Source organism: Notothenia rossii (assembly GCF_949606895.1).
Source record: "Notothenia rossii genome assembly, chromosome: 7".
Classification (NCBI taxonomy): Eukaryota; Metazoa; Chordata; class Actinopteri; order Perciformes; family Nototheniidae; genus Notothenia; species Notothenia rossii.
The window spans coordinates 68,344,976-68,598,944 of NC_136905.1; the positions used below are offsets into that span (position 1 = coordinate 68,344,976).

The 253,969-nt window shown below is 42.1% G+C and overlaps 14 protein-coding genes and 1 long non-coding RNA gene across 22 annotated transcripts; 8 read left to right on the top strand and 7 right to left on the bottom strand.

The window, feature by feature from the left end:
* Positions 1-1,849: 1,849 nt before the first annotated feature.
* On the bottom strand, positions 1,850-9,015 carry vsx2 (visual system homeobox 2). Of its 2 annotated transcripts, none has more exons than XM_079641284.1 (5): positions 8,193-9,015; positions 7,799-7,883; positions 7,167-7,290; positions 3,173-3,353; positions 1,850-2,750 (listed from the first exon to the last, which is right to left on the bottom strand). In XM_079641284.1, the coding sequence occupies exons 1-5, from the start codon at positions 8,629-8,631 to the stop codon at positions 2,428-2,430; spliced, it is 1,152 nt and encodes a 383-aa protein (XP_079497410.1). In that variant the 5' UTR covers positions 8,632-9,015; the 3' UTR covers positions 1,850-2,427. The 2 variants fall into 2 exon arrangements, with proteins under 2 accessions (XP_079497410.1, XP_079497409.1); XM_079641283.1 differs by having other exon boundaries at positions 1,850-2,813.
* A 4,550-nt stretch (positions 9,016-13,565) lies between these two features.
* Positions 13,566-26,023, bottom strand: lin52 (lin-52 DREAM MuvB core complex component). Its single transcript, XM_079693578.1, has 6 exons — positions 25,894-26,023; positions 24,805-24,879; positions 24,666-24,703; positions 24,464-24,530; positions 24,223-24,306; positions 13,566-13,975 (listed from the first exon to the last, which is right to left on the bottom strand). Exons 1-6 carry the CDS (start codon positions 25,910-25,912, stop codon positions 13,920-13,922), a joined length of 339 nt encoding a protein of 112 aa, XP_079549704.1. The 5' UTR covers positions 25,913-26,023; the 3' UTR covers positions 13,566-13,919.
* Positions 26,024-26,724: 701 nt separating this feature from the next.
* pomt2 (protein-O-mannosyltransferase 2) lies at positions 26,725-35,770 on the bottom strand. Its single transcript, XM_079640633.1, has 21 exons — positions 34,936-35,770; positions 34,762-34,846; positions 34,572-34,676; positions 34,009-34,117; positions 33,697-33,805; positions 32,624-32,783; positions 32,423-32,529; positions 32,225-32,307; positions 31,818-31,927; positions 31,651-31,717; positions 31,496-31,556; positions 31,311-31,389; positions 30,693-30,844; positions 30,511-30,602; positions 30,338-30,414; positions 30,183-30,254; positions 30,026-30,085; positions 29,822-29,927; positions 29,582-29,722; positions 27,800-27,911; positions 26,725-27,464 (listed from the first exon to the last, which is right to left on the bottom strand). The coding sequence occupies exons 1-21, from the start codon at positions 35,238-35,240 to the stop codon at positions 27,359-27,361; spliced, it is 2,298 nt and encodes a 765-aa protein (XP_079496759.1). The 5' UTR covers positions 35,241-35,770; the 3' UTR covers positions 26,725-27,358.
* Positions 35,771-36,884: 1,114 nt separating this feature from the next.
* On the bottom strand, positions 36,885-122,229 carry LOC307013684 (latent-transforming growth factor beta-binding protein 2-like). 2 transcript variants are annotated; one of them, XM_079641173.1, is made up of 41 exons: positions 121,330-122,229; positions 118,685-118,758; positions 107,786-108,032; positions 91,096-91,358; positions 89,963-90,163; positions 86,933-87,133; positions 84,463-84,746; positions 83,100-83,202; positions 72,890-72,964; positions 69,244-69,366; positions 68,992-69,156; positions 66,436-66,699; positions 65,697-65,716; positions 65,416-65,452; positions 64,917-64,991; positions 63,826-63,951; positions 63,200-63,328; positions 62,862-62,981; positions 62,469-62,588; positions 59,776-59,895; positions 59,503-59,625; positions 59,264-59,389; positions 59,028-59,153; positions 58,725-58,850; positions 58,402-58,527; positions 57,427-57,552; positions 56,429-56,554; positions 56,038-56,157; positions 55,708-55,833; positions 53,896-54,018; positions 53,130-53,258; positions 47,670-47,798; positions 46,780-46,914; positions 45,645-45,845; positions 45,448-45,540; positions 44,952-45,080; positions 42,512-42,652; positions 41,924-42,097; positions 41,539-41,817; positions 40,701-40,850; positions 36,885-38,962 (listed from the first exon to the last, which is right to left on the bottom strand). In XM_079641173.1, exons 1-41 carry the CDS (start codon positions 121,788-121,790, stop codon positions 38,787-38,789), a joined length of 6,192 nt encoding a protein of 2,063 aa, XP_079497299.1. In that variant the 5' UTR covers positions 121,791-122,229; the 3' UTR covers positions 36,885-38,786. The 2 variants fall into 2 exon arrangements, with proteins under 2 accessions (XP_079497299.1, XP_079497300.1); XM_079641174.1 differs by lacking the exons at positions 107,786-108,032; positions 118,685-118,758; positions 121,330-122,229 and adding an exon at positions 95,659-95,781.
* Positions 122,230-139,558: 17,329 nt separating this feature from the next.
* On the bottom strand, positions 139,559-154,996 carry arel1 (apoptosis resistant E3 ubiquitin protein ligase 1). Of its 3 annotated transcripts, none has more exons than XM_079691947.1 (22): positions 154,861-154,996; positions 153,756-153,983; positions 153,130-153,298; positions 151,495-151,715; positions 151,016-151,087; positions 150,489-150,715; positions 149,424-149,661; positions 149,167-149,336; positions 148,816-148,996; positions 148,463-148,704; positions 148,264-148,341; positions 148,035-148,176; positions 147,815-147,936; positions 147,652-147,727; positions 147,406-147,515; positions 144,507-144,686; positions 144,056-144,181; positions 143,519-143,648; positions 143,347-143,405; positions 143,164-143,253; positions 142,917-143,092; positions 139,559-141,787 (listed from the first exon to the last, which is right to left on the bottom strand). In XM_079691947.1, the coding sequence occupies exons 2-22, from the start codon at positions 153,901-153,903 to the stop codon at positions 141,685-141,687; spliced, it is 3,060 nt and encodes a 1,019-aa protein (XP_079548073.1). In that variant the 5' UTR covers positions 153,904-153,983; positions 154,861-154,996; the 3' UTR covers positions 139,559-141,684. The 3 variants fall into 3 exon arrangements, with proteins under 3 accessions (XP_079548073.1, XP_079548074.1, XP_079548075.1); XM_079691948.1 differs by having other exon boundaries at positions 153,756-154,000; positions 154,861-154,983; XM_079691949.1 differs by lacking the exons at positions 153,130-153,298; positions 153,756-153,983 and having other exon boundaries at positions 154,861-154,930.
* On the top strand, positions 154,922-157,038 carry fcf1 (FCF1 rRNA-processing protein; the record flags this gene model as incomplete). Its single annotated transcript, XM_079691950.1, has 8 exons — positions 154,922-155,008; positions 155,621-155,685; positions 155,808-155,879; positions 155,969-156,117; positions 156,238-156,310; positions 156,391-156,478; positions 156,600-156,694; positions 156,802-157,038. 8 exons carry the CDS (start codon positions 154,922-154,924, stop codon positions 156,848-156,850), a joined length of 678 nt encoding a protein of 225 aa, XP_079548076.1. The 3' UTR covers positions 156,851-157,038.
* Positions 157,039-157,632: 594 nt separating this feature from the next.
* vash1 (vasohibin 1) lies at positions 157,633-163,023 on the top strand. The gene is made up of 7 exons (XM_079640792.1): positions 157,633-158,567; positions 158,909-158,997; positions 159,291-159,347; positions 159,719-159,793; positions 159,953-160,334; positions 161,425-161,534; positions 161,697-163,023. The coding sequence occupies exons 1-7, from the start codon at positions 158,277-158,279 to the stop codon at positions 161,767-161,769; spliced, it is 1,077 nt and encodes a 358-aa protein (XP_079496918.1). The 5' UTR covers positions 157,633-158,276; the 3' UTR covers positions 161,770-163,023.
* A 1,673-nt stretch (positions 163,024-164,696) lies between these two features.
* Positions 164,697-178,852, bottom strand: angel1 (angel homolog 1). Its single transcript, XM_079693240.1, has 10 exons — positions 178,708-178,852; positions 168,319-169,158; positions 167,728-167,951; positions 167,550-167,619; positions 167,019-167,461; positions 166,235-166,373; positions 165,978-166,088; positions 165,856-165,886; positions 165,399-165,562; positions 164,697-165,304 (listed from the first exon to the last, which is right to left on the bottom strand). Exons 1-10 carry the CDS (start codon positions 178,835-178,837, stop codon positions 165,147-165,149), a joined length of 2,310 nt encoding a protein of 769 aa, XP_079549366.1. The 5' UTR covers positions 178,838-178,852; the 3' UTR covers positions 164,697-165,146.
* Positions 178,853-178,863: 11 nt separating this feature from the next.
* On the top strand, positions 178,864-183,259 carry lrrc74a (leucine rich repeat containing 74A). Of its 2 annotated transcripts, XM_079693242.1 has the most exons (13): positions 178,864-179,599; positions 179,815-179,990; positions 180,064-180,171; positions 180,272-180,365; positions 180,530-180,579; positions 180,702-180,783; positions 180,900-180,985; positions 181,058-181,252; positions 181,346-181,441; positions 181,614-181,757; positions 181,896-182,000; positions 182,220-182,305; positions 182,564-183,259. In XM_079693242.1, exons 1-13 carry the CDS (start codon positions 179,491-179,493, stop codon positions 183,168-183,170), a joined length of 1,938 nt encoding a protein of 645 aa, XP_079549368.1. In that variant the 5' UTR covers positions 178,864-179,490; the 3' UTR covers positions 183,171-183,259. The 2 variants fall into 2 exon arrangements, with proteins under 2 accessions (XP_079549368.1, XP_079549367.1); XM_079693241.1 differs by lacking the exons at positions 178,864-179,599; positions 181,346-181,441 and having other exon boundaries at positions 179,716-179,990.
* Positions 183,260-183,855: 596 nt separating this feature from the next.
* olfm4.1 (olfactomedin 4, tandem duplicate 1) lies at positions 183,856-185,615 on the top strand (the record flags this gene model as incomplete). The annotated part of the gene is made up of 5 exons (XM_079641373.1): positions 183,856-183,909; positions 184,006-184,179; positions 184,267-184,479; positions 184,558-184,705; positions 184,786-185,615. The coding sequence occupies 5 exons, from the start codon at positions 183,856-183,858 to the stop codon at positions 185,613-185,615; spliced, it is 1,419 nt and encodes a 472-aa protein (XP_079497499.1).
* Positions 185,616-188,665: 3,050 nt separating this feature from the next.
* On the top strand, positions 188,666-190,631 carry olfm4.2 (olfactomedin 4, tandem duplicate 2; the record flags this gene model as incomplete). The annotated part of the gene is made up of 5 exons (XM_079641648.1): positions 188,666-188,732; positions 188,823-188,990; positions 189,081-189,293; positions 189,389-189,530; positions 189,841-190,631. The coding sequence occupies exons 1-5, from the start codon at positions 188,682-188,684 to the stop codon at positions 190,629-190,631; spliced, it is 1,365 nt and encodes a 454-aa protein (XP_079497774.1). The 5' UTR covers positions 188,666-188,681.
* A 1,449-nt stretch (positions 190,632-192,080) lies between these two features.
* Positions 192,081-198,562, top strand: rps6kl1 (ribosomal protein S6 kinase-like 1). Of its 2 annotated transcripts, XM_079693581.1 has the most exons (12): positions 192,081-192,199; positions 192,898-193,014; positions 193,155-193,328; positions 193,607-193,731; positions 193,979-194,071; positions 194,159-194,206; positions 194,744-194,876; positions 195,337-196,707; positions 196,789-196,878; positions 197,680-197,762; positions 197,856-197,951; positions 198,047-198,562. In XM_079693581.1, the coding sequence occupies exons 3-12, from the start codon at positions 193,193-193,195 to the stop codon at positions 198,155-198,157; spliced, it is 2,286 nt and encodes a 761-aa protein (XP_079549707.1). In that variant the 5' UTR covers positions 192,081-192,199; positions 192,898-193,014; positions 193,155-193,192; the 3' UTR covers positions 198,158-198,562. The 2 variants fall into 2 exon arrangements, with proteins under 2 accessions (XP_079549707.1, XP_079549708.1); XM_079693582.1 differs by lacking the exons at positions 192,081-192,199; positions 192,898-193,014; positions 193,155-193,328 and having other exon boundaries at positions 193,615-193,731; positions 193,987-194,071.
* Positions 198,563-199,024: 462 nt separating this feature from the next.
* Positions 199,025-206,405, bottom strand: dlst (dihydrolipoamide S-succinyltransferase). The gene is made up of 15 exons (XM_079693585.1): positions 206,273-206,405; positions 205,350-205,383; positions 205,202-205,241; positions 204,997-205,058; positions 204,816-204,890; positions 204,605-204,660; positions 204,169-204,277; positions 203,894-204,061; positions 203,641-203,723; positions 203,418-203,515; positions 201,980-202,110; positions 201,179-201,252; positions 200,998-201,081; positions 200,711-200,878; positions 199,025-199,633 (listed from the first exon to the last, which is right to left on the bottom strand). Exons 1-15 carry the CDS (start codon positions 206,333-206,335, stop codon positions 199,499-199,501), a joined length of 1,380 nt encoding a protein of 459 aa, XP_079549711.1. The 5' UTR covers positions 206,336-206,405; the 3' UTR covers positions 199,025-199,498.
* prox2 (prospero homeobox 2) lies at positions 206,280-216,452 on the top strand. 2 transcript variants are annotated; one of them, XM_079693583.1, is made up of 6 exons: positions 206,280-206,418; positions 207,161-207,243; positions 208,658-210,254; positions 212,174-212,284; positions 213,728-213,922; positions 215,644-216,452. In XM_079693583.1, exons 3-6 carry the CDS (start codon positions 208,725-208,727, stop codon positions 215,809-215,811), a joined length of 2,004 nt encoding a protein of 667 aa, XP_079549709.1. In that variant the 5' UTR covers positions 206,280-206,418; positions 207,161-207,243; positions 208,658-208,724; the 3' UTR covers positions 215,812-216,452. The 2 variants fall into 2 exon arrangements, with proteins under 2 accessions (XP_079549709.1, XP_079549710.1); XM_079693584.1 differs by lacking the exons at positions 206,280-206,418; positions 207,161-207,243 and adding an exon at positions 207,346-207,437.
* Positions 216,453-226,591: 10,139 nt separating this feature from the next.
* Positions 226,592-228,681, top strand: LOC307046271. The gene is made up of 3 exons (XR_013810124.1): positions 226,592-227,084; positions 227,206-227,460; positions 228,206-228,681. It is a non-coding gene; the product is annotated as an uncharacterized lncRNA (long non-coding RNA).
* The last annotated feature ends 25,288 nt before the right edge of the window (positions 228,682-253,969 follow it).

A 253,969-nucleotide genomic window follows, 5' to 3' on the forward strand; every position in this document is an offset into this window, starting at 1 on the left:
TATATGTCTTGGCCTCAATAACTGAATTGGGTTTGAGGGTCTGTGGAGGTGAGAGCTCCTCCTATTGCATAAATAAATGTTTGCATCTCAAGGTGTGAGTCCAATTCTCCTGAAATGTGAGACTAAACCAAATGTTCTGACTGGTGCAAGTTTGAAGATACTTTTCAAAACTGCCAGAAAATCCAAAATGTAAAAAGGTTTTTGCATATAGTTTAAGGCCAAAGAAGTCCGGTTGGGGTATGTCCATATAGTCATGCTTGATGCTCTATAAGGTCATCCTTTTTTTGTTATATTGTGAACATGCATATGTTTAGCAGGTGTTTGGCTGCTAGACATTTAGAGTATTTAACATAACTATCATCAATTCCTTTATTTTCGATATTCCCCACGTTAGCCTGTTAGCATGCTCAAATTGGTTAATTAGCACTTAACAAAAAATACAACTGAGGCTGATGTCATTACATTACATTTAGTTGTCATTTGTTTGGCAGGTATTTTTTCAATTAAAATTTAAATAGTAATGATGGCACGATACGAAAAGCTTGTCCAGAGAGACTCATGAATGTCAGAACAAAATTAAATGGCAGGCCTTCCAACAGCTTTTCAGATATTTCCGTCCAGACAAACTGACAGACTGATTTGACAGAAAACTGAGAATAATCTTAGGTTATCTCTATCATTGTGTGTTTTAGAAAAATGGAAATTCCATGTGTAGTTTGGTTGCAAATGTAAAAGGAGAAAACGTTGTCATTAGCCTTTATGTCAGGTTCAAAACAATGTGTTATAAGGACATTTTGGTCAGCTCAGGGAGACGTTCTATAGCTGACCTCCAAATAAAAGAGGGTGTTTTATTAATGGATGAGGATAAATGGGGCCTTAAGTCCATCTGTTTATCTTTCTTTTCCGGTTTAAATGTAAAGCACAACTTACATAATGTTACGAAATTATGGAAATTGTCTCTATTTACGAGTTCAATCATCTTCCTTAATCTACATTTTAAAATGCACCAATCAATACAATGTCCAAGTGCATTATATCAATGTTTCTTATTACTCTGACACACTCCAGTCCATTTCCTGGCCATCATTAATTATTGTGTATATACTTATCTCTGTCAACAGCGTAATTATCAACCTTTTCTCCATCAGGTGCCATTATGGTTCCAATCTGGGGGCCATTCAGTGCTGATACTGATAATAGTCGTCCCTTGCCCCTTGAAATTGTTCTCTGTTTAATTGGAGTAGAACTCAATTGTTCAACTCATTAGGAGGCCCCATTAGCTAACTGAGGATGAGGTGTTAAATGTGATATGGATTACGGGTAATGCGGACACATATAGACGTGTTGTGTAAAGCTGAGTTGAAGTGGCCCGATACAAAATGTTATGGTGGGAATAAAGATGTTCCAACATAAAAGCTGTTAGACTTTGGCTAAGTATTTAGATAAGAGGATGAAACAGTTTTAGAGTCGGCTGGTAATAGTCTTTTTGAAATAGATTTCAAATCAGGCTTGGGTCATCCTGCTTTGGAAGGTGATTTCACTCTCTCCCCTGTCCCAAAAGTACTGGTCCCCTTGTTCATTCTGAAATTGAAGGCTTTCAACTGTGACAGATTATAGGGGCTAAACCAGGCATGCAGCCATGGACCGTGTCCCAATGAGCCCAGCCAGCGGAGCATCAAGTGACAACAAGTAGCTACTCCTACATCAGGACAACTGTGTGCCATTTAAAAGTGTATTTAATGTCTGGACAGCTGACCACGTGTTTCAAAGGAAAATAGAATAAATAGACAGCAAAAAGACATTTAATAAAAGGTTATTTTCTATTTTATGCTTAGTGTTTTGAGTTATACATATTTTTGAAATGAAAACACAAACATTTTAAAAGACTACAAGAAAAACACATGTCAAATTGTGCCTTAGTAAGAGAGATTAATATATCAAGTATATACAGCGCGATATAGGACCACAATTACTTTTCTGTCGGTGGGGTGGATCTTCTTTCAAATATCACCATTTAGTAACTGTACAAGCAACAATAAACTGAATGCCGAGAATGAAATGCACTTTACTGCTCATGAGTCCTCGGTAGTCCTTGTATAATATAACAGTTGTACTGGATAACATTTGGCTCTATATATAACTGTGGGATCTATATACACCAGTATTAACACTTTACTCCCACTCAGTCAGATCTCATCTACTCTGCATAAGCAAAAACAACAGTAGGTTTGGAAGTAAATCAGAAAAAGTGCTTTTTGCATCTTGTGTGCAGAAGTGATGGCCAGACGAGATACCTTCTTGAAGAAGTCCAGATGCAGGCGGGTTTAAAAGAAGTCAATGAGGGATGGAAACCTGCAGGACAGTGCTGGGTAAGTGCAGCCAGCTCACTGCATTCACTCAGGAGAAAACCAGTCCACAGGAAAATCTCTACGGACTTTTCTCCTCCTCTGCTGGGCTCGGAGGATCAACAGCTTTCTCCTCGGCCGCCTGTCTCTCCTGTTTGCCCTCCAGCAGTCTGTCATGAGAAACCGTCTCCAGCACTTTGGCACTGTGCTCCTGTGCCTTGGCCCTGAGTGCAGCTATGCTGTTCTCTCTCAGTTCCTCTTTAGAAATGGTGGCCTTGCCCTCTGACTTCTTGTCCTCCTCCTCAGCTTCTTCCGGCCTCTGAGAGCTCGTCTGCTGCTGCTGGGGCGCATCGCACGGTCCTGTTGCCGGGGGGGGCGCTCCGTCCGCTGACTTTTTGTGCATCCCTGCAAAGAGTTGCGGGTATTCAGATTTAGAATAGCGTCTGCTGAATGGTAAGCCATCTTGGACTGGAAATAGCAAGCACAAATAGTTGCGGTTTAGAATATAATGTGTGAACGCACGGTGCCAGTTCATGACCGGCGTTGTGGATCATCATGTTTTATGTAATGCAAAATCTGTTCCATGTTCTCTATGTGTAGGGAGTTTATTTGCTTAAATGTGTCAGGCTTAGTTTAATAGAGCATCTATCAGTGCCTGCACACAGCCTGTCAATCCGTGGTTAATTCCAAACAATCCACATAGAAAATTCTGTTACTTTTGCATAATGTGGAAATATATACTCTTTATAACATAAAATAACCATGAACTGGAAACAATGAGATATTGATTATGACTATATGAAGAGACAGTGAGACATCAGCCTCACCCAGCAGCCAGGGGGCACAGGAGTCCATGATGCCGTCCTTGGCAGACTTCAGGATGGACTCTGGCAGGGGGATGGAGTGCCTCACCATGGCTCCATACAGCCCGTACTCTGCCATCACAGTGCTGCGGCCCCAGCATTTCTCCCTCTTCCTCCACTTGGCTCTGCGGTTCTGAAACCATACCTGTGACAAAACAATCATTTATTAGTCACCAGCAGCTCAGAATGAGACAAATAAATTCACATTTTGCCTGCCAGGAACATGCAGCATGTATTAGATTACTCGGTTTGTTTTGCTACAAAACATTTATGCTCTTGAGAGAGACAACATTATTTTATGTTTTATTTGATTGATGATGATACAAATAAATAGTTTGAAAATAGCTGAGATTAATGGTTTCTAAAGGGTTGAAAACAATCCAACTGCAGCATGCAATTTACAATTTCCTATGTGCAAAATGTTACTTTTGGTACCATGTTCTAATAAGGCATCAATAAGTGGTTTTGGCTTTATTAATGATTAATGATAAATAAATAATTACTTCACTACTGCATATATAGTGATAATCTTCTAATAAGACAACATTTTATGTTGTTCATTTGTAAAAAAATCTATGTGGCTACTGTTTAGACCGTACTCAATGCGTCAGGTTGGGTAGTACTGTCTCTGTGCCAGTCACCTTGGAGAAGGGAGTTCCACAGGGCTCTATTTTGGGGCCTTTTTATATTTATTATATGTAAACAATATTTGTAATCAGATGCAATTTTCTACCTATCATATGTATGCTGATGACACACTATTGTATACTCATGTGCTCCTTCTCTGGATATGGTCGTTTCCAATTTAAAATCTGATTTTATCACGCTGCAGCATGCACTTCTTGATTCTAAACTGCTATTGAACAGTAAGAAAACCAAAGCAATGCTTTTTGCTCCCAAGTCAGCGTCCTCTTGCCTCTCCATTGACACCCTTGATGGCGTCTCTGTTGAGTTTGTCGATACCTACAAATATCTTGGCTTTTGGTTGGACAGTAATCTGAACTTCAAACACCATATTGAAGTTCTATCAAAGAAATTGAAATTCACTCTTGGCTTCCTTTACAGACTTAAATGTTGTTTTTCAACTTCATCCCGTAAAAGGTTGGTCTCTGGCTTATTCCTGTCCCAGCTGGATTACGGTGATACCATTTATAGATTTGCCTGTTCCACGGTTTTGGCCAAACTTGACCCACTCTACCATGCTGCACTGCGTTATATATCAAACGCACCCTATAGGGCTCATCATTGCAAACTGCATAGCCTAACTGAATGGTCGTCACTTAGTATGCGTAGGATGCAGCATTGGTTTTTATTAATGTATAAATCCATTTTAGGTAAGCTTCCACTGTACATATGTGACAGATTTGCTCCAGTTTATGAATCTTACAACCTCAGATCCAGTGCCTGGATACAGTTCCAGGTTCCTGCTGAGGCTGGGAAAAGGAGTCTTTTTTATTATGGTCCTTGGTCTTGGAATGAGCTTCAATCACGCCTCAAACTGAGGGCACTTGTCTCAATAGCATGTTTTAAATTGAAGTTGTCTGAGGTCCTTACCAGCAGCTGCTCTTGCAGTAATAAGTAGTGTACCTTTCTTATTGTCCTAATGTGCACAATGTAGTGACTGCTTTTTCATCTTTTGTTTTCTTAGTTATGTTCTCTGTATTTTATATGTTTGTGTTATGTGTTATGTGTAACGTTGCTGCCTTCTTGGCCAGGTCAGCATTGCAAATGAGATTTTATCTCAAGGCTTTTTATCTGGTTAAATAAAGGTTAAATAAATAAAAAATAAATTAGCCTCTCCTAGATTGTTGTCCATATACTCAGCAGCAATTTACTTTTTTGATGACATCACTTAATACCTTTAAGTGTTTACAAAATAAATAACAAATATTTATAAATGCATATTTAGAAAGGATAACACCAACACATTGGATGTTTTCCAACCTGGCAACCCAAAGGTATAACTGACCTTAGCTTAGGTAAATTATTTATTTAGCAATTACATGGTATACTAGTATTTATTGTGTGTGCACCAAAACTCAATTTCAGCATTTCAGTAGTTATTTTAAAGATGGCCTATTTTGAAATGTGCTTCAGAGTAATTTAAGGTAACAAGTGCACCGTTTGTATTGAGTGCATTGATTTGCCATAAGCTGCCGCCACAGGTGAGGGATCTGTGCCTGCATGCTGTCAGGGCTGATCTCCAGCTACCTGTGGCCGCATTACAGATGCTTTGACAGATCATGACACTCCACTTGGCCAAAGCCAACAACTGCTTAAGGCTCTGCAGTCTGCAGGCTTTTTGTCAGCTCAGAGGGGGGGGGGGGGGGGGGGGCAAATTGATAGCATAGCACAACACAGGACTGTTAAACACTGCTTTATAGGCAACTCTGAGGAGAAGAGATTCAGGCGAGGGGACAGATATTAAATTGAAAACGATCAAACCGTTTGCATGCTTTTTTCCTGGTAATTCTGATGATAACCCTTATATTATACAAGATATTTTATATGAGAAATTGCTTCTCTGTCCCTCAAAAGACGCCAGTGTGGAAGCTGCGAAGAGGAGTGACCCAGGGGCAAGCGGAGGCTGATTGAAAAATAAGTTGATTTCAGGCCCAATCGATGGCGGGCCGGCGGGCAAATATCACGGGAAATTAAACTACCGGGACTCCGGGGAGCAGCGCCATTGACCCGTGCTAATAAATTCAATGTAGTTATTTCATTTGAACTCTCCAGCAGCAGCCTCCCCAGCTCATCTGATTTAACTAATTACACTCGATGAGAAAATTGGGTGTTAATTTTATTTAGGGTAGGAGCTGGCCCGGGCTTATTTATTTATTTATTTCCTCTTTGTATTATTTATTCTCGGCTGTGCTGTTGCAGCCGTAATGAGAATGAGATTAAAAGGCTTCCTGGCAGATGGATGGTCCAGGTCACACTGCAATCTTCTTCCGCCTTGATAGCTTGATTAGGTCGTTAGCGGCTGCTTCTCCGAGGACACATTATTTCACATTCAACTGGAGAGAGTATCTGAGCTGAGGAGGGGAGCTGGAGGACAGGATCATCGATTTACGGGGGCTTATACCTAGCCCCTCGTCCCCTAAACATTAGAAGATCTGCCGGCCTCAAATGTTACAGGAGGCTATTAGCACTGAGGTGAATATTCACAATAATATGTGCCTTATAATATTCACACAAATCAATTAGTAAATAATAGTAAGCCATGTTTTATAAATAGGCTACTATTTTTTACAACAGTAATGGCCTATGATGTATCATTTGCATCGAATATGTAGGCTATATACACATATTGAAATAAATACGAATATGTAGGCTAAATAAATTTGCTTTAATGCATTTAAGTGCATTTCTTATCTTTGATCAGCAAATACATGTTGTGTAGGCTATCTTTATAGAAAACATCCCAAACTGAATAAAGATACTTATTTTGTATTATCCTTATTTATTTATTTTTTTACCATTGCAACTTATTTTCTTAGATTGTTTATGTTCACACCTGATACGAAAGTGAATTCCTTGTAGGCCTATTGTGTGAACTATACAGGCTACCTGGCAAGAAACTTGAATCTGATTCTGATAAAACTATGTTTTTCCTTTAAAAAAAAAACCTGGACTTATTAGTCATTTTTATATAAGCCAAACATTTATTATATCTAATTCCTTCAAAATATGCAATTTTCATGGGAAGAAATTGGCTAAAGCAGCACCCTATAACATCCTTTATAAATTGAGAAATTAAAAAATATAATTGTGCATTTTAACTTAACGGCTAATTAATATAAAAGAATGAAAATCAACCCCATAGAAACTGGCAATGCAAAAGAGGAAAAATAAACAGCCTAACATGATGGTCATTGCTCAAACATTTACTGTAAAAACATTCAAGTGAATAATCCTTCATTGTTACATTTTTTATTAAAACACGTGTGAGAATTACCTGTATCCTGTCTTCAGGTAGCTCTGTTTTCATGGCCAACATCTCTCGGGCATACACGTCCGGGTAGTGCGCCTCGTTGAAGGCCTTCTCCAGCTCCTCCAGCTGATAGGAGGTGAAGATGGTCCTGTGGAGACGGGTTGCCATTTCAAACATGTGGACATTTTCCAATATATATGTCTTCCTGATATACATTTAAAGTAAGCTAGTCTGAGTTTGAGTTTTAAAAGGAAAATACAAAATAAATAAATAAATGAAAAACAACATTGAACACATTTCTATAAATATAAGAGCCAATTTCAATAAACGAAGCCTTTGTGAATGGGTGAAAGAAAAACATAGCAAAACAAATAGGTAATGCTAAATTTTGGGGTGTCAATAATGACAGAAAATACAACCAATATGGCCAATTTATAGTATATTCTTATCAGTATTTCTTATTGTTAAAAATCAGTTTCAATGGCTAATAACAAAAGAAAATCACAATTCGCATTGCACATCATTTTTGTAAATAGGTAGCCCTACTTACTTAATTTTACTGGAAAAAAAAACAGTCGTGTGAATTACTGCAAAATGTATTATTTTCAAAAGAATCTACAAAATTAGCCATTAATTAATCAGAAATCAACACTAACCGGTGGCGTCTTTTCTTGCGTTTCTTGCTCTGATTTACTGATGACTTTGAGAGTTTTCGTTCATTTGAAGACAAATCATCTGAGTCTGTATTTGAACAAAAAAACATTAAAGTTAACAACAGGAACATATTTGAATTATTAATAAACAAACAACCGTTTGCATTGACACAACCCTGATATATTTTATCAGGACATTCAATTATAACTATTTCATTTAAAGGCACAAGACAAATAGCTAATAACGATAACAAACCACGACGTTAACAAATAATAATAAAATAATACAATGTAAAAATAGAAAGGCAATGCAGTGTGGCACAAATGTGCATGTTGAAAATAAACACAAATATTTGTATTCAGTATGAATAATACATATAAAATGTTAACAGGTGACCTGAGCTGGCAGACTGGCTGGTGTCCGGGCCCGCGGACCTCCTGTGGGGCTGCAGGTGAACGTCGCGTGCGTCCGACAGCACCGTCTCCAAAAACGCTGGTTGTCTGTAGAACGACGGAATGCCACCATGGCCGATTAATCCCATGCCCATGCCCATGCCCATGCCCATCCCCATCCCCATCCCCATGCCGGCGGGGCCCAGCAGGGACCTGGCGGCCAGTAGGTGCGCCCCGGCCGGCAGCGAGCTCAGCGGGCTCCTCGGGAACGCGGACGGCTCTTTATTGAGCCCCAGTATCTCCTGGATGCCGAAGCCCGTGCACCTGGGCGGCGGATGGGTTGCGCTGCTCTTCGGCTGGTGGCTGCCTCCATTTGCACCCAGAGAGGTTTTCTCCGATAGATGTAAACTTTCCGACAACACTGCGCCTTGTTTCCCCGTCATGCTGTATTCAGATGCTACTTGAAAGGGCCTATTTTGTGTACAATAGCGTCTCACAGGACGGTCCCCAGTGCATGATCCTCTGTAACACACCAAGAGCCCTTTAGAAAATGGTCTTTTTATCCAACAGGTCCATCCCAACAAGAGGCAGGAGCCAGCAGCCAATCAGCTGCAAGGATTCAGGATTCCTGTGGATCATGGATGCATTAAACGCCCTCTCGGATACATATCTGCGTTTTCCTCAGGACTATATAAACGAGGAAGATATTTAGGCTAAAGAAAGAAAGGAACAAAATAACTGTCTTCATATAGGGCGAATTGCAGAGAATAAAAACTGCATGGAAACCTGCAGTATCATTGCAATCAGATATTAAATAGCCTATGACAAAGATACGGAACCTTAAAACTACAATTTTACATCAAAAATAGAACTAGACACACAACTATGTTTAAACTCTACATTTGCTGCCTGCAGATATTTCCTTTTGTCGTTAGAAAATCAGGCCTATTTCAATCTTATTTAGCACCTCCTCTCCTTTGAAATGCTGCAAAATTACCTCAATCTCCTGGAATAAATCAGTAGGTATTGCCTTTCACTGAATGGTTTACACACACACACACACACACGCACGCAGGCGCACACTCACGCACGCACGCACGCAAACACAGGACGCGCGCACACACACACACACACACACACACACACACACACACACACACACACACACACACACACACACACACACACACACACACACACACACACACACACACACAGCTATGATCTCTCTGCTCAACCACTGGCTCACACGGATGGATAATTGATCTCCAGATGCTATGGGAAACTCATCACACGCAAATCAAAGGCCCTCCCAAAAAGCGACAGCTGGACGCAACGGAGCACAGAGCTGCGGGCCGGCGCGCGCTAATCCCACAGCAGCAACACAGACAACAGATTAAAGCAGTGACATCTCCCCGGAGTAGGGAGCATTAGACTCAATATGGGAAAAAAAGAAAGACTAATAATTAATTACCTGACCTTGTACTAATTTTTTTGTAATTCACTAAGCAAATATTAATAACTGGTTTAAAGGGCTAAATAAATAATAAACCGTCATTTTAAATATTACACTGTATAAATGATATGTCTGGTATAAGGGAAAGTTAAATAGGCTTAAATATTTTCTTTAGACAAATGATGGCAGATGTTTGGTGTCAGGGAGTTGTTGAACACTTCAGAATTATTGAAGAAATATGTTTTATTTTTATTTTTATTTAACACTCGTTTTGAATGTGATTTATTTAAATGTGTGTCATTTGACTTAATTGGAGAAGACAGAAAGCATATGCTTATTATGGGTTATTGGATTTTTTTGTATTTACCCTAAAATATTCAAATTATACAAAAGTTAATTTTTTTTGTGGTTTTTTAGGGTTAATAAGATAATAAGTGTGTTGAGTTAAAAGAGAAAATAGTGTCATTGAGATAAAGCTAATTTTACATATTTGTGCAAACATATAAACTCATGGATGAATATGTTTTTTTCCACTTTTCCCTATGGTATTATTGTAGTGCTGATAACGGTGACAATGTTTTTTTTGCGAAAAATTTAGAACAAGATATTGGCCAATGATGTGCATATTGGTGAATGGCTTCCAACAGATATACAATGCTTGCATGGGCATCAACAAAGGTATAAACCAATAATAACAATGCAATAATAACTCAAGTAATGTAGTAAATATATTTGTTTTCCTAAAGTAGCAAAAAAAGAAAATGCTGCAGTAACTGGGACAAGATGGACATACAACATGCACAACACAAAAACTTAATCTAAAACTGCATGAATTACGATTCGCAGGCACACCCAGCGAGTCATTTTTCATATCAAACAGTTTGGAATGAGCTGCTGATGAAGAAGGAGAAAATTATTGCTGCTGCAATTAGTGGCTGGCCAGTTGAAAATAATTAGGGCCTAGTTAGTGGAAATTCTATTAATGAAGAAATCAATGTTATTACGGTATGCTAATGACGAATCAGCCTGTTGGGATTAAGTCATTTATTAACATGGAAGGGTGTGAGTCAGGATGACCCGTCAATTACAGGCGAGTTACTGCCCCTCTCACTCCATCATCACGCTGCTGCAATCCATACAGGCCTTTTCCGTTTGTTTATATAGGGCGACACTTCTCCTCTTTGTATGGTTTTTAATAATCTCTTATGAAAATACCCGCATGCTGTTTTACATGCAGAAAAGAGGCTCCCTAATAAGGCTCTAGATTCAGGGATGATTTAGTTCAGTCATTCGTGTTGCCCATCAAAGATTAAAAAGAAAACAGCTGTTAGTCATTTTTTGCCTCCCCACCCCCTTAACCCAACATCCTTTTTCCACTCCCCTCACTCCTCCTGTTTCTGCACTTCTGGCATTTTAAGGCTTATAATGCAGAATTAGGAACAAAGTGTTCTCAAACTACCACAAATGATGTTAACAGCCCAGATGTGAAAGAGCAGTGCCGAACGCACCCAGCCTGTAACCTTCAAACAGGTGTACCTCTGCTGCATGTCAAAAACGGATAAGCAGCTGCAAGCAAAAACCGCCCACTATAATGAATATCATATCCTGCTGATGTGACTGCTAAAGCTTGAAATGCATCTGTGATAATGAATAAATAAGAAGGCAACTTTTTCTTTTGCAGGAAGGTCACAGCACCACTGGAAATAAAGCTGAATGCATGATCAACAGCAGATGAAGGATCATCTCAGTCACTTGTTTCAGTTTTTTGATCAGAGTGGTAAAATGATCTGCAAAACAGATTGTAAGCAAATGCTTCCCCTTAGAAATTAGGAACTGTTATGCATGAAGCTGCTGTTCTTCAGTCTTTTTTGCTAAATCAAGCTGATCCCCGGTGTTGAAACAAGGTGCAGGACAGCCTGATGACAGCAACCATGTAGATCAGAGTCAGGGGGAAAACTAAAGCACAGCCAGAGCCTCATGCTTTCCCAAAGCACTTGCAGGGCGTGATGTGACACGATGCCCCCACCTGCCTCTCCCTCTCCCCTCCCCAGTGCAAAAAGAGTTTGTAAGCCCCGCAGCTTTCTCATGGCTCCTCCACAATGGCATGTTTGCTAGCTGCCCGTCGGCATTGCTTAATTAGGCGAGGAGTTGATTAATTTGCACTAATTGACAGCTAATTTAAGGACTCAGGGCACATCGGATTGACGTTTGTCGGGGCACAGAGGTTTCGTGAGGTCAAAGCAACGCACTGCTGCATGGATGGATGGATGGAGGGGCTCTGAGGGGTTTTTCTCTCTCTCCACGAATGACCAGCTCAGCAGGGACTGACCTGTTTCTTGAAAAGGCTGTCTGGCTGCAGGAAGGCTGCGGGTGACGGGCAGCCACCAGTGCGTGCACCATATTGGGGATGGCAGGTCGCTTACCATGTCAGCGCTCAGCAGACTGAATGTTCATCAAGTCAGCATCAACAAGTGTCCATGCAACCAGTGACAGCATGGTCGCATAAATACTTGAATGGAAACATTACATTATCAATTTTCCTGTAGAAAGTGTACTTTTACTATTCATTTAGCTTACTTAACATTTTCAACAATGGACTTTTACTTTCAAATCCAGTGTTTTCAGTGTGCTATCACTACTCTTACTCATGCTAAATCTGAATTCTTGATAATGTTTAGCCTTTACCTGGTAATGACACTTAAAGATTTGCAGTGCATTTGCAAAAATTGAGGGGTTTTCACTCTGAGAAGCCATCAAGTCTGCAATTAAATGTAATAAGTAGTTCATAAAGTTTTGTGGTAAAATCTAGTTGAAAAATCCCTTTGCTTCATGCTCTATCTTTTCAGTAGGTTGGGTGGCTGGAGGAGGATAACTTATTATTGATATACAAAGCCTATGGAGGGCTTTATCAACCCTTAATGAAGCCACTATTCCACTAATAAACACTGAAATGTTCTTATCATATAATAATTGTAATAGGCCCCGTTAAATAAGAAAAATGTATGTATAAATGTAACCTCGACAAGCCTTTAATGGCAACAGAAAGAGTTATATTTCGTTTTTTGGATGGCTGGTTTTGTAACCTATTTAACAGGACAATTTGGCAGTTATAGGTTATTGATAGGATTAGGCATCTGTATTTGGATGTTCTATTGTGCTCCTATATCAAATAAATAATACTATGAGTATTAGGACACAGCCTAAATAAAAATGTACTTTCTGGCCACGGTGCATCCTCTCTGCCTCTCCCATCACACTCCAGCAGCAACACTGAGCTGCTCTCTGAAATGTGAAGCTGTACCAGTGATTTAAAAAGAAAAAGGGGTGAGCCAGGGTCCGCGTGAGAGGCAGGGGGTGAGGCTGCTGAGGAATTGGCGGCCTCTGTCCGTGTGAATCGGAAAGGAGATTAGGGGCTTATTAGCGGCCCGGGGAGAAGTGTAACTTGTTGGGAGTGAGCGGGCAGAAACCCTGCGACATCTCCAGCCGAGAACAGTCCGAGGCATTGTCTCACCTAATTATGGCCGATGGACTTCTTTTTGTTTGCCTCTCGGCATGCCTGTCCGATTCCCTCTTTGCCCGGCCACTAGCTCCGACAACACTGAAGTGTGCTAATTAGAAAAGAAATGGTCCAAGTAATTATGTCAGCTCTCATTAAAGGCGATGACAATGAGCAATATTACTTTTACGCAATGTTTTGTGTATGGGACCCTGCTTCCAACGCTCATTCAATGGAAAACATGCCCGGTAGCCTGGAAAAAAACTCTCACGTCGGAGCTGCTTACATGTCGCAGCCGAGAGTTGATGCACTCTGTACGTTGAGGAACTGCCCTAATTAAAAGTTGGACCAAAAAGCACAAAAGTTATCCGCTTTGTCTGCACTCATTATCAGTCAAGAGGACGTCAAATAAAAAAGCAATCGTCTTTTCATTTTAAAACTTTATTATACAACTTCAGAAATTGAAAAAAATGTAAATCATGTTTAAAATAGAAGGAAGAATAAATAGGGAACATTTGATCAAGGCTTGCCTACAAGGGACAGAAAGTCAGAAAGAGGTGGTACATCACTTTGAGTTTCTGTGGATGTAAAGGCGTCTGTCTAGGAGGACAGCAGGTAGAGACCTCAGCCTCCAGGGAGCATTTCTGCTTCAATTAAAGGTTTTTGAAATGTGTAGTGAAGGTCTGAACATGTTCACAGCATACTGTTTGATGTATAGAACTAATTCACCTTTCAGTGCCCACATTTGTTGTTGCTTGTAGAAAATAAAAATAAAAACGTCACTTCTTGGGCCTCTCCAATATGTTCAGGAACTTCCCCCTGGTCATTTCTCGGGCTGAAAACAAGAAGACACATCACATATTAAAATGATGTTCAGGTTAATAGATATATTTTTTATTATGCTGGTAAGATACTCCAGTATGCTTCACACCCTCCCAACAACCCTTCATAAGTTGGGTAAATCAGTCAGTCTTCCACAACATTTGCCTGCAGCTCTCACCACTTCAGAACTGTTGTTTAAAAATGCAAAGCATGTATTTAATATCTACAGTGTCACACCGCGGGGTAATTTATACAAACATCTGTTCATTCAGGACATGGAAAACAAGATAAGATGGAAGCGTAGCCACCAAAGAGTCTTGTGATTTGCTTTATCGCCGTCTCAATGTAGTGAGGCACAAGTACTCAGACCTACGCGTGCATGAGAGTGTGTGTTCGTGTGACTGCAGGAGGAGTGCGTAGAGATTATTATTATCAAAATTAACCTCAACTAGTGAACATGTAATATAACCATGTTTAAAAAAAGCGAATAATAAATAGCAAAATAATTAAAAGATAGATGTAAAGCAATAATCGTTTAAGCAAAAATAAGACTAAAAGTAGTAAATATGCCTATTAAGCCAAAGGAATACATTTGAGGGGCCATGTTAGGAAATACACAATACCATTGTTAATATGTTGTGAAAACATTTCTCTGATTGTTGCTATTTTATTTATTTATGTATTTAATGTTAGATATGCTTATTGTATTCCTTCAAATAAAAAAAACAAGTTAAAATTAAACAATCTAAGAAGAAAAAACAATCCGGTGAATAAATACAGTATTGTATTCAAATGTATTTGAAGCTACAGATATGATTTCTTTTGTTTTAAAGGAAACTTAAAGGAACCAAGTACTCTGTCTTTAGCTCCGTTTCCTTACTCCGTTTATTAGTGTTTGATGGTTGAGTTTGCAGATATATTTGACACTGTTCTAACATGACATAATGCTAGATATGTCCCTGGATTTTGCATTATATTTGTCGTAAAATGCTTATATCGCACATTGGCTTTTGAGTTTTTCTCCCAAAGGCCATTTTTAGTAATCTCTGTAAATGAATGTACCAATGATTATAACACAATCAATTGGTATTATAGTATATATGGTATTGTATTTTCCAGCTTCACTCTTTTTCTCCATCTTGTAAAGTCTGTGATGCAAATATAACACATTACTAAAGGCTCTACACAGCAGCATGTTTGGTTGGGATTCAGTAAACAACAACACAACTACGTGACACAGACACCGCCCTGCTGAAGGCTCTTTGTGAGGGTGGTCTTCACTGGGAGAGCAATAACTGGCTCTCAGACCTCCCTGCAGCGTCATTAGAAACCCTGAGATGCACCATCCAGGTAACAGTAATCACTCTTTGTTCAGATAAGAATAGGACACGGCTGCTCTACAATTTGTATGAGCTGCCGAGATCATCAGCGACTCTGATCAGTTTCTAACTGACCTTGCTCATCAGCCAAATACAAGACAACAGAGCAGCAGAGAGAGGGAGGATATCAACCGGGCATCTAGCAGAAAGTCATCCACCGTCCTGACGCCTACAAGAAGAATATGATCACAATGTCAGCTGGCTGCTGCTGCTGTCTGCCTGTGTGAAGCCCCCTCCCCTCTCCGCCTCCTCCGCCCACAGCGGCTAATGAAAAAGCCGGGCCAGTTAGTAATTTAGATGAGTTGCCCGGTGTGGAATGATAATGGTGCATCTGGGCGTGGGGGCCACGTCACCTTGAGGTGTCCCTCATTAGGTTAAAGATGATGCTAATTGGAATGGGATGGATTCACTCTGCACTTTGCTGTCTCTTCAAATCACCCTAAACAAAGTCATCAGGGGACCCCGGGACGTGCATAGGGTGCCTTAGATTGAAATACAGCCATCAAAATAAAGCGAGGGAAAGCAATTACTTCGGGATGACCCTCATGCCGCAAGTGCTCTGATGTCACTTCCTTATTAGGAGCAGTTACACTAGGAAAGGTAAAGGATACTTTTCATTTAAAAAAGGTACCATGCTTCACTCTCTCTCTCTTGTTATCACTTTCCCCGTCTCTTGATGAGCCCAAACTGTAAAACGGATCAGGATGGCTGGGCCCCTCCTCCCGAGACCCCTCGCCCCGCTGAGCGTCTAATTACGGTTCAGCTCAGACTCCCACCGCTCAGACAGAAATATTACTGATACCATCACGTTAAAGACCCCATTAAACATAAATCAGTGCTCAAGTTACGATGTGTGCCCCTCTTTTTCTGAAAGGGAAATATGGGGGAAGGTGTTCAGCAGGTTATTACAGAATATGAAATAATGCATGCTGGATGAACTCCAGCTAAAAGCATACATAGTAAGACCACCGAAAGAGCTACAATAGGAGTTATTCACAAAAAAAGGGTGTTACTAATAACACTAACAATGTACTTTTTCTAATATATGCATTACAATACCTCGTAATATGGGACTCAAAAAAAGTTCCTATGTTTGACTGAGGTGGAAAGTTTGTGTGGTGACAAAAGCTTAACGGGGCAAAGTGCAAAGCAAAAGGATTTTGCACCAAGCATGCAACTTAAATCTCCTCTGAAGACACGAAAGATTGTGACGGAAAAAGAAGGTAAATATGTCTGGAGCCTTGACAAAATGTAATCTTCTCAAAGAAACGTATGAAAGAAACATTAATGCCTGATTTTCATCACGCTTTCCTAGTATTTGTATAATTGACGTTTGACTGACACTCATTGCAGCCTTTTCTGTTGAATGGCACCGGACATGACAATTATCTTCATAATGATAGTGGATGATACAATGCATTCACTCACTTTCTTTTGCTGATCTGGATTTGTGTTATCCATTATTATTATTATTATTATTATATTTATTCATGCTACATTAGAATAGGGAACTTAGCTTTTATGACATATGAGAACATGCTACACCAGTACAATGAAACTGGAGCAGCTAAATGGCATTCAGCCATCAATGGTTTAATCATTAACAACTGTAACGTGTCAAATTATCTTCCGTGAAAAAGACCTCTACAATAACAGGTAGCATAAATGTCAAAATAGACTTCTCTTGGTTAAAAACCTGTGAGAAATTATTGATTTCAATTCAAATGTTGAACTTTACTGCACTAGCTTGTTCTACATGTTATTTTATTGAATATATGATCTATAAACAATTTATTCTATAAGTGATTTGTAAAATGTACATAAATAGATGAAGGTAAACACTGAAAAACACACACACACACACACACACACACACACACACACACACACACACACACACACACACACACACACACACACACACACACACACACACACACACACACACACACACACACACACACACACACACACACACACACACACACACACACACACACACACACACACACACACACACACACACACACACACACACACACACACACACACACACACACACACACGGGGAGATCAATACTGATTAGTGGGACTTTTAGAGATTTGTTTAGTTGATTAGAAAGGTCAATTACTAATTTTGCACTAAGTTAATCAGCATCTTGTTTCCACTGCCATCCGTACTAAATGACACCTTATGGATTGTGAGGGCCATCTCCTGGCCCTGTTGATTTGTTGCTAATCTAATTATCATTCTGCACGATCTGGTCTGAGATTCCATCGCCGTATGCCGTGATACTTTAGCAACACAGCCACATTATACAGAATATAACAATTCAACATATATCTACATTGCCGTCCATTGTTATCTTTAAAGGTCCCATGTCATGGCCATTTCCACTGATCATAATTCCATTGTTGAGGTCTACTAGAATAGATTTATATTGTGCAATTTTCCAAACTCACTTTGGTTTCTCATACAGCATCTCTGTAAACTACGTGTATTCACTGAATTTCACTCTGCCTTTAACGGCTCGCTGTAGCTCCAATAGCTCCAGCCCCCACCCTCCCTGTGAGCACAGTGTGCTCTGATTGGTCGGGACGTTGTGAATTGCGCTAAGCTCCGTGGAGGTGTGGTTTCCTTGTTAAGCGATACACAGCGAAACACAGCCAAACTCATCCTGAGCACACACAAAGTCACAGCCGAAGTAAAAACAATAAGTGTGGCTTGATATTGAGTAAGAAAAAGGTTGCTAAACGCTGTGAGAATGGGTCTGCAGAGAGAATTTCGCTGCGATCCCAACTGTCTGTTATCAGCCTGCAGCCAGGGAGGAGAGATCAGCAGAGCTGCATGCACTGAGTGTGTGTGTGAGGAAGTCCGTGGATTGGTCAATTTGGACCAATCAGCAGGGGCTTAACGTAACGGCTCCGCGGACGTAAAGTAACGGCTCCACGGATTGGTCCATTTGGTTCCGGGAAACGCACGACATCATGAGTTACCCGGAAGAATCAAATGGACAGTGACGTATCTCCAACGAGGCGTTTTGGGGAGGTATTTTCTGTGTTAGAGTTTTACTCGCTACAGGGTGTACTTTGAGGGTTTTTGACTCTGCAGACCGTTTACATGCATAAAAACCTTCATAACACACAAGAGGACGGGTAATAACCGGAAAAGCATGACATGGGAGTTTTAAAAGATCCCATGTCATGGCCATTTCTACTGATCATAATTCCATTGTTGAGGTCTACTAGAATAGATTTATACTGTGCAATTTTCCAAACTCACATTGGTTTCTCATACAGCATCTCTGTATAGTATGTGTATTCACTCTCTGTCCTAAACGGCTTGTTGGAGCTCCTGCCCCCGCCCTCCCTGTGAGCCCACTGTGCTCTGATTGGTCAGCTCGCCCACTCTGTTCTGATGAGTCCACCACCTTTACAGCGGAACATCAGTGGTTATGTGTTACAATGGCGTTAGCAACCAGAAAATGACACCAGCAATGACAAACAGATGAGAATGCTGCGTGGGGTCTGGGTGCCCTGTTGGCGGGACGTTGCGGGCCTCGCTGCTGGAGCGGACAGTGTGAGCTGGTTTGCTGTTGTTGTTTCATCATTTATATCCGTAAATAGACACATTATGTAAAACAGAGCTTAGGTTATCATAAGAATGAGGACGTCTGAGAGCAGATAAAGGAAGAGCATGCTGAAGGCTCCTATATCTGCAAATCCAACATCAGACCAGTAATCCTCTGGCTGCAGATTTCACCCTGGGTAATGCTGCTGAGGCACAACACAACAATGGAGATTAACCTATATCTGCAAACAGCTAAATATGCCCCGAGGCTATTTAAAATGATGCCCTTTTAGCAAATATTTTAACAGCAAGTTATGCTAAAAGGCAAATTCATTCCATATTTTGATAACTTTTGATACTGAGATATTTCTAGTATTTGGATTGAGTCAAACAATGAATACATGAAAAACTAAGTCACGCTTTTTTCGGAGAATTCAATCTGGGAAAATAAGAAAAATAGTCTGAATGACGAAATAGAAGTGATGTACAGAAAAATATGTATGGTAGAGATGTTTATCTTGTTTTACATATTATGATGTTACCTCGCCATACAGCAAGGATTAAAACTACTAACATTTTGTGGTGTAACCAAAATATGTCTATAATTTTCTGCCCTGGCACCTCCTGCTCATTGAGCGAATCCCCGGTGGCTCAGATGTAAATACTTGGCGGTGTAACATCTTACTTTTCCTGGTTTACGGTGAGTGATCTGGATGTCATTGTCACGGCCCACTCCCAGCCCCCCCCCCACCACTCCCCTGTGTATTAAATGAGAGCAATCATCGCTTCGCCCCCCGCACAACACCCCCCCGCCCCCCGATGGCACGCTCCCGGTGAGCCTCTAGACCCCTGTTAGCTCCAAAGACAGATGACCACCTGGGTTAACTGGAGTCCTGGACCCCCGCCCTGACTGCCCCAATTCACTTTCATTAAGAGTTAAGAGGACTTATCTGACCCCCTCTGCCCATCTCCGGGAGCTGCTCAGCTATTACGGGCTGTAAGCTTTATTTAATAGATTTAACATCCTCTTTCACCGCCGTCCTCCCCGGGGGGGGACGAGGGGATGACACACACCAACACACAAGCGAAGAAACACTCGGAAGCACACGCATACCGCCGCCGACCCCCCCCCCCCCACAGCACACCCCCCCCGCCATGCAACACATACACCTGACGCTCATGTTTGTGTTCAAAATTCAATTACCCACTTATTGATACTTCACAGGGATATTTAAGATGCAGACACGAGCTGTGATTTCCCAGGGGAGCCACTGGTTCCTCTTTATGTCCCAACCGAGAGGCTCCCCCCACCCCCCACCCCTCATCCTCTCCTCCGATGCATTTTTGCCTGGCTGACACACACCCACACACACTCACACACCAAAACAAACACATCTGCACCTCCCAACCCCTGCCCCAGCCGACGCCTGTTCAAGAGGTGTCCTTATTAATAGGCAATCAGTCAAAAATCATTCATTAAAAAGCCTAAAAGGTTTTACACCCGCGCCATGATTAGCTGGGAAAGAAAATCCAATGAATTCCTAATGCCTTTATGGAAATGAGGTGTCATTTCCGATCTGCTCATGGAGGCGGCAGGCAGGCAGAACTGAAGAGCGGTGTGTGTGTGTGTGTGTGTGTGTGTGTGTGTGTGTGTGTGTGTGTGTGTGTGTGTGTGTGTGTGTGTGTGTGTCTGCCTCTGCTTTCACACAGCTCTAACACTGATCCTGCCTGAGATATGGACAGGCTTTATCAGATACAGCTGCAACCTGCTACTTGTGTCAGCCAGTTGTAAAATGTGTGTGGAGCCGCTGTAGATTTTCCAACCATGGTACATCACTATAGTAGCGGCTCTTTTCTCAGTCAGCACGCCCAATTATTTGAAAAGATATAACTATGGGAGCCAATTTGAGAAAACTCGCCCCACCAGGCTCAAGGTTACTACACATTACGATGATAAAAACCCGAGCTTCAAAAACGGAACCATCCTTGAGGCTTATTTCCCTTTCCTCACACAGATTGTGTCCCCTTCAAATAGATACGCCACAATGCTGCCATTCATTGCAACCATGAGCCCCAAAGAGACACAGGAGAGTTAAAGAGGAGTAGTAGAGGTGAAGAGGAGGAAGGCAAGAGGCGGTGAGGAGGCATCCCCTGTTCCTCATTCAGCTGCTCTCAGCTCAGGCACTTCATAACGGCCCGCCCCGCGGTCAGCCGCCTGATGGATTGATGGAGGCACATTAGCACCGGTGGGGCCCGGTGAATGCAATCATATTCAGCAGCGGCTTGATTCTAATAGGCCGGAGATTGATCCTGAGGGTGAGGAGGCGGGGGTGAACGCGGGCCCATTAGGAGCTGTCAGGGCAGGGCGACCTTCAGTCTCACCTTCACACAGGGAGACGCAATAGGGGTCAGGGTGGGTCCACGCCATGTGTCATAATCAGAGGAGAGGTGCTCTGTAGAGCTACAACAGGTGGTCTACAGAGCACAATGTGAGACGCTGTTTTAACCGAGATATCACAGTTTTAAACACTGTTATATTGTTATTTCTTTTCCTGGCCTTAAAGATATTAGTGGGAACTATGGACATTTAAAAAAACAAAAAACATTCAGGATAGTCCTGTGGCCTAAGGCGGGCCAAGAATATCAGTCAAATTAACTCTTTCCGAGATCAGAGAACAAGAGTGGATTGTACAACTCAAATGTGTGATGTCATAAAGTTTCAAGCCTGGTACCGCTCCCTCGACAATGAATTGGCCAAAATGAGGTGGTGTTCACAGATAGGCAGCAAGGGAAGTGTTCCGAGTATATGGATACATTTCCTGGGTCAGAAAAGAAAACAATACAACAGAAGAAAGCTAATTTGGGTATATACAAAATTTGGTTCCGCAAAATCAGGTGTTCTTCTCACGTTCTTTGTTTGGGACTTTATACTTGATGACATCACAAGTTTAAAACGTACTTGTATACTTTATGTTTTTTTCTAATGCGTTTGATTTTTAATATTCCATAGTTAATATCCAATATTTCATAAATTAGATTTTTTTTTTTTTTTTTAAGTGTTTCATTTTTTTTTAAAAAGGCTACATTATCCGCTTTATCCAACCCCTAACATTTTAATGCACATTTATTTCTACAATTTCTGCCAAGGGAAAACTTGGGAGCTGGCCCATATACTAGCCTATGTGGAGGCATCTCCTAAAAAGCCCCACACTTGAAATATAATCCATGATCAGAAATGAGGTAATCACTCAAAAACGTGACTCGGTCCTACAAGTGCTGTAGTCCACTCGTCGGCAGTCACATCTTTCTAATATTCTGTTATTGGTTTAAATGTGTTAACGAGCGAAGGCTACCCTGGAAACATTTCCTAATCAACAGCCCACCCTACACAGAGAAGAGTTAAATGGTAGTCGGTAGCCCTGAGCCCACAAGTGTGATAGAGCCCCATCTCCGGCAGTGTGGTGCGCGTCAGCACGGCCCTCCAGCGCGTCCCAAAGGAACACTCAGCTTTCAATTACCTCCAATAACAGCACTTATCAGAGTCCTCAGCTCTCCCCGGAGACTCAGGGCTTGATGCCCGCGCTCAGCAGCCCACGACAGGAGCATTCATCACGGGGTGGAGTAGCAGCTGTGGCCTGAGGAAGAGGCACGCGTCAAACCCCTCTGGGACTAGAGCGGGCAAGCGTCACTCAGACATCATTGGGGGTGCTGGTGGAGGAGGGGGGGGGGATTAAGGGAGTGTTACAACCCCCCGTCACTTCCATGTTAATACTGATGTACAAATATGTGTGTACAACAGTATGTAGAGTGCAAAATGTGCAAAAAGGGCAGAAACCAACACTGTCTTGGTATGTTTGAAGCACAGGGGGGAAATGGCGTCCTTGTAATAATGTTTGGTCCCGGTCCTCTTTCTAACTGCAGTAGGGGAGTTTCACTGCTTGATTGTTCTGTGCCCATTAACCAGCTTCCCTTTTTAATGGTCCACATGTTGAAGGGGGAGGGGTAGTAAATCCTATCCCCCTGCCCTCAATCTGAGTCTGAGGAGTCTCGTTTACGGGTACTGAAGAGTGCACAAACATGATGAAAAAGTAGCTGAGATTTACAAGGCCTTCCCTGACAGCCAGGAAAAGGAGAAAATTAAACCAGAGAGCATTAAACAGGCACCCATTACAGGGCTGCTCCGACACCCATAATAACCATCATTGTGTCCCGTCATCGCAGGGAACATGACATGATTGCAAAGCCTGCCGGCCTGCACATGTGACAGCTAATGTCTTCATACCAGCCAGATTACATGCTTCTGTGGGTTGGTGGGGGAGATTAGACACTTTTACAACTAAATGAATTTGTGACTTATGGTCTATGCAAATACAACACATGCTACACAATCTACAGCCTGATGTCATGTGTTTACTCTTATCTAGGCCTCCTGTGGTATGTTCATTTGGATATGTGTGCATTATACCATTGCAGACCACAGTTCAATCACTCAGGAGTCAACTCCCTTGCCTACACATTTGATGATGTTCTTTTTCCCTTCATGCATCTCTCAAATTTCAAAGCCAAATGATGTTCTACATAACTTTATTCATAAGTACAAGCTGTCTTAATGGAGTTTTACAAAGCAGTCAAATGTGCAAGATTTGAAAACCTTACTATCAACATCACATCATTGTGCCTTGAATATGACCCAGGGGGAAAAAAACATTAACATGTATTTATATCTTCCCATTAAGAGGGAAGGCTATATCACAATTCTTCATTGCTTTTTCACTGGAAATTCCCATTTGTCTCTTAGAGCACTTAGCTCTCTAATCCACATGGATTATGACAATGGAGCCAGTGGAGAATGGATTAAACACTAGATTGTACATCAATCAAATGCTTTAGCACTTGTTGTGGGCATGCCCCTGTTTTCCTACCTTTTCCCCTCTGACAAGATTGACCTAAATACACCTTTACAAAAGGTCTCAATTCAAACTATTTATGCTATTTCATAGAACTGGAGAGCTGATTTAAAATGGCTGGTTCCAATTTTGATCCATTATGTTATTGGATTCAAAGTAAACATATGAGCCTATGTGCAGTCAGCTTGTTTGGGTCTTGAAAGTGAAAGCTAATATGGAAGCTGTGAAATCAACTAGCTACAAGAAAGACTATGAGCACCATCTAGTGGTGACGTGGACCAACTTGCATCTGTTTATGGAACATTTGCATACTTTTCACTTAAATTGTATTCAAGTGAAAATGGAACCAAACATTTATATATGAACCTTTTTAACGTCAGGTGTGTGATGTTCAGGTACTTACACTCCTCCAGGCCCAGCTGGTAAGCGAGGTTCTGAAGTCCTTTGACCTTCTCCATCAGGTTGGCTGTGGTCAGACTACCCAGCTCTACAGAAGGATAACAGGAGCTATAATGAAAACTCAACGTGTAACTAGTTTCAGCAAATGTGATCCCATTTGATAGGATTATACTATTTTCGTCTACTTTCTCCCTGTTCAAAAAACAATTGAAATTGTTACAAAAAAAAAAATTGTTGTACATTACCTTTCAACATTTCAATGTCCTCACTCTCTAGTTCAGCCATCCATTTAGGGGGCGAATTATTGATAGGCTGTGATGTAAGACACAAGAAATGTTTCAGTGAACAAGATTTATAGATGGGGCCTATACAGTATATCATAGTATGTCAAGCCTATTTAATTATCTAGTTTGTAAATCAAAAGTAGCCACAGTGAATTTAACTCACGTTTTTACAAGATGCAGCAAATTCTGCAACTCCAGGCACTGTGTGAGAGATTACAGGATAATTAAGATCATACTGTAGCAACGTAGGACACAATCTCATGGACAGTAATCACAGGAACAGAGAGGGGATGTAGACTTACAGCGCTCCGGCCACAGGTCAGGTGACGCTCTGTCCAACTTCTCAAAACTCAGCAAAGAGCCCTCAAAATCGTCACCTATCAGAACACAAAATATACTTCTTTTTTTGGTTTCACACTCTTTATGTGGAAAATACATTCATTGTACAGCAATAATGTAATGTAAGAGTTTTAGAAAGAATAAAAGTAAAGACAATAATAAAGTTACTGTGTATGTTTAATTCTCAATTACTGTGTTGAACCAATATAGCTGGCATTATATAACATTGTGGACAGTATTGTGCCTAACATCTGACTAAAACTACATTTTCAAACGAAAAAGTTGTGCCTTTAATGAGGAAAACGTCAGGAGTTGTAAATAATAAAAGTATAACAACATAACACACAATGTTAGTGTGTTTTATCAGATGTGAAAATATATTGCCTATATATTGATTAAAATACTACATAAATTAAAATGCTTACATACTTAATACATAGTTCGATTATATGTAAGTTATGTCGAAATGTAATACATTGCCATACTTTAGGGTAGCACACAAACATGTCTACGAAAGTCATCAACATGGAAGACAACTACATGGAAATAAATACAGTCATACCTTAATGTTTTTAATAAATTATAAATTCTACATCAGTCCTAAACATTAGTGTTGTTAACAAGACAAAAGCATGAACATCGACTGACTATTGGAGTGAAACCCATGACTGATCACGTTATTGTGAATGAAAACATTTGGGCGTTACACAAATGATAAACAAAGCAGATTTAGCCTGTTAATAGCAGGGCAGCAAGCTTCTGAGATTAGCTATGTGTGTAGCTGGAAGCAGTTTTGTTGGTCAGTGTGAACGATGGTTCACGCTTATCGTCTCTTCCCTTTACATTGGTCAGCAACAACACTGGGGCTAGTGAAGGCTTTGGCAACGTAATAAACATCTCCAAACATTACAAATACAGCGTTAATATATGTTTTCTGTCGCCTTGGTATGTCCTTGTGTGTAGGCATAGGAGTTGCTAAAGATATAATGTCCTCAAACATGTCTAATTTAAATGTTATACACAACATAGCAGGGTAAGGAATTAGAATTTACCTCCATTTGGAGACGCCATCTTCAAAACACACACGTGACTAACGACAGCCAATCACAGCAGCCGTCCCCAGAGTTGACGTCTAGCGGTGTTCTTAACCAACTTCCCACCAGGAAGAGCGCCGTTACTCCATAAAGACTGAATACATAGGTACATACCTATGGTACATACATAGGCATCAAAGTGAATTCAAGATGCATTAAATACATTACATGTTTTTGAATGGGTGGGGTCAGTTGATACATTAACTTTCAAGGAATAAACGCCCCCTTTGACTACATGAATAAGTAAAGCTCCAAGCAATCTATAATATATAATCAAATGGTCCCTATTTTCATGTTGAAAACTACTGAATTACATACCTTTTACTTTCGTTTGGGAAACACCCTATATTTATAAATGTAAAATAGTTTTTGAGAATTAGACTGTAAGCAGGAATGTATACATCTTGGAAGTTATTACATTTCAAGGACTAATTAGTAATGGTATTCATGATCGCATATACATGATCACAGACAAACTGATAAAAGAGTTCAGATCAGAGTTGGTCTTATTTTTGTTTTAAGTCTGTCTTGGGTTATTTTAAAGAGCCATTGCAATTGTACATTGCTATAAGCAATGATTTCATGTATTTATTTGTGACATATCTTGTGATAATGATACTCATTATTCCTGAATATCTTAGCCATTTTTTGGGAGAGATTAAATAAAATATAACAATCAAAAAGTATAATAGTAACAAAAAGTCATCATAATCTAGTCTGGAGAAAAAACAAACACATTTGGAGCAGTTTCTTTTTTGTCGATAGTGTATGAACCAAAGTAACCACAGATTACAAGAATATCACAGTTTATTCATCATACTGAAATGTGACACGAGTCACTAGTAGTTTTACAAAGTAAAAACAGAAACAAGTACTTGATAGCACTGATCGCTAAATACAATTCAAAAATACTGGGCACTACGATCAAGATAAACACAAACAAAATACAGTCTCCGATAGCCTATAACTACGTACCAAACAGTGTTTCGTTAAAAGTCACCAACACTGAGATGCAGCATTTGAAACGTTTTTAGAGTTATTTTACTAGCTCCTTACAGGCACTTGAGCTTATTGTGACATACAGTACGCACATTGTATTTCTTTAAGTCCAAGATATGAGATGTGGAGTTAGTTAAGGCAGCTTGGTGAACATTATTGTCTAGATCTGTATTCCTAAATACTTCACAACACTCTGGCATTTATATTGCACTGATTCAGATCATTCTCATAAAGCACTCTTTACACATGACATGCTTTAATACTCAACAATAAGAAATGTTCTGACACTCAATAATACATGAATTGGTAGAGATTCTATGGTAGTGTGTGCAGTCAGTACATTATGTAAAATAAGACCAGAAGTCCCTCATAGTCAGACCAGTTCTACATTAAAATAAAATCTGTCTTCTTCGTGCAAAGCTGACTAGAACTCCCAGGAGTCCATCCACTTCAGGCCGGCCATGGCGCTGCCTGGCTCGTGTGCCAGAGGACCCTTCATGCCGTAGGAGAGCGGATGAAACAGGTAGAAACTGAAGCAAAGAGATTGATTAAAAGGATTTATACAAAGTCAAACAAGCGATCGTAACAAATTAAAAAAAGGTTATGAGGTAATCTAAACCTAGCTTGCTGTTTTCCTAGCTTCTAATCTTTGTGCTAAGCTAAACACTTGCTGGCTGTAGCTTTAGCCTTAAAAGAAAAATATGAGACTGGTATAGATCTTCCCATCGATCTCTTGATTTTAAAAAACAAAATATGTTTTGTTTATATTTTTGTTCAGTATTTAATCACAAGAAACCTGGTTAAATGCATTGACATCACAGACTGAATCTCATCTGATTATGAAGTTTCTCTATATTCATCTCACCTGTAAAGAATACTGAAGAGAAGAACCATCTGCCCGAGTCTCTGCAGCCAATCACAATAAGGCCGGCGAATTAGAAGGTCAGTGCTTTTCAACAGAATGTCAAATGTAATTCCTGTGAAAAACAAACACAATGCTTTTAACCCTCGGACCAACATGACGGTGACATCATGACAACATTAATCAAGGGTCTTTGAAAGTCTGAAAGTGTGGGCCCACATCGGATAAAACTCGGTCATAAACCTTATGATTCTAAGTTCTGGAGTGAAATGTAGTTTTTTTTTGCAATAATATCTGAGCCAATTTATGGACGTTAAATCACAATTGATCAATCATACTGTATGTGTAAAAAAAGAAACTCACAATCTTTTTCCGTCCAAAATTATTGTCATTAATTTATTGCTATAATAAGAGTATTTATTCAAGAGGTATGGCCAGAAATGTGTTTTACGTGGTCAGTCTTTAAACTCCCAAAGTGTCCCAAAGTCCAAGTGGATCTATCTTTGCCTTACATCTCTCCCTCCTCGCTCCCTAAAAACACCTCTTGCAGGACCGCCCTTCCCTACAGGCCAATCATGCAGGCTGCATGGGGCCCCGCCTTGCGCAGGGGGCCCCGCCCAGAGGGCCTCAGCTGCTGTGCGCAGTTCTCGGCTCAGTTCTCCGCTCAGTTCTCCGCGCACCCCCCGCGAGAGTGAGAGGTGACAAGGGGAGCACGTCTATAACCCGACACCGTTGCAATGAATCGACATCTGACCAATCACGGCTTTGATACGGCCACTAGTGCAGGTGAAGAGATGTCGGTGAAAATAAAGTTTCAGTCCGGCGCAAGCAAGAGGGAAAAAAAACCAAACATGAAGAAACTAGAGCATCACTCGAAGGTGGGTTATTGTATGAGTCAAATGTGCAACTTGCGAATGTTGTATACTGTAAGTCAAATTGCCATATTAAAACATCAGCTGCAATTCACGACATGAAGAAGGCAGTCTCTGCATAGCATATAGGCCCTAGGAGATGCAGTTATTTCCAGCATTCTTTATTTAACGTTCATTCAAGTATGTTATGCCTTTTATCTGCTAATGTACAGGAGGAAGAGTGATAAACTGTCTGTCTACTTGGCTTACATAACAGTTAAGGTTAACGGCCTAAAAAACATGGAGCATTTTTTCCCCTTTTATTCATTTTTATCTCAATTTGCACATTTCATGGTGATGCTCAGCCTCCCCCCTTAACTCCTAACAGTCATCATCATGTCAACCACAACACAGAGAATTACTGATGGAAATGTGTCTGTAGTTGTTGATACATTGCTGACAGAGGGAACTACATTTGAATACAGATTTAAGAAATATCAGTTCTTGAGCATGTCATAAGCATGTTTTGTCCTGACTATATTACAACTATATTATAATAAAATAATATGGTATTTATTATTGAATTGATTATGATTATTATTATTAGTAGAAGTAGTTTATTTGCATTAATTATATTTTAATCTTTTTGAGGCTAGTATTTGGCAGGAAACGCAGACGTATTCACCTGTAAACGCATACTGAACAACATACATGCACATTTACCTCACTGTATAAAAAAGTAACTGTGTTGATAATAATAATAAACAGGAATTATATTTGCAAAGTGGCCTACTTTGTTTCCAAAAAAATGTTTTCACTCCTGTCGGTTGGGGCCTCATCCCACAATATCGCTTGGGGCCCCAAGTTAGCCAGGGGCGGCCCTAACCTCTTGTTCTATATAATGGAGGAAGCTAAAATAAAGTATGAATGGTACCTGTGAGCATGCTACTGAAGAGCATTGCAGGGAAGTAATGGTGGTAGTAGAGGATACGGCCCATCGTATAGAAAGGTGCATAGTGCAGCAGCCAGGCGAGGAACAGCAGTCCTCCTTCTCTCATGAGAACATGAGAATGCTCTGAAACACAATGTGGAGAACACACCAATTATTTGTCACATATATTTGCTTTTAAATGCTTCAGTTACCACGTATCTGTATTTCTGGCCATTATCATACCTATTCTTTTTTGGCTCAATGAGAAACCTCTTTTGAGGGCTATAGCTGCCACTGCCGACATGATAGGATACAATCCCAAACTAGCCAAATGTATCCACCAAACCACCTAAAAGAAAAAAGTATAAAATCATGAGTGTATTAACATGTTTTTCTAAGGGAAGAGTGACAACAGAAAAAGATGGGGCATGTTTAAGATGGACTTACGGGGTTCCCCAGCAGGTAAACACGATACTCTGTGTCATTCACTCCAGAAAACCTCAGACCCTTTACAGAAATGAACCGAGAACATTTGTATTTTAATTTTATTAAGCTTTAACGTTTTCCAAAAATGTACATTTGACCCCTAGATTACTCAACGCACCTGATAGTTGACTGGCCAATGCCAGGGTTTTGAGTTCATCTCATTGTCTTTGGGTTTCAGGCCACTGTTACCCTAGAAAAAAAGACACATTTTATGTCAATAAAGTGTCTCTGATTAAAATCATACCGCACTGACGGATTGTCACCGTTTCTTACTCTTATCATCACAATGTGGGACTCCAGTAAGATCTCCAGGAAATGGGGCTTCAGCACAGACAAACTAATGTTGGGCACTGAAAGAGGGGGAAAAGGATTACGTTGATTAGTGTTTAACATCATGAAGAGTAGAAAAGATCATAGGAGTACAAAGAATTGTATGTTTTTCTTACAGCTGGGGTTGATATGATCTTCAATGTTCCACTGAGAGCTGGGAGTCTCCTTTAAGTAGGGACTACAGGTCACCTCCACCTGTTCCCAGCCCCTGAACAGAAGGAAAATGGTGTCCTTGACTGTCTATACACATGACGCATCTTGAATAGAAAAGGAGGAGCAGTCTAAACTTTTTTTTTACCACTTTGGGAGAGTCTTTCCAGAGGAGTAAAGCACACAGCCGGTAGCTCGGTGCAGGAAGCGCACTTTGCTACGCAGCACCTTCACCAGGTCCCCCTTACGGCCTCCACACACCTCCACCTGCCACAGGTCGTTTTTGTCACCCGTGCCATTCTAAAAAGAGGCCAAAGGTGATGATGTGTTTTTAGACTTGAGGACATACAAATACGGCATATAATGGCATGCAATTAGAATGTAATACGCTTTAATGCACTATAATAATGATGATGATAAGATGGTGCCGGTGATGATGGCTGCCGTGTCTTTGGCTCCTCTCCAACTCTGCCTATTTTTCGGTTTATTTCAGTGTTTGCTTACTTCGTTGTGTGCTTTTCATAATTGTATTTGTTTTATGTCTTATATATATTCATGTTGCATTATTGGAGGAACCTGTGACTTTTTTCATTGCCATGTCTACACTGTGGCTCCTGTGCACATTCAAAGCCTTGAATCTTGAATCTAAGGCCATTAACTGTTTGGCATCAAAAAAGAAAACTTCACCCTGAGGTCTTCTTACATGTCACCCTTCAAATGTAAAGAGCCGTAAGGTGAAAAGAAGTAATGTTATGGGTGTACTCACAATGCCATATCCTGTAACCTGGAAGTGTTTCTTGGTCAGAGGGGCCTCATGGAGGTGACTGTGAAGGTTACGGGTTGTTCTGTAAAAACACGCACATTATTTGGATAAGAATGACATTGGATTCAAATCGATGGACAATTAACAATAGGTTTCATTGTACTGCTTTGTGGAGTCATTGTACGTACTCTACGTGCTCGAGTCTAATGATGTCTCCATGACGAACCAGGTCAGGTGTCCCAGATTGAGCTTAATAGAGACAAACAATAAGACGCTGATACATTGCTTCCTTATGGCTTAAATACATGCTATTGGTATCAGTAAATCAACCCCATGTGCTCACATTCATTTTCATCCGGTCTGTGAACGAGCCACAAGTTGTTGTAGTCTTTATGGAGGTAGGCTGTCACCTGTAAGGACATGGGAGGGAAAACTTTTTATTTACAATAACTATAAAAGGAAATAGCTAGTTATAATTATATTTGATAATGTTTCACACTGTAGCCTGACCTGCTGCTGCTTTGATCCCACTCCCTCTGGGTATAAGTGCCAATGAGAGTGCAGATATCCTCCAGCAATCCGGAGGTTTTTAATTGTGATGGTGGAGCCAAATGCCAGGTCTATACAAGGAGAACAACATCCACATTGTTACAAAACAAAAGAAACTAACACATTTTAATTAATCATAATTTTAGGCTTCAAAGAGCCATCAACACAAGGAACGGAGCATAAAGAATAGTCACTTTGTGAAGACAGCAAAATGTAAGCACACACATCAGTCTGCTTGTTAACATTACTAAGGGAAAGCCTACATTTCTTTAACCCCCTTTTCATTGTTTGATTTGTGTCTTAGTAAACACAGCAAACATAACAAACAACATAATGTGCTTTTATTCAAAGGTGTGTTTAGGACTCACACTCAGGCATGGATGCGTTGTGTAGATTGTTCCCGATCAGTCGGGACTGAAAGGCTGAACTGAAGAAACCATCTCCTGGTCCACTGGTGACAGAAAACAAAATCATGATGACCTCAACAACGTAGATACTGAGCACTATTGAGTGTGAGGTGAGGGGTAATATCAATCTGTATCTATAGTTTAACAGATCAGACGCACCTTTTGTTCAACACAACAAAGTGGATTGCAAATATTGTAACGTAGAGGAAAAGTGGAAACAGGATGAGACCAACAACCCGAGCCAGGAAGTGCTTTGCAATTTCAACCTGGAGCCAGGAAATAAACAAAAACAGTCAAACCTCAGGTGCTGCTCATCTACAATATCTGTAACAGTACCATTCAGAATATTCTGCTGTTTACCAGTGAGAGGCTCAGGTCTCCCAGAATTCTCCAGAGGTCCCAGATTGTGTTCAGTCCCACCAACAGAATGACAAACAGACCCACAAACTTCACCCCTAATGCCCCAGCAAGGTTTACACCCGTCAGTACCAACCACAGCCACCAGGAGGCAGCAAAGGGCCTAAGAACAACAGCAAGCAAGCAGGAACAAAATCAATGTACTGCTTACAACTGGAAAAACATGAGGACACATTACTATATTGTTTTAAGATGCATCTCATATACGTATACAGACTTCATACTGTGAACCTTTGCATATTCCTTGGACAATTTTGCACATTCCTGCACAAGTGACAACTTCTTAAAATCTGCATCAGTTATTTCGACTATATGTCAAGTATTTGTATTATAGTTTTCTCCTAATCTGAGATTTCCTTATTCACTATTTTACTGTTTTCTCACTATTTTAATGTTTTACATTAAAATACGAAAGCAAATTCCTTGGCCATGAAAACCTAAACTAAAACTCAAACTAGATTTGATTCTGTGTTGCTTTAGTAAGGCAAGGCAAGGCAAGTTTATTTATACAGCACTTTTCAACACAAGACAAATTCAAAGAGCTTTACAAAAAATGAAAGATATTAAGAAAATGGCATTTAAAATCAGTCATTAAAAAGAAAAGTTAATAAAATAAACATTAAAAGAAAAAATACATGGATGAAAGTTACAGTGCAGTCTAAGATATAAATAGTTCAATAAAAAGCAGCGACAAAAAGATAGTTATTGTAACCAGTTGGTAAAGACATTCTCCTCAATAAAGACAATTGTCCATATTTTATAACAAAACACAAGTCCACAACAGGTCGTTTCTATTTGTATGCCAAAAAAGTAAGCAGTTTTGAATTTAAATGATTTGATATAGGTTAAAAAAGTTATCACAAGCATTGCATTTGTACCTGAAAGACAGTGGAATCATTGTTGATTTTACTGTGTGCCAACTAATTGATTAATGGACTACTGACATAGTTTCACCACTGCATTGCATAAGACTAGATTGAAAATAAGCTAAATACAAAGTCTGAGTGGTGTCCTACCTGTATCTCTGCTGGTTGAACTTGACCATGCTCAGCACTGCTGCCATGATGAAGAACAAGAGTATAGGGTCTAACAGGATGTACTGGGAAATGGTGATAGAGCCAGTGTCTGTAGAAAGCAGTAAATTAATCACAAATTCATTCTCCTTATTCGAACAGCGTAATTTGAATTTAAAATAAATGCCCGTAAGGTACACACCATACTCTTCATGTGTCCAAAGAAACTGTTTATAAACAGCTTGACGGTCAGTCAATTGCAACTTTAACATGTTTTGAATTTGTGCAAACCTTTTAAACAAGGAGATTACTCACCAAATATGAGCAAGGTGGCAGTGATGAGGGCAGCAGTTTGAGACTGAGACAACTCCAGCACTATGAGGTAGGCAAAGATTGGGAGACAGGAGCCAAGCACGGCACAGAACTGTAAAGCAGGGGGGAGAACACACAAATAAGCAGCCTTAAAGGTGGGGTAAGTCATTCACTTCAGAAACACTTTTGTTATATTCCATGGAATGCTCTTAACATCCCGATAGCAATGAATACATGAAATGCTTTGACAATAAATACATTAAAAAAATGAATATGTGGAAGCCGTGGCGCTGTAAAAAGCACGACCAATCATCACAGCACAAACTTATCTTGTGCCCTCATTGGTCATGTGCACGTTCGTGTGTGTTGGAGGATGGGCTCTGTAAGGAAGTTTCGGCTGTGTAGTTTCAAATTATAGCGCACTCGAGCTGGTTTCTCCATTCTTACCTACCCATACCTTTAATGGCTTGTCCTTTTAAAATTGGGACAAAACAATATGAATACATTCAATATCCTTCTTAATCGATGAGACAAAAGCAGCTTTGCTTGTGTTGAAAGAAACATACCCCTCTCATCCCCCAGTAGTTGTGATGATCATATTTATCTCCAGGCTTTATGAAAGGAAAGGAGCCATCATAACCGGTCATGTACCCAGCAAGACCAATCAGCATCTGCAACACATTAATGGAGATCAATAATCATAATAAAGACGTTTTCCAGAAGACGCTATACAAAAGGGATAAGATCTCATCCCACCTTTCCAAGAGGAGGATGGACGTCAAAAAAGAAGGTCCTGTTGATGTAGTAGCTCCCCATCTTTCCAAAGTGTGTCTCATCCCAGCTGAAACACCAAAATGAGTCAGTGTTTTAAACATTGCAAATTATGATCCTACTTAATCTTTGTAGGCTACATGCATGACTTTAACTCACCATACATGAGGGGGCTCTGTTATCTTGTAGAGGCGTGTGGAGAAAGACAGCCCCACCAGCAACATCAGCAGCACCCTGCTTGGAGGATCCTTACTGAGATTTCCTCTGGTGGAAAACTGAGCACCATTTGAAGACTGGGTGTCATTTTCTGACAAATGTCCAGCAGTGTGACTGTGTTTGTCTTTTGACAAAGAGGTGGATGGGGCTTGGAGAGTCTTTTCTGAGGTGAGACATATTTTCCTGTTTCGTAGTGTTGAAGTGTCCCCTGTTTTGTTCCATTGTGTTATGCATTCTTCTTTTGCCATGAGGAAAGGCAACCTGTAATAAATGGACCAGATCCCCTTCCAGACCGGGAGAGTCCACTTCCCACCAGTATATTTAAATAGCTAAAGTTGATATCTGGATGAACTGTATTGTCTGGGACTAATATCTAAATTGAGCATAGCTAGTTTTTAGCAAGATGTAATACTTGAGTAACAGGTGTGAGTCGTCAACATTGCAACGTAATAAAAAAGGCGATATTGACAGAGAATGTCTCACCTTTCCTAGTCAACAAATGATCACACATACTATTTTTGTTACAGTGTAGCCAGGCTATTGATACAATTTTAACGATAAAATCATACTTATCCTAGCTTGCTAACCAAGTGTCCAATGGCTAAATGTCGGCATTCCTCACAAAAAAATATGATCATTGTTAAAGGTCTCTATCGGCTCAAACAGTTAAAAGATTTACATTAGCAACACAGCGATAGCACGGGAGGTTGCAGTTCGACTCAAACACGTATTAAGCGAGGTGGTTTCTGGGAAATGTATTCCACTGCGTAATTTAGGTTGACTTGGTGGGTGAGGTGTAAACACATTTACCCAGAATCCATCTGGAATATCTTCTCGTCCCCGTTTAACCAATGGGGGAATTATTATGGTAGAGATGGAAAAGTAGTGGTGTGCAGTGCTATTTGGCCACAAGAGGGCGATATAGTATAATACATAATTTGTAATACTAACAAAGATGCTTTATGAAACTAACTTGTTTCTCTCTCTTCTGTTGTGTAGAATGTAATCCACCTGGCATTCCCTCTCCCAAGTTCTAACTTTATCTAGACTGGGTTCATACTGTATCTGTAGTCAAATACCTTAAAAATACTGGTAAATAGTTTAAAATGAGTGCTTTTGCTCAAGTTTTCTGTATATACAATTTAAATGTTGTGCTTCTTAATGCTACAATTTAACTGCATTTCAGAGGAATTATAAGATAATATTGCTCTCGGCTCTTCATTTATTTGGCAGCTTATAGCAGCATTTTAGATTATCTTTTTACACTCAAAACAAATACGGATATAACATGAAGGGTCACATTATGATAAATTAAACTGCCAAAAAGTGTATGAATTAGGTAAAGTTAGTTATGCCTTAACTACCTGTACCATTACAATGTTGCTTATGCCAATTAATTCAAAAACAATGATTTGATAATCCAATAATAATAGTATTTACTGATGTAAAAATCTTGTATCGTTTTTTCTGCATATTAAATACTTTCGATAACTTAAAGTACGGTACGAAGTAACAATTCATTAATTTTTACTTGTAAATTGTTTTTTTACTTTGTTGTATTACTACTTTTACTCCAGTAAAGGATCTGAATACATCTATTTTCGCTGCCAAACACACACATCTGACTTGTTACCTCCCACGTTAAAAGTTACTACAACTGACAAACTTACTGTTATTGTTTTGGTAGAAATAAACTTCACTGGCAGCAAAAATGTTCAATGTTAATATACATTTCAAACACATGGCAAAAGCATGGTGTGTTTTTTCCCATTTGTCAAAGTAAATTTTCAAAGAGATTTATATATTTTTAAAGTTTTTATTTTGATGACTGATAGTGATTACAGTCAAGAGGTAAACAAAATGAATGAGCATACATTTCCAATGACCACAGCTTTAAAACAAGACATTTATTGCAAGTTATTTGCAGTTTTGAAAGGCTTTAAATATTCCAACTTTGACCTAAATGTTAGACTTCCGATCCGGGTTAGCTGATGAATACAGCACAGAAAAGTGGACATCAAGTGGAGACATTTGTACAACTCTAGGTTTATAGGTTACAAATGCATGTTAAGAGTATAATCAACTTTAGTCCTTCTCCATGTTGGAGTCCGACTTTTATGTTTCTGCACTGCTGGAAGAAGTTTAGTCCATTAGACAAATATTCTAAACCTGAATATAAAACACAAAAAGGTATAAGTGGGAGTTCAGAAACCACATGGTACTGCCTATGATACATTCATGACATAAGGGTCAAACGGAGACTAAAAGAAATAATGTTCACAATTACTAATATTTAGCCATAAATGTGAGTTGTGACGCACAGGAGTTGGTGCTTGCATTTCAAAAGCATTGTCTTTGTAATGAACTTGAAGAGACAAAATGTCTTTTAGAACAGTGCTGCCACTTCCAAAAAAATATATTTCATTGTCTGCTCCACAGGGCAGGGTATACACACAGTTCCTCTGGTACAGTGTCAGCCACTCTCCTCATACATAAAAAAAAACAAAAAAACATTTTTACAGACATGTATAAATCTACAAAGCTATAATGCCAGATTTTTCTTATATTTTTACGTTTTATGTCAAACAAAATATTGGTTGTGCTATAATGCATTAAGAGAATATGTAACAAAAATAATACATAGTACTAGATCTGTACAAAATATACCAAACCTCTCCAACAAAGCCTGTGTCTTTACATGCATTCGAGATGCACACGTGGGAATGGTCTGATGTGTGACCCTGGTTCATAAAACTTTCACTTCAAGCTGTGATATTTGTGGATAATTTTAACTAACTTACCTTCCTGTGGTTTAAGGCTAGAATGTAGCCTATAGGTCATGGTACATATGGTTTTCACAGACATACTGTATAAAACAAGTTAATACTGTTAAAAATAAAATGGGATCAGCAAACGAGTCCATGTTTTCCTACTTCATTGCTGGTATTAAGATCATAAAAAGGGTGTTAAACAGAGGAAGGCAGGTTATACCTATTGCACCTTTTTTTTTAAACATTACATAGATCATCATATACATCTACAGTCTTTCCAGGTCCACTTAAAGGCTGACGTTTTGAATGTGTAGTTTGGCTGTGTTCACTCCTCACTTCTGGGTCCAGAGATTCTTCAGCTCGTGGTTAATCTTGAAGAAGAGAAAGGTGGTTCTTTCCTTTAATTTCAGATGTCTATCAACCCTGGCGTCCATTTAGTCCAAGGTCGATGCTAATTACAATGAGTGAGAAAACTGGTGTGAGGTTTGATGGTGAGGCTCAAGCTGATTTATGAGTGGCTGATTCTCTCTAACATTCCTTCTTTTATAAACACATTTATTATCTCCCCACTCTGTCTCTGAGGTGAGACAAATACAAAAAGAGAAATCCATGTATGCCCACTGAAAAAGGTCACTTTCTTAGTTTGCAGAGGCCCGTCATGTAAATGAAATAAATAACACAACAAAAGAAAGTGACAGAGAAAATAATGTGGAAAATATATCTGCATATCAAACTGCCTGGGGTTACTGAATAAAAATAGATCAGTCCACAAAATCCCTTTAAGGCAAATGGATATCTGGTGAATACTAAATCCCATGTTATACATTCACTGCACAATTCCTGCTCCTGTTGGATGTGTGTGAGGGGGATATGAATGTGTTCTGTGCTGAATGCGAGTGTGTGTGTTTGTGTGTGTAGGGAAATGAGTTTGGACGTCTAAGCGTTACTGTTGGAGGTTTAGTGCCAGGGCCCTGGGGAAAAGGGCAGAGGGGTGTAAGGTGATCTTTGAGTGAGCAGTCTGTCTCAGTTTCCTGTCTCCAGAAGCCCAGACGCTGGGATCTCTGGGATGCATCTGTGCGGCTCTGCGGAGGCCAAGAAGCCGCTCAGACAGGTGCACTTGTACGAGCCCTCTGTGTTGCTGCACAGCCCGTTCTGACACAAGGGCACCTTGTCACTGATGTCCTCACACTCGTTTATGTCTGCAGGAAGAGGAGACATGAGGTCAGCACAGAGATTTCACAGCTGAAACAGCTGCCTGCGCCACATCTGCTGCTGAGTGGCCTTATGGGTATATGAGGAATGGGAGGCTGGAACGTCAAAGTAATTCATACTTTTGAATTCAGTTCTGTCAGCCGTTCTGTCTGTCTTGTTCTTATAAAAAATGTGTCTTTTTGTTCTTCCTTCTTTCTATCCTTCATTCCTTACTTCATTCTCTCCTTTCTTCCTTCCTTTCTTTCTATCCTATTTCCTTCCTTCCTTTTCCTACTTTCTTCCTTCCTTCTCTCCTTTCTTCCTTTCTTCCTTCTCTCCTCCTTCCTTCCTTCCTTTCAACCTTTCATTTTCTAACTTAAGAAAAAACAGTTTTAGTGGCAGTGATAATTACTTTCCAATGTAGGTTATGGTTTTTGCAGACGGTTAATTACGGGCCCATCAGCAGAAATGGCGCCTGTGTCTGTAATCTGTGAGCTGCATAGGTTGGTTGAATCTTTTACTTTTTTGATGATCCATTAATCACCAAAAATTAATGTCTAAATCAAATGTCAAACATCTGGTTTCAGCTTCTCAAATTCAGGGATTTGCTGCTGATCTTCATTTTACATTAGTTCATTTGATATTGTGCAGTTTTAAACTGTGGTTCAGATTAAACAAGGCGATATCATAACCAAATTATCAGTTGAACAAATGATTGTCAGTTCATTGCTAATAAAAAATGATCGTTGGTTGGGCCCTCTGTACAGTTCCTCAGCTCCTGGCCTGGGGGTCAGATGGATGAAATGGTATGCAATCTTGTTAACATTAAACAAGGTTGTTTAAATTACAATCATAAAAAAATCACATTTGAAGTATGATATGTTGCATAATATCTCATCTTGTATATCTTTAATCAAACATGCCGTCATGTTGCGTGTCGGCTGGATTGGAGCACTTGAGCGCAGAGCAGTTAAGAATGACGGTAAAATTAACAATGCACTGGATTATGTTTCTTTTTGGCTTTCGGCAGATTTTTCTTTCCCTTTTTCAACACGGGAGGTCTGATTTGTCATTTCACAGCAGTCCATCTCAAATGACCCTCCTTCTGTTTATGTCATGTTCTGCTAGGGGGAAATGCTCATGGTGATATTTATAAAAGGAAGCATGGCACGAGTTGCACAGATCCCACATGTTTCCACTGGTTGGGAATCAATCACTTTCCTCAGGAAAACGTCTGGCCTTGGAGCTGATAAACTTGTACGCAGACAGAATATTGTAATCACTTCATTACAACAAGACGGTCTCACTTTCTCACAAAACAAACACAGTACACTTAAAAGATATAGTATCTCGTGTAATACACCAAGTGGCTGAGATTCAAGGACTCCTTATTCTTGGCAGAGTGTGACTAGGGAATTTCTGGCCAAAGGGTACATACGATGGTTTTGAGAAGTACACTGCTTTCATTAGTTCCCTATAAAACAGAACCTAATGCAAGGTTGTTAAATTCAAAGGTCTCCTTGAATTTGATGAACTACAGCAAGAAGGGTTACCTCACTGAAATTAATCCGAGACCCGGCTCCAGAAGGCTTTAACCTGAACCTCTCTGCGGTTTGATTTGGAGATTCAACACCAAATTGTGATTCACTATTGATTCTACAAAGTCCCTGAACAATTGCCCTTTGAAATCTACATGTGGGTGGTCCGTTGAGTAAAGATATCAAAGATGCCGTGAAAATAACTCACCTAAACAGGCCATCTTGTTGAGGTCAAGTTCGTAACCGTCAAAGCAGTCGCAGGTGTAACCTTCTCGCACACGAACGCAGCGGCCATTTTCACAGCCGTTCAGGATTCCACACTCCTCCGCTCGGAGACCCTCAAAGGCATCGTAGCGCCCTGATTGGACGCAGAAATATGGAAGGAAACACATATAAAAAATATTGTTATTAAGATAGAACCTCTTGTTTACACATCGAGCAGTTAGCAACCATATCATTTATTTAGAGTTGTTTTCTGGCCACCTGACAAATAATGGTTTAATATTCTCTTTCTATTAGCTCCCGTTTAGTTCTCTACCAAGTATTGAAGGTAATATCTGGTTCTGCAGTTAAATGTTCCGCTATGTTCCTAAACTGGTCTCTAATCTTGTCTTTCTAATGCGATGCGTTCTGTAGAAGGTAATGCACAGTGGGGTGTCAGAGCTTTTTCACTAAATATAGCTATACATGCAGAGATGAGTGGACGAAAACACTAAAGTGGTGTGGCAGACGGCTACACAATGAGTTGAAAATCACCATAAAGCTTTGTATAGCAGAATATGCCTATTGTTAAAACAATAGTATAGAGAAAATAACATTTGAATGCAAAATTATACTAAAATCATGTAATTTTTCTATTGCATCTTGATGAGTTTAATGACATCATTGGACAGCGGTTACCCATCTTAAGGGGAGAAATGTGTGTTAAGGTTGTCAAACAGAAGTTCATAATTTATTTATAGCACTAGAAAAGTCAGCATATTACTGTGTATGTTATACTAAATGCTACACATAGGGGATGAAAACCTCAGGGTGTGTAAACCCACCAGCGTAGGGGTCCAAAGGCCGTGGCTGCTGCTCCCGTGGTCTTGCAATGGGCACACGGGAGGGTGGCTGTTGCACGCCGTAGTCGTTGTCATTGAAGAGAGGAACTCCCTCTGGAATGTCATAGGGTCCTGAGGGGCCGCCATAACTGTCCCAGTACGGAGGAACAAAAGGCTCCGCAGGATCCTCCGGCCCCTCCATACCATACTCATACCCTGGCCGCTCTCGCAGACTGTCCCTTCCTCCTTCCCGAGGCAGGTTGCACATCACTGCGTAGTCGTCTGAACAGAGCAGCACCAGGGAGGGTTATATTTTGGATGATAACAATGATGTGTTGATATCAAAACGGAAACTATTAAACTTTCTTATGTGCAAATTGCTTCTCACCAGAGTCTTTTTGGGGACAGAAGGCACACTGTTCACTCCAAGCGATGCCAAACAGGCAGCAGCATTCAGTGTATGTAGTTCTGCGGTCCTGCAGGGGCTTTGCGCATACGTTGTCCCCCTCCAGACGCTGCCAGCAAATATCCATGTGCACATCGTGGTCAGAGTCAATGGTTTCTGGGAGATAGAATAGGGAGGGAGATAAAATACATATGGCTCTTTTACCACCAACATTTTATTCGGTGGTAGTGAAAAAAAAAACATAAGGCATCCAATCATTCCACCACGTTGTAGATCTTCTCTTTGTTAAGGTTTTTAAATCTACACTAAAGACTCACTTCTTCTCTCTGGCCTTCTAGTCAGAGCGGAGTATGACACCTGACTATTCCCTGTGTTTTTGTTTTTTATATTTCTGTTGTCAATTATTGTCTTTTATTGTGATTGTAGTAATGTGTTTTTATTACATGTACAGCACTTTGCCTCGACCAAAAATCGCTTTTAAATGTGCTATATAAATAAAACTTTATTTGATTTGATTTAAGTACTACCGGATCAATAAAAGCAAGTAAGCATTTTGAACTGTTTTCACACCTTCTGTGGTGTTGAGGCCGATGCAGCGCCGCCTCGTGCTGTCCAGGACTAACGGAGGGCTGCAGAAACAGTTGAAAGAGCCAGCCGTGTTCACACACGCTCCGTTCTCACAGGCGGTCCCAAATCCACACTCATCGTAATCTAAAATTAACAAAGTAAGGCACAAAGGAATTACAATATGAATACATTATCATGCAAAAGTGGTTATAAATGATTGAGACGCAACATGCAACATTTTAAATAAATCGCTTGATGGAACAAATTAAGAACATTTAATTTTTCATTCTGCCATAGTTTGTTTTGATTTTGACAGTTTTATTTTCCTATTTTAGCCAGGCAATCTTTCCTTGTCCTCATGACAGGCTAATTGAACAAGTGGTAGGAGAAATATTGAGTAAATGTACTAACAGCGCACAATACTCCACTTCTATGTCCTTCATTCAAAACCTTACTTAAAGTGGACCCATTATGCTATATTGGAAACATATATTGTAGGGCCATACCTATACAAAACATGTCGGTGAAGTTTTTTGCTTAAAATACCAAACAGATCACCCATTGTAGCCATGCCTCATACTGCTCATACCCATCTTTTGTAGCCCTGTTTCAAAAAGGCTGATTCTGCTGCTAGCCACGCCCCTTTGTAGCGTCAATCAGCTTTCCCCTGCTACCGGGAGACTTTTGGTTATATTCCATGGAATGCTCTTAACATCCCGATAGCAATGAATACATTAAATGTTTTGACAATAAATACACAAAAAAAAAATTCATCTGCGGAAGCCGTGGCGCTGTAAAAAGCACGACCAATTATTTTAGCCGGCCTGGCTAAAATAACTGGATGGCCTACCTGCCTGTCAGCCTTCCATCTCGTGCACAAACTTATCTCGTGCCCTCATTAGTCATGTGAGCGTGTGTTGGAGGAGGAGCTCTGTAAGGAAGTCTGGTCTGAAGGAAGAGGCAGATTTTCTTCGGCTGCGTACTTTCAAATTCTAGCGCACTCGAGCTGGTTTCTCCATTCTTACCTACCCTACCTTTAAATGCCATGTTATGCTCCTAACCACTAACCAAGCATTATTTCTGAAACAGTATGGAGCTCATACCTTTCTCTCTCCAGGGTTTACCACAAGGAAATTACGTTACACACATTCTCTCCAGCAGCCTACAGCGTTAGCTCCATGGCTAGCTTTGAGTGTTAGCATGCTTGCTAATGTAAACACACAGCATATTACTCCAAAAACACGCCGCGCATTGTTTCTGATACAGCACATACTGTAGTTCTTAAGTGTTTACCGCTAGAACAGTGCCATTATATGTATTATATATATATATATAACAACTTTACTCTAAGCCTCGAGCAAACATCCTGCTGAATACAGACACACAGCTGTGACTGTATACGGAGACGATAGTTGGGACGTGTGCCGGAGTGCCACAGTGACGCGTCCTAAAACCCGGAAGTAAGCTGCGCATGGGTTCCTTCCGGTTCCTTCGACAAAAATTCAATTTTCGAATCATAAATCTATCGATTAGATTGATTATTAGAAAATTATAAAAGCAGGGTAGACATGTGGATATTATCCGACTGAACAAAACGTGATCCGTCTCTTAAATGTGTGTCAACCACAGAACTTATTTCGAGCTATTTTCCAAAATCCTATGGAGAAATTGCATTGCTTTTTTGTCGAAGGAACCCATGCGCAGCTTACTTCCGGGTTTTAGGAAGCGTCACTTTGGCACTCTATATAGGCCTCGTTGGAGATTTATCTTTTTCCATTGTTTTCTTCCTGGGTGCAGTGACGTGCCCATACCCAAATGGACCAATCCGTTATGTTACGTCCGCGGAGCCGTTAGGTTAAGTCTTCCTCACACACACGCGGCAAGGCTGTGAGTCGGTGTGTGAGCAGTGAGCACACACACAAACTCCCAGCCAGGCTGCATGTGTGTGTGTGTTAGGGCTGGTTTTGGCTGGGTTTCACTGTCTCGCAGACAGCCACTGGGCTCATAGGGAGGGGGGGGGCAGGAGCTCCAACAAGCCATTTAGGACAGAGAGTGAATAAACATACTATACAGAGATGCTGTATGAGAAACCAATGTGATTTTGGAAAATTGCACAGTATAAATCTATTCTAGTATACCTCAACAATGGAACTATGATCAGTAGAAATGGCCATGACATGGGACCTTTAATTGAAATGCCACTACATCAGATGTTTCTAAAATAATGGATTACTGTAATGCATAGGCCTACTGGTTGAGGATACAGCATGTGGGTTAAACGCACTAACGTTTATTTAAAACACTGGCATTAGACATGGGTGACCAACAATCTTGAAAACAGTTTAATTTGATTAATACCTGTACAATGACATTCCAGTTTATTTGTTGCAGCTTCATGTATATGGATTTGGTTTTCAAATGTCAAAAAAGATGATCTCCTTACCCACGCACTCAAGCCGGATGTTGTCATAGTAGAATCCGGAGCGACAGTAGCAGGTATAGGTGGAAAATAGATTTAAACATTGTCCGTTCTTACAAATGTCCGATCCAAACATCTCGCACTCATTTGCATCTGAGGGACGAGACAGAATCACACCTTGGTATTACATAAACGAGATGAAAAGTAACAACAGGCAACACATTGGCACTGCTGTAAACGTCATTCCCTCCTCTTGTAATAAGGTGTGAAGACACACTGTGGTTGCAGCAGTTAGTCAGGTATTAAGGCACGATCACATTAAACCTGGGCTTACTGTGGAGACAGCCTCGTAAATGTGGTGAGGCATTATGTCTGTCTAACTGGATTTAAAACGTAATGCAGGTGTAGGTTAAAACGGTCTGCTGACATTGCACCTTTGCGTGCCAATTTAAAGTGTTGTGAGAAGGGAAGCTATAAAAACTTGGGTATGTCATTAAAACGAGTAAGTATTTACGCGTACCTATGTAAGGGCGGTGTTCTCCCAGGTTTTGTGAAGAGGACAAGGGCTGGGGTAATAATCCAGTGCCGTGAGGGCACAACTGGTTAAAATCATCTGGAAAATAGGAGTTGGATTCATTAGTGAGGTAGCAGATAATAAAAACACACATTACAACATCCACTGACTACGTTCACTTTTTTCTGGGCCTCTTGTTGTACCTCTTCCTTGGAGAGGACAGGCGTGGATCTCGCAGTTGTCCCCCCAGCCGGCCCCCACTGTGCAGCAGCACTCCTGCTTGGTGCTGTTGCGAGACAAGACGTTGTCGCAGAAGTTGGCGTCGTTCAAGTTGTAGTAACACTCCTTCCTCTCGTCGGCTGAGGAAGCTGATGGAGGGACGCCAGGAGCAGGCGTCGAGTTAGCTGTAGAGGAACAAAGGAAGCATTTCTTCACGACATGGTGGGGATTTGGCACATCAGGAGGGCAAACTAATCTCAAATCTCTCCACTGAGATTGGATCTCCAAGGACATACATTAACAAGAAATCCTCAGTATCAGCATTGAGTGGCCACATGCCTCCAGGAGTAGTGCATTACCCTGGCCTGCCACTGCTGAGCCGGCTCATTTGTCTAGAGGCATGGGTTCAGGCATTTCACCCTTAAGCTGCAGGCTTAGCCAAATGGAAACACTGGCATGTGAGTCAACACACCATTCACTCTCACATGATTGATTAACACACGTCAAAAGCAAACAGCGGAATGTGGCAAAAAGGTACACAAAGGCATAGCTGGGGTTTAGTGCCCAGGCAGAAGAAATAACATCCCCGCTGAGGGCGCGCCGCTTAATAATGTAAATACGCCCAATTCGTGTACACATACGCCTATCACGATGGAGAGGTGATGGTGTTTCCATGGCTGGAAAGCACTTTACTGTCATTCGGAAATTGCAATATGTTGCGTATCTGTAACCTCTGCACTCGAGATGATTTGGTGCAATGTGTCTTCAGCTCTAATTGCACATAGCTGCACCTTATCCCTGTTTGTCTTGGTGAGGATATAGGTTATCATTTACAAAGCCCTCAGGGTATCTACTTGGCTCCACAGGAGGAGTGACCTCATTTCATTCGAGGGATTAAGCTAATAGAATTTTTTCATAGTCCACCCAACTATAACCCCAGCCTATAAAACACATGGAAACAGCCAGGTCAAGAGACGAGGAGTGGGCCGTGTCCACCTCGTCACCCTTGTTTGGATAATGAGAGACGGCTCATTAAATCAGGGAAAACTTCGTCTCCCAATGATGGGATGGAGAATTAAGTCCCGTGGGTCACTGTGAGTGCTAGTCCTGCTCCATTACCCATGGAGCGGCACTGGCTGGTGAGGGGATCAAATTCCTCATTGTCGTTGGGGCAGATGCACAGGAAGCTGCCATCGAAGTTCTCACACAGGGCCTCCCCGCACAGCGCCAAGCTCATCTCACACTCGTTCACGTCTGAGAAAGACAGGAGAGAGGGCGTGAGGTCAGTAAAGGGTTTCAGGCACGTACGCACAGGCATGCGTTCAACAAGGTCATGGGGCGGTCAGACAAACCATTTTTCATTATCTCGTTACTGGAAGATAAATTCAAACCCAATTGATAGAAATAAATTGTGCATTATAGATCATACCTTTATTTGCAGTGATTAATTCTATATTGATTCTAAATGTATTTGTATAATGTTGAGATTAGAGTTTATGTTGTAATTAGATTTTGGAAGAAATCAGTTAATCTCTCTTTAAACTAAAATAATGAGGTTTTGCTCTATAAAAGTGACCAAGAACACACACAATAATACAAATATAAGTCTAATGATAGTAACTAGTAGCACTCAAGTAGTTGAGTGCTTAGTAACGAAGCACTCAACCTCAAGCCTATTGGTTCCTAAAGAAGATTATATCTTTAAAAATGGGTCATAAATATATACTCTGATCTCCAAAAAGGCTAAATAGTTTCTTAAATTCGTTATGCAAGGAAGTTTTTAGAAAACATTTCTCAAAAATAGCAATTATTGGGTTTTATTTTCACACGCATATTTATACACACTCTAGTGAGAACAAAAGTGTAGCTCCCAGAGGAAAATGATACATCAGGGTTTAACGTCACAAACTTATAAATATGATGAATTCACTGTTGGTTTTGGTGTTTTTATAGGAATATCTTTTAAGCAATAATGAACAAGAAATATTAATTGTCGAGTGGTTACGGACCGACACATTTGCTCATGTCTCCGGGGGGGCTGTTGTAGCCTTGGTCACACTGGCAGCGGAAGGAGCCATCAGTGTTCTCGCAGAAGCCGTGGTTCCCACACATGGTTTCATTGACACACTCATCAATATCTGGAGGCGAGAGCACACAGAGAGGCGAGCACAGCATTAATATTTACAACGTCACTCTGCACAATAGACGTTCAGACCGCCTTGTTAAATATGCCGCCGTCGTTCCAACCTAAACATCACTACCATTGTTACCTTACAATATCACTCCCATCATAACAGAACCAGAAACAGAGACAATCCATTAAAAGGGTTTTCAAACTCGTAACATGTACTGCAAGAGCCGAAGGAGTTTTCAATTTGTGGCCTCAGAGATGGCAGAGTTCAGGTTTAAAGAGGCTTTTTGACCCCATTCTGAAGGAGTTGACTCCCTTTCTCAGTGAACCTGTTTGAATGCATTTTAATGTGTTTGACATCAGCTGTGGATCTAGGTAATATGAAAGTATAAGTATCAGTAAAGTCAGTGGAGAGACTGTATGCTGTATATCAGTGTGAGAGAGACCTGGAAGTTGAGTCTGTTATACTTGACCTTGTTTTTCTCTTCGGTATGTAATAGCCTCTTTTGACCTTTAAAGAGAAATGTTAAAAGCGGCATATGTTTCTTTTCAATTAAGAAATAAAAAGTAAATACTTTTCAGTAAAATTAAATGTAGTCTGTCCTTTTATTGTTCTGCATGTCATTACTTGTAACATTATGACAGACACATTTTTGACCTAACATTACTAGAGCACTACATACCACTGTGTATTTTTAATCAGAAGCAGGATTTCAACTTTTGTTGACTTTAAGTTTCATAACCACCCTTAATGACCGTTTTATTAAAAGTTTCTATGACTAACAGTAACTCCACAGGAGTGATCACACATGCAAGAAAAAATGCTGAAAATACCAACACATTGAATACTCAAATCACCATTAAATGTAAAAGTCTCATACTTGTAAAGCTTACTTTGGATAAGACTGTCAGTAAGGACAAACAGTTGAATCCAGTGGCAGGTTTATGGAGTGCAAAGCACAGTCATTCACATATTGTCTAACCAGTTTCATTTATCCTCTGAGCACGTATAAAAGCTGTATCAGCTAAAGACAGCGAGAAAGTAGGCCAGAAAAACCACAAGCCATTTCATTTGAGCAGTGTGCCTGGCCAGGGCCCTCTCTCCCCCTCCAACACAGACAACTACTTTGTCAGGCTTGCTGGGGGACAAGTCCTCCGCCAGTGTTTCTGTCCTGACTTGGCCGCTTCTCTAACATGCCTCTGGGGTCAGAGACAGGGGCTCCCACGGGCTAATAAAACTGCACAGACAAAATTGCCTTTGTCATTTGTTAAACCTCTAACAAGAAATGCTGAAAAGGATTGCTAGAATAGACTTGTGGGCTCAAATGGCAGCAAGATGATCGAGTGAGAATGGATGGACACATACTGAAAATCGCCCACCCATTGGATTAGCATTCTGCAGCTGAGGATAGAGATGCCAGACTGCTGTGGAAGTGGCAACGTTTTTTGGCTCCTACAAGATAATAAGTGATTGAGAAATACATTTTCAAGAAGGATTTTCCCAGAGCTCAATTAAGGTTATCCGCTGATATTAAGTATTGTATATCAGAGTTTGAGGAGCATTGTGAAGAGCTTAAGTCCAGTGGAGAATGATGGAATGACAGCGGCTGCCAGCAGGGAGGTCTGGGAGGAAGGCGATGAAAACTCGCCGGTAATATATAAAATAATCAGTGTCTGCAGACGGATTTTCATTCATCTGTAACATGGAACAAAATCTGGTGCAAACCACATGTTGTGATGATGAGATGCAATGAGAGCATCCACAGCAAAACTATTTTAATGGCTCTTGTTTTTCTGTGTTTCTGACTCAGTTGAGTTTGAGTGGCAGCTTAACTGGACCGGCTATTCAGATCTTCCAAGCAGAGGGTCAAATTAATTATCACAGCAATAATGTTTTTTTGGAAAAAAGGAAGAATACCAAATCAGATCAGCCAAGAGTCGGTCACACCAGCAGGACGTGGGGTCGCCTTTCTTAGTCTTTCCATGTACTAATCAGTTACGTCAGGACACTTGCAGAGCTGTAAATTGCCCAGAGGGGAGAACTGAGGAGGGTGAGGAGTTCAGTTGAGGTGGGAGGGAGACCCCGGCCCAATAGGCACCTTTCCTTATGGTCTGACCCAGGAGGACCTGCTTCCTGGATCCGGTGATGCTGCGGTTTAAGGGGGGGGGGGGGTAGGAAGGTTTAATGCTGTGGGAATCTGTGCCATGTGTTAATCTGGAGCACATGGTGGCAGGAAACAATAATATAAGAATCAGTGACTGTTGGCTCACCCTCCGCAGCACACACTTATTCTCTGGGCAACCCCTTGTCTGATTGGACCCATATGCAGAGGTTATTTCACACGCGACTGGGCGAGGATGAGGTGAGGTATTTGCTTTCAGGGGAGCATTTTTGTACGCTTTATCTGACATTACATCTACAACCTGTCACGGGTTAACTACAGCGGAGGTCAAACTGTCGTACAATGTGTGGACTTCTATGTGTGCTTGATCCCACACACACACACATGGTAAAGTCTTTAGGTTTTCTATACGTTTAAAGGGGTGGGAGGTTGGCAAGAGCGTGACCACAGACAATTTCCGCCCTCAGGCAAGCCTTATTAAAGAAAAGGCTTAGCTTGAGGGGATTTATGAGCATGATGGTGACTTAAAGATGAAAAACAATGACTTGCAACTACACACATACTGCCTTTTTTCTCATGGCGCTGAGTACAGCATCATCGCAGAACTGCAGCCCCCACAGCACAGTTGTGGAAAATAAAGTGTTTTCCCCTTTTGTATTATGGCCTCTAAATCGAAATGAGTACAGTGAGCAGAGCCAAAGACAACCGCTGCCCCTTCGAAGCACGGTGAGTAAAAATAAAACAACGCCCCTCATAGAAACGGCAAATTACAGTGTCTGGCCTCTTCTTAAATATTTGATGATTTTTACAAGCAGACAAAAATGCCCTGGAGTAATTGAGCTCCCTCCCTGGAATTTTATTGGGGTGACGGCAAGCATCTCCCACAAGTTGCAATCGTGAGGTGAAACAAGCCACTATTGTGTGCAGCGCTGGGCTTCTGAGGGTGAGAGGGCTTGGTGCTTAAACTGTGGCTGTGAGTCAACGCTGAGCTGTACGGGTGTTTGTTGTGGGGTCTAGTGAAAACACGGACCACTTGAGTCACAACATAGCAACGAGGGAAAGATGGTCCCGTCATAACTTGGCAAAATACAGAATTAGGTAAACTGTGAGATGTGTGGAAACATAGGGGAAGCTTTTTCTTTGTATTTCATTGAATGTTTTTATAAACATCGTCATATTTTGGCTAACAAATCAAACAACTTGTATATTTTAATAAAGTTAGAAAAAGTAAAAGCTGCTTTTTTCTACATTAATATACACCATTATTTAATTTTCAAGCAACACAGTCATTATATGTATATTTGTCTTACTCTCTAATGCTGGTATCTATCTATTTCTATTTTGAGATGCTTCTATTTTAGAATTGTTTATTTCTACTCTTTGAATTTTTTTATTATGTGCAATGCCTTGTTTTGTTTATGCTGCTGCAACAAAAACCTTTACCAAATTGGGATTCAAAAAGTACATCTTATCTTATCAGACATGATACCGTGTGATGTTTATCGAAGTATTATGTATTTTTACTTTAACATAGTTGGATATTAACAGTGTATTTCAGGTAGTCTCCTCACTAAGCCACATATTTATCAATCTTCCTCAGTCCTTACAGTTTAAATATGAGTTTTTCTTCGTTTGATGCCACTTTTGCCAACCGTATAAACCATTCCTGAAATGAGGGCTCGCTTGGGTTCCTCCAGTTTCTCATTATAATTTGCTTTCCCCACCATTAAACTGGTCTGAATGGAGTCTGTGGCTCCAATGTGATAACATATCCCACCTAAAGATAACATCATGCTCTACAGGACATGTCAGGTAAGAAATGTGTGACCTGTAGCGCATAACGTGGCACTGATTTATGCCTATATGAGCGGCCTGGCAGTGTTTTGAATATTACACTGAAGGAGTGGAGGTCAGCAGCTGCTTTCAATCTGCCCTTATCACACTCCAGACCCCGACACTGTTCAGCTGATGCCAGACAGGCAACACCATAAAGTGCAGCGAGGAGGCAGCCACACATAGCCGGGGACCAGGGTGACGGAGCGGTCTGATCCGTCACCGATCATCATATTCTCCCTAGATTTCCATCTGTTGATAGTCCAATAAAAACGAAAGGCTCATGGGAGTCTGTGAAGCCGCACCGCACTCCGAGTGCATCTATACGACGGTTAGACTCTGGTTCTCCCTCTCTAACACAAGCAGAGTTGCAACAAAAAAAACCCACAGCTAACCACATGCGCACACACATACACACACAATCACCCGCAAACACCCACAGCCTCCATCGGCAGTCCAACACATCATTCCATTCAGATGCTCTCAGTCTGCTTTCCCCCCTCCGCGCCTGTCAATCTCCGGTGACTGTTTGGATTGTGACTTGTTATAAGGAAAATATTCATCCTTTTGTTTTTGTCTGGAATATTTTTTCTAAAAAACAAGACTTGTTGTTTTATGGTGCTGTGAGAGCAACACCGATGAGTAATGCTGCGCTACAAAATAAACATAAATCGTTGTGCAACATACCACATTTATATCTCTAGGTGTCTAATCCTGCCAGTAAACACAGACAGCTTCATGTATTCTGGTGGTTGTGGAGATGTGTCTGTTGTTGTTGGCCAGCTGTGGGCCCAGATGAAGCATAAGTATAAGCCTAGCCGGTCAAACCAGGTGACCGGGATCCTCTTAAGGCGAGGAAAATAGGTAACGGCGGATAAATGCATCCCCTCTCAAAAGGAGAACAGAGGTGATCAGGTTCCACCGTGTGCCTCTGCCAGAGACACTCCATTAGCTCTGTTGTCCAGAGGATTGAGACCATTATCAGTTACTGGCCTCTCACACCCCCTTTAATGACAGTGCACTCCTCTTTCTAGAGTGTCCCAATTTCAAGGGGCTACTTCTCCTCATCTCCTTTATGGCCTCTTGTGCAGGAAGACCTCGAGTACCTGATAGCTCTTTGATTCCCATCAGCCTCTCTGTGTCTGCATGCCAAACAGATATCATTATCTCTGCACAGAGGGACAGTCCTGAAGAGTATGCAGAGTTGAGTTGAGGCTAAGCTTGCCTTTATTTCAACTACAGCCCAAGATTTAAATGGCACAAAAATAGTTAATAGCTACATAATGCTAACTATTCAATGCTTTAAGACAGTTAACCTTAAAATCTATCTTTTGTCCCTGACATAATTGCGTGTGTTGGTCTTTACCAGTGTCACCACTCACCACAGTCTGACGTGTCGTCTCCCTGGAGGCCAGGCTGGCAGCCCATGAAGCAGCGGTAGGAGCCGATGGTGTTTTCGCAGCGCCAGGTACCACACACTGAGCTCCCAAACTCCTTGCACTCATTCTGGTCTACAGCGAAAAAGGGAGCAAGACAGATGTTGGTTAGTAACTGACAAACAGAGGCACAAATGCAACCACATGTGCAATCAGAAACTGACACACACACACACACACACACACACACACAGATATTCCCTCTACTGCTCCGTTGCTTCCAGTGTAATGGCTGTACGGCAGGAGGTAGTCAGGAGGCCTGTGGTGTAGCTGTCCTCAGTAAACGCAGCAGGCAACAGGAATGGCCAAGAACAATATTATCACAGCAACCGAAGAACTTGTGAAGGAGCTAAAGGGAGACGTTCCAGAGGGAGAAACACCTCCCGTTCACAATCGGGTCATTCATACTTCCCTCATGGGATTGGGATTTCAGGCTTCCAGCCATGTTATCCAGGCACCCCTCGCTCCTGGGACCCTGGAGGAAAGCCTCTAAGCCAGGCTTGGACACTTTCCCTGGAGCCCAGTCCCAACTGCCTATAGATAATCAATCATGGCCAAGTGTGCTATGCTTGAGCTTAAATGTAGCGTGACGATCAGACAGCTAATGGTGACATATTGGTTTGCGCAGAGAAACCTCAGGACAGAGTTAGGGGTTCAACAATCACTATGACACAAACAACAGAGCATCACAAGGGGTTCTATTCGGTCTTACCTTCGCAGTCAGCCGTGTCGGTGTCAAACTTAAAGCCAGCCTCACACAAGCACAAGAACGAGCCGTCAGTGTTGATACATTCGCCCCGGATGCACGCATCGTCTTTTTCACATTCATTCACATCTGAGGCAGAGAGAGGGAGAGAAATGAAGAGAGAATCAGAATCAGAATACCTTCATGCGTCCCACAGAGGGATAAGGTAATTGGAGGAAGGGTGTGTCAAGATTTGCTCCATGTTAATTATCACTTAATATCCCCATATATCTTCTGTCTTCATTACATCCACAGGGAACACCACTCCTTTTCATAAGAATCACAAACAGAATGTGTAATCAAGCGCTTGTCTGAGCACAAGATGCATTGGCCATTTGGAGAGCTTAACAGTGTACCGGCAAACAGGAAACAAAGGAGGGAAAAAAAACATGTATCCGATTCGTAAAAAAAGAAAAACATAATAAATGCGACTTGCTTGATTAGCTGTAGATTGGTGGATAATTGCGGCATTACAACATAACTTGTAAGGCACGTAGGCCTGCGGGAAAAGGAGGTGGAAAGTCAAGAAATCGGGGGAAATCCACCGCTGGGTTAAAGCCCATCATCCTTTTCCAACCTTTGATAATCAGAGACGACAAGGCAAACACCCATTTGCAAAGATAGGGTGAAAAAAACCAATAGCCCAGACTATAAGTAAACACATAAAATACTGAGACTGAAGAGCTTTGGAGTCGATTTAAAGCCTGTACTAACAGCTCAGCAAGGCCATGGCACAACCTGTTGATTCAGATTACATTTAGATGTGTTTCAGTCTGCTGTCAGTCCTTTCTTACATTTCTTCTGTTTCTGCTGAAAAGCTGGCCTGGTCAAGGGCAAGCATCATTTTGCCGAGCATCACCTGACTCAACCCATCTTTCATTCCCATAAACTCATACCCTCCTCCTCCCCCTGCAGGCTCATGTCAGAGGGGTCTGGCTTTCTTTGTGTCAGCACTGTACACACAATGGCAGGCTGCAAGGAAATATATGACAACTGCTGATTTATAGGATAATTAGAGTGGAGTATTTGTTGTGGCGGGCAGCCAAAGTACCTGATGCAGGCTAGTTTGCTCCGAGTCTGTGTACCATATCTAAGACGCTCCAAGGCCAAAGCCTCAGTGGAAGAATGTCCCTGTTCAAGGACTGACCCTCCTCTATTGTAAGTCAAACTTAAACCATCAAGAATTGAGCCAGTTTCTTAAAGGGGCCTGGATCCAGAGATTCAATCCTACCTGCTTCACATCACAAAAGGGTATTTCACCGCCAGACGGTTTACATAACTTCACCTCTTACTGTACTTGCAAGACCCACCAGAAAAAAACACTGATACAATTCTGAAATCCTAGCCAAAGTTATTTGCTGAAAAGAAAAGCCTTCCATAGCTGATGAGCAGGCTTAATTCTTCTTCTCCCATCGCTGTGACCAGTGGGTCACTGGGTGCGGCTGGAATAACATCAAACTGATGTCCGAAAGGGAGAGTGAGCTGAGACAGTGGACGAGGCCACGGCCAATTAAACAGACAGGCCGGCCTGAGCACCCATGCCAAGGGTCCCAGGCCTGGCCTCAGCAAACAGAGAGTGATACTGTCTGTCACCCTGCCTGCACTCAATGAATGCTATTGTGCATGCCAACAAGGTTACTTTAAAATGACATAAGCAATACGGGGTATAATCATTATTACATTACAAACAGCTTTATCAAGTTATTACTCTGCCTCACCCAATTACACAAAAGCCCCTAAAATCATTTGAGAATAATTTCCCACTGTTTCCTACAATACCTTGGCAGCCGATCCTCCCATCGACAGTGGTGAATCCATCAGGGCACATGCATGTGTAGGAGCCCTTAGTGTTCACACAGTCTCCTTCACCACAGATCCCCATGACGGTTAAACATTCATTGATATCTGTCAGAAATATACACACACAGCTGTGTTAGGGTGCCAACATGAGGTAAGCTTTGAGAACCAGTAATGGTATGTTTTGTGTGTCAGAAGACTTGTGTGTGTGTGTGTGTGTGTGTGTGTGTGTGTGTGTGTGTGTGTGTGTGTGTGTGTGTGTGTGTGTGTGTGTGTGTGTGTGTGTGTGTGTGTGTGTGTGTGTGTGTGTACCTCTGCAGGACGTCCCATCCACCATCTCCAGACCATCGGGGCAGAAACAGCTATAGGAACCGATGGTGTTGGTACACTGGCCTTCTACACATAGACTTTGGTCCTCACATTCATTCACATCTGTACAGCCACACAAAGACACAGACGTCATCTGTATGACACATTCACACCCGCTGTAAATCCCTCTGTCTCAATTCAAATTCAACCCAAGTTCTGTCATTTGGATGAGGAGCTTCCAGACCACAGTGGAAGAAAACGTATACATCATCAGCAAGTAATGACTTCTTCTTAACTCCTAAAAGTCATGCTGGGCTGGAATAGATGACTAAGGAAATGATTGTGCAGAAATCATAAATGTAGTGACCAGAGCGAACCACCCAATATGCCGTACCTTCACATGAGAGCCCGTTAGGAGCCACAGTGAAGCCCGGGTCACAGGCCATGCAGGAGAAGGAGCCCTCTGTGTTGGTGCAAACACCCGCGGGGCACACACCTGGGGTCTCACACTCATCAATGTCTGAGAGACAGGAGCAGAAGAAAAGGTTAGATCTAGTTTATAGCGAGCCCACTTTTTGTCTTATCTTTTAAAAATGATGTGTGTGTGACTCTTTATTAGATCACACTGACAGTGTTTTATTAAAAAGGGTGGAGAGATAAGTATGCAGGACGGTCATTGAATCCAAAACAGCAAGCTATTACAGGTGGCACATAATTACTGTATCTACAAACAGTCACTGGCTCGCTGTTATATGAAAATTCCTTGAGGTACAGATTATATTTCTTACGGAGAAAAGAGTGTGGGCCATTGTTAAGTGATTGAGACGGCTCCGTTTTGCCTTTGGCTGAACATGGAGAGTTCAACAGGGCGAGCTAGCTGCACTTTGTGGAAGGCAGGGGAGTGGTTGACTTCATTTCAAATTAAAACTTTAATATTTTCCATGGCATCAGAGACAACCATTAAAATCCTATCAGAGGACGACTTGGACACAGGCTTGTTTTATAAAACCTTTTCCCAGCGCAGAGACACATATCAGTAGGGGATCTTCCTCTTGGGCTACATCCACACTTCCATTCAAAAACACACCGCAGTATATATGACTAAGTAAGGCCATGTTTGACTACATTTAAACAGTAATTCCTGTTCTGCTTCCCATGAAGTAATGACAGATTTGACCTGCCTGGACTCGTCAAAGCAGCCATTTCACTGCATTGGTCTCATAAATCATGTCAGGACAAATTACAGAGCACTGCAAAGATTTTCTGTAATCATATTCTGAGTCTAATGCATTCCTGTATGACGCTGCTCTACCGTAACTTTGGTACCATGTTCGCCATTGTGGCAGCTTAAAGTGTTTAACAGGCAGGTAAACATAGAGTTGTTTTGTTTACCTTCACAGCCGTAACCATCCTCAGACAGTTGCAGGCCGGCTCCGCAGCTCCTGCAGGAGTAGGAACCTGGGGTGTTCAAGCACAGCTGGCCATGGCACACGTCAGACACCAAGCACTCATCCACATCTGGACACAAACATAGACACATCATAGCAAAGATTATAATCTCTGGCTTCAAATGAATAAAGCCCGGCAGTTGTAATCAGTTAGATCGGTAAGAACTGGAACTAGAAACTAGAAGTGTCGACACCTCTATCTCTTAAGATGAGCTATCTGCAGAACATTTGCCTGACATCATATTGTTCTATTTGAAGCCGGTGTCTCACTATGTTGAGCGAGGATCAGATGAGCGGTACCAGAGGCGGACGGCTCCAGGATCCAGCTATGATGTGATGTCTACAAGGAGTATTTTAGGGCTGTTATGATGGAGCTCTGGGATCCAAGCTGTCACACCTGATGCTGTTCATGTACAACATGAAGCAACATGTTCCACAGAGCTTGCACGTTAAACTTTAAACGCAGCCTTGTTGTGTACTAAAAGACTACTTCACCCACCACAATGATCGTTTGTTTATCAGTTACTCACCCAAATCAAAATAAAAGTTTGTTTTTCTTGCATGGTTCCAAGGTGAACAGCAAAGCGAATGACAATGAATGGAAGTAAGGTTACTGTTTAACAACAGCATGACAACATCCTTTTTCCAACTGACGCAACACATGCAGTATAATCCAAGTACCACATTTAGATTTATTCACCCATTACTTTTTTGTAATGTAAGAATGTAAGAAAAACAACAACAACAAACCAGGAAATTCAATGTATCACGGTATGAGTAATTGATAAACAAATCATTATTTTGTGGGTTAGGTATTCCTTTAAGGCACAGTTTGGCACGTTTGAACAGAAGAGGAAGCTAGACACACCTGTGCTGAATAAACACATTACATTCCTGCACAAACACAGCCAATCCTCACCATCACACTGGAGTCCATCCTCAGAGACTCTGAATCCAGGTTGGCAGACGACACACGCGAAGGAACCATCTGTGTTCGTACATGTTCCCTGGGGGCATGTGGTTGGCAGCGCGCACTCGTTAATATCTGGCGTGAAAACAACACAAACTGTTAGACATATGTTGCGGGGACCGGGGCGTCTCACAGCCCCCAAAAAAGACTACATTCCTGATGAAAGGAAAGAACCATTAAACCCCATCAGTGTTCCTTTTTTTCAGGCTTAATAATATACATATGGCAGCATGCTGGATTCAATTTTTAAAAGTGGTGTTGAAAAATCCTACCTTGACAGATCTCTCCGTCATGTGATACCCTGTACCCGGTGGGGCAGTTCTCACAGGTGTAAGAGCCTTCCGAGTTCAGACAGATCCCATTGGCACAGGCAGACAGGGACTGGCACTCGTCAACATCTGGTTAAAATACGCACAGACATGCATGGACACTGATCACTATAAAGACTGAATACTATCTGGAGGGGTTTCAGTTGGAGTTTTTATTTTTGAGGGGACAAAACGCCCAGATGTGTTGAGTGAGTCTTCAACAGTCGTTGTGTTTTTGACTGAATAAGGAGCACAGCTGGAGTTTACCTTCACACCTCTGCCGGTCTTGAGACACTCTGTAGCCAGCCTTACATCTGGTACAGGTGTAGGATCCCTCCGTGTTGGCACACACCCCACCAAGACACAAGTCACCCTGGGCACACTCATTCATGTCTAAGAACACAGAAAATCCAATTACCACTTAAACTTGGCGCACACTTCGTCACAGATGTGTGTCAAAAACCACTGTTTAGGAGAAATCATTAAAACAGCCCATTTCATACCTTCACATCTCAGTCCATCAGCAGATGGTCCAAACCCAGGCCTGCAGTCCTGGCAAGTGTAAGAACCTGCAGTGTTGATGCAAATTCCCGCAGGGCACACATTTCCAGTTGTGCACTCGTTGACATCTAACAAAAAGAAACAATTTGCAGACATTACACCGATGCAGAGAGAGCTACACACGCTGAGAAGTATGCAGTGATGAGTTACGCCCAACAGCTCTAGATAATCCTTTGCAGACCTTCGCAGGCTGCGCTGTCTGAGGTGACTTGGTAACCATGGTTACAGGTACATTTGTAGGTGCCGTCCAGATTGACACAGCGGCCGTGGAGGCAAACTCCAGGAAGCGCACACTCATCCACATCTAGAAGGAAGATACAAAATAAAGAAAAACTTTTATTTTTTTGTAGCCTTTTTTTTTTATTGTCATTAGTGCCTGGAGGCTTCTGTAGTAGCACTGTAGAGATATAGTCACAGAGCTGTAAAATGATTTCTGACTTCTGAATGTTGTTACCTTGGCATATATTGTCCGGTGTGAGTTCGTATCCCTGGAAACAGTTGCAACTATAGGAGCCCTCGATGTTGACACACCTTCCATGACTGCATGCTGTTTGGTTCAAGCACTCGTTTACATCTGAGGACAGAACAAAATCAGGAACGTACTGTATGTGAGATGGGGATTTTAGGTTTTATTCAGCCATAATGTGACTGAAGGGTCAGTTCATCCTCAGTTCATCTACCTCTAGTGCTATCTAGACTTTTGAGATATCTACCTGTTTTTTGCCGACCACCCAATACAAAGAAATTAAATGGTCAGTTGTGGTGCTAACAGAAAAATAACATTTGTAGCATTTAACAGGAGCTTAACTTTCCCAGTATGTCGCAGTAACTCCAATTGCTATTTATTTGGAGACTATTTCAGTTGTTGAAGGTAATAAAGTGTAATTTCCCAATGCAGGAAAAGTCAAACAAAAGTTATTTCTCTAGGCAGACAGAGATGCAGAAAACCAAAAGAAAGATGTCTCAAAAGCCATAGGCACATAAAACCAAACATGTGCGATGCTACAAAACACTCGATCAGAGTGAGAACAATGATTGCTTTTGTAATTCGGGGTGTTTAACACAAGATAAACTATGAAATGCCGATGAAATGTAGGCAGTCACAGCAGGAAACAATACATAAAAACAAAGACGTGTGTACAAAACCAACGTTGCATTAGGAAAAAGGGAAACAATTACAGCACAATTAGCTGATAATGACTGAATAATAGCAGTCATTACGTCAGTGCCCAAACCTCATTCAAAGAGCTTTTACTATTTGCAGCAGTAGCTGTCTTTTCCACATCGTGAGTCAGAACCAGGGATTATTTGTGGAAAACCTCAGGCAGAAATAATGTTTTATAGTGGATTTTACCAAGTGTTAACAATGGCACATTTTCAGCTTTGGCCAAGGTGTGGGGAGAGATTCTGATTATGTGAGTGTAAGTGAGGAAGAGACATTAAAAGAAGAAAAAGAAAGGAGGGGAGAGGAAGGTAAATCATTTGTCTGCAAAAAGAAGTGTAGAGAGGACGTAACAGAGATGCTGAAACGGAGTGCTCTCACACTGAAAACACTGCGAGGGACTTACAGGCTGGGTTTTGTTTGCCTAGCGGTGGGCACTGCCAAACGTCTGTCAGTATGGCTCAATGCTTTGTTTCTGCAATCATCCGGCATCTCTCAGGCCGAACTGTTTTCTCTATCACACCAGCAATTAAGCTTATCCATGATTTGGCCAATTGGGCCCAAACTACTGTGCTACTGTCAATTGACTGGAGCAAACCCTGGAAGCCTGGCGCTCATGTTGCCTGTTTTATGTGAGCAGACGTATACTGCAGGCCCGTTAGCGCTGCCTTGGTGGATATTCGGAATAAAAATATTTACCTACAGCGTTATCCCCCATTTACTGGCTTCCTCTCAGTTGCTATTTATACACACCAGGTTTACACAAAATGAATAATATTAGTAGACTCACAAACACAAAGTGGCTGAAGTGGTGTTTCCTTTGGAGGCAAGTTAATCCGGAGATTTTTAAACAAGGGCTACAGTCGTCGGACTCCCTGAGAAATCCATTTAAAAGAACTCCAAATTACAACTTAAGTGCATTTCCATATTTTCCACCCTCATTCTGTCTACCGGCTTTTCACATTTCTGGAATACTCACTCCGAAAGCTTGGGTTTCCAAACAAATTAGAGGGGTGGAAGGTCATAGAGAGGGGATGTGGTAAGTCACACCAGTCAGGCTCTTATGTAACAGGGCTAATTTCAGGTTGGGAGCGTGATAGTTTAAACACAACCCACACCGAATGCAGTCGGCGGCCATTTGTGTTTTCAAATAAAATAATACACAGTTAAAAGTTTTTACAGCCAACCGTGGTCAACACTATGGGTGAGTGAGGGAATGTGTTTACGTGTCGTGACCTCTGTGCAGTGGGGAATTAAACCTTTGACCTTCTCATGCATCTCCAGTGATGGCTCGGTCCTCTCAGTTAGCCCAGCAGTGGTAATAAAGCCTCCGCTGGGCCCGACAGTACAGTGGCCAGAGCGCTCCAACAATATTACGCGCTGTTTGTTCAAGGCTGTGGCCAAGAAAAAATATTTGGACTCTCCCAAATTGAAGTATTATAAACAATCTTTTTACGGGGGCCAGTGATATCAAAATATCAGCAATAGCACAGTGAATGTGTTTAAATAATATTGGGGATATGCGGAGGCTGCCGGGCCGAGTAGTTGATATATCATACGTGGAAACACTGAATGGAGAGGGAGAGAGGGTGGAGGGTCCGAAGTGGCCCTAAAGTGGTCAACGCTTCACATATAAAAATCCAGTATTAAGTCTTTTGAAGCGTGACATACCATTTATTTCATGTATTTTTTTCCCTTTGAGCAAAAAGCCTCAATTCAGAGAAACTACTTCATCTGTTGCTATTTGGTGAACCGTACTGCACCATGAGCTGTCAGCAAGTAATTAAGGGTACGGCCTGTTGCCATGGCGCCTTGGTTATTTTGGTGATGCCAACTGGGAGCAGTAGCTCTTGTCTACGTAAATGTTACCTAATACAGGAAGCTGTTACGGAGTCAGAGGGAAACCCGGCTGTTTTCCATGCAGCGGTCGGATACACCCTGAGGAGTTTGGGTAGTGGTGATGGTGCTGCTGCTATGATTCTTACCCACACATCTCTCATTGACGGGCCTGAACCCGGGGCCGCAGTCCTGGCATTCGAAGGAGCCAAGAGTGTTGACGCAGACCCCGTTGGCACAGGAGCTGGGGTCCCTGCACTCATCCACATCTGCTCAGAGAGAAAGAAAGATTTAAATGTGTTGTTTATAAAAAATATGCACACCTATGCAAGAAAGAGGCAGTGAGGTTACAAATGCTAATATATACAAACACCAAATCTCTCTCTGTCACAGACTGTGCGTAGTTGTCTTCCTGGCTTGGATAAACTGAGTATGTGTTTTGTTACCAGGATACACGTTAACAAATAGGCCTGGCTTATGTTTTGATTTTTTGTGAAATATATGTGTGCATACATAGGCGCCAGTGTGTGCATGCAAGTCACCTTCGCATTGGCCTCTCCCAGACTTGGCGTAGCCACTGTTGCATTCACAGGTGTAAGATCCTTCTGTGTTGACGCAGTCACCATTCTGGCACTTGTTGGGCATGCTGCACTCGTTAATGTCTGCCAGTTTGAATGAAAACCAAGGAGAATGGAAAAGAAAGTGACTATTGTGTTCCACAGCATTTCGGTAATCAGGTCAGGATACATTTTAAATGAACAGTGCTGACAGACAAAACGTGTGGCGCTCTAATAGAGAGACAGAAAGCTAACAGCCGATGTAATGGCTTTCATCCATTGGAAACATTATGTCTTCTGCTGGCATTTGGGCTGTGTCTCACCTTGACAGAACTTCCTGTTCTGAGTGATCACCTGGCTGTAGCCACTGTGGCAGTAACAGGCATAGGATCCATAGCTGTTAACACAGTGGCCCTTCCCTTCACATGGCTCCTCGTCACACTCATTCACATCTGCAACGGGAGACAGAGAAAGTAAGTAAAGACAAAACACCGGGAAGGTGAGTACAAGACATCATGCAACATTACATTGCTGTTCCTTTTCTTTGGCAGAGACTGTACACTTTTCATGCCCTGACTTTGTAGCTCCTCTCCTGTGCAGGCATTCCTCTGCGATTGGCCTGAGCCCAGCCGAGTGGAGCAGAGTCTGCGGCCAAGTGGCCTTCACCATGAGGTAAGGGATCACAGCAGCGTGGCAGCTCTTTGGAAGGCCTGCTCTATGTTGTCAGGCATCAAGGAACAGGTCAACATAAACAAACGGATCCTTTTCATTTTTGGCTCGCTTAATTTCTCTAGGCTTCTGTGCCACGTAACGTGTTGAGGACTCGCTCGAATAGAGACGACGACAGACAGAGTCAGCATGTGTGTGTTTGTGTGAGCCCTACTTCACTTCAAGTGTCCCACCATTACCCCATGCTATCTCCCCCTCTCTGTCTTTCATCGTTGCTTACCAATGCAGTTGGTCTGCAGTGCGCTGAGATTGAATCCCGCCTCGCAGCGGCAGGTGTAGCCAGTCTGCACAGGGATACATTTCCCGCGGCCACATATGGCGGGGGTGGTGGCACACTTGTCAATGCCTGCAAGAAGCCACAGAGATGTTCACAGTCATTACTCAAGGGGCAGACGGGAATATCTTTGACCTAAGGTTAGGTAATATTACGGACACTGTAAAAAGTTTAAAAAACTGCATTCCATTAGCACATGTTGTTTTTACCATGGAAACCTGTCTGTTTCATAGGTGAGGTCTTGGATGAGAACAGATTTTACAGCACTGTAGTGTTCTAACAGGTGGTACGGAGCTCTTACAAAGAGGTCAGCGAGAAACAGGTCACGCACAGTAGAGCCTGACATTGGTGTTGTTCTTGTCTTTGTCTGTCCAAATGGCTTGCGGTTAAACACTGGGCCCCTATGTCCGGTTAAAGGAGGGGAAAACTACAGTATGTCTTTCTTTATAGGATTACTGTAAATTCTCCTTGCTATCACTCTTCCTCTCACTGACACCCAAACACTGTCGTCCTTCACTTTTCATAAATCTGGCCTCTCTCGGCTCAGCTTTGCTTCTCCTTCCAAGAGACACACTCAGTCTTGGTTTCTCGCCCTCTCACCCTCTGCGCTGCACGGCATCTCCAAGCCAAATTGGCTCTGAGAGAAAGAGGTCAAATAAAAACATAATACAAGTTCTTCTCGGTTGAAGTCTGGGTAAGCCTGAAAAAATGTCTGTCTGCCAGTAGTTGATAGTTGAGTTATTGTGCATCATGGTCCTACAACTCCATACCCACCTGGCAATTAAGGACTTTTGATTTAATATACAGTGTTTCTTTACCAAGTTCTATATTTGCTTTTTACATTACAAATGTTAGCAAACATATAAATGTGAATGTAATGTGAGAAAATATCCAAATTACTAGATGCATTCTAGATAGTATGTAATTTACCTTCCATAAACCCAGCCTCCAGCTCAGCAGCTATCCCTTTCATGTTTTTTTGACAGTTCAATGAGACCCCGTGTATTTAATATGTGAATTCTAATTAATTGTTTTACCTGTGGCTGAAACTGTGTGGGTCGTGTCCTCTGAATCCGGCCTCTGGTTGATGATGGAGGAGTCTGGAGAAGTCTCTGTGAAGACAGACGGAGACTGGGTGAGTGCGAACACAGTGAACCACTAACACTGCGACACATAGTAAATTCTCATTCTCTACGAGCTGCTTGTTTTCCCAGCCACTGCTGCCCGGCTGTCACTCACTGGGCAGCTATAATAAAATGATCTACTCTTTCCTCATGGGCTAAAAACAGTCAAATGACCTAAATAAATCAAGTCGACTCATTGAATTCAGTCAACCTTTAGACTTTAAAGTCAATGTTTTCACTGGCGTGAGGGCGGAGCAGCATTGAGACCTCCATCGGAGTGAGAAATTCATAGAAAACAAACCCTTCAGTGCCCAACTGAAACTACTATTGAGTCTGAGCTTTGAGATGAGGCATTAAACAGCAGCATCGAGGAGGTAGTGTTTTATGATCTGTAAATCTAAGAGACAAATACCTGGATCTTTCAGCGGTGAGTCAGTCACAACGGCTGGCTAGAAAAGAAGCAAACATGTAAAAGATTATGGTTACATTTCATCACCATATTCATCTTCATGCAGTATGTCTGCTTTTGTCGACATATTCCGCGCTAATTAGTTATGTATCTCTACCAAAATGTGGTCTGAATAAGTTACATAATCATAACAAACCCTCCAGCTGAGAAAGCAAAAGCATATCGTTCAAGGATAAACATTTTAAAAGTACGTGCCAAGAGGCTGACAGGGAGGGAGAACTTACCGGGCTCAGAATTTCCGTATCTGCAAAAAAACAGAAAGGAGACAACAAGTTTATCAGTAGCAAAAAGTTGCCATTCTTTTTGCATACAAGTACCATGACTCACTGCACTCAACATACACAACCACCCATGATCTCTTTAGGCACTTAAACCGCAGCGCCGGATGTCTTTATTTCTAATAAAACAAAGCTTACGGCGTATTTATCCTGTGAAAGCCAGACAGAAAAAGGTCAAAGTTTCAACAAAAAGTAGTGTAGACTACTGGCCAAGAAAAAAAATGCAAAGAGAGACATGGAAATAGAAATCTCTGATAATGAAGACAGAAATCCCTAAATATTTACAAAATTGTCTCCTGATATAAATCAAAACCCTGTAGCTTCGCCAATAAAGAATCTCACGAGCATTAAACCAGGAAGATGTATTTCAAGAAAATCCAGAGGATTTAGATGTATGGCCCATGTGGATTAGTTGTGTGCATTGCTTCGATGCTCAAAGGGGGTTCACTTGAAAACATCCTGTTGATGTTTGAGTTCTCTTAAAAAAAAGCTAATCCGTTTGCATCCTGTGGAGAAAAGTCACTCAGCTGCCCCGCATTGTTTATGTCATGGTCAACGCTATGTTAGGAGGCCTTAGGGCATAAGATGTATATTCAGCAGCAACTTTAATCGCTCTACCATTCACAGTAATCCGAATCAGAGTCAGCTTGGCAGAGAATGAATGTACCAAACATGGTATCCTTACCTTCCCGCTCTTTAGGTGTCTCCCTGTCTGGGTGAGAGGGATGGAGAGGATGCTGAGGAGTCTGAGGGTCCCGGGGTGCTTGTGGCGTTTCAGGGTTCTCCGGGTATAAGGGTACTTGAGGCAGAGAGAAAGTGGGGCTCTCCTCCTCCCATGACACTCCCGTGCTCTGCAGATCATCTTCCCCGAGCCGCGTGACAGATATCTGCACATCAGAGAGCGAGTACGTGTATCCGTGACCCGCTGGGCAGATCTCCTTGAAATGGTCTGCAGAGTAGCAAACACATAGCAGAAAAAAAACAATGAGCCGGAGAGTAACTTTAGCTCACATTTCTGTCTAGATCAGGGGTGTCAAACTCAAATACACAGTGGGCCAACATTTTAAAATGGGTACTAGTCGAGGGCCGGACTGGTTCAATGTTTATTGCAGAACTTATTGAAATGAACTTTTTGCACATATTAAACCTGGAACTAACAAAGCTTAAATTATTGCCTATAAAAAAAATATTAAACATTAAATAATCAGTTGCATTCATTTCTTATGGCTCTATCTGCAGCTTTTCCGGAGTCATTTCTTATGATTAAATTTTTCCACAGGCCAACAACAGCTTCAAAAAAACTATTCCCCTCAAAGAAAAAACCAAACATGCCCTGTTGTCGTGAGAGAAAAAGTGCAGAAGGAATCATCCATTAAACTCAGTGTGCTGCTCTGTGATGCTAGTTCAAGCCAGATACTTGGCATCTCATCTCGGGTGCAAGTTCATCAATGTTTGGGCTCAGGCTCTGAGCTGAGGAGACCCTCAGGATGGAGTGAAGGTGTGCGTGCAATATACCGGCGGGCCAGATCTAATAGTAATCCACCAAGGGCCTGATTTGGCCCCCGGGCCTTGAGTTTGACACATGTGGTCTAGACTCTAGATAGTCAAAGCAATGCCATAACCCGTCCGTGTAATATTGTTATGTTGAGCATGCTGTGCTTTACAACGTGCTGTAAACGAGGGATTCTGGTTTCGGGCTATTATAGCAGAATAGCTCGCTGTCACAGAGGGCAACCAGCGAGGGGATTTGGAAAGATTTGGGGATATCTGCGAACAGACACAGCCATGCCAGTAACAGGAAGTAGAGGATCATGTAATACTGACTGACCTTTGAACTCTTTGGTTGTAGAGGCGTGTGAGTGAGAGGCTAATGGAGGATTGGCTGGCTAGATAAAAGGAGGGAGACTACAACTCTTTGTGTTGGAGCCCAACAAACCACAGCGATGGTGAATCCATTACAAGTGAGAAGCACTGTGTCCCCTACCTGACCTGAAAGCAACGACTCTATGCCAAAAAAAGTCTGGAATAGAGATATGAGTAATGAGTAATGACAGATACGTGGTCGCTGTAAATGCAGGAAATGTGGATATGATAGGCTACTGAATGATGAACTTAAAGTGGAGGGAAATGGGGCTTTATATATGATGAGGAGCCACATCAGAGGAACGGCAGTAAATATGGAATGATAGTCAACGGGCTCCCGTTACCAAGGCAAAATTAATGGGCCTGGCTGTTGGGTTCAGAACATGTCTCTAACAGCTTGTCAGGCCATACAAAAGCCAGCAAAATAATCAGGGGCTGTGAGTCTGTGTACTGTGTCAGTCCTGGCTGAGCAGCACCATGGAGGTCTGTGTGTGTGATATCTGATCTGTGACTATCCCAATGAATCACTGGCCAGTAGAGACACTCCATAAAACCAGCCTATTTCTCTCAGAAGCTTTGAAGATTAAATCGGCATGGAAAAAAAGATGACAACTACTTCCCATGTTTCGCTTGGCCAAGCTGTTTATTTCTGCTGTGAAGCTTTTGTCGGATTATTAGTGGGGTTTCTCTCTGAGGGTTGGAGCGATAACACAAGACTGACTCCCACTGTTGTGCAGCTTCCAAAATATGAAAACCTTTATGTTGTTGGTCCTTTTCCACCCCAAACACATTTGGTTATTTTTCTGCTTTAAAAGCCTGGCAAAGAGCAGAATGGTGACTGAGTGGTGAATATCCCTTTGCCTTGGCTTTTACTACCATTGCTAGCACTTGCATAATATTACATGTGACATTTTTACATCTGCAAAAGCATTTAACCCAGAAATTATTTTTCCTCTGTAGTTTTCTCAGTTTTCATGAACAGTAATCCAGGAATGGAAGGAACCATTTGTCGTGATTGTTTTAAAGTTGGCCACTCCTCCCAAATTCAACATGGGTAACTGTGATGGCCAGCAGATGAAAGCCAACCCACGATGCACTCTTGCTTTGTATCTGCATTTTTAAAAATCTTTATAGTTATTGGATCCGCCATTGTTGCATAGCTGTGCAGGAAGAATACGTGCTTATGATGTGGCACCTGGTCTATATGTTTTGAAAGCCGTCCCAAACACATCCAGAAAACAGCAAAATGTTAAGAAAAGACAAGAGACTATAAATCGTTTTTTGGGGCAAATGGAACTCATTGTGCCTTTAAACAGGCACATTTGTAGAGGTGAATTCGGGTAACATGCGACAGCAGGGTAACTTTTTGGTGCTGTACCTGATCCCGGCAGAGGACAGCGGTCACACCCGGGGCCCCAGGCCTTGCCCACGCGGCTGCAGCAGCAGATCTGCTTGGTGATGTGATGAACCATCGGCAGAGAGCATGAACTCGCTGACACGGACCGGTAGCAGAACGCCTTCTGGTCAGACACAGCCTTGTCCGCTGGGGAGAGAAGTCAAAATCTATCAAAGTCAAATGCAATACATGACAGAATGGCCACAGTCTTGAATAATGTGTAGCTATACTTACAGACACAATGGCTCCTGTCGGGGTCTAAAAAGAAGCCTGGTTTACAGATGCACCTGAAGCTTCCTTTGGTGTTGAGACATTCAGCGTTCTTACAGAGCCCAGGCAGCAGGCACTCATTGACGTCTGTGAAATATGCAGTGCGTCAGTCATGGACTATCTACAACATTCTCATTATGGAAATATTATGAAGTCATGTTTTTCCACTGCCAAGAATTCTTTTTAAAACTCACAATAAACCCCTCAGACAAACTTACAAGCATCGATTACAGTTTTGGTTTAATGCATTTAACATTATCAAAACCTTCATGTTTGAGATGATTTAAGACTTTAGAGCTAATTTACACTTCCAAAGGTGACAAATTATTGCAATAGGTCATGTAGTGACCATTGGCAGGGAGGTGATGAAATATGGAAACTTTAAGATTTCACAATTGTGTGAAAGTATGGAGGAGTGATGAAACATAATAACAATTTGTCCACTGTAAAGTAGAACACACTTAATCATGTACAAGCTTCTGACAGAAAGATATGATGAGCTCTGGTGGATGTGGTAACCTTGACTTTGACACTGAGAAAGTAGAAGAATGTTCTACATTTTCTTTCCCAGTATCTTTCCTTTACAGTGTCCAATAAGGTCAAGGCATCCTCCGCTTACGTCAATGAGTGAAAGTTAAAGAGTTTTTATTCCCTCTGTCTGACCTGAACCATGTGCTGGAGGGATACAGTGGCCAGTGGAGTTTGCTTATTGCGCCAACAGCTCACTCAGAGTCACTAAGCCAAATGACGGCAAGAAAGCCAGGTAATGTGCCAGCCAGGAGCATTGGGGGACATATTTCAGGTGCTTAGTCATGCGGTCAAACTGGGACCAGGCAAAGTTTGTTGTTCTACCGTGTTAAACAAAGAGTACATCATTAGCTTTTTTCCCCTTGCTTTGACGACTGGAACCTGACAGCCTGCCACCACAGATTTTCCCAATTTTAATTAATCTGCTCTTGTTTTGTTGTTTTGCTTCCTTCTGGAAAAAGTGAGTGTATAGGGCTCGGGGCTAATATGTTTTGAACTGAAGCAAATTTAGAAGATGCCTCAGTGTTCTTTTAGTTGTTTTTCCTTTTTCTATCTCTGCTGCACTTTGTTTTTCCATTTGTCCTTTTCTGGTTTTGAAGCTGAAGCTGGCCGTATAATGCCGAAGCCTGTACGTTATGACAATGTAAACAAACCTGTCTCTGTTAGTAAAAGTGAAGACAATGAAGCAGACCACAGATGTCAGGCATGCCTGTGCTGATAAACACACTCGACAAAGCTAAGAACAACATTATTCTCCTACAGGTACTGTGGGAGCTCGGTTTAGTTTAAGCAGCATGCTATCTGGTCAGAGTTCAGGTCAGCGTTGGGCTCAGTCTTCCTCACATGGGGTCTTTAATCCACGGTTCAGTTGAGTCCCAGATTAGTGCTATTGTTACAGTCGGCTGGTGAGTTGATTGGAATTTAACCTGACTTCCATGACAACCTGTCTTGACCAGCACTAATCTCAACATCTATTTTGAATCTATGCTTGGTTGCACTCATTGGTAAATAGTCTTTGTGTGTCGCTCAGCAGCTTTTATGATTGTTGTTTATATTGATAAATGATACCTATTGATGCATTAAGTGTCAGCCAGTCTGCTACGACCTTACAGGCCCTTGGCCACTTTTAATGCGTTGTGACTACTTTGGAAGTCTCATACCAGACAAAATTCATGGGGCCAAAAATGCATCCATTTAGAAACTGTGAAGAAAGGGATTGGACAGTCTCAAAATACAGCCAAATAAGTAATTACTAGGAAAAATTTGTTTTCACAGGCAAATTCCTGGTTTTATAACCTAATATAAAATGAGGTCACAACTTGTTGTTCCAGGCAGTTTTCAAGAAGACGAATGTCAAATGTCATTGTTAGTAGCTTTTATTAAGTGGAGTTATGTTAGACTTCTATCATCTCTTCTTTTAAGTAGTATGTGTAACATGACCTGCTCTCATCCCAGCATCGGTTTACTGCCCCCCCCTCCCCCTGTATCTATGCATGTTAGATATGTCAAATTCCGCTGACTTAGTTTCTGAGAAGCAGCGTCTGAAGATAAGGAATCATTTCTGAAGTCAGAGAGCATTGTGTGGCTATAATCGGTCATCTTATCGTCACTGAAGGGTCAGGGGACTGCAGGCAGTAAATCCTGCCTCTTACCGAATATGAGACAAGCTCCGCTCTGTTCCAATAAAAAGCACTGAAAATAGCTCAGACTTGGAGCACTAGCTTGGCTAGTTGAACACCACTCTGATAATAATAATGACTAAATCCCAGAAAAAGCAGGTTTTTGCCTCTTTGGCAGTTGGCTCGAGACCTGAAATTAAAAATTATTTGGGGGAATGGAGTGGCAGCTGAACAGGGCAAAAACGTTAAAGCGGTCCAGTAAATATTGTGGGTAACTGTCAGCTTTGCTTTTTTGGAAGTCAAGGCATTAGCGACTGAAGGGGAGGAACATCTTGAAACAATCACCAAAGAAAAGCATGAATAATAGAAAGATACATTTCCACATGTGTTGGCTAGTTGACATACAATTAGGAAAATAAGTGTGTCCTTGTCCACAGGTCTTTGTTTTTATTAAAATATGTCTCCCAGCTCAATCCTTACCTGAAAACATTGATGGTACTGTATTGTGTCAATCAGAAAACATGTTGAACTCGCTGACCCCGGATGAGGCTGTTATAGATGTAGTCATAGCTGTCCATTGAACCGTTATGCTTTTGCGCTCTTTAGGCTTCAGTAAGCATTGCCCTTTGGATTATGACACCATTAATCAAGTCATTGACCCAGCTCAAGTAGACTGTCAGAAAGGAGCATTTGGTTGTTGAAAGTGTCAGCGTCCGTTGCAAAGTTCACAGATTAAGCAGTTCATTTTTCCAGTTTCATTCAGCCGATGTTTATTTGTTCATTTGTCGACAAACTCCGGTGCTGTATACACCAGCAACAAATATAAATAGTGTGAATTCTCTAGTGGGAGACAGAGTTGACACTGTGGGTGGTTTAAGGGCTTCATTAACTACCAGCCAGCTGACAATTAGACACCTCTGGGATGCTGCCGTAGACGAAAACGCTGTGTTTGCCTGGGAATATTTTGTTTTTACACAGAAAGCTTGGTGAGGTGGCAGTTCTGCTGTTTTTTATTCTGCTGGCACAAATAGGGCTTCTGAGTGACAAACAGGTCTGCAACTAAAGCTCCCTTTCCAAATACTCAGAGAGCCACATTTACCGTAATCACACCCTGCCGTACCATTCTCCAGTCAGAACCTCAAAGACCAATTAAAACAGCAGCCCCAGGTGCTTATTGGCTGTTGAACTCTGACCCTGGACCGAGGCTAATTGTACCCTTGACCTGGTTCTCATAGGGGCCAGACGTACAGCAAGGAATACTTTTATAGAGCTCCCCAGGGCCCGAAGTAAGCATGGAAACATATGGGCAGTAACATTTCATCACATCCATGCCATTGTATTTATTAAAATTCAGTTTTTTGCAATGGCTTGGCTGCTTATTAAAATATGCAGTGGCTTACATCATATAACAACCAGAATATATTAAACTACATACACATTGCCCAACATATTTCAGAGCTTACCTTGACAGTGTGTGAGATTCATCCGTTTGAATCCTTTGGAACATTCCACTTGTCCGTTTCTAATCACTGCATATGCTGCAAACAGAAAGAGAAAGCAGGGCTTTAGAGGAGCAAAATGATCTTAAAGTGCAGAGCCTCTCTGTCACAAAGAATTGCATTCATTGAAAAGGGATAAGAGGAGCTCGGCTTTAGGAGGGGTCCATATAACTTACAGATGTGAGCATCTTGGCGAGAGGAAAAATGAGGGGACCCACAGCTGGGCCTCGTGGGACTCCAGAGTGAGTGTGTGGAAATGGATCCCCATCAACCGCATTTATAAGACAGCACTGCCAACCAGCAGAATGTAAGGATAACACTTGACGTCATTTATAATCATATTACCTATTACTCTCCTCAACCCCTAGGGACTGATGAAGGAAGTGCTTACATCATAAATATGTTGAGGAAGCCTCCGTGACAGCCCTGACCTCTATCATCAACCACAGTGCGAATCTAGGGAAACACGAAACACGAAACTAATACTTTAATAACTGTGCACACGAGGAGGAAGACTGATGTACGGCTCGCAGGGAGGTGATCGGCTCAATGCTTCTTTCTGCCTGGTATGCCAAAGCAATAAAACCTTATGATGTGTGCTTCAGGTGTGTGTATTAGAGCTATGCAGAAGTAAACAACACAGAGCGGCGATAATGACAGAGGCCTGAAAACCTTATGTCATTACTCATACAAGCCCCAGCCTGAGCCATTCGTGTACTGTATGAGAGGTCAATGTGACTATTACATGTCAAAGAAGAAATTGTGATGATTGTCTGTATCTGTGTGTTTGACAGAGAGATAGAGCGGATGTGTACAAGGTTCTATACGTTTCCAAACAGAGACAGGGCGATTATTAGGAGCAGATCTTTCCATGACCTAAACCGAAGTAAAGAATTTTGCTTGATATCGTGTTGAAAGGGGAAGATTTAACCTCTGATTTTGGAGTGGAAAATGTGTTTGGGTGTAGAAAGCTCTCCAAAAAAAAACAGCATACTTTATAGCATGACGGAACTGTTTCTCACTGTTACAGCCTATTCACATTACAATCATATATCATACAGCTTAAAGGAATAATGGTAGAATTGTATTTTATTAAAAAAATGCTACAATAAAATTGGCTGCATACGCAGTGTATATTCCAGCATGTTCAAATTAATGAAATAAAAAGTAATTAAACTTTTTAAAATGTTGAATAAGGATCACTATTTAAAAATATGTTTATCATGGTGCAATACATCTTCACATCTATTTTTCACTTACACCATAACCCAATGAAAGCAGACATAGAAAGAAATCCTCGTTTCCAACATTTCCCACTAACAGAAAACAGGAACAAATGACAGTGATGACAATCCTTGAGTTTACCCCATGGCCAGAAAAAATAAGATAATACCAAAGTATGGTAGCACAGTAAGCATACTTTGAACCCGCTGCCACAGCGACGAAGAGTTGAAAACAGAGGTGACGCATGCAAGAAATACGGTCACAGCCCTGCCAGCAAAGAAAACAGATTTCTTCCCCTGGCAGAGTGCGCTGGGAAAAATTGCTCTGCGTTTGTGGCTGATGTAAATGACTATTTGGATGCCTGTCTGCTGGAAAACAGGTCCAGACAAAACCAGCCACCTACGCCACCAGACATTAACAAACACATACATTGAATCTGTATTTGCTATTTGTTTGAGAAGCTGGTAACTGGAAATACTTAGGTACCATGTGGGTTGAGGTTCCAAACCCAGAGGCCATAAAAAAGCACTTTTAATAGGTACGGGATACCAACACAGCAATCCTGCAAACATCTACCGTCAACGCACAACCCGGCAATCAGTCATGAGTTTGTGACATTTTCCCAGGAGTGACTGGAATGTGTGCCACATGGAGGCTTTGGGAACGCTGTCTTGGAAGCTGAGTTATGTTTTGGTCCTGCTGTGACCTAGTGGACCAGTCAGGGTCAATGTACCTGAGGGTTGTCAAAGCAGAAGTGGGTCAGCATGAAGGGGGCAACGGGAAAAAAAGGGGGGAACTGTGTCAAAGTGACGCCTCTGTTCTGTCTGCCCACCTCCTCATCTTCCTCCGCACCCTCATAATCCCCCTTTCAGAGTAATGAGCTGTCGTGGTAGGGACGTGGGCACGCCCTCCTGCAGCGATGGGATCAGGGAAAGTCTGGCCTGAGTGACAGCAGTGAGCATATGCCAAGGGAAGCCCAGTGGGGGAGGTCCGGGTGTCTCAATAAAGCTTATTAGCAGGGAGGTGAGGACCTCTGCAATCTGTAACAACTTCAACATGAACATGAGAAGTAGATCATTTCAAAACTCTGCTTGTCTCAAAACTGCCTGAGAGAAAACACTGAGATGTTGTAAAAGTCTTTAAGACCTAATTATAGGTGATGTCAAGTTGGCATGTTTCCACATATACCAGACAGGTTTACATCAGTGGCGAACCGTCAGGGCCTTCAAGGTATTCAGAGAATACCCTGGAACACTCAGATAAAACAAACAAAAAAACGATTTAATTATATAAATAAAATGTATATAAAATGAATAAATGAGAATGGTATCTGTGTTGTTGATCTGTAATATTACAGTGTTACGTTGATTTGTTTGTCCTTCTCGAACCATGCACTACGTATTTCAGTGGTTTTGTGTTAGAAAAGAAAGCAACCAATCAGATCTTGTTCTGGGTCTCTGGGTAGAATATCCTTCAACCAAGGTATTCTACATCCTTGATAGAATGCCCTGGCCGTTGCACTGAATGAGAGCGTACGTTTGGACTGACAGTTTGATCAACCGATCATATATTGATTTGTAGCCAATGGGCCTATTCTTTCAGAGTTTCCCTCGGTTCCAGGGTACACTAGAACAGGGGTTCTCAAACTTTTTGTTTATGCGGACCACTATTTATTATCAAGGATTTTCGCGGACCACCTCATATGCAAACCGTAAAAATAAGTACATAAACTTAGTGTTAAAACGCCGATATTTTTTTATAGTTAATTATAGACAATCAAAAGAAAATTGAAGCCTATCTGATACTTTTGTGACCGGTGTCTGTCTGCGTTGTGTATGTTTCACAAAGAGGACGGCGGACGGTATTTTAATTAGGTAATCCCAAACAATGCCACAAGTGCGCACGCGCGCAGTGCACTCACAAAACGGGCAGACAGGTCTACATAAACAATGTATAGGCCTAAATTGCATAAAGGCTTGAGCAACAGTATTGCAACCAAGCAGACAACGCTGCTTCTCTCTCTCTCACTATCTCCACTTTCAGAATCTATTTAAATCTAAAAAATTCCCAAAGTTGTCCTGAAATTCACTTATTAAATAAACGAAACGAAAAATATAGCCTACTCAGGGGTGGATCTAGAAACATATTCAAGGGGTGGCAAGGGGGTGGCAGCCAGGAGATTTTGAGGGGTGGCATCCCCTGGCAGAAGTATACGCTGATTTAATCGCAGTCATATCAATCAATGTTAAATTGGAAAGCCAAAATATTGACATTTTAACTCAATAACATAGGTGACATTATTGTGTCACATCAGTAAAGCCTTAAATAGAAATAAGATGGTAGACATAGGCCTAATTGAATGCATTTTAACTGAAACATTTCTGAATTAGTTTGTTTCACTCTTGGACCAGGGGTACCAAATCTATGCAGACTGCTGCAATAAGTACATTAATTAACTGTGTCATCGATGTTTGTCTGAATTAATATGATAATATTAACAATCATATTATTCCTATCAGCTGTCAATCACTGTTATGGTGCAGCGATTACCATTCTGTTCAGCAAAACGCCTAACAAACTGATCAAGATCCAAAGCGTTAGTGCGTTTTGATTCAATGCTGACTACAGCCAAACTTGACAGTCTCTTCTCTGTCATTGTAGACTTCAAATACCTCGTTCCTTCCTTGTACAGTACTTGGGTCCGGATGCTTCTCGTTTTGCGCCGTCGAATTCAAATGAAATCGCCGCCAATCATATTTCCACGCTCGCGCCAGGGCCGGGGGAGGGGTTACAAGGCTCGTGTCTTGTGGTGCATTCACTTGCACTCGGACATAAGAGATTTTCTCTCATAGATGTCCGATGAGCCCAACGACCACTACCCCAGTGCCTGATATCATTAGAAAGCTAGGAATCTCCTCTTTCCAACAGTGTATACAACTCAAAATTTGTCTTCGGGCCTTCTACAGAAGGTCCAGTTGTGATAGACACGGTTCGCCACTGGTTTACATGATATATTTCGTAAAACCTTATTTGCACATGGGATCAAATTTGGCTAATTCTACTTCATGTTTCCTCATTTGCATCATGCATTTAAAAATGTGTGTAATCTGAGTTTAGTTCAGTAGATCTTTATTTTGTTCCCTCAGGGGAATTTGATTATAGTTGTGGTTTAAAAATCAGAGTAAATACTAGATGCCCTTTGTGTGATGTATACATGACACAAAGATTCCTGGCTGTTTGATTTATTATATTATTTTAATGCAAAGTGTTATAATCTACTGTGGTTGTGTCTGATTCCAAGACTCCTGTACCAACAAATCAGTACCGTATCTTCTAGACATTCAACTAAAGACAAGATAATGAACACCAGGAATACAAATCTAAGAAAACATGGCTATATAATTTTGATATCAAAAAAATATGAATTAGGTAAGGATTTAATTATGTGTACGTTCTCATGCTTGTTTCTACAGTTATTGTGTAGGCAGTGGCCTGCAACAGTGATCTCAAGCTTCGCATCATTAGTGTCCCCCTTGGTTACCACGACTGTAGACCCAGACTGGTCTGTATCCACAGACAGAAGCTTCCAATTGTTGTATATCCATTTAGCCCTGTTCAACAAAAGACTTTGTCACCCCTTACTAATTTATTTCCCGTCTCCATTCAATAGTGTTGTGAATTCCACTGGCAACTGTTCAATAATATTTGCTCAAATTCCCTGACCTGAAAGTGTAATTCAAATCCCTCTGAGCTTTTTGATAGATGGTGCTGTCCTAAATTTAATCGGAATAAATCCCTCTTTTAAACATTAAAGTAAACATTGCTCCATGTTGGGCCCTGCTGAGGGTATTAAAATGAAAGGACAGCTTATGCAAAATGAGAGAGAAAGTAAAAAGAGAAGGAGGCAGGAGGCTGAGAACGGAGAGAGTTTATATTCAGATGGGTTTCTCGGCCGTACAGAGATCTTTAATTGCTAATTTGGTACAATCAGCCCGCAGACCACCCGGCCTGGGGCTGTTCTTCTAAAATGATTGAGAGGTCTGGTCCATCAATCACAGGGCGCAGAGCCCTCCACCACCTTCCCCAGGGACCTGCCTGGGAGGCAACCTCAGTGTTGGACTTCTCCCCTTAACTGACTGGAAAACTTGAGAGCGCCTGGGAGACGGAGGATAGAGAAGGGATTGATGCCATCCACAGGACGTGAACAAGAGAAGTCTTCCTTTCCACTCTATTGTGGGCAATTCTATAGGAAAACAACCAACACCAAAGTCAAGGCCTCCTCAGGAACTTTTCCAGAAATCTACCAACTGAAATGCCCTCATGGGACAGGCCTGTGCCGCCAAGAGAACAAACCTGGAGCAAGCGAAGCTCTTTAATCACTAAGTAGGGTTTCAGGTCTTTATGAGTCTCTAAAATGAGAAAAGCCATCTCTTCTTGGCCTTTGAGCGAATGCTTGATTGGAGCTTGCTTTCAAAACACAATGTCTCCTTGGCACGTGCCACTTTTGCCATTCTAGCCAAATATAATGCCCTGTAAATTACAAGGCCCTTCCAGTGGAGCTAAAGCTAATCAGTTAGGACACATGGGACTAATATCAACATCCTCCTGCTGATATAGACATGGAAACAAAACCACTGTACAAGCTACGAATGATTTTCTCCTCATTAACAGTCCAAACTGTGTGCGTATCATATTGGTATTACCATCATATGGCACATGTGAAGCAACAAAAAGCCTTTGATTAGGAGATTATCAGCAACATAAAAATGTTATTCAAACCATACTTTAACTGTTCCTATTCACTAGGGAACGCATTTTACACCCCTGCTTGTAGTTTGACAATTTAGCTTAACGCCCTTTTCCAAAATGCTGCTGGCAATGGAACCCGCATCAAACACACATTTAGAACAGACCCACATTCCTCTATAATATCCCATTCACTGCAGAATATTAACCACCTGGGCTAGCTCCAAAAGAAGGCATGCCACAGTACATTCCCAATACAAATGTGCTTAACTTAGCTCTTATCCAATTAAGAAATGCAGCACATATTTCATACCCATGTGCCTCCAACTGGGATTTATGTCTTATGGTGGTTTCCCTGTGCTGATTTGCCACACTGCTGCCCAGCTAATAGATTCCATCATTGTAGTTGTGAAGGGGATAACACTAAGTCAACATCAATGGATCAAACGATGTCAAAGAAATGTGACGTCTCTATATAATCACCAGGAGAAGCTGCTGTGGATTTGTTCCAATACATCTGTTCTCTCACTCGCTCAAGTCATGCATCTCTGGGTTTTGTTGGTCATTAACAAGTATTCATGTTTGATCAGCCCTAATAAAAAGTAATAAGTGCAGGCTTTGGCCCCTCGATGAATGTCAGATATCATGTCTGGGGAATATATAGGGATTAGGAGGGAATGAGTTCATGTGGGAAGATCTGTGGAGCTTTGTAGGCCGGATTTTTCTGTGCCTCAACTCATTTATTTGTATCGAAACCTCATGAATAATATTGTCCTCAATACAGAAAGACATAGAGACAAGGGAGGGGGCGGGGGAACAAGCATGTGACTCCCACAGATAGACGTGGAATAGAAAGCAGGGCAAAGACAGCGTTAGGGCAGTGACGTCATGATGACCTTGACGACCCAGGGAGGTAGAGTTAGAGGAAGCCGAGGCTCCTGTGGGTGGGATGGTAACTTTTGGCCTTCGGGACATCCGATCTGGGAAGCCTCCCATCCTCGCAAAAGAGTCACAGTCAGGGAAGATGCCCAGCAATGACAGATGGGAAGACAAACAGCCTGTGGAATTCCATTCGCTGTGAAACTCACAGTGAGGGAGGGGCTGCCAGCACAATTATACAGAGTCACGCCAACACTACACTAAGGGTCAGACTCAGGACACAGCTAATATCAATCAGGGCTGGAGCGATATTAACTAATAGGAATGTAGACTAACATCAGCCTGGCTCTTTGCTTTTTAAGAATAAACTTCCTCTCAGTTTCTCTCAGGTCTCACGGGACCTGTGGAACCAATTGTTCATCCTCATTTGACTTACGTAAGATGTCACTGGTTAGCTCTTATACTTGAGGAAAGTTTGGAGCATCTCATTCATTATCAGAAATGACAACCCTAGATTTGATTACTCTGTAAATCAAGCTCAAAATGGGCGTGGTCCCGGGCAAAGGGGGCCAAGTGACTACTGTCCCCTTCCAGCACACTTTACTCCATTGGCCCGATTTGGCATGACACAACTTTACAGATATCTAGTTATGATCCAAATGATGACTGCTTTCGAATATGGGTGGGGGGAAAGAGCACAGTTCCCAGAACTAAGGCTTTTGGCCCCCACAACTAATGGCCACATTTTCAGTCAAGGCTGGTAGTAATCAATCAAGTATTCTTATAGCCCAATATCACATATTAAACATGCATCATTCATCTGTCATTGGAGCCTAGATAAATCCCAAAAAGAAATCCCAATTGGGGAAATAATGGAAAAGGAGAGAGCTGAGAGAGCCGAACCAAGGCCGGACGTGTTAAAGAATAAACAGCATAATACAATTACAACCTAGACAATCCAAACCATGTTGCTATTTGATCCCATCCCAACATGTTTTCTAGATTTTCAGATTAATTGGCGATGAATTTTCTGACGATCTATGAATTTATTAGTCGCCTAATGGTTTGCAGCTCTTGAAAAGTGTAGAGCTGTTTTTTTTTTTTAGGCCTCCTCTTCATCAGAACCAGAGGGACTGCAGCCTCTTCTGGTTGATCTGGATCTCATTATGACACAGGAATCCTCAGCATGCGACTTTTAAAAGCTCTGGCTCCTGAAAGCTTGGGCTCCCGCTGAGATGGGACACACTGGTATTCGTGTCTCCATAACATCAGCCCTCCAAAACACACACACACACACACACACACACACACACACACACACACACACACACACACACACACACACACACACACACACACACACACACACACACACACACACACACACACACACACACACACACACACACACACACACACACACACACACACACACACACACACACACACACACCCACACACACACACCCATCCCTTATTGCCACAGCAGTGACATAGTGTCCTTGGTGTATCTTAATAAATAATACCCAGACCTATATAATGTCGTCAGTTGTGCCAAAATCCAAAGACCTCTGCAACAGCAATACATCATGTGTCTACATTTGTTAAGCACTTTGCTGATTATTAATCAATATGATTCCAGTCAGTGATGAGCAGGCAAAATGGGCATATAATGAAGTAATTCTAGGAAGCATAGACTTTAAACAGAACTGATGCCATCAAAGTGTGGTCATGTTGGCATCATCTATAAATGCAATAAAGAATATAAAGTAGCAATGCATCATCTCAGTTAACAGGGCAGTTTGCAACCTGCTGTAAACTGACCAATGGTAGCATTACATCCCTAAATACAAACTGGGCTTTCATGACATCATTATCACATACTTAACAGGAGACACAAGAGACCTTTTTAAAGCCATACTACTTTTCTCCACACTGCAAGTCCACAACTCACCCATTCACTATGAAATATAAATGGACAGCCTCGTTTTTCAGGGGCTGTTTACTCCAGGTTATATATCATTTCTGTCAAACACGTCAGAAAACATACATCTCGGCCAGTAACATCTAGCCAAGGGTCTAAACTCAGAACAATAACACTCGAGAGGAATTCAAAGCATTTCTCTTATTAGAGCTCCCTCTAAGACTTCTGGGACTAAATGACTTCATTTTCCCTCTCTTTCATTCTCTCTATACTTTCCTCCCTGTCTGCGTGTGACCTGGGACCCCAGGGTTAACAGTATGCTGCCACCCAAAACAACTACAAAAATGAGGGAATGGGGTCTTCACTTTGTTTTCCCCTCACACTTCAAAGGAGGGAGCAGAGGAAAACATCTGGGAGCCAAAAGAGATCGTGCCGGAGACTGTAGGAATCTGTCCTGCCGAGGGAGATAGAGAGCGGGAGAGAAAAGAACGGATCGGCATCTATGATAGATGGAGGAGACGGAGAGGGATGGTGTCTGCTTCTGATTAAGGTCCGGTCAGACATTAAACAGGGTACAAGAATTTGACAGCTAACTGACATCTGTGGGCATGGTCGTAATACAATTGAAAGCATTGGTGGTGGGAAACGTCCCCACTTGCTACGGAAGCTGCTTACCAGGAGGCCCCAATATAAGTCATACACCAGCACAGAAAAATAACCACGCCCTCAAAATAACACCCATAGCTGTCAGAGTCTCCATCTACAGTGAATGGTGTCACCACCCACCCTGCCTGCTGGCGTGCTACCTCCCTGCTGCTGTTTCTCAAACCTACCGCAGCTCTGGTTGGGAAGCAGCTGAACTGCGGCTGTTCATTTCCTCTGTGAAGGCTACGTTGGCGCGATGTGTCCCGCAGAGTGGGTGGCACTCCTGCCAGGCTCTCATCTTAACGCTCAATGTGTTTTCATTTACTTCCAGGTTTTATTTTTATGGAAACCAACCCAACTTCATTCTTACAACTGGGTGCGTTCACACAGTCGCGTTATAGGTGTTTAGGATTCTAATGAAGACTGCTATGCTAATCCTCATCAGCCATAAGAGTTGTTTAGGGCTGGGATAAATGCTGTAAGAATTCATCAAGCTGCTGGGGAATATAACAGGCATCGCTGACTAAATACCCTTTTATACAGAACTATGAAAGTGGAGCCCAGCTTTGTGTTGTTGTTGTTTTGAATGTGGATAAAAGCACAAAAATACCAAGAGATCAACATACCAGAGGCACAACAGAAAATAATACCAGCAGAACCAGACCAATTCAGAAATGGATTAGTTTGGAGTATGCAACGGGGAAGAGAGGGACAAAAATCTGCTCAGATTTAATGGAATTAGTCACGAAGGCTTACCAGGTTTTGCTGGACACTTTTGGCACATGTTGAGACCCCAGGAGGTGCCCACACTTCCACAGCAATCATCCTGTTTGGTAAGGCCTGGCAGAGGCTTGCCACACTGCAATAAACACACATCTGCATTAAATCTAAGAAATCAAATCAAATAAATTAAATCTAAGAATGGGTGTTACACGTTTGTGCATGCACGCTTGTTTGTGTTCAAGTGTGTGTTTGTTGGCTGGGCAGCGTTTGCGTGAATACCTATCTGCAAGGACAAAGTGAACCAGAGACATCTGAGATTAGTTAGTTGGAAAGTGCTGTGTCTCAAGAAAAACTAGGACCATCCTGGCATGACTTGTTAACTTGGCACATGGTTAATTGTGAAGAGAGATTGCTATCAGATTTGACTTATTGAATTGTTGGTCAATGGAGACTTATGAAACAAAAAATGCAACAGAGAGGACATTCTTCTGGAGAACAACAACCTGGCATCCTGGCAGGAGCAGAGGTACAAATACCAGATAAATCTTTGGCATGCTGTCTCTCAGAGGCAGTTCTATTGGGGATCTGAAAAATCATTGTGACTGTCTGGAGGGTTTAATTTCAAACTCTCTACGATCTAGGAGTAGATCAAATGAGAGCTACAGATCAGCACAAACAAAATTGTTCAAGGAATAATGCTGGCAAACCAACTCTACAACCCATGTGTTGTTGCAACTGCAAACCAACAGGCCAAAGGCCATCGGGGTCATGACAGATAAACAACAGGCAACTGAAAACCTCTACAGATATCATATGTTTAGGGCTTTTATTATGAAAGGTAAGAACAGACAGAGAGGATCTAGTATTTGATGTCTCTGAAGGCATCCAAACTTGTTACATGCTTGGGAACTGGTGGAACATGGTTGACAAAAGTGGTCCGATATGGTAAATCCTAGACATGACATAAATCAGAGCCACAGGCACACTTTCTGTTTGAGACAGCAGAAATCAGGCACTGGGATGGAACAATAACGTAATGGTACCTGTGGTAAAACACTATTACTCACCTTTAATTGGCTCGAATACACAAGGTAACTTACATTGATAAGTGTTAGCAGTGCTAATATAGTATGCTTTAAAGGTCACCTATTGTGCAAAATCCACTTTGTCCTGTCTTTTATACATAAACATGTTTCCCCTCTGCGTTAGGAGATTCTGAACGTTTCAGGAAAAATATTTGTTCACTTTTTGTCCTGATCTATTTATATAAAAACCTGTCTGAAAATGAGCTGATCAGATTTTGGCCACTTTATGATGTCATAACGATTTTTTGGCTTGTGAAACCATTAGCCAATAACCAACCAATGTAACACCCTCACATGACTTAACACAGTACCTGTCCATCAATTGTTTCCTGAAAGCATCTTCCAACTGGTCCATTCTGATTGTTGTGCTGTCTGGCGTGGCCATGCCCATTCCCACTGGTTTGTGGATGCCTGCTGTTATGCTCACTGGTGTGTTCATGTCCATTCCCAGGCTGGGAGCGCTGCTGCACAGAGTGAGCCCCATCGCTGAGGGCCGGTCTCTGCCCAGGCTGCACCCGAGCTACTTGGTGGATATGGACTTCGGAGTCTGCAGGGTGCTGAATGTGGACGTTCACCAAGGATGGGTGGAGGGACACTAGAGGAATGGAAAGAACCACAGTTTATATAAGATAGTTTATAGTTTCACATTTTGGATATTGTTAGTGAAAGCATCCTCAGCCAAGGGATAAAAGCTGTATAATATACATACTGCAGTTTGCAAGCTATCTGCTAACATCCAGCGAACACTTCTTCAACACTCACTTCATCATCAATTTATGAGACTGGGGAATTCCCGGCAACAAAGACACCACATACATATGACAAAAAAACAAATACATCGAGCTTTGTATTTTTTGGTTTAATCAATTAAGCTCAATGACCAAAAACAGATTTGTTGAGGAGCTGCAGGGATGTTGCAATGTGGAGAATGAGCTCTTTTGTCCTTCTGACAGAGGGAAACATCTATCTTCAGGGAGTGCCAGGGTTTTTTCCCAGAACCCTAAGCCACCCTCATGAATCATAGTTACACAGACAGATGGCAAGGAGAGTCCAAGGAGAAGAATTTGACCTTATCAAGTGTCTTGGAGATGAAACTGAGTGAATATATACTGACAGGATGAATCATTGATTTGTCGTGACAAGACAATACAGCCATTGGACTTATGGCATTTAGTTATGATTATTTCATTGTATTCAAAACAGCGGATGGAATATTTCTGAGTGTAATTTAAATTATGTAAATCATAGCTTCTGCTTCTGGTTCTTGTTAGACAGAGCGATATACGGAGTGAGACGAAGGGAGGAAATTCAAAACGGATATCAGAAAAAATGGAAATGAGTAAATCTCTCGCATTTAATCGTCATCATGTGGCCTTGCTCTGTTTCTAATAACCACCTTTTTTATAAAAGCATCATTGTGCGAACAGTTTGAGGACTTCCACATTAGTCATGTATTACTCATTCTGCTCAAAATAGAGTGTGACCTTCACTCCTGGCCAGCAAAGGCAGAGCAATACAGTGCAACTGTGATAATGAAGCGATTGGCCAAGAATAAAGGCACCTGTCACACCAGCATTAGAAAAATCAAGCTAAGAATTACATTCATTTAATTCGAACTGTTGTAATTAGTGGAATAAATATTTGTATTCACAGACAGTGCTGAGATCAAATAATCCACATTGGGACAAGCTAGCTCTGTTACACCATGCCTTACAGTAGTTAACCCTCCTTTGTTAGAGCACCCTCCAAGAGAAGAAGAGTTGCAGACACTTATGAAACATGACTTGAGATTAAATCGACATGAGACAAATTAACTGACAGTCAGAGAACTTATTTTTCCTTTCCTTCATTTGTACAATCCAGAAACAAATGCCAGTGGGGTGTCAACAGAACAGTACTGAGAACAAATATATTGACACTGACTGACTCTTTCAAACATATTCTTGGCACTTTGAGCACCATAAGCATAGAGTGCCATCTAGTTCAATTATATTGGAGAAAAGGCAGACCTCTACGGCCAATATCTCCAACACTCAGTAAATCACACCAAAACAATCTAGATTGATAAATAGAGGAAAAAAATATTTTTAAAAAAACGTTTTCCTTTTAAACTGTTTACTTAGACGCCATTTGCAAACGCAAACGAATACGAAACGCAAACAAACCGAATACGATATCAAAAAAGTCTTCCATTCACACGAGACCGCTCGGGAGCGCTGGAGACGCTGTAGTACATATGCCGGGCCTGTAAGTGGCGCTGTACGTCCGCCACAAAATACACCAAAAGCAGGGAAGAAGACCCCCGAGCATGGTTGCCATGGTTGACCCTCTGTTTATGGTTGTGGTAGAGCAGCTGTAGATTTTGGACTAACATCTGTAGCATGGTCATTGGTCAGCAGCATGGTCAGTAGCAGTAGCAGTAGCATGGTCAGTAGCTACTGACAGTAGCTACTGACCATGCTACAGCTGTGAGCAGCAGAGGTGGGGAGAGATGGGGCTATGGCTTCATCGTTATCAGGAAATGATCGTATAGAGGCGTACACACGGAGCCGTTTGCCCCCCCAGAGCGTTCAGTTTGCAGATCTAACCACCTTAGGACCCGTTATCGTTCGCGGGGTCCGATTCCGCGTTTCCGTTACGGCCTCGTGTGAACGAATGGGCAATACAAAAGAGAAAAGTAGCGGATACAACCGTTTGCATTTTCGTGTAAACAGCACCTTAGAAGAAGTCAGTGGGAAGCCAAGGTTTGCCATCTGATTGGCTACAATGCTGGAGCATTACCTTGCTGATTGGACAGTGGTAAAGTGTACATGGAGCGGGAGGGAGTTTTGGGTCCATGGTGGCTTGCTTCCTTGTTAGGGGTGGGTCTGGCAGGAGGTGGCACTGGCAAGTGGCAAAACTTCCCCGTTGAGTTTGATGGACACCAGCACATGTCCCTGCCAATGCATCGGCCTCCATTTAGACAGGGAATCTGACAGAAAACTGCAAAGAGGAACAGAGCAAAAGAGGAAGAGGTTTTTAGAAGTGAAAGATTTGTTAGCGTACACAACATGACACTTTCAATTACACAGATTTATGCATCCTCGTTAGAAGGATGCGGTAATAAGAAGCAGAAAAGGGAAGTCCTTATAGAAAGGGCATGTGCCTAGACTTTATTTGGAACGGGTTTTTTGGTGTTAGCATTGCCTGTTCTTTACAGCAGACACACATTTCAACTTTGCTTTTGAGTGCAGAACCATGGAACTAGCTTTCATGCTGCACGTCCTTCATTGGCATGTTATACCTCACTTTAAGTGATCACATACATACTCCTGTGCGTGGTGATGAGTGATGAATCATCCAGCAGTTAATCTAAGAAAATAACAAGTGCGTGAATACCTGTATGGAACACTTATCTGGCAGAGGGAAAACCACGCAAATTGCCTATAAAACTGTCAAATCTTGGACAAAATCTCAAAGGCAGGCAACTGGCTCGTCACCATATAAGTTGATTGAATCCAAAAACATGTTCAGTGTACAGTTTGCTATGTCCTTTTCAAATCATCATGTGACGAGAAAGAGAGGAAAGGCCGGCACTGGCCAGATGCTGTTTGACAATATTGCTTTCACAGCCCTTTCACCGGCCTTATCTTTTGGCATATGGGATGGGTGCCAGCCCAGCACCCACATACCTGGGAATGCTCCCGTCCACAGATTGGCCCTGACCTGACCTCTTCTAACTCAAAACATCAAAGACAGTCAAATGAAAAAAAATCTCTCAAACCGTGACGAATAAGAAACAAACCAATCTTTTTCATCATAAAGGATGAAAAAGTGAAGAGCTGCACTTTTACACCCTAGCAGCACCGCGCATCGCAAATAAGAGGACTGCTCTACCAGACAGCTGGAGATCGGGATGGCCAACATACTGCGCTATGAGATGAAAGAGGCCGCTAGTGATGGAAACATGCTGTGAGCTGTATCTTCTCTGCCTCATCGAGAGAGACAGGGATTGAGCCCTCTGTCACATGGCATTAACAACAGGGAGACTGGTCGAGGAAGACAGGGAGGAATGGAGTAAAAATAGAATATTAACAGACAGGGGATGAAGGGGATTAGGAGAGGAGAATGTGAATAGATTGAAAACAGAAATTAGACAACAAAGAAGAGACAGAAAGAGAAAGGGAATAAGCAATGGGAGAAAGAAGATGTGGAAAGACAGATAGAAACAGAGAGGTCCAGCATTGTTGTCAACAGGAAGGCCTCCAGTGATTAGAGATGCTGGCTAAATTATCAGCTCGATGACGCTATTAAATCCTCTCAATGTGGGATGCAGGTCTGCCCTGGTCTGTCTCAGGCAGGGGCAGAAGCTATTCTTAGACAACAACCTACTGTCGACTGCGCACAGTCTGTCTGCGCACAGTCTGTCTGCCTGCCTATCTTTTTTTTCTCCATTTAAACACCTTTAACAAGGAAACAAACAAACAAACATACACACACACACACTTCTCACTCAATAAACAGTCTTCGACTCAATCTAATATCAGGCTCTAAAGTAAGTGTTGAACACAGGGTTTGTATCAAGGGTGCCTGTTATAATGATCAAGACAGAGTTTACAGCGCCGCGTAGGGAACATAACAACAGCATGAGATAACTGTTTGCTGTCCACTTGACATTCCTTGACGAACACGCAAACCCAAGCAATAACAGGATGCACGTTTTATGGAAAAGCAATCACTTTTTAACACACACTTTAACCTACGCGTTTGCATATTGAAGGGAGATTACTAGAGAATGAAAAAGGGGCATAAAAACAAACCCGCTGCTAAGGAAGACGTGGAGGTGCCAGGAATGTAATCTTAGGGGAAGGCCTCTGCCAGGACGCTGAAGTGTTTGGAATATCTACGCCATGTTCCAAAACCCCATTAATGGGCACAGAAACCTGCAACAACAACCTGTTTATATATTCATAAGCGAGCTAGGTCCTCCCCAAAGAGCCGAGTGCACTTAAGTGAAGGTTACATGTTTGTGTCCCCTGTATTTATTTGAGCTGTGACCCTAAAGGACTCGTATGTGTATGTGTGTGGTATGAGCAGCTCTAATCCACAAGCAGTAATTAGTCTGAGCCTCAGCTGGTCCCTAAAACTGATGACAAAACTAAGAAACATGCCGGGGTACGACCCTACCCTTGGCATTGACCACCCCTTCCCTTCCCATGGACACTCCTGTGTGAATTCGGAGCAAAGCCCCCAGGATAAATGGAAGGTTTATTGTAATCCCTATAAAATCCTGTTCATGCTGCTACTCTTTCTCTCTTTCTTTCTCTCCTTCTCCTCTTTCATTCGTTCCTGCTCTCCCAGGGGGCATGTAAAATGGTTAACGGCGGGGCCAACCGCGAGGTGTAAACCGCAAAGAGATGAGGCTAAGTGTTGGGAGCGTGGGACCACCAGCTCCACGTGTGTGTGCGAGGGGGAGATTAACCCCCTATTACAGAGCCCACTTAAAATCTGGCGCACCCCCATCACTCCTGCTTTGCCTGTCTCTCTTTCTCTTTGACAGTGAGAGTTTTTAGCGTAGCTCTTAGCTTTAAACTCCACCACTCTTCCTCCTCTTTGAGGCTGGTATTCACAACAGGCAGCATGCCACGGGGAACCCATTTTGTCAAGCTCACCCCATAAAAAAAGGAATGAGAAAGTAGGATGGAGGCACAGGGGAAGTGTGTGAGAATCGGAAAGTAAGCAAGGGAAGGGATGAGGGGGAGATGAAGGATGACAAGTGGACAAGAAAGATAAGAGTTAATAATAAACAGAAGGCCAGAGGTTGACACTCACAGAGTCGGTAGCCCGGGTTCTTTGGCTGCTGCTGCCGCTGCTGCTGCTGCTGCTGCTGCTGGTTCTGGTTCTCGCTGTAGACTGTGGTCATGTCTCCCTTCTCACAGCTGTTGTAGCATCGCCCGCCGCTGCACACCCTGCGGCACACCATGGGCGTGAAGACGATCTTAATGCGGTCCAGGTTGGAGGTGAGGTTGGCCCCTGGAAAACACACAGACACCTGGGTGAGGAGGAGCAGCAGCAGGGGAGACGGGCTGGAGACGAGCTGCATCCTTTCTCCTTCAGCCTCACTGTGACACACTCCCCGTCTGGGCAAAGGGAGGTTTATAAGTGTGTGAGGGTGTGTGCTGACGGCTGGGCAGTGGCACGCTGTAGCTGAATGTGAGTTGCTCCACAGGCCAGCAAATAGGGGGAAAGAATACTATTAGACATCGGGCTAGTTTCCAAGCCCTTTATCTTGAGGGTAAGGTGTTTTGGATGTGTGTATGTGTTGAGGAGACAAAGAGCGCTTGAGTGCAAGTTAACATGGTGTAATGGTGGGAAGCTGTTCAACAGCCGTTGCTGTGGTACAGGGCGAAACAACAAGCTTGAACAGCAGACAGCTGTGTGTGCTGGATTGGGGATCAGAGGAATATGAATTATTGAAGAGAGGATACAAATATAAGAAAGACATGATCACATTTATTTTTGTTGTGGGTAGAGGCGCCAGGTTTTAGAGCCTGTCATGTCGGAGAGGTGACAAGGCATATTCCCAAAGATATCAAAGCACACAAGAACACACACACTGCTCACACTCCTCTCCAGCAGATTGCGGACCAGGACACACACACATACTGTACGCAGCTTTCATATCAAAGACTGTCTGGTTGGATGCAGACCACAGAAAAGGGGTGGGGTGGGTGGACAGTGGAGGAATGGAAGTGCAGCCTGGGAAGCTGCCAATTTGTTTTCTTGTGGCTAATGTTCCATTCCACGATGACACCATACATGTGTACATGTGCATGCTGGCCTCTGTTAATTGAGCCACAATGTTTGTTTTGACATGACCGAGGAAAGTGAAATGTTAAGCATGCTGATCCAGATCCAAGTTCTTTATCTTAAACATGTTCAAAATATATGTTTTTTGTTCTTACCTGCTGGTGAGAGTGCATTGTTGAACTGCCCTTGCAGCTGGCTGTTGCTGGTGGGCCTGTTAGTGTTGTGGTGCCCGTTGCTAGGCCCATTCCTGTGTCCGTGCCTGTTTCTGTGCTCGCTGCCGTGGCCATTAGCGTAGCCGTTGCCATTGGGTAGAGCGTTTGAGGTTATTGGCCCAGAAGATGATGGATAACGTTTCACAGTGCGGGAGGTCCCAGTCTGCTGAGGGGAGGAGTCAGGAGGTCCCCGTCTCACTTGAGTCCTGTCATTGACATGATCACAAGACCATAAATACATGACCTCAGGCTAACGCTAATAGCCCACACATATTTACTGTACACACATAGCAACACCCTTCTGCAACCAATGCGCATCACTGTGAAATCCATTAAAGCATGTAACAGAAAATAATATGTCATGCTGTCTGTCTTAGGTCATAGCTATACTTAATTGATTTTATTGATGCAACACTATGATTTGGAAATAATTTTTATTTTAATCAAATTAATAATACCATTCTTTAAGCGAATATAGGGTTTCTTAACTCACATTTGCTGTATACAGATCCAAGACCATCCCTAGTTAATGTAAAGATTCTGTCAGACATTAAACTTTTGCAAGAGATGATTTTTCACCATTGATTACCAACAAATAAGGATCCAGCCACCAAAAGGATTTAGGTGTCCCAGTTTGTGTGGCTGGTCTGCCTCGGAAAAAAATAGTAATTAAACAAATTAGATCCCTTCATCAGCTAACAAAACACTTCCATCACACATTGTGTCTGCCTGACTAGATCATGAACTCCCTGTCTGACTGTGGCCAACCAGGGGGCAACATCCTGAGTGCTGCACAGGGCTGGAGGAAGTATTAAAAATAGGGTCGAAGAACAAAGCTTGTCCAGGGCTGAGAGGGGCACGTTTTTTTACCGGTGCGCATTTGATTTGGGTCAATTACTGAGCCTGTGTTGTACGACCTGGAAGCTGAGTTCATGTGAGCGACCTGGGGGAGGCGCGTGCCTCTCGGATGGACAGGCAGAAGGGTCTAAGCTTTGAGGAGGGCTGGGATTCAACCTTGAAAAAAAAACATCTGGATCCCACAGATCTGCTCAGACAGACAGTAAGCAGAGCAAGACAAAGAGGAACCATGTTGGGCCGATCAGAGAAAAAGTTCTACAAAGCACACCTGTGGCCCTTCAACGAAATTAAAGCAGTAATCAAATCCCAAATGAGGATATAAACCATGCATTAACATTTATTACATGTGGTTTTTAGCCACACACCGCGTATTTACACGCTGAATCAGCTCTGTCGACCCACAGACGTGCAACGATAATCGGGCAAATACACACACACACACACACACACACACACACACACACACACACACACACACACACACACACACACACACACACACACACACACACACACACACACACACACACACACACACACACACACACACACACACACACACACACACACCCTGTTCCAGCTGTGCTAGGTGCAACACAAGCCCATGCATGTCTATTTATCCACAAACCACATTCCTGCTGCCAAGAGAACAGGACAGTAAATGAAAAGGGGAAAAGACATTTGATAATGGCCTCTCACATCATCTATCCAAAAGAAAACAGGCAGCATCGACAGTATATCTGACAGCTGCTGACCCAGATCCTGAATCTATCGGGCGTGTCCCAGGGATAGGAAATGACACGGGGAAATAAGAGGTCCCTCGGACTCAAGGTGGTAAGGTCTTACAGGAGGTGGCTGACCCAGCTACATCGTCCATCCTACTAATGATCGGGTTTTTCCACCGCTGACAGTGACACCTGGCCTGCACGCATCCTGCCTCACTTCCTAGGCTTAGACAGATGTTGCTCGTTCTGTCTCTCTCACTTTCAATGGCAAAGTGACTTCCTCCAATAATGAGCTCACCGCTGCCCTCTCTGACTGACTGCAGATCAGAGGGCGGTGAGGGCCAGCACGACTCACTCAAGACATTGGATGTCATCATTGGGAACTTCAAGGCCTCTGGGATCCAAGGAGGAACCATTCCCCCGCCTTGTTATGGGTGACTTGAAAGCAATTTTGAAGACCTCTGCCAAGATTGCACACAGACAGATGGGGATATTGTTTGGGTTATTAAATGATAGCCATGGAGTTTTAATTAAATCAATTAATGGTTCTGATAAGAACACAGCTGAATGAAGATATGGCATACTGTAAAGACAGAATGGAGGCAAATCAATTCATAACATTTTTCTGTCATTCAACTGCAGGTCCAAGTGAACTAATAGGACACATGGAGAGCACAGACCTCCGCCAGTGAGAAATAATGTGAGTATCCGCCCAGTGATTCTAATTTGCTCCAAAATGTAATGGGCGGTTCCTTGCTCCAAACTATACTCTTCCATCAAGTTGTATGAAAATCTGGCATATAGTTGTTCTGTAATTCGGCTGACAATAACACAAAAACATAACCGTCCTGGCGGATGTAATCTGTTAATTAAATACAACTGCAATGGCCAAAGACAAAGTATTATGGACACCCATGATGTTGAAATAATGAGGTAAATCATTTCGACACTTTGATTACATTAGTAGAAGTTCACTTGAATACAGTCCGAGGCTTTAACAAGGTGTAGCACATTACACATTGTATTTCATGTTCAGAACATGTGCTATATAATTACATTCAAAGAGAACTATTTTATTTTAAGTATTGGTCCAAACATCTGATCAAAGCTTGAGTTTATATCTGATAGCAACGGAGCACGCCAACTAAGACATAAAGCCATTGGCACTGTCCACTTCCACTCATTTCACAACTATAGAAAGCAATTAAAACACATTCTCCTCACATTTGAGGAAATTACAAATCACAGTGATCTCCAAGAGTATAAGATGTGCATCCAACAAGTGTACAGCTTCCAATATGTTGCAAAAGTCTTTTTTGGCATTCTGTCGATACATATCTTTGAATATCTTTGAACTAATCGCTGCATTACAACATGTGAATTTAAGATCTGATGAAGGCTCAACAGGCAGCTTGAATGGCAGTTCCAGCCGCGCCTCTTCTCGACCCAGATGAGTTGGAGAGGAGGCAGCTTTGGAGCGCAAACAGTTCACAGTGTAGCCAGAACCAAGAACTGGATGACAGTCAAAGCAGCCACAAACCCTCTGATCTCTGAGCTTATGCTGATGCTGTACATAAAACCCAGTGATTTACACTGCCAAGCAAAATGCTAGGTGTACCTTGATGTTTTGATGAGAGTGTATTGGGGGAAGGGGTGGGTTTACGTGGATAAATTCAGTTAGGTGGCTTTGTTTAAGTGCCAGGAAAGCACCGTGGCGGGCGGCTTGGAAAACACCGCTTCCCATCATCTCAGTGGTGACTGTTTTGTTTTTGTGAGTTGCCCATCGAGAAAAAGGCAGAGCCAGACAGAGAGAACAAATCTGGATTCATCTGATTGGCATGTTCCCCCAAAACACACACACACACACACACACACACACACACACACACACACACACACACACACACACACACACACACACACACACACACACACACACACACACACACACACACACACACACACACACACACACACACACACACACACACACACACACAAAAACACACACACACACACACACAAACACAAACACACACACACACACTGATCGTGAAGTGTGTATGTCTTAAACCATCACTGTAGCCAACTCTGAAGTGTGTTTATGTGAAGCATGGCACAGTAACGTATGGTCCACAGCTGATTCACAAACAGTTTGGTCTCTGAGGTGCTCTTGTTATCTCTCTATACATCATCATTTAAAACATATAGCATGTTTGTCAGTTATAACTGAATCTATTCAAGACAGCGTTTAGTTTTTCTTGGGCTTAAGATGCTAAGTAGGTTGGAGAGGATTGTGATATTTAATGTTTTTTCACCAGCACTTCAGGCGCAGCACAAGTCTACCTTCATAAATTTCATTTTTCATTTTGATTTGTTTGAGAATTCCAAGTCCAAACCAACATTTACAGTTTTTCTCGATTGCTAACACACTAAAATTATACATAAAGCACAATTATGTTACCTGACACTCAAAGAGCAGAACATCGGCTCAAATCTCCAAAACTCTAAACACGTTTTCAGCTTTTCACTTTTATATATACAGTCTATGCTTTTCACACAATTTGCAAATCAACATGACACTTTTTGCAAACCACTGCACACGTTTCTCCACGTAAAACACAGGAATCTGACATAAAGTCACATGTGAGCAGGTTTAAAACACTGATATTCAAAATGCCTCACACATGGACCAATGATCCAGAAACACGTTCCGTTCCACCTGACCAAACACCTGATAGCATAATTGTTGGCTCATCAGGCACTATAAAAAGACCATAGGTGAGTACTTTCTTACAGCAACAATGGAAGCCAACATGGAAGCAAGATCAAGAGGAAGAGGAAGAGCTGGGCTGAGAGTGAGAGGAGGAGGAAGAGCTGGGCTGAGAGTGAGAGGGGGAGGAAGAGGTGGGGTGAGAGTTACCTCATTCACACCAACGCAACTCCGGTTCAAGCTCCGTGCTAGAGCTTTTCAGGTTCAGAACCGGTTCTTCAGTTTAGCCCCGGCTCTATTTACACTGCCCAGAGTCCGACTGGTGCTGCGTCATTGCGTCATCGTTTGCGTCATGACGTAACCGTTTGCGTGCCTGCTTCATAAAGCCAAACCGCGCGGAAACCCCTCACAGCTGACACCGACAACAACAACAATGGCCGATTGCGCTCCAGCTTCCTCTGTACCTTTTTCGGAAGACCAGATTCCCATTAGGTAGCCGGTCTTTTCAGTGCACCACTGCTGCTTTTTAAGTTTCTCCATCGTTGTGTACAAACTGGATAAAACGCCGGCTTTTTGTTGTTGTTCAGGAGTTGATCCCGCCCCTTCTCCTGCCCCCGCCTCGACGTAAGCATGACGTACGTATATGGTGCTTTTGCTCTGGCCGGAAAATTTTTGGTGCTCGAAATGAACCGGATTCCGGAGCTAAGAGGCTGCTCCGCTGCGGTGTGAAGAGGAAAACCCGTTGCTTTTCAAGCTCCAGCTCCGAACCGGCCCTGAAATACCGTTGGTGTGAATAAGGTAGAGAGGATGAGGAATGAGAGGTAGAGGTAGAGGTAGAGCTGGAGGGAGGGGACGTGGACAAAGAAGAATTCTCTCTAATGAAATGAAATGTTATCAACCATGGTCTGACGATGAGAGAGGCTGGACAGAGGGTTCAGCCTAATCTAAGACGATTTACTGTTGCCTCAGTAATCCGGACACTTAGACTTGAAAACAAGTAAATTCCCAGTTTGTAGCTCTGCATAATTCATGATATATCAGTGCTTATATCTGTTGTGTGAAACGTATTTACTTCATTACTGTCATTGAATTGTTGGGATGTTATAACTGTACAACAATCCTGCACAATTGACTGTGGTAAACTTACTTTTATGCAACACAGACACTGACCAACCACTATATCTTTGTTGTTTATCTGAAGGACTGAGAAACAAAGAGGTGCAGGTGGAGGGCTAAGGGTTTTTCAATGAGGCACAGGAAGCAGCAGTTACATACTTGGTTTTGGCAAACAATGCCATCACACTTAGAGAGATCCGAAGCATGGTAACTATGTGCTGAGATGCATGTTGCACAATGTTATTTTTTTTCAACAACTCATTTGTATTTATTGTTGGTGCAAAAGTTTGCATTTGTTAAGTGTTTATGTAGTTTTGAGTGCAGTTCTTCATTTAGCAGGAGAAATTAGGTGTTTTGCACTTTGGGTGTATGGTTTTGTGAATTGTGTTTAGTGTTCTGAGAAACTGAGCAATTTAAAAAAAAATTGTGTTAGTAATCGAGAAAACTGTAATGGCCTTGGTTCGTTGGTTTATGGCAGCTAATGCAGAAAATAGACTGATATGAAGAGCTTGTCTGACTGTTGGATGAAGTCATTTGGTTTTGAACAGACTGTCTAAACAAGACAGTCTGACAGCAGGCAGAGTTGCTGGCATGGTACCCTAGTCTGGGTCACACCGTACAACCCTGTAGCTCTTAGTCCTTTGTCCTCACTCAGTTCTGTTTGAGTTGGACTGGTCATGAGGGGGCAAACCTCATAATTCACCAACAGGTTTCAACCAATCAAGAAAAACAGTCGCTCTATCCTGCTGAGGAAAATCAAGTCATTACTCTTTGTTTAAACAAAATGTTTAATGGTTCCATTTACCTCTTGCCAACATGGAGCGGCAGCCAAAAAACCCTAATACATTAGAACTACACATAATTAGGGCAATTTGAAGGCTACTTGGTAAATGGAAAAGTAATTGACGATGATCGGAGACCAAGTGTGAATCTGAGTTTACCCTCATTCAGAGAAAGCATCGAAGACCATTGTTCATTTCAAAGCTTGTGCCTCTACTTGCAGATCATCAGTCTAACTGGAGGGAAGTTTAGACATTGAAGAACAGTGTGCATACAGCAGCTAAAACACTGAAAACGTTGTACTGCTGAACCACAGCAAACAGTTGGCAACAAAGGAAGGGGAGATTTATGAGAGTATTTGCAAAATGCACTTTTGCCAGTGAGCTGTATAGAGCACTGTGTGCGGGGTATAAACCTTATTTTTGATGCAACAAAGCATATTGACCCTGTTCCTTTCCTTTAGAGCGTTCTCTATCAATTAAAAAGCCCAAAAACTTTAAAATGGACAGAGATAATGTATCTCTTTATGCTGAGTTTAACATTTGAGATTGTCGAGAGAGATGTTTTTCCACACGAAGCTCAACAACAGATGGTGCTCCAGTTTTTCACAGACTAAAACTTGCAGACGATGAAGCAGAGTGCAGACTGTTGAGAGTAGTCCCAGGAGGTGTTATTCAAGAGCATTAGCAAAGACATACACACTTGACTCTTGTTCATGTTTTGCTATTGAAAGCCCAATAGTGTTATGAATCTCTGTGACGTCCGAGACATTAACTATGGTGTAGCTAGGAAAAGAGAAAACATTCCCGATCAGCACAAAATATATTATCATAGGTTGATTGTGATTCCTTTTCCAAGTGTGACTTCAGAATTTGGTTTGGCAAAAAGTTAGATTTTTTATATCTGATATTGAAAAGAAATGAATCACAATTGGATATTTTAAGACTATTTGTTCTTACTATGAGAAGGCAGGGTGGTTTGCATGTTTGATCTAGCACTCAGGGCACACAGGCAAAGAAAAGAAAATCTTGATTCAGAATTTGGTCTGTCTTAACAGCTTTGGTGTATTTTAAGAGGTGAAAGAAGTCTTTGCGGGCTGAGAATGAATTAATTATTTCTTACCAACCCATTCAATGCACAAAACCATCTGAACCACCAGTGGTCAAACCCCACTGTGGTCACACATCTAAATCCTCTGGCTTCATGCAGAACCGTGTCAGCCATTCATCATTCGCCACTGAGGTCCCTGTGTGTTTCTTTCAATAAAATCCTGAGGTCTGAACCATAGCATGCGCACCAATAAATATAATATCCAACCCCAAGGGGATTTTCATTACGCTGTTGTTGTGTCCCTCATAGCAACACGGTCATGCCACGGCATGGTGGTGAAGTTTTAGTTTGTCCGGAAATTCAAAAATAACCTGACAACAGCCTCTGTCATATTAAAATCACCCTAAATTGCAGCTTTTTGTGAATGTTTAATCTCCGCTAGTAAATGTTTAACTTCCACTGGCTGCTCTCACAAGTTGTTTCCAAAAGAATTTGACACTCTGAATCACATTTAATTGTTAAACTGACTGGAGCACCATTGATGTTGATGTTGTTTTGGAGGAACAGCTTGACATGTCATGGACCACACTTCAAATATTTATTTCTTAAAGCGCTTGCATTTGCTTCCTGCCAATGAGTGAATGTAAGAAGAAAAAGATATTGTGCCTTAGTGAGGGTGCTATGTACTACAATGACACCTTAGAGAGTTTATAAGATCAACCGTTGTCAGCCGTGCAGCACCACAAGCACACAATGAATGGGTAAAATAATAAAAAAATATCTGCTCAAAAACACAAAGACTTCATGTTTTCTAGTATAAATGAATTAATATAGGAAAAATGTAATCTCCTAGTGATCGGTAAATAAAAGAAAAACACAAAAAATTGATAAAAGTATGACATTTTGACCAAACGTTTCTAGTAGTGACAGTACTCCAGTGTTCCAGAACTACAGAAAAGACTAGGAATAACAGGAAAACACAAAGTCACAGAAACATTTGCAGCGCTTTAACGATAAGCTCCTCTCTCCTGAAACAGGGAGGATGTGTTCTCCTCATATGAGGCTGCATAAGGCCAAACATCAGTGAACAATTAAAGCCGGTCTCTTTTTGATAACATCTCCAGTCATTATGACTTGGATAATTGTGGGTCCTGGCAGAATATTTCTTCTTGTGAAAATCTGGGTGTGTCTGAGGGCTTATCGCTCCAGCCACTGAGGCTGGATCAAATCATGCTCTCTGTGTCTGGACGGCCTTCCAGGAATCCTGCCAGTAGCAGCCAGAGCCTGGGTGAAATGAATTACAGTCGGGTTGGATCGATTCAGAAAGCTTTTTTTGTTTTCTTGCCCCAGAGGATAGGGCTTATATTAGAGCAACAACTGGACCTATTGCAGAATTGGAAGCAGCAAAGGTTCCCGAGAAATGTGTTCAGCAAAGAGTATTATTTCGATGTTGCACACAAAAAGGAAAAGGTGAAGATCCAATTAATTTTATAGGTTTAATTTCCCTTACCGTCTGCATAACATAAAAATAGATGCTATGAACATTTGACCTCATCGCAGTTTATAGACACTACTTTATCAAAACATATGACTGCTGCTGTCTACTCAATCACAGGCCAACATCGGTGAACAAAACAGTTTCATTTTCATCTCTAGGGGGCCAGCAGCACTGCCAGCCTCTCTGTTTCCACCTCAGCGTGTATAAAGTGGGGGTTTCAAACTCTTATGAAATCCAGAAAGGCCTAAATCTGTCTGGAAGAAAAGCAGTGTGGTTGGAGTGGTTCAGGGGCCTGAATCAAAATGCCTGGAGACATGGTGAGCTGAGAGGCTATTCAATACTCTCCAGTTAATTGTAGTTGCTCTGATCATTCACTTAGTGGAATGCCACAAGACCGGTCAGCAGGAAGAGCCATTACAAAGTGCTGACTGAGGCTATGCCTTCGCTGGTCAGTGTCACGTGTCAGACTGCTCCGAAAGAAAGCCAAGTGGGTTTCCAATAAGGGACGTGATTGAGGGAATATATGTACCGGTCGTTAACATTGGATTAAAATGCAATAACAACTTTACCAGAGGTTCCCAGAGAACACAAGGGTAAAATGAAGACGAAAAGAAGGAAACTTGAATTTTGACGTATAGGAAAGAAGAGAAATGTGTGGGATGTGTATGTTTGGCCCTTTTGGAGGTCTTCGCCACAGGAACCCTACATCCTAAAATCTGACTAAGTTCTGGATTAAGTTGTTCCTTGCATGGCCATACTGCTTATTCATGCTTTCAACACCATGTCCCATATCTGGGAGTGGAGCCTGATGGATGCTCTCTCTATCTGCTCCTGGACTAGAGGCTGGAGTGCATAATGGGACAGGCGCCCCTCTTCCTCTAACTGCCCTGCAGTGTTTGTCCCTCCGACAGCTGCATCTGCACAGGCTCCTGATGAGAAGGATTTGGCTTTGGATGCTGAGCCCGCTGGCACTGCGGCCCAGGGAACGTGTTTCAGATGGGGCTTTGGAGAGTGGGGATGGGGAGTGAGAAAGACATATCTGTCCCACGCTGAGTGTGGAGTTCTCTATGGTGCTTTGTTCCCTCTGGCCTAGCAGGAAGCCCAACACTCCTGGGACTCGTTTGGCTCTGTGTTTGTAGAAATAAACACACCAGCTCTTCCTGGCCTGGCTCTGTCAATATTGCTGTGTGGTAAGCTTGCTTACATTCAAAACGCCACAGCACATTTAGACACACTTATTACAAAACATATGCTACATCAATCTTGGTTGATTTACTACCAATGTACAATATATTGTGCAAAATTCAACATTTCCTCCCCTTTGTTTTAGCATGTAGTAAGGTCACCTGAGGACAGCAGGCCTCCACAGCTGAGTCTGCACTCTGTTGACCCACAGAGGTACCAAAACCACAAAACCGTGGCAGAGGATGTCCAATCGTGCTACAGAAAGCCCTGTCCCATGTCAAACTGGAGAAAAATACCGCTCGATTTAACCTACATGTTACCAGTGTCAGGGAATAATTTTCTTAGGTATTCAACCTTTGATACAGTTCATAATTTTCTCCTCTCACTGTCTCCTTTCCCATGGCATAGGTCTACGGCCTTGGGTATTGCTGCTATCTCTTTTAAGGAGGAGCAGCTTGGGCGCATTGTTGTTGCCAGTCTGTGACAGAGCACAAGCCGCCATGAGCTTTACTGTTCAGGGACGTAGGTTCCCTGGCGCGCATTCTTTTCTATGGACGAGATCAGGGTCCATAATGTTTTGTCTCACTTTTGAATAATGTTGATTATTACACTCCGAACTAGTTAAAACCTCGAGCTACAGAAGGAGTTCTTCAGAATTGGTTTGGCAACCGCTGTGTCAACTCGTGACACACCACCTGTCTTGTCAACTCTCCGGCCGAAACTCCAAATAAACCATCAGTGTTTTCCATCAAAGCTCCAACTCTCCTCGTGTCTCACTGAGTCCTGACTCTCCATTGCTACAGAAGTTTCCCCCACAACCAGCAGGATCAGTTTTTTAAATAAATTAAGAAAAGCAGTTATTAAGATCCATGATTTTGGTGGTGCCTATATTTCACATTTGAATACACATAATATTACAATTTTACAATATATATGATATATTTTACATTTAAATTATACATGACAGAGATGTACTTACTTTTTGTTATTTTGGGGGGGGGGGTTTGTTGATATCATGGATTGTCAAGAATGTGATTTTCTTTTGTTTTGACCATTTGAAGAATAGCTGTTACTGCTATTATAACTAATAGAGATTCCAAATAAAGTAAATGTCACAAGGGAAAACACACCAGGGACCAAGGTCAGGGTAAAGGTACAGTTTAAAGCTTCAGAACGCAACACACACACGTCTGTAATTCACAATTGAGAAAACCATTTAACCTGAACCTGTTCAAGTTCATTTCCAGTCTTCCCATGCAGGGATACAAATCACAGCTCGAGACACTGTCATATGCCTGGTTTAGAAGCAAAATAGAGGCCTATTCAGACGAGAGCAGCACATACAACCTGTGGGAATTACCCTGCACTTCGCTCCTCTTCTCTACTTCAGCCCGGCTCCCCATCTGCAGGCCTCCTCTGTTTTGGCAGCGGCCGAAAAGGGAGACAAGAGGACGATTCTGGACACGTCCTCTTTGAGTAATACAGCAGACTGCCAGGTGGTATAGTAGGAAAACTTTCCCAGGCTGAATGTTTAGATATACATTTTAGTTTTAGTACACACATACCCTATCAAAGTGGTAAGCATCAAGAGAATTATGAGATGGAAAACTACCGTGCTGCACTTTTAATTTATTATCCTCCTATGAGAGTCTTTTTAGGCAAATTTCCATTCCCCTTTTTCTTTTTTTAAGGTCTGTTACACTTGATACCTGTAATTCATTGGTGATCAAGAACATGGGTAATGATATTAAAACAACATTTCACCTAAGGGATTTTGACGGTGGCTCCCGTCAGCGCTGGTGGTGTGGTCTGTCTGGAGTGGGAGTGAAAGCGACCAGTGATCCATGATTAACATGGAGAACTCCCGCTATGACCACAGTTTCCTCTGAGAAACGGCTGTGTGGCTATGCGCAAAGCCTTGAGTCAACAATCCACATAACCGCCAGCCCTATTAGTCACTAGGCAAGCTGTGGGGCTGATATAAGCATAACAGTTAATGCAGAGAAAGCCGCATGCCTCACCCTCTTAAGGGTCGTTCTGCTCCATGTCACTGGGTGTTTTTGTTTTTCTTCAACATCTCAATATGTTACTGTTTGGGACCCAATTTGTAATCATCCCTGAGTTAGAGTGTGCTTTTCAACATTGCAAAGGGAAAACACGTCAACAGGCTAAGACATTTATACAATAATGTATTGAAATTCATTTTTTTATTTAGTTCAAATAAAAAACCAGTGGTAATAACGCTGATTAAATGTCAATAACTTAAAATTCAGGCATCTTCAGACTACCAATCCGATAACAGTGCAGTCTTTTCCCAACATTTGAATAATGTATGCATCACCACATGGAACTCAGTACAATAATTTTTACTCAGTAGTATTATGTTTTCTACATTGTACTGAGGTACCGTGTGAATGACAACATTTTCTAACACTAAAAACTTTTGACGAAAGCCACCTTTGTTCTTTGACAGTACTTAAATAATAACTCTAAATGCAAACTCTACCCAAGACAAGACAATGCCTTCTGTCAATTGCACATTCATCATAGTGGTGTAAAAGAATGACAATATATTCCTTAGGTAACAAAGTAAAACGTTCAAAAAGACTAACTGTGTGCACTATCACTGTACATCTCTTTTCTCAGGTAGCGGCTGCCAGCTATCCTTAGTGTGATTATGTAACAGAGACGAGAGAGAGATGACCTTTGGAGAGACGACCTGCTCGCTGCGCACACATCCTGCTCTGCCCTGCTCTGTTTCCTGCTGAGCGGACTGATGTCAGAGAACGGTGGGGGGTATAGAGTTGATACGGAGGACTCATAGGAGGTGATGAATACGTCCTCTGTGCGTTATCACAGTTCCAGCTCAGCCAGAAGTGTTCACCACTGGCCCTGACCTCCATACTGGGAGTTGACAGACCTAGCTGTGATATGCAGGATCTCGTGCTGACAGGACAAGCTCTTTCACTACTGCTGAGCACAGCGCCCACAGGAAACACTGGTTAACAGTGAAACACATTTAGACAGAGAAGGGAATTGATATATGTTGCCAGCTGCATATAGGATGTACCTATTTTAAATCTAACAGGTGTAATCCTACAGCCTGCTGGGACAATTTAGACAGTTTAAATGGTCAGAGGAGGAATTGGAGGACTGGAGAAAGAAGTACAAGAAAAGTTGTATTCCCATGTCCCAGAATCCCACTGAACAGAAGGCTCCTCATATGTTTTGTCCATCCAAACAAGACTTTTATTCTAGGCTGTCACTCATAAATGTGTTGCATTCATTCAGTACGACTATTCAGGAAGCAGTTTATTATTAAGATAACATTTCAGGAGGCAGGTGTGCCCACACAGGACTGACAACATGGCAGCTGTGGTTGGATTTGACAGAGCGGAATTCCCTCTGAATGTGTTAGACAGATCTGTCACGGTGAAAAGGACTTTGCTTTCTGTCTGAAGGTTTATTATGAGAAAACTGCAAATGAATGACTCCAAAGGAAGATGCTAGCTTAGCTTCAAGCCTGGAAAGGATACTGTTAAGCTATCAAAATGTGTTATCTAGAGATGTTATTGGTCAATTGTATCTAGCAATTTGATTGCTCCATTGAATTTAGTCATTTGATTGGCCCATATGATCGAGTCATTTGATTGGTTAATTGCATCAAGTCCTTTATATTGGCCCTTTGAAACAAGTCATTTGATTGGTCGATTGAATCGAGCCATTTGTTTGCCAAATTTAATTTAGTCATTTGATTGGCCAATTTGGATCGAGTCACGTGACTGGCCCATTGGATTGAGCCATTTGAATGGCCCTTTATATTTGGCCATTGTCAAATAACCTATGGGAAGTCGGTCATTTTACATTCAATTTTGTTTTGGGGGTCACAGCAATGCAATGCAGCATCAGGCAGCGTCTCCCCCACGCCACAGACAGACATGAATGTGAGAGGACTCATTGCGGTTTGCAGCTTTAATTAACCTTAGTTTTGATCCATTTGTCTCTATAAGTCTCATTCCTTCTCCACTCTATTTCTTGTTCTTGGCGCCACTTGATAGGCTGGGTCAGTAACAGGGTGCTGCTGACATAACAAGCCAAGTCTGCTCCAACAAAGACATATATAGTACCTCACACCTTCTCTAGTAGGGAGAAAGTACTGGCTTAGTGTTTCATGTGCAGGCTGGCCTTTGCTCCCTCAGCATAGTTGGGACAAGACCAACATGAGCTATCTGTCAGTTGTCCTGGCTTCTTTTCTCACTCGTAATTGAGCCTTGGCACTGATTTTGTCTCTATCTGAACCTCACTCTCTGTGACCTCACATTGCTCGTGCTTTCCTGACTTTGGACGCAGTGGAACATCAGCCTGATATTTGAAACCAAGGCTTGCATCCACCACTTTTCCAGGGGGGAACCTGTCCCACCCCTAAAAGATCATTCTGGACTGGGAGAATGCAGAACATTTGCAGCAGTTCACAAGGCTTGGGCTCTACATGTGAATTATAAAAGTACTGAAATAAGAAGTAAGTAAAGTATTCCAATTCAAATGTACTAATGTGTAAAGGAAGACTTTTTTATATTTCGGCAGAAGCTTTAAGTCTGTCCTGCAGATTTCAGAAAACATGTTTGTTGAAAGAACTAATAAGTAGATTAGTCTGAGCTGCGTGCTTGAATATTTTGCACTTCACCAGAGGGAAATGATCCATCTTGAACTCAACAGCACCTCTTAGTCAACTTTTGCAGAAACATGAAAAACGGACACAGTCATAATAGGGGTATTCGTGACTCAGGCAAACTGTCTGCCTCTTAATGTTGAACCTGCAGCCTTGTCTCTTGCGATTTGTCCCAGACCTGTGACTCAGGACGCAAAAATGTCCTGTGAGTCAAGAACAAAGACAACATATGCACAGCAACTGTGCAGTCCTCAAAGGGCTTGTATTGATTAGAAGATTTACTACAACTCTAAGATAATCGTTTCGGGAAGGAGGATGTACAAAAAATCTTTTATGAACCATCTGCCAAAACATTTAGTAGTTTTATTGAGCTACCACAAACATGTGGAGGGCTCAGCCAGCATTGTTCATAACACCAGCAAAAGCACCAAATGACACAAGACCCTCACAAATAGCACAAGAAGCACCATAAGTGTCAGATGTAATTGAGAATGTTTAAGTGGTTTGGTAAAGAGAAAGTACCCAGATGACAAACTGGCTAAAAAGTGAATGAGGACCCCAGGGCTCAAACAAATTGTGGCACTTTAACCGACTGTGAGTGGATAAGAAAAGCTCCGGCGAGAATCCCAAATGGAGCATAATTTGACAAGATAAGTCTAAACCTGTAAGCAATAAAGACCTGTCAAAATTCTTCCCGGAAACAATTATTTCCTTTCAGCACCCTCCATCATGAATGTACTTCTTGCCAGGGTTATGCAATGAATCAAACAAAAATGTTATTTCCAACAAGATTGGAATGTGGCATTACTGGAATTAAAACAGTCAGACGTTCAAGCCAAGAAACGATTAGGCCCGTCTGATTAGTAGTTCTTTGGAGGGTTTGCTGAATGCACTAAAAGAGGCCTTCATCCAAGCAATTATTAGTTGGATACATTATAGTCACCGTTATTCCAACAAATCAAAGAACAAAGTCAAAGCCTAAAGAAAATATAATCTCCCAGCTCTATTTTCACAGCAAATAGCACGGGTAATACTCCTGCCTGGTAAATCATGTAATATTTTCCTACATTTCACAGATTTACCTTAATGCTTTCTCAAGCATGGCAGCAAGTGGCAGTAAATGCTGACTTGCTTTACTCGCTATTTGTTTTACTTATAGTGTATCAAAGATTTAACTTCTAAACCCATTCATCTGGTTTTAATTTATTGCAAAGATAAATACAACCAGCGCTGAACAGCAGTGTAATGAACTACTGTTTGTTGAAGGATGTTTGATCATTTCTTATAGCGCAGTGTACCATTTGGTTTTCTATGATCCTGCCTGTGTGACAGTATTGGTGGCTTGAAAAAATATCTCTCAGTGAAAAGCCACAGAATAATAAATTCACCAATTAAATAAAAGATATTGTATATACTCAAATGAAGTCTGACTTCAGACAACAAAAGTCTGGTTTCTCTGTCTGCAGGGTTGACATTGTAAATAAGGAGATACAAAACCTGCTTATGTAAGTTCTATTCTCTGTTACATTATCACGCAAAATTGTGGCATTGACCAATTGCAAATTATCCTGGTAGTATTGAGGTTTGATCAAAGATTCAGAAGAAATGATCAAACTATTTTTTACTGCTCCATAAACAGGAATGGTTTAGTGAAAGCTTTAATACAATAATTGATGGTATTCATTTTTAACAAATTGTGTGAACTAATTGTCCCATTAATGACCAAACTTACTATCTGTCCGACAGTTAAAGCTAGCATTAGTTAGTTACTTGGGAAGCTACTTGGCTATGACATCTTTTTGTTACCCTTTACAATATATGTTTATTAAATGAAATCATCTAGAAATCTATTGTGTCTGAATGGCTACCCTCAATTTGTGAAACTCCTTCTAAATGGTTAAGGTTAGGCATTGACCACACACTAGTGTAATAGATGTTTGTTCATCAATTACACTAGTTCACCAACTATCCTGGTGTAAGCTATGAGACTCTTCCCGGCTATTATAAGAAGCGTTAGGCAGCACAGCTGCATCACTTACACAGGCGGTCTGGTGGTCTGGACCTTTGTGGTATCGATGACCTGCCTTTCTGGCGGCCTTCTCTGCGGTTGGTCTCTCTGGAAAGGGTTGGTCCCGGGTTGAACGCGCCTCAGGGCTCCTCCATCACGGATGTACACCTGCTCTGGAGCCACCTCCTCACAGCGGGGCCCCTGGAAGCCTGAGCGACACACGCAGGTCTGTGGCCGGCTACAGGAGCCACGGTTCTGGCAGGGGGGCTGGCAGTCAGCTGAAGAGAGAGAACAGATGGAGATCAAGTTTTCAGCAGGTCATGTTAGAGCATGTGCCCCCCTTGTATGAAGGAGCAGCAGCAGAAAGACTTTCCCTGATCTCAACACCGGGGCTCACTTTAAATTGATTCAATCAAGGGGCCATTAGTTTTACTTCTCAACCTTCTCTGTCCCTTTCCTTCAGCAGAGGGCCTGAAGGGGCTGTCATGTTCAATTTCTCTTGAGTTTTTAACTGCCCTGTTTAGTCTAAATGTATATGATCACCTACATTAAATCCTTATCCAATTTCTGGCTGAGGTAAAGCCTATACTTCAGGTCCATTGCTCAGTTAAGTGCCGCCAGCATTTCTATACAAAGTGAGTTCCTTAAAATATCTTTCGTCACTGATCTAGAATCCAGTGAGGGCTTTCACTGTAACACAGGAAGCTTAAAAAGCCAATGAAAGTAAGAGGCCATAAAAACATGAGCGAATGGGAAAAAACTCAACGTCAACTGTAAATAGCTGACACTTCATCCACTAAATGCCTGTGTCTTTTATTTGAAAAACAAACAAAACCTGTAGGGGCTTACTGTACTTTAAGAGGAATGCGTGCATAATATTATCAATAGTCTCCAAGCTTACGGTCTTAAGAACATTTCATGGTCATGGAAAAATAATCTGTGTCACTCTACCAGCCCACCCCCGCATCACACTCCAGATACTGAAAAACCCTGTGGCACGCAGAGCAAAGTAAACAGCCTCTTGATCTTGTGACACAAATGTATGGTGTGGACGGCACTTGAGGATTTATGACATTATCCTCAAACAGTAAATCAGGCCACTGGTCGGTGGTGGTTAAAGCAAACAGCGGCGCTCTGTCAACAGGGCTGAGGAATGCTATTGACACAGATGCTGTGGACACTGACAGATCGCACGCAGGAACGCTGCCACCGCTCTTGGCAGGGACGAGTGCTGGCAGTCGAAAAAAAGGGCCGCACTGGTGGCGAACAGCGCATTACCTGCTGTGAGTTTCCTGTTGCCACTCTGCTCAGACTCAAGGGGATAATTTATGTTTTAAAGTGAAGGCACTCTGGACCCTAAAAATCTATAGAGCCTGATGTGGCCCTCTTTGTCATTTTCCTTGTGTCACTTTAAAGCTCATGTCACCAAGAACAGACATTTTTAGGGTCCAGAGTGCCTTCACTTTAAAATCCTTGCATTTTTCATGCAAGGATTTTCCATCCTTGCATCATCTAAGACAACTCAAATGTACTGTATACAGTACATTTGAGTTGTCTTAGATGATGCACACATATTGAAAGACCACTGCATTAAGCATCATCAGCGTGTGGTACAGTGAGAAAAACTAACACATTGAAGATTAAATATCAAACCACCCTCTTCTTTTTTTTTGGTTGACCAGATTTGATTTAGAAACCAATTCACTAGAATATTTTTGATTTAACTACTATGAGGAAAATATAGCCCCTTTTTTTGATTAAGCATACACATTTAAAGAGATGTGGTTGTGGATATATATAACTTGGAATGTGATCCGAATTTTCCATCATGGGATCAATTAGGAATTGCCTGGGCTCTGTTTGGCAAGGAGTTATATCAATCATCTAACTAAAGTACGTGCCGGCTGGCTGCCACCGCCTCGTCCGGAGTCTGTTTAACCTCAAGTTTGGGGATGAAGAGGTGGATCCAATAGTCCAAAGATTCCAGTGACATTATGCCGCAGGGGGAGAACTAGGTAATGTGTGAGACTGTGTTCTTCAAATAAACCGTCTGAATTAATATGAGAAACAGTGCAGGTAAGAAAATAATCCAATGAATGGCTGGCTGAGGATGGGATATGTGTTTAATTCTGCAACATGTGGCACGTTTTCAGCCATGGGACACACATAAATGACACCAGACAAACATGTCGCCTGTGCTGACAGTAAAGTGGACAGGTCAGTGACTCTGGGCCAGACATGTGCCTCACATGAAGCCTGTTGCCCGGCCGCAGCGTATCCTGCCACTGCCTGTCTGTGTTGTCTCTGGGCCCTGCCTCTGGGCTGTTGAACACATTGTCGCAGTAATTGCTGTCATGCAGATTTGTCTTGCACATCATTAAAACTAATTGGCTCACATTCCATCCATTTTACAAATATGTGCAGCAATTATTGTTTTGCGAGAGTAATAATAAAATGGGAATCCATCGGAAATAAAAGAAAATAAATGGCAAACATTCCTGGCATTGCCACTTCACCCTCAATTATAACTAAGACGGACTGGCCAAGTTTTGCAAGACTGTTGAGATCCAGTCATCTGAAAAGGGGAGACTGTAGTTGGCAGCTTTGAACCCTCCAAACAAACATGCTGATCCAGGACAATCTGTATGAAACACATTATTAATGCGGACACAGCACTTTCTTTCCCCTAAAAATATATCTTCAACTTTACATTTAGGTGGGTCTGAGGTATTTTCTCCCTTCAGTCCTCAAACCTAAGCTACATAAGGATATTTTAAGGAGGCCTAAAGAAAACGCCTGACGGCCATGGCCATCTTTCTGCAAATAGTGTTCACTTCGGAGTAAAGGGATCACTTCTGTAAGAATATAAACCTTAAAAGGTATTTCTGTTGTCAAAGTTTGAGGCAAATGCACAGTAATTCTGTAGGTATATTAAAGTAACCGTAGGGTCTTTATAGAGCTAAGCATGGTTCAAATTTCTCTAGTGGGCTACAGTTACCTGTTATAAGCTTAGGAATGCATGTGCATGTCTATATTAGGAAAATTACCATTCTCGCTCCCCCCATTCACTGGACTCTAATTTCCAACTAAGAACTTGTTTCCAGTTCATTACAACCCGCCAGAGATTCACCGTTCCCCACTCTGTGACTCAGAGTAACACAACCCATCAAATCTTTACAGTTATTTCATTCAGCAAGGGGCCATTTAAAACCAATATCCGACACAACTCAAACATGTAGAGAAATCTCCTCACTTTACGCAGGTCAACAGTGCTACCAGAGGTAATTTGATCTTTTTTGAAAATAATATTGATAATGAAAGCATAATCGCCAGAATCTTGGGAAGGACTCTCTCCAGGCTGAGCGCATTACGCGCCATTATGAGATTTAGAGGCTGGGAACTGCTCCAGAGATTAGAATTTAGTAGAATACGACAAAAGGCTTGACTAAAGGCCCTTTCAACGCTGTAATTAAAGAGAGGAAGTTAGAAAATATCAATGAAAGTAAAAATGACAGTTGCCGCAAATGACCTAGAACTGTCTGTTTCAGTGTAGCCGTTTCTGGTTTGATTCTAGGAGATACGATAAAATAACAGTGTTAAATCTATAGAAAGAATGGTGTATATACATGTGGATGCAATGTTGGTCAAGAATGTTAAGCCTCAGCGATGTATGAATGGGTGAATGATAAAGTATAAAGGTGAAGAATGAAGTATGTAAAGCTCTTTGAGGCGTCTCGAAGACTGGATAAGGAGCTAAAGTACAGTCCATTTACCAATTGAATTAGGTCCTAGGATTTGCTCTAAATTTAAAGCAACTGTATAGACAATCATAAAACTCTTGTCACTGAAACCTAGTCTGTTCAACATCCTGCGATGACAGCAAGAGCCTCTTTTTAGGAGTTACCACTGAACCTGACAGATCTCATGAAATAGGTCAAGTGTTGAGGATTGTGGGAGGCAGCGGAGGTAAGCAAGCTTAAGATTTGCCTCTCATCCGGACAAGCTATCCGCTAAGGGAGTAAGAATTGGTCTATCGAGCAGTTAATACAATTGCCTCTCAATGCTAATCATTTCAAGTGAGTGTTAATCTCTTTACAGCATGTGATTTCCACATGGTTGGCATTGCAAATGCTATCACTTCAGGCTTGCCAAACGCTAACTTAACCAAACTGTTACTGTAACTCTAAAGTCCTCTATCAGTCCTAATCAGAACCAGAACGAGGGAGTCTGACACTGTTTGACTAATCCTTTATTTTTCTCTTTGTGGTAAATCTTACAAGGGTAATATTTCACCGGCTTAAGGTGCCTATGTTATGGATGCACATATTGCAGTCAGTGTGGGTGTTTTGGTCCAATACAGTAGTTGTAGCTTTTATTCTCCTAACCCACCTCAGCTCTGTGTGGGGATTTTGTTAACCTACACTTGACCCATGACACTGTGTACATTAATTTTAGCCGCGCTATATCGTGCCTCCACCCCTCAGACTCCCACATTCAGCTTCTAATGAGCCACATGCTGGGGCGCTCTGTCAAGGATATCTGGATCTGGGGGCGTACGCCCGCAACATGTAAAGCTGACTCTGAGAGACGTGGTGTTCACCAAAAAGCCACAAACCCCATCCTCCTGAGGGATCACATCGCAACAACTTCCATATGGTCTTTAAGCAGGAGAGTGCCATGATATATGGTTGACTACAGTCTGACTTAACAACACTGGGGCCTCAGCGAGCGTGTGTGTGACTGAAGGAGAGGGGTGCTGGTTGTTAATGTTGCTTTGTAACTGTCAATCAAGCCCTTTCTTGCTTTTCAGGCTTTCTGCTAAGAGATAGGCGGTAGTCGTCAACTTTTTGCATCATTTTGGCGTGTTATTAAAGAATATCTTTCATCTAAACATAGCCATGTTTGTTCTACTTCTTCATTACCATAATATAGCAGCTCATGAACAAGAATGTGCAAATAAACAAGAAATAAATTCAACAGTAAGATGTCGAGGTCCAGATGCTGAATAGTACATCATTTGCGCCACACTTTTGTCTATGGTAGCAATTAGAAAAACATGTGGCGCAGAAGGCAAAAAACAGAACGCAATTGCAACCTTTAAGCAGACACACCAGCTGGAGTGGAGAAAGCAGCACTCCTGGTTTGTGGAGAAGAGCAAAGAACGAGCTGTCCAGCATGTTAATGATGGGTTTTGGGCCGATGGAGTGTGTATTGATTACAGGATATGTCCAATGGACCATAACTCTCTGCAGGGCTGCCAAGGGAGTGTCATGCCCCTAAACTAAACCCCCACAAAACCACACACGACATATAAAGCTGAGGAAGGCTCTGTGGCTGTATGTGCGGCAGTCATTTCAAATGAAGTCACCAGAAACACCAGTGTTTTAAAAACCTCCTCCTGTTCTTGTAAAACAGAGGACGCCGCTCACAAGGTTTGGTTCTCATCAATGTAAGCTCTCTTTTTTCAAAGCTGTGGGAAAGTAGGTTTTTCTTTTGGAATATGAATGCCTCAATGCTGCAGAATGATGACAATGTATTATTAAATAGGTGAGATATTCATCATCATACAAGCTGAGGATAACAGCTGAAATCATGCGCCTTTGATGTATTAAAAACTGCACATTTTCCTCTGGATATCAACTCATAGCTAATTAATTTAGCATTGCTGTAAAATTGTATCCTATTGACTCAGCGGGTCATTGTTCACCCTGCATCATGTGCTTCACTTCAACTCATGACCTCTAGCTGAATGTCCTAAGAAGTGCCATAAAACCATAACAGTACAGTTCATTCATTCAATTTGTATGCATAATAAAGTATATTTCCTACCATTAAAAACAAAACACATGACAAGTTAAAATAAAAGCAAATATCACAGAGCTATGTGTGTGCTTTTGCCTTCGAGGCAACCTTTTGAAGAACAAGTCTTAGTTTGAATGCAGAGGGCAAAGTTCAATGTAAGACTAAATCCAAATATAGGAGGATATTCTATTGTGTAGCAAATAAAAAGCAAAGCGAGACGGCTTGTATCTATTAGGTGATGGTGAACCTACATTTTTGGGTACTGTTTTGGAGGTCAGAAAGCGTTCGCACATGTTTGTCCTTGATACTTCTCCAGCTGCTTCACACATGTTGTAGCAAAAGAAGAGCATAACTGTAAAAGGGATTCACACACAACAGCAACTGTGGATTTGTATAGTTTTGCTATGACTGTTTGTAATATTTTTTTCACATAAAACCCACATTGGGATGGTTTGATTTCTGTCATGGTGAACAGCTGCTTCAATCTCTGAACATAAGACTTACATGCTCTCACAACACTGGAGGGCTTCAATCATACTTAAACTACACTGGGGACATGGTGGTAAATAGGAAACATGCTACATACGATATATATAGTTTGGAAAGAGAAGGAAAGTTACCTTGTCATGAGAGAGGTAAGCAAGAGAGAGAGAGAGAGAGAGAGAGAGAGAGAGAGAGAGAGAGAGAGGGAGAGAGAGAGAGAGAGAGACTTTCTGCATGAGGAGTTATTTTAGGGTTGGGGTGAGGCCCTGAGATGCACAGCAGGCCAAAGAAAGCTGGAAGGCAATCAAAAAGGAACTATTTTCTACCGTGTTTCACTCTGTCAATCACCAACTGCTTCAGAGACTGAAAACAACTTTATTCGTCCCTGTGAATGATGCACCTTTCATCTGCACTCTCTGAGACAGTGAGGGGTTTAAATTAAACAACATCTGCTTTTTTTTAGAGGGTCATGCTCCTGCCGCTGGCTGAAAGTTGCCATGTGTGTCGCGTGCTTTCGCCAAAATATTGTGATGTATAGTGTGGTGAAATAAATTCCGTTAAAGCCGGCACTTTAGGGAGCATTATGAGCTCAGGTTAAATGTAAAGCCAGTTTCTGTCTGTGCTGCAGGGAGTCTGTAAGTATTCTATATTGTCCCGTACATTCACTGTGTGTGGTAGACTATGCCATTAATCCAATTACTAAAACAGCCATGTCAACTGGAGGAGCCAGAGCAACACAACATAAATCTGATGGATAGTGACCCTGGCAGTATGAGCGGCGCCGACACCTACTGTAGCATTCCATAGCCGTGTGTGGTTTTGGTGACATAACCATTGGATGGATTTCAGTGAGATTTGATACTGTACAGACATTTTTGTCCCCCTTGGAATGAATTTCAATTTCTTCAATACTTAGTTAATGACAAAATACCTGCAACACACATAACACCCCTGCACTGTAAGCTGACCTTTATTCTTAGTGCTAATTTCTTCAGGCAAGGAGGTTATGTTTTCGGTTTGGTTACTTTGTCAGCAGAATAAAGAAAAAACTACTGCGGAAATGTTAATGGAATTTGGTGGAATGGTGAAGCACGGGCCAGGGATGAGCGGATCTTAATCATGGGACAGATGCACTCTTTATTTTCACGATTCTCATGTCACGTTTCTATGTCTAGGTTTGGGTGTTTTGCTGTTCTCCCTGTCATGTTTTCCTCCTGGGTTATTGTCTGGTCCTTTTCCCTGTGTTTTTCCTCCTGTCGTTAGTTTCCCTGGTGTGTCTAGTTGTCTGATTGTGTTCATCTGTGGCCCTTGTGTTTCTCCTCCCCTGCCCGTCTGTTTCTCGTCTTGTGATTACCCCTCCCTGTATTTAGTCTTGTCTCGTCCTGTGTTCAGTGTTGGTTCGTCTTTTGTTGGTGACTAAGTTTACCGTGGAGTGTTTTTGTTTGTCCATGTTATATATTAGCCCTTGAAATAAAGGTATTATAAGTGTTATCTGCGTTTGGGTCCTGCCTGCTTCACTCCTCGTATCAATTATCTTTCACATGGTAAACATTCCATCTGCTCAAAACAGATATTGACATTTAGCTCGAAGAGAAAGCTGTGTCTAAAGTAAGGACAGCCTCACAGACCTTTGTTGTAAAACTAGGAGGTATTTGACTTGCCAAAGGGATTCGTTACCGCAGTCTGTGCCTCCTGGTAGCCTATCCAAGAATCCATTTACAGCTAGGTATGAGTGAAAGCCACATTGAAAAGGTACAAAGATAAGAATGAAGCCTCTGAAAGCCGATACAAAGGAGGACAGATAAAACTCAACTCCATTCTCCGGTAACACTGGCTTTTAAAGGTCTTACTTTAATTGTTTTTTCCCAAGAAATGTGGTAAACCAAAACGGCAAAACAGCAATTCATCACAGATTCACCACCTAATTCGGGGTTACTGTATTTACACATAAACTTGCCAGCAATTTAAACTTTCATCCTATTATCACAGCTAAGTAGCTTACTATTTTGTAAACAGATTTCTGTAGCAATTTCCTACTACAATCTGATACACATTTTATAGAACAACTTGCTCTTGTGTGCCAATTACTGTCACATACAAGATTCCCACAGCTTCCTAAAGTGGTGTAAGATTACATGAAATCCGGTTGAAAATGTTCTATAGGGATTTTGATCCAGACGTTCAGCTGACCATCTGCAGTGTTCAGCACAAACACTTCCTCAGTATTGCAGCTGACAGATAGTCTTGTATTGTAACTAAAACAAGGCTACTGGTGGGCTGTGGCTGCGTGAGGATGCAATATGGCCTCCCTCTGCTCTTCATCTAAGAAACAATACTTTTTTAGGAACAGTTGTGAACCTGGGCTCAGCGGACAATAAAGTATAAGCGCATGACCCAAAAATCGAGATGCTCCATTCATCTTGAACTTCGATCCTGTCTTCAAGTTAACAAATGGAAGTAACGCCAAGCTCACACTTGGCCAAACACAACGCTCATACACACTGCTTTGATTCTCAGCCACCATTAATAATAGTTGGGTAAAACGTCTGTCATAAAAACCTGCGAAGTTTCATCTTTACTTAAAATCATCAAGTTAACTAAAAGATAAATAAACATTGGCAGTCTAAACGCAATGTTCTGTTTTTAATCGATCAAAGCTTTGTACCTAGAAACCCTGGCTATTTTGAGCGCATGGAATGCAAAAACAAGTCTGCTAACCATCCATCCTGAAGCCGAAAACAGAGACAGTCAGCACCGAACCTGCCAGGACATGGGCAGGATGGAGGCTTCGGAGAGCCAGACAACAATCTCCGACCAGACCCACAGAGACTCAGACGTAGACGGTTTTATATCCACACTTCTAAAGACATGTAAGCGCACTCCCTGGACAACAAGTGATCCAATTCCTGCCATATATTTGCTATGAGCTCAACCCAATTGAACAAGGAGGTATTGTTTGGAAGCCATAAGTGTAGACACCCAATCCAGCAAGCAGCTGACACTTTTAATATTAAACATGACTTCAATCCCTTCAACGAGAATTTCCTAGAAGCAGCTCAGCCATGATATGTTTTTACTTAATCTTCCAGACAACAGGTTTGTTCCTTTTACTTTCCCCCACTGTGAAACTGTTTTCTCATGCTGCCATGCCTAATAAAGCAGCCTGGTTCTCTGGTAGGGACGAAATAAAGATAGCCTGACCCTGTTTTCCTCCATGGAGGTCTTCTACGTGGGGGCTTCCAGTCCCAGCTCCAGTCTGGGCCTTTGTGTTGGCACCTTGCCGGCCGTGAGGCTTCACTCAGCTGATGATAGCATAGCCTCCAGTCAGACCTGGGTGAGGGCCAAGCTGTAAGAGGGTCCAGATGGTTGGACAGACCCTGGCCTCCTTAAGATGCATTGCCTTGTTTAACACAGGCAGGTTAGACTGGACCTGTTTTTGGCTGATTAAAAGTATTTACTCTTTTAATTTGAGTAGCCGCAGCTCCACGCTAGATGTAATTTACACCTTGGTAAGTGTGCCTTTAGCTGAGACTTGAGAAAAAAATGAGGAGGATGCTTTGCACTGGACAGGAGGGAAGGAGATCTAATTAGGAGGCTGCTGGGGTCAATCAGCTTGTTGTGTAATCGGCAGAAATGTGTGTCAACTGTGTGTGTGTGCTGTGTGTGTGAGGGGGACAATTAGCAAAGAGAAACTGAGAAAACAGTAAACAAGTCAAAGAGAGGTAGGCCTATAGCTAGCTAGCTGCTACATTGATAGATAGATGCCAGCTGCCGTGTGGGTTTTACTTTACTCATAAAATGTAAAGATAACTCTCTCTAAAAAAGCTCCAATTCCAACATGTTATTTCTGTCTGCAGCAACAATGGCGGTCGTAAAAATGAAATTCAAATATCACATAAAAAGAGTCAATTTAGTTCAAGCTGTAGCCATTTCTGTGCTGAATTGGAACCCGTCCTCCAACCCAAAATCAGATCTTTTGTTTTCAGCAGTGATTCCAAAACAACAATCCACGCAATTTTGCATTGTTTTTTTTAGCTTGTAATGTGATAGACAATATTAAGTTAGGATAAAAAAAGCAGCATCGCTGGGTTCATTTAGAATCTGTGGAAAACCTGCAGTATGATTGCCGGAATTCTGCGGGCACGGATAGTGTTATACCAATTTTGCTTCTCAAGAAGTTGTCGATTGTTCATTCTCTCGCAGTATCTTCTAGTCCACTTTTTAATTATCCGGCAGTTAGGATATCCAATACTGCTGAGGTCAAATAAAAGAAGAAGCAGTTCCACCCATAATTAAGGGCTTCTGTCATAGAGCGAGCCAAGTGCTAATGATGGTAATTTCCATGCGGGGATCTAACGTGAAAATAAAAGGCATGGGGACAATAACATCCTAGGAAAACTTTCATTGGGCTATTCCATTTATATTTTCAGTCTGTGTGAATAAGATTCTAAAGCCTCTGTCTGAGAAGTTTACTAGTTCAGAAAGCTCTAATATACATAATGCATGTCAGTGTGCTTGTGTGCTGCTTCCAGATCTTACAACCATGTTTGTCCTTAGTATGTAAATAATAAAATAGATATATTTCGTAGCTGAATAAAAGATTATTATTTCAAATGTAAATAGGACAATCAAGGTTTTTACTTACGTTTTATGCAACGATTAGTTCCTGGTGCCAAAGCCCAGCCTGAGCAGCACTGCTGACCTCCACAGACATTAGGCCTGAAAGGAAGACAAATACAAAAAAAGGTGAATTAAGACACTGACGGTACAGCTTCAAGCCTCCATAAATAACAAGGACATTTTAATAATCCATGGAGCAATAACATCAAATCTTTGCATGACAAGCTGATCTGGTTGCTAAGGCTGTTACAGTTACAGATCATTCCATTTTGGCTTTCCTATTGATATGAACACTTTAGAGATTACACTATAATTGCATTTTATTTGATAAAAATGTCAGGGCAAGTCACGAAACCCTATCTGAACGAGGATCCACAAGTCCCTCTGTAATGCACGAGTCGAGTGAAAACAAAAACAGTTATCGGAGCCTTGAAGGGATTATGAGAGACACACGGGACATGAAAAGCACCCTGCATCTTCTATAAACCACTGAGCAAATGAGAGATGACAAGTTTTAAACAGTAAGAACTGCATTCTTTGCACTCTTTAATCCACACATTCAGCACGGGTCAATTTATCGAAGTGAGATAGATGAAAAAGCACCAGACCGCAAGAGCAACTTGAGGGCCACAGTCACCGAGCTGGCAAGGATCTGTGCCCCGTCATCCTTTCACGAGATATTACAGTAAGTGGATGCCTGACTCATGGTGATTTGAGAAGATAACGGGAATTGACTCATTGAACTCAGTTGGATTGGGCTCATTAGATACTGCAAGTCTTACTGGGGCGTCACAGGGATAACATGCAGTTGTTTTGGGCCCTCTGGCAGGCTTAACTTTGTCATAAATCAAACACATCAGGCCAGGCCCGTGCCAAATACATCAGTCATCACATTCAAATTCCGTCAAGGGATATATGTATGTAATGGAGAACGTTATACAACATAATTAGGATCCTGCCCCAGGTTAAAATGAAGATAAAACCATGTTCACACATAGTTATATTTTTATTTCAAACATGAGGCACAGGGTATAATTTCACCACTGAGATATCTCAATCAGTCCACAACTGACAGGTGCACACAGAAGGGAGTCATACTGAGTCAACATGTATGTAAAGGAGAGAAAAGTAAACCCGGTGCTTCCAGTGCCTCCGGGTCCACTAAATGAGGGATCTCAGTGGGAATTCAGAGAGGAAATGTGTCATGAAAACACTTTCTCTAACAAGTGGCGGGTGATTCATCTTAAGCTAATGAATCAATGTGTCACCGTTCAGACTACTATAATGTTCCCTGGAAGTTATGTAATGCCACCTTTATGTTTCTATAACACTCAAAGAAGCCAATACATTCAACACTTGAGAATGCTTTTTTTTTTGGCAATGTCAAGCAAGGTAATAAAGCATGTCTGATTGAACATTACAGGCAGGAATTTACTTAATGCATTGCTTTAAATTGACAGCAACGCAATTCAACCATGCATGAACTGTCGGCTTGACGGATTGGATAAGAAATGTTATTTTTAAGGTGTGATGGATCAGGGCATATTGACAGTGCACAGTAAAACACAGTTATTTTGTGGACAGAGTAAATACATTTCAGATATAAGTACTGGAAAACATTCCCAATGTTATCAATGTTTAGGTTTAAGGCAGGTGAGTGCAGATTATTTGTATGCCTACCGATGGCACACCAATTGCCTTAATCATCCTCCGCATTAATTGGCCATATAAATAATCAATTTCCTAAAGGCAAGAGCCCATTTTATGACACACAAAAAAGATATTTTGTTGGTTTTTCAGTGTCTGCAACCCAAGGTGAGCCATTAAAATCCCCCTCTGATTATTATGTAAACCCTTTTCCCTCTGGTGTGTATCACGCTTTGTCCCTATGGAACAAAAAGGACTGGATACATGAAGGTTCATTTCACAAAAAGAAAAGAGCTTTAATGTGGAAACAACCCATCGTCCTAAGTTTAACAAAGACAAAAAAATAGGGATTTGCAGCTTTGACAGAGGGCCATCTGAGAAACAGGTGTTTCTGATCACTAAGCAAATTTGCAAATGTTCACCAGCCAAGGCTCCGGTTGAACCATATAGCCACAGGCAAGAGAATAAAAGGGTGCACACATTGAAGTAGTCTACAGCCATTCTCCTACTTTCATTTAAATATGCTGTAATTTGTAGTAATGGGAGGAAATGGTGATAATGCAGTGTTGCATTAGTCTCAAAATAGTTCATATATTCATATACATTTGATTTGCTGCTCATTATACACCTCCACTATAAGCCAGTAATCAGCACAGTGTTTAACCTCAGCTATTATTACATGTCCTGCCATGACCCTGATAACTAAACACACACATTACAGTCATTTATATACAGCTTTCACCTAATGCATTCCATCCACACGGCTTTGTATTGACATGGAACACAACTTTGAAGCCCTTTTCTGCGGGTCATGTTACATAATTACTTGGATTGCATTACAGGAAGAGATATTCTGCTTTAGTGCGCCACAACCACTTTACAGTAAACCACATGGACTCAGTAAAATAGGTCACACACATTCCTAAAAAACTTCTGTCCATACAGTGAACGTGAATGGCTTAAACAGCTTGATAAAGCAAAGTAAACATGTTTTATAGTGGAGCATTTGGCTTCCGTTCTTACCCAACAAGTCTCCTTGTGCTGGCAGAGCCGGTCTTGCTGCTCTGCCTCCGGTTCACTCCGCTCCTGTGCTGCAGGATGCCCGGGTGTCTGGCGGTGCGCAGCGCACCATCCCGCGGCGCAGAGACGGGGTCTTCCCGGGAGACGCGTGCAGCATGAGCCGGTCCTGCTTTGGATGTTTGCCTGTCATCCCCGTGGGGTGATGTGCCCCTGGGAAGTCGGACAAGAGTCATTGACCGGCTGGTCCCAGGAGAATTTTCACTGGATGGTTCCGGAGATGCATCGTCCTCTGGTTCCCTTGGCGAGTGACCTTGACTCCTCACCCGGGATTGCTGCTTGTTCGACACCGCCTGGGCTGCCCCTGCACCCTCTTTCCTCCCACCTGTTGTGTCCTTGTGACTGTCACCAATTTGCACCAGCGCAACAGTCAAAAGCATCAAAACAAAAAATCCTGCGCGGTCCATTTTCAGCAAGCAACGTTTTGAAAGTACCGCGTAAAAATGCAGATCACGTTACAGTTGTATTGAGAGCCACTAAAATGTGAGCAAATGAAATAAAAGCCCCCGATTAATCTACACGAGTTCAGCAAGACGACATCCTCTCCCAGGAATGAAAAAAGCCTGGATACCTCTTCATAATGCCCAGGTAAGAGATTGCGCAGTAATGTCTTCAGGTTGTCAAATCAGCACCTAACTACAGTCCAAAGTGAGAAACTCTAAGCTTTCCTTCCAGTAGTGAACAACTATTATTTTAGGCAAACATTATTCCATCTGTTTTAGTTTCTGTTAAACAAGAGAAATAGGCTCAAAAGAGAGCAGCGTGCTGGCTTCAGGGCTGCTGAAGCTGTACTCCAAGTGAGAGAGTTTGAATCGTGCTCCCATGAATATCACCACCTCCTTGGATCTGAAGTCACCGGGAATTTTTGTAGGGATTGCATGCGCTTTGCAAGAAGAAACTCCCCCTTGTCGGCTGTATTGTTGCTTCACTCACGGCACCGCTCGGTCCATGTGCCCACACGCACTTTCTATGCCAAGTTACATCATGTTACTGAGCGTCTTTTCCTGTGATCCCTTTGAACAGGACTTTTGGAATTATCGTGAGAGCAGCATACGTTAATCGCTACCTTTCATTTAAATTTGAATTAGCATGCTACTACAATATCATAAAAGCTCAGAAACCAGATGTTTTTTTCCTGAAGATCCACAACACTGATTGCTGGATTATTGGAGTCAATCCATTCTCTTTTATAATGACTTGAATTGATTGAGTGTAGAGTAGGCTAATTGTGTCAATTTATCACATTGCCACAACACAGTGTGTAGCACAGTTCAATTAATGCTGTGGTTCATCTTTTATAAATAACAGCGCATTGTGGCCATTTGCAAGTTTACAGACAAACCAGCAGTAAAATATATGGGAAATCTCAAACTCAATCTTGGAAAACAGGTTATGTAACAGATCCCATTCATCTCCCCCTCTCACCCATGCTGCATCATCACTTTCCCTCCGATTGTCTGGAAACAACACATTTCTCTTCTCCCATAAGATCTTAAACAACCCAAAGAGTTGGCTCGCTCCTCTCATTCAACCCGCAAGATGCACGCCTGTCTCTCTCATGAGTGGTCCCTGAGCACCATTACCACACACTGCACTGCCATCCAAAACAAACAGCAGTGGTAAGAAAGACTGTAGTCTGCTCATTCATTCTCCTTTCCTCTATAGCTTGGCTATACAAACCTCTTAGATTTACCACTGAAACTTTTAAAAAGGTTATTGTACACTTAGAATAGACTGTCTCCTTTCCTGTCAGATCACCAAGGAAACATCATGTCTGTGTGAATACTTGGGCTGAGCGCCACAGCTCCTCTTGCAGCCCATGAGAAACCTAATTAGAGAAGGAGGCTGCATTTGTCTTATAACTGACCGAAAGTCTAACTCCACCCCCAGTCATGTTTCCCTGCTGGTGTCGACGGCCCTCAAAGAAAAGATCGTGGCCAGTTGACCCCAGCATCCTAGAAGGTGAAATCCACAAATGTGTGGTTTGCTATCTGCTCAGTGACCTCTGTGAGTGAGCAACTGGCTGCAGACCAACTGTTATAGCAGTGCTAAAGCCTCAGTCAGCATCTTAATCCATTTCTGTATCTTTGGTTTTGTAGGTGGTTTTTAAAAATGTTGGGCCGATGTAAGGCTGTAGCTTGGCAAATCAACTCAAGTCAACACAAGCACATTTAAGATTTTCAAATGGATGTTATAAACCACGATTAGTTACCAAAAAATGTATATTGTTGCATCTCAATTATTTGCTCATTACTGTTACTATGCATGTGTTATCAGCTAAACTAATGTAGTACAGGAGCCTTGTAATACATTACTTTAACAGGTGGGCAAACACACAGCAACATCTCTCTGTGTAAGTAAGTTTAAAAGCCCCGCAAACTGTAGCCTCCAAAGAGATACATATGAAAAAGACCCAAAACGTGAACACAACAACTTTCAGGAAAAGACTGTTGTATTAGACTTTTTAAGCTATGTATTTCAGCAATTAATTACCTCAAATGATTGAACGTTTCTTAAAGTTATAGCTATTTCAACCATTTATCAAGGTTGCACGTCCGGTTAACAAAATCTGTTGATTTAGCTTACTATTTCAACAGTTAATTAATAACTAAGGTATATTTTGCCTTTTTTCCCATTCATTATCTATAATATCTTCCCTTTAAAGGCCTATCCACAACCTTTAGTTAGCTAACCAATGGCATACTTTTAGCTAGCTGGCTATTTCAACTGTTAAAGGTAGGGTAGGTAAGAATGGAGAAACCAGCTCGAGTGCGCTAGAATTTGAAAGTACACAACCGAAAAACATCTGCCCCTTCCTTCAGACTTCCTTACAGAGCCCCTCCTCCAACACACACGAACGTGCACATGACCAATGAGGGCACGAGATAAGTTTGTGCACAGATGGAAGGCTGACAGGCAGGTAGGCCATTAAGTTATCTGACGGTGCAGATAATTGAACGTGCTTTTTACAGCGCCACGGCTTCCACAAATGAAATATTTGTATATATTTATTGTCAAAGCATTTAATTTATTCATTGCTATCGGGATGTTAAGAGCATTCCATGGAATATAACAAAAAGTGTTTCTGAAGTGAATTACGGACCCAACGTTTAAGCATAGCTGTTAAACCATTAGCATACTTAACGCTAGCTGGCTATTTCAACTGTTTATAAATTAGGCAACTAGCTAACATATCTATCTCAGCTATTCATTAAAATAATGTTAGTTTATTTTAACCTATTCATACATTACTTTGGGCCCCAAGTGGGCCAGGGGCAGCCCTGTTGTTAGCTAACTACGCGTAGCCTCAGAACTTGCTGCTATCTTGCTAACTTGTTTTCACCATATAGGTACAGTCTATGGTTTTCACACACTAAACACCAAAACAGCTCATGGGGTAAAAAAAAATACATATTTTGCTGCTTACCTTTAGTGCTATTCATAAGTGTAGGTTGATTTTGACTTGAGTTGCAGTGTGCTGGGAATATCAAATGACGATATTTTTAAGAGTCCTTTTTTCTGGGAAGACATTGCTAGTTTTTCGAAGCCATCTCTTCAGTTGATCTCCAAAATTGGCCAACTCAAACCAAACCTAGCTGCATTGATACAGCCCTACACGAGAGGTTTGCATTTGAGTTTGTGAAAACTAGCAAGCGATCAGAGGTCTAAACCAGCTAGATAAAGTAAAGAATAAACAGTTTAAAGTATTAAAAAGAAGAAACAGTGATAAACTGTAAAGGTTAGCATTGGATTGTTTGGCGAACTTTAGTTTTTAACTCATATCCTTCTTAATTACTTGGGCTAGTCATCTGTCACATACCCTTTGGTAACTGCAGACATACCCCATAGGGCACAAGTTGGTTTGGAACCACTGAAGGTCTGTGAAGCAGCTATCTGTGTTATGAAAGTGGGCCTTAACATGGCCCACTTTGATACAATTTGCAGCATCTGGAGGAACTCTAGAATAAATACCAGGAGGATGTCTCTGGCTATAACCGACGCTTCTACACAAAGAGTCCTTTGAAAACTCTGGCATGACAACCAAGCCACTCCTATCATCGTTCAAATGCAGAGCAGAAATATAACTGCCTTACACTGCATAGTTTTATACAAAGCAGGGTCATAGTAACAATAACAACATCCAAGCCTTGTAATTACACTGACGCAAACAACCTGCATGCATGTTTAATGAAGAAAACTCAAGGTGGATTTGATTTGTCTCCATACTTAGTGCTTGTAATTGCTCCATTTCCTAGATGATTTTCTGCGCAAGGTAAATGTTTTGAAGCTACTGAACACACACTCACTTCTAATGAATTCTACCAATGGGAACCAATTCTACACGCTTACCTGTCAGCGTGAACATCCCAAGAGAGACACATTTGCATTCATTTAGTTAAAAGTGACTGCATGGTCTTTGTTGAGTGAGTGAAGGGTCACAGTTCAAGTGTACCCATTAGAAAGCCAAACAGTATCATTACACTCAGAATGTATAGGGCTCTCATTAAAAGCAAGTATCAACGGAGTATTCTTAGCCTCGCCTCCAGAATTTTAAGTGATCTATGTGAATCGGTCTCTGTAATGAATTTCAATGGAGAGCACCAACAAGGAACGTCAATCTCTTCGTTAGCTACCTTTTGCCATTTGTATCAAAGCCCTCAGCACTCCTTCCTCTTTGCCCGGCAGCTAACATAATACTGACATTGTTCAGACTGGGCAGCAGTGAGAACCTGTGGGAAAACGTGAGAAAGAGAGGTTCATTTGGCAGAAAACCACTTCGTAAAAGCTGAAATTATGTGCTTTATTAATGTGGTTGTTTTTCATTGAACATGACAGCTTTTCTTTAGAAGGAATATTACAGCAAAACCAAGTCCATTGCGCTTCATAGCTTATTGAGCAGTGTACATAAAACAGGCGTTCACGCAACAAGAGGAAACAGTTGAAGATATACAGGATAAATGTAATGTGCTTCGTCCAAGGACTACAGGGTCTTTCCCAGCTTGTATGAATGAGGTGCTGTCAGCTGGGTAATAGAAGTAGGTCACATGGGCGTTATTTAAGACAGGCACTTCCACTTCGCCTTTCATGATATGCTTCATACATTTTCTTTACATGGGTGTTGTGATATGTGCCGGATGAAAAAAAGAGGGCTTCAGCCAAACTGTACATGCAAGCCTGGATCGTCTTTGTTATACATTACTGTCGAAAAAAAGGGGAACATATATCAACTCCAACGCTACGTGTTCAAAAAGTGGAACATCCAGAAACATGTTCAAGTCAGACATATTTTAACACCATTGGCTATGTTTCTGATGCATGTCATAGCGCTGGCATTACATCCACTCTGCTTTATTTCACGGCTGAGTGAGCGGCTCACTCATTTATGGGTGTGAGTAGTTAATTTAACAAAGGCTTTAAGCTCCCTGGGATGTCAGCACTAAAAGAAATGTGCAAGAAAACTGTAACAAAGATTAGATTAAGTACTTTCCTTTTTACAAATTGCCCTTTAGCCCCCTCTGAAAAGCCTCACTAGAGAAAAAGCGGTTTTGGCTTTTGTACAAAGATCATTATACATCATACATTTCTGTAATATGTAATATATATCGAATATAGATGGAATCCCAGCAGTAGAATGACCAACCTGATGCAAGCTGCATCAAATGAAGTAAAACCTTATTTTAGAGGCCATCCTGGAGAGAAGACTAAATTAATCTTCCTATATTTTGTGTTTAGTTAATTTACTGAACCAGTATGGGATTTTATCAGCATGGTTTCGAGAGGTTTAAGATAAAGTGGAAAGGAGAGTGTTTGCCTGATTTGATGTGGGTGAATTCTCTTGTCTTTTTCCTGATGTTTTGGGTTAGTCAGCAGGGGCTCGTAGGACAGACTGTTTTTTCTGCTGGTGCTACAAACAAGGCAACTTTAGTTGTCCACTGGCAAATGAACCCCCTTGAAGCTGGTTCCCTAAATAGCTCTGCTCCCTGAATATTTGAACGGACACTGGTTCCCGAGATAGGAATTTAAGGACTATATAGACACAAAGGCAGATGCTACCCTCCTTCTTCCATCTAGGGACTAGAAATGCAAAAAGTAAACCATCTGTGTTATTTGAAATATGATCCGAGAAGCGACATGGCAGTATAACTAAGAGATTTGATCATCATCCATTTCTCTCCCCCAGTCAACTCAAAGATACATTTGTTGGATCGAGGCAGCTGATTCAGAGAGGGAAGGGGAAGAGTCCTGTGGATTTTTATTACATTTCAGGGTTTATAATTTATTGCTTTACAATGTGTTTGTCGATGGCAGCTTTGGTGGTCTTTTGAAATACAATTTCAACTCTGATCGGTTTGAAAATCTATGGCTCAATTCTGCTAATGCTTTTTAAATCCACCACATCAGCCTTAATTGTTGTGTTGCACTACTTCTGTCTCTTGAAGTTTGATTTAAAAGACTCTCCAGTGAACAATACACAAGATGATGTCACACTACAGCATGATAAATTCCCCTAAAGTGGATTCAAGGGGTAGATCATGCTGGCAGCCAATTAGGTAAAATAATAACTTGCCAGAAAAAATATTTCCCAAAGATGTAGCCGTTCTAGTCATTAGAATAAATCATTTAAAAATCCATGAAATCAATCACAACATAAATCAACACTGGTAATGTCTAAATAAGTGGTGGATGCAGATTGTGCGCTTTGTAACATGCTCTCTTATATTCTGAGTATGTAGATGCCATGTTTTCTTTGGCTCTTTGAAGAATTGACAAAAGAAAAAGCAGAAGGAGGGGTTAACGAGTGCAATAGATCATCCTGGCTTTATAACCGGAGCTTTCTTCTCCTCCCCTCCCTTTCAATTTTCCTGGCCCCTCACCCTCAATTCAGTGTGCCTCTCTAGCCATTGGCCTGGGGCCTTGTGGGCTCCTGGTCCTCCTGGCAGTGACCTGGCCACAAGGCTCACTGGACCATCTAAACTGCTATTCATCATGTAGGGGCGATAGATGGCAACACGCCGTTCAGCTTAATCCCCGTTAACGGTGTCTCCACCAACCGACCATGGAAAATCAAGTTCAAGCATTTTCCACATTAGCAGCTTTACCAGGAGGATAGAAACGGATATCTGCTCCAATTACCCAACATCCCTCCGTCCACCACAGGAAAAAACGGCTCCACACACTTATCTCCCCAAAAGTATTAACTGATGGCTCTATTCAACACAGTTTCATAAGAGACAATGTGAGTGAATGATGCAGAGGTAATATTAGATGGGATATTTCAGAAATTGGGGTAAAGGTGAGACAGGAGGAGCCTCTGAGTTAATGCCAACTGTCTGGCACCAAACTGCCAATGACTTTCCGTATAACCCGCTGTGTGCAATTTACAGGCATGCAACTGGTGCAGTAAAGAGCCATAGGATTTACTGAAGCCTCTCTCGTCATATTGTAAAAACAAATTCCCAGTTGTGGTTTGTTTTACCAGGTTAAGAGGCCACATTAGCTCTATTTCCTTGTTTTATGTCTAACTTTAACGAGTGTCATGCAGATCTTATAAAAGTGCTTTTATTCTTGAACCAGGACCTTTAAGAATACTGTTCACACTTGCAAGGAAAATGCTGTATAAAACTCACTTAACTGCTTAATTAACTGCAGAGGGTCACTCTTACAACAAAATAGGATATAATGATGACCATGTTGAAAGTAAAATATATTTTATAATGACTCCAAACACTGGCATTTACATTTTAATGTTTTATTAACTCTGTCTGCTTCAATTCACTGCTGGAAGTGTTTTATCTTTCCTGTTCCCACAGAGTGTCTCTTAAACAGTGTTGTGGCACAGAAACTGACACTGAAAATCATCCCTCCAGCCCACTCAACAGTCCAAACACTCGCAGGATAAAGGAAAGATTTACTAAGATTGTCAGTTGTTTTGGTATTAGACTGCAGCCTGTTGAGTAATACAGGTTAAGGTCTGTTTACCTTTGCGGCTGGGAATGGATGATGCATAAGCCCCTTTTGCTGGTTGACTCATTAATGACACGTGCCTTCCAGCACATCAATTTGGTATGGTGCCGTGGTTTGGGTCAAAGTAATTGTTAGTTATGTTTTCAAGCAGTGTTCCTCTTCCTATAAGTAGTATTCATGCAACGTTCATGTTTAATAGCTGCTAGTCCTGCTGGATGGGCATCATGCTTGGTTAGCTGTGAGCCGAGAATCACGTGTTCCCTTCAGCAACAGTTAGATGAATGAAAAATCTTCTTTACTTCCCCCAATTAACAGTGATGGTTGAACACCAGAAAGTTATGATGCGATTTAACCCCCTGCATGAGGTCAATTTGACCTGAATAGCTTCCTATTAAGCATGATAAATGTGTTATTTTTCAAGCCATTAAACCTTTTTCCCATAGTCCATTTAGTCAGAACAAACCATTGGCCTGCCATTACATACGTTCTGCTGACCGCAAGCAAGCTTTAAGGAGCAAGGGGATGACACAACAATTAGCAGATATGACTTCAAAGTGTTTTCTGCCACAGGGTTTCGCTAATCATCAGTCACCAGTGTTGGGTGGGGATCCCTCCAGTGCGAGGGTCAATAGGGTAACACCAACACAGCACATAACTAAGACCAAACTCCAGTCCAGTTGCTAGGCCATCAATGAAACCTTGTTATGACCATGAGATCTATGGGACAGGACTGAGGGGAAGAAAAAGGCGTGTGAGGTTCAGGGAGGACGCTTCTCTAACTGCGCTGACCTGTCTGTGAGAGCCCCCGGGCAGACAGACACCAAGGCCTCTGACAGATGTTCAGGGAAAAGTGCTCCATTCATCATGGCACTTTTGTGGAATTTCTTTGAACTGCTTTTACATAGTAGTTCAAAGAAATATATAGATTCAACAGTCATAGATAAATAATATGGATAGCTTGATGTCTAAATTTTCCAAAATTGGAATTCCATGTCTGTTAAGTATAGGATTTAGTTCCTGGAAGTCTCCCATTCGCTGCCCCGCTCATAAATCACACCCTTGAGGGAGCTGTTAGAATGGATGTGTTATTGTGCAACACTGTATACAAGCCTAAACCACACCAAAGTGGGTCCACTGCACACACACATGTAAATTGGCAAGTTGACAATGGAGTGAGAAGTCATGGCAATGCAGGGTCTCACTAAGCCCATGTGAAACTGCCTTTTCCTCCCACTCTCTCATGCCGCAGCAGTGGGGTTTATATCACCCAAGGCAAAAATGACAAGATGACAACGACAAAAGTATAAACAAAAAACAAAGCCAATAAAACTGTTCTCTCCATCAGCTCACAAAAATGCATTTCCGCAACAGAAAAAGAAGAAGAATATCTTCTGTGGACTGTCTTTTGTTAACATTCCAGTTCAGTGTAATGTAAAAGTGTTTATACGACTCTACCCGGCCTGCCGGTACAGCTAAGTTTTATACTCAAGCGCTCCGTAGGGAGCAGGAAGAGAGGCCCCGTGTGTCCAGAGCCCCGTCTCCTGAGCAGCACTAAGCACTCAGCAGGCTTCAAGGGCGAATGTTCATTAGGGAGCCAAGTTTTAATAAGCCCGCAGACAGACATGCTGCTAAACAGCCTCAAGTGCCAGAGGAGGTGAGTTTACTTATCCTGCTTATCCTCGTGATTTCACATGGCATCATGAGCAACGCATCCAGGTAGATGAACCAATGGTCGACCACTAAACATCATGTACCATCAGTTCGGGGAGAGACGTATGTGAAATACATTTAGCTTGTGGAATTGGTGTTGGATGGATTGAATTGCGACCTTTAGGTCAAACACTTTATGTTAAATTGACTAAAAGAATTGTCATTTTCCTTAAATTACGATCATTTTGAGTCTCTTGTGTGGTAGTTTAACATTTTTCATCTGGAAATGCGTGGCATCAATCTTTTCATTTCACTCTTGGCAAGAAGGGGAAAAGCATATTTCCTGAATGATTATTATATCATCATAAACTATTATATTATTATATAGCTGTCAAATCGATGAAGTGGAGGAAAAAAGTTTCACATTTGTTTTTAGATGTAGTGTAGTAGGCTAGTAACATATAATCGAGGGGAACAGAGACAAATATCTTTAAATTGTTCATAAGTATGGTATTTGAGTAAATGTACTTTCCACTACTGTGTTTCATATATTAAAACCAGGATGCAACTTTATTGTCTAGGGTTTCAACAATGGGAGCTTTGGTTTGCATATGACAAATGTTAGGAGAAAGGTTTGAGCAATATATAATAATGAAAAATGAAAACACAAGAGCATATCAAGGTTGTCACTCTGTCATTATGGAGGAAATTAAGTCTGATAAATTACCCGGTGTTGTTCCTGTAATCTCAAAGTAATACCCACCCTCCATTCTTCATGGACAGTCTTGGCACAGTCCAGACCCGTGTTTATCTAAGCAAGAGGTAAATGACCAAATGAATAAAAACAGTTTGACAGCTGACTAGAAAAATACACGATGACTGACATTACAATTATCGAGGGCTGTTAACAAAACGATAACGTCATAAAATTGTCCTTCAACTGTTTCTACTTTACTGCGTTGGCCTCGAGATAAGATAACCCAGAGAGGAATCAATCACAGTGCTTGTATATTAGGACTGCGTGGGATGTTTAGATAGCAAAATATGGCTTAAAATCTTGCACATTTTGTTCTGTACCAGGTTTTTTTGTGTTTGGAAATTGTCTTAGGGACTGCAGGGGATTTCATAATGGGCAAATGGAGATTGGAATGGTGTCATTGATACCAATAAACAACCAAGCCTTTGTTTGTTGTCCATAGATTGATTCCAGCCTCTGTATGAAATATACAGATTCTATTGTGTTCTAACAAAACAACAAAGTTAGAAGTGGTCAGTGATTTTATTAATAAAAGCCCTGGCTAATATTAGAGGCTGTGATTGTGGAATTTCATACTACTGTTTTCCATCACCCTATTGTTTTGATCTCAGCAATTGACAGTGTGTGATGAGAGGTTTGGTAATCACAGGCCTTCTTTTTAGATTACTTGCAGAGGGACCGACCATCTGTCCACCATTTAGCTTAAAGAATGATTCCCTGTTTGAAGCAAGAGTCAGATCTACTTATTAGATCATTGCGTCACCCCTAAGTCTTAAGATGATGGATAGTGTTGTGTGGGGTCACTCTTTTTAGGGGAAATTGATCAACCAAAATGTACTCAGCTTGTGTCTGAGCCCAAGCCACATCTGGAAGCAACCTGGGGGCTGTTAATCACAAACTAAACACAAAATAGCTCCGTCTCCTTGTCACAAACACCCGGGAACTCCTCTAGTTGCATAACTGCCTTTATTATGTCATTTCTGCACTTAGCAAAATGACAGAAAATGGAAGATTTTCATATTTATGTGGTGATAAATACGTGAATTTGGACTGGAAACTTAAGTGTTGGAAATTGGAAGTGTATTCCTGTGTAGCCTCCTTGGAGAGATCTTTCTGGGGAAATTCTTTGCTGACGTAATGTTTACTTAGCCACAAAAGGCTGTTGCGTTCGCTAATGACTGCAAAAAGATCACAGATTCATTCAACGGATGGAAACTATATCAACCGCAGTCTGTGGACAATACTGGGCATCAGATGACATGTTGTACCTCCTTGTGGAGTAGTTGGCCTGTTCTGCAAAAGGAAAAGGCCTTTGAAATGATGATGGCGGTCTAGGATTGGACGCTTTCAAAAAGAGTGGGAGGTTCCATCAGATCTGTGAATTATGTTTGGCTAATTGGGCAGGAGTGCTGCTGGGAAAGAAACAACGAGCAGGGGAAGGGGGGGGGACACCAAATCTTAACAGCCAATCTCATTGATTATGGCAGTGTGATGGCAGATGATAAGACGGATATCAAAGGTTGCTGTGTTTTTTCACGGCTCGGAAAGTGTCACCAATGGGCCTTCTTCCCCGATCTCTGGGTTTGTCCAAATGAAGCAAACAAATCACTGCATGTCAGCATGAATATGTATTTTCTTTGACTGACCTCCTGTCGGCCCTTCAAGCTATTTCCCTTTTGGATCTCTATCTGTAGTGTTTTTTACTTTGATGTTTCTGATGTAAACTGTAAAGCATAAATGCATCCTTTGTTTTCTTAGCGCCACATGACTCTTATCTTTGCCTAATTGCTCACAAAGACCCCCATTAACTCCTCGTGCTTATAGCATAAAACCAGACACTCTTTTTCTCTGAAAGTACTCAAAGAGAATGAGTCATATTTCTCATCATGTAAACAAATGTGTGAAGTCATGAGTTCAGAAAATGAGAAGAAGCAAAGGGTCTTTAATGTCACATGCCTTAAAGTGTAGTTAAAAATACATGTTTCTCTTCTGATATTCTTGTTGCAGCCCTGTGATGACCCTTGATGGGGGCTCCTCGTTTCAACGGCCCACCTTTCAAAAGAAAAATATACATGCACATCCTCGCATAGTTCACACTCTGAGCAAAGCAAACACTCTCTGCCATGTCCGTGGCCTCTCTCATGTCCTCACTTGTCTTTTGCCTTTAACGTCGTCCCCAGGGTGTCCTGGATGGTATCCTCATCATCCCGTTGGGTGGCTGACACCCTCAAACAGGAAGAGACTCCTGCCATGACCCACAATGCTAACACAGAAAGCAGAGGGGGGCCTGGATGAGTTACATCATGTCCTTTTGGTCTGCCTAGCACCTGGAACCTGATAACTTTATTAGGCAGGGGGCTGCAGGAGAAACCATTTGTGGAAAATATTATGTCGTATAGCTTATTCCTCATGATTACATACACTGAATCCGACTTTTACACGCGACCACGGCTGTCAAGAGGAGTCATGTGAATCTGATATTCTTGAGAACATAGCTGAAATGAAATCAGGCTGAAAACATGGACTCTTCTTCAAAGGGTTTAAGCGGCAGTCTGTCATTATCTAAACTGAGAGCTGGGCACGTTTTGGAAGCCGCGGCTGATAGGATGCAGTCAATCTTCCTGTCAGTCCGAACAGAGCCTCACCCTGTTCCCCTCTCTCACTGGGGTGGTCCCTCCTGTGCTGACCATCTCTATTCGAGATGACTTGGCAGCAAACAGGAATATGCTTCCCCTCAATCAGCACTTTCCAGCAGGTGTGCTTTACCTTTCCTTCTTTCATCCAGATCCCTAACGCATAGGTGCCTGGCAGTTCCTCTTGAGTATATATATGTATGGTGCCAGCCTACACTCTCACACACCACCGTCTTCGAGCCAAGCTAAACGTGCACAAATTCAAAATCCTATTAACATCACCGACATCTATAATGCTGCTGTCAAACAGTTTTCCTTCCAACAGATCAGACTTCACAGCGCAGTGAAGGTGGAGGTGATATGTGGCACTGCTCTGTAAACACTCTGTAAGCTGGCCATTGCTGATCTGTACACAAAAGGGAGATGGCAAATGTGCAGGCCAGATGTGGCTACTATTGTTGTGGTTGCACGGCTGTGGTCATTGAAACTCATTTCAAACCTCATGATCTAACAGGAGAAAGTATGAGTGAGTAAATTCCCCACTGAGGTGACCAAACCACAGACCAACACAGTGGTTTATTCACAAATACTGAGGTTTAGGTATTGTAAGGGGGATGCTGTGCGATGCTTCAGGTCCAGCTTTGTTAGATTTGGGCAAAGCAGGAAGGTAACTTGGAAACAAAAGCCTATGAAAGAAACCATTCTACATGTCAATCTAATACAAACACAAATCCATAGAAATGTCCATGCATTTAAGGTCACTTAAGGCTGGACAGACCCACAAACACAGCATATGCTGAAAAACTGAATCGTTGACTTTAATTAAATGTATTATACATACACATTTCACATAACTGTATTGGGTTGGTTGAAAGCAATAATATGAAGTTGAATCTAATACTTTTTATTTAATATGAAAATTATTTCATCGAACTAACCTAATACAGTTATGGGAAATCTGAAATAATGCATTTAATAAAAGTCAACGTTTCAGTTTTTTCAGTGAACTGCACTGGAAAAACTGACTTTAATTAAATGTATTATGTCAACGAATTGCACATAATTGTATTAGGTTACTGGAAAGCAATAATATTAAGTTGAACCCAATATTTTATTTAAACTTAAAATGATGTGTCATTTGTTGACATAATACATTTAATTGTATTCAATGCTTACATGTATGGCTACTCTGTTAGGCAGGATTTGCTCAGCATCATGGGTAATGCAGAGCTGGCTTGCAGTGCTGTGGTCGGAAAGAAGGCCAATGCCAGGCTCATTACCAACCAGTGCCAGCCAAGGCTTTGGCACTTTTCAAGACCCTGAGGGTGGCAAGCATTCCATCACGTCTTGCTTATTTTTCTATTTGTTTAACTGAGAGGGTGAGGATTAATGACAGTGACTTTGCCGCTGACCTTGTGACGCTAACCCATAGCTATGCAGCTTTTCCTCACATCAGAAGAGGACTTGTAAACCACGCTGTTCTTCTCCATGGTTCAGGAACATGCATGTACAGTTAAAGGGCTAATTTAACTTGGTGAAGTTTATGAGGAGAGAGGCAGACAAGACTCAGAGTCTACAGCCATGCCATCGGCTCTGTGAGCTCAGGCACAGCTGTGTTTTGAACTAAATACTAGGCATACTGCTGCATGCTTATTTAGCAAGTATCATGTAGTACAACTGATATTTAAAATGTTTTGAAGATATTTGTTCATTAACCACCCTATTTCACAAATTGAAATGCTGACTTTATGACGGCACTAGATAAAACATTAAGAGACATTCACATCTGGAACAAAAACACAGGGCAATCCATTGTACTGCAGAAAAAGTCAAGGGGTGATTCCAAAGTGATCAAACTTCTTCCTCTGGGAACAATGAATGTCTGCACAAAATGTGGCTGGCCCACCTGATACATGTTGAGACATTTCAGAGGATAAGTAAAAGCCTTGATCGGCAGGTAGTGCTCCAGGAAAGTTCAAGGGATTACCAAAGTCAGTGGGATTCATACTCGGGGGATGTCTGTAGAAACTTTCATGGCAATCTATGAAACAGAGATGTTCAGTCTGGATCAAAATGACTTTACATTGCTATCCCATGAGCCATGCCGCATTCTAGTCTAAAACACTTTTCTGCACTTACAGAAGGACATCAGTATGAATGTCACTTCATAGCGTTTTCACAAGTGCTATGGTAACAACCACACTGACAACAAGGGTGAGGCGGCTCAGAGGTGTTTGTCAAACAGCGGGACAGTCTGCATTAGAGGCACTTTCTTTACAGAGGACTGAAATGTTTCCCGACACACCAAATATAAACCAGCTGCACTTCCCAGCAGGACAACTAGCCCCATGAATCAATAGCCTCTCTCCGACATCATATAAAACACGGACAGCCATCAGCTAGGGGACACTTAATCTCCACGCTTGCAGTTTTTCAAGAGCGCTTGCAGCTCTAAGCTCCTGCTTGTCTCTGACCTCAGCTGTACGCGTGGACGTTTATATCATTTCCAAAACATGTGTTGGCAGATCTTCTTCTGATAGAGGAATGCATTTTAATGAAGCCGTTTCATCTATGGGTGGCTGCTCGCGCATGTCGTTCAGTGGTGGACTCGCATCATCTCGGCTCGGGTGTTGAGAGCCATGTCTCAGCACTTAAATCTCAGAGGATTGATAGGAGGAAAATATGTAAAATATCAAGAGATGAGTGGAAATTCTCTTTAATCAGCAGCAGTATCTCATCGATACATTCCTTTGCTGCACTTCGTTGCCAAACCGTTTTCATCGCTGTGATTTGCATTTCTCACAGCTGTTTTCTGCGTAAACCTCAACAATGCTGACTACAGAGCCACACTGTCAACATTTATAAAAGGGACTTAGTTAAGACTCACACTAAGAAACTTCAGAAGGCACGATTGAGGTTGAAATCCACCCCAAAAAATGCCAAAGTCATTTTAGTGAAAGGAGCAAGAGAACTCGTCTTTCAGTCCAAAACACTGATGTTGTCCAGGGTTTTGGACTGAGGCCTGAAGGATCTTTTGCATGTAACATGAAGTCAGAATACAGTAAAGGGTAATCTTCCTGAGGAGAGCTTTAGTCCAGGTCGGCTGCTGGAAAGATGCTCTCCTGTCCTTCAACAACCCTGATTAAGATTGGCCCTTTAAATCGGCCCAATCAATGCAGATGATGAATACCTGCAGCCAATCCAGTTGGCAGTTAATCAGTGGCGTCCAATCAGGTAATGAGGACCTGCATGTTGGAATGGGAAGCAGACAACCCCATGGCTGTTTAGCAGAAAGAAGGGAGAGCGGTCATGATCTAAAGATACTTGCGTGCCACATTTGGGGCTTCTGCCCTGTGAAGATCACGGTCTGTGGACAATTACCTTTGATCATAGAAGCTGACGGATCTCCTCAAAGGCAGGGTGTCTGACTCAGAGATGGGAAATGAGGCACTGTACTCTTTAGTTGAGAAGAACCACCAATAAATTGGCTTTCACCAGCAACTTGGCAACCCCAAACCCCAAAACCAAGCTCCAGTCAGGTCTGGAGATGTTTATGGAATACACTGGAAATTTGTAAGAAAAACATGTTTTTGCTGGGAATTAATTTCATAAGATACCTAACCCTGACCCTAAAATGCACAGTATAGTTGTTGAGCGGTCTCCCACAGGTTCTCTGGACGTGGAAAGGCGCTCCAACATGGTATATTGCTCTTCGTGAGCGCCAGAGGATGACTTCTGATTTGTGGTCACTCTTTAGCAAGCATTCCTGGGGGAAATTTGAGAGACCATTATGTAAATCCACAGGTGCATGCCAAGACCAAATAACTGGAGTCCTGCCTTCCAAGTACTTCAAGATGCCTTTCATAGTGCTCCTGATAGTGTTCAGAACACAACGTGAGGAGACGCGCCAGGAACACGTGGGTGTAGCGTGGAGGGCCAGCATGTCCGAGCAAAGCAATTAAAAAAAGTCCAGTATCAGACGCTGTATGACTCAGGAAGCAAACATTCATTCAGTGCTAGTCTTTCCATCTTGTGCCGATATGGCTCTCAGTTATGCCATCTTCATATGGTAAAAGGAAAAAGGAGCCTTTGTTGTCCAGTTTGGTTTGATCACATTTCATACACAGAAAAGCTCTCAAAAGACTGATTCCATTAAGCTTGTGGACGTGGAACCAGGAGGTTTGAATGAACTTTGTATATTTTTGGGGTTTGTGAGGTATGTATTGTATGTGTGTGGGGAAATAAGAAATGTCTGTAATGGAGGGGATACTCAGAAAGTGTGGAGGGTCAGCTGAAGACAGGAAAGCACCTCATCATTCACTGCTGCTCAGCTGTCCCGTAGGAAGACAGCAGAGGAAGCATCCTCCAATCATGGATGATCATGTAACATGTAGGATCAGTGCCCCCTTGTGTCTGAAACATGCATGGCCCAGGGACTTATATATCAGTGTAGCCGATGTCTTTACATGCATTGATATGTTTATAAAGTCCTCCTATAATCAAAGCTGTTGTCTTCTGTATTAGGAAAATGGTTCTACCAGTGAGGAGGTGTTGCAAGTCACACATATTTTTTCTGTTCTTAAAAGTCTCCTATTATACTGTTTTTCATCAATATATTATAGGTCTCAGATATATACAAAACATGTCTCTGAAGTGTTTGGCTCGAAACACCAAACAGATCATGGCATCCCATAATCCCCTCTGTTTCAGCCCCGTTTCAAAAGGGCTGATTCTCTGTTACCTTGGTAGCTTATTGGCTAATGGTTACATAAGCCAAAAATCGTTATGACATCATACAGTGGCCAAAATCTGATCAGCTCATTTTCAGACAGGTTTTTATATAAATGGATCAGGAAAAAAGTGAGAGAATCTTTTTTCCTGAAACTTTCAGAATCTCTTTACACAGAGGGGAGGACACATGTTGATGTGTACAAGACATGAAAAAGTGGATTTTACATAATAGGTGACCTTTAAGCATGAATAAATGCAAAAACACTATAAACCTAACTTTCATTATGTTTCAGAAAACCTTTGCACTTTCAGGAACCATTGGTCGGCATTCACAGCACCATAAGCCATTTCAAATCCAGGTTTGAAAATTTTAAAAGGGTCTGTAATCACAATGCTTAGCACAATCCACAGGAGATACACAAAAAGTGTGATACAGGGATAAGAATTTAGTCCATCATTTTTTATTCCCATAAACAAAAGGACCTGCAGTGCAGAGAATCTCAAACATTCGTCAGCAATGACTTGCCATTTAAAAAAAGGAAAGAAAAGAAGTATCCCAGCTTCAAAGTCATAGGCAAATATTTCACAATATCTACATTGCTAAAAGTCACACTCGGGCCATGTAGCCCAGAAACAATCCAAACATAACTAAATAAAACGAGAAGTAGATGCTCATGAAAAGCAAAACATTAAACAAGAACATAAAACGACAGCATAGACCTCCTTCATGTTTACTTATAACGGTCATTTCTAATGGAACAACGAACAACTAACACATGTAATGCTTAAACTACTTTTACTTCTGGCAAATATGATATCAGCCATTGTTATGTGTGCTGAAAATATTTTCATAAGCACTTTTTTTTTGCTGTTCTTAGTACTTCTGGTCAACATTGCACAACCCAAACAAACACAAATCCATCAACCCACTTGTAAAGCTCTTAACACTGTAAAAGGCTAGCTAAAGCACAAGCAAACGCTCATTAAATCCCAAGTGGACACTGTGTTGGTTCTGGTGAGCCAACACAATACAAACCTGCTGCTGACTTCAAAATGTGACATCTTTGCCGTTCGAAAATAAGGAAATCTCTTAGTGGCCGAGTCAAACATACTGTGAGAATAATGTGAAACTGGACCCAGAGTGCTATGCGGGTGAAATTGAAAGTACTATTGTGAAGGATAACTCTTCTTTTTTTAAACTTTGCAGTCCAAACATGAATTTTCCTAAATGATCTACAAACACTGAGTGGCAGCACACACTAGTACAAATGGCTATTGAACGTGTAAAGTCTAAAACTTGCTACACAATATGAAGAGGAAGAAAGGAGAAAACTGTTGGCTCAGGATTTTTGACAATCGTCGTATTCAAAATAAATAATTGTACAATAGCAAAGGACAGGGCGTATTCTCCTCTGATATAACGCTTTACTGAGGATGAGGGATAATATGCCTTAAAGGTACAGGACGGGAAGGAGGCAGCTATGAACAAACTGTATATGTACTGTTTACCACAAGTGTGCACATATACAGCTGAGTCAGAGGATGAACAGGTGCCATAGAAGATTCTGAGGTAAATCCATAAAAAGGCTGTGAAGGGAAAAGTTAAAGTATACATATATAACAAAGTGTTTGTTATATATGGGCTCTCCCAAACGTACACAGTGACCGCTGCATGTAGTAGTAGAAATGCCATGATATACTTTTCACTTACTATTGTCCACTATGCTTCTCTCACCTACGCACCTCTCTGGATACAATCAGAGGCAAAGGGCATGAATAAGGCAGGTTATAAAACTTAAGACCAACATTTACCACTCCAGGCAAACATATTTTAAACAATGGGTCAACCCGAATATTATTTTAAAGACACAATAAGTTAAAAACATGTATAAACAATAGAAATTACTTGGCTTCTTTTAAAACCCATTCTTTCTCAGATGAAAAAAGAAATGAAATAAACTCTCAACCCATCAAACGTGCACCAATAAAGTGATTCCCTTCTCCTTGAACTTTAAACCAAAGAGGTAACGAGATGAAAACCTATGTATACACACTATTATGTACAAGTATTGGAATAAAAGAGTGATATTATATATTTACAAACACACATCAGTCCCTGATCGATTAAGGCCAAAGTGCTGTAGGTGCGCACGGCACCCGCATCACATGTAGCCCGCTGTTGCACTTAAGTGTTCCTCAGTTTGAAAAATGCAAAAGAAGCATTTATGATGTAATACTCAAGGCCTTTGCACTAGAATTATTTGTCTTTCAAACATATAAAACTAAGCAAACTTTAGCCAAAACCTGACCTTTTCCAGCAGGTCCTGGTTTTCTTTTTTTACAAAAGCGAGATATTTTATATACATAAAAGTAGTACTTGAGTTCAAATGACTGAGTTCCAGTTTCGGGAAAGCCTTCTGGGATTTCCTGTAATGCCCTCTCCTCCTGAGAGAGTACTGATAGGGAGAGGGTGATGCTCTGCCAAGATGCCCACTGTTAATGCAAATGAAAGCAGGAAACCGTTGCACTGAAGTGTGCACGGTGGTGTCCTGGATGGATGGAGAGTCAGAGCATGCCGAAGCCCTCGCTGCCCTCACTGATGGCCAGCTTCAACAACTTGTGCAGTTCCTCATAAGAGTCGTACGTCGGGAGGCACAGCTGGTTAAAACTGGACAGAAAATTGGACCACAGGGAATCAGCGAATGTTTAGTTCCGGATGAAGCATTTACAAAACATTTATAAGTCACGCTCATTCTCACGTGTAATGAGCTCTAAACATTAAAGATGTGTTGATATTGTATTTTTTCATGATTAACAAATCCAACGAAAAGACAAAACGAACATGACTTTATTTTAAATATTCCCTAGCCTGATGAAGCTTGTTCCTCCGTGCTATTGTTATTAAAGAACTATTAAAATCCCATCAAGGAGCCCTGGGAGTCATGTTTCGTCATTAACATAAGCACAGAAAATATCGTTTATTTGTGAGTCTATCCAACATGGAGCTGATTCAGATACTCACGAGAGAATGTGTCCTAATCCGCCTGCTAAAATTAGCCCCGGACAGAATCACTAGTTGCGTGTTTTTGAGTGATGTTTGAGGAAACAGTGCCCAGTTCTTTTGAAAATGTATTAGCCTTTTTTATGAATAGAAAAGTGTGAACAATGATTCTTTGAGCTAAATGCTAACGTCAGCTTGCTTACATGTCCATAATGACAATGTAAACTAGACAATGTTAATCAGATATAATTAGCACAGTCATATTAAACCGTATAAGTATTAATGAGTGCTAATTAGCACTTAACGCAAAGAACTGCTGACACGTTTTTACACTGTTGGATAATAACCAAAGAATTGAAAAATAAAATACATTTTTAAAGAGTATTTAGATATGATGCCTTTAATAGGCTACAACAGTGGAGAAACAAAAGCGGGCTAGAGAGCTGCAATAAAGATCACATTTTGACTTGAGGATGGCACTGGAGAAACTCAGGGGTTCCCAAAAGTCTTTATAATAAATCTTCTGGGAAATACAAATGTCTGAGTTATTTTTCTTGCCAATCCATCTAGTACATTTTAGGTTATTAAAAGTAGAAAAACAGAAAACATTGACCTGTTGGTTTGGCTGAATGAAGCGTAGGATTCATCCTCTGAGGACCATGAATGTCAGATATATATTGTTTTGAAAGTTTGTTCAAATTAATGTTGAGACAAAACTATTAAAGCAAGCAATCGATTGACAGACTGACATCACTAAAGCATCAAGGGCTCAGACCTTCATGTAATTCGTACTCACCACGTGTGTGCAGTGGGCAAGGTGCTGTGTGTGGGGGCAGCGATGATCTGGAAAGAGGGGCAGAGGGTGTTGAATCCCCCGGGGGGGAGCTGAGAGGAGCCGGTGGTGAACTGCAGCAGACGGGCCAACTCCTCCTGGGTGAAGCTGGACACCACGGCCCAGAACCACTTCATCACCTGTGGCAAGAAAAGAAAAATCAGTGGCCTGCTGCTGTGAACATGGATAAAAGAGATTTCCAACGACATACTTTCTCTCTGAAGTGCCACGACCCTCCGACAATCACAGCGTGGGCCTTGAAGTCCAGCACGTTTATGTCTCCGGTGCCACACATCAAAAGCTGAAGAGATTAAAAGAAAAAAAAAAAGTAGAATTCCCCTGCAGTATCAGTTTCTTTAAAAACTTGATTTGCTATTATAAACATCATACATACCTCCAACTCATTCTCATCAAATATGGCTAGCAGATTTTCTGGAACCAGTTCATTCAGACCTGCAACAGATCAGGAAATGACACTAACTACGTGCACATTACAAGAGATCTGAAACTACAGGTGTGGGCTAAACAAGAAAGAAGGACAACTGCAGCTGTGCTTGTTTCCTCACCTTTCAGGAAGTGTTCCACCTCCTCTCTCACCTGGCTGGCGAGTCTGTACTGGGCCAGCAGGTTTAGATAATGCACCTTGTTTTCATTGGTCACATCGATCTGAGATCCCCCTGATATCAGCTCCACCACCTGTAAGAGAGCAACCAGCAGGTTATAAATGTCATAATACGTAAAAGAGCCTAAGATATTAAACAGTTTAAAAATCTGTCAATGTGTGGGCAGTAAACGATAGAGGGTGGGAAAACCTTTGTTACAGTAAATCTATGTATACAGTTCAACACTTGTGAGAGGCTGTCACACATTTTTCATTGTTAGTATAGTAGAGGGAGTCCCACAGCCGGCTATTGTGTGTAACTATGCTACAAAGTTTAAAATCCACTCATCCAGCTTTATGTAAACTCAGCGCTCAGCCTCAACAAGACAAACGCTTGCCAGACGAGCAATATGGTTTCTTTAGTTTGTTTTTGTGCTCCTCTGTCCTGTGAAATGACATCAGGGATAAAAGGGGGGAGTTCCCTTCCAACGTGTTGCCTCACCTTCTCCAGCTGTCCCGACTTGCTGTACTTCTCCTCGGCAAACACCAAGTCCATGTCGCTCACGTCATTGTTTAGGATGAAGCAGACCTTGGCTTTGTAGAACTCCTGGTCATCCGTCTCGAAGTACTGCATTTGGAAAATAAAAAAGGAAAACACAGGGTAATGACGTTTTGAAGTAAACATGGTTTTTCATCTTCCTCGTGGAAGGATAAAAACATGATTGGGCTTTACTTCTCCACTTACAGATCTTAGGAAGTTGGATAAACAGCAAAACACATTGGCTTGCTTTCGGATATAAAACACAAGCCAACAAATCATTTAGGTTTCTTGGCTTTGTGGGAATGTGAGAGTGATGAGACAGACCGGCTGACATCGAGAAGTAAACAATGAAAACATGACCTTCCAACTTCCGAGGAAAGGCTTTTTCCTTGAAATGCACTGAGTTCCTTACCTTGTAGTTCATCCTGAGGCCGATGATCTGGGCCAGGAAGGAGCGGGTAAAGCGAGCCCGGACCAGCTGTTTGTAGGCCCCCCCCAGAGCGGACTCATACAGGCACTTCCCCACGACACGACCAGCAAACTCATACATCTTCAGACGCTGGTGGGCCTGCCGCTCAGCGTTAGGGTGCACCTGGAGAATAAGAGGAATCTGGGTTTCTGTCTTTTGAACTTATTGAGCTTTTAGAGGACAGCAAGGCTACGTCCACACATTTCATCTCATCATCTTCGCTTTGCTTACGCCAAGAATCCACAATGCTAAAACAGAGACAATTTAAAAAGATGACGTCAAGTTGATGTTTTTTTTCTATATACCGTAATTTTCGGACTATAAGCCGCGCCTTTTTCCCTATTTTTCGACGCTGCGGCTTATATAACGGTGCGGCTAATCTATGGATTTTTACAGCTAACGGCCAACAACTTTAACTCTATGGGCTCTATGGCCGGTCCGCGGACCCCCACCTTTAAGCGGCGGGTTCCAGCAGGAAAAGCTGGAGGTCGGAAAAGAGTGAGACAGGTAGCGCGCAAAAGTGAAAGTGGAACCGAGAGTGGTATGCCGCTGCTGCGGCTTATATTCAGGTGCGGCTTATACTCCGAAAATTACGGTAATGTTCTTTTTACAGGATGAGTAGGTGTATGATTACATTACATTCAAGATTTCAACATGACACCAACAAATACTTAAAGGGGACCTATCATGCAAAATGCACTTTTGTACGTCTTTGATACATGAATATGTGTCCCCGGTGTTCCAGGGAACTCACCAAGTGTCAGAAAACACAACCCTCTCTATTTTCCTCCATACCCAAATCTCTTAAAAAGGGGCTGCAACGGATCTGATACAGACTGATCCAGATTTGAACACTTCTCTGACATCACAGAAGTGGCGCTACGGCTATTGGGCCAACTCCACCAATCAGGAGGAGACAGCCACGGACATTGCCGTTCGAAAGCGCTGGAGACGCTGTAGTACATATGCCAGGCAGTAGCGTGGCGTGGGGAAAAAATTAGGGGAAGCCAATAATACGTCCTTTCTTTTGGGGTGGGGGGGGGGGTGTGGTGGTCAATGTAATAACGTAACCAGATGAGTGATTACAGCGCCCGGTATCATTTTACACACATTTGTATCATACAGATGCAGGACTTACACACGCCTGTTATCTGACCGACAGGTCCGCACGCACTCTCCAGCCGAAACTCTAATAAGCATTCATTCACAAACTAAATCAGGAGACCTTTAACGTTTTACGTCCGGTTCGCTCCTTTGTTCCTCGCTGTAAACGGCTCCAGTTTGGGCATTGGCCTGTCATCAGATTGTATTTGTTGTTGCTGCTGCAGCGGAAGTTTAGTCCAATTATTTTTGATTAAATACTCCAAATCTCCACCCTCCATAATTGCACTTGCTTCAGTTGCTTGCTACTTTCTAACGGCGGTGTAAGTGGTGCAGTGACGCTATCTATCTTCTATCGATTAGATTTATCATTCGAAAATTATAAAAGTAGGGTAGACATGTGGATATTATCCGACTGAACAAAACGTGCATTTACCTAACAGGTTCGTTTTCCACTGACCTTTTTTCGAGCTATTTTCCAAAATCCTATGGAGAAATCCCGTTGCTTTTTTGTCGAGGGAAACCGGGCGCAGCTTACTTCCGCTTTTTGGGACGCGTCACTGCACCACTAAATTGATGCAATTTGATTGGATTGTTAGGCAAGGGAAGCCAGCCGCCTCTGGCTTCCCTTGGCATGGCCCTGACCAATCACAGGTTGGCAGGGACATGACGTGAGCCTCATCTGATTGGTCAATCCCTCAATTTTTTTTCACCAAGGGAAGCAAATTTCGGCTGGCCTCCTCTCGCAACAGAGAGTGCAATCTACTGTTTCACCATAACATCTAGAGGGGCGCTGTTTCACTATTTGTAAAATACTCAATGAGAATGGGGGAGAGACGGGCCGGCAGCAACACACAACAATGCATTTCCGAAACTAAACGAAGTGTTTTTATTTATTTATTAAAATGATAACTATAATCCAAAAAAACAGGGGAAGCCTGGCTTCCCTTGGCCTCCAGGAGAAAACGCCACTGATGCCATGCCTGTAGATGGTGCTGTTCTCACAGAATCAGCCCATGAAAAGACAGTGTTAAATTGAGCGAAATGAGGAATGGCTAAAATGCATGATCTGTTTTGTATTTTGAAAAATAAAAAGTATAAATATGCCTTATATAGGTATGGTCCTACACTATATTATTCAAATATAGCATGTTAGGTCCACTTTAAATGAGATAATACCAATTCATGGAATACATTTTAAAAAAGGATATATTTCTTGATTAGATTCCCTTCCCTAATTGACACATCACGAGACACTTTTCCAGATTCAGGTTTCAGTTAAACATAACACATTTCAGTTGTTGTTCTCTATGCTAGCATTGCTTAGCAGAGAACATGCTTAAAAGGCATGGTTAGCAGCTTTCAAGAGGGAAATAAATATAAATCCGATGACTGCCTTTTTGCTATCTATGCTCGTTTTGTTCTGCGACGTGTATTGGCCACATTTCTTGAACAAAATATAGTAAAATGTTGCCATAGTAACCTGGTTGTAACTGAGTGCGGAAAAACGAACACAATTCCTTTCTCTTTGAGTGTGTGTTTGTGTGAGTGAGTGTTTGGTAACTATGGAGCTAAAACTAAATATTTAAATAATAGAATAGTAGACAATCTCCTTCCTATGGATGCTTTTAGGTATATTAGTATAGACAGATATTATTTCTTAAGCAGTACTTAGTGTAGATGTAACCTAAGCCTCAGTGAGGTGTTTTGAAAGGGGACGGGGGTAATAAGACTAACTTACCAGGCCCTGGTTGTTGTCACTGAAGCGAGTGAACAGCTGGTTGGAGGTGTCAAAGAGGGTCTTACACACCAGCTCAAACCACTCCCTGCGAGGGCCTCCCCAGTCCAGAGCTGCAGAGAAGTGTCAAAGGTTTTAGCAGTGTGTTCATCTAACAAAGTTACTATGTCTGTAACTCTCATTTTGATGCCATTTCCTGTGTTATTTTAAGATCTTTTTGGTTTGAAGTGCTTGCAGCTAAATGTTTACCTTCCTCATCCTGGAACGCGACCTCAAAGTTCTTACTCCAGTCGGACACAGAGAAGTTCCTGGTAGCCTTCAGGGACTGAGCAACAGCAAGAGAAAAGACAAATAAGAATCTAAACAATCACATGATAACAAGCCCATTTGTATATTGACGAGCAGCACTCACCGAGTCTAGAATAGTGTGCCGAGTGATTTTGAGGCAGGTCTTGGTGCGAGGTCTCTTTGCGTGGATTTGCCTGAGTTCACGTTGAAAGAAGTTCACCTTGTCTTGGAACGTTTCAGATCCACCTGTGGACAACACCATCAGATTATAGCTACAGTCTCTAAAAGAGGGTATTTACTAAGTACTTCTCAACGCGAATGCATCACATTAGACTGGAACAAACCGATGTTCTTATGCAGGAAGCGAATGAAGGTGGCAGCCATGATGTTCCTGTCTTTGCAGCTGAGCTCCACAGGAGGCTGTATCCCATCATCCACCACAAGAGTTAGATACTTGTGAACGGGGTCAGGACCAAAATAGGTAAACTGAAGCAAGAACAGAATATTATGGTTAGCGTGGTAAATTAAATCAAACCAAAGTGTCCCAGGGTTTTACGACTCACTGCTGCTTACCTTCGTTCCTGGACATACTCGGAAGGTGAAAAGGCGCCATGGAATAATTTTCAGGTAGAACTCTTTCACGGATAATTGCTGTTTGACAAAGAAGTCATTGTTCATTAACACATGTTGAGTTCTATCCTCTCATATACAAGACATCAGTCACACAACCAAAAGGTTAAGAGGAAAAACAACCAATACATGACACGCTTACCTTTGGCGATATGTAGCAGTAGACCTTTTTTGGTTTCTTGACCTTCTCAGGTTGTCCCTCCACAGGAGAGTCATGCTCATCCTCCTCTTCTCCCATGGAGGGCCTCCTCTGGGGGGCCAGCAGAGAGGAGGCGGGAAACTGCCATGAGGAACTGTAGTTCCCATTGCTGTAAAGGTACGCTTCAAAGTAGATGCTAATGCCTGGAGTGGACACATTCTTCTCCACACAGGCCTTCTCATTCTCTGTAATAAGCAAAGAGAGTATGAGTATCATGCATTGGAAACACAGACTAGAAAGCACTGTGTTTTTACTATAGTAGTGTATAATTCCTTAAGCATGTAAAGGTTGCTCACCACTGAGAACAATAATATCAAACTCCCCGTTGCTGAGCGGCTGGTCTGTGTAGGAGATGCGGGCCCTGAAGCAGCCCGTCTTCCTCAGGGTGAGTTTCAGCAGAACCTGGCACTGCTGCTTGTTGAGGGTCACTGACTTACTGTAGTACTCCTCCAGACTGTCGTCATCCCCCGTGCCCAGCTACAAGAAACAAGGAAACTCAAATGAATCCCAGCTCAGAGACTTGTTCTGCTGCGCTGTAAAGTTAGTGGACTGTGCAATTGGGAACAGAAGGCTGAACAATCCTGGCTTTCATTTTTACAGTCCAAATCAATGAGTAAATCAAGTAGAAAGGGGGTGTGTTCCCTTACAGAGTGCACGTGGACGCTGTAGTTGGTTTCATCAGTGAGAGATGCGGAGTTACTGGTGGGGTTTCCATACTCGTCCCTCGGCTCAATTTGCAAAGTGTGCTGCTGGCCATTAGTTAGCACCAGGGTGGAGAAATGGTAGGCTATCTTGGTTTTTGATGGGACAACTGTTCCTGATTTGAACAAAAGAATAGAAATAAACAATAAATACGAGTCAAATCAATAACCAAACACAGAAGAATACGATTTAGCAGAAATACCTGGTTGAAAAATCTTGTAATAAGGGCTGTAGGCCACGTTGAGGCCACCCAGCTTGACAGCTACCTCGTAGCGCCCGGCTTTGCGCACAGTGAAGGCAACTTTGACTACGTTGGACTCTGGTTCCTGCAGAACTTCCTGCGTCACAGGGATGTCCAGAGCCAATTCGATGTGGGTGATGTTGACCCTCAGCCCTACAGGCCGGTGGGCGGGAAAAGGCTGGCCATTCTTATAGAAAAGCTGAGAAGACAAAAAGATGAATAACTGCAGACCAAATATTCTCTGACACTGCTGCATGCGTGAGCCACTTAAAGTCAATGAGACTAGACATTAAAGGTGTCCTATCATGCAAAATGCACTTTTTGATGTCTTTTGTACATAAATGTGTGTCCCCGGTGTGTCAGGGAACCCACAAAGTGTCAGAAAAACAAAACCCTCTCTCTTTTCCTTCGTACAGGGAGTACAACGGAGCTGATCCAGATTTGCATCCGATATGACGTAATATCGGAAATGTGAGCTGGCTTTACGCCCACGGCACTATCAGAAACTTCGCTATCAGAAAGCAACGCCTGACGTGTTTTGGACGTAATATGGTCTTTTTTACATTAGCAAGCATCGCGAACACTCAGAGCTAACCTGTACTGGACAGAGTATGTTTAAAAAAGCAGGAAATAAAGAAAGGAACTCACATTGTAGTAAACCCGCAAGAGAAAAAGCATTTGAGCTCCATACTGTTTCAGAAATATTCCTTGATGTGGTTTTGAACATGATGGCATTTAATGACGGCAGCATTTAGCTGAGAATCTCTCGGTAGAATTTTGAGCAGGCATTAGCTCCCATCCCCCTTTTTTTTTTTAAAGCTAAGGACCCAGAATGAGCACTTTAGTAACAGGGCTGAAATAGAGGGGTATGAGGCATGGCTGGAATGGGTGATCTGTTTGGTATTTTGAGGAAAACACATCATAGACATGTTCTTTATATTTGTTCATATATCTGAGACCCATAATAAATGCCTAAAAACAGCATGATAGGAAACCTTTAAAAGACTGTTAGGAATAAATCATCACCTGGACTCTAAAGCTCATAGTCTGGCCCACTTCCTGCGGTTCCTTCCAATCCCAAGACACCTTGCAGGAGCGGGGGTCCAGGTAGTTGCCCCGGACATAGTCGTAGATGCTGCGGTCGCCGCGTCGCCCTGGATCCTCATTCTGCAGAAAGCTGACAACCCTCGCTGCAAGTTCACAGAGGAACTTAATGGTGAAGACAAACGCTATGATGGAAACAGTAATTCCACCTGTCGCAAGAAGGGAAGAAGCACAAGAGAAAAGTTGTTGGAACAAGGGGGCGCAATAAATGCAAGGTAATTATTTGGTCACCAATAAAACAGAGAAAAGGCTAAAGTTTGACAAAGGTTTATGGGATCAAAACTTGACAACAAATCCTTTACCAAGGCTTTATATAAACAAACTATAAAGCAATTTGTCAAACGGGTAATTCAAAGTGGTTCAAAGTGCTTGAAGAAAGAGCTAAATGAGTCATGTAGCAGCCATTCCAGGTCCAGTATAACCGCCCAAACAGCATACAGTGAACTCACCAATCACGTAAAACATCAGGTCCCTTATCAAGAAGCAGAGCGCCACAGTACAGCCAAATATGAGAGCTCCCTCTGAAAAGACAATTGTACAAATGAATAATTCAAATGAAAACAATACACACTATATGTTATAAACCAACAGGTTCAAAGGTTTGATTGATAGTTGAATGATGACATAAGCCAAGGCTAAACAACAGCACCACTGCATTTTAAACGGTGTCCTGTCAAATAAATGAACAGCAAATGACAAGAACAAACAAATGTTACTCTGTATACAGAGAGGAGGCAAAACTGAACTTCTCTATTGTAACACTTGAGCCACATTCAACAGCTATGACTCTTGTAGAAACAACACTTATCAACAGTACAATCCACTTTATGTTTACGTCTTACATCTAAAGGCTTCCTAATACCCTGCAGCTTTGGAAAGCAATTCAAACTAAAAACCTGTCTAAGGCAGTAAATGACCTGTGTCTTACCAATTGTCCACTTCTCATTCAGACGCCTCACAGACAGGCTGTGTACCAGCCGGATCTCGTAGTCCTGGTCACGACTCCCCCTGGAGTTCTGGAGGATCTTGATGCCAGTAGACAGCTTGATGTAGTCCTCGTAGTAGTATCCCCAGGCAGCTAAAGAGAGCTGCAGCTGATTGTCGAACTGAGACAGATCATCTAGGTTCATACAACGCAAGGTCTTCAGTCTGCGGTGGGAAGCAGAAGTGAAAGTGAATAAAGGAGATGATTGAAAGGAGTCGTAGCGATGATTAGCCTCTTAAAAAGTACACCCTTTAGAGATATATGCTACTCTGACTGCTGACTCCCCGTTGACCAAGTCTGCTGTGCTGACTGCACACAACAGCTTGTCCCACACACAAAACAAACTATAGATTACAACCTGGATCTTATCACCTAACAGGTGAGGCAGCGCAGCACAGTGTATCCTGCCTTAGCAAAATACTACCGTCGTATAGCTGTATTACACGAGAAGGGTTGGATAATAAGAACAGCAGAGGACAATGAAACCAGTCAAACTGAAACATAATCCTCCCATTGTAAATCTACAAAAAGTAAAACCTTGTGTCAATGCCTGATAACACCAAGGTGTAATGTGCAAAGTCAAACTTTAGTGACTAAAAACACACTAAAACCCTTTTTCTCTTTTGAAAACACATTTTCAATCCAGACGCAACAAAATGTTAACTTTGTACAGAAAAATGCTAAATGTGTATTTTCTAGCATGCTGTTTGGTCCAGTTCAGTGTGTGAAGCATGGTTGATCATCTACCTTGTGATTGCAATTGTTTAATTATAATTATAAAAAACAATCTTCTCATTATTTTTTCTTAAAGTAAATACTTAGATCTTTTTTATCCTCTCACTCCTAATAACACAATGTATCTGACAAGTCGTGGCTTATGTCAATCCACTACTTCCCCATTTACAAGGGGATATATATATTTGTAAAGTGCTAGGCTCACCTTCTGTCACAACACAGTCACTGAACTGAAGCTCTGCCAGAATGACATTACCAAGAAAGGTTCAAATAGAGGCAGCAATGGTGTGACGGTCATGACATTGAAAAATGTGACACAGTGTCCCTTTAGAAATACCAAACAGTTTCCTTCTGAAATGAATGAGTAGTTGAGAGACACAGTTGACCTTTGAAACATTGACTTTCCTTAAACAGAAAGTTTATTTTGTTTATTTTGAAAAACAGAATGACTACTTAGCATAGCCTGTTCTGACTGCATCAATAGAGATGATCCAACATACACATCACCTGCACTGCTGCAGGTCTTACACAAACAGCCGGTGAAGAGTACTTTTTACTGCAGTGACCCTCTGAAACACTGCAGCCTGCACAGCTCAGCGTCAGCAAAGCTCAGCCAGCCATGAATGGAGAGGCTGCCCTCAAGTGGACAGAAATAGATATGGCCCATGATAACCGGCATAAAACCTGATCATAACCACAGAACCAATTCAAGCCTAAAATATGCCTGGAAAAATCTATACGGATGACATGCCAATAAGTGATTGTTACTGAAAAAGTAAAGCTTCTCACGATTGTTGGCTAGATTAGTGTAAATGTAAAAGGTTAAGACCTTTCATTGCTTACGTATGGTAATAGTGCTCCAATTTCTGGGAGCAAAGCCACTCCTGGAAGGCAAAGTCTCGGAGCAGCTGGATGTGGGCCTCCTCAATTTCCCTCCAGCGCTGCTGTTCCTTCACCACCTCTTCCAGACGACTTAGTACACTCAGACTCAGTTCCTCCAGTGACTGTACATCTGGATGACACATGAACAGCACATACAAATACTCAATCACATACCAGCCAACAAATCAGCATCAGTAATGCCCCAGCACAGGCTTAAATACTCTCTCTTAAAGTCTATAATAAAGTGTATCAAAGCCTGAGCTGATTGTCCGTGCATACATGCATCTCGTAAGCCTGAATGTTTAAAACAAAAATGACCAGGGTCAAAGCAATAAGCAACAATATCTCCTTGCGTTAAACATAGTTTGGATCCAGTTAGACATGACACTTATTCATGGTATTCCTGCAAAGCTCTAAAAGCTAATGGTTAGAGAAACTGTTCCAACCAAAGTTTCAAGTATCCTAATCTGTCTTGCAGAAGTAACCTCCTGCGGGTTACCTTCAACATCAGACCATCAAATAAAGGCCTAAACTGTAATGGCCATCTAAATATATCTCAAATGGAGATATAACTGTAAGCAACTGACCTTCAAATAAGTGCCTGTACTGAGAGAGGCTATGTCCTTGGAGCCATTCCTCAATTTGACTCTCTTTTCCTTTCTTCCAGCGCACTTCCCAGAAGAAGATCCACGACACCGAGCAGAGGAGGAAGGTCAGGAAGAAGCGGCGGTCCATCAGACCATCTTTCAGCCTTCACTCAGACCCCTCCGTGCTCAAGGGAAAACTGCCACTCACCAGGGGACTTGACACGTTTCCTACAGTTGGAGAGAAACTGCTTAGGCTCAAACCAGTTCGACTGAAATACATTTACAAAAGGTTTTTAAGAATTGGATTTTAAAGAGGAACATTGGTCAAACAGACAAGATGCCTGAGGTGGTTTACAATAAACATGCTCAGCCAAGAAAGCATGAATATTTAAGTGACACCTTGGTGTTGGCTGATGGGAGAATACCATGTAATCACCAGCACTGAAATATGCATGAACAACTTGGCTAAAGAATGGTCATAAACTCTCCCCAGCCTCGTATAGCCCGGACCAACTGTCAACGTCAAAGAAACATTAACAGTGACAGTCTGACAACAGTCTCAGTCCCAACCAACAACAACAACAGCCAGATGTTGGTGATGGTAACGATGAGCTGCCTGGTAGTGATAGCTCAGGTGTCATAATGTTTCCAAATGTCATCCACTGCCACTGGTATAAACAACCACAAAGCGTAATAAATAACATATCGAAGCGGTCAGATGTACCGTACAGTTTCTTAAACGTTGCTTAAAGAAGGAACAAAAACACCGGGAGCGGAACACGCACAGGCTAACTGCAATGTAATCAATTGTCCCTGGTCTATTGTCACCTGCAGCGCAAGGTAAAGCTGGAGGCTAATGCTAACAACTGTTAGCACTGTGCCAATAAGCTGCTACAGTAGTTGACTAGAAAACGACAGCGAAATGCTAACTAGCCAAGTTAGCCAACAATGTCAGCGTCATTTCAGAAGCTGCTCGCCAAACCATGGAGGTTATCAAAATGCACACCACAACACGTTCATAAGACATTGCATGCAATACTACTCTAACACAAACAAAAACCGCTAATGAAAACTTTCATTTGATGTAAATAAAGACAGTCTTTACCTTCGTCTGATGGGCATTAGCCTAGCAACCGGAAAATGCGCAGAAAACGTGTCGATTCCTGATGACGTCTATAGTAAACGCATCGACAACACACGAGGGGAAGGGGAGAAGATTTCACTCAGAACTGTGGGCTAACATTTTAACCATGGTATGTCATATTTATATGTTATACAGTAACATCAAGACTGTACTCATAATACTTATCTATCAAAGTATGTTATGTGTTATTACTACATTGCCGTCGAAGCTTTTATAGCAGGCAAGCTCCTGAGCTAGTTTAGCTAGCCTAGCCTATCTAACATAAAGTAGGCTAACCCGTACGCCAGCTGCAGAAATAAATAAGCGTTTAAATATATCATTTACTTTTATCAATGTAAAGATCTTGGCCACAACATTAAATACATGTAAGTGTTAGTTAATTCTCCTAAAACCATGATACGTCTGAGTTAATTGTTCAAGGTTTAGCTAACACATGCAGTGTTTGTTTTATTACTTCTTTAGCTCTCGTTATACAATTCAAAGTGCTGTCTAAAAACTGCCTCAGTAATGACAGTACAGTGTAGTTAAGTGTTTATACAAGTAAATGTTACGCTGAGAGACGTTGTTAATATGCTGTTCAAGCAACAAAGTGCCTGTGTTATGAGGTTGACTCAAACCCTCCACTTACACAACAAGTCAATTGCTTCTGTAAAAGCTTCATACTGTTGGTTGTAATATCTTGGTTTTAATCAATTTCTGTGTTTGTACTTGTCTAACCTAGGGGAAGCAGAAAACGAAGAAGTTTGCTGTCATGAAACGAATGATCAATCTGAAGGATAATAGAATGTGAGTTTTAATAATTTATCTGTCTTCTAGCCACAGTTAACAAACGTATTGATCATCCATCACAATGTTATTAATACAGCCAAGTTTGCATACCTATTTAACATAACTTGTTGTTTTTTCAGAAAAGATAAGGACCGGGCTAAACCAAAAGAGAAAAAGAAGAAGGACCCCTCTGCGCTCAAGGAGAGAGAAGTGTGAGTTGGCTATAGCATATTTAATTACTATATGAAGAACTTTTGGTGGGTGGCTCCTTAACTTGATTTATTTTTAACTTTTTGTGCAGGACAAAGTACCCATCCTGCCTGTTCTTCCAGTACAACACGCAGCTTGGTCCACCATACCACGTTATAGTCGACACCAATTTCATCAATTTTTCCATCAAAGCCAAACTGGACATTGTTCAGTCTATGATGGATTGCCTGTATGCAAAATGTAAGTACTATTGCCAAGTGCATAATGGACCCGTTCCTCCAACAAATTGTTATATACAGTACAATGATTCAAAAACGTTCCTAATCATTCTTTTCCCCTCTGCAATTTTATCCAATCCAGGTATCCCATGTATCACAGACTGTGTGATGGCTGAGATTGAAAAGCTTGGAATGAAGTACAGAGTCGCACTCAGGTACAAGCTGCTAAATATAAAACTGCATGGAGGGCTTGAACTTATTTTGTTTATTCATTTGTTAATGTTTTGCTTTGCAGGATAGCCAAAGATCCGAGGTTTGAGCGCCTGCCGTGCACACACAAGGGAACATATGCCGATGACTGTTTGGTCCAAAGGGTAACACAGGTAATATGTTTTCATTTTAAAATGTGTCATATCATTATAGTGAATAATTATAAGTAATTTTTCGCATTTCATTTTTCTGAAGTTTTTGGCACAGGTAAATAACATTAATGCATTTCCACAGCACAAGTGTTACATCCTGGCCACTGTGGACAGAGATCTTAAGAGAAGAGTCAGGAAGATCCCTGGGGTGCCCATCATGTACATCTCAAACCACAGGTAGCACCATTTTGACTGAAATATACGTCTGCTTTTTATACATCTGTTTTTTTGCATAAAATGTGAAATAGATTTATGGACATGTTTCTTTCTTTCTTTTCATACAGGTTCAATATTGAACGGATGCCTGATGACTACGGTGCTCCAAGGTCTTAATCTTCTACAGCTGGGATGGACCTGTAAATAGACCACTTTTCTGTTTTTAAATGATTTTCCTTTCATGTATATTTTGTAGTTTGTTTTGTTTGGTGTGGGGTGGGTTTGATCTAAACTGCAAGTTACTTTACATTTGGTTGTTCATATGAAACATTTTGTTAAGAAAATAAATGAAATGTTGCAATGCTCCATGTCTTTGGTCTCCAGTCTTTTACAACAACCCTAATGTGTTGAGGAAATGTTGCTTTATTAGCAAAGATGCTCATTTACTATGGGAAAGATAACCTTGATCAATTCCATATATAGTTTCACACATTCTCTTTTGATGTTTTAAGGTCTTTATTATTTAAAAAATATTATGGTGTAAATGTGTTTTATTGTTTTTATTTTATTTTACCTTCAACAATGTTAATAAAGATGTATACAAGCAAACCGGGAAAAGGGCAATATAAATGTTTCACTACTACAACTAATAACAAATCACAAAATAAATCAGCCAACATATCCAGGGTGTGGCTGATTGAATGATATCTAATTTTTAAAATATTTTATATTTTATCTTAAAACGTTTTTTTATTTACTTTCCTTCATCCTTCCACCACATAACAATAGTGTCAAGATTAATAAAATGAAAACACCCAGATTGTGTTTTTTTATTATCACCAAGCAGTAGAATAAATGACTCGCAGATCTAACTTCTTGATCGGAGGAGCACTTGAATGCAGCATTTGTCACGGTTGAGATCCGCTGTCTTGCGCATGCGCGGTAGACGGAGATCTGGGAGTGTCTGAGCTGCTCGTTGGACGTGAATCCCACTCCCAGCCGCTGAACCCAGGAGCATCTGTATGAACAATGAACCGGCTGACTGAAGGAAATGGTTTGGTGAAGAAGCGATGAAGAGGACGCGTGAGGAGTGTCGAGATGATGGGATTGCAAAACGGCACTGATTTTTCTGGATATTTGTGATATGAATGACCTCTAACGGTGCAGGGAATTATTCGTTTCTAATACTTTGTTGTCTGCGGATCAATCCTCCTAAAGACTGTGATAGCGGTACATTGGCCGGATATGTTTTGGCTGATTGAACTTTCACCCGATTGTAATTAAAACACGTCTAAAGGCTTAATTACCTAAGTGTCATAGTTTATTTATTAACATGGACATATGATTATTAAATGGCCTAGGGTTCTAGATTTTCCCAAAGAGTCATTTTTTTATTGCAAGAAGATTAATTTTTGTATACTTTGAAATCATTATTTAGGTCTTCAACTAAAGGGCTGCATTTTTATTAAACCTTCTCGACATTGCATTGACTTATTCTTTTATATATTTTTTGGCACATGCTGCTTGATGTCATGAGTTGGCCATCTGTTGTTGGAACCTACTTAAACCTGCAACAAGCAGATTAACCAGTGAAGGGTCCAGTATGGAGGCTTCTGTGCCTGAACTCAGTTGGGTTCCTGCTGCTGGAGGAGGAGGAAGAGCAGGAGGAAGGATGCTGAGGGCCACCGCGGGCTCCGTGGAGCAGAGGGATGAGGAGCAGGAGGATGAAGCCGAAGAGGAGTTAAGGGATGGAGGGGTGCCTTTCTATGTGAACAGAGGAGGCCTCCCGGTAGATGAGGAGACTTGGGAGAGGATGTGGCGCCATGTGGCTCGAATACACCCCAACGGTGAAGCACTGGGGAAGGAGACCCGGGGGGCCACTGACCTGCCCAAGGTAAGGTTGCAGCTGTTGAATCCTACATGTGAAACTTACACATGGTGGAGAAACAATTAACACCCATCTGACGCTGTCCCACATGACTGATAGATAAACCTAATGTATTTTTTTTATCACAGCAGTAAAATACAATGCATGTTTTGTCCAGTCCACTCTGCATGGTACCATTGCATGCTATGGATGTTTCAGACACAGAAGAATGGTACTTTTCATTCATTTCTCGTGCTTAGAGCAATTAAGAAACTCTTGCAATCGGCAGGCTGAATAGGGAAAAGCACACAAGACTACTTTGATTGTTCAATGTTCATCAAGTTGTTGGGATGCTCTCTGTCCTACAGATTCCAATACCGAGTGTGCCTACATTTCAAACTACCACCACTATCCCACAGCGCTTGGAAGCCATACAGAAATACATCAGGGAATTGCAGTATCCTTTGACTACCTTGGTGTATTTTAATGTTTCCACAGCATTTCATTTGTAGTTAAAACATATTTTGATCTATCTTGACTTTTTTACTACCCTTTACATTTGGAAGTAGGCAAGCATTGTGGAAATTCTACTCTATATTAAGCTTTATTTCAGTCAGAGACGTAATTCATCCATATTTAAACAGCAACCTATGAATATCACAAAGCACTATAACTGGTTGTCTCTTCTCCCTGATGTATGCTGCTGTTTGCTCTGTTGTTATACAGTATGACCTTAACTGTGTCCTACAGGTACAATCACACAGGAACACAGTTTTTTGAAATTAAGAAGAGCCGGCCTCTTACTGCGTAAGCACCTTTTTCTTTCTTTCACCAAAGACTAATCACTAGTAATGGCCTCATGGCAGCAGTCATAGGATGTCTGCAACAATATTAGCTGATTTCTTATGGTTTTGGCCAGTGCTGCTAATGTCTGATGCCTGTGGATCAGCTGTATCTCCTCAGGGCTTTGTGAGTTGAAACGTCAAGCAGCAGAAGGCCTGGAACACAATTTCCCTGACCTTGCTTTATTAGATTTCGTGGTCCAAATCATATTTCCATGGCTCGTGGAAAATGTGTTTGTTCAATAACTGTGTGTGCATTTCTATTGCACTCAGTAGTGTCTTATATCACAGATGAGAATTAACGGTGTTTCTCTCCTGTTCCATTGTCCTGCACAGGTTGATGGACATTGCTAAAGAGATGACGCGGGAGGCTCTGCCAATCAAATGCCTGGAGGCGGTGATCCTGGGGATGTATCTTTAGAGAATCAGGGCATGTTGCAAATTTTATTATTGTATGTTTCATTGTAATGTGCCCCCATCATACATGTTTATGTTAATGGCGTGTTTTTTGGCAGACTTACTGTAAATTGTCTTTCCAATTATCCGTTTCCTTGACCCTTCTTCGTACAGTTACCTCACCAACAACATGCCCGGTGTGGAGCGCTTCCCCCTCAGCTTTCAGTCTCACTTCTCAGGAAATCACTTCCACCACATCGTGCTGGGAGTTCACTGCGGAGGACGCTTCGGCGCGTTGGGCACGAGCCGGAGGGAAGACCTCATGTTCAAGCCCCTGGAGTTCCGCACACTGATGGACCTAGTGCAAGAGTTCGAAGGAGCCTACAGGGGCTACTGGCACACCCTGCGCAAGGTCAGGATCGGCCAGTACGTGTCCCATGACGCTCACAGCGTGGAGCAGATAGAATGGAAACATTCCATACTAGACTTAGACAAGCTGACCAAGGAGGAGCTACGGAAAGAGCTGGAGCGACACACTCGGGACATGAGGCTGAAGGTACAGGCAGAGATGGCAAAAGTACACACATCCTTTACTCAAGTAGAAGTACAGATACTCGTGTTTAAAAATACTCTGGTAAAAGTAGAAGTACTGACTAAACTAAAACTAAAAGTAAAGAAGTATGGACTTCGAAATGCACTTAAGTCAAAAGTACCCATACCTACCAACCGTTTTAAAGAGTAACTGACCTCCCTTTATATTAATAGAACAATAATGTCATTGTTAGCTAATGAATGTTTTGATGCTGAACGTTTTTTTTGCTGATGCAAAATCACAACGTTTTCATTGGTCCCTCTTCTTTAGAGAAGACCAGGAAATGATGGATACACCGATTGTGTTAAAATCAATAGGCATGCAATGACTCTAAATAATAATGATCACGCCACCAAACTAAAGTAACAAACCTGTTTTGAAAATGTAAGAAGTAGAAAGTACAGGTATTTGAGTTAAAAATGTAAGAAGTAAAAGTAAAAAGTCGTGAAGTACTGGTACCAGAAAAATGTACTTAAGTACAGTAACAAAGTATTTGTACTCCACTACTTCCCACCTCTGGGTACAGTACGGTATTCAGAAAAGATGCTCTGTGGATAAGCATTATGAATGGTAGTGCAGAAGTCTCATCTCACTGCTGACACCAGGACAAGCTGATGGAGCTCAGACAATGATGATAGATTTACTTTGTCCTCAGCAGACGGGCCGCTCATTAGATTTCTTCTGACGCGCTGCCTCTTCATGCACAGTGACACCGAGTTGACCCGGCTGTTTGAGTGATTTCCCTCAAATGATGCTCTATCATCACCTCTCATGCCAACATAATGAAAACAGCCTTGATGCTGAGCTCTGCGCGTAATAAAACTAAATGTGATGGCTTCACTCTGCCTTGCTGTGCTTCATGCATGGCCGGCACAATCCATCAATTGCTTATCATTTACATTGAGTGCTCTCCACAATCACCTTACTAATAAAGACAGATTTTTCCGCCACTCATACTGAGCCTCGCCCTGGAAAGCGAGGACATAAGAATAAGTGACTCTTCATGTTGTGTTTTTAACTGATTCTGATAACGGTGTTCTCATTGTTTTTGCAGATAGGGAAGCCAGCACCACCCTCTCCCACCAAAGACAGGAGGAACAGCATGGGGTCACCCCTCAGAGGACAGGGCAGCCCCGTACGCAGGATCAGCCGCATTGAGAGACGGTATGATTCACCATGTGCTCAGCCAATATTAAATGTGACATGCTTTTTGTCACTGGGACACATTTGGACTATAGATGTCTTGTGATCTACAGAAAAGAAGAAGTGGTTCATGAATTAGTCACAGTTTCCTTGTCTGATTTCTCTGTGTCTGTTTTGTTGCAGTCCCTCTGGAGATAAGAAGGTTCTGGAGCCAAAATCGTCCGCAGAAATAAATGGATACCAGATTCGAGTCTGAAGAAGAATTTTAGCTTGCTTGTAAGGATACAAGGTCCCACACACGTGTTTCAGAGCCGCAGATTCCCTCTTCATTTTTTATACTCATTGGCCTATTCACGGAGACACAAATGTTGAATAGGTCACCAGCAACTTTTCTTCTCAAAACAAATGCCTCTTTCAGTTTTTCTACGTCTACTATGGTCAAGGTTTTTCCTGGAGAAGGTACTGTGCTTGGTTCTGGCCATGCTCCCAAATTAAAAAGGGGACAAAAGTGCAGTACTTTGTAAACATTTTTAAATAACTGCAGATTTTTGCAAACTCAACACAATGTGAAATATGACCCTTCCCTCGACGTTGGGCAGGACCACCACTCAGTGTTAATGTGCTACTGGACATGTCATAAGGTTCTGTGTTATGTTCAACAAAAGCTCTTAAGGCTCGTCTGCATTCTGTATCGTCGTACTGTAAGTGTGCAAGTACATGTAATGTAATTTTAAATCCACTAAGGCTCTGCTGGGCTGCCATTTCTTGTGTAGTGACTAGTTTGCAAACCACTACCCTTGTGCCTTGTATGGAAACTCAAAGAGAAGGAAATTCCTTTTTTTATATCCACCCCATTATTCTCATTGTCTAACTAATCAGAAAAGCAGTGTAATCTCTGTTCTTCCAAAATATCCAGATGCTAGCATGTTTAGCATGCTAATCACCTTATTGAATTTGAATATGGGATTGAATACACAATATACAATGGTATATTCAAGATTATGAAGTCATCTGTAGTGATGAGAAGCAGGATTTTTTCTGGCTCCTGAATACAAGACATTTCACAACAACCATGATTATCAAGCTGATGGACCTTATCTGCATTTAATGTAGATGTTGAGTAAGAATAAGTTTGGTTTATATGTACTGTATATCTGCTTTATATCTACATTGTTTCTAACTTTATTTGTAGCAACTTTATCCGATATTTCACTAGCCTTAAGTGGTGCGATTTCCTTTTCAGATGAAGTGTAAAGACGTTTGTTTACAGCACTTTTATCTGCATTTTGTATTTATATTATCATTGGAAATTGTCATTTTATACTTCCTTCAGTGTTGGTGATCAGCAGTAGAACACTATTTACTACACACTGTTTTGAATATGTTGCCACAGCCAAAAACTTTCCGTTTACAGTAGGTGTTGTCTATTTTCATTTCAGTGCTCTATTACACAATTGTTTCGTACCAAAAGACTGTAGATTTACCGGATCACAATAAAGAGGCAACCCATCTTTGTTTTCTGATTCTATTTTTTAATATTAAAAAAGGTGTTTTTTGGGATAAACTCATTGTTATGTTTTTAATAAGCCAGTCCTTTTTAAGCAGTTTTCATCCAAGAATTCAGTGATTAGTCCCTAAGTATTCTGTAATTAGTTGTCGGACAGGCTTGTTGTCAGGCAGGGAATGGAGCCAGTTTTCTGTCGACCAATAGTTCAAACTGAGCACAGGGTGTCCTCAGTTGAAGGGCAGTTTTTGGCAGCAAAGCAAATGATGACGCAAGCAGACTCTGGAGATCTCTAAACACTTCCTGTTAGGTTTACACAAAGGAAACGTAATGCCAACAACTCCATTAAAGGGAAGCATAAGCCTCTGTGTGCAGCAGCAGGACACTGGATTTACACACTTAAATTAGACTAAGTGGGACAATTTAACCAATAAGATTTCAGATTATCGCGAGAGAACAAATGTTGTAGACAACTGCCCTTGTTTGTTAATATTTGTCAAATCGTTTAAGAAAAGGTGTAGTATGCTGGCATGTGTGCTCATGTTCAGGGATCCTGCTGTTTAATGGTCCCAGGTTGATGTCCACCTCACAGCAATCAGCTAGGAAGTCTTAATGGAAGCTGCATTTGATGAACGCCAGTCAGCAAGGAACCACTTCCATGCATTGGCCAGTAATGTAACTCTGGAAGAGCTGCATGTGAGATCAAATACTGTCATGTGTGAGAGTGGTGCAGTGAGCTCTTTAAAACAAGTTAATGTTGTGGCAGTTTCCTCAGTGAATTATGAGAAGATAGTCATGATGAAGATAAACAAATCCCTCTCCTCCCTTCCAGATGCCAGACATTTTGTCCAGCAGTGTTTGTCAGATAAAGAAACAGAATATATAATGACCTATGAGAGAATAAACTACTACTGACCTACTTCGCTTACGTGCATGATGCCAAAGGGAAAAGAGAGGCACACCCTATCGGATTCCTCTATATATTAAAGTTTTCAACTAATGAGCTATTGCTTTGAAGGGGAAACATATTTATATAGCACACTGTCAAGAATGAGTGAGGAGCAAGTGAGTGATGGGAATGACCTCTGCAGACATTTTATAGCCCACACATAACACAAAGCCCTCTTACTGAGCTCCATCATGCATGAACACTCAAATATCTTAATGAATTATTCATCCATGCATCCACTAGACACACACACACACACACACACACACACACACACACACACACACACACACACACACACACACACACACACACACACACACACACACACACACACACACACACACACACACACACACACACACACACACACACACACACACACACACACACACACACACACACACACACACACACACACACACACACACACACACACACACACACACACACACACACACACACACACACACACACACACACACACACACACACACACACACACCTTCTCCCTGACAAACTGAGTGCCTCAGTGTAGTGGGACTGGAGGGGCAGAGCCAACATTCAGGTCACATCTCAGCACTACACCAGGCAGGATAAACAGAGAGGGAGACTCCTATCTGGCGGAGGTAATGCTGGTGGACACATTCAACTGTGCTGCTACATTGTAAATAACAAATAAGTGCATTTTATGTAAGGCGTTAAAAAACTAAACTCAGGGAGCCACAAATAACTGTAAAAATATTTATTCAATATTTTCACCATCTGAACAAATAACACTGACTCATAATCAGAAACAGCTTTTAGAACATTAGATTTAAAATCAATGAAAACGCAACAAAACAGCTCAGTGTATTATTATAACAATACTATTAAAGCAATCACTTTTTTTTACAGCATCAATAATACGATATTTCATATTTCTGTAGAAATATCTGATGAAAACAATGTGGGACAAGGCTGACTGTTGGCCTCCATTATATTTTCTGGCTCTTTTAAACAAGAAATATTATCTTCTTCTCAGTAAGAAGACTTCCTTTGATGCCATAAGGGAACCAAAAGGGTTGGTGGTCATCTGAACAAAAAACAAAACCCAGATGTGTACAAGGCAAGGTCTGAACCATTGTGAAGGGAAATACACTCAAACTCTGACCTCTCGGAGTCCACCCACTTTCTGCTATTACGCAGCATTCAGGTCCAGCTGGAATCTGGCCAGAAGACTGAGATGGTCGGAGGGAAATATGTAATTGGGCAAGCCCTTCATTGACCATAAGACGTCCTCAGATAGAAGGGAGAGAGAACCAATCAGCTTCAGACCCCTAATAGCAAAGGTGCCGGCTGAGAAAAAAAAGAAAGACACCACAAACTAATAAGTGATCTACAAAAATGGATTCAAATCTGCAACAGTGTCCTCTGTGTCGTGTCCCCATACCGTTTGGATCCCAGATTGCCGTGCGTCTCCGGCTGTAGAAGATGTAGTCGACTGTAGATCCGCCTTCAGAGTGCAGGGTTGTGACTTCTGGATTGCCAAATCCTGGAAGGACGTGTTGGTAGACCGACTTCAGGTCTAACCGGTGGCTGATAGTGTGGCTGAAACTGTCACAAAACATGACTCAAATCACATCTCAGTTACAGCCAATTAAGCTTGCTCTACCTTTTGGCCCATCTTGTTTTTTACATAACCTATTTTAATATGTAAAAAGGCGACATGCAAAATGAACTGAGATAAATAAAGAATTTAATTTACCTATTTATTGATTTGAGTTGCTTTTTATTTTGTGTCGCTCAGTTGTATGCTTTGACACTGAATTGGCATCCTCTCCCATATAGTATATTGTATGCATAAAGAAATAGCAATATGACAACAAAAAAACATTGGGTAAACTGACCTTTCATCAGGCTGATGTACGCTTGAAGCATCTGTGCATGAACATAAAGAAGATATTGACCCAGATATTGAAACCATTTCAGTAAGAAGTGATGTTGTGGTTTTTGTATTGCAATCCCGTACCTGGAGTGATGTCAGTCACGCCTGGGATCAGCTGTAAATCCAGAGGACGGATAAATGCAGTCGGACAGAAGCGTAGCTGGCGCATAAAATCATGGCTGTACTGACCTTTTCCTACACGAGAAGAACAAAGACAGGATAGGAAGTGAGGAAAAAGAGGAAATGAAACACAAAAGACCGAAACCTACTCCATGGATAGAGATTACAAAAAGGGTAAACATAAAAAGTAACACAAATCTGCAATCACTTCAAACACTGACCTGATTTCTGGCTCTCGCTCTTTGATTCCTCCGCAGTAGTATGCTGGCATCTGTCAGTGATTCCCAGAGAGCTGGGCCACAGGGGGACGCACAGTCTGTGAACATAGGCTCTGTGGGACAGGTCCTCTTGACCTGATATCTGTTGGACACGGGGAATACATACATGGTGGTTACAGAGGTAAGTCCTATAAGCATCATGGCACTAATCTGAAACCAAATATAACTGTTTAGTGTTTTTTAATGATATATGAATATGTTGCTGGTTTCTTATAGAAAATCTAGATTTGTTTCCAATAGCTTCAATATCATGTGACCCAGTGACTTCAAATCAATGCAGTTTTGTATCACTACACTGTACGAGTAGGTATTTTAGTCCCACTTCTATGAATGTGAATATTGGGATTAAATATATATGTTTTTATTATATTCATATAGAATAGAAAATAAAATAGGTGGAATACGTTTTTTTTTAAAGAAATCTGGCCTATTTTTCTAATGTAGCAATACAATGCTTTTGATTGGTTTGGCATTAACAACATAATATGGAAGCCATTTTCAATCAAAAGCGGTGGAATTTCAACAACAATATGAAAAAAAATTAAGATGAATTGGGTAGCCCTTTTCAATGTTAAAACAAAAGTTTGGGTTGTGAAATAAAAAGACAAACACTGCTGGCTTTGCATGGGAATGAACCTAGTGTGTTTGGTCATGTGTCATTAGAAAAAGAAAATTCCTTGGAAACACTGTAATCTATCATACAAATAATCGTTGCCACTCTACTCACCATCCATGCGGGTAGACCCTGGAAGTAGAGCTCTCCGGTGGTGATCAGCTGGTACAGAGGCATTGAAGGGATGGAGTTAAAGTCTCCACACAAGATGACGTTACAGTGTTCACCTTTTGCATTACAGGACTTGATCACGCTGTCGATTTCTGCCAGCATTATGGCCAGCTGAGCCAGCTTCACATCACCCCTCCTAGGGTTGAACAGCAGGTGGGTGTTGGCCACGCAGAGCGGTGGGCCCTTTGCCTTGACCTCAGACCCATTCATTACCACTGGCCGAAGCAACACAATAATGCCCACATTGTGCCGGTCCAGCAGCTCAGTCTCGGGCCTGAAGAACTCCAGCATGGTGACGGACAACTCAGAAAAGCAACTGCCATGGTAGCATGTAGCGCAGCCGTCGGTCTTTGTCCCTGTACGGCGCTTGTACACACAGGTGTAACCTGGAACATGAGGAGACAGTATATGTAATGTCTTTGTGATAACATCATCCAAAAGGATTGTTCCAACATATTTTCTAAGATTATTTACCCATCTGAGACAGAGCTGGATACAGTTGTTGATGGTAATGGTTCTCCTGAACTTCTTGGAGACACAGAATCTACCAAGAACACACATAACTCATTAATGGACCACTCAAAATGATCATTAAATGTATCTATCTTGCAACTATGAGCGACTGATTTTAATCAGTCGGCACTTGACTCACATCTGGTTCCCATTTCTGGATTTCCTCCAGGAGTAGGCTGCAGCGGTAGCTCCAGTCGAGCACCTCCAGAGGGCAGTGTGTGTACAGCTCCTGGTTGGCCTGCAGCAGGTCATCAGCAAGGATGTTGTAGGACATTACAGTGAAGTCCATCGAGGCCTTTGTGAATGGAAGGGGCTCTACTGCAGTGGCACTCTCATCCACCTTCTCCCATACTCTCCATGTTACTGGGTAGAAAACAAACACATACAAGGAGAGTACAGTGTTTTTATTTATTTATTTTATTGTATTTAATTTGTCAGACAGTTCATAGCTTTGTTATCTTCATGGTCATCTGTATATTTTTCTTACTCTCTAATGCTGGTTTAATCCTATTTCTATTTTGAGATGTTTATTTTAACTCTTTTCATTTGTTATTATGTGCAATGCCTTGTTTTGTTTTATGCTGCTGCAACAACAAAAATAAGCAAATTGGGATTAATAAACTACATCTCATCTTATCGTATCTTACCTTACAGGCAAATCTCACTGCAGTGGAGATATTACAATCGAAAATTATGAATCTTTCACCTAAAAGAAAAATCAGATTCTCACCTTCAAATCCCACTGTTGAATCTATTGGAGGATAGTAGCTTGCTGCGGGAAATTGCCACAGTGGGCACTGCAATTCCTCTGCCAAGCCACGTCCTGCCGGGAAGTGCCAACCTGCTTGAGTTTCATGCTGCCCACTGACTTTAAGTTGGGATTGAGTATTTGAGAGAAGGGAGGAAAATATCGTCTCCAAACTGCTTTCTCCACCTTCAGCAACTGAAGCCAAATATTCATCCCAGCACTCAGTAACTTCAGCTGGAGTTTCAGCTGGAAGCATTGGCTTTTCCAAACGTTGTACCTGTATTGAACCAGTTGTTTCTTGTACTCTTGGCTCAGCTCGAGTAACTGACTCGGGACTTGGGCTTTCTTGCGTGCTGTCCTCTGTTAGCAGGCATGCTAATTGTGAGCCAGGAGCTAGCCCTTGATTAAGATCCTCAGTTGGAGAAATACTCCCACCCTCTGTGTTTTGCTTCGTATTGAACACCTCATGGTGATCAGTTATTTCCCCGTCCCCTTGTTCAGGAGCTTCCACTGTGTCTTGTAGCTGTCCATTTCTCGTCTCTGCTTCTTCTTCCTTCACTGCAGATTCCCCCTCACTCATCTTTGAATCAGCCTCCTTCTTTGTAGTTTCATGCAGGAGAGCCATCAGCTGCAATGTGTCGTATTCCTGTTCTGGGCTTAGTTCCTTCATCCTTTCTTCCGTTTCCCCTTTCGTCCCACTGCCTTGGCTGAGCCACTGGTCCAGCTTGTTAATTTGAGACAGGGTTCTGGTTGTGACAGCATTACCATCACACAATGCCTTATCATTAACCATAGAAGGAGGGAGAGCCTTCTTGGAGGCCCCTGTAGGACAAGCTCTGTGTTAGAGAACGCTGGTACATTTACATTAAGCTGAAACATACTGAGATATTTAGCTTGTGTCATTGATTTTGCCCTAAAATAATGATAAGCAGTGTTAACCCTTATGTTGTGTTCGGTTCTCCCGTGACCTGTTTCAAGTTAAAATTATATAATAACTACGCTCTAGTTTTTTTATCGGAACAAGGCTTCATGATATCCTTCACAACAGCTATATAAACACTACAAAACAGATTTTGACAATTGTTGCCAAGTCTGAAGGTCTCTAAAACAAAAAGTGTATCATTTGGTGTTCGGGTCTTGAAGACCCGGAAGAATTGTTTTGGGTGACTCAGGGTCAAATTTGGCCCAATCAAGATTCATCTTTGACTTTAGACACCCTAGCCCCAACATGCACCTGGTCTCCCATCCCTCTGCCCCCTTCCCCCCACGGGAATTCGACCTTTCTCAAAGAATATGTACACTAACACTTGAACCTGAACTCACACATGCACAATATGTGGTGTAACGTGTTTTGGGCCATAACATTAAATTACAACAGGATTGTAAGGTTATGAATGCATAATAACTTAGTTATGATGTAGTTAAAACAATATTGGATGATAATCTTTTTTTGTGTGTGTTTTGGACTGAGATAAATCATGGGTCAAAATGTACCCGCGAACCCCATGAACGGTAACTGAAGTTACCTACTGTAACTCCAGCTTCTATGAGTAAATGGCGTAGCCCTCTAAGGCTATCGCTATTGGGTAATCCCCCTGCGCACCCGCGCAGCACTGAAAACACTTAGTAGTAGTCCACGCCCGCCCGCAAGGTGGGCCCCACCCTCGGGCTCCCTTTCGGTATAAATAGGAAGGAGGCCCGACAATCTGCTCCCATACAAAATAACTTTTCTTCAGCTATTCGTGGAGCCAGTGGGGCCCAGCACTTAGAGGGCTACGCCATTTACTCATAGAAGCTGGAGTTACAGTAGGTAACTTCAGTTCTATTTCGTATATGGCTTCGCCCTCTAAGGCTATCGCTATTGGGTTAAGGGTAGGGATGTCCCGATCACCTTTTTTTGCTCCCGATCCGATTCCGATGATTTGATTTTGACAATTTGCAGATACCGATTTTTCCCGATCCGATCTTTATGCAATGCATTAAGAGAAAAAAAAGAAAAAAAGCATTCAAGTTGTCCCTTAAGGTTATTTTTTTTATTTAAATTGGATATTCTATCCAACATGGATATAGCTTCTTTCTTTCACAGCAGCATTGGATCAGTTCAGTTGTGCAGCATTGGATCAAAACAAAATAAAGCTTTCAGTACTCGTTAGCTTACTGCTACAATTAGACACTGCGCCCACTCTGTTGCCAGATTTGAGAGAAATAAGCAACCAGGTCTATGAAAACAAGCCCCAAAGAAGCAACACATACATGATGTTGTGTAATTTGAAACCAAAACTAAGGCCTCAGGATGACTTTAAGACTTGGACATGGTCATTTTTGTTTTGTAACATTGAATATAAAATGTAAAAAAAAGTATTGAAAAAAAAAAAAAATCCCGATCCCCGATCTTTTTTCTCCCGATTCCGATCTTTTGAAAATCACGTGATCGGCTCCGATCCCCGATCACGTGATCGGATCGGGACATCTCTAGTTAAGGGCGAAGCATGATGTAGTCTGCGCCCCACTGGGTCCGCCCGGTACTAGAAGCACAGACACACCCGCTCAAACAACCCATGCCTATTGCGCCATGCGTAATGGCGCATCACCGTCCCTGGAATATAGCATAACATGAATATTCTCCATGAGGGGACGAAGGCTGGGAACAATACAGACCTGCCGCTGTGAAAAAGTAGAGACGAAGGTCATACTTTGCCCAGTGACAAAAAGAGGGAACAGCAGCTCTCTGTGAGTAGACAGGCAGGAGAGCGCACACTGGGTTCCTGATATCACTCACTCTGACAGGACACTCCGTACCAAAAATGTGTCAGAGGAAAAAAAGGAAACATCCCTCTCATAAGAGGGAAAAAGGGCCGCTCTCCGCCTGCCGAGAGGCAGGAGAAAGGCGCAAAGCTGGATCCCTGACGTCACTCACTCACAGGACACTCAGTACAGGGTGCGTCAGAGAGGAATGAGAGACATCCCTCAAATACAATTGAATAAATGAACAGGGGGAAGACCAAGATGCAGCAGTGCAAATGTCTTCCACTGACGTTCCTCCGTGCAAAGCCGTGGAGGAGGAAAATTCCTCTGGTGGAGTGCGCACTGATGTTCTCCGGGGGATCCACCCCATGAGGAGACATATGCCTGTGACACAGCCTCACACAGCCAGTGTGACAGCCGTTGTGCAGATAGAGGCTGCCCTAATGAGCGCTCTCTATAATGCACAAACAGGCGCTGAGAACGGCGCAAGGCAGCCGTGCGCGCCACTAGCAAGACAGCGTGTGCACAGGACAGAGGAGACGAGACGTGGCTTCTTCCTCTGATTTGTGAGGAGGGGGGAATAAGACAGCCAGGGTGATCACTCTTGACCTAAAAGAGTTGTGATGACCTTAGGCATGAAGCCGGGTTAGGGCGTAAAACAGCCGAACTGCCATCTCCTTTAATCCGGAGACATGAAGGAGCCACAGGGAGAGCAGACAAATCACTCACTCGCTGCTATTAGAGCCAAAAGTAATAGCCTACTTTGGCTGATAACAATTTAAGGGGAACCTGATCCAAGGTTCAAATGGGGCTTTGCTTTAGTACACCAAAGCAAAATCCCACTGACCCGCCAGTGTGCGTGACACAGGTCTGAGTCTCCGCACTCCTCGCATAAAACGGCTGCTGCGTTCTGCGAGCCCCTCTGTTAAATTCGCCGGGAATATACATTGCTTTGATGGAGAGCAACGTGTGTGCGCGCCAAGTACAGCAGCCGCCTGGCTGCGTTCAGAAGCTGCGCAGATCGTACTCCTCCCTGGCGATTGAGGTAGGCTGCCGTGGCCTGTTGTTTGTGCAAATCAACACATGTCTGATTTTACAGCAACAGGGCGAAGTGCTGGAATACTTCCCAAACCGGAGAACAGCTTCAGCACATTTACCTGACGCACGGGGTCGATGCGCGGGCGAATGAACCACCTCTGGAGACTCCTATTGTGGGGGAGTCCCAGGGGGATCCCCACGTGACCAGCTGATGTCATGCTGAGCAGCTGTATCACGGAGAGGGCCTGGGGATGTGACACGCCAGAGAGGGAGCTGTCAGTTTCTCCACTCGCTGCCGCGAGAGCCGCTCTCTGCTGGCTGAGTTTAATTCCACTCCCAGATAAATGAATATCTGAGAGGGAAGAGGACAGCTCTTCTTCAAATTCAATATGAGAACCCAGGCGTTGACAGATGCGATACAAGATGTAACGTATGTAAAGCGACTTCCTCCCTGGAGCGAGCCAGCAATAGCAGGTCGTCCAGATAAAACCACATCCTGTTGAACACATTCCAGCCTCTGTTTGATCGTCAGCATGTGTTTCTCTCTTTTTGGAACACTGACAGATCAAGGATGGGTCTCACTCCCCCGTTTTTTTCCCGGGATTTAGAAAATAACGGCAGTAAAAAAAAACGATTTTCCTCCCTTTTGGAAAAAATGCCTTTTTCAACAGGAGTTCCTGCAGCGCTGAATGGAGCGCAAGACACTGTTCCTGGGATGACAGGAGTGTTTCTTGTATCCCATGGAACTGCGGGGGGAGAGGCTTCGCTGAGATATGCTGTAATGGTCGTAATGGTGACGAGCCACGCCCTCGCCCTCACTGCTCACGCTTCTTGAGGCGAAAGGGCTGCGAGGGAATCTCCACACGCTGCATTTCACTCTGGCTCTCATCATGAGGCGCGTACACGCCCAGGGGATGAGTAGTGGTGTGTGCAGTGCTGTCCACACAAAGCGTTATAACGGTGCTCGTGGATTTATTATGAGTTTAATTCCACTATAGATAAACGATTGTCTGAGAGGGAAGAGGACAGCTTTTCTTCCAATTCATTATGAAACCCAGGCTTTGACAGATGCGATACGAATGTAACCTCTGTAAAGTGACCTCCTCCCTGGAGCGAGCCAGCAAATAGCAGGTCGTCCAGAGAAAACCACACTCTCATCCCTCCTCTGTGTAGTGCAGCGTTTCTCAAAGTGTGGGGCGCGCCCCACAGATGTGATTGGTGGGTCGCGAATGGACATTTTTTTTATACATTTTTTTTTACCTCAGGCCGGAATCGAACCTGGGTCCTCGCGGGCGTTAGTGGACTGTTACAGCCGGAGACTCGCAACGGCGGTGGACTTTCACAGCGCCGGATCCACCGGAGCCTCACAATGGCGGGTGTTTGCGGCGGCGGGTGCGGTACCGGCGCAGCGGCGCTGTGAAAGTCCACGGCCCACCTGTGTCAGAGCCAGCGGCCCACCAAAGGCAGCGGCCCACCGGCAAAAGTCCCGAATCTCCCGATGGACAATCCGAGCCTGCTCACACACACACAACTGAAAGCAAAATTATTTACAGCGTTGCAGTCGGGAAGAAAAGCAATGTGGAGCGGCACCTCACCACTTCACAAGGAGTTTAACCGTGACACTTTTCGAAATCCCGTTTGTGGCCCCCCACTTTACAAAATAGGCCTATGTTTATTATAATTTTTTAATGCAAGCACACAGCCTCTGTGAGCGAGCGAGACAGAGCGAGAGAGCTAGAGAGAACACACATTTATCTATTTAATATAGCCTAGGTGTAAAAAATAAAGTAAGAAATAATTCCAATGTGTGCTATAGGACAGTAAAAATAAATAAAATAGTGATGAGTAAAATATGCATAAATAAAAAGAAAGAATGCTAACTAGGTAACATCAGATCAGAATAAACCAGTTTGAATGATTTGTTATTGGTTTTGATCATATTCTAAAGATGTTTGGATTATTGAAAAGTATACAGCTCCCTTTCAGTGTGTTGAGAGCTGTATCCATAAATTCATTTTTTGCTCAAAGTGCACCAGATTGAGGCATTTCACTTCAACATTAAAAAAAAAAATCTTCCCGGGGGTGCATGCCCCCGGACCCCCCTAGAGGAGGTGAGGTCCACCCCCAAATAAAGCAGGTTAAAATAATTAAATTGCATACATTTTCTTTTAGTAAACATTGAAAACGGGTCCCACAGACCCAAACAGCACACAAAGGTTAAAGGTAAGCATATAATAATGTTCAAATGTGCTAAATATATAAACTACAAAAAAACTATAAAAGAGGAGTAAAAGTAGCTCACGACTTGTTTTATTTTTTTAAAGTAGCTCTCATCCTAAAAAAGGTTGGAGACCCCTGTTATAGAACGATACATTTGACAATTTTAAGCTTGGCCTACCATTTTATTGGAGCGATGAGGAACAGGTGGGGCTTGAAAAGGCCCACCTGTTCAAAGTGGGGAATGACAGAAAAAGTTTGAGAACCACTGGTGTAGTGGCTCCAGCCTTCTACACACAAAAATGCGAGGAGCAAGGAAATATCCGAACGCTATTTCCTGTGTTTCGGGATGATGGGTACGTGGAAGTATGCATCCTTCAGGTGGAAGTGAACCAGTCGTCCTGGTGAACACATTCCAGCACCTGATTTTCTTCCCCTTGAGGAACCATGGAAATAGCCTCTTTCAACAGGAGTTCCAGCAGCTCTGATTGGAGCGCAAGACATAGCTTCTGGGAGGACAGGAGTGTTTCCTGTATCCCATTGAACTGTGGGGGGGGGGGGGGGGGGGGGGGGAGAGGCGAACTGCAGGGCGTATCCTCTGCTGATCAGCCTGCTCATCCGTCCATCAGCCACACGCGCTGCCACTCTGAAAAAAACTCTGAGAGCGGGCGCACATGCTCGAGATGTGTTTTTGGTCGTCATGGTGACGAGCCACGCCAGAGCCCCTGCCGCCGCTGCCCGTGAGGCAACCCAAGGTGGGCTTGGACCGAAAGGGCTGCGCGGGGGCCTCCACACGCTCCGTCTCAATCTGACTCTCATCATGAGGCGCGTACACGCTCAGGGGATGGATGGAGGTGTGTGCAGTGCTGCCCACATGAGGCGTTATTACGCCGCTCATGGGTTTATTAAGGATGTGTGTAAGAGGCGTATCTCGGACAGAGGAATGCAGCTCTGTAGTTTATTAACCAACAGGTTAAAACCAGGCTTCTGCGGCGAGCCCTGCTGTCTACTAATCAACAGATTAGTGGCAGCCGGCCTAATTAGCGCGCTCTGAAATGTATTAACCGACAGGTTAAAACCAGGCTTTAGCAACGAGCCCTGCTGGCTATTAACCGACAGGTTATAGGCAGTTGGTTTACACAGGGCGTGAGGCAACCCAAGGTGGGCTTGGACCGAAAGGGCTGCGCAGGGGCCTCCACACGCTGCGTCTCACTCCGACTCTCATCATGAGGCGCGTACACGCTCAGGGGATGGATGGAGGTGTGTGCATATTGTGTGCTCCGGCCATATTGTCCGGAGTACACCTCTCCTGAGCCAGGGGAACGGGAAGATTTTTGCAGGCAGTAGCCTTGCTAATAATCTCCGGCAGTTCCACTAAAATGCCACCTATCGCTGGTATCGCTGTGGCGGCGGAGAAGTTTGGAACTGTGCGTTCGGCCGCCTGTCACCCTGCTCCGACTCTGTCTCCCCCGTCTGGGGAAGAGGAGGGAGTGGGGAACCGAACGGTGAACCGTGGAGGGAGGCAGGGTAGGAGTCGTCCGACTCCTGCCCGGCACTCGGCTCCAGGAACACGAGGCGCTCGTCCGCGGGCTCGTAAGCCGGGACGGGCCAATCGTCCTCCTCAGCAGCAGCAGCGAGAGCGTCCGCTCTTCGCTGTCTGTCGACCAGAGGAAGACGGGCACAGTGAGCACATGCCACCTGCTGGGTTAGAGCCGCGTTGGCCTGCTCAGACCCCAGGCAGGACTCGCACATGTTATGTGGGTCATAGCTCATGATGTACCCAGAGCCACATGAGGGACAATCTCTTACACAATTGTTACTCATGTTTGCTTCTTCGATCAGTGCTTCAGTCTAACGGGGTGCTGAAGAAAAGAGGGAGCAGATTGTCGGGCCTCCTTCCTATTTATACCGGATGGGAGCCCGAGGGTGGGGCCCGCCTTGCGGGTGGGCGTGGACTACAAGTGTTTTCAGTGCTGCGCGGGGGCGCAGGGGGATTACCCAATAGCGATAGCCTTACCCCTAGATTCCACCGGGTCCATCTGCGGCGCGTTACGGGCGCCGCGGTGCTCACGGCGATCGCGGCCACTCTAGTCAATGGGTGCTATTCCACCACACGCGGCACGTTACGGCTCAGAAGCGTCCCAGAAGCGTCCCAGAAGCGTCCCAGAAGCGTCCCAGAAGCGGCTCGGCGCAAGGCTCCTCTAAAATTAGGATGAATCCTATTTTTGGCGCGGCGCAGCCGTAACGTAGGCAGGAAGTGGAACGGTCAGAGCATCCGGGCCAGGCCCCACCCCCACATATACAATTTTGCAGATCGCCCCCTACTTCATAACAACACCTTCACTACGACACCTACAATGGACGAGGAGCTTTTCATTCTGGAGGTGGAAAAACACACTATTTTATATGATGTAACCAATGCTTTTTACAAGGACAACATCAGAAAGGACGAGGCCTGGTTTTTAATTGCTGGAGTATATAGCATATATTATATACACACACACAAACTAATTTTGCAGACCCTATCCCTCCGTAGCCTTTGAAGTAGGAGAATAAATGCCAGCGTTCTCCTCCGGTTTACAGGCACTGTGTAGGCTACATTATATATATAGAATAATCATGATGATAAATGCATTTTTTTACCACTAAAATACAGCAACACATCTTGGATTCATGTCGTTTATAACTGGGATATTATAATTATTATTAACTTTGTCTGTACAAAGTAGCCTGTCCAGGAAATATGCCCAAATCAACAAAAACTGCTAGCCGGCAGGCAAGACGCTCCGCTTCTGAAATGCTTCTGAAACGCGTCCGGTAGGGTATGACGCCGGAGGAGGCCGGACCAAAACCGCGGTGCAGCCGTAACGCGCCGCAGACGGACCCGGGTTGCATTCCAATAGTCCATTTAGCTTAGGAACCTTCCCAACCGAGTGAAATGACCCAGAAGTACGTCAGTGGCAGCCATGTTAAGTGCCGTTCCAATTCTCCAAATGAAAGGAAAGGAGGTTTCAAACTTCCTTTATAACATCCTTTAGCTTAGGAACCACTGGACCTCCCTTACATAAAGGAGAGGAGAAAATGCTGCCCCACAATGCCTTGCAGCCGCAGCATTTGCGTCACACAACAGTCGGCCGTTCACGGAAACAAACGATTATGACGGAGAAATTATATCATGAAAGTTACGGTGCTTATTAAGCATTTTCAAACGTATGTGGTAAGTTGCCAAAGTGCTTTGTTTTGAACGTTCATCAGTATTATAATCAAAAAGAGAAATATGAACGTTAGTTTTTACTGAAATTATCAAATAAAGTCAACATTTCACTGAGCTGTGTGGGGTTTGTTCAACTTTTAAAAGATGTTTGAATGGTGATATACACAGTGATAGGTGTTAAGGACTAACGTTAATAATAAATACATTTGTATTTATTTTAAGATATTTTCATACAATCATACGTATTGGGATCATTTGTATTAATGTGGACCGGAGGGAGAGGGTGACGAGCATAAGTTTCACTTTCCTTTTTTATTTCAATTACAACTTTGGTCATGAAGAATATGTTTCTCTGTTGTCCACGTTCATAAAGCATAAAGCAGCAGCATCACAGCACGGTGCAGTCTCTAGATGAGTCCCTCGTTCTTATTAAACATCCATGTTGTAGTCCGTTGTATAGAACACTGTAGTTTCCATAGTTTCCCCACAGCAGCAGACGCACACAATGACGTCCGCTGGCGCATCATAAACACGTTGGATAGAGAAAGTGCATTCGGATTCTCTAAAGTACCGCAGTCTCTTCTCCTAAGTCCTTTTGAATTCTCATATCCACTATCTCTTAACCCCGTGACGTTTCACTCAGAGGTCAAGGGATAGGAGATAGGGTTAGAATTTAGGAGCTGATTTTTGGATTATCGGAATGCAACCTCGGTGGAATCTAGGGGTTAGAGGGCGAAGCCATATACGAAATAGAACAGCTTTCGAACACAACAGAAGGGTTAAATGTGACACAAAAAAGGAGCCTCATTGAATACAAAAGCAAAACAGTCCCACATGGCAACGTCGTGACGTCATACATCACGTTGGGAAAGTTCAGGCTCTAAAAAAAACGTGAGCTAAGTTAGCGGAATAGCAAAAACATAATGTGCATTAAGTTTACGATATCATAAAGAAGGGAATATTAGCTGTGGGAACACAAAAAGTTTTATTTTAAATCACCCTCACAAGACAACGCTCAGTCACGCCAACAAATGTTGGATACATTGCCCAGTGAGCAGCGAGCCACAACCTAACGTTAGCTTCTAAAAAATCCAATGCACGTGGTGACAAGGACAATTTCCTACCCCGGGACCTTTGCAATGTGCTATTTTATTTACCTGCGTGTAGACGGCGACTTGTCATGGACCGTGACAGCGGGTAGAGTACATAGTACAGTATGCTGACAATCATGTTGATGTTGTGAGGTCTGCGCATGCGCGCTGTGAAGTTGGTGGTTATCAGCGCCATTATGCTATGACGCGGGTGGGGATGAGGCAGTGGTACAAATGGTCAGGGAGAAACTATTCACTATTAAACCTGTGAAAGTTAGGGTTAACATCATGTTTGTTATCCTTATCTTTTATTTTACTATTTTACTATCTGCTCTTTCATATTTCTTGTATTGCACTGAATTCCTGGACTATACAGTATATTACAAAACGTGTTATTCTTGCAATTACTCTAAATAAATGTAATATAACACAGTTTGAAATAGCATCCTTTTGCACATCATTTTGTATAAACTAAATAAAATAAAATAAAATGTAAGAATGTACAGCTGATGTAAGAATGTATAGCATCTTATAAAATACCATTTTACTTTGAACAATACCATTTCACAAAGTGTCATACTGTATCATCATACCTACAGTTTTGCTTAGAGATGCTAAAAAAAACACAGCATCCTTACCACACCAAGGCATAAATTGTTGATGTCACTACACATGAGATGTTACCTGCAGGGTAGAGTTACCCTCGGGAAAGCACAGGCCTATTTCATTTTACAGTGCAAGCCCATACAGAACACACATGAACACATTGAGAAATAATAACCAGAGGACTGTATTCCCTTTGAGTCCAAAAATTGATTTAATCTGGATATAGGCTTTGACAGCATAGCAATGTCAATGCTCTCTTTTGAGTCCCTCTGCTTAAAAGAGGATGATTGTCCATCACCAACTGAACAGCAGGGCACGGAGGATGAGTTTGACACAGACTTAGAGTCAGACGGTGAGTCAATTATATACATTTTTGGGTTAATTGTTGGAGTAAATATAGTGCATTTTGCTGCTCATGTAAAGTTGTTAGGTCAACTCATAATCTATGATAAAAACCATTAATGAAAACAATGAAAATAGAACGCTTGTTTTGAAGTGTTGCTGTGAAACACAACTTAAATACCGTATTTGTAACCAACGGCCCATGTGGTACTCACTCATTTCCAGAAAAAGAAGAGAGCAACAATAAGACTTCTATTTCTGAAGTGTACCTCGAGGCCTGCAGGCTGGTGGGTGTAGTTCCAGTCTCCGATTTTATACGAAACCTTGACTCCACAACCATGACCCTCAATCATCATGGGCTAGGACCTTTGGGGTGCAAGGCACTTGCTATCGCTCTAGTGGTAAGTTAAAAGGGCATGCTATTGAATGTGACAGTTTAAAATATAACATCTCTCATATTATATTTGTATTTAGGCTGATATGAATATCGATACTCTCGAACTGGCAGACAATCATATTCAAGCTGAAGGAGCCAAATACCTTGTGGAGATGCTGAGGGCTAATTTCACATTGCAGCACCTGGTATGTCAGAGTAACCACTGGAGGGCACAAGTGCTTTTCAGGAGGCTTTTCTCCTTTACATCTGTGCAGCATATTGGACCATCATCTGTTTTGCTTACAGGATTTGTCCAACAACTATCTGCAGTCTGAAGGAGCTGAGTATATGGCTAAAGTGTTGCTGGACAACATTTCAATAAAATCTATGAAACTTTCAGGTAGTGTGGAAATTAAAAATAATAAGCTAAATACAATATTTGATACAGTTGATATCACTGTATATTTAAATCACTAAATTCAGTTAAAAAAGAAAAACTTTTCCAAGATTATTATGTGTGATACATTCTATACTTGTTTAGCATATTTCTATTTTTTCCAACAGGAAATAGATTTTCTGATGATGATGCAAAATATTTAGCAGATGCCTTGTTGGTAAGTTTATTATTATTTATGATCAGTCGACAACAATGATTTTTATGCAACAACGTCTAAATTATGAAGTTATATTTGGTTACTTTTTGCCATTATTATGATGCTAATATTTCTATATTTAGACCAATTCCAGAATAAAGGAACTAGACCTGAGCCATAATGAGTTTTGTGGAAAAGGAGGGGAACATTTAGGACAACTGTTGGGTATGGTAACATTTTCGAACGTCTTTGTTGAGTTGCTAAACGCATAGCTTTGCTTCATGAACTAAATTACAAACTTGCCAAGCCTTATTTTGTGATTCCACCTTCCATTCCTACAGCAAACAACGAGGGCCTTGAGGTGCTGGATCTCAGCTGGAACCATCTCAGAATGAAAGGGGCTGTGGCATTTTGTGCTGGACTCAAGGTTTGGATGTATAATCAATTCATTTGATCACTGTCTCAGTATACAACAGCTGATCACATTCCCTATATTTAGGTGAATATGATGTTGAAACACCTCGATTTGTCATGGAACGGATTTGGGAATGAGGGTGCCCTCGCCATGGGAGAGGCCCTAAAATTCAACAACACTCTGGTGCACCTCAACCTTAACAACAACCGCCTCACCAATGAGGGCGTCGGCATGCTTTGCAGGGGCCTCGAGTTCAACGACACACTCCGAGTCCTACTGGTGGGTGGAACATGTTGTTTTAAGCTAACATGTCTCATCGGTGTGTGGTGTAGGAACATTTGAATGTGACATTTTATTCTTACTGTCCTGTAGCTGGCTTACAACTCTCTAACAGTAGAGGGAGCACTAGCCCTGGTTAATGTTGTGAAGAACACACCTAGAACTGCCTTGGAGGAGATTAACATATGTGTGAGTTTCTTTGGTTCAATGTCTGTCTCTGTCTGTCTTTTTGGCACGCTGATCTAACTGTTCTGTCATATCATTTCATAACCTTTCAAATAGACCTTTCAATATAAAATAAATCACAATAAATACCCTGTTTCTTGTCTGTTTTATATGTTGTCACCTTTTTACCACGCAGAATGTGCTGGTAACTGAGACATTTGTGCACCTGTTGGAGGTGACATGCCAGGAGCATCCCGGCCTAGATGTACAGTACGGAGGGGTCGGTGGCTTTATCGCTAAGAAGCCACCAAAACGTGTTGATCCAATGAAAGTCATCCAGGTCTGTGTCAGTCGAAAATTAATATAAGTAGTCCTGGCATCTTATTTGACACAATGAGACATATTAGTTTAAAAAAGCCGTCAAATCCCTCTTTATTTTTGCTTGGTTAATCGTCAAAATGTCTTAATGTTTTTGAAGGATTATTTGGATCAACGCAAGCTACGTCTGTGGGATTTCTTCCGGAACATTGACAAAGATGGCACCATGCGGGTCCCTGTCGCTGACTTCAGGAAGGCGGTGCAGGTGTACAGATAAACTAATCTTCCTAACTGTGTTGTCAGTCACATTCGCAAGGCAGACTACCATGAAATTGTCCTCTGAAATCATGCATGAAGAGCGCTCTTCAAGTCTTTCTTACACTGTGAATCAATTGAATCAAGCTTACTGAAAGGGACTGGTGAATGATTTCAAGAAGAAACTTAGTGACTGACTTTTTTTGTTTGTTTTGTGAAACCATGATAGCAATCAAGTATTCCTTTGGATCGATACCAAATCGAGGAGCTGATTCAGAGACTTGATCGCGACAGGACAGGAATGGTAGACTACAGGTAAGCAAGTCTTCGATTGTTTAATCACACTCACAGGTGGGCCTTCTCAATTACTTCACAGGGATTGATATCTCAAGGTTTATGGATATAAAAAAATTAAGTGACAACATTGCTGTCAATGTACAGTCTTATTATTGTTTGATTGATGGTGCAGTTAAACTGTGTGTGTTTTAGTTATGGGCTGGGAACTTGTCCAGATCTTCACCTTGAATGACCTCACAAAAAACGGATGTGTGTGTTATCTGATGTTCTGTGCAGGGGACTGGCAGATACAAGGAAACAGATGATGAGGGATCACCGCCGCCAGCTGAGGAAGGTTGAGTCTCGTCAGAAAAAAGAGAAGCAGAAGAGCGACCGCATCCTCAAGACCTTCCAGAGCGCCGTGGACGCTGTGACACCACGCAGCTCAATGGTCATATCTCCAGGGTGTCCCAGAGATGATTCAAGTGGTGGCCCGCAGCCCTTCTCTGCCACCCCGCTCAGTTCTTGGCACCATATTGTCATGTCCAACAGCAGTCGCTATTCCGTCAGTAATCTGAGCAATGAGCATGTCCATCTGCCCATGTTGGGAGGCACAACGCCTTACCGTCCCACCAGTTCCCCAGGGATGCGCTCCTACTCCCAGCCCAACCTGCTGGATGACTCCCCCCGCTCTGCTCCAGGGAAATCTGTCTCTGCCCAAGGTATACGCTCCGATTCAGAGTTCGGCCACAGCAAGCTAAGCCCCACAGCAAACCACCTGACCAGGTCCAGGCCGGCTCTTGATGCCAAGCAGCCAGTGGTTAAAGCCAAAACCAAGAAAGTAAAGAAAAAGAAAACAACAAAACGTGTGGATAAAGACTTGAAGAATACAAATGTCAAATGACAGTAAAACTCTGTGTACTGGTTTCAAATTTCACGTTTTTTTGTTGACTTCTTTGTTACACTGTCTGAATAAAAAACGATTTAAACTAATATTTCTGGGATTTTTAATTTTTTGGAACTTTTTATTTATTCCACAAATATATAACATTCATGGAGATGTACATACAAATCACGGCCGCCTCAGTTTACAGTCCACTCTAATCTACACGTTATTGCACACATACACATACATACATTACTCCTTTCCTTCCAAGTCTTGGCAAATGATACAAAAATACAGACATTCATTTAAATTCTCTGACCTTTCCCTGGGTAGTCGGTACAGACAGGTATGCTTACAAATCCGAAACAGGTTCTATTTTTTATCTATCTATTTTTTATCTCTATATTTGCAGAGTATATTCAGGGTTCAGACCATCAGGAAAAACATTTCATATTGCTTGGGAACTCTGTCAGATGGTAGACCCACCCATCATCTAATCCTTGAATTCTGATGCACACCCACTCTTAAATAAATCAAATAAGAGTATTTCCTTTCTGTTTGCTGACGATAACATCAAGTTTTGCATATTGACTAATTGTGATGTGAACAAGGACAGGTGCTTCAACCTGCGAGATGTAGAAACAGGCTATAAAAGCACAAAGGTCCTGCTATCTCAATCATTACAACTCTGACTGCATCAAGGATGATCGACACGCTGTACTTCTTGGCATTGCTCAGCTCAGCGATGGCCTGGGGGGTATGTATGGCATGACTTAGATCCACTGATTCATCTTTATTCTTTGAGGATGATCTACTGTATCAGCATGTGACCATCTCTTTTTGTTGCCTGAAGCGCTTAGGCCTGTTGAGCGAGGGCAGTGCGAGGAATGGGACCGGAGGTGGAAGTGGGGACCGGTGCACCTGTGATGCCTTCTTGCCCAGTTCTACCTTTCCTATTAAAGACCTGGTGGTGGTAGAGCAGACAGCCGTGGAGATCTCACACAAACTGGAGCTGGAGATGGGCAAGGTGCACAGGCATATTGAAGCATACGAAAGTATATGATAACATATTTGAGACTTCAATAAAGAGTGTAAAATCTTCATTTTATTTCAGCTGGAGGACTATGAGATAAAGCTGACAGCTTATGAAGAGAGGATAATAGAGCTGTCAGTACTGATTGAAAAAATGGAAAAGAACCCCGATGCATACAATGATGCCGACAAGGTTGAGATAAAGATTGAGATCAAACAAGCGGAGGCTCTGATTAAAGAGCTGCACCTCTCCATTAAAGGCTCCACCACTGTCTTTGAGTCTCTGCATATACAGGTAAGTACATTTGATGGGAGTCAACGCATTAACAGTATAATGCCAATCCACAATGCCAAAACATATGTTTACACCCAGATCACAGTCATGGTGCAGACCCTGACTAGGCTGGAGCTGACCTACGACAAGAACCTGGTTCTGGTGACGCGTCGGGAGTATATCGAGGTGCAGCTTCAACTCGAGGAGTGCGAGAGACGACACCAGGAGCTTTTCAACCCGAACATTGGTAAGCTCACTCCTTACGATATTCACATCTAAAATCTAAGTTTTTTCGGACTCTAATTTCCCCTCTCTCTTTCTCTGCAGGTTCATGTGCACACACAGGTATCATCAAGGTCAGCAAGCCCGTTGTAAGCCAACTGAATGCCAATCTTAATGCAGGCTACAAATATGGAGGCTGGGGGAAAGACTCAAAGCCTATTCCTGACAGAGAATCTATGTACTGGTACTCCGGGTACTCCAGTGCTTCCATTGTTGACATCAGGCTTTACACTAACTACAAGAACCTCCTTTTGAGAAACCACTTTCAGCATCACAATTTACACAGCAGCTGGTATGGCACAGGGAACAATTTCATCTTCCGTGACAACACTCTCTATTATCAGATCAACAACCCGTTTGGGTTGGCCAAACTGAATTTCACCACAGGGAAATATGAGTCCAAGGTTATTCCTAGAGCCAGCAGCAGGTTCTCCTACACCAACTCCCCCAATCAGAACTTTGACTTTGCGGCTGATGAAAGCGGCCTGTGGGTGACCTATGCCAATGAGGAGTCTGCTGGTCGGATGGTCATTGCTAAAATAAACGAGCTTTCTTTTGGGGTTGAGGAGGAATGGCAGACCAGTGTCTATAAACCAGGCGTGAGCAATGCCTTCATGGTGTGTGGCGTTCTGTATGCAGTCAAAACAGTTGATATCAAAACAGAAGAGATATTTTACAAATACGACACCAAAACCAAACAAGAGAGCTACATCAGTGTTCCCTTTGAACGGTTCCAGGATAAGTATTCCAACCTGGACTTCAATCCCACTGACCAGAAGCTGTACATGTACAATGATGGCTACTATGTTAACTACCACCTGTGGTTTAACTACACCACTAAAGCCACAGTGGAACCACCACTTATTTTGTCCTAAATCTGTATCTGTGACTTTAGCAGTGATTATATCTCTAGTTTTCCTCTTGAAGTTCATAAAGTGCATTAATTAAACTTCTTGATTTATAATAAATTATCTCAAGCATTGAAAATGTGTCAAGTGTTTCCTTGTTCAGATGTGATGAGTGTTTTTTATATTTATACTCTCTTTACCCACTCATTCTATACCTTCAAATTGAATTATAGTCAATAGGTGAAGGATCATCTAACTGTTGTTATTGTCCTTTATATTTGTTTGTTTTTACACTGAAGGAGTGTAAAAATGCCCAACAGATTTCTAATGATACATCAAACATTATATATCTGTTTTCCCATACTTGATAAGCAGTAGAACATAATAACTACATACATACAAAGGAATGAATCTATTTCCACTATTATTAGATTCTGTTTGGCATATACTGTGTATTACACTTGATTAGAAAATGCTGGATTGCAGGATCAATGAATGTGGTTTCTTAGTAGTTATAATGTGTGTACAAACTACCAATGTTGGCTCAATGGGTGATGCAACCTAATACATACATATTTGGAAGTGATAGACCTGTGCAATAGATTGTTTTCACCTTTTTTGTAATACGGTACATCTGTTTTAGTGAGCCAGGCAAGGTAGACACAACAATATATATATATATATATATATATATATATATATATATAGTAAAAGCATTGATGTTTAAATTATCATATTTATTATCAAATTAAAGTTACTTATGGCTGAATTATCTAGCAGACTCAAATTCAGGGTCCCTGTCCCATTTTCACAACTGCAACCCTTGAATAGAACAGAGTCATCGTTATTTCTATTAGTAACACTATTCCTTTTTTATACCATGACAAGTTAAAGGTGGGGTAGGTAATTTTGGAGAAACCAGCTCGAGTGCGCTGGAATTTGAAAATACACAGCCGGAAAAAATCTGCCACTTCCTTACAGAGCCCCTCCTCCAACACACACGAACGTGCACATGACCAATGAGGGCACGAGATACATTTGTGCACAGATGGAAGGCTGACAGGCAGGTAGGCCATCCAGTTTTTTTAGCCGGGCTGGCTAAAATTATTGGTCGTACTTTTTACAGTACTACGGCTTCCTCAGATGACATTTTTTTATGGATTTTTTGTAAAAGCACTTAAGATATTCATTACTATCGGGATGTTAAGAGCATTCCATGGAATATGACAAAAAGTGTATTGTTGTATATTGATTATGGACTACGACATGGAGGTTGACCGTTTATTCAACACGTTGTTTCACACGCTCTCATGACAACACAACAACATTAACTGTATCCGGTTCACACATCCCAAAACCCTGGTGCCATCTTAAAGGCACAGTCACACCTGGTGTGACACATACATAACATTTATCTCGAGCTGGTTTCTCAAGCTTACCTACTTACCTACTTTTAATGTCTGCTTTTTAGCAGATAATAACAAATATCCCAACAAGATTAATAAAGGAAAAAAATGTAATACTCTAATCATGTACGTTTTGCACCTCACTATGACAACAATCCAATGGGAGGGTGAAACGGCAATGAACAGCAGAAATAATATGCATCAGTAGCTCGTTAGTTAAGGTTCATTTGTTTCCTTAAGTTGGTCAAGGATGACACAATGAAATAAAAAATTCTACATTGTAATGATATTAATCATTAATCATGGCTCTGTAACATAATTCTCCCAGTGAGCTATTCCAGTGAGACGGCATGCAATGAAACAGGGACAAGCACATCTGAAGGAAATGCACCCATAATTAATTAATCAATCAATCAGACCTGTGTAGAGGCAGACTGAAGGGGACACGCAGCAGATATATTCAGTGTTTGGGGAGGGACCACCTACTGTGATTACATGATAGTTAAATTCCTTTGTTAATTAATTGAAACGTTTAAACCGTTGATTCCACTACAGCTGAAAACCGATAGATTTGAAGAAAAAAGTGGTCGTCATCAATACAGGCAACACCAGAACTCTAGCAGCAGCTCTTTCTTTTTTTCTTTTTTTTCTTTTCCTTCTCATTTACTTTCATTTTCTTAGACTTGTTTCATCTGGTTTTTGACAGACTGGTTTTTACTAACATAACAGTTCAGGTATTGTTTGATCATTTTGTTGATGGGGAGAATGATAATGTCTGCATTGTGTTCTTAATGTTTTTACAATATGAAGAATGACCACATCAAATCAATGGTATGTCATTTGGTGTCCAAGGAGGACAGGAATGATTATACCGGATGCACAACAGGTGTAGTCATGTAAATCTTGATGTATGTTTTTTTGAAAAATAAATGAATAAAAATAAAGTAAAAAAAACGTCTTTGACTCCAAATTGTTGCACTTGATAGGTTCAATTTTATGTATAAAAACGCCAGCTATACAACGTATGTGTTATGTAATAATAATAGTCATCATAACTGCAAACAATCTCTTTTCGGGAGTTGAAATCAGCATTTTACTAAAAGTTTTTCCACTATGGCTCAGTGTCTCCTTCCCATGAACTACGCTGATTAAAAGCACAACACAAGTCACATGCATACGATTATGCAATTTACAATGTGGAGTAAACTATACAAAGAAGCAATTTGATTATTTCATTCACAACACAGTGAGAACTGACTTTTAGGGTAATAACTATACAAACAAACACAACCTGTTAAGCAGGATATATCATAAATTATGCAATTATATTAAACAGCCTGACACAGTGTGTGCCTGAGGATATGATGATCCCTATCTAACACTTGCGACATTCACCTAACAGGCCATAAAGATTATGAGGCTCAACAAATGGCATTTTTCTCATCCACACCCCGATGTTCTGATCAAACCTGACTTCTTCCTCAAATGTTATTGTGAGCAAACAAGGATAAGGCAATTGATCCTGGGCTGCTTGTGAATGAACAGCTGGTCTTGTGTTGAAGTTCCAGGCAGCTCAATTAACAACTATGGGAAGAGAGAAGGTGTTGCTGATGAAATGATAAGAGCTGTCCTTAAAAGCGTGGAATAAGGCTGCAGAGGAGACACTTGAGAGGTAAACTGAGACAGGATGCTTCCAATTCTGCTGCTGCTGCTGCTCAGTCCTGCTTTGGCCTGGATTGTAAGTGAACTTTCTTTAACATTTGCAGGAGATATGGGTCATTTATTATAATCAACTTTAACGGCAATATCTTTACTTTTTGATTATCAGCCCGTGCATGACTGGGAGTCCGGCAATGTGACTGCTTCAGTGGGTGAGTCCGGTCAGTGTGTTTGTCACGTGTATCTGCCCGAAATCACCTTCCCTGCAGACCGGGTTGAGCACATGCAGCAAGTCAGCCATGATCTGATCCTGGAGGTGGACATTCAGATGAACAAGGTGCAGTAAGATTGATTAATACGGTAATCTTCCAAGCATTTTCTATATATTTTGGTGACATCTTCATGCTGATTTTCTTCACTCTTTCAGATGATAAGCTATGTGGGTACGTTGGAGGGCTACTTGAAGGAACTGTCAGACTTGACTGTGAGAGTGTCCATGCTGGAGAGCAGTGCTGACAAATACATCAAACTGGACTTTGAGCTGCTCAGGATTGAGCTCAGAGAGTTTGAAGTGCTGGTGTCTCAGCTCAAAGACTCCCTCAACTCCACCTCTCCCATGTTTGACAGTCTGTATATTGAGGTGAAAGAGCTATTTACTTAATAACTTTTAATTAACATAGATTTCTTCTTTATTAGAATAACAAATTTACACTTGTTTTTTTGTTTTTTTCCCAGATCCGTAACATGACCCTCATTGTGAACCAATTGGAGACGTTCGACAAGAGCAACCTGGAGGTGATCCGCCTTGAGTTGGCTAAGCTGCAGAAGAAACTGGAGGATTGCCAGAAGGACCATGATGTAATCAAGCCAGATATTGGTAAGTCAACTATTCAACTGATGGTGGATAACAGATCAGAAAAATGTTGGCCTCTCAAATATGGAGATTTCCTGCTTTTCTCTGTTTTGTATCAAATTAAACATCTTTGGGTTTCGGACTGACGTATCAAGACATTTAGAGACATCCCCTTGGACTTGGAGAAACTGGGATGAACTTTCTTTACTATTTTTGACATTTTTAAGACCAAACAATTGACCTAGAAAATATTTCGAAGAGCATTTAACGGTTAAATTCAGCTATATTGTAAGGTTTAAAAATAATAATTAGCTTCTTTCTTTCTTGTTTCCAGGCAACTGCAATGGCACAGGAATCATGAGCATTGGCAAGCCAATGGTGGTCCAACTGAATGCTCATTTGAATGCAGGTTATCAATATGGGGGCTGGGGAAAAGACTCCAAACCTGTAAGAGGCTATGAATCAATGTACTTCTACGGTGCGTACACCAGTCACTATATATATGACTTCTATTTGTACTCCAACTATGAAAACCTGATTCTGAGGTCAGCATTGAAACACCATGACTTACCAAATGGGTGGGAAGGTACCGGTAACAATTACATTGTACATAGTAACACCATATATTACCAGCACAACACTCCTTTCAGCATGAGCAAACTGAACCTGACCACTGTCAAATATGACTACAGAGTGATCCCATCTGCTAGTGCAAGTTTCTCGTACAGTTATTCACCCCATCAGAACATGGACTTTTCAGCAGATGAAAATGGCTTGTGGGTAATGTATGCCACAGAGGCGAGCAAAGGTAAAATTGTCATTGCTAAAATAGATGAGAAATCTTTCGGCATTGAGAATGAGTGGAGCACCACTGCGTACAAGCAGTTGGCTGGCAACGCTTTCATGGCCTGTGGAGTTATGTACGCCACCAGGTCAGTGGATCTGACCACAGAGGAGATCTTCTATGCGTACGACACCAGGACCAATGAGGAGAAACACCTCAGCATCCACTTCTCAAAGTTCCAGGAGAAATACACCAACCTGCATTACAATCCTACCGATCAGAAGCTCTACATGTACAACAATGGCTACTATGTGTCCTACAATGTGAGGTTTGACAAATAATGATGACTCCTCTCTGTGATGTACGTATAGTGATCGATACGATGAATCTGTATTTACTCAATTCCTCACTGCAGGTCTATAATTCTGTGTACTGTATCATATAGACTGTCTTTTCCTGAATAAAATCTAACTGAAGCATTCCAATTGGGTCAATTGCCTTGACTTTTTATGCAAATAAATAATGCTGCTACACAATGTTTTAATATATACAACATTAAAAGAAATGGCACGATTGAAGATTTGTTTTAGATAATTAAAACAAGCAACAATTAAAAGTGCTTATATATCATTAAAAGTAAGATCCAGTATGTTCAATCTAGTATTCACATGTCTGTTTTTTTCATAAGAATTAAAGTAGACAGATCCATTTATCATACTGTACATTTGTAATTGAATAGTTTGTTTAGAAGGGTTTTAAATCAAATGAAATATGGATCCAAGGGTGAAGGTTGCCAGAGCTGATGTCCATGTGCCATAAACATATACACAGTGTTTATTTTTTAACAAAAACAATACAAAGATGCAAGTACAGTAAAAACAGTACTTCCCATGTAATGTTGTTTTTCAAACTTAGAGGAACAGGAAGATTCAACAATAATTTGCTCTGTTAAACGACATTTGCAGTTTTTTTTTATATTAAACCTATTAGCCTACCCTACAGTCCCAGCTAATCAAAAATAAAAACTGAATGAAATGAGAAATTGAAATTAAATATCTCAAGTCTAGTGAAAGTAACTGGTAGTTTTTGATCCTCTGATGGTGATGCTAATCAGGAAACTGTGAATCCAAAAAATAAGGGAATATTTGATTGTGTTAGTATAACCTGTACAGCACTGTATCAGGCAATTTCTAGCATAATAGAGCAGGTATTAATATATTAAAAACGTTCATCCGGTATAAAACATGCATTACACTAAATACGACCCCTTCTTTCTTTTTAGATAAGGTTGCAGCATCTGATACACCACAGGCCTCCTCCTCTCCTACCATCCTGCTTGATTTTACCCCCCCCCCCCCCCCCCGCTCCTCCTCCTCTGTAAACCGGCCCTCCCTTGGGAAGGAAACCACTCTCCTTTGTGATGTGACTGGAGCCTGGCTCCATCTGGTACTGAGCACCACGACCCTGCAGATTATAGATTCTGGGCAGGGTGATACCTCCATTCATAGTGGATGGGACACATTAAATAAATACAGCAATAATATTATACATTTCATAGAGGATGTGTCATTAGACAACACAGTGGCATTTCGGAAGTAAAACAATCAGGGTTAAAAATGTCCTTCAGTCAGTGCACACAAAAACAGTACTGTCTCTTTAAATTTGCCACTATCTGTCAGGTTTGGAGGATGGGAAGCACGAGCCCTCTGTGAAATGGGACCTTTGACTGACATCACGCTCAGTCAATCAGAAGCCTTGCCTCAGCTCCCTACTCCTCCCTGCTCCTCAGAGGAGGGCGTTAGGCTGCTGGAGGCACTAGCCGCTGCCCGCTGCTGATGCTGCCGCTGCTGCCGCTGCTGCCGCTGGATGGTGGAGGGTCCGAGGCATGGAAGCCTCACACTCACATCAGGTACAGTACGCTGTGTATCTGCCTGTTTCCGGTGCTATGGTTTTATTTCTTTACCATGGTTGATAGCCAGTTGTTTTGCTGTGGGAGTGCATGCTGCTAGTAAGATGATGATGGGGGAGACTGGGGATGGCGCTGTGCGTTTCATAACACTCCTTAGATGATGTCGCCTCCTTGACTGTTACCAGGATGGGGTGTGTGATGTTTGTGTTTCAGTGTGTAGGCCAATTCCCTCCTCAAGGGAAATAAACGTTATATTTCAGATCAATGGGAGCTATTATAGTCACCATTAGCCTTCTCTGTCTGACTGTTGATACATCTCAATATGTAACAAAAGCTAATTGCATAATATTTGATGATTTGATGTGTCAGCACATGTATTAGAAATAATCCACTTCCTGTGATTTGGTTGATGTATTTAGACCACACTGTACCATATATGTCTTGGGTAGTATAGTCAGATTGCTGTGTGGACACCCTCTCCAGTGTAACATTTAGGTTATCCGGTTGGAGATACATGACTACCTTATTTCCCCTAAAGACACACGACAATGTGCCTCATTGCTCTGAGTCACCTCCCTATCATCTTGGACGTTTGCTACACTGCTTCTTTCCATTCATCATTCAGAAATAGTAGACACAGGCTTGTACTCACTTCCTGTGCTGGTCTGGAGGTTAACTCTTTGTTTCCACTGGTTCAGATGATCATGCTCTGGTACAGAGACCTCTACCTTAGATGCACTGGGGGCAGACACACAAAGAGCCCAGTGACAACAGACAGAGATGTGTCCTACTGTTGATAAGATAAGGGAGCAAAGGTAAGTGCCAAGTTAACTCAAGTAAGATTTGTTTACGACCATTCAAAATTAGGTTTCAGTTTCTTATTCAACAAGACACAACTTGACTTTCTACCATGTTTGAATTGGATGTAATTTCGAACTTTTCATGTTGTGCTCAGGCCCATCCGGTCCTTGACGGGTACAAAACAAGGCAGCGATGGCGAAGAGAGATTACCTGGTGGAGGCGGCCAAGCAGATCCACATGGCCCTGGACAGCGAGGTCAATGAGGACTATGAGGCCGCTTTCAGCTACTACAAGAACGGGGTGGACTTGCTGCTCAATGGGGTTCAGCGTAAGTGGACGACATTTGGTCTGTCACACCATTGGTTAAGACTTTGTGATAAAGAGCCATTGGAAGAGGAGTGTTGGCATAAGTCATGTGATTGGAACATGTGGACCAGAATAAAAACAGGAAGTCACAAACCAAAGGTTAAACAGAGATTTCCCTGTGTTAGCTGTGTGGAACCAATCCTTAACCCAGGAGCAGAGGTGTGCTCCGGTCAGGATCACACAGCTGCAGTTACTTCACTTTACATTATTGTGTAATAGAGCTTCACTTTTTTTTTATAGTGGACCCAAACAAGGAGCGTCGGGAGGCTGTCAAGAGGAAAACAACCCAGTATCTCAAGAGAGCTGAAGAGATCTTCATAACGCATTTGCAGGACAACCTAGGGAAGGGAAGTTCTCACTTAGGGGTAAGACTGTCATCCTTTACTGTCATTCACAAAAAGTAAAGCTAAACTCTAATTGTAGGGTTGAGTTATTTACAGCAGTCACGTATTATTGGCTAATATTGTCGTATCAGCATTTTTTGCTTGTTCTCCTTGTGAGTTGAACATAAAAAAGCACGACCTAGCCTACTTTGAAACTTTATGCTCAAAATAGCCTTAATAATCTAAAATACTGCGATATTTCTTTCTCATGGGTTGCTTTAATCACCAGGGTTACAGCAGTCTGAGATTCCGTCCAATCAGACACTTGAGCTCGCCGGTGGAGGACCTGGAGATGTGTAAGGTGGTGGGGGTGACTGATAAGGTAAGACAGAAACACTTACCACCATTGTTTCCATTTGAGTGATGTATTTGAGTATTGACACTCCTTGATTTGTTTTTCATTTCAAAGGTCCTGATTGTCCAAAGCATGGTCAACAAGGAGACGTTTGTCGTGAAGGTGAGTCAGTTTTCTTGTATGTTTAGATATTTAAGGAAACCAGAAATGAGTAAGAAAATTGGCCATTCCTTTGTTACATTTACATCTTTAAGATCCATCCAGTGTTAGCGGATATGTTTCGGGGGTTGTTGTCTGGCAGCGAGCCAGCCCTCTGTGGCAGGCCAGTCGATGGATGCTCTCTCCCTCCTGTCTCCCCCAGTATCATCCTGCATTGATCTTCCTGAGAGCTCTCACCCTTTTAGCCTATGCAAGTGCACCTCACATTGCAGTGACCATAGAGACCTGGTTACACACAGGCACTGAACTCTAAAAGGGCAATCCAAGCAGTCTTTTTTCTTTTTCTTTTAACCATGTCTGATTTAATACCATGTTGCTTCCATATTAATAAGTGCATATTTAAAAGATCTGTCAATGTGTCTGTGTGTGTGTGTGTGTGTCTGTGTGTGTGTGTGTGTGTGTGTGTGTGTGTGTGTGTGTGTGTGTGTGTGTGTGTGTGTGTGTGTGTGTGTGTGTGTGTGTGTGTGTGTGTTCTTGCAGAGTCTGGTCAAGTCGAGCTGGGAGAGCAGGGATAAGCCAACCATCATTCCTCAGGGGGTTCCCTACATGGTTAAGCTGCTCAGATATTATGTCAGCGAGGATGCTGTGTACCTGCATCTCGAACATGTCAAAGGTGAGCGGATAGCTCTGTCCTCCTGTGTTGTTTGTCCCTTTAGAGTTTAGACTAGTGGGAAGAAAACATTCACAAAACACACTATTTCGTGACTTAAGTTTTCATAAAAATTCACAAAAAGATTCACATTTTTTAATGCATGGTTTGCATAATGAAACATAACATTTCAGAAACTTGTAATACTACGAACATTTCTTAGTGTAAGTGTTAAATTGGTTACATTTTAAGTTAAATCTAGGCTATAAGCTTAAGATTGTTGGCTTATTTACCTGCAGTGTCTTGCAAATCATGTGGACACAAGTTTAAAGGTCGTTTTCTCGCAAAAAAACATTGATGAACCTTGTTTTAAAAAAGAATAAAATCAAGTTTCATGTCAACCTATTTATTAGTTCGTTATTTTAAGAGTGCACCTGCTCCTACATGTTTATATGATCTATATTTTCTTCCCTTATCATCCCAGGTGGGAAGCTCTTCTCCAAGCTGCACAAGCTGCGGAACGAGAAGGCCAAGGAACACCCAGAATGCATCGCTTCTGGCCAGCCCAGCATCAAGCTGAAGACCAGCTACACCTCACCCACAATCAGCACAGACTACCAGCACAACAGCAGAGGGAGCACAGGAGTGATTCCAGTGAAACTGAGCGATGAGAGCCCAGACACAGACTTCCCCTCGTCCTGGGACGAGACCCAGCAACGCCTGGAGAGCTGCGGCACTCACTCCTACATCGAGGAGACGGGTTGTCTTCAGAACACGCGCTCCGCAGCCTCGTTTTATACCAAGCTCGATCGGCTGACTCTGAATTCTAGCCTGAAGAGGACACAGGCCAACACCCGCATCCACACACCAGCTCCCAGTTTGTGTTTGCACCCCAGTCAAACTCAGGACCACTCTTCTCTTCCTCTCTCCTGTTCTCGGGTCAGTCAAGCTCTCGGTGTCATGTCAGATCCCCACAAAACACAGGCTGCAATGGGACTGACAGAGTGCAGCGCAGAGTTTGAAGTCGCTTGGAAAGCTGCGGATCCAGCTCACAACTCGGAGCACATAAACCCCTATGCAGTGACTGACTGTCTTTTAAAAAGCACGCCAGGACAAACACCACCTCGTACAAACCAGACCTCATGTAAAAATAGCAGTCTAACTTCCTCACCTGCCATCTTGCATCTTCCTCTCCATTGCCAAACCCAGATCCGTGGCAGGGCATCATGGGAAACCAACGGCTCTAACCAAGAATCGGTTTTGAGTGGCAGCTCTGCAGATACAGTTTCAGACTTAAAGCAGGAGCACAGCAGTCCCACCGCAGAGGGCATGTTGGTCATCAAGAGCACAGACAGGGCAGTGTTTTCTGAGCACACAGACACTTCAGAAAGCTCCTGTCACTCCTCGGCTACCCTCTGCCACAACATAGCAGAGAAACAGGGGACATTTCTGGGGGAAACACGTTCAAATGACGGTGTAGAGGAGGCCTGCGAAGTGCTGAGTCACGGAGAGAAGGTGGCACCTGTGAAAAAGCGATCCTTTGTGAGCTGGTTCTCCACAGGCCCTGCTGAAGCCCCGCCCCACAGGAACGGAGAGGATGTGTCTGTTAAATCTGAAGGATTGGGGGGGCAGTGGGAGGAGGACATCATAGAGGTGGATGGATGGTGCCACACGCCTAGGGTCCCCGTGGAAACCTCCAGGTCTGCAGATAAGGCCATGCACACCTGCTGGGGGCTCTCGGAAGCAGAGGTCCGCGTCTGGGGGGCTCAGGTCCTGCTGGCTCTGGAGAGTCTGCATCAGCAGGGCATTCTGTGTCGGGACCTCAACCCTAGAAACGTTCTGCTCACCAGCAACGGTGAGTTCATCATTATAGTAAGAGAATGCATGTGGAGAACGTACATACTTCTGATTTTGACCATACTCAATGTCTTCACAGGGAAAGTGTGTCTGACTTTTTTCGGACAGTGGAGTGAGGTTCAGTCAGAGATCTGCTCCAAAGCCATGGAACAGATGTACTGCGCTCCAGGTAAACATATGTATTACTGTAAGCTCAACCCAGAGCTGGAATGTAATTGAGCATATTTACTCAAGTACTGTTTTTAATGCATGTGCCTAACTGCTTTATTACAGTCTTTGTAACCCCCATGTTCTTCTAGATGTGGTCATTGTTCAATCTTTGTGATAAACTGAAAGATTCAGTGTTGATTTACGGGTAGATTGATTCTCATACTTTTAAAGATAAATAAATCATTCAAAACCTCTCTTGGATCAGCTTGAAAATGCAAAGTAAAAGCAGGGATGTTTTTGTTATCCAATGAAAAGTTGACCTTTACAGATAGGTCAGTAGGTCAGCAAACCTTTGTCTTTTAAAGTATGACCTATGACGCTGTAGACGTAACTAACCAACAGTATATTAAAGTGTTAATATTTACACAACCATAAACATCTGAAGCAGTAAAATGCAACATTGAAATTATATAGCAGTATTATTAATACATGATATATAATTGTTCCACACAGAGGGGGAATGTTTATGTAGCGCTTTTACATTTCATACTTGATTTGCTGATAATACTTACATAATTATGTTAAATTAAGGTTTTGCAATGTTTTAACTTATGATGGATTTGTTCAGTGGGGTTTTAGCACTTAGTCAAATTAGGTAAAAGTTTTACTAAAGAATCTGAATATTTCTCACCTCTGGCTTGGTGTTTAACTGCCACCTAGTGGCAAGATTAAGTCGGTTCACTTTCCTCTGAATAAGAAGCAAAGTTTCCATGAGTTTTGTGCATGAGTACAACTTAACTCGGCCCCTGTATGTTGACAGAAATTGGAGGCGTGTCCAGGATAACGGAGGCTTGTGATTGGTGGAGTCTTGGGGCTTTGCTCTTTGAACTCCTAACAGGAATGGTAAGCTTACACGCTAGAAACATCTTCAGTATTACAGTTATTTCTGCACATTACACCTTGACTTCCCTCTCTCTCTGCTCTCTGTGCCTGCAGCCACTGTGGCAGCTCCACCCAGCAGGGATCCACTCCCACACCCAGCTGCTCATCCCCAATCACCTGAGCGCTGCCGCCGCCTCTCTGCTCACTGAGGTCAGACTTCAGGCTTCTCTTCTGAACATTATGCTCAGTGTCAATACATGTTGAGATTTTATCTTACAGTGTTTCTCCATTATGCTGTTTCACAGTTGCTTCAGTTTGATGCGGGCTATCGCCTGGGTTCTGGTGGGGGGGGCGTCAGTGACATCAAGTGTCATCCCTTCTTCAGCAGCGTCTCATGGAAAGCTCTGAGCTGCTAGCAGGTGCTTCACCCCTGATCCCCGCGCTGGAATTGAAGTTAAAACACTGAATCCTACACATCTCGACTGGATTCAGCACCAGATGGCTTGTTTTCTGTGTACTGTTTTGCGCTTCCCAAAGAAGAAAGACAGTAAATACGGAAAAATGAACAAACCTGGTGAACCATGTCCCTGGTGAAACAGGAAACATCTATTTTAACTTCATGTATGATGGCCATTTTAGATACCCTGATGCAATTTTGGTACATTTAGGTTTTATAGTATCCATGCAGATTATAACAATGCATGAAAACTGACTTCGAACTGAATTCGACTAAATTCAGACAATTACAAATGTCTGCAGTCTCTGCCATTAAAGATTGTGAAGAAACAAAGATGTTAGGCAATAAATTGTTACCTTCTCTATCCCTGGGAGTTCATTCATTGTCGAGGTCTTTGTGTGTTTAATTGCTTTTGAGTCAGTGCTTTTTTGGGAGTGCATGATCCGTCAAAGGGACTCGAAGAGCATGACAAATCTATCATTGTATGGTTGGACATTTATTTATTGGTTAGACTCAGCCCCCATCTTATTAGTCATCATCTAAGATTCCACAACCCACTAACATACAATTGGGTGATAAATAAAAATAAATGTGTTGAGAAACAATGTTAATGCTCCAATTCATAGTAGACTGCATGGTTAGCAGTTAGCACCTTACTTAGTAACTAATATCTTTCAAATTGGTTCTTATGATGATCCGTCACCGCCTCTGTGTACAATGTATGGAATGGAACTGTTTTTAAGCTATCTATGCCCCAGGCCACATTTTGTAAATGTAGCTACTCTGTCAATAATAGCACGCAAAAAATCAGAAACAAAACCTACAGTACAGTCAGAGAAGCTTTTATTGTTTAAAACTTTCTTTTTTACTTAAATAGTATTTCTAACAGAGCATAAAGATCATTTCCCTCATATTTTTCACTTTCAGACATACTGTTTCTTGGTTTCTGGCCCAATATGTTTTCATTGTTCTTCTCTCACCCAATATAATTAAATTAAACTAATCACTTCTTCTATCTTTGACATTTAAACACAATAGGTTGACATTTATTGTGTTGTATGTAGAAAATGACATGGCGCAAATGAGTAATAGGATACTCTTTGTTTTGTTTGATCTAAAGACCAGCACCATAGAAACCCAGACCCGGGCATTTCTCCACAACAGAACTACACCTCTCAGTACTCAAAAAAGAATTCTCCCAAAATCTTTTTTTCTAACACAACAACTGCAGTTATGTTCACCAGGTGAGGACAGCCACTGGTTGCGTGTGTGTGTGTGGGGGGGGGGGAGTTACAGGGATTTACATGTCAAGGAGCAGCATCCTGGGGTCCTCCACCACTGACTTTATCTTACGCAGGAAAGTGACGGCCTCTCTTCCATCTATCAGACGATGGTCGTATGTCAGGGCAACATACATCATGGGACGGATCTCCACCTGAACAAGAGAATAGGATTCAATGCAGGCAATTTTAGACACACTCAAATTAGTGAATACTGGCAAAACAAATATTTAATCACGGAAAATTTGACAAACAAGGCTTTTTTTTTTTTTTTTTTTTTTAAAGGTCCCCTATTATACTGTTTTTCATCAATTAACTATAGGTCTCAGATATAAACAAACCATGTCTCTGAAGTGTTTGGCTTGAAATACCAAAAAGATCATGCATTGTAGCATCCCATAATCCCCTCTGTTACAGCCCTGTTTCAAAAGTGCTGATTCTCTGTCTGTTACTTTAGATGAAAATAAGGAGCCACTCCCCACGCCCCTCTGAAAGAGATTTGGTCAAAAAGAACACAATGGTGCTCTAGGAGGAGATTCAGGTGATAAGGTGTCATTTTCAGACAGGTTTGTATATAAATGGATCAGGACAAAAAGGGAGAGAATATTTTTTCCTGAAACTTTCAGAATCTCTTTACACAGAGGGCACACATGTTGAGGTGTACAAGACAATTAAAAGTGGATTTTGCATAATAGGTGACCTTTAAACAAAAAAAAGCAAATCTATCTTTAATCTACTGAAGAAATAGTAACTAAACTTTTAAGTTCATGATAAGAATGAAGAATGTTGGACAGTCATGTTACATATATGACCACTCCATGCTAGGTATATTGTCTCTTTTTTATGTATTTTAAAAATGGGGTAGGTAATTTTGGAGAAACCAGCTTGAGTGCGCTAGAATTTGAAAATACACAGCAGGAAAAGATCTGCCACTTCCTTACAGAGCCCCTCCTCCAACACACACAAACGCGTACATGCTCAATGAGGGCACGAGATAAGTTTGTGCACAGATGGAAGGCTGACAGGCAGGTAGGCCATCCAGTTATTATTTTTACAGTACTACGGCTTCCACAGATGACATTATGTTATGGATTTTTTGTCAAAGCACTTAAGATATTCATTGCCATCGGGATGTTAAGAGCATTCCATGGAATATAACAAAAAGTGTATCTCGAGCCGGTTTCTCAAACTTACCTACCCCACCTTTAAGGTTTAAAGTTAAGAATACCAACCTTGCCACCAATTGCTACGGGTCTGTCAAAGATGCCGTGCATGCCTAAAATTGCAGACTGCGGTGGATTAATTATGGGTGTGCCGAACATGGACCCAAACACGCCGCCGTTGCTGATGGTGAAGGTTCCTCCGTCCATGTCCTCCACAGCCAGCTCATTCTTACGGGCCTACGAACACACGCCAACAATAAGGATGGATCAAATGCTGAGGAAATCTCCAAATGAAAACCTGTGAAGTGTAAAAGAAATGTCCAAAAGATGTGTCATAATATAATATAAAACCTCACCTTTTCTCCCAACATATTGATGGCCTTCTCGATGTCAGTAAAATTCATTCCCTCCACGTTTCGGATTACAGGAACCACCAGACCCTGAGAGAGAAGTTATATGACTCAATTTTCTGCTCTTCACATTAGAGTCAAGTGAAGCACTTACACTCAGCATTACAGTAAAAGGCACTTGTCTCACCTTTGGCGTGGCCACGGCAACACTGATGTCCACGTAATCCCTGTACACAATCTCTTTGGTTGTGTCATCAATGACTGAAAACACAGAGGAATTGGTTAACATTGTAGACAAAAGAAATATGAATTCATGTTAAAAGTGCTAATAATCAATACAATTTACACCAATGTTCAGGGCTGCATGATTTACATAATGAAAAATACATAATGCATAAATGTTGACTTATACTGTAATTGCAATATAATTAGCAATATTTGAGGGAATCATTGTTTTAACGTTATTCACATAATCTAAGAAAATATATTAAAATGGTGTGATTTTGTAGAGGATCTGTACTCAACATGGATTTGTATTACATCTGTACAATAATCTTTGTAGGCTGGGACTAGCTCCACAATACTTCTGCCTTTACCAAGTATTGAACTTACTGCGATTTGGATATTGCACAAGTCAATATTGCAATTTTGATTACATTTCCATTTCTTGTGCAGCCCTCCTGAAGGTAATTTCCTTTTAATGGGTGCCATGTTCTGTTACATGCAAGTAAAAAGCCACAGACTTTTTCAGATTGGTAAAAGCCAGCCTCAGTGACCCCCCTCTCTCCTTCATTGTGGTCTATCTAAATAGGTCAGGGCAGTAAATAAGTGAGTGTTGGGTTTGAGGTTTGCAAGAGAAATCTACTGAAGCTTAAATCGTTTTCTTCCTTTCATCCTCTCTCAGTGACTTGTACCCATACGTGCAAAGACGCAGCCAAGCTGTTACCGCAGGGTGAGGTTTCACTGTCGTTTAAGGTTAGATACATACCGCCGTTGACAGAAGGTTGGTCAGCCAGAGCGTAGGCAGCAGCCTTCACAAACGCAGACATGAAGCCCAACTTGATGTTGTGCTTTTTCAGGTACGCATCTTTGTACGTCTTCCTCATCTCTGAGATGTTGCTGCAGGGAAATAGACAAAAACAAATGCAAAGATCAATTAACTAGTTGTTACTAAGGCAACAAGCAGGGCTGAAGCAGAAAATGAAGCCCTTCAGTGTGAAATGTGTTAAAAGAATGACTAAAACATTTTTTATTACAAAAACCCCCCAACAATGTGATCTTTAACATCCCCTTCATATTTTAGGAAATTGTGTTCATTCTGAGAACTGATGGGCGGACTGGCTTCAGGAAGGGTTCGCACTCAGGTTATGAAAATAAGTCGGTTACTTCCTTGTTGCCGAGTTTACAACAAACAGCAGCAATTAATGAATGATGTGAATTTTTCGAAAAACTAAAGTATAAGCTAATATAAGACAATCTTTTCCCAAATACTGTAACAGTAAAAGAAATGTCACAATCTAAAAAAACAAACAATGCCTTTTTGTGGCTATAAAAAAAATGCTGTTGCAGATAGTGGTGAATTAAAGCTATTGAAATTGGCCCTCTAATCGTTTCATCATTGCTCATTTTTCTCGTGTATCTCTCTTTTTAATTGTTTGTTTTCCTGTCTCTAACCCTGTTGAAGCTCTAGGGTTTCTCCGCTAACATAATTAGCCCCTCCCAAGACACAGACTCTCCGAGAAAGGAGAGAAGAAGCGATAAAAATCTTCACTTTCTAGGGCCTGTAAATCTTATTGGGCTGTCATAAAAGCCCATATCGGTTGAGGCCGCTCTTCCACTCAGAGCGCAGGTCTCTGTGGGCCCCTACAGATGCTCCAGCCTCCTGCTCTGACTAGCTCCTTCGGCTCCAGATGAGCCCTAGCATGGGAAGTCTTCCTCCAGACCGTCAATGTCAATCTAATTAGGATACATAGAAAACCCTGAATAGCTGAAAGCTGACACCGCACATTTGTGGGGAAAAGAAATCCTCAAAGTGTCCTCTTCAGCACAGGGGGCAAGTGCAGACAATAACATTTCCTTGTAAATTAATAAAACCGGTTTTAACAATTCTTATCTTCGTTTTAGATGGCATTACGACCAAATATTTACATTCCAGCGTTTAAGAGGATATCGGGTTTCAAAAAGCTTTTCCTATTGGGCAGATTCCAATCTATAACCATTTGTGCAAGTGTTGTTTTGGCTTTTAACAGGCAGTGTGTATCCTGTGTACTGCACACAGGCACACTCACAAACATGCTCATTTATAAGCAGATTTAGACACTTGTCTTTTTCCCTCAATGGCTTCAGTTTTCATGTTGACACAGGAAAACATTTCTAAAAAAACGCTGATGGCTTTATAATGTAGGTCAACTAATAGAGTTTCCTACCTCATGTCGACCTCATTAAACGTAGTCAACATAGCGCAGGTGTTTTGGGCTTCCTTCAGTCTCTGGGCAATTCTCAGCCGCATGCGGTTCATCTTAACCTAAAACAAAACATTTCAAATTCAGTTCTCAACTCTTGCACTACTATACAGATCCATTTCACAAACTATACCATCAGATACCGCTTAATGTTATTTAGGTGTTTGTAGAGATCTTTGCACTTTACCCTGGTCTCTGTCCTGGCTCCTTTAGTCGCCCCCTCAGCTTGAGCCGCCGGTGCAGCAGGAGCAGTGGGCTTGATGGCTGAAACTGGGAGAAAGACAGAAATACGCCTTTAGTATCTCCAGACATTGGGTTTAATGGCACTGGTGAAAGCCACTGCCGACGATGAGTAATCAAGTAAGCTAGAGGTCAAGAGCACAGATGTCAAGTAAAACGGTTCTCACATGACACGGACCGTCTGTCTCATGACGACTAACCTGGTTTGGTGTCCATAGCATGTGCTGGCACAGGTGGCACAGGGGGCATAGTGGTGGGAATGGGGCCCACAGCTGAGGGGGGAGGAGGGGGGGCAGCAGAAGGTGGTGGAGGGGTGGCGGCGGCCGGGGCCTCAGCTTTTGGGGCTTCTGCAGCTTTGGGAGGACCAGCTAAAGACAGAAGCGAACCGTTTGAGACAGACTTTACATTTTTGTCTTGGTAATATTTTTTATATCAGCACCGTGTACTTTTTTAAATAAAATGACAATACACGGACCTCCTTTTCGAAGCGTGAAGAGTGCATTTCCTCCCTCGACTTTCCCTCCATCAGGGACCAAAAGCTCCAGGATCACCCCAGCAGCAGGAGAGGGAACCTGCACTGATGTCTAATGGAAGGGGAACACATAAAAGAGATCATCATAGGTTTAAATAAGACATGGAAAAGTTCTATACATTTTCAAAATAGCCTACATTTGTTGCCAAAATAATGACCGTATGGTTTTATTCTCGCGTAAATTCTCATATTCAGTCAGGAGAAAAATCAAACACTTTAGAAATAATTTCCAACAAACATAATTTTGTATTTGTTATTTTGGGGGAAAAAATTACGTGCCCCAATACTTTCACTATTTATGTGCCAAAACAATGATGGCCTTTACATTTGAAGGTGTAACCGAACAATCAAAAATTCATAAAACATTTACTTAGTTTACCTTATCAGTCTCGATTTCACACACCACCTCATCCTCAGCAACGGTGTCTCCAACAGCTGTAAGAAGCAGGCTCTATTTTAGGAACAGAGTGCAGATTGACTAACTTTTGTTTAGTTAGTCTATGTATCCATCCAGTATCTGTTCCTATTATTCTTTACAGTGTGAGAATCTATTCATGTGTGCAAATCAAATTAAAATAAAATAAAGTTACCTTTTTCCCACCTTACGTCTCCCTCTGTGACAGATTCAGCAAACGCAGGAGTATTGACTGTGACAACTTCCTCTCCTATAGAACAAAAACAAGTCATAGGAGATGCATTTATTTACTCCTCACATCAGTAGTAGTGATTCAGATAAGTGCATGAATAAAAAGCATTTGGCTCGAAACATACTGTGGGCTACAGACGTCCTGAAGTACTGGATTTGGAAGACGCTGGAACGAGGATCAGATTTTCTGGAGAGAAACAAAATAAATGAATTCAAAATTATAACAATTAATAGCGATCCTAAAAACTAAACAATTGGTTTGACTTGGAAACATCTACAGTGAGAATGTTTTACTTAAATTCTGTCAGTAAATCTACTTGTGTTACTTACACATTGTTGTTCAGAGTGATAGAATGGCTAGCTGATAGAGCTGTAAGAGAATGGACAAGGAGAAGTGTTATTAACTTCTTGCAGCAGGACTATCCAAAATCAAAGATTGGCATTTAAGACATATCGCTTGAACAGTAACCAAACATACCTGCCGTGGCCCGACGTGCAAGTCCATTATTCCCCTGTGACAAAACACAGTTAGGATTTAAAAAACATTTGCAATTTTTTTGGGAGAGATTGTGCAGAAAATACAACTCAACAATGTTTATAACATTGAAACACTGACATCAAGGTCAATATCTTGCCCCTTATGTCTAACAGTGATAACAGTTGAGATTCAACAAAGGATTCAACCGAAGCAAGATAAGTCAGTGCTGTCGGTCAAAGGTTATTGCTACGCGTTAGACATGACCTTTGACACAATCAATACATGAGGCAAACAGGTAGCTTTGTGGTATTGCATAAGAACTGCAGCACCAAATGAATAAACATGTTAACAGGCTACTTGAACAGTTGCCTTAAAGCCTAATGTTATACTACTTATCTTACTGACAAGCTGACATACACTTAGCAGGACTTTCTGACATTTGACTTTGCTTACATGCAGCGACAGAAAGCTAAATCAAAGGAATAAACCATTAACACAACACTTAATAAAGTTAACTAAAAGGGGCGTGGTTTTCTCTCAATAATCACACTTTGACCTCAGCATGATAGGACCTAGCTAACCTACCCGTGTATTTAGCTTAGCGCGGCTAGCATGTTCTTGCTAGCTACCAAAACAATATTGGATAACTTGTGTAACTAAAGATGGACACTTTACTCTCTGTGTAACACCTTTAACATTAATGTGAATTCGAGAGAAACACAACACAGAGGACACTGCTTTACACTTTAATACAGACTACGATACAGAGTTGTGCAGGGAAGTGTCAAACTGTCCTTGGCTTACAATGTTACAGCATGACCGTGGCCTGCAGCTAATGTATGCTAGCTCTGAACACACTACAGAGACAGCGAGGATTCCTGCCCAGAGAGGCAACGACAACAGGTTACTTGCGTGTTGCCTACCTGGCGGATGGCAGACAGGGAACGGCCAAAATTCCTGGTGAGACACCGGGAATGGGATAACATGATGGCTGTGTGACAGCAGCCTGTCAGCGGAAGGGAACTCCGGTAACACGGACAAGCCGGACGCGCAAAAAAGCGAGGAAGTGGTGAGGGATAAACCAAGTGCTCCGAGAGGGGGGCAGGCTGGAGTCTAGTGGTCCCCTCTGACCCTCACTGTGGGCCTGTCTGGGCTGGGAACATATATTTTCTATTATAGTCTCTATATTTACGTTGTTACATGTAGGCTGTATGTAAAGTTAGTTGTAAGAGTACCGTATTTACACTTATACTGTGTATCTACAAAGTGTAAATACGGTTTACAGACAGCCTACATGTAACAACGTAAATATAGACTATAATAGAAAATATATATGATAATATTTAAATGATATAGGACATGCATACGGGTAAGTATAAGAAAACATATGATTTTATAGAATAGAATAGCGAAAGGTTAAGGTAAGTCTAGAGGGTTATGATTTTTATTAGCATAATGTATCTAATTTCAAGTGTATACTTTGTTTTCACTTATTTATTCTTTGAGTTTACGACTGCTTTGTTTGTTTTTCGTAAATGCATGGTCCAAAAATGGCCCTTTTGAGATAAATACAATTATTGAGAGATTAAAGGATAGCAATAGAGACGTCTTTTATTTATTTAAGTAGGCCAACATCTACATTTTCCAGTCATAGATGAATATTTAAACTTTTTCCCTATGAATACTTGTGCATATTTCCAAATTGACAATAAATAAGGCTTCACCCACCTATTCCTCCAACACCTCACAAATAATACTTTCCTTCTCTTGACATTATGTGGGTGATTTGCTTTCACATGGCCACGCCCCAGCTGCGTGATGCCTCTCCTGCACTCCTACTGTCCACAGCCCAGTGTGCGCAGGCCATCAGCTCGGCAGCACGTCCCGGCAACAGGTAAGGTCCCATCACAGCCGCTCTGTCTCTGTGCACCGTGGGGAAACTGCAGCCTGTGACACAGTGCATGCCTGCACGCCTCCTGTCTCATCACTTCAGCTTGACTTTTTTTTTTTTTTTTTTTTAATGAAAAGTGCTTTAGAAAAACTCATGCATGCTTTTACAGGACAACAGAAATTATAATCATATGATTGGTGAGTTTTTTTTTGTATTGGATTATGAAGTGTTTATTGACTGTTGACATTTTGTATAACTAAAATATATATATATTTTTAATTGAGATGATGTATACAAATGAGTTTATCCACAAACAGTAGGTCTGCCTGCTATATTTCAGGAAATGTCAAACTGTAAAAAGTAAAGGTGACTTTGAAATGCTGTCTACAAATTGTAGGCAAATTAAATCCACTCGAACTTTGCTATGAGGGGTAACTGAGTTACAAAACAGAGTTTGATCTTTCTGAAAGAATGCTTAATTATGTCAAAGTAAGAAAAAGAAACACAAGGACGGATCTATCGTCTAGTAATAAAATGTAGAATATCCGTTTCAAGTCCATACGTTTCATTTAAGTATTGAATTAGTTTGACATGTCATGCTGTGAGCTACAGCACAGAACATATGATAAAATAAACACCAAAAGGGAATGAAGTTATTATAGAATCTGTAAATTGAGCTTTTTATATATATTTACCATCGAGAATAATTTCTTGATCATTCTTTAAGATGAGAACCAGACAAATATAAAGAGGTTTTCATGGTACTTTCTTTTTTAAATAATATATACATGGAGCCGTTTGTTGTGCGTGGTCTATTGCTGTCAGAGGCTATAATTTACCTTTCATGGTTATCAGACAGTCGTTCTTTTTATCCTTTGTGTTATCCATCATTACAACCCCAAGATGAAATGATACAAAAAAAGCACTCCCTTATTACAGAAGATCAAGGATTTCTTCTGCGTCTTTTTTTTTTTTTTTTACAGAACAGAGCTACTTGCGATTAATGTAGGCTTCATTGACTTTCTATCATATATAACAGTAATTCTACATTTGCTTGTTAATGTAGTAATTTTAAGTTACAAAAGTGAAATTTCCTAACAAGCAGAATCACCTGTAAATGTTGTGTATAGATTAATTTACCTGAAACCATTTAAAAAAATGAATAATATACTTTATTTTTGCTATGAATCCAAGGAATAAAGAGACATTACTGTTTAAATTGAATGTCACTGTTCAGAAATAGGCATGCAATAATGTATATGCAAAGATTGTTTTATTAAAAGTGTACAAGAAAATATACAATATAAGAATGCACATACAGGATTTAAGAATAATGAATGGCCAAAGCACATTTTATATTAAAATGTTTTTTCATTATGTATGATTTTTACTATCTTCTATTTTTCTCTCTTTTCAGATTCTTGCATTTTAAATAACTCTGGTTGTGCAACGTGTGTAGCCGAAGACAGTGTTTCTCATCGAGCATGAACCTCAGTCTCCCCGACCAGACCATGCACAACTCCAGTGAAGGCTGCCTCGAGGACGACAAACCTGATGTCATGTTGCCTTGCTTCCGCAGAAACATGTACGACGAGCCTCTGGCCTCATACTCCAGCGGATCCATCATCTCTCAACTCCTTCGCAAGACAATCCACAACAAGAGGACACTAGATGAAAGCCATTTCTACCTTTCAGGCTCCGCTGCGGCTGACTCCAGCCAGGAGGACCAGTGCAGCGTATCCTCAAAAGACAGCACAGTGGAAGCTGCCTCCCCCGGCGCTCATGTTCCCACAGGAGCCGGCACGGAGGTGGAGCATCCCATGGCTGACCACCTGCAGGCCAAGAGGGCCAGAGTGGAGAACATTATCAGGGTCATGGCGGGCTCTCCAAACAGCCGGCAGCCTGGAGACAGCGAGAGGTGTGACACAGATGCCAGAGACACCAGAGAGGCCAGAGAAGCATACAGGGAGAACAAACGTAAACAGCGGTTGCCTCAGCATCAGGAACACAGTGTTGGAGGGCCGGCAAACAGAAGACCCGGAAGCAGCAGCAATAGTGATAACTGCAACAAGGATGAGGAGTGTCACAAGCTGAAGGAGCAGTTGCACAGCATGCAGAGGCTGCTGCGCCAGCTCCAGGAAAAGTTCCTGCAAGTTTACAACCAGGAGGACCCTGAAAACAACGACAGAGATGACACAGAAGGTGTGGAGCATGAAAGCACAGAGTCACGGTATGTAAGCACTGACGATGATTTTGAAAGGAAGAATAGCAGGGTGACTGCGGAGTGTAAGGACCGAATGAAAGTAGTTGGTTATCTGGTGCAACAGAGGGAGAGTCGGAGCCTGCAGGACACCCTGAAGCAGGAGCTCTCCAGGGCTGTGAATGACTGTGTGGACAGAGTGTTCAAGAAGGCGTCCTCCACAGGGCAGGATCTGTCCCCTCAGCAGCGCATGTGCTCCTCTCCAGAGCTGCAGATAGGTGCAGACAGGAAGCGCCAGCAGGCCGGCTCCTCCCAGGAACAGCCCCAGGCGGAGGAGGCTGCGGTGAAGCCCTGCTCTTTGGAGTATTATGAAAGCTCCGAGGTTCACAGCCCACCGGACCAGACGGAGGCACTGTCACTGGTGGTCCGCAAGCCGCCCGTGACCCCTCTGAGCTCAGTCACCCCGACAGTGAAGAGGCCCTACCCCATGCACCAGAATCCATTTCAGTTCAGCTACAGCACCCCTCTGCACGACAGTCAGATCCTGGAGCATCTTCTTAAGTACGGGCCACATTCCAGTTTCGGGGGTCACCCCTGCATGGCCCCATCCATGGACAGGAACTCCCCAGACTCCGTGGACATGCCCTGGGACGCCATCGCCATGAGGTCCAAGGTGACGTCCAGCCACCTCGCCCACCACGCCCGTGCCTCCGCCCTGGGGGCAGTGACGGTCGACAATCTGTGTCTCCCCCACGTCAAGATCGAGTGCGGAGAACTGCAGAGCATGGCCGACCGAAACCCCTACATGTCACTCAACATATCCTTTTATTTAAAAATAAATATGTGGAGCCAGAGCGGTTTGATTTTCTTTTTAAATGCAGGATTTAGAGCTTTGTTGTGTAATAATGATGATAAAAAGATAGACAATAGATAAAAAAAGAGACACAATTCAGATAATTTAGTATTTTTTTAGTATTGGGTAAATACAAAACAAATATTCTAGAAAGATTATATTTCTTTATATATAATTTAATAATTCTAAAACAATTGACAGAATTGACAATGAAAAGCAACACCAGATCATTCTGTACCATTCCCCATACAGCAGGGTGTGTGTGTTATTATCTTATACTGTATTTACCTCCTTCATTTCATACAAACTCCCTATATGTTAGCTCTTCCATTTGAACAATGGCTGGTTGAGGTTCATTGCAGCATGGGCAGTTCCAGTAACAAACTTCAAGGAGAATTTTTTCTTTGATCTCGCTAACCCCATAGAAAATTACAGCATCTTCTTTAATCTGAGCAGAGTAATGACTTTAAGTTTAGAAAAAGACAAATAAAAAGGAATACAAGGCTTTGATAAGAATTGCCAGGAACAAAAGCCAATTTTTCAAAGGCAGAGAAAGCATCGGTTTCTGTTTCAGGAAGCGTCATTTTTTCAGACTTGAAAAGGTGCAGGATCTATTTCTCCATCATCAGAGTGATAGGGGTGCATCTAAAAGGTCACATCTGAGTGCTGCTGGAAAGCAAAAGTGCCTCACAACCACCACACTTGAGCTCTTGTCTTGAGCATTTGTTGTTGGATACCTTTGTCAGAGTGTACATGATTGAAACAGAGTGCAAGATAACAGTTTTTCTTAGCCTTATAGGAACTCATAGGAAATCCATCTAGGATAAGATGTTTAATTCAGGGAAAATGGGTATATTGTTTTTTTAATGATGTGTTTGCTGACATCCACAATCTAAATGATGAATGATGAAATGTAACATCTACATTTCATTATCCTTTGCCTAAGAAATAAATAATTTTGTTACAATCCGCCTTTATAAAGTAAATCATTTTAAAATAGTCAGAAGTGTTGTTGATTCTCTTGTCGCACGGCATAAGAGAGGAATATAATGTAGTGCCTGTCAGGATTCGCTTTATCTTTACAGAGCAAAGAGCTCTGCTTCTCTTTGAACAATATCACATAAATCTTTCATCTTAACTTCCATATTTCAAAGCAAGGGTTCCCCTAATAAATGTATTGTGTGGTGACCTGATAAGGAAATATTATGTCCTAAGGCGTGGTGGTGGACTACAGAGGATATGCTCCTGACCATCTTCATTGCCATAGGGGGTATACTTGAGAAGATATTGAATTATTTATCATAGGAAATAAAGGAAATGTATATATTTATATATATTGCCATTTTTACCATTCAAAACGTGTACAATTAAAGCCTAACACATAAACTCAAAAACATTTTTATTAAAACATACTACTAAAATACTTAAAATGTGATTTGTGATATTGGGCTATATAAATACTTTTGAATTTGAACTACATGTAATTTAAATTTTGTTTCAAAAATGTCCCTTTTTTTGGCGTGTTTCTTTCCAAAGTAAAACAAATATAGCACCATATGTCGTCTTTTAAATCAACTTAATTATATCCGAAAACCGGCTTCTTTTTTCAAAACATTTCAAAACAAGCTGTCTTTACTGCCAGGCATGAAGTGCTTCGCTCTCTAATTAAAAATCCCTAATCTAATTGGTAATTCTGTTTTGCCAATAAGCACATGTTAGGGTCATTATTGACTCCCTGGTTAATGCCGAGCTGTTCTTTAGGGAAATTCAATTTAGCTGAAGATTGAGGCAACACAATACTCTGGTCTGCTATCACTTTGCATAGGACTGCATGCTGTGTTGTATTTAATTGTCAGGTTTTTTGCCTTAACGTTAATGTGAACATCCAGGAGGGTCTCACCCCGAGCCATCTGAAGAAGGCCAAGCTGATGTTCTTCTACACCCGCTACCCCAGCTCCAATGTGCTGAAAAACTTCTTCCCTGATGTCAAGGTAATTACATTTGAACTATAATGTGTCAAACAAGTTGCAGGATTGTTTGTCCTGCGTTAAACTCCCCGGTATCTACTTGTCAGTGTGTGTTTGGGACAGAAAAATCAGCAGTGTGTCGGAGGAGAGAAACAAAAACGCAGAGGGTTTAAATAACAAAGCCACTGAGCTGCTAGTATGTCCTGGGGGCAGAGGGAGATACAGGGGCATTCTCTCTTTAAAAAAAGCCACTCCAGTCAGCAAATGGAGTGACAAAGGACTCTGTAGGCAAGGCATTGCTATTGAGTGTCAACAGAGAGTTGGTATTAGAGACTTGTGCGGCAGCACCCAGGCGGCGATGAGCTGGGCCTAAACACAACATCCTGTGTGTTTTGGCCTTGGGCTCGTGTCATGCCTCCTCCTCTTCTATCTCCTCTTTTTGTCTTCTCTCTTGTCTCCTGATCTGTCTCCTGTTGTTAACTCTTCTCATTCATCCTATTTATCTCTGCTTCATTCTTTTTCATTCTTTTCCAATCGGAGCATCCTTCCTGCTTATGTTACAAGCTTACACCCATAACTCCTCTCCTGCCTGCCTTTCAATTTTCTCTGGAGTTTCTGTTCCTTCTCCTCTCTATCTCTATCTTCTCTCTCTGGATCTCTGAGCCAGTGCGGGCCCCTGCCTCTCAATCTGCTCTGACCCCCGGGGTCAGGGGGGAGGATGCTGTTGCTGCAGCCCTGCGAACGTCTCCTCCTTGCTTACAATCCTGTGGTGGGAAGTGGCACTGAACAAAAGAGCACCTAATCCCAGTGTCTGATTCCATCCTATCAACCCGAGTCAATGAGAGGGAAGCTTCCTTCTGTCCTTATGCTGCCGCTTTCTCACCCACCACACCAGAGAGAAGAAGCGTCTTTGATGCCTGCCCAGCCCTTAGGCATTTTTTTTTGTCTTTCTGGATGAGGAGATAGAATAACAGGACTAATGTCAAGACTGAGTTTAGAAATACAGAGCCCTGACAGATGTTTTTTCACCATTGGTGGGAAAAGCTCAGAGCAATTAATGTTGCGTAGAGTGACAGACCATTTGGTGCCATTTTGCCCTACAGGTACCAGTGCAGTCAATTATGGAAAGGGTGGTTAATACCAAAGCGTCAAACAGCCATTTGACTTTTTAATTGAAAAGCATGGAGATTCATATCTTTTTATTTCTGCATGCTCTCAATGAAGTCTAAATGGAGTTCTGAAATTACAATTTTAATTTATCACTAAAAGGGATGATTTCTGCTTTCATTTGCTTCCTCACTGAGACATCAAAGGTTAGAAAAGCACTTCTGGACTCGTTGGGTTTTATTGTTTAGCTCAAGGACACTTTAGCCGGATAGTTTATTGTGGATGCAGAGGCTTCGGTTGTCAATCGGCTGTAAATTAATCAATGATATTAAGAGACGTATTTGCTCTCTTCATTTCCAGTTCAACCGCTGCATCACCTCTCAGCTGATCAAGTGGTTCAGTAACTTCAGGGAGTTCTACTACATCCAGATGGAGAAGTTTGCCCGCCAGGCCATCGTTGACGGCATCAGTGATATCAAAGACATGACGGTTAGCAGGGACTCTGAGCTGTTCCGGGCGCTGAACATGCACTACAACAAAGCCAATGACTTCCACGTAAGTGTCACTTATTAGTCATTTCTCCTTTATGTTGTAGTTTCAATGGTTTGCATCAAGGTCTGATTTTTAACTCATAAAGTTTGGTTAAAAGGTACTGCTCTCATTCTGAAAGTATTCTGTGCGATGGATAAAGGTTTTCTTCAGTCAACTTTCATCTGATAAGAGGTAGCATATTCTGTTTGTTTAATGTCCCCCAGCTAAATGGGTGATGGTGGTAATGGAATTCAGTATAGTACATAAGGGAAAATATATGTTTTAATAATTTATATTTCAATATTCAATCAATGTGATGCTTTGAAGGCATAAAAAATGGCATTGCCAATCATTAGAAGGATAAAAAATACAACACACCCACTCCTGGTCTTATATTACAGATATGGGTAATGATGTCTCTGTAAACAGCCAAAACAGCTAACTTGCCTATGTCTGAAAGACGACAACATCCACCTTTCAGCAAGTCAAAAATTCACAAACTGACATGAAATATAAATTGTTGAATCGTTGTTTCTGTACAGACAAAACAAAAAGATATAACAAAGGGTGCTTACTTGGTATCTACAGACATAGCGAGGCTAGCTGCTTCCCCCTGTTTACAGCTTTATGCTAAGCTAAGCTAAGTGACTGCTTGCTGTTGCTTAATATTCAACAGACATTGACTGTATGAATCTAACTTTACCAGCAAGTGAGTAGGCTTATTTTCCCAGAATGTCCAACTATTCCTTTAACACTTTGTAGTTGACACATTTATCCCAGTGGTTAGTACCTGCTGAGGTATGCTCTCCTGTCAGCATGTGGTCACATACTGTATTATCTGACCTGTGTGTCACACTGCACCTGTGGCTGGCCAGCCTTTACAGCCATTATCTAAACTCCAGAGAGATGCTTTATCAAACTGTGGGAAGAGGAAGCCGCAAAATCCAACTAAAACAACTCAGGATTAGAGGACCAGTACGCCTGAGCGAGACTGAGATTGCTACTGATGCGGAATGCTGAGAAAGACGCTGTGGATTCCGAGGGAGAAGGGCCGTTTGGTGGGAAAGGGACGGGACCGTTTTCTTTACCTTGGGACCAAGACATTCCTTTCCCAGGGATGCTTTTGTGTCGGGAGATGAGGGGAAAGAAAAATAACTTATGCCAACTGTTGTGATAACTAGTCAGTGGATGGGAAACATGGGCTGCGGGGCGGGTTTCTCCCAGCATCCCTTGCATCAAGACTTCAATTGTTGATGCGCTTTTTATCCTGCGGTCGTTACACCAACTTAAGCCACATATAATTCTTAATTAAACATAATTATCCCAAGTTTAGCCCTAAATCTAACCTAATGAAAACATTTGTAATCTTCATTTTCAACCATATTTCTGATGGGATTTAAAATCATGCTTTTGTTGACTGGCTCTCACAGCGCTGGATAGAAATCTCACAATGCAGTTTAAGTTCAAGAAAACAAGACTAGCTAATCAAAGAGGCCTCCAAATGAAAGCCAACGATTGCAGCATTGCATTTATTGTATGTGTGCAGAGAACAAAGAGATCAGATCCCTTTCATCAGTTTGAGTGTTTGAAGAATTGCACTACAGGTCTTCATTTGATATGTTTTGGACTTTGAGAGCACTGAAGAAAGCTTGTTCAGTATGCTCATTGCATGAAGTGCTTTTTTCATTATTAGAAGATTTAACAAGATTGATTCAACGTATATGTTTTTTTCCTCTGTCTTACAGGTTCCAGACAGATTCATGGAGGTTTCTGAGATTACCTTGCATGAGTTTTACAGTGCCATTTCCGCAGCCAAAGATACAGACCCCTCATGGAAAAAGGCCATCTACAAGGTGATCTGTAAACTGGACAGCGACGTCCCGGAAGAGTTCAAGACATCTTCTTATTTATAGGTCGAAGTGGGGGATTAGAAAAGTGGAAGAATTGGAGTTGGTCACCTGACAGTATTATTTCATCCTTTGTTGTAGTGCATTTTAGTGAGGTGAAATGTAGATGTTGGATAATTAATAATGTTGTAGATCTTAAAAAAACACACACATCATTTTAAATATGAATAAGCTTTAGTCTGTAATGCTGTATGTTTAAAAAAAAGAAAAAGAAATAATCTACAAACATGATGGCTCTTTATTCTATTGTTTAGTGTTTACTCTGTATGATCTGCCTCAACACATTTAAGGAATTTGTAGGTGTGTACAAATGTTTACAGAGTGCTTTCATTCTTTTTCAATATTATAAAACGATATAGTATCCTTTTTAGCTGACCTAGAAGACTTTTTTGGCAATTACCGTCAGTATTAGTTTGCTTTTGACTCCTGGCTGTGTGTGTTTTGTAAATGTACATGCGCTACAGTTGAGTGCTGCATATTGTTCTATCATTATTTTGTTATCTTTTATCTTGACAGAATGCCCATGTGAAAATAATGCTGTTTTGGTTTAATTATGTATAAAAAGGTCACGTAAAGTACAATCATTTTCAGATATTTCATTCACAGACAATGTACTGGATGATTATTGAAATAAAAAATGCACTAAATTATAGAATATAAACTGTGTGATTATTTTCATTGCACATATTTAAAAAAAAAAAGAGACACACAGGTAAATGCTTTGTTTTTCCAATTGTAAACGTTGAACTCTCCCTATGACAATACTGCGAGCCACTGCCGAGCCCCTAAGGTGCCTCTAATCCACGTCCAGCAGCCAGCTGTTAAATGTCCCCCAAACTATGCCGTTCACATTGTCCACTGAAGCCAATTCAAGTCAACTTTCTAAGGCCTGCATTCATTGTGCGGCCACTGCGGATGCGGACAACTGCCATGTCTTAAAAACAGCCACAATGCATTCCCTCCTAATGACTAACGCCCGAGGTGACCTCATATCAGTTGTGCCACCAAAGCAAAATTCCACAAACCCGTTGACTTTTTCTTCCAGGCACCGACTCAAAGCACGGCGGCGACCGAAAACACACGCAAAAGCACACGCACATGCAAGTATGGTGATGTCCCAAAAATCACAGATGAGCTATTTTGGATGACATGGGCTCAATATAAACCACAGCAGGGAATACAATGGGATAAATAAATGTCATAACTAATTGTTCATTTTACTTTAACGGTGAAGTATTTGGCACATCCATACAGATTATTGTACATTTACAGCCAATTCATTTTAAAGCAACAAGGTGCCTTTAAAAAAAATAAAAGGAAGGCTGCACAACAGAAAGGACCACTTTAATAAAACTACACTTTTTCTTATCACAGCGTGAGATTACATTGTCAGTGCGCAAAACCCAACATTTAATAGGAAAACCAATTAGGCACCCAAGCACCAATTACATCAAAAATGATAACATTAAGGAAATTAAAACATTAGTTGAATTGGTTGATGACAAAGACTGGAGACAATAAACCTCACTAATCTTTTAATAGATATTTATTTTCAATTAGATCTGTCTTCTTCTTCAGTAAATTGATTTACATTCTCAACTGAATTAAAACGCCTCTGGTTGAACCAAAGTGCTTCGCTCAAATTAATTTGTTGTGTAACATTTTCTGAACAAGACTTGGTAACCTCTGATAAAATGAAAGAAAACAAAGAAAATACCTTCAGTTTGTTTAACTGCCTCTGGCTGACAAGGCTTCAACTTAAACGCTGCGATATGAAATTATGTTCTGTATTAGAGAGGCGCAGATAAAAAGCGGCATTCTGTGTAATGAAGAGAAATGAAAAGCAAAAGGCAACAGGACGTCACAGAATTGAAACACTGTCGGAAGAGATGTCTTTGTGCTATGCTTTCAATATATAAAAAAAGGCACATTTCTAAAGAAAAATACTGATTATAATAAAGCGGTAGTGTTCTCAGTCTCACGCTGAAAGAGACTAAATAAAGAGCATTTCAATCAGTCTCTTAGTTCTTGGAGATGGATGCAGAGAAAAGAGTAACAGCATCATCTAGTGAATCTCTTCTGTAATACACACAGCACAGCTCGCCTCAAACAGAATTCACTCATCTCTCTCAGACAGTCTTCTTTAGTGTTCAGAAGAATATATATATGTTTTACATTGTAGCCAATCACAAGTCATTTAATAATTATAAATAATAATATCCTGCTTTTAAATTGTGTTAGCTGTAATTTGGCTCTTCATTGTGTGTATTTGCCAGAGTCAACAGATGTTTATCTTTTACGTTCGACTTGTATATATTACCTTTTGGTTCCATTTTATATTCTATATTTATTATTTTGAGATGTTTATATTTTACATTTGTTTATTTTCTACTTTTCAAATGATGTGCAATGGCTTGTTTTAGCATGCTGCTGTAATGAATACAAATCCCAATTTAGGATCAATAAAGTGTATCTTCACTATAAATCAGTATTTTAGGCCATTCAATATTCATCATATTCTGTGTACAAAAGTGTCCACATAGGGGTGCCCTTGTCACTGTGTAGAAACTGATCCTCTGCTAAGGGATTCTTCAACACTGCTCAGTTATTTCCTCACAGCAAGGACTTCAGGGAAACAGCCACTGTGAAATGTGTTATAATTTCAAACATTGCATTTGAGATATTTGTGGGTTAAGAAAGCCTGGCTGATCACGTACAGTGAGTGTATTTGTGTGCTATGAAATTAATGGGAAATTGTCTCCTTAGCAGGGTCCTGGAAAGACAAAGGCAGGATCAGACACCCCTGAGCTGGAGACAAAAGCAGCCGGGGGACCGGGGGCACTGGGACAGACCCTCTGGTTAATCTCCTGCTCATAGATACAGGCTTTTTTGTCAGGCTCACTCTGGGAGGGCGCAGGGAGCAATAGGGAGTGCAACTTGAGAATGGAGGCCGCTGACTTTAGGCTGCCCTTCAGACAACCACTTCTTGGTGTAGTTTGGTGTGATCACCAGTAAATCTTTATTAATTTTAATTGGAGCCCCCATTTAAAAGAGCAATTAAAGCGGATTAATCGAGCCCATCCCGTATAATGTCTTCTGTTAATTAGTTTGTCAGCACTGTTTTAATATCGCTTAATGACTTCATATTTCAGGGATGACATTAAAGGGATGCTGAAGGAAAAGAAATGGCCTTATCACAATGCACTGCTTTAATGGGAGATGTCCCCCGCCAGCGGGCAAGGTCAGGCCCGGGGCCGCTGGGGAGGAAGAGGCTTCAGGGTGGCACTGAGGCAGCCACCTCCAGGGATACTGCCTCACACACAGGCAGTGTTGTACACACACGTCCCCTTATTTACTGAGTCTACAAATCCGTGTGGTAAAGGGGTGAATGGAAAAGTGTGGATTATTGCAAGAGTGTTTGCGCTCTTTTGCCATGTATAGATTGGAGAAAAGATGGGAAAGTTTAGGGGAAATAGATGAAGACTAAAAACCTCCAAACTCTAAGGTCAGACACATATTGCACCGCAGACAACAAGCTACAGATACTGCATGTCATTCAAAATCATGATATCTTAAAGGGCCCATGTCATGGCCATTTCTACTGATCATAATTCCATTGTTGAGGTATGCTAAAATAGATGTATACTGTGCAATTTTCCAAACTCACATTGGTTTCTCAAACAGCATCTCTGTAAAGTATGTGTATTCACTCTCTGTCCTAAACGGCTTGTTGGAGCTCCTGCCCCCCCCCCCCCTGTGAGCCCAGTGTGCTCTGATTGGTCGGGACGTTGAGAGGCTCGTTGCTGCGAGGAGCGGACAGGTTTCCGGGTCGGTGATACAGCGAGACACAGCTAAACTCATCCTGAGCACACACAAATACTCACAGACGAAGTAAAAACAATAAGTGTGGCTTGATAATGAGTAAGAAAAAGGTTTATAACGCTGTGAGCATGGGTCTGCGGAGAGCATTTCTCCGTGATCCCAACTTAGTAGCCCGAAAAACGTTTATCCATTCAAACAGTCGTGGTAGATACCTTGTTTTTTTTAAACATCATAAACAAACAACAATGAATACTTACAGGTTGTGTACCCGAATCTCCCGCTGGTCCAAACAAAGAAGGGACAGCATCGTTCTTCAGTGCCCTACACTGTAAATATCCAGCATGAATCGCTGAAAGGTTTGTGAAGCTTTGTTTCGTGAAATGCTGGCAGAGTGTGTGGCCTCTGGGTATCCCCACTTCACAGTACCCAGGAAGTAAACAATGGAAAATGAGAAATCTCCAACGAGGCGTTTTGGGGCAGCATAGACTGTGTTACGGCCCGTCCACACTACAGCTTCGACAGCTTCAAAAACGGTTTCCGACGCGTCTGCCCATTCACTTTGAATGGGGTGACGTCACGTTGCCTCGCTTTTCGCCGAACTGAATTGTGGGTAGCAAAGCGGAGCTTTCCTGGCGTTTCAGGCTGCAAAAGTTGAGCAATGTTCAACTTTTGAAGCTTCTGAAGCTTTCGGTGGAAGCGTCAGCCAATCAAATCATATGCCAGTACAAGCTCTCGCCAATCAAACCGCTGCTTGTGTGTCAGGGGCGGGAGATTAATGTGATTGGTTGTTGGTCGAGCTTCGGACACGACCTAGTGATGGGAATTCCGGCTCTTCTTGGTGAGACGGATCATTTGGCCCGGCTCACCAAGAAGAGCCGGCTCTTTCGGCTCCCAAACGGCTCTTCAGTGTACCACATATTATACCTTTTATAATTAAATCAAATGTAGCCCTGTTTTGATGTGTATAGGCCTATGTGTAAACATATATCACTTCAATTAATCAATACATCCTTTATACTGAAGTATTCAAAAGTAAAAATTACATAAATACGTAAATGATTTGCTGTGGCCAAATGTTTTCATTGCATTTACAGACTCTTGTAACTCTCTGATACCACTCCATGAATGCACTGACTTGCTTGTAGAACCACGCTACACAAAACAGATAGCAACACCTATAAAAACTATTTAAAAAAAGGGGCTACTGTATCGACATTTTAAAATTATATTTAAAGAAAAGGCCGATTCTGTGAGCTGCAGTTGACCACGTCCCCCTGCAGGAGAGGGGAGCGTGCTCTGAGATCAGCTGCTGGGCTTTCAGAAGAGGGGGAGAAAAAGAGATCTCCCTCCTCCGTGTTTTATTCTTTGAAGTAAGAGAAGCAACGGAGCAGAAACCCTCCTTTTTACGCAGCGGTCCAGACATAGACATCAAACGGCGACACATATTCAGTTGATATTTACTTTGGCATTAGGGCAGGGATATCTAGATACTTTCCAAAGTTTGACATAATGAATTGTGCTACTTTTAAAGCAGGCAACGATGTTTTCAAATCTGTAATCAAAAAGCTCCTCAAAAACACTATTGAAACAGTTCCTGCCGTTGCTACGTTAGTTCAAACAGTAACAACGGACTATTTTTATTTAGCAATCAATAAAATCATCTTCTAAATCCATAAAAGCATTTCAATTAATATTGGGAGTCATGCCGTTACTTTGTTGAGAATGTGGCCATGTAATAAGCGGGATAATGTGCACATTGCATAATGTGCCTTCATGCCGATCTAGATCCCTCCGCAAAAAAAAAGAAGAACCGGCTCGTTCGCGGGCGCGACCGGCTCCCGTCGTTCATTTAAAAGAGCCGGCTCTTGGAGCATCACTAACACGACCGCCGGCAAGCTTTTTTTGAAGCTGTAGTGTGGACGGGCCGTTAGAGTCTTACTCGCTACAGGGTGTACTTTGAGGGTTTTTGACTTTGCAGACCGTTTACATGCATACAAACCTTCATAACACACAAGGGGACGGGTAATAAGCGGAAAAGCATGACATGGGACCTTTAATATCTGAATGACACCAACAGCAGTGGTTTCCGAAGTGGGGTACAATAAAAAGTGCTGCAATATTTGTATCATTTCTATTTTCTACATTGTAAACTTGTTTTGGGGGGGCAATTTCATCTTTATTTGACAGAGGAATAAAGATAATTAAAGATATGACGAGCACCCAAGGCCGGAATCGAGCCCAGGACATTGTGCTTGTATGGCACAGTACAGATTTGAATAATGATAGATTTTTGCCACTTGTTTCTATAGTCGATTTCACAATCCGTGGCTAATGTTGTGTCCATCTGTTTTCCTCTTTATGTTTTGTTTTAAAATCATTCTATTTAAATAGTAGAAAACAGTCGAGTTCTTTTTTTTTTTTTTAAATGTCCTTATTTACTCTACTCATTATTGATGTTGGCTCTTACATTTTGAATTTTTTCATTGGTGTTTTGTGTTTATCAAGTTCATTGAAATAGATTTGAACAGATATGCATGATGTCATTTGAGGTGTATAGGGTGCATGTGTTGGATGGAAAAGAGGAGGAAAAAACCCTTAGAAATGGGTTTTCAGGGTCCAAAACTATTGGGAGCCACTGCAAACAAACAAAAGCCGAATGTCTACAGATACAAAATTCCTCTAAAGTGTTTACCGTTTAAAGTATTTTAATGCTCTACCTATATTTAGTAGAGTTTACTCATTTTTCTTGATACACCAGATGTTTGACAGAAGCACAGAACAGAAACTGCTCCTCTGTTGGATGTTAACAAAGTTCATCTCTTTTAAACAGAGATTTGATGTACTGTATCAGTGCCTCACATCGTGCCTGCACATTAGCCCAAGATGCTCCCTTCACAGTGACACCGAGCCAAAAGGTGGCCCAGCGGCAAGAAGTTGATAAAAACCAACAGCACATCCTCCTTATTGCAGCCCTGGCTGGCGTGCATCCCTGCTAATTTGAGTATGCCCTCGTACCTCCACTCTCCTCAGCAGATTCATAAATCTCATTCCCATTATCCCGCTAATTAGCCGGGATTACAGGAGCATGTAATGCCCCCGCTTCCCAATAGATTGATTGGAGGACGGTCTCTTTGTTTTGAAATCACTTCCTGATTGATGTACAGAGCCCTAGTTTGCAATTGTAATGGCCCAGATGTTAACAATCAAATGCGTTTCCGCTCCAGGAAGTAACAGTCTGTCATGGAAGAGGAGCCAGCCGAGCGTGTAACGACACATCACAGGAGTGTGGGGAAGGAGGGACTGCGGAGGAGTGGATGGAGGGATGGGGTGGGGGGGGTACTAGGTACAGGAGCACTGGCATGAATTGCTACAAAGTGAGGGCACAATGTCTATGCCCACACTGCCATCTGAACTGCAGTGCATAGAAGGTTGTGTTCGATTTTTTTTTTGGAGAGCTTTATTCTGGATTTCTTTTTTATTGCTTGAATGGTTTCTTCAATGACTGCAGGTATTTAACACGTCCATTCTACTGTTTGGTCGTTCCGATTTAAGATGGCCATATTTAAAGGCATCCAAAATCTTTTTTTTAAGGTTAGAAGACAAAACTTCACCATCATATTACTGTTGAAGGTGTTACCAGTGTTCAGTCTGTTAAAGTGATCCACTTCACCAACAGTAGAGGGCACAATTGTCTAACCAAACGTACTCCTTTGCTTTCCTCCTCATTCCCTTTTTCTTACCCTTCACCAATAAATCACTTTCGCGGATAGTTAATGGATATAGAAGCAGATCATGAGTGAGCTATCTGTGGAGCGATAATTTAAGTGAAGATCCCCACACTGATTGCAATGAAAGGTTATTTATTTCAACAATAATGCAGGACACAAAGGGGGAATCTGGGCGAGATTACCAGCTAGGGTACGCTACAGTGCTCATCTCCAATGAAGCAGCGTGTAAATTGGGTTCACTTTCCCCAATGAAAATACAGACTGCAGTTTATTTCAACTTTATGCACATGGAAGGCTGTGCTTCCCTCTCAAGGGTGGCTGGGGACTTAGAGATGGCTGTGCATATGAGAGGAGGGTGGGTTTAGACCTTGAAAAATGCCCCTTTTGTCCCTGAGTCCCTGGAAGGCTGAACTACTGAGGTATAGTACCCCATCCAGCAGTTCCCACTCTCCTCTAATTAAAAAGCATGATGACAATAAGAAAACGGTCATGTTGGCCTGAATAATGGACAGAATAAGCACAGGCTCCTAAATGGGACTGAGGTAAACTCTTTGTGTCTATCTGCCTTTGTGTGCATGTTTGTGTTGTGTACACAGTGGAGCTGGCCACTATTGATTGACTGTGTTGGTTGAGAACCGCAGGGCACAGGAGCCAGCTCGGCACAGATACTCCAGTTCTCCCCTCATGCAGAAAAATGCATGATTAAGGCCCAACTGACATGTCTAAAAAGTCCTGGAGAGGGGAGAGGAAACAGCTCCATATGCTGCCCCATGTGGTCACAGCATCCTGGACGTATGGCACTGCTCACTGTCTGGTTCTGCATCACTTCCAGTAGCCTCTAATCACTGGCTCCACAAACAATGCACTGGTAAACACATGCCACCGCACAGTATAGGAACTTACAAGCCGCAGCAGGCAGACTTGGGTATACAATGTATACTTTTACATGTCTGTCATGCTCCAGGCTTTCAACCATGCTGTCAGCCAAGATATTCATCGGACATGGATCCAATGCTGTGTGAGATATAACCATTGGGTAAAGGAAGAGAGCCCTTGAGCTGCATGATAAGCACTGTCACAGATACATAACATATGTATCTATGCTATGCTTTGCTTAACGCTCCAGCAGGCTTTGGTTGACTTTACCTGGGGTGGCAGGTGAACTCTCCTGCTCAGCGCCACGGCTCTGGAGTGGGAGCATCAAAGCAGTGTTTGAAGTATAGAGGAGAGAACGGGCGGGCATGAAAAGCCAATAGGGGTACAGTGAAAGGGCGTCTTTAGGACTCTAAGGTTTGGAGTCTCCAGGGGGGGATCTCTATCCCCAGATGGGCCTTCTGATGATCAGACTCCTTCCTCAGGGTGGTGGAAGCTAAGCAGCCCTCTCAATGCAGTCTTCAGTCCAGATGGGTGGAGCGCAGGTCAAATCGTACCCAGACAACTGACTGGGGACATTTGGGTGGCTGGTCCCAAGGCTACAGCATGGGACAAGAGGGAACCTGCCTAAGACTGGCAGCTGCAGCACTCCCTCATGGCCTAACACACCCGAGGGTGAGCCTGCTGCTCAGCTTGTGCCCCAGTGGCATGTGACAAATGGTGACATGCTTCTGCTCCCCTGCTTTGTTAGATTGGTGGCCCTGATTGAAAGCAACGCAGCAGGCATCTCACTGATCCATATGTCTGCAGAGCGGCAGAGGGAATGGAACGAGAGAGGGGGTAGACTCATCTGCAGCTTTAGCGAATGCTCAGACAAATGAAAATAAAGTGATATCATTTCCAGCGCATAAACGTATGCAATTTTCTGCAATAATGGGGTAGTGGAGATGAGCAAGTGCACCGCCACCATTTTATTTACATATGGATGAGTCCATTTTTGTTTTTATGCGCACCACTCTCTTCATTAAAATGTGCAGCTCAAGTCGTTCAAAGCAGGATCATATTTCATGCAGGAATAAGGAGAGTTCCAAAGGATTTTGAAGAAATAAAACACGAAAGAAGACAACTGAGCCAGGCCTTCCACTGAAGTTCCAGCAGCCTTTATTAAAAGTGCGGCATGATTGATAACCTGTCAGTCATCGGAATAATCACAACCAATCCCGTCTCTCGCAGCCAGCTCTGCTTCCCGCCCTCATCCTTTATGCCCCTATCACCCCCAACACATCCACTTGGCATTGAAAAACCTGTAATTGAATGAGTTTTTGTCATTATTGTGATTAATCATATTAATTTGAACTAATTAAGAGATGGTTCGAAGTTATGACAATTAGATTAATGAAATTAGTTTTAACTTTTTTTTCACCCAACCTAATAAAAAAGGGAAAATCGGACCCGGACTGTTACGAAACAGTTGGCAATCTGGATTTTGGGACTAATTGAATGTCTGATTTTATTAATGATGAAATTTATAAAAGTCCTTGAGGGGGAAATTAACGCAAATTCAGCTGCTAAGAGTGGAAAATTAATTAAAATTCCTGGAGATATTCCTGTCATTAAAGGCACAGGCCCTGTTAACCCTGATCCTACTGTGAATGGCTAGTGTGTGCATGCAGGGGCTCTGAGTGACTGGGGGAAGAAATATGGGTTTTTAGGGAGGATAAATAAGCTTTGACAATAACTCATTTTACTTAGGTTATAAGGGTTAGGGTGCTGGAACACTTTGCATTTACACAGGTTTTCCGTTTACATGATTTTTAACACTAAAATCTAATCAAATTCAGAACACATAAAATATCTTTACTCATTTTATAACTCTTCATTAGGCACATGTCTGCATCAAAGCAACAATAACCTAGACTTTAAATGGCAGACAGGGGTGGAAAGTGGAGGTTGCAAATAGGCTACGTTTACTGTTGTGACTGTAACACAATGTTTCTTGTGACACCTAATTTGACTATTTTCTTAAAACATTGTAATTTAAATGTTACTGGAGACCTTTCCATCTTCAGTCACCTACAGTAGGCCTACATTTAGAGTCGAATCCTCACAAGGGTAAAAGTCGTTTTTTAAAGCCCTGGAAAAAAATAACATGTAGAAAATCTGCTGCTGCAGCAGAAATTAAGCTGCTGTGGTTTCTGTAGCCGCAGGAGGGCAGAACTCCAGTGACACTTTAGAAAAGATGCTCAGGACTTGTATTTGTAACGGAGTAATTTCACTGTGTTATTAGTAGGCCTAATTTTACTTAAGTTGCCCAAAGGATCTTAGTAGGCTATAAGCTCCTCTCTCTTACAGTTGTAAAAGCTAATTACCCACACTTTTATTTTGTCATTATTTTCAACTGTATTAATATGATAGGGACATTACTAGTTGCTCAGCCAACGGTGGTCTTTCTCTGGGTTGCTCTCTTGCACCGAGCATCCAACATAATTTTCCGCATCGTCGTAAAGGGCTCCAACACTTAAGTCCAAACGAAGGTAAGAAAAAGCAACAGCAAGCCAATTCTTTAATACCAATGCAGTTATTTTTTGAAACCTCTGCAGTCGGTCTTTGGTAGGCTACATTGTAGGCTACCCAGTGAAATGGGTGAGTGCGTCGGGGTATAGGGCCAAACTGTGGGACTACGGTATATCCTAGCGATAGCTGAAAACGCAGACCGTTTTAAATCTTGAGGCCCGCAGTGCCCGCACGCTGGTGGAGAAGCGGCTAAGGAGCCTAGCTTCACTGACTGAATGCTACAGACTGTGGGGGGCGAAGACGCACCTGTGCCGGGGCAGGGCTAGCCGTTTGTACGCACTAGTAAGCCTGCAGAGATGCAATATACATTTTTTTATACCAATGAAAAAAAGAAAGACAAATGTTTGACTTACCTTATTCACAATCCCACAGACCAGTGATACAACTCTAACTCACCCAACAGGTGTGTGCGTGGTCTAGTTAACATGCTAAATGCTAACGTGCTCATGATGGATCCTCCAGCGGTGACTTCTGAGTTTACTGAGGAACTTTTACCTGTGATGAGGTGTGTGACACTTCAGCTCAACATGTTTGAAAAAGTTAAGGGAAACACTGGGAGACAGAGACTGCGTACTGGGTCCGAGAGGCTGAGTGGACTGGATATTTTACACTTTGGGAACTGAATAGGCCTACGTGCACAATATTCTCCTTCAGACAGGTGAGTAGGCTACAACAACACACTTGCTCCCCACATGAGAATGTTATTTGTTTGTTTTCCTTCAGCTGCTATGAAGGGTATATTTTGTAGGCTACTCTGTGTTGTGTTATGTGATTATGTTCTATTCTGATGTTGATTCAAGAAATGTCATGTTATTTCATTTATGTGGCTTGATTTTTCTTTTTGCACCCGTTGCGTTGTTTATAAAGTCTTTATCTATGGCTTTTTTGTTTAATTGTCTGAATTGAGTCTCTTTTTTCTTGTGAATTTAAGGCTGCACAGAGGTCAGTTATGGGCACAGGCTGCAAAGTGCATCTTTATTTAAAAGACAAATATCATCTGGTATATCGTTGGATTGGATATAAGGGCTCCCCGGTGTGTTGTGTTAATGAAACATTTATACTGACCAAATTGTTTACTTAGCATTTTAGTCTGCTTTGGTTCAGACTAAATACTCATAATAAAATATATTTCCAATATCCCAATGTTTTTCAGAAAGACGTGATTATAGTTAACTTTAGATTGCCACCATTAAATAAGAAAGTTAATTTCCATGTGAGTCAAACTGCAGTTTTTTGGGTCAATTCCAAGCAATCCCTGTCCTGTTGCTTGGCCGGTGCTAGTGATTGACACCCAGGTCAACCCCTGCCACTCCGGGTGCAGTGGGGGTCTGACACTTGTGTTGCATGGGCTCTGCGCGCACCTTCAGCTCTGCATATTCACCAGCCTGTCTTCCTCTCTGCAGGCCAATTCATAATTAACAGCTGTTGGCTTGTCAAGAGTGGCCCTGGCCGTGGCACACACACACATATATTTTATATTCACTGTGAAGACCCCCTTGCCATGGATGGATTTCAAAGGCCATGAACCCATCCTCTTTCCCTGAATGATGGACACTCACCTGAAAGCTCAAACATATACTTAGTCAACATACTCCCTCTCTCCCTCTTGCTTCCTCTCTCTCTCAGTTTCTGCATCTCTCTTTTCCTCTTCTCCCTCCTGCTCAGCACCTTCTGCCACCATGTCAGGAACTTTTGCATTAAGTCCAGTCCGTCTGGCCTGCGAAGAGGAAATATGAAAATGAAGTGTGGCCGCGGCTGGCCCTTTGCTATGTGTGTTTGTCATGCCTGTTTAGCTGAAGTTGAAATGTAAATATAGACCGCGGGAAATCTCTGCTGCGATAGACTGCTTGAAATTCTAATAAACAAGTAGCTGTCCACCTGTAATAAATGATACCCATAAAAAGGGGTGATTCCTTGAGCAGATAAAGATGAAAAGTAATTGTTTGTGCTCACACAAAATTAATCAGATCAAAACAGGGGCAATCATTTTAAAGAGACACCAGACCCATAAAAAAGGCAAAGCTGTGATAAAGTATTGGCTATCAGGCATGCAGTCTGGAGGTTAGCATTACAATAATATGGAGGGCCGGTATTCATGTGGCTGGAGATAGGATTATTGCATATATTCAAAGAGGGGGAAATGTTTATGGTACATACGTATACCAGCAGAGGTTCACAAAGACATTCACGACACAAGGTCATAAACGATGGAGAGTTTCATGACGGAGTTGATATGAAGGGATGTGTATAACGTTACAAACATTTAAATTAAAAAAACATTTATTTTAATACCTTTTTAAAAATATGACTTATTTAGAATTAGGTGGTAACAATCAATCAATGCATTACATACATTCTTTTAATGATCATTAGAAAAGCTAATTCATCTAGTGTTTTCATAATTTATAAAATAATTATATTAGATCAGATACATAGTTTATTTTGTATTTACTTTTTATAATAATTACAAGGGCATGCTTTGCACTGTACCTGATGGCATTTTCTATTGCAATTTGTGTAAAAAAAAAAAAGAAGCAGCATCATTTGAATGAGGTTCGCGTCTTGTTTGCTTTGTCATGGCTGCCATCACTTGTGTTGAAACTATAACACACTTGCCATGCCAGCCAGGGGTGTTCCCCTTACCCAGATGCCACAGTGATCAGCACACACAGTACGTGCCATCCGGTCTGAGGGCCCAGATATGATAGACCACCTGGAAAGAGAAGAGGCAATGCAAACATGGTTATTTTCACAGCTTTGATATGCTAAACACACAAAACGCACTCCAGCAAAGGGGCCAATTTCTATCTGAGTGTTTAGTCGTACACATGGTGAGGACATAGAGGAGCTCTGTTCAGCTCCTATGCACTGGCTGTGTTCCTATTTCATGTGTTTACCAGAGCAGTGGAGAGAGACCCGGATACACACAAACAACAGTGAAGCCCACTGGCCACCTTGGAGACCGTCCATACTCTATTTCTAGCATGAGGACATTTTCATTTTGTAGAATAATATATTTTGGAAAACTTACATTTTCTCCTTTCTACACTCAGTGTGAAAATTCAATGTCAATGCTCTCATCTTTTAGCGATGGTGAAAATCAGTGCCAGAGCATCAACTTACCATTTACAAAAAAAGGTTTTTCAGCTCAAATGAAGCTCAAAATGTGTCAAATTCACTAGAATAATTGTGTTTTGTCGGATGACAATGGCCGGCTTTTCTTTTAGTGCAAATCTGCCACACTAAAGTAGAAGTAGCTCTGAGGGTGTCAACTAGAAGAGATCAACAAGTCTTCCATTTAGCAGCTGTCCTAATCGAGTGGGTGATGAGGCTACGGCTCCTCTGGAGGGTATTGTATGCTTTGGCAAGTGTCTCATCTAGTTACAGGTAAAAGATTGCATTTGAAGTGAGGGAGAGCCAGCAGCCAAAGGCAGCACTTGTGTGAAACTCTTAACACCGACCAAATTCCCTGCTGTCTTTATTCTTGTCTGGCAGGTTGTAATGGAGTTAATTGTACAATAAAAGCTATTCTCTAAATCATTTCCTCTCTGTCCATACAAGATTGATCACGGAAGCAATCTTTTCTACTGCTGTAATTTTCATATTTAATGAGCGTGACTCCAAAACTATTACACTAATTAGTCAAATCTCACATATCGGTAATGATGCTCGCAGTAATTAATATTGTATTTAATTAAAAAATGACCCATTTCAATGGCTTGCATGCAGGCGTTGCTGGTTGGTTTGCCTGCGGGTAGGAGGGGGATGTTAGAGTGGGGGAGGGTGGGGGTTGGGCTGTTGGACAGCACAGTGGAGATGAATAGAGAGCTAGAAGAGATGGGGAGAAGTGGGTGGGGGTGTAGACAGGTGTAGGTGCTGTGAGTGGCTGCCTCTCTGGCTGTGCCACTGCAGATTTCCAGTTTCCTGCAGCATATGTCTGCGTGGTTAGCATGTGCTTCAAACCCCCTCTTTCTTTACTGGAGGCAGCCAGCCTGTGTGATTTATGTGGGGCCCCCTGTTCCACTGTGCATACACTGGAAAATCTCCAGTTTACACAAGAATTGCCTGAAAAATGAGATCTGTGACTACATTCTTTTCATTAGTGGCTTACGCTAGCGTGGAGCCTGGGAGCCTCTGAGCTCCTAATGATGCGCACGCAGACCCGTAGCCTCCCAGCTGCTCTCAGGCTCTCATTACCTGAAGCACTCATGTCACAAACACTCTTATTTCATTTCCACTACAATTACAAAAACGAAAACAATTGCTAAACTTGCGCTGCTCGAGGCAGCCGAGTGCTGTGTGTTCAATGGCTCAAACTAAATGTTTGTGCAACAAACACACACATTGTGATGTTCAGCTATCAAGAAAAGCCATAAACAACAGATACAGTTTGATATTGTTTTTCATGCAATACACGATCAAAGAGCTGCGCGATAGGAAACGACATAAGGATGGATATACTACGATGTGATTTTATTACCAGGGGACTCACATGCAGAAACCATACCTGTCTATCTGTATAGTGACAGATATTCTCTGTGTGTAGTTGCCTGCAAACACACAAACAACATTCAATCTCTCTTATAGCATAAGAACATGCAAAGACCAGCCCCTCTCCCCTCCTCCCCCTGCCTCCTCCCCTCCACCTCTCCAGCCATCAGTAACAAACAATGATGCTCTCGTTCCCGGGCAGCAGTTCAGTTCTCTTATCTAAATAAGATTTACCCTTCATTTAAACGGGGCCTCCATCAGTTTGGAGAGATGGCAGAGGAGTAGTCAGCGGGATAGAAGACCTAGGGCACCTCATTTTATCTTTATTTATGTCTCCCTGCCTCGCTCTTTACCCAGCACCAGGGCTGGGTGTGCACATGCCACCGCCGAGACGCATTCAACAATGTAATTGGGGTGATGAAAAATTATCGTGATTGGGGGCATTGCCTCTCTCCCTCTCCTCCACCCCACCGCCCTGCGCTCCCAGCCCACACCCGCTCCTCCTAACACCATCTCCCCTCTGCCTCCCCCGACCAGTAATAACATCTCCGGGCCCATCTGTCACCATCTAATGTGACAAAGTTTTTATCGCATGTATTAAGGCGGCCAGATTAAAAAGTAAATACGGCAATCTCACCAGGCCCCTGCGCTGGCAGGTTATGGCACATTTCACGGTGGCCTGAGCACCTCATCAGTGTTCCGCCGCCTGTGCCCCTGGCAGGGAAACAAACAGGCCCCCAGGGAGCAGAGCCTGAGGGGGGTGGAGGTAGAGGGGACCATGGTGGGGTTGTGAGTGGGTTGCGGTTGGCTGCAGGGGGAAAAGAAGGGAATGGGAGGTGCTCGGCAAGCAAGGGGGATTGGGGTTAAGGAGATGTTAACGGATACCATTAATGTTATATGTCTTCTTCCCCAAGAGGTAGGCAGCAGCCTATATTGCCCCTTTGTTCCCTCCACATTTTCCCCTCCTGCTCTCCATGGGTTATGCGTGTGGAAGAACCCGAGAAACTGTATAGAAGGGGTAGAGGCAGAAGGCCAACATTAGATATGGTACCACAGCTTTCTGGAAAAGTAATTCACATAACAACTACTGTGCTGAAGTGGATGTTGATTCTCCCAAACTTCACCAGGTGATTCATCCGTGGTGTGCCATTGCTCTCAGTCGTCCTCTTACTCCCTGTATCTCTCTGCATCCATGGTCAGTGGCTTGCGTCTAAAGTAGGGTGTTTTCCATCTGGCCCATCCATCCCGGCCTGCACTCTGGAGGAACACACCGTGGCTCTCAGAACCGCGGCTGGCAGATGGGGAACTGAATGTGGTATGCCTGTCAGATTAGCTCCTGTAATGGCTCATTTGGGCTCCTATGAGGAGATATTAGCACATGTGTTCCATACGTCTGTACTGAGCTCCATTACACTACCAGGAGAATCCTTCATAAACACAAAACGCAAACCTCAGGAGTCATCTTAACAAGAGACACCAAGTGGAACACGGGAGTTTTCAGAAAATGTAACACCAGAGTACAAGATGACTGAACAACAGTGACTCTGGAAGACTCGGGACAGCAATTCAAAGCATGGGAAGTACTGTTTATGTGTGTCCCACACCCTCTTAGGTGTGTTGATAATGAAGTGCCCAATACAGCTTTGAATAAAGCCTTAATGGATCTTAGCGGCAGCAGGCTTGGCAGAGCAGCCGACAGAACAGGGTGTTGAGATTGTCAGCCGAGCACCTGGGATAGCTGGGCTGCGTGCTGGGCTGCATGGCTGACAGGCTGGCTGCTGACAGCTTTGTGACAGGTCAGTGTCTGTGCCGGAGCGCTATCTGTAGCCTCCTCCAGAGGGAGAGCCAGCGAACATGTGTAGCTGTCTCTCTGCCTGTCATTAGGGGCTGCTTAGCGAGAGGGCCCCAACGCGCCACTCCAGTTCACAATTAACTTTGCAGGGCGCCGAGTGTGACAGACAGCGGATAGTGTGGGATGGTGTCGGGCCAACAGCGAGGACAGGGCGGACGCTGTGCTGCTGCCGTCCACAACAGATGCTAGTTCAGATGCCCGGGACCTCTGTGTCACTGACCAGTCTCGTTGCCACCACACTCCATGGGCCTGAGATGGCACTTGGACAAAGACCAGGAAATTCAATGGCAGCAAATACTCTATACACATGTCTCACTCTGCATAATGTGGTGGAATGGGTGTGTGACAGGCTAGTCTGCTGTGTAGAACTATATATACCGAACCGTTTAATAGGCTACATGCTGTAGGTCAACTAAGTAAAATGTCAAGAGGTGATCTCATGCAACACGTGTGCAATTCTAAAAAGCTGCGTGCATTGTCATGGCCAGAGATGGACACATTGTTCTCATTTGAGGCCTTCTACGTTCTGTATCAGCAGTTCGGCGCAGTTGTGTTTGTGCGTGTGAGATCGAGTACGTTTGCATTGGTACGGGCAGCGTGATGTGCTGACAGGCTGCTGATGTCTGCCAGCCAGGCCACACTGCAGACGGAGGACACCCACAGTGCTGAAAAGGCCAGGGCCAAACACTTAGAAGTCAATTCACCAGAAAGGAGCCCACCAAGAAAGGTCAAGTGGACACATTACTGCATTCAGCGAGGAAGACATGGGCTTTATAGGGCGGAAGAAATCAATTCATAATCTCCTAACTGAAGGTTTTTTCTGCGTGTGCGCACCTGCTATATGTCTCTCTTTCCAGATGTGTGTATCACAATACTATATTATTGACTGACCTATTGTGTATCTAATCTGAACACACACAAACACATATTTCAGTCACAACACTCACCTTATCTGACTCAATAGTGTTGAACTGAGAATCTAAATAGCACAGTTGAGTTGCAGGCATGGACAATAATACCAGAGAAGTGAAAAGAAGCAATCTCTGAGCTTTTTAAAGGTTAGAAATAGATATTTTACACAGGCTATAACAACACACTTGGGTACACAGTGCAGAGGAGGAATGTGTAATATAGTTTTCAGTTGGTTTTTTTCAGCACCTCAGTATTTCTGCCAAGTGGCCATCTATCATTGATTCCTGTAGCCATTGTGATCAGATATGTGAATGACCTCTCATTAAGTCAAATGCAGCAGATTAATCAGGGCCAATGGGTCCCTTTCGGGAGCAGGATGGGAGAAGGGGGAGAGACATAATGACTGGGGTATGAAATGAGATTGAGAGGAGGGGGATAGGAACGTAAAGACAGAGGAGAGAAATGGATCATCCTACTGAGGCAGTGAAAGGCGAGAGCAGAGCGGGGATAAGTATGCAAACTGATTGTAGCTCCAACACTTACTAGATTAATCCATTTATTCTGCCTTTACATGTTATGTAGGCATACGGGTTGATATAAAGGGCATTTTACCTTTACATTCATTTGATTTATTTGAACTAAAACAAAACTAATAACGTAGATGCAACACAATCTTTTTTTCCCGTAAAGATTAATACTAAATGTTGATGTTTAAGTCAACTGGTTGAAGACTGAATAAATGTAAGTGAGGATTTTTTATGTTATTGTTCGACTGTCTCGGATATATTTAAAAAAAGGTATTTATTCATCATTTTTGTTAGAGATATTCAGATCGAACTAGCCTTTATTGGTAGATTCATTCGGATTGACCGAATTGATTAAATGTAGGTTATTTACCGTTGTAACTAGGTCATTTTTGTTTGGTACATGTATCAAAAAGTTAATTGACTATTCTTTATATTTTGTACCGTTCAGGTTCTGCCCCACAGTATACTTGATGTATTAACATTTATTACGTCAAAAGGTTAAGGAAACATAACCATTTATGTCAATTTTATAGTTAATGAACCAAAATAGGGCAATGATGGGGTTCATTTCCAAATGAAAATGGTAGAGTAGCTTTAGATAACTGATTTAAACATGGGCTTCTTGATATGTTAGGAGCAATAGCTTGTCTATTTTCCTCAGTTTATGCACAAATGCTCAGTTTATATATTAACCAAAGACTTTGGACTTATTTTAAAAGATATAGTAAATTGGAATAGTTTGTCTTTTGTGCTTCAAATAGGATTTTGAAAAACACAATATCTTTATATGTGAAGTTACAGTATTTGACTACATTTAGCTGATAAAAGCATCTTTAGAATAGCTGCAGCCCCTCTACCCATACTTTGTTCATAATAGCTAAAAGGAAAAATCGATTTTTCCTTTTTATAGGATGTTTGCAAACCCATGAGTAAAAGTCACCATATTTTATCTTCAACCACTATTTAAAAGCTTTTACCATGACTCATAATATTTATAATATGATAATACATAATATAAATTCATAAGCTATAATCTCCTTTACTCTGACTTCAGCAATTATTTGAAAAGAGTAGGCAACGGTTCCCTCTCAGCCTACAAAAACAAGTGTGTGAAGCTTCTTTCACAGCAAGTCATAATAAAGCCTATATCATGATATGATAAGACTAGCTTTGCAAGTTACCAATAACTTCACACTGGAAGAAGTTAAAATACAGCAAAGCCACATTAAGGAAAATGTAGTTGTTTTAACTAAAGCTACTGGGAAAAAAAATCGAAATGACAATGTATACAATACAGAATAACAAATAATAATACACAAAAGTCTTAGAAAAACTTTAGTTTTAGTATTTAAATAAAATGTCAAAAATGTGATTTCACACACTTGAATCACTATTAAAATATAATAATGTATGTATTATGTAATGTATTTGAACAACTATGTAGTTAGTTGTTAGTTATTTACGTTTCCGACACTGATTATCCTAGAGAAAATCTAAACATGTCAATCTACTTAATATGCTTATAATGCGTTCTTCCTCTGCCTGCTGACTACTGATAATTCCTTTTGTCCTGTGTGTATCTGGTCACCTGAGATCAACCCTGCCCAGAGTTACGTTGTTATTGACATGTGAACAAGGTCAACAACCCGCGGCCCTCCCACCTTCTTGTGCATGGCAATTACATTGAAGCAGTGGGAGGAAGGCGCCTCATCTCACTAGCCGGTCAAAGTGCCAATCAACCCTGATTGGCTCTTCTTCTGGTGTGGATGCTGCTGGGGAGGGGGGGCAGGTGAGGCTGAAGGCGTTGTGGTTTTTAGGGTTACCTACAGTGACTGTTGGTAGGGGAAACGGGTGTTAGCTTTTTTGCACAACTCCCACTACTTAGCCTCTTTGTTTGTCAAAATGGTATTCCTGATTTAATTAACACTTCAATTAGATGTGATTGCATAAACACTCCGCTAATAACGGCAGAAACCCGCTTGTAAGCGGTGCAACATTTGAAGGAGTTTTTCTCATTATGGCAATGAGAGCAATCTTGTTACACAAATGATAATTAGGTGTCATTAGCACATACAAACTGGGTTAATTAGGGAGCAGGGGCACAAACACTTGAGATGGACTGATCAAAGTTCCAGTCTGACATCGTTAAGCCCAAATCCAGCTGAGGGTAGGGCTGAGAATAATCACTCATATCAGCTATAGTGCTGGACCAAAAACAAAATATGAATACACAGAGCACCATCCATTATGGAATGTATTTTATCATACTCTCAAGCTCCCCCCTTATCGTCCCAAGTTGTTTCCTCTTTATTCATGGAATATTCCTTGGGTAATCTGTAGCGGCTCAGAGCATCCCCCGCCGCTCTACAAGATGGTAGACTCACACCTGAACTTTGATACTCTTTAGAATAATTGCATATCAGCATACAGCATCACCGTGGTGCACACCAAACAAGCTCTTATGCATGGCAAAAACCCCAGTGTTTGCATAAGCCCATTTATTATGAGTGATAGCGCTGCCTTCACTGACATTTCGTAAACTGGAAGCGCCTAATCTTGTTTGGGCTTGATACTTATTAAAATACCAGAATAGTCAGGCAGCCCGATGTCCAAAAAAGCGCTGCCCATGTCCTGATAGGCACTGTGTTTTTGGTTACAAATATAAATACATTTGTCTTGTGGCGGGCCGGCTGGCTGGCTAGGTGCGTCTGTGTCCGACGCGCTGTCCGAGGTGAGAGGAGCCCTAAGGCGGCCTGCCTCAGTCACATGATTTATGATCTCAAAGCTGCAAGTAGGAAGACATGGCTGAATATTAAAAAAAAAAGTTCACCATGGATGGCCAGAGAACAATCTTGTCTTCCCTAAACAGCTGGCTCAAACAGCAGGCCAGATGGAAATGCTGTCAATATCCCATGAAGACAATCAGATGTTTGCCTCTATGCAATAAGGGCAGGTGTCGGGGGCACTGGATGGAGGTTAGTAGCTGAAGACAGGTGGGGGTAGTGTTGCCGAAATAATTGAATTCTACAATGGCTGGCAGATATCTGAATGTGACTTTGTGCAGCTCCAATCCTTTATCCCTTCCCAGTCCGAGTATTGACAGCTAAAAACAACAGCCATTATCTGTTAATTACATTAACATTTTATCAGCGGTGGGTTGGTGGGGTGCATGTCCCGCAGCTGGAAGATAGCTGTCAGTCAGCAGCACGAGCACGGAGGGGGGAGGGGGGCTGGAGGATCCTGCCCCGGAGATGCTGCCCTGCAGGAAAAAAGGGCCTTCTTTGAGTTGCCCTGCTGCCCCCACGCCCCTGCCCCTGCCCCCTCCAGGCCTAACAGGGAGGGGGCTGACAGGGGCTCGGCACCACCTCCTCACTTGTCCTGTCCACAGAAGACAGGCCAAGATAACCGCTGACACCTGCCAAGCTATCCAACCCCGGGGCCAGAGATTCACCGGTTCAAACAAACTACTCAGGACAATGGAGTTGAGACGCATGCTGACATGTGATCAATGTCACGCTGCAGCTCTCCGTGAGAACTAAGGGTGGAGCTGTTGGCTCTAAAGCCCTGTGTCGCTGTAATTGTACTAGACTCTGTGGAGCTGTCTATCTGTGTATATCAATAGGCGCTGCTCTTTGGCTCTGCTGGCCCTGAAGCTCTTTTCTCATTACAGCTTTCATATGTTTTATTTATGCCGTCTGTAGAGTGTCCAGCTCTGCCTGGGCACTGGCATGGGTGGCAGTGCCAAACAGAGGACAATAAGAGCGAGTGCCAGCCAGCGCTGTAGGACTTGGCAGTGTACTCGGTGTGATGGCCCCAGTCAGGGAGTGGAGGGATGGTTTGGGCTCTGCCTGCAGGTCTTTGGGGTGATCCACAGACCTCAATCGCATTACCCCCCGGCTGGTAGGGCTCCCGCTGTGGGGACTTGGCCCTGCCCCTTCCCGCTCCTGGCTCTGTTTATTGATTGGAAGCTGACTTATAACTTAATATTTCACCTGCTTATTTCCCCCACTGAGGCTGCTTCCTGTCAGAGGGGCGACGGAGGGATCAATGGGAACCTTGTCTGAGCAGGGGAAGGTCCCGGCAGGGGTCGGCCGCTGATTGACAGGAGCCCTGCATCCAGCTGGCAGCAGGACAGCTCACGGTCAATGAGAAAAGCCATGTCACTCTGACCAGATTTTGTCTCCTCACAATTAACAACGTTACCATGTTTTTACATGGGACAGTGCTGCAGTAGCCACCGCAGTCAACGAGGGGTTAAGGCCAGGACCAGCGGCTGGGCTGACTACACACAAACACATAACCCAAACCATACACACAAATGCTAAGAAACCACTGCTGACAAAGAGAGAGTAAGAAAGAAAGAGATATCAAGTGTAGTAATCAAAATGAAAAATGGGTCTCCGGCTACTTTAAACAAGAGCTAATTTATCACCAGAAAGTACGGATAAGTAGCCGAGTTGTTGCCGTTCAGTAAGTATCCGTTCTGCACCAAATTATTCCACCCCTGCCTGCGTGCAACCATAAATCATACACTTCCACACATCTTTTCCTATTAGCAGCCGTGTTAGGCATGGGCGCGTGCTCAGCTACCAAACACAGACTAATAGGCTACAACTTTTAATTTTGAGAATGCAACTCCCCCTTCAACAATCCCCTCCTCCAATCCCTCATTTTCTCATTCTCCCCCCCCCCCGCACCTCAACAGCCACCTGCCCCCACCGCCGCTCGTCACAGCACAATATTCACATTATCACATTCAGGAGCATTACACAATCATGTTTATCACCTGGTGCCAGCCATTCAAGAGCCTGATTGTAAACGCTGTCCTCCCACGTAGTCTTCGTATTGTGTAGTCGTTTGGTGGGCTTCACGTTACAGGCAGGAGCACAGCCCACCACTACAGATAGAGCTGATCTTTTAGCACTGAAAACAGGAGGAACACCTGCTAGCTCTGCGCTCCCTGGATGTAGAATACAGCCCATAATAAAGAGGTATTAAGTTAACCAATCAAATAAGATGTAATGGTAAAAGCAAGGGGCTGCATTATTAACATTGCAGTTTTGATGATGCAGAGACAGATAAGTCCCTACCTCTGATGTGTCTATTCAGTTTCATTCTGAAGGTCAGCATAGTGTACCAACATTTTTTTGAGAACATTTTAAACATAACAAGATAATTCAATTTCTTTGGGTCTGAAGGCTTACAACAAATAGTTTGAGCTTTTGCTAAATCATTGTATTTGCTTTCTGGTTAAGATTTTAATGATTTTTTTTCTTTGGACAAATGGATCTACAATAAATGTTTCCTGTGTTTCCTGTGTGAACACCAAGCTAAGCTGCTGTTGGGTCTATGCATGGGACAATATGCAAATTACATGTAATGATTTTCAGGTTAATTAGTATTATCCTGATAATCATCCAAATAGGCTTAACCTTGTACTTACGTGCATTTTCATTGCATCTCAGATAGGAAATTAAATGCTCTACACTCCCACTAACAACTAAATGAAATAACAACACCAGCAAAACAATGGCCAGTGCAATAAATTCATCACGCAGACTGGTGTGTTGGAGCAGGAAGTCCCAGGGAAGACAGCAGCGCCAGCCCCAGTCAAATGTTAAGGGGACGTTATACGTGATGGATGGAGTCTTTGACTTCCAGTAGAAGTGGCATGATGGCCTGGCATCTCTCTGAAGTGCTCCGCTCGCATTGTGACCAAATCCTGTTATGTCCCTGTTTCATTGTGGTGACAGCATGAGGAATGCTTGGTTTTGTTCTCCCTACTGTTGCTATCCATCATGTGTGGAGAAAGAGAAAGAGAGCGCAGTGGCACTTTGCTTTCCACCTCCAACCCCCCCCCCCCCTCCTGCACACACACACACACCTTTCTCTGCAAACTCCTCTCTTTTCCTCTCTGTTGAGACATCCTGTCTTTGCCACGGCGCACTCACCCCCCCCCCCCCTCTCCCCCTCCTTTTCATCTACACGTGTGTTGTTAAATTATCCCTCCTGTTTTTCACATAGTCCACACTCCATTCCAGGGGAGCTCTCTTTATGGGGCACGTGAAAGGACAGAAGAGGAGGTATGTGCTGCAGCTCTATTCAGAAACACTTAGCTCGTAAAGACAGCCTCCCCTTCCCCAATCAATCCGCTACTTAAAGGCGGATGTAATTTGAGCTCAGTCAATGTGCTTGGTGTTGAAAGCATCCTGCCTGGTTTTCCTAACCTGGAGAAAAAAAAAAAGCACACTAATGTCCAAGCATCTAATTAAAGCTTGAGTCTCACTTGATCACATTCTTGAGCGGTCAATGGGTGGGGTAGGGGAGTGGGGGGTATTGTAATAGTTTAATTATCTCCCACCAAAGTGGTTAAAGCTAATATTTAATTAGAAAATAAACAGAAAACGGAGGCCTCTGTATCAAATCATGATCAATGAAGCAGGGCGAAGACCTATATCGTAATAAGGGGGGAAACTCCCAGCTTATATTGCCATATAAAAGGATCATAATTAGTCAAACGTAATTAGCAGAACATTACAGAATTACTAGCCTGCACAGCAATGCCTTTCATGCTTGTGTGAAGAGAAAAGCAAGGAGACGACAAATCAATGAGCCTCAAATTCCACACATATGGATAGTGTTTTTATATGCTACAAACATTGGAGCTCTTTTAGTCTAACAACAGGGCTTGTATAAACGATAGCATTTTCATTTGTTTCCTACAATCGGATTTAAAGGTTTGCAATTGGTAATTCCCCTTCTTAGTATTGTTATCGCCGCCAATAAGGATACAAAATAATAACCTGTATGTGGATATTTATTGAGGAACATCCCACTTCGGGCAAAGTATACAGACACGTTATTCTGTTGCTTAATAAGCAGCGAGGACCTGGCTCTCCACGCGTAAGTGTGTTTCCTTGTGTATGACTCAAGCTCAAGTGTTGAGATCTTATCTCATAAAGAGGCTTATAAATGTACAACTATCTCATGTCACATAAAGGGGCCCACTGATTTATTCCTATTGATCAACTGCCGGGGGCCGCAACAGCCTTGTAACGGAAATCAACACTCCCTCACAGCCAAGGCAGTCTGGCTGCACGCAGACATATGCACACAAGTCGTCTGCCTGACTATTCGGATTAAAATGGAAATTATGCATGATTTAACACGCTTCACTCGAAAACAACTCCATGAAAGGAAACAAAACGTGTGTTGCAGAAAGATGGCGGACACGCAGGAACGCAAGTGCTCCATCCCCAACTTTGGCAAGCTTTTAAAAAAAACAAGTGCAGTAAACTGACACCCAAGTTTACTAAGTGTTTAGGTGACATCACAGCTGACCAGTGCTAGACAATGACCCTCAACCTGTCTCTGTATGGTGCCCCGGAGGTGTCATAAAACCTGTGCAGGGAGCTTTGCTTGGGATGACAGAGTGCCAGGCGCTCTCCCACCAGGACCTAATTTCCCCCTGTGAAAATGGATAGCACGTCCATAGCGTAGCTTAGTTTAAAATGCAAAATGTGGACATTATCTGGCATGGAGATTCAGCGGCATCCATCACGCTATGCTAATGCTGCCCAGTGGTTAAGATATTCTAATGTAAGCCACCCTGGAGATGTAGAGGAATTAACACAAACAGTGCAGGGCGGCGGGAACACAGAGGGGTCAGGAGATAGGACAGGGGAGCTACTCCTGAGACAGGCGCTGCCACACACACACACACACACACACACACACACACACACACACACACACACACACACACACACACACACACACATACACATACACACACACGCTTAAACATAATGAAACACACCACAATGCTTCTGAGCTCATACTTATTTACGCACCTCAATAGTACACATGCATTTACTGGTAGGGATGCACAATATGGATTTCTTCAGCCAATAATCTATACTTACCTGCTTCTTTTGGCTGATCCCGATAAGATTACAGATAATCTTCAATTTTTGTAAAAAAAAGAAGTTCATAACATGTAGTTTATGCACACCCCAAGGGTAACAATAGCTGTGTGAGCAAAGTGAACATAGATGGCTGATTTATTATTCCATAGCTCGGACTAGCTACATCTAAGTGACTTCACTATTGTTAACACAAGCACAAGTTCTGACTTCTTGAACGTTATTTCATGTTTTCTAGGAAAGTACACCACGAAAATTGTAATTGCAGTCATGTGGTTTTCCTTTAAAACTGTCCAAACGTCCACATCAGCAATCAGATCTTTGGCTCTCTACTCTAATCCTTTTGCACCCTATTTGTAAGCATACATGCTAACATATTATTCCAAAACTATAATCAGTCAAATTGATTGCATGAATATTCAAAGAGACTTTTCTTCTTGTGTGATCCCATAGTAGCTCTGCAGCAATGAATCAGTCTTTAATACCCGCCATTTTCAGAATTCAGATGCACACACATATTAATCGTCTGACAGCATCGACTACTTGCTACCATATCCGATTCCCTCTCCATTCAGACTTGTTCTCCCTGGCTGGAGTTTCTATTCACGTTGCAGCAGCAGGAGCAGGGAGCTTGTTTTTCTCACGTCCTGCGAGCTGTCTGGGGCTTCAGCAGAGTCCCAGCAGAGCTCCTCTCCTCAGCTTAGCGGTGCTTATAAGCGCCTTCCCAGTCCCAGTCGCCTGCTCTGCCTGCCAGAGCTGTACGGGAAGGCATTATTATCATTATATTAATGTGACATTAATTGCTTTTACTTTTTCACTCCATTAAGTGTGCTCTATCTCTTCGGGAGCCTGGCCAGATGGTTTATCACTTCCCGTGCTGTTGCTAGCACCATTAATGGGCTAAGACACTGGGCTATAAAATAATTGCGCCGCAGTGTTGGAAATGTTCATCGCGCTAATTGAAAAGTAATTGTGGAGGTATAGTGCAACTGTCACGTCATAAAAGCCTGTCATAGGGGAGGAGGAGGGCTTTCTAGTAAAAAGGCTATTGTTTGCCAGCAAGTGGTCAAAGCCTTTATGCTCAAATGCTAACCGGGGCAATGATCCATTGAAAACATGACTCTACCACCTCACATATTAATGTAATAAATACATCACACTTTTATATTGTAGTGCTTTGTTATGTATGTAAACCCTGTCTACATATTGTAAAATTAACACTGTGAGCAGGAGTATGAGTCAATTAAAATTGTGAAATGACAATGCAGGTCCTTTGATGTGACATTCGAGTGCTGGTAAGGTCTCTACATCAATAATTGGGGGAAAGAAATGCATAGCAGGGAGGTTTTTATTAAATTTGAGAGTGACATAAGAGTAACATTTAAACTATCTGTTAAAAACAGCAGCATGTAGAGCAGTGAGAAGGAATATTTTAGCTTTGTTTGCTGATTGTACTGACATACAGCCGGAGGCAGGAAGGATGAAGGAGCCCACACAAAACATAGCACTGACTTTGACTTTGGAGACGAACAACCTCATGTGCAGTCACCTCAGATAAAACATTTGGTGCATCCCTGATTTTCCCCGATAATACATAATCTTGTTGAGATATAAATCAGAATTACACTTTCAATAACCACAGCGCCATCAGTAATGTGATCTGATTTACTTCTAATGAACTTTGGATATTGCATTGCAGAACCAAGAGTATTAAATCGTTAATGTGTTAATGTAACATTATAAAATGCCATTAAGCTGGCAATTAATCAGCTTGCAAAATAAAAAAGGGGAAGTTTTACTGCTCCAAAACCTATAGATTTCTAATTTCTTCATAATGCTGAGAAATAAAACCCTGCAGAGGCTCAATGCTAAAAGTGTCCTGTAAAGTTCTACACGACATAGTCAACATTCACCACCAACATTTTAAAAGTATTTTTTCTCATCATCCACTGCTCTGCGTGAGGGTCCATACTCTGTGCCTGTCCCTTTTTATTGATGAGAGCATGTTGTTTGAGGTGAGGCTGTGGGTTAACGGAAGGGCCGGTGGGCGTTAGTTTAAGCCGTCATTACTAAAACAAAGCAGCCTCTCGCTGCTTATCAGCCCCTCATCGACTCCCCTTCTAGCCCCTGTCGTCCGGCGTATTGATACCAATTGACTGGGACTTGAGGAAGAACAGGATGGTGAACTTGTCTAACACAGATCAGGGTCAGGGCAAGGGACAGGGGGTGGGGATGTTTATTTGTGTTTGTGTGAGACCCTCGCTTTCTCCCGCATGGATCCAATAGTGCTGTGTTTGCTCCAAATCAATGACATGGGGCGAAAATCAGGCCTGAAATTGGAGTGATTGATTCCAGCAGTTATGATGCCACATTCATTGATGCATTTTGATTAACGCCACTCTCCTTTTCTTCGATCCTTCCTACTTCCAAAATGGCCACAAAACAATATAAATACTGTAAACTGCGAGTGTGTGAGGAAGGAATAAATTCTCTGTAGGTCAAAGAACTGGCGTGAACTGTGAGCCACCTCAACCCCTTACCCGATTTCCCCTCCCTCCCCTCGTTCTCTCCTCCTTCCCAAGGTCAATATCCTGAACAATTAGTCCGAAGAGGAGGAGGAGGATTTGAAGCATGGTCGCACCCTCTCCAAATGCCCCCTCAAGGGCTTTGGGGGGCAGCAACGGTATGTCAGACTAAAGTGAAAAGTGTACCCATTCCCTCTTTATGTCTCCATTTTCTACCCTCATTAGGGCCATTCATGAGCACTTAGGGGCCCTCCACACATCCACACATCACCCGGTCAGGTCGGCCCTCTCCTCGATGCACCTTTCCCAATCAAATAACTATCATTAAGAGCCCATGTGTCTGTGTGTGGGACAGAGACACAGACACAGAGCTAGTTGTATCCATATAGCACGATCATACTAATGTAATATTGATTGGTTCCAGTCACCATGGCACCAGGACAATAGTCCAGTCCTTCTGGCCACTGGTCAGTCTCCCAGCAGCCTCTGTTGTCTCTCTCCTCCCCCCCCCCCTTTGGCTGGCTGGATGATCCATACTGCAGCAGATTAAAAAAGGCATGGCTCTCTGTGTCTTTGCGTAGAGTGCTGTAACCTATAGAACACAGGACAGCAGCGTCAGAGGACAAAATCTCAATGTATTCATAAACTCCATCCTCAAAGTGGCAGGACCATACAGTCGTAAATCTCTGGCTCATCCTCCGCTCCTCTCTTTTTTCTCTCTTTCTCCCCGCCAACGCCCGCTGGCCTGTCAAGCCTCAGAGGAAGAGAAAACAAGAGCGGGGCGGTCGTCAGGGAGGAAGAAGAGTGTGAAAATACAGCGAGGTGAAGCAAGTACAAATGTTGAGCTCACAGAAACTAGTCCCCAGTGAGTCCATGTGCAGTGCTACAAAAAAGAAACAGACAGTATCATTACATTCAGCTCAGGATTTGCTGTTTGTTCTCACAGCTGACTATACCACAGAACGTAGCAACTTCTGACTTTTGTTCAAAAACTGACGTCATTCTGAATTCCTTCGGTTGTTTTGTCTGGACAGCTGTGCCCTTCAATCCACCGGACCACACACACACACACTGAGAATACACTGAAACTTTTATGCAGCAGGAGTGTTTGATGACAAGGAATACAGAAGCAGGCAGCTGATTTTCTTGACGCCTCAGCTGCCTGAAAACAAAGAGCACAGGACTCAATTTTTGATTCCAGTGAGTGATTTGCATAGAAAAGTTCATAAGCACGGGACATAAGGATATGGTCATAAAAGACGGCAATAAAAAATGTAACTATGACAGAATATTAAAAGTGGCAGTAAATTGAAGGCAGGCTGCAGAATGACCCTTGCGGAGCGCCTTCCTCGGTTGGGACTTCTAATCTCGGCGTATGAAAGGGGCACTCACTGTACACAGAGAATAAAACATCTCCTGCCGACCCCTGACAGATAGGGTTGTCTCTCACACTTCCATCCTGCTGGATAGTTAAGATTTAAGATAATGACACAACGACTTTCACGTTGATGCCGACATTGAATCTTTTTAAGAGGCCTCCGGCTGCCGTGCCGGGACGGCCTGTCAGCCACTGGCAGTGAAAGAGTTGAATGTCTTGCGCATACTCGTTTCCCGATGTCAGGAAGAAATTGTTCGTAACACCGGCCCCTCACACTTGTCTCAACTCATTTATTTCAGCCAAGGTCTGCGGATATAAATAAAAGGAAATGTTACTGGAGCATTCAAACTCGGCGCCAGCCTTGAGACCAGTAATGTAACCACATATCATCAAAAGTGCTGAATCTCCCTTTGTCACCACACATGACATGCAATTCCTCCAAACATATTCACGTTTTGTTGCCATTCATACAAATAAATAATCACAGGAAGCCAGGACAGCCCTTTTAAATCTGACCTCTACAGTTATACTGAGCGTCCATCCTGTGGCTACTAAAAATAGATATTATTTACCACCTACCAGCATTTTCTTCAACACACAGGAGCTGCCTCTCAGCTTTCATGAATGCAGTTCAACAGGTGGTCTATAGATGGAGCTCTTCTCATTAGAATATACATAACATTACATTACACGCCTGTCCTCGGGTAACTGTGTGGGCTGTCCTTCATTCTTCAACAGCAACAGAGCTGAGCTGCAGAATGGGCTCTACCTCTACCTGCCCTCTGTGCAAGCAGAAAAAAAGCAAAAACAAACAAGCCACCTTGTTGAGGGAGACATTTTTATTTATGACCAACTTTCTCTTAAAAAGGACATAGTGACCATTTTCATTTTGCGTTTCTCTGCCTTACTTAACACACCGGACCCCTTGTGAGCGAGTGTCAAACCACAAACCACCGGGTCCCCGGAGCAGTATGACTTAATTGAGCTATCCTGGGAAATCTAATTACAATAATGCACAGAGGATTGTGTAATATTCCCTCTGCTACTGCTCCAACACCTATCCCTCTCACACACACACACACACACACACACACACACACACACACACACACACACACACACACACACACACACACACACACACACACACACACACACACACACACACACACACACACACACACACACACACACACACACACACACACAGAGATGAAATGAGTAGGGAGGGCGAGAGGAGACATGCAGACACGGATGTGTTAGAGGGTTGGGGATGGCACAAACTGCAACAACCGTAAAGATTTTCACAGGAGATGTTTTAATCACGATTCATGGGCCAGTAAACCTTTAAACAGCCGACAGGCAGACCTGCTGGACTGTGCGGACAAAACAATGACAGTGTTATATGATCAAAGACTGCAGCATGTGGACGATAAAAAAGTGGCTCCTTCTTTGTTTTTCAAAATGATTACATTTTTTATAGTTCCTCAAAGTTGGTGAGAAGGCTCTGCATAAACAGTTCAGCTGAAGGTGGGCGGGCGACACGGGAAAACAATATTAGAACAAAGGCACGCCTAATTTGCTCATTTGATGTTACACCGTACAGCTGGGCAATGATCATAGCCATATCACTGTAGAGAGTTATTGAGCAAATCACAGCCATTCAAACGCCCCCATATGCAGTGTTTCTCAACGCTGCTGGGGCTCCAGGGACAAGCTATAGCACACACGTACACACACTCAAAGAGACACACTCAGACACACACACACACACCGGGTGTTGTTATTGGGATTTCTGCAATAATCCATCCTGACTGCGCTCATTGACAGTGCTGATTCCACTGAAAAGTGTCCTAAAATGCCTGCCGATATGTGAGCTTTTACTGCACAAAGACAATAGAAGAGTCCTGCTGCCGCTGACACTGAAGGTATTGATGCTCGTCAGGCATCGACACAGGCTACCTTTGTGTCTGCCTGAACTGACAATGTGAGAGCCACCAGTGACACAACAAAAGGGATATGACGGGGTGCCAAAATGAATATATTTGGATGATTTGTGTAAGATAAAATGTGTGTGTGTGTGTGTGTGTGTGTGTGTGTGTGTGTGTGTGTGTGTGTGTGTGTGTGTGTGTGTGTGGCTGGAAAGCAGATTTGATTTGTGTTTAGTTTCTTATGGAGTCAATATGTGTGTTTGTGATTGAGTGCAAGGTCAAAGGGACACAGGGGAGAGACGAGCAGTGGGGGGGAGACTGAGAGGGGGGTTGCTACTGTGCCCAAGGCCATACCCACACAGACGGACACCATATGAAATTAGCAAATGGACTGCATAGTGTCGCTTGCTGCCCCATTTGTGGTCCCTTCTTCACCGGGTGATATACAGGTGCACCCGGTGATGGGACATCACTGTTTCAAAAGGGGCAACGGGGTGGGGTGTAGGGGGGGCTGCATAACCTCCCCCATGTCCTAAAATGAAATGGGTCGACTCTTATTTATTTACAGCATGTTTTGCACTCATCCCATAACACTGTAAATTACCTGCATGGTCAAGGCTCCTTTCTCAGGCAAGGAGAGATGAGAGCAAAGGACATAAAATATGAGATCTATACGATATTTAATTCAGGAATCACATATGATCTGTCAATTTCCATATATCATGCTTTATGAGTCATATTTTAAATACAAAATCACGTTTGTGAATATAAATGTGTGAATTACGAGCTGTCATAAGTGTTATATGATGTACAATACGTCTATAGGACCCAGACGGAGTGCCTTGCCAATATTTATGAGATTTCTACAGTATATCTCGTAAGAGGATAAGGGATGGGTGATTTCCTCGCCAGGGTCTTACGTGGTTGATCACGGATCTATTTCTCCCAGCATGCGGTCTCATCGCGCTGTTGACTGTTTGACTCCCAGTTCATCTCTCTGAAATGCAAATGGCATGAAAATGGAAGCAAGGATGATCACAATAAAGAAGATGATGCATTGTGTTTTATGACCTGAAATGCGCCATGGGATTTACTGTTATAAAACATGTCGGAGTCTGGTTTGTTTGATACAAGAAAGCCTGAAACTTACTTGAACTTAATTGTGTGTGTGTGTGTGTGTGTGTGTGTGTGTGTGTGTGTGTGTGTGTGTGTGTGTGTGTGTGTGTGTGTGTGTGTGTGTGTGTGTGTGTGTGTGTGTGTGTGTGTGTGTGTGTGTGTGTGTGTGTGTGTGTGTGTGTGTGTGTGTGTGTGTGTGTGTGTGTGTGTGTGTGTGTGTGTGTGTGAGAGAGAGAGATTCCATCAGAGGGAACTCTCTTGGGATCAGACCTGGTCTCTAGCTGAAAAAAGGCAGGGGCCTCCTCCATTATGGCAAACAAGTGCATTTGCTTTAAGGCCAGTGGAGATTTCTAACCTTTGCTTGACATGCCGAAAAGGTCAGGCGCATCCGTGGTTTCCCTCTGGAGTTGAGCCTGACCATTTCCCCGCTGCTCTTTTGGACCCCAGGAACTCCACGGTACCATCGAGATACTGTATAGTGCAGAAGGATAGTTGGCAAATGACATGTGACAAAGTGTATTTCTGGTTAAATCACGGCTCATTCATGTTTTAGACTAGTAAGATTAGCAAGAAAAAACAAGGAAAATTAATCATGTAAAATAGCAAATCTAACGAAATATCAGATATTAAAATATTGTATTATCTGTGTTCTGATTTTAAAGATCCAAACATGCCCAGAAAATATGAGCAATCACACCTGTACACTTAGATGAAGCAAATGTCTTAATATAATTCAAAACGCAGGCCCGACCCCCCGTAATGACAGGGTAATTGTGTTAAACGCCTGTGAAGTGAGCACACACACAGCACCCTGTGTGAGTTTTTCTCCATTTGATGGACGTATCCATGCTTATCAATGTTCCTTATCTACCTTCATTATTTCCAAACCAGTGGTTAAATTGGAAAAGCCCATAAGAACGCGTGAATACATGGCAGAGGCAATAAAACAGTAGGGGAAGAAGAGGCCCCCCAACATCCCACAGCAGTGTTTTCCTTGGGTGGAGGGAGATACATTCAGCTGATAGTTGGAAATATTTCTGCTACCCCCCCATCGCTTCATATCAGTGAGCAGCACAGATAAAGATACAGTTGGGCAAATAAATCTGGAATGAAGGAAGAAAACCCTTCACATGCAGTGTGTGTGTGTGTGTGTGTGTGTGTGTGTGTGTGTGTGTGTGTGTGTGTGTGTGTGTGTGTGTGTGTGTGTGTGTGTGTGTGTGTGTGTGTGTGTGTGTGTGTGTGTGTGTGTGTGTGTGTGTGTGGTTTATTACCAGCTTTCTCACAGTGCTTCTGTTCTTACAATGTTCAAGTGTAATGGAACAAGTGATTTTAGCTAAAAGGAGTATTTTCTCCGCAGTGTTGTGTGGTCTCTCACCCTCTCAGCCATCCTGTGTGGTGTGCTTGTTGGGTTTGCTTCATTTCATATCAGCTGAATCAACTCTTCTGAAGGACCAGTACCACAGTTTGGCCCAGGATTGTCTCATTGAATCCTTTTTTTAGTTTGAAAATATAAAAAGTGGGTGTTTAATCTACACCAGAAGTCTTGTCTTTCAATGTGTGATTGTGTAATGGTCTGATAAAAAATGTAACCATAGTCATTTGACAAACTGGAACAAAGCTCTATTATAGCCACTTGTTTTTTTTAGGACAGCAGCTCAGTCGTGCATTAAGTGGTGAGCAGAGCAGGCGTGTAACCTGATAAATGCACTTAAAACAGTGAAGATGGACAATGAGAGGGCGAAATCTCAGATGGCCCCGGCCTGTGTGCCTGCTAGGCACTTTGACAGCATATTGATCAGCCAAAGAGAGTCTTGGGCAGGGTCAAAGGTGTGAGGATGCATGGCTCCGATACCGCCACTGGGACAGGTACAGGACGGCAGTAACCAGGATCTATTAGGAAATAGATCTACTCTTGAGTCGGTTGCATTGTCCTTTTGTTGAAGATGGGACTCGTTGTTGACTGCTGGCACTCGCAGTGTTCTCTGTGGACACGGGTGAAATTTCCCCTCCAATATAATACACACAACAACAATATAGCAATCTGTCGTTTTTTTTAAATTGATGTGACGTAATGTTTCTGTCTGGGACATTGATAGCCCACGGTTGTGAAAATGCCCAGCTCCTGTTATTGAATAGTAATAGGCTTGTCGGCCGGTGCCTCCAATTTCACAAATGGAGCAATAAATACACATAACGGAATCAGTGGAACAATAAGAATGCCCATAAAGGATGGTTGTGCCTCAAAAACAAGGAGGAGGGCGCGGGGAGGGGGAGGCAAAAGGAGGAGGGGTCCAAAGAAAATTTGACAAAGGAAAGAGATGAAAAGTTTGTGTGTAAGGGAGAATGAGAGAGAGAGAGAGAGAGAGATGGTGGCCCACTCTTCATTTCTGTGCCACAAGCTCTCCTGGGCTTTTGCGTGCTCCGTTTTCAACCTAAGTGTAATTTGAGCCCTGGGTTGATACAAAGTGTATGCAGCAGCTCTGTTCAAACCCAATCACTCACCCTGACGTGTAATCCTTTCCCTCACCATCATCAACGTTGCTTTGGGAATAATGAAACACACTTAAGCAATACACAGCAGTCATACAGCTGCGCGAGGGGCCGCATCTTGATGAGATGCCTCGTAACTCTAATGAAAGGTGTTTTGACCTGCCAATGGAGGTAAATGATTGCCTTGCTACTGTATCTGTGGGAAACGTATTGATGGCAATATCTGGTCCAAATGGAGGATTTGAATGGAAACGAGTCACACTTTACTTTTAAAAACACACAGACCGTGCTCTACATGTTATTTGTGTGGGACCTCTTTTTTCCTCCCCTTTTCATCCTCCAGTCATCTTGTCTTGTGATGCCATTGTTTCCACAAAGAGGATTATTACAATTAATTGGTTAGCAAGACATTATTTCAAAAAGGGAAATTGGCTCTTATAATTATATAGAGAAGGGAATACTTTAACTCCCTGGAATATCAGCTTCCTGAAATAATGGAGCTACAGCCCCTCGCTTCTCCCCCACCTCCACCAGCGTGTCTGTCTGCCTGTTTCCTGTGACGGATCCATTTTCAACAGCTCCTGGACCTGCAGTAGCTGAGGAGGGGGGGGGGGGGTGGCTGGATGGTTGGAGGCCTTCATGAATCTTCCACTGGCGTGCCTCTTACTACCACCCATCTGGGGTCTGTTGGGAGCACTGGTCTGCTCTTTGTTCTTTCTCATTGCTAAACTCCCTGTGTTGTGTGTTTGGGAATGGCCATATAAATATGCTAAGCCGAGGGAAGGGTTAGAGTAAAGGTTGCTCATAGTTATAGTAAACGTTCTCCTATTTACTTATACGGTAAATAATGTAATGCCAAGAGATGATAATATAGGTGTATTTAGCTGTTGGTCCATCACTCTGGTCCAGAAAGGAATATCGCAAAAACAATAAAATGGATTTCCTTGAAATGTTATACATGGTACCCAGACAATGTGTCAAAATGGCGTGCATGGTGATCCTTGCCTTTTCCTGGAGCTCCATAAGCAGGTAAAATGTTCACTTGTCAGTTGAAATAAATGTAAAGGATATATTTTGTAGACATTCATGGTTACCAGATGATTTATCCTCTGACTTTCTCCACTGCCACTATGAAGTTGACATTTTGTGTTTTTTTTATGTCTAAATCATTTTTGATGAATTGCCAGGACATTTGGTTTGCTACAGACATTCATTCTGTAATAACAGAAAGCTTCCTTAAACTTCCTTCTAGCACTCTCATCGTGTAAACATTTCAACGTGTCCAATTCTTTGGTTGGTGACCAAATACTTTCAAAACGAATGCCGTTCCGATCAGCCTTATGTGCCAATTAGCATTTGAAACATTGCTTGTATCTACTGTTAGCTTAAACATTGTTTGCTTGTACTGGTTGAATCGGTTTGAAATAACTTTTCATTTTAGTAGCTGGCTTTAAAACTTGTTTTTAAGTCCAAACACAAAAAAAATCACAGAGTTCAAGTAGTATTTAATTCATTTATCCTTTTACCTTTTTGAAAATCAAAACGTAAAAGTTACACAGATATTGGTGATTCAACGATCAGAGATATCAATGTACATCATTGCCAAATGATATATTTCACACCATAAATACTCAAAGCACGGAAGCAGGAAATCAGTCCCCTGCCCCTGTCTGCAATTTGTCATCAAGGGACCAATTCTGACACATAAAAACACATACCCGCTTAGTAGCCAACATGGGTGTCAAACCCACTGATGGCCAAGTTGTGTGGTCAACGTGAAGCATGCTTTACCTTTACAAACAGATCTATGAAGAATGAGTGGGAAAAGAAGATCAGTAAATACATTACAAATATTTTGGCAGGAGCACTGAGGGGAACAGGTTTTGGATGGAAACATGGGTGGCTCAGTTATGTCACAGACGTGTGAGTGTTGAATCAGAGAAATATTGACAATACGATAATGAGGTAGTAGTCAGCAGAGCGCTGCATACTTTATTTTCAATGGTATTTCGGCAACCTA

Excerpts from the sequence above, each read along its gene's own strand:
- angel1 (XM_079693240.1), bottom strand. The coding sequence starts at position 178,837 with ATGGCGCTGATAACCACCAACTTCACAGCGCGCATGCGCAGACCTCAC. Across the intron at positions 169,159-178,707 it reads AAGTCGCCGTCTACACGCAG|GGGCCTCCAAGAAGGCTCTC; the intron begins GTAAATAAAATA and ends CTTGTCCTACAG. Across the intron at positions 165,887-165,977 it reads CGTGACTGACATCACTCCAG|ATGCTTCAAGCGTACATCAG; the intron begins GTACGGGATTGC and ends GTTCATGCACAG.
- lin52 (XM_079693578.1), bottom strand. Across the intron at positions 24,704-24,804 it reads TGACCTGTGGCCGGAGCGCT|TGCCTGGAGTTGCAGAATTT; the intron begins GTAAGTCTACAT and ends TCTCTCACACAG. Across the intron at positions 24,307-24,463 it reads GGACATTGAAATGTTGAAAG|AGCTGGGTAGTCTGACCACA; the intron begins GTAATGTACAAC and ends ATCCTTCTGTAG.
- dlst (XM_079693585.1), bottom strand. The coding sequence starts at position 206,335 with ATGTTATCCCATTCCCGGTGTCTCACCAGGAATTTTGGCCGTTCCCTG. Across the intron at positions 204,278-204,604 it reads GTGAAATCGAGACTGATAAG|ACATCAGTGCAGGTTCCCTC; the intron begins GTAAACTAAGTA and ends CCCTTCCATTAG. Across the intron at positions 200,879-200,997 it reads TCAATATGTTGGGAGAAAAG|GCCCGTAAGAATGAGCTGGC; the intron begins GTGAGGTTTTAT and ends GTGTGTTCGTAG.
- lrrc74a (XM_079693242.1), top strand. The coding sequence starts at position 179,491 with ATGTCAATGCTCTCTTTTGAGTCCCTCTGCTTAAAAGAGGATGATTGT. Across the intron at positions 179,600-179,814 it reads CACAGACTTAGAGTCAGACG|AAAAAGAAGAGAGCAACAAT; the intron begins GTGAGTCAATTA and ends ACTCATTTCCAG. Across the intron at positions 180,366-180,529 it reads AAAATCTATGAAACTTTCAG|GAAATAGATTTTCTGATGAT; the intron begins GTAGTGTGGAAA and ends TTTTTCCAACAG.
- vash1 (XM_079640792.1), top strand. The coding sequence starts at position 158,277 with ATGGAGGCTTCTGTGCCTGAACTCAGTTGGGTTCCTGCTGCTGGAGGA. Across the intron at positions 158,568-158,908 it reads GGGCCACTGACCTGCCCAAG|ATTCCAATACCGAGTGTGCC; the intron begins GTAAGGTTGCAG and ends TCTGTCCTACAG. Across the intron at positions 161,535-161,696 it reads ATCAGCCGCATTGAGAGACG|TCCCTCTGGAGATAAGAAGG; the intron begins GTATGATTCACC and ends GTTTTGTTGCAG.
- rps6kl1 (XM_079693581.1), top strand. The coding sequence starts at position 193,193 with ATGGCGAAGAGAGATTACCTGGTGGAGGCGGCCAAGCAGATCCACATG. Across the intron at positions 194,877-195,336 it reads GCATCTCGAACATGTCAAAG|GTGGGAAGCTCTTCTCCAAG; the intron begins GTGAGCGGATAG and ends TTATCATCCCAG. Across the intron at positions 197,763-197,855 it reads TTGAACTCCTAACAGGAATG|CCACTGTGGCAGCTCCACCC; the intron begins GTAAGCTTACAC and ends CTGTGCCTGCAG.
- pomt2 (XM_079640633.1), bottom strand. The coding sequence starts at position 35,240 with ATGGCAAAAGAAGAATGCATAACACAATGGAACAAAACAGGGGACACT. Across the intron at positions 31,390-31,495 it reads ATTAGACTCGAGCACGTAGA|AACAACCCGTAACCTTCACA; the intron begins GTACGTACAATG and ends GTGTTTTTACAG. Across the intron at positions 30,086-30,182 it reads ATTGGCCAGTCAACTATCAG|GGTCTGAGGTTTTCTGGAGT; the intron begins GTGCGTTGAGTA and ends ATTTCTGTAAAG.
- LOC307013684 (XM_079641173.1), bottom strand. The coding sequence starts at position 121,790 with ATGGACCGCGCAGGATTTTTTGTTTTGATGCTTTTGACTGTTGCGCTG. Across the intron at positions 72,965-83,099 it reads AAAGTGTCCAGCAAAACCTG|CATATGCAGTGATTAGAAAC; the intron begins GTAAGCCTTCGT and ends TTCTGTTTGCAG. Across the intron at positions 56,555-57,426 it reads GGATGGTTACGGCTGTGAAG|ACATTGATGAGTGTGAGACC; the intron begins GTAAACAAAACA and ends CCTGTCTCTCAG.
- arel1 (XM_079691947.1), bottom strand. The coding sequence starts at position 153,903 with ATGGACCGCCGCTTCTTCCTGACCTTCCTCCTCTGCTCGGTGTCGTGG. Across the intron at positions 148,705-148,815 it reads TGATATTATTGTTCTCAGTG|AGAATGAGAAGGCCTGTGTG; the intron begins GTGAGCAACCTT and ends TGCTTATTACAG. Across the intron at positions 143,093-143,163 it reads CGTGGCACTTCAGAGAGAAA|GTGATGAAGTGGTTCTGGGC; the intron begins GTATGTCGTTGG and ends TTCTTGCCACAG.
- vsx2 (XM_079641283.1), bottom strand. The coding sequence starts at position 8,631 with ATGACGGGGAAACAAGGCGCAGTGTTGTCGGAAAGTTTACATCTATCG. Across the intron at positions 3,354-7,166 it reads TACCTGAAGACAGGATACAG|GTATGGTTTCAGAACCGCAG; the intron begins GTAATTCTCACA and ends GTTTTGTCACAG. Across the intron at positions 2,814-3,172 it reads CTGTGCCCCCTGGCTGCTGG|TCCAAGATGGCTTACCATTC; the intron begins GTGAGGCTGATG and ends TGCTATTTCCAG.
- prox2 (XM_079693583.1), top strand. The coding sequence starts at position 208,725 with ATGAACCTCAGTCTCCCCGACCAGACCATGCACAACTCCAGTGAAGGC. Across the intron at positions 210,255-212,173 it reads GAAACCCCTACATGTCACTC|AACATCCAGGAGGGTCTCAC; the intron begins AACATATCCTTT and ends AACGTTAATGTG. Across the intron at positions 212,285-213,727 it reads ACTTCTTCCCTGATGTCAAG|TTCAACCGCTGCATCACCTC; the intron begins GTAATTACATTT and ends CTTCATTTCCAG.